At 50.8% G+C, this 285,702-nt stretch overlaps 2 protein-coding genes and 2 long non-coding RNA genes across 10 annotated transcripts in view; 3 read left to right on the top strand and 1 right to left on the bottom strand.

Annotated features, from left to right (window-relative positions):
• The window catches only part of DACT2 (dishevelled binding antagonist of beta catenin 2), a 10,296-nt gene extending 4,724 nt beyond the window's left edge, over positions 1-5,572 (bottom strand). The window contains exon 1 of one of the 2 annotated variants that reach the window (XM_004278897.3): positions 5,238-5,572. In XM_004278897.3, coding sequence (XP_004278945.2) covers positions 5,238-5,474 — 237 coding nt within the window. In that variant the 5' untranslated portion in view covers positions 5,475-5,572. The remainder of the gene's footprint in view (positions 1-5,237) is intronic. The other variant, XM_049695275.1, reaches the window with a different exon arrangement.
• Positions 5,573-85,210: 79,638 nt separating this feature from the next.
• On the top strand, positions 85,211-240,651 carry SMOC2 (SPARC related modular calcium binding 2). 5 transcript variants are annotated; one of them, XM_004278851.3, is made up of 13 exons: positions 85,211-85,538; positions 130,573-130,744; positions 141,051-141,157; positions 142,129-142,228; positions 156,706-156,753; positions 159,694-159,744; positions 160,985-161,059; positions 189,827-190,013; positions 196,736-196,818; positions 228,145-228,244; positions 230,069-230,343; positions 236,658-236,695; positions 239,114-240,651. In XM_004278851.3, the coding sequence occupies exons 1-13, from the start codon at positions 85,455-85,457 to the stop codon at positions 239,129-239,131; spliced, it is 1,338 nt and encodes a 445-aa protein (XP_004278899.1). In that variant the 5' UTR covers positions 85,211-85,454; the 3' UTR covers positions 239,132-240,651. The 5 variants fall into 5 exon arrangements, with proteins under 5 accessions (XP_004278899.1, XP_004278898.1, XP_049551172.1 ...); XM_004278850.3 differs by having other exon boundaries at positions 159,661-159,744; XM_049695215.1 differs by lacking the exon at positions 236,658-236,695 and having other exon boundaries at positions 159,661-159,744.
• LOC117196255 (uncharacterized) lies at positions 105,505-111,151 on the top strand. The gene is made up of 2 exons (XR_004476346.2): positions 105,505-107,174; positions 110,661-111,151. It is a non-coding gene; the product is annotated as an uncharacterized LOC117196255 (long non-coding RNA).
• Positions 240,652-265,426: 24,775 nt separating the features above from the next.
• On the top strand, positions 265,427-270,841 carry LOC125960663 (uncharacterized). Of its 2 annotated transcripts, XR_007470553.1 has the most exons (4): positions 265,429-266,259; positions 267,915-268,108; positions 269,755-269,863; positions 270,251-270,841. It is a non-coding gene; the product is annotated as an uncharacterized LOC125960663 (long non-coding RNA). The 2 variants fall into 2 exon arrangements; XR_007470552.1 differs by having other exon boundaries at positions 265,427-266,259; positions 267,915-269,863.
• The last annotated feature ends 14,861 nt before the right edge of the window (positions 270,842-285,702 follow it).

The raw sequence follows: 285,702 nt of genomic DNA, 5'->3' as shown, positions 1-285,702 counted from the left end.
GTGCAGACTTTTCTTTGCCAGCAATTTTCCATTAGACATTTCTTTATAAGAATACGGAGTAATACAGCTTATGAGAGTGGAATGAGGACCAAAAGCAGCCAAGGACACCCCCTCTGGCAGGAGCCACCGATAATATTTTCAATGTCTTTTTCTACGTAAGAGTCTACTTTCCCAGGCTCGCGCCTCGTGGACCTTGCGTTTGGTGCCTGTATCACCACGTTCCTTCACCGCAGCCCGTCCATGGCACCTGGGGGGGCTGAGCTTTCGGCTCTTCGGGGGACAGGAAAGTCCCCAGGAGAGAAAAAGGCCCTGCCTCTGCAGCGTCTTAGCTCCCATACCACAGGTGGCATTTTGACCGGTTACGGTTCTGTAGGGCTTTCAGCGAAGAGGGAGGGACGCTGCAGGAGGAGAGAGCCCAGCGCCTGGGATCAGCGCAGCCTGAACACCTGCCCCAGGAGGCAGGGTCTTTCTGGTCTTAGGGTCCACATCTCAACTCTGTCCTCCGAGGCTCTAGCTTCTCCAGGCCTCAGCTTCCCTGGCTGTAAAACGGGTTACTGTGAGTGTCAACCACACATATCCGTGTGTGTATATCATGTAATATACATACAGCACACGCATGTGGTTAACGCTCACAATATACATTCACACACACACACACACACACACGTGAATCATATGTCTGTAAAACAACACTGTTTCATAAATGCTGACTTCCTGCCTTCAGTGATAAAACTTCACCTTGTTTTCAAGGTCCACTACCTAAATTTCTTGTTTTGATTAGCAATTAAGTTTAAGGCAAATAATTAATGAATGCGATTATGCCGGTCACCCTGTTTGAGAAAATGATCAATTGTGTTTCAAATTCTTATATAGGAAATGAGGCATTACTTCAGTAGCTTCAATAATCTGAGAAGTCAGTCCAAGGGGGAAGCAGGTGGCGGTAACTTGATTCTTACGGGAGAACTACGTTGGCGCAGACTGTTCCCATACCACCAGGGGTAGGGGCCGAGGGCCCAGCACCTGGTGAGTGGCAGACCACCACACCCAAATCCACTTTCCTCTGGACCCAGTGCAAGGGTCTCAGAACAACCTCCAAGTCTTGTAGCAAGAGAGTCTCCCAGCCTCAGGTAATAGTATCTGTAAACATAACACTGCAAAAAACCAGAATTTAATCAAACCGTACACACCCAGGACCACCCAGAGTAGCCTCAACATCCTGGCACGTTTTCACAAAGGGAAACGCTCCCCAGGTCGGCACTACCTGACAGCCGGAGCGGCGGGGGCAGCAAAGGTGAGCTCCCGGCCCATCACTACCCAAGTAAAAAACACTCAGACAAACGGCGGGAATTTTTACTGCAAATGACTTTTCTTCTAATGTCGTAAAATGAGACCACGGTACTGGCGGAGAGTTCAGTTCCTCTGTTTGACCACGCTTCGACGTTTATAAACATGGATTTTGACCCCTTCTCTTCCAAATCACGATGTCCTCTTTCTTCTGAAGGGGGACCTCTCTGGATTCCATAGTTGGCTTCTCTCCTCCCTCTCCAATCCCCCTCCCCCCCGGAAAACTGACCCTGGCGTGTTTGTGCTGGAATAATTGCTTTGTGATTAATGTTTGCCCAGCCCGGCCTGCAGCTGGTGGCTTCTGACTAGTGTTGAGGGGCACAGCCACGCAGACCCCCGGGTGCGTCCCCAGGACCCCGCTGCATGGCGACAGGGCTTTGTCACCCAGGATTGGCACTGTCCTCCGTAACCCTTCCCCCGTCCCTCGCTGGGGGTTTTTATGTCTCCGCTTTTCACTAACTCCTCGGTCTCTAACTCTGTGCTAAGTCAAAGGTTCCTCACGGCACCAGGACTGAGCATACCCCACTGCGGAGCCAGGCACACAGCATCGACTTCCATGTATTTCTGCAGGGAAAATGTGTTACAGCAATGTCACACGGGTTCCCTCCAGAGCAGCGAGCCAGTCTGTGTGGCCACCAGCCCTCCCTACTCACCGCAGGCCTCCAGGCTCAGGGGCAGGGCAGCACATCCTGTCTGAATCCCCTGAACCTGGGCGAGGGGCAGGGGGTCCGGTGTAAGGGAAAGCACAGCCCGGTTCCCAGGAGCTGGGAGCCCCGGGGCATCCGTGCAGACCCCAGGGCTCCCTGCCACACCCGTTAACTCAGACTCTAGGGCACTCCTGGGAATCTGCATTTTGACAAGCTTCCCTGGGACCAATTTTTTATGACCACAAAAGTTTGAGAACTTCTACCCAGGGAATGCCATTCAAAACAAGTATCTGGCTTAGCCCTTTCTTCGAGATGCGGACTTTACACGCCATGAAAGACTGATGCGATTTCCACCTGCTTTGCCCTTTTGCTCCCCATCTACAATTCGGCTTTCCAGCCTTCTCAACCTTTACGGCAGATTGAGAGGACAAAAATGAAAAACGTCCCAAAGTTCAGGATACAGAGATGGCATCTAAAACACCTCTGTTCTCTCCTTGAAAGCTGAGAACACGCACAGGAAGCATTTTCCGCATGAGTTCCACGGCACTGCAAGTGCCCTGTGGGTGGGTAAATGTTACTTCCTAGCTTGAAAAGAGGTCCTTCAAAGGGCCAGGGTCACAGATTAGCCTGGGGCATAACAAGCACTAGTGCCGCAGAAGGAAGCCTTGCCCAGCCCCGTGGATGCCTCCCCCTCCTCTGTGACCCTGAGCAAGTTCGTTCCCCTGAGAGGTCACGGAGCAAGCATGGTCGGTCCAAGGAAAACACCAGACGTCGTGATTACAGCTGCAGAGTCAGACCCTCATTTCCTGCAGTGCTTAATGCCGGCACCTGCCAGGGAGGAGGAGATGCTGCCACTCAGGGTCAGGGCAAGCCGTGACCAGCAAAACAACCACCAGCAGATTCTCCAGCACCAGTTTCCCTGCAGGTCCCCAGAGCCTTTCCTCACATCCCACCTGGGGTGACCGCTGGCGCCTCCTGGTGGGAGATGGAGCTTCCAGGCTCCTCTGGGGTATCCAAATCTTTCCAAGTCAGTGTTGCTGGGAACGTAACGCTTATAAAAATGGGAATGGCAGCCTCTTCTTGGGGAATGACAATCTCCCAGGAAGGCACAGACAGGTGAGCACAGGACCGGCCAAACAGTAAGGGCTGCTTTGGTCAGAGGTCATGGGGGTTACATTAGCTTAGAAATACAGAACGTGGAGATAGTAAATACTGAAATCATCTTCCGCTTTGTTACAGCAGTAAAACTCGCTCATTTATTTATTCAACAAATACTAAGTACCTACTGCGCGCTTCCTGTTGTGACTGTAGACGCAGCAATTAAAAAGGTGTAGCTCGTTCGTTCTGGTAAGTGTTAATGTGATGTCTTCTCCTAATTGCAGTTTAAATCCCCCCCCAAAATGCTCAAGCTCATTCTCACTTGGGAATGTCTGTGGGACAAAACTTTTATCTGGGTCAGATAAAAGTTCTTCCTGTCTCCACACCTGAATGGTGACCCATGCCCCGGTTAACCCCAGGGTGGAGGTAGGAGGGGCCCCGATTAGCCGGGAGTTACTGAAGTGTGGACCTGGGGCTGGAGATGAAGGCCTTTTGATTGTACCCTGCATCATAGAACTAGGATCACTCCTACTTTTTTCTCTGTAAGAAAAATGTGAACGTGTTAATCGCCGGGCTGGTGTCACACACATTCAATTATTCTTCTCTTTTGATCACATAATCTGTGCCAAGAACAAAGTTTCAAGACAAAGGGTGCGTGTTCCTTCTGGTCCCCACATTAAAAAATAAATAAATAAAACAAAAAACCCCTGTTTGATCTTCTCTCCCAAAAGGCTCCCCGTAATTAGAGGCTGAGGACTCACAAGTCTGATCTGTACATTACTTAAGCCAAGTTAATCATCAACTGCGTTCTAGCTCCCCCGACAGAACAACTCACAGCAGCATCGCAAAGCTCCTTCCTGCCACACGCACGTCATGCATCTTTGCAGGCTCTGTGTGCCCCTCCGAGCTCCAGTTGAAGGTAGGACGCACGCACACACACACCCACACCCACACAGGTAAGCTAAACCTGCAGCTGTGACTGGATAAGATGGGGGGTGAGAAGCCTATGGAAGTTCCACTCGGTAACTAGCTCCTTCCTTTGCATAGCAGCCACGGAATCACAGGAGGAGAGGCTGCGCAGTTAGGGCCCCCCCTTGCCATGTGGGAAGATCGCGGGAGTCCTGGGACACATCTTAAGACGCTGAGCTTCCTGATTCTCTAATCCAGAAGCAGCTAACAAATCATTGACACGACTGCGCTAAGCTGGTAGCAAAGCAGCAGCTTCATCCAGGCTACTTTGTAAAGACAGCAGCCTTTCAACAGGGCAGATTTAATTTCTCATTTAAAAGACATTCCCCTTGGAGTACTACAGTCAGCTCTACCAAATAGACATCTTTCTATGCAGCCTTCTAATTTTTCCTTTAAAAAACACTGCAACCCTGCAAAACTCTTGAGTTTTTTCCAATACATGAGATGAAACCATACATTGGATAAATAACTGAGGCAATCACCTGAGGAGTGTCTTCAGTGGTACAAAAGGGACCCGCGTTTGGAGGAGCCCAGCGGGGAGAAGGCCGGTGGGAAAGCAGGCCCAGGAGGCCCAGCGGGGTTCCACCGCCTCTGCGTACAGAGGACACACCTCTTTTCATAGGTCAGGTTACATTTTAAAGTCGGAGAGGCCCTCATCGGATACACGCTCTCCCCAACATCTCATTACAGTGACACGAGCCCAGAGCTCAACCTGAGCACATCACTGGGGACAATTCGGGGGACACTTGGCACGCTGGCACTGCTGTCCCCAGACCCACGCAGCAGGCAGAGGCTGGCACCGGGCGCAGGACACCAGAATCCCAAGTAGCCCCCAGCAGGGGAAACCGATTTAATGCGTTCTTATCAGCAAAACTCCAACCAACAGGAGTACATACTAAAGTCGGTCTGCGCCGGGAAGTAGGCAGAGCCGGGCGCAGCCCCGATGCGCGGCTCGGCGCGGGCGGCCCGGCCGGGCTGCTTTCAGGGCCCGGATGCCTAGCCTCGCGCCTCGGGCCTCCGCGTCCCTCTCATTCGGGACCGAGCTGCGTCCTTCGAAATCGCCGAGGGTGCCCCCCGATCGGTCGGGCGGCCCGTCCGCCTGTTGCCTGCCGGGTGGACCGGGTCCCCGCGGCCCCGCGCGCCCGGAGCGGCCCCGCGACCCCCGCACGCGCTCCTTACCAGCTGCTCCTGCAGCGCCGCCAGCGCCGCCTCCAGCCGCAGCTCGTGTGCGCGGGGCCCGCGGGGGGCGGCGGGCCCGGGCGGGGTCTGCACGGCCAGGGCGCCCCACACGCGCGCCTGTTGCCTGGCGCGGAGCCCCTGCAGCTCGTGCAGCCCCGCGAGGGCCGCGCGCAGCCTGGCGCCCACCCTGCGGCGGTCCCAGCCCGCGGGCCCCGGCGGGCCGCCCGGCGCCCACATCCCGCGTTCGACCTGCGCGGCTGCCCGGAGCCTCCCCGGCCTCCGAGCGGCGCCGGGCGGTGCGCGCGGCCTCCGCGCCGCCTCTCCCCGCCCCCGGCCCGCGGGTCGCCGAGGCGGGGTGGGACCTATCGGTGGCAGAGGAGGCGGTGTCTGCACACGCCCCGGGGTCACAGCGGCCGCTCCCGGGCCCGCCCCGTCGGCGGAGCCCCACGCCCTTGGGGACCCGGGCCGCGCGCTCCAGGACGCCCGGAAGGCGCGCGGTGACCCTTGGAGGGGATCCGAGGGAAGGAGGAGCCGGGTGGGCGCGGGTGAAGGGGCGAAAGTGGACCAAACACGGAGAAAGGTCTTGTTCAGGTTAGAAGCAATGTTTTTAAGGTAAATTATTGGATAGCTCCCCATTGTAAGGACTGTGTTACCATTATGAACTCACTAGCACTTTGAAAAAACTCCACTTTTCCTGGAAACCTCAGCTTGTCTTTTTTTTTTTTTTAATAATAGTAGCTTTACTGAGATATAATTCACATACCATTTGCTTCCCCTATTTAACACGTACAATCCAATGGTCCCTTAGTATTGCATATTCACCAAGTTGTGCAAATATCACCGCAATGCATTTTATAACATTTTTACCACCCCCCAAAGAAGCTCTGTGCCCCTTAGCGGTCACCCTCCATTTCCCCGCTGCACCCAGCGCTAAGCTGCCTGTTTGGGAGGTTTTATAGAATCACACGATAGGTGGCCTTTCAGGACCGGCTTCGTTTACTGAGTGTATTTTCAAGGTTCATCCACGTTGTAGCAGGTATCAGTACTTCACTCCTTTTTATTGCTAAATAATGTTCCGTTGTATGGCAGGACCCGTTTTTATTTATCCATTTATTCCTTAACGGGTTGTTTCCACTTTCTGACCATTATGAATAGTGCTACTGCTATGGCTGTTCATGTACAAGTTTTTGGGTAGAAGTATGTTTTCATTTCTCTTGGGTGTTTACCTAAGGGTGGAATTGCTGGCTCATAGGTAACTTCTGTGTTTAATCTTTTGAGGAACAGCCAGACTGCTTCCCCAAGTGGCTGCACCATTTTACGTTCCCACCAGCACCGCATGAACCCTCCAAATGCTCCACGCCGTCACCAGCATTCGTCTTCTTGGTCTCAGCCGTTCCGGTATGTGGGAAGGGGTATCCCATTGTGATTTGATTTCCGTTTCCCTGATGGCAAGTGACGCTGGTATCTTTCCGTGCACTTATTGGCTATTTGTGTGTCTTCTTTAGAGAAATGTCTGTTCAGATCGTTTGCCTGTTTTTATGATTGAGCTGTAAATATTCTTTATGTATTCTAGATACAATTCCATTATCAGGTATATGATTTGCGAATATTTTGTTCACTCTGTGGGGTATCCTTTCACTTTCTTGATAGTGTACCTTGCAGCAAAACGTTTTTAATTTTGATTAAGTCCAATTTATCTAGTTTTCTTTTGTTGCCTGTACTTTTGGTGTCATATCTAAGAAACCATTGCCCAATCCAAGGTCAAAGATTACTTCTGTGTTTTTTTCTAAGATTTTAAAAATAGTTTAGTGCTTACGTTTAAGTCTTTGATCTGTTTTTAGTTAATTTTTGTACATGATGTGAGGTAGGGGTCCAACTTCATTTTTAAACGTGTGGGTATTCAGTTTTCCCAGAACCATTGGTTGCAAAGACAGTTCTTTCCCCATTAAATTGTCTTGGGACATTTGCTGAAAATCAGTTGATTCAGAAAAATCAATTTCTGGATTCTCAATTCTATTTCATTGGTGTATATGTCTATCCTTATGCCAATTCCATATCGTTTTGGTTACTGTAGCTTTGTGGTAAGTTTTAAAGTCAGGAAATGCGAGTCATCCAACTCTGTTCTTTTTCAAGACTGTTTTGGCAATTCAGGCTCCCTTGCATTTCCACATGAATTTTAAGATCAGCTTGTCAATTTCTGCTAAGAAGCCAGCTGGCATTTTGATGGAGATTGCAGAGGAATCTGTCAACTGATTGGAGAAGTACTGCTACCTTAAGGTTGAGATGTCTGAACTATAAACGTGGGATGTTTTCCATTTGTTTAGGCCTTCTTCAATTAACAGTGTTCTGTAGTTTTCAGTGTACAAGTCTTGCACTTCTTTTGTTAAATTTATTTCTAAACATTTTATTCTTTTTCAAATTATTGTAAATGGAAATGTTTTTCAATTTCATTTTCAGAATGTTCATTGCTAGTGTATAGAAATAAGTAACTGATTTTTGTATATTGATCTAAGCAAACTTGTTGAATTTTTTATTAGTTCTAATGGATTTTTAGTGGATTCCTTTGCATTTTTAAAAATTTTCAAGATCACGTCATCTGGAAATAGATATGTTCACTTCTTACTTTTGTATTTGGATGCATCTAAATTCTTTTTCTTGCCTTATTGCTCTGCCTAGAACTTCCAGTACATGTTGAATAGAAGTGGTGAGAACAGGCATCCTTGGCTTTTTCCTGTTCTTGGGGTGGAGGGAGGAGCATTCAGCCTTTAACTATTGAGTATGATGTTAGCTGCAGGTTTTTCTTCAGATGCCTTTTATCAGAATGAGGACGTTCCTTTTGATTCCTACTTTCTTGAGTGTTTGTATCATTGAGTTTTTCGGGTTATTTTATGTTTCTTTTGTGTTTTCCTTGGTTGTCTGTACTTGTCTTATCTAATATTGAGAAAAAGCATGAGACGGAGACTTAAGCGGCCTCAGTTCCAACCTCTTTTGCCTTCAGTTTTCTCAACTGTATAATGAGTGGATTGAAGATTGCTGGTGCTGCTTTTTTTAAGTAAAAAAAGTTATGATTCCTCCTTATGTTTTGTTCCAAAGAGAGCTTTAGAGAGAGGGAGAGACTGGATATGATCCCTTTATTGGTTATCTCTCTTCCCCTCATCTGTGACTCTCTTAATGGTGTCTTTTGGAGAGCAGAGGTTCTTCATTTTTATGGAGTCTTATTTGTCACTGATCTTGTTTGTGCCATTTTAAAGAAATTTTCGCTTCAGGAAATTCAGGCTCTTGAAGATATTATTTAAAGCTGCTTCTAGAAACTTTATTATTTTACCTTTCTTATTTAGATCTACAATCCACGTAGAATGGCTTTTTGTTTATTGTATGAGACAGGGAGATCACAATTTACTTTTTCTCAAACACGTCCCAGTGCAATATTTATTGCCCCAAATATCTTAGTGTGTATTTCCTACACAAAGGTATTATTTTAACCAAATTCGATCATTAAATCAGGAAACTGATTTGATTCATAATTACCGTCTAATTTTCAGGTCCAGTGCAGGTTTTACCAATGATTCCATTTAACATCCTTTGGATCAGAACAACCCCCTCCAGACTTAGCTGTCCTGTCCTGCTGGTCTCTGTCAGCCTGGAGCAGGGGCCCAATCTATCCTTGGCCTATGACTCAGCACTTTTGAAGACTGCATTTTCAGGATGCTCCTTGATTTCCTCTTGCTGAAGTTTCCTCCTGGGTCAGGTTATGCTTCTGAGGCAGGAATATGAAGAGTGACACTGTACTCTTGTACATCTCACCAAGGGGCACACAGCTTCAACTTGACCATTCCTGACACTGCCCACACTGCCCACCTCATCTGTATCAATAGCTGTGTCTTTCACCTGTCCGTCCATCCAGTCATCTGTCCGTGTAAGATCTATCCAGCATCTATCTTTTCTCCGTTCCTTCCTTCCTTCCTTCCTTCATCCATCCGTCTATCGACCAGTCCATTTATCTATCTATCTGTAGCTGATCAGTTGTTCAGGATAGGAAGGGAGGGGAAGTGGGGGAAGAAAAGAAAGAAGCAAGAGCCCAAAGAGTGCTGTTGGGTTTTATCCTCCATGTGCGGCAGCAGGAGGAGGGTTCCGGAGTCCTTGGTGCTGGCCTAGGGCAGTGGGTGGGCAGAAATGCTGGACCGCCTCTGCTGAACTGTGGGCAGTTGTGCTCCTGTCTCTGAAGGTGGGCACACCTGGGGTTGGCATGAAGGGCTCTATGTGGCCAGTTGCCCCTACACTCTGACCTCTAATGTTCTGAGATTTAGGGGTGCGTTGAGGGGGACTGAGGGCTCTCCACTCCCCAAAATGTGCTGGGAGCCTTGCTGAGGGGGAAGCTCCTGCGTCCTTAGTGCTCTTGGGAGCGGCTACCACATTCCCGTCCCCTCCATCCCCGGGGCGGGAAGGATGCTGGGTGTAGACTGCAGCTCCTGCCCTGGGCTTCCGTGAGGCTCGCGTGTCAGCTGTCACCTACACTCCCCTGGGGTGACAGTGTATTCAGGTCGCAGGGGCGGGCCTTTCCTTTGTGAGTATTGGAGGGTCTGAAAGTATGTGACTTATTCAATGATTATACATCCACGTAGCTGAAAAGATTATTATTTAACTATAACTAAATAGCAATGAAAGAAATGTTTCTAAGATGCCAAGAAAAAACAAACTGAATTAAATGTTGTAACTGTAAGTGTATGAAAAGTGCCCCTGCATACCAGCAGGGCTTATGGAGCATAAGACAATTAAGACAGTCATTGGCAAAGATGGCAGTGTGGGAAGACGCTGAGTTAGTGTTTTCCCACAACTAGGGCACCTGCCAGCCGCTGGTGGGGGAGCCTGATGCCCAAGGAGACGGGAGGAACCCCCAAGTGAACTGGTAGGACATGGGGGGATTGAGGGGGAGGAGAAGTGGAGGCCAGACAGGATTGGAGCCCCTGAGGCCAGGGAGATCAGAGAAGCAGGCGGGAGGGACCCTCCGGGAGGAGTGGAGGGTGATCGCCTGGCCCACTTGGGCACGGGGAGCCTACTGAGCTCCCAGGCTGATACGCTGCCCTGCAAAGCCCCCTCCAGGCTGTGTGGGTCCTTGGGGGCACAGGAGGGAGGCTGGGGAGATCAGGAGAGGCGGGCGGGAAGGGCCCTCCAGACCAGAGGAGCAGGAGAGGAGAGGAGGGCGTTTGCCCCGCCCACTCGAGCCCAGGAAGCCTGCTGGGCTCCCAGGTGAGGTCTCTGCCCTCTGAGAACAGGGGTGGGGGCCACGCCTGGGCCCCTTCTGCTCCTTGAGCCTAAGCCCCACCCCCCACAGCCCCCAGGGCCTTTTCCAGCCCTGTGGGTCCTGAGCATAAGCCCCACCCATCCCCCAAACCTCGCCCTTGCTTAGGCCCCGTCCTCCACAGCCAAGGCATTTACTCTCCACCTTTTTCTTTTCTTTCTTCTTCTTCTTTTTTTTTTTTTCTTTTCCCTTCTTCTCTTTTTTATTCTTGTGGTACTGATGTACCTTCTGGTTGTTGACTCATCTATATTTTTATATTCCTTCTGACATATCTGTTAGTTTCCTAGTCTAATTTTATTTTTTACTTTGTTATTGTTCTATTTTTTCTTTTCTTTTTTTTGGCCACCGCATGTGGCTTGCGGGATCTTGGTTCACAAGCCGAAGGTCAGGTGAAGCTTCTGCGGTGGGAGCTCTGAGTCCAAACCCCTGGACTAACAGAGAACCTCAGACCCCAGGGAATACTCATCAGAGTGAGGTCTCACCGAGTTCCTCATCTCAGCACCAAGACCCAGCTCTACCCAACAGCCTACAAACTCCAGTGTTGGAAGCCTCAGGCCCAAAAACCAGTAAGACAAGAACACAATCCCACTCATAAAAAAAATTTTAAAAGTGAGACAGCAAAAATATATGTCACAGATGAAGGGGCAAGGTAAAAACCTACAAGACCAAATAAATGAAGAGGAAGTAGGCAGTCTACCTGAAAAAGAATTCAGAGTAATGATAGTAAAGATGATCCAGAATCCCGGAGATAGAATGGAAGGACGGATTGAGAAAATACAAGAAATGCTTAACAAAGATCTAGAAGAACTAAAGAACAAACAAACAGATGAACAACAAAATAACTGAAAGGAAAAATACACTAGAAGGAATCAATAACAGAATAACTGAGGCAGAAGAACGAATAAGTGAGCTGGAAGCCAAAATAGTGGAAAGAACTGCCAAGGAGCAGAATAAAGAGAAAAGAATGAAAAGAATTGAGGACAGTCTCAGAGACCTCTGGGACGACACTAAATGCACCAGCATTCGAATTAGAGGGGTCCCAGAAGAAGAAAAAAACAAAGAGTTTGAGAAAATATTTGAAGAGATTATAGTCGAAAAGTTCCCTAACATGGGAAAGGAAATAGTCACACAAGTCCAGGAAGCACAGAGAGTCCCATACAGGATAAACCCTAGGAAAAACACACCAAGACGCATATTAATCAAACTAACACAAATTAAATTCAAAGAAAAAATATTAAAAGCAGCAAGGGAAAAACAAAAACTAACATACAAAGGAATCCCCATAAGGTTATCAGCTGATTTTTCAGCAGAAACTCTGCAGGCCAGAAGGGAGTGGCAGGGTATACTTAAAAGTTATGAAAGAGAAAGACCTAGGACCAAGATTACTCTACCTGGCAAGGATCTCATTCAGATTCGATGGAGAAATCAAAAGCTTTTCAAACAAGCAAAATCTAAGAGAATTCAGCACCACCAAACCAGCTTTACAACAAATGCTAAAGGGACTTCTCTAAGTGGGAAACACAAGAGAAGAAAAAGACCCATAAAAGCAAACCCAAAACAATTAAGAAAATGGTAATAGGAACATACATATCAATAATAACCTTGCATGTAAATGGATTAAATGCCCCATCCAAAAGATACAGACTGGCTGAATGGATGCAGGACATGGAAGCAACCTAAGTGTCCATTGACAGATGAATGGATAAAGAAGATGTGGCACATATATACTACGGAATATTACTCACCATAAAAGGAAATGAAATTGAGTTGTTTATAGTGAGGTGGATGGACCTATAGTCTGTCATACAGAGTGAAGTAAGTCAGAAAGAGAAAAACAAATACCGTATGCTAACACATATATATGGAATAAAAAAAAAAAGGGTTCTGATGAACCTAGTGACAGGGCAGGAATAAAGATGTAGATGTAGAGAATGGAATTGAGGACACGGGGTGGGAGGGGGAAGCTGGGGCGAAGTGAGAGGGGCATGGATATATATACACTACCAAATGTAAAATAGATAGCTTGTGGGAAGCAGCCGCATAGCACAGGGAGATCAGCTCGGTGCTCTGTGAACACCTAGAGGGGTGGGATAGGGAGGGTGGGAGGGAGACGCAAGAGGGAAGAGATATGGGAACATATGTATATGTATAACTGATTCACTTTGTTGTACAACAGAAGCTAACGCAGTATGGTGAAGCAGTTATACTCCAATAAAGATCTATTAAAAAAAAAAAGACAGCCATTGGCAAGTTTGCTGCGGTGGTGGGTGGCTTTCTCCACTGTGCTAATTTACTCTCTTGTTGATCAGTTTATTTGTACAATAAGCCAATATTCACATACACATGCACACAGCACATCCTCATGCACACAGCCCTGCATACTATTAGAAAACTTTTTTTCCCAATCAGATTGGCAGAGATCAGAAAGAACGGTGATCCCTTGTAGCAGGAGATGGTGGGACAACGGGCCCTCACAAGCCCTCCTCCCTCTGACCCCTGCTGGGCACCCCCTTCCTCGCCAACGCCCCGTCCACTCCACCTCAGTCTCCTGTGGCCTCTCAGCTCCCCAGGACCTTTGCATGTTCTGTGCCCTCTACCCGGAAGGCTCAGCCTCGGTGTCTGCATGGCCTCCCCTCCCCTCCCCTCCTCTCCTCTTTTTTCAGATCAGTTTCCAGTCAGGCCGGCCCTGACCTTGCTGCACCCCTGGGGCCCTCTGTCCACTTTTAGTTTTCTCAGCACATCATCCTCTCACATTCTTTATAGTTTGCTTGTCTCTTATGATCATTGTTCTTTGTTTGTTTCCCCCACTAGACTGTAAGCCTGGTGAGGATAGAGATCTTTGCTTTTAAACTGGTGTATTTGATTTTATTTTATTATTTTTATTTATTTTTACATCTTTATTGGAGTATAATTGCTTTACAATGGTGTGTTAGTTTCTGCTTTATAACAAAGTGAATCAGTTATACATATACATATGATCCCATATCTCTTCCCTCTTGCGTCTCCCTCCCTCCCACCCTCCCTAGCCTACCCCTCTAGGTGGTCACAAAGCACTGAGCTGATCTCCCTGTGCTATGGGGCTGCTTCCCACTAGCTATCTACCTTACGTTTGGTAGTGTATACATGTCCATGCCTCTCTCTGGCTTTGTCACAGCTCACCCTTCCCCCTCCTCATATCCTCAAGTCCATTCTCTACATCTGTGTCTTTATTCCTGTCCTGCCCCTAGGTTCTTCAGAACCATTTTTTTTTTTTTTTAGATTCCATATATATGTGTTAGCATATGGTATTTGCCTTTCTCCTTCTGACTTACTTCACTCTGTATGACAGACTCTAGGTCCATCCACCTCATTACAAATAGCTCAATTTCGTTTCTTTTTATGGCTGAGTAAACTGGTGTATTTTAGATGCCAGCCTGGCTCCAAGTAGATGCCTAATAACATTTGCTGGATAAACACTTGGTAACTTGTTCATCATTGAGCTGAAAGAAAACTTTAAAAATGATGTCTGGGACTTCCCTGGTGGTCCAGTGATTAGGACTCAGTGCTTTCACTACAGGGGCCCGGGTTTGATTCCTGGTCAGGGAACTAGGATCCTGCAAGCCTTGCGGCATGGCCAGAAAAAAATAAAGAAGAAAAAAAAATTATATCATGTTTTTCTTAGATCATCCCCCATATGGTATAACATTTTTTTACATTATTGAGTTTTGTTACAAAAGTAATATACAAGGTTCAAGAGATATGTAAAAAAAATTTAATATCATCTCTCCATCCCCCTTGGATTAAACCTTCTTTATGTATTCTAAGGTACAGCCTTTCACAACCCTATCATCTATCTATCCATCTACATATGTATGTATGTGTCTATCGATCATCTATGTATGTATGTATGATGTATGTATCTATCCATGCATATATGCATGTATGTGTCTATCTATCCATCCGTCTATCATTATCTATTTATCCAACTATCTATCATTCTATCCATCCATCTATGTATGTATGTATGTATCCATCTATGTATGTATGTGTATCTATCGTCCATGTATGCATGTATGATGTATGTATCTATCCATGCATGTATGTGCCTATCTATCTATCCATCTCCGTATCATTCATAACGTCACTCTTCTCTTACCCCACACGTCACCCTACAGTGTCACCATCTCATAACTCTTTGAATCGACAGCTAACGTTCCATTCTATGGATTCTATGGATCTACCTTAATCATTCTTCTATTGATGAGCATGATGCTGTTTCCTTATTTTTTTCCTACAACAGCAGTGCTACAAAAAGCACCCTTCTACATATGGCCTCAGTATTGTTGTTTGTTTCTGAGGCCATCTTCTCAAAAGCAGGACTTCTGATGTCAGAGAGGGTCTGTGTTTTTATCTTAATGTCACGAGGTTGTCTCTCACAAAGGTTGTAACAGACTCCCCAGATCATGGCTGACGCCAAACATCATCATTTAAAAATATTTTTTCTTGTTTAAGTGGTAAAAGATGGGATCTCGTATTTATTCAACGTCCAACGCTGTGGATCTCGTGAGTGAGAGCATCTTCTCACGTGTCCATCCGCAGAGTCTCATTTCTCCTGGGAGCTACTCCCTCGTTTCCCTGCTGCTGGTCTTCATCTCATCATAGGCAGGAGCTTTCCCCGTGTTCTGGGAATTGCCCCCTCAGGGTCAGGAGAAGATGCCAGCAGTGTTGTGTAACTGACGCTGGACTCCAGCAATTCCAAACACCTGCTCAGAAAAGGGAATGCCTTCCATCTTGGAGGCGATGACAGATCATCAGGGGAAACTGGTAGAACATATTCAGGATGGAGCCGGCATGTGGTCCTGGGAAGAGCGGGGACCAGTGAGCTCTGCTGGTCACACAGACTTGCAGCTGGTGATGTAGGTGGTCTGATGAGACCCACGTTTGTCCTGATGGAATTTTGTCACATAATCATGCTTCATTTGGTTTTGAAAAACTAAAAGGATTATTGCCGAAGTCTGAATTCACATTTGTACAAGTTTTCGGTGTTTTTGGATGTTCATGATGTACCTCGAGAATTGTCTCTGTTTTGACTTTTCTTTGTAAAATGTGGGTTTAATATTTAGCAGTAATACTTGCCATTCTCGTGTCTGGATGGAGTGGCAAGAAAGTAGCCCGTGCACGTGAAGCTCCCCTGAGCTTCCCTGAGAAGGGCCTCCCCGGGGTGTGGATGTGGAGAGGGTGCCTCTGTGCAGACACGCATGGCTTGAGAACCCTTGGAGTCAGCACCCAACAGACAGCGGGGCTGAAATTCCGTGTAGCTTTTGTCCGAAGCCACCGTGAACCTCATACGATGGTATCACTCATTCAGACTTGGGCGTTTTGAGTTGATGTGGCGTGACTCGATCTGCACAGTCATAATGAATTTCTAAGCATGAAAGCCACACGCCTAGGAGCCAAATAAATGCACTATGTCTGTCACTGGTCCGGCCTTATTTACTTGAAAAACGAAGTCACGTCTTAATTACCCCTCTTTCCCTTTTCTTTAAATTCATCATTTAAGAGTATTATCTCAGGGCTTCCCTGGTGGCGCAGTGGTTGAGAGTCTGCCTGCCGATGCAGGGGACGCGGGTTTGTGCCCCGGTTCGAGAAGATCCCACATGCCGCGGAGCGGCTGGGCCCGTGAGCCATGGCCGCTGAACCTGCGCGTCCGGAGCCTGGGCTCCGCCACGGGAGAGGCCACAGCAGTGAGAGGCCCGCGTACCGCAAAAAAAAAAAAAAAAAAAAGAGTATTATCTCAGCAACTTTTCAATCTTCACTCCTTCCCTGATGACCGCCTGGGTGGGTGGGTTACTTGTTTTCTCAGAACTGTGAGATGACAGATAATTGGTGAAAAGGGCTCGACGTGCCTTTGATCTTGTGTTTGCACAGAGTGACGGGGGCATGGGTGGCAAAATAGGATGTATTTGTGCGTGTCTGTGCGTGTATTGCTCTGTTAAAAACACAGAAGGACGCTGTGTCCTATGGTCAATTAGCAATGCATAGTCATTTTTGTTCCAAGATTAAAATTGGAAATCCGTAGCCTTTTGTAAGGACAAAATTGAATTGGAGACGATGAAGCTACTTGTAACTTCACTTCTCTTGTGTTTTATTACTCCACCGTAAAGGAAACTCTAATGTCTGCATTGCTACATATAAATGGTAACTCAGAAGGTGACTTTATTTTCTAGGGCCATCCATCGTTTGGACAATGGTGGTTAGTGTCACCTTTTATGTACTTCTAATTGCGTTTCATGGTGCAGACAGATGTTGGTTGTCCAAAGTGTCTACATCCAGTCCTCTAAGCCTTACATGTAATTCTCCTACGGCTCTTACAAAGGGGGCACTAACGCATTATGCCACTTTTCAGACTCGGTGTGTCCATCCGTCCGAGGTGGGTCTTGAAAGGTCAACAGTATGTTTAATTATGCAGTGATCTGGGGCTAATGTCATGAGGCACCTCCCATATTCTCCCTACTTTTGGGTACTCACTATCAGAGATATTTTCTCTTCACATGTGGAAATAACTTTATTGTTTATGCTAATTATTAAAGACATATGTGATGATGGTTAAATCATTAGCAGGAGAAAACTGGTCATAAACCCATCCCATTGTGCACAGTTTTGAATATGTTATGTCTTTCCAGAGATTTCTGTGCAAATATAATTTTAATGCAAATCTAATCTCTTTCTTACTTAATACTTTTTTGGCCATTTTCAATATTAATACCTAATATCCTATTTTGTGACTATAAAATAGCATATTTTACTAACCCCCCTATTGATGGACATTACATAATCAACTATTTTCCCCATTCTAAATCATCCTGAATAAAAGGGTTTATTTCCTCCCCACCCTCTGAGAAAAAGTCTAGTCAATACGAGGTATTATTAAAACTTTTCCCCCATTTTATATGATTCTTAGATTAATATTGAGAGTGAATATTTTTTGGGTATATGTTAGGTATGTACAGGCCTTGTTTGGAACTTTCCTGTTCAAATCTTTTGTCAAAACTTTAATCAGGATACTTATTATGGGTATGTAAGAACTCTACATTAAAGCTGTGGGGAGAAGGTGTCAAACGTAACATAAAACAGAAGGAACCTGGGACCCCTTAATGTGAGGGTCGGAGTCATAACGTTTGAGGTCGTCGGCAATAAAAGATGGTTCAGAGTGAAAACCCTAGTGATAGAGAGGTGATTCACTATAGTAGGTGTATCTTCTTTAGGTGGGAATTTCCATATGTGGGAAAGAGGCTCATTGAAACTAATGAAGGTAACGTTGGGCTGAGGCCGGCGTGGTGTCTTCTGTGGACGTCCACTCCCGAGCACGAATCAGACACTCCCTCCACTCACACCCACAGAGTCCTGAAATGTTTCTGCAACTTTTATTTTACAGAAACCACAATATCACTCACAACCAGACTCTCCGTTACGACCGGAAATTAAGGGAACACTTTAATCTTCGAGAAATAGGAAACTTTGGGGCATGTTTATATAATTGTACACGTATAATTGTTAAACAGTTTTCTATTGGATTAAATGAAATGAATGTATCATTGTTGGATATACACAGTTTGCTGATTATTCTCATGTGTTTTAGATCATGTAATTACAGGCGGCAGAGCCCACCCTCTACCCAAGGGCAAAGTGAGTTGGGGCTGGTTATGATTTATATAAGTCACTCGCATCTCAATTCTAACCACCACCATCTCCAGGGCATCCGGTGGCCACCTGTGGTTCCCACTTGAAGGGAGGGAGCCGCCCAGGGCTGCTCACCTCCTGTACCTGCCCTGAGGTGAAATAGGGCTCGAGGGAAACCCTGCTGATTGAGGAAATCAGACCATGAGGGTTTAGAGAGCTGTCTGCAGTTACGCAACAAAATTAACGATAATTGCTGTGGAACCACTCAGACAGCCTTATCTCTCGGGGCCAAGCTGAGCACAAAACAGACTACCTTCTCTTGGGACGAAAACCCGAGTGCATTGCATACCTGTCTGTGGGTTCCCGGAAACAGCCTCGGTATCAGAAAGCACCCGACTGCTTTGGAAAGGTGAGACTGCTCTGTAGTTGCCCGGGAGAAAATCTGAATAGATTGAAAAGGGAGACTTCTGGGGGCACCTGTGGGTCTTCTTTTTGGAAATGCAGTTTTTTTTTAAGAAGAAGTTTTATTGGAAATCTTAGTTATTGTTGGAGAAATAGAAATCTTTTCCTTCCTTATTATACTGTGTACTTATAAGGTGATATTTTTATAATAAATATTTAAAATTTAAAAAATTGATATATTTTGTAATAACTCCATGATAATTTCAGAGTATAAATAGAGTATAAATAAATAGGCAGGTATAACATGTTTTCAGATGAGAAGAAAGCATGTCAGAATCACCGACAGTGTTTTTTCTTGGGGTGGGGGGAAGAAGAAAAGCACAAATTTAGAAGAAAGGTGTGGCTTTGGCAGGCAGCAGTGACCTAAAAACTTTCCACGTAAAACGTTAATCAGTCTCAGTGTTAGATTACACCAGAATCTGCCCCATATACAATAGAATTCCACCTAGGAAACAGTTGAATGGGAACAAAATCCAAACACATTTCCAGATCCCGTTACAGTGTCTAACAGGAGTTTTCTGTTGGGTTGAACCATGGGAAGTTGCTGGTTTTTCAGATTTTTCTCTTTAGCAGTTGACTGAACTGACTACCATCACTTCATTTACCAAAAAATAACAGAAGTAGCTTTTTTGTTCTCCCTCTCTGTTTCCAGCATACACATAATTACGTAATTATATATATATATTGGTGGTGGTGGTGAAACATACCCAATATAAAACTTGCCGTCTTAGCCGTTGTTAAGTGCACAGCCCCGGCATCATGTGCGTCCACGCTGTGCCACCACATGTCCAGCACTTTTCCATCTTCCCAAACGGAAGCTCTGTCCCCACGAAGCACTCACTCCCCCGACCCCAGCCCCGTGCAGCCACTATTCTACTGTAATATTTTGACTCCAGAGTCTTGGGCTGCTTTTGCTGTCTTTGTTGCCGTTTCCAGTCCTGAAAGAATAGCAGGGCTGAGGGGAGAGGTGTAGGTGCAGGAGGTGGACATTTGCTGGGCTGAGGGGAGAGGTGTAGGTGCAGGAGGTGGACATTTGCTAGAAGGCAGCGATGGAGGGGCTCTAGCAGCTATTGTATATGCACGTCTCACACGCCGTGTCCCACACGCCGTGTCCGCGGCCTGGTTGGACGGGGCACCCTGGAAGGCCGCCGACCCACCCACCTGCCGTGCATGCCTGGGGCTGAGTTGCCTGTCAGACCCAAGGCCCGCGGCTCCCGCGGCCGCACAGCAGAGCCCATGGCGGCTGGACAGCCTTGTGATCCATCAGGAAGGTCTCTGGGGTCACTCTCCTCTCTTGATGCGGTGACTAAAGTCTGGTTTGGCTCTTGGTGGAACGTTCTCTGCATGTGTGGGTTTGTCATTTTCCCGTCACATATTAATGAGACCCATTTGGGTGGTGACTCCCTGACGCCTAGGCCCGACGAGTCGGCACTCGTGTCTGTTCAGCTCAGCCCCTCACATTCCGCTCCAGAAGCGGGTCCTCTCTGTCGGGAGGTCTGAGGTCCTCAGAGATGAGTCCCCCACTGGCACCAGGCCAGCAGGGTGGTGAAGGGCAACCGTGACCACTGCCTCACTATATGGGCTGGTTTTGCTTCTCTGTGGGCTGTTCTCACTTCTCTTATTTTATTTCAAGTGGGGGAAACACGACCACTTTTTAAGGGGATGGTGAGCTTGAGTCACCTTGTTGCTGATGTCTTAGGAACTGAGCTCATGAAACCTGGCCTTTCTGACAAGAAATATGTCCTTTAGGTGACATTGGCTTGAATTAGACTCTCAGGTGCTAAGCAACTGAGCAGAATTTCCAGGAGAGATTTCCACCCTCCTGTGAGTGGCGGGTCAGCGAGGAGAGCACAGTATATAAAAGTTCTGACTTGTTGCTGATACAGGTGAGAAAACTCCGGGTGACTGTCTGATGGCAGGTACCTCACATGCAGGTGAATCTGGCCCTCTGTGCTTGGGAGGGGGCCCTGAAGCCCAGGTGTCCCTCAGTGCTATAGCTGTAGACTTCTCACTCCAGCAAAGGGCAGAGAAATGATCGCCACCACGGACTTGGATGAAACAGCAAACAGGGTCAGACTCAAGCTGGATCATACAGTGCGGTTGACTTCTCTCCAGCATTTTAGTTAAAAATAGCCTTCAGGGGCAAGCATCGTGGAGAAAACAGGACAATGAATGGAGAACAAGGAAGGTGCTGCCCCTGGAGATGGGAGAGCAGTTATAGGATAACACAACACAAGTACAATTGGCAACACACGTGGCCGCCTTTGTCCACGGTCAGAAGAGCATCACTGCTCCCCCCACCCCTCCAGGACTTTTCTGCCCTGACTGTGTGTCAGAGAATTACCTGGGAAACCTCCAGAAATTACAATCCTATGCTGGCCAGCCCCCTTCCTCAAGCAGTTTAATCAGACTGCTGACCCAGGAAGAGCCTATGAACTGGCCTTGTTTGAGACCGTCCTGGTGATGCCGGAGGGGTGCAGGGGTGGGAGAGCCCCTGTTAGAGCCTCAGCAGTGGGGGTCATGGTCACTGCCCTGGGTTATACGCTGGCTCGTGTGTCCCACCCCTGCCCCTCAGCTCCAACCTGCCCACTGACCGCCGTGGACCTTGGCCCCCGGAAGGGACCTGTGTCTACCCTCAGAAGGTGCTCACGTGACCTTTCTGTGCTTGTGGTGGTGCTGGAGGTCACTGACGGGATTCTGAGAATGCCATGCTGGGGTATGCGATTTAGTTCCTAGGCTGGCTTACTTAGTGGGTAATTAAACTGCCAACATATTTATTAGTTTTGGTCCTAAAATGTAGCGCAAGTACTCAGAGGCTTTCTAGCAAAGGATGTGTTATTTTATTCATCAAATACAATATTAAAATCTGGGCAGGTCCCCTTCAGAGGGTGTTTCCCATCATCATGGCTTACGGCTCTGCTTCATGATGAAGCTGTTGATGAGTGTCAGTCTTCCTTCTGAGTAACAGGACAGAGCTGAGGCTGGTGCACTGTGGCTTGTGACACTTCTGGTTCCTACCACCTCAACACCACACCTGCCAGGTATGGGGACGTTTAAATCCCTAGGCAACTGTATAAAACTGCACGAAGGGATAGTCCTTCAGGATGGTAATCTGCTTTCTCCATCACCAAGAATATGAGGAAATTGCTTTAAGGTCCAAAAAGCATCGAGTCAGCCGTATTTGTCCTGAACCAGCCAGAGACACTAGCTGGGTTAAGCCACATATACTGGCTTTAAACTTAACCTCTGCACTTGTGGGATGTTGGGTCCTCAGTGCCTCGTGAAGTGGTTGTAAATGACTTAATAGACGTGGAGTCCTTAAAACTAGGACTTTGCAAGCACTCAATAAATATTAGCAATATTAGAGCTGGGTCAGAATAGGAGAGGGTGGTCTTACTGTCCTTGAGAGGTTTAAAAGCTAGATGGTAAGAGAAATAACACCAACCAACTGTCATTGGGGTGTTTACTCTTTGCCAGTCACCAGACCAGCACTTTTATTGTTATCTCACAAATACAGATAAAAACACAGAAGAAAACATAAGAGAGATTGTGTAGTCAGGTGGAGGATACGGAACCTACACGTTCCGAACACAAGGTTATTAGGTTTGCAGAAGCCGAACAGGATTTGTCAGGCGGGATTGATTTGAGCTGAAGAACCTTCACAAGAGGAAGCTTTGGGTGACTGTGAGCCCACCTTGGAAAGACATGAGATGAGAAAGTGGCCGGTCTGGGAAGGAGCCCGAGAAGTGCTGGGTGTGACAAAAGAAGGTCATGAGACTAGCACCCGACGGGCTTCCTCAGTAGCTGTGGGGCGTCCCCTTCTTAGGGGTCTCTGGAAACAGACTTTACCCTTGTCCTCCAGGGAAGCTGTGGGCGTGAGGCGTGCATCTCCTGGAAAGACTGGGATTGAACAAAGGATTTTAAAAGTATCCTTTCTCCGGTTTAATTTCTGAAAATAGGGATAACGATGCCAGGGACAGTTGGTGCCGATGCGGAAAACCACGAGGAGGAAAGACGGGGGCAGTGCTGCTTCTGAGCAGGTGGGTCCCTCGCTCTGCGGCCCCTCCTCCACGCCAGGCCCCTCTGCTGGGTCTGGGACTTGAAGACCCTTGTGCGGGCCTCGCGGGGGAGGAGGCAGCCTCGACACAGAACCTCGGGGCCTGCAAGGAGAGCTCTGAGTGGGGACAGAGCTGGAGGGAGAGAGGAAATGGTCCTGATGCTTCTGTCTGGAAGAAATGGTTCTCTCTGGCAGGATGAAAAAGGGCAGCCTTCCAGGGAGGGACAGCCTCTGAGAGCAGGAGACAGAGGGAGGCGGGAGCTGGGTGTGGCTGACGTCTGTCTCTGGGCCCCAGGCCCGCAGAGCGGGGGTGGGGCTCAGGGGAGGTGCAGGGGCTGAGTATCTGGAACACCTCCTGCTGTGAGGCTAGCTGTCCCTTCCAGGATGCTTCGAGCTGAGTGAGGGAGCCCACCAAGCAGAGGACAAGCCCTGGGGATGTCCAGACAGCCTGGTGCCCACTACAACGACCAGAGGACACTGCAGATCAGACCCACCTGGGCTTCAGGGGACCCGGGAAACCGGACCTGCGTCCTCTCGGGCAGGGTGGACGAGGGACTCCTTACCCAGGAGTATAAACATGGGTGCAGGGGAGCCCTGGGGGTGGGGGGTGTCCATCCTGGGAGGGAGTCCGGAAGGGGTGGTGCTGCGTTCTGCCCGCCTGGACTCTGGGGTCTCCAGCCAGGGGTGGCGGGGGGAGCCGTCCTGGCCAGCGGGCTTCTGCCGGCCTCACCTCCCCCGCTCCTGCCTCCAGCCTCAGGCTCTCACAGGTTAGGGCTCTGCTGCCAGGGGCCCAGGGTCGCTCCCTGTGCGCTCAGCTCTCCTAGAGAACAGCCCGGTCCACAGCGGGTGGTCAGCAGTATTGCTGAGTTCGCGAAGGAAAGGGGGCAAATGAAACCCCGAGCCTGGGAAGGGAAGACCCTCGCCTCCGGCCACTTTTTCTAGGTTGGTGATTCCCAAATTCCGGTCGTGGAGGCCCTCCGAATTGGCCAGGAGACTTGTTCAAATTGCAGATTTCGCGGCGGAAGCCTGGTCCTCAGGACTGCGACGCCCCAGGAGCGGCTGTTTTAAGGCACGTCCGTTCCGGGCCGTCTTCGAGTTTACTCCACCTTTGTGACGTCTGTTTTCCCATCACCTAGGCCCGTTCTGGCCGTGCCAGGCGGCAGAGGGAAGGTCCCCAGCCCGCGTGCGGCGCGGGCGTGAAGGGCGACGGGGAGGAGGGGGGGGTGATGGGGCAGGCTGGGTCCTGTGGGACCGCGGGGAGGGCCGCACACGGGGGTGTGAGGACGCGGACCGAGGCAGATGCCGAACCACCCAAGTCCCTGGCGGCCCCCCAACCCAGGTCACAGCTCTCCTTCCCCGGGGGGGCGGGGGGAGGAACGTCCTCTGCAGTTTGGGTTTATCATCCCTCCAATTCTTAAAAAAACTTTCCCCATACATGTTGCTAGGTTCTGTCCATCTTTGAAATTCATACAAATGGGCTCGCCCTGTGCTCACGGAGTTCTCACGGCTCCCCCCACCCCGCCCCCCGGAAACGGACACACACGGTCTGTGCCGCTCAGAGCGGCTACGGGCAGTGAGTTAACGCAGGCGAAGCCCCCAGAACGTAAACAGAGGCCGTGATTGTTACCCTACTTACCCACGGCTGCCTTTGCTCCATGCCCTGTTCGGGGCTGCCGAGCCCGTGCACGGGGCAGTAGTTCATTCCTGTTTTCACTGTGGAGTGATTCATTTTATGATTAACCGGCATTTATTTATCCATTCCATGCTCGTCTGCAGTTTCCCCCATGACAAACTTTGAAACTTCTTGCATGTGTTTTCCAGGTGCCTCTGCGAGAGTTTTCCTCTGCTGCAAGGTCGGGAGAGGGGCCCTGTGCCCACGTCCGCGCTGCAAGTTACTCCCACGCGGTGGGACCACCCCTCTCCCTCGCCCGCACCTGGGGAGGGTTCTGCAGTCACGTGTCCCTCACCAGCAGTCGCTCTTTGCAGTTTTGCTGAGCCTGGTGTATTGTTTTACTGTGGCCTGAACTGTGTCGCCTGGTTGACAATGGGCGAAGCTGCCCTTCAGCAACACATTGGATCGTCACTTTCATCGTCTGCAAAACGCCTCCTGTATTTTGCCCACTTCCCTGAAGGGTTGTTTGTCTTTGTCTCATTGGTGTTCCAGGCCTTTCTGTTCTGGTGGCCAAGCCTGTGTCTGCATGTGGTTGTAAATAATTTCTGGTTGTAGCTGGTTTGTCCTTTGCTTTCCATCTCTGCACACTGTGTTTTGAGAAATACAGGTTCTTCGTTTAACGCGGCCGTCTATTCATCTCTTTGTGACTTGAGACTTAATCTGAAGTGGTTCCCTACGTACCTGCAGATGTAAATGCTAGCTCCTTTAGTCATTCTCCACATAGCTGACGTGCTGTTCAACATGACCTTCAGCCACATATTCCCTTTGCATGTTTTATTTGGTTCTTGTGGAGATACAACCTGTCAGTTCTGATGGTTGTACTTTCTTCCCTTATGTTCTCCATCTTTCGTTTCTTTAAAAAAATGCCTCAAACATCACGTTCTCCTTAAACTTGACGTCTGTCATCTTTGGGGGTCTGCTTCTGTCCTTGGATGTCACTTGGTGTGGTTTCCTCATGTGCTCAGCGACTATTGACCGTGAACTTAGGTTTCTTTGAACTTTGAAGGAAGGGCTGAGACGGGCGACCTGTCCTTTCAGGGAAGATGCGCTTCAGCTCCTGTCGGGTCCCAGGACCTTCGTCGACACTGTAGCCTGAGTTCCGGCCATTGGCTAGAATCCCGGCTCTGAGGGAGGCGCACCCCAGGGTCTCCTGGGGCAGATGGGGACTCCCCATTCACCCGCCGTGGGGCCCCCATTTTCGGGGGAAGGCTCCAGGGCAGGTGACGGCACCTGGCAGGGATTTATGAAAAAGTTACGGCAGAAGCATTCAAGTTGAGATAATTATTTTTTCCTTGACAACTGGAAAAATAAGACAAAACAAAACATGGTGTCATGGTTAGATTTTATTACACCATCTCATTCCATTGAAAGAATTTGGCCCCAGGACAGCGCCAAATCCCCCTCAGCTTCTGTCCAGGGCTGTAGATGGGAGGAAATCACCCCATTTAAACGTTAAATCACCCCATTTAAACGACCACTGAAGTGGTCGTTTAAAATCAGATGTACCTGACGACTGAACACGGGAAAGGGAACACGTGGAGACTAAGGGGCAGAGAGGCAAGATCGGGATATGTGAGACGGGGGAGGTGTGGCAAAGAAATGGCTTTCTGTGTTTTTCTGGACTATCTTCTGAACAGAAGAGAGCTGTGCTCAGGAATCTCAACTTTTTGGAGAAAGAGAATGAAATTGCTCCTTTAACACTACATAAAACTACATTCAAATAATGACACATTTAGACAAAAATCGAAAGCATGGTGAAAATAACTTTTCCTTCCTGAAAACAAAAGGTAGCACGTTGCCAATCTGATCCCACCGCCTCTGCACACTTCAGTGTGTATTTCCATCAGCCAGACATGGTCCTGTGGAGCCGTAAGTCCTACAACTATCAAGGTCAGGACAGTAGCAGTGCTCAGTCACTGTCACCTAATCCATAGACCCTACAGGAGTTTCACCAGTTGCCAACAATTCCCTTTCTGGCAAAAGAATGCAGGTCAGAATCAGCCTCGGGCTTCTCTGTCATCTTCCTTTCGTCTCCTCTTGATCTGGAGCAGCTCTTCAGCCTGTCCTTGCTCTGACTTTGGCATGTGTGAAGATATAACCTGTTACTTTGTGGGTGTTTCCTCAGTTCAGGTGGGGCTAAAGCTTCAGGTTACACGATGACGCTTGTCCCCATAGCAGCCTGCGGGCACACACAGGTTCCATGGTTCACCGCCGGTGATGTATTTTCATCGCCTGGTTGAGGTGGCATCCGACAGGCACCCCCGTAAGTTATCTCTTCCCTCCCTGTGACCAAGTAGTAAATCATGTCCTAATGAAGTAGTAGAAGAAAGAGCATTGGACTTTTATTTACTCTCATTGCTTTTTATATTAGTATATCTTTTCTCTTGTGCCGAAAATCTTAGTTTCTAACATTATTAACAGAATAGATTTTTTTTTTTTTTGCAGTACACGGGCCCCTCACTGTTGTGGCCTCTCCCGTTGCAGAGCACAGGCTCCGGATGTGCAGGCACAGTGGCCATGACCCACGGGCCCAGCCGCTCCTGGGGCACGAACCCGTGTCCCCTGCATCAGCAGGCGGACTCCCAACCACTGCACCACCAGGGAAGCCCAAACAGAATAGATTTTGTTTTACTTTACAATATACCTATATTTGTTTCAAAATTACAATATTAAGAATTTTCTAACAACTTGGCTACTGAATGAGTTTAAAATTGATTTCATTTTTTTACTATAGAATATATCCCACCAGAAACTTACAATCATCTGAATAAAGAAAATTAAATACTTCCCAACTCATTCTATAAATATTACCTTGATAAAAAAAAGCTAGACAAGGATATTATAAGAAAATTACAAAGCAATATCCCTCATGAACTTAGATGAAAAATTCCAAACAAAACACTTGCAAATCAAATCGAACAATATATATAAAGAGCAAGCCACTATGACCAAGTGGAGTTTATCGCAGAAATGCAAAGATTGTTAAACGGTCAAAAGTCAATCAATGTAAATCATCATATAGACAAACTAAACAAGAAAAGAGAAAGCAAATGATGACCTCAATAGATTCAGAATAAGCCTTTGAAAAAATTTAACATCCATTCCTAATTAAGAAAAACCTCTAGGCAAACTAGAAATAGAAAACTTTCTGAACCTGGTAAAGGGCATCTGTGAAGAAACTACATACTCAGGGTGAAAGTCTGGGTGCTCCTCGTATGATTAGGAATAAGACAAAAACGTCTGCCTCATCATTTCTATTCAGCATCATACCAGAAGGCTTAGCCAGAGCTGTAAGGCAAGAAAAATAAAATAAAATAAAAGGTTATTATCTATGTTATTTATTTATCAATAAATCCAGAAAAGAAGACGTGAAGTTATTTTTATTTGCAGGCAATAAAATGCAAAGGAAACAACAAAAATTCCAGTAGAATGAATAAGTGAGTTTAGCGAATTACAGGATACAAGATCAATATTCAAAATAAACTGTATTTCTATATATTAGCAAAAAAATACTGAGAAATTGAAATAAAAATGCAATTCCATTTACAATAGCATAAAACAAAAACTTGGGAATAAATATGACAAACCATGTGCAAAACATGTACAAGGAAAACTATAAAACATGGCTGAGAGAAACTAAAGATGATCTGAATGAATGAGGTAGACCTTGTTCATGGGTCAGAAGACTTAATATTGTTAAAATATCAATTCTTTCCAAATTGAGCTATCATTTTCATGCAATTCCAATAAAAATCTCTACAGGTATTTTTGGGGATAAATTGACTAAATGATCCTAAAATTCATCTGGAGATGGAATAGATCTTGAACAATAAACATCTTGGAAAGAGAAGAACCAAATTGGAAAACTAACACGACCTAATTTCAAGACTTATTATAAAGCTACAGTAATCAAGACAGTGTGTTATTGCCATAAAAGCAGACAAACAGGTGAATGGGACACAGTAAAGAGTCTAGAAATGGATCTGTGCATATATGAACATTTGCTTTTGGAAAAGTACTTAAAGGCAATTCAGCGAAAACTAATTTCAACCAATGTTTCTGGAAAAATTGTATATCCGTACGCCAAAAACAAAAACTTTGATCCATACCTATTTGTACTATATACAAATATTAATTAAAACTGCATCATAGACGTAAATGTAAAACCTAAAAATCTGAAATTCCTAGAGGAAAACACAGGATAAAATCTTTATGACCTTGTGTGCGTGAAGCTTTCTTAGATATGACACCAAAAGCATGATCTCAAACAAAGCAAGATAAAGCAACACACACACAAAACCAAGTTGATAAACTGGGTTCCTTGCACATTGAAAACTTCTGCTCTTTGAAAGATGCAGTTAAGGGAATGAAAAGACAAGCCACGAACTGGGAGAAAATCATTGAAAATCATATCTAATAATGGACTTGTATCTCGAGAGTATGTAAGGAACTCTCAAGAATCAATAAGGAAACAAACAACCCCAAAAAAATGGGCAACAAAACGTTAATAGACATTTCTCCAAAGAAGGCACATGGGTTCCCACTATAAACTGTGAAACAGCGAACGTTCACAGAACTCTCACTCGTATCCCCCTACATTAAGGTAAGCTTTTTATTCCTTAAAGTTTTGGTTTATTTTTCCATTGATTTCTTTTGAAAATATCGTGGAATATGTGTGTGTGAGTGCATGTAGACACACACACTTGCAGACACACGTGCACTCACATACGCCCCGCACGCTCTCACATCCCCTCCTCCTGTCCCAGGCAAGGCAGTGGTCTACCAGGGCTACCTTCCTGGAGCCTGGACATCTGGTCCTGGGGCTTCATCAGGCTCAGGGGTCGAGGAGCCAGCTGGTGATTTATAAGGTGCTGTTAAGTCAGGGCCTGCCCTGGGGCCCTGGGCCTGGCTGTCATGCGGCTGAGGACCAGGGAGATGGATGCCCTGCACCTGGAGGGCCTGCTCATGCAGCCCGGCATGGCCTCGGCCCCAGGGGGATGAAGGCCCTGCTGGGAACTGGGCTTGGACTCCACTGAGTCCGAGGTCCCAGCACTTATCTTGGTGGTTCCTGCCCAGAGACCCTGTGTGTCCTCCATGGATGTTCCAGGAGGGCTCTCGGTCCCTGATGGCTGGTCCTTCAGTGCTGTCTCCTTCACCTGGATCCAGCTGGACCTGCGTGCACCCCGAGGCTGTTTATATCTAACACGGGCTTGTAGCTCCTTGTTCAGGGCTCAGCTCCCGAGACCCAAGGCCTGGGAGTGGGTGTCTCATTTCTACTCCTGGTGCCTGGGAGGATGTGACGTGTGGGGGAATCGGTTCCCTTTTCTAAAGGAAAACATCTGTCCCAGCATTTTCTGGTGGGTTGCTGACACCAGCACACTCTTGTCCAGGAGCCCAAAGAGCACTGTGTCCACCCCACAGCGGCCCTTTGTGTCTCAGGATCATTTAAGAAAATTGCAGACATCGCCAGTTAGGAAAACAAGGCTACCAGTTCCCGTCCCTCACATAAAAACAGCAGTGGTAGAGTAGAGTCAGTGTGCTCTTACATAAACATGATAAGTATAAAATATGCACAAATAATTACTATATAATAAATAATAATTATATATATAGGGTGGGGAGGGGGGTAGAGAGAGAGAGAGTTCCATGGGTTTTCATATGTTTTCAAAAAGTACTTTATTTTTGAAGATCCAGGGTTTAGAAGCATTTCTCGAAATGTGCATAGTGTTAAAAGACATTCTTTCAGGACAATCAACAGCTACCCCTGCTCCCCAGGGTGAAAAAAAATAAAAAAATAAAGCTTTTTCTCATTCTCAAAGTTGATGGTTCAAATTTTAGCCAACATTGGAAATGGGATCCAGGTGTCGGTGATGACAAGCCTGACACTTTCTGGAACATGCTCTCTATTTATGTAATAAAAATATGTTTTGTTTGTCGAACATAATTCTGGCGAGTGAAATCGGGCTTTGTTTAAGGTAGTTGGTAGTTGGTGGTGTGGAATAGTCTGGCTTCCATGAAAAGTGCCTGGTTGTGAGCAGACAGGCCAGCGCTGGGCCCAGACGGAGAAGAGGAGGGTTAGCAGCTGGGGGGCCGGCCCTCAGCCCCTTGGAGCTGGAGTCTGTGCAGCCGGGGTCCGGCCCTCAGCCCCTTGGAGCTGGAGTCTGTGCAGCTTGGATGGAGGGAAAGCCCAGGGCCTGGCAGAGCTGATCACTGAGATCAGCGTCCAGGGCACACAGGGCCAAGAAGAGGGTCTCTCCAGAATCCCCACTGCCTGGTCGTCTTCACAGCGTGACTGGTGGGTCAGAGGGACCCAGGAGACACACTCAAGTCCTGCCCGAGGGAGGAGGGGCGATCCCATCACTGCGTGAAGGGAGATGTCTGCTGCAGGGTTGTTTATAATCACAACAATTAAAAAGCACACAATAACTTCCAAGAGCGGGACCATTAAATCGACTAAAGTAACACGCAGGAAAAATAACGGACCCCTTGAAATATTGTCACACCTGGGGAATGACTCCCAGAGGTGGTCCCGAGAGGTGGTCCTGGGAGGGGAGTCCTGGGTGCTGGTAGTGGGAGGTGGTGATGGTAGTAGGGATACTGGGGGGTGGGATCCTTAGATGGGGTCCTGGGGGTGACCCTGGGCATCCTCCCTCCCAAGCCTCCAGGGGCAGAAGGAGGCTCTCAGGGGCCCGGGAAGTAGAGCCAGGTGAGCCAGGAGTGAGTTTACTGACAGGTAAGGAGCTTACACTGGGGCGGTTTTGCACGTATGCAGTGGGGGGAGACGGGGCTTTCTGGTGTCACATCATAACCCTTCATTTGTGCAGCACACCAGCCGACGTGTGACGCGGCCTCGATGTTTTTGGCCCACGGCGGTCAAAGCCAGGACCACTTCAATCTGCTCCCGCATGGCGGGCTCCCCGCGGGACGTCCCCCCAGGCCACAGTCCCCCAGGCCTTCGAAAGCAGGGGTCTTCCAGGGGCTTGGGCATCAGATCCAAATGCACCCACTTGAAATGTGAGGCAGGTCTCGGGGCGGACCGGAGGAGCGGACGGCTCGCGGGCTGGAACGGGGCTGGAGCAGAGCACGCAGGAGGTGCTGGCGCAGGACGCCTGCAGGCTGGAAGCGTCCACGGCCCGCCCCACCGGCCCCTGCACACTGTGGGCGCGTCCTCCCTAAATCGGATGGACGCTGCTGCTCTGTGCTGAGATGTCGGGGGGTGGGGTGGGTGCTGACTCAGGCCAGGCCTGGTGGTGAGGACCACGGGGAGGGTCCGGGAAGGTGCTGTCAGTCCCGGCTAAGCCCGAGCCCGCCCTGCGGAAGACTCTCCTCTTTCCCAGAGGACCTTTCTGGTGGCCTGCTTCAATCACGCGCCGGTGAGTGAGCACTCACTCCTTCCTCGGGGAGCCCGGAGCCCCTGAAATGTTCCCGATGCCGGTACCTCAGCCTGAGATGGTGACAACGTGTTGAATAACAGCAAAGAGCAGTTGTGTCCTGGGAGAGGTCTTGCCATGGGAACTGCTGTCATTTCCTCTGCTTTGGGCCAGAGACAGGGAGACAAGTGTAGGCTCAGTAGAGAGAATGGGGAAGAGGAAGTTCTTTTCCAGGGGCCCGGGGCTCCAGGCCTGCACTGCGGGCCTGGGCGGGAAAATCAAGGTCAGCGGGTGGCCCCTCGAGGCCAGAGCAGAGCCAGCTCATGGTCAGATGTCAGCTTCTCCTTGTGGGTTGTGTTTCTTTTGTCCTCAAGGCTACGTGACCTTTGTTTACCCCTGTAACTGGGGTTGGCTGTGCCCTGAGGTACAAATAAAGAATCCCAGTCATGCCTTTGGCAAAGAACCGCTTGGACCCCCAATGAAGGGTGGCCCCAGGATGGAGGCGTGTCTACAAGATGGAGAAGGTAGGGCAGGCGGAGAAGTCGGGATACAGTCTGGAATGGGAACTTGACGTGTCGCAGTTTCCCAGGGGTTCTCAGATGTGAGGACGCGCGGAGACAATGGGGCTGGTGGAAGAGTGTGGACACGGGACAGGCAGCGGGCGGGTTGGGACGGAGACCCAAGGGGCCATGGCAGCTCCAAGACTCCACACACACGGACAGACTGACGCAGGAACGAGGTTTGGGTGCCTGTGAGCACCGGCTCCCTAGCGGGGGAGAGAATTCACGCCATCCCCTTCCTGCCCAGACATCTGCGTGGACAGCAGGTGGCCTCCCCCTGGGGCCTCCGCTGCAAACATCCAGGGAGCAGCCTGGCCCCTGCCCCAGGGCCCTGACCCGCCAGGTAAACCTTTGGCTGAAGAGTCTGGGCCAACGCACCTGTGCAAAACTCCTTTGAAGAAATGCTGGTTTGCTCTGTTTCACTTTGGCCAGGACTCCTGCGAAAAGAAAGTATCAGACTTCTGTATTTGACAAACGTGATCATCTTCTAAAGCCCCCGAACAGAAATGACAGTTTTGGGAAGAAATACTGTGAGGAGAATGTTATTTCGCCTCTGAGTTAGGAGTTTTGTCATCCTCGTGGCCGCTAATCTCCTCTCCTTCTACCAAAGAACGCTGACCCATCACAGGCAACTGGGGGCAGAATGTACCGAGCCCAGACCCCACGCCCGCCCCAGTTCTTGGGGAGGTAAGACGGGTAAGGAGATGACACTGTGGGGAGGAGGCCTGGGGCGGGGACCAGGGCTTTGTAGCTGACGTTTCCACATGTCACTCGCGGCCACTGTGAACCGCTCCTGCGATAAGGTCCGTCTGCTTTGAGAACAGACCTGGCAGTTCCTAGGGGGTTCCCCGATGGGCCTGGGAGGGACTGAGGGCTGGTGGCTGGTGGCCACATCTAGGTGTCCTTCCCCCTCCTCTCTCCAGCGCTCACTCACTTACTCATAAAATACTTCCTAGGACATAGGGATTGGCTCCATAATTTACCACTGTTTCCTCCAAGAGCTTACGTGTAGCCGTGAAGGAGAATGATAGGTTTGCCTGCAGTCGGTAGTTTGGTGAATGAAGCTGGACACACACACGCACGCACACACACGTACATATACTATCATCTTGTTTTGGTAGAAGAATGTATGATAAAAAGTTTGGAAGCTTATCCCAGAGTCACTGTTACTGGGTGGTGGTCATACTGTCCTCAAGTAGTGGGATTTGGTGTCATTTTCACCTTTTTCTTTATATTTTCTGTACCGAATATATTTGTTGCAAAACACATATATGTATATCTTGTGTATGGAGACAAAACAAGTACAGCTGTTTTAACGTGTAGAATATATTGGAGCACTGCTCCCTAGACGTTATTTTAAGAAAGACACATTTCTCAAGATTCACGGAGAAGGAAAAGCGGCCGCGGAGATGAGGCAGGCGCCGCCGATCCTGCATCCCCTCCCACCTGTCTCAGCAGCGGCGTCTCAGAGCAGCAGGTACAGAAGCCGCCGTGAGTCCGGTGCTCTCACGCCATAGAGAAAAGAGGGTCTGAGAGGCTCTTGGACACTGATTGCTGGGAGAAACAGTCCCTGTGTGGTGGCCAAACTCATCCTCAGCCCTGGCTGCGCTGGAGGCCCCTGCGAACTTCACAAATGCTAGTGCAGGGGCCCGGCCGAGGTGCTCATCTGTTTGGCTAGAGTGTGGCTTGGTCATCAGGACCTCAGGAAGTGCCCCAAATTGTTATAAATATGCCACCAGGTTGGGACCACTGTTCTCTATGCCGTCCTCTACCCTGGCTTCTTGTGTGTAACCGGGTGGGTCAGGGGAGACCGGGATCCCGGCTCGGGCCGGCGCTGCCCCTTTCTTCCCTCACAGTCTCCAGCTCGGCCAGCTCTGCGATGGAACTGGACACTCTTTCTCCTGCGTCTCGGATCCAGGAGCCGGGAGCCGTCAAGGACGGCGCGTGCACACTCGGCCCTGGGAATCCGAACAGCTCTTTAACTTCCTAGACCCCTTCACCAGGCTTGCGATTAACCCCACACACTGGGCATCACAGCTCTGTTCCTAGCTGGAGCCTCCAGGTGAACACCTGGTCTCACTAAAATTGTCAGATCTCGCCCTTACGCAAAGACGTATTATTATTTTCATTATTCGTCTGGTAAATTATTTGCAGACTTGCTGGCTCACTGTGGATCTTCCAGTATTTTGCAACCCCGCTTCACATATTTCTGCAAGGTTCTGGCAACTGCCATGCAAAATGAGAAAGGAGTGTTGAGTTGGAATCACAAGTGTTTTTCAAGAGAGCTCTGAGACCTGGATGGAGAGAGCAGGGCGCAGTTATCTGCGGGTGGCTGTGACTGACCCTGTTCTCATCCTCTCCAGGGCGGAAAGAATTTGTCATCCTTGTGTCCTTTCTGTCTCCTCTTTGCATTTAAAGGAGAATTGGAAGGACAGGAATCACTCAAGGATTTTTATTCTCAGCGCACAAATTGTCTCTTCGTTGAGGAAGGGAATAGCTTTCCCGGAGGCAGGAACGCACATGGCTGTCTGGGCGGGGCCGCCCACCGCCCGGGGCTTCCCACACCTGGCCTCGTGTGAAAATCAGAAGGAAGAGGGTGACCTCCGCCTGGCTTTCCCGGTCCCAGGGCTGCAGACTCTGTGTTGGAGGAAATCGAGGGCTGCATTTCTTCTATTCAGATGAGCTGTGAGTGTGGCCTCGGGAGAACCAGAGGCCCTTCCCAGGTCTGGGCATCCCTGGTGCTGGAGGGAGCAGACGGGCTGTGGGGGCATCCACCAGAGATGCACACTCTCTTTGCTGAGGGTGCGGTCCTCCCCCTGTTATCTATCCACTAGGATTCCAGGGGTAAAACCAAAACTTGGGGAAAAGGTGACAAAGGCAACAGGAAACAGGAATGAAGCCACGTGACAAAGTGAAATTCTGCCATCAGGACCACGTTAGGCATTGCTTTGAACCCCCATGGAGAGAGATGGGTGTGAGACCAACACCATCGTCTGTGGCCTGCCTGCTGGCATTGCCACCGTCCTAAGCCTGGGTCTGCATCTCCATGATTCATGCCCACCCCACCTGCCTCTCTTGTCTCCCATGAGACCCCCAAGCCCACCACCATCATTTCCTGCTGCCCCTCTGCTTTCCCTACACAGCTGTGGAGGTGCGGGAATGAGGGAGGGTCCTTCCTAGGCGGCTAGAGCAGGCTCCCTGAGGAGTCTTCCAGTTCACACAGTGATGCCCATGGCTGGCTCTGCCCTGCATCTCCGACGGCACCGTCTCTGCTGCCCTGGGCTCAGCACCGCGCCCCCTCCGCCTGGTCGCTCACCTGTATTCCTCGGCCACATCCTCCGGGCTTGCAGGTCTCTTCTCCTCAGGGGAGGTGCCTTCACCTGCCAGCCCCCGGGGTGACGGCCCACCCGCCCAGCACCATCCCCTGCGGTTACTGCTTCTGTATCTGTGTGCCGTCCATCCATGGCCCCCCTGCTCCCCACACTGTGCAAGGGAAGAGACCTCCACTGTCCCCTCCTCCCTGCCACCTGCACCTGGAACAGCTGGCCCACGAGAGGAACTCGGTGCCTCCCTGAGTGAATGAGAGCACGCTCACCCGCTGTCCAGTCCTGTGCTTCCAAGGCTTCCTCAGGTATTTAAATTAAGAATAGTATTTAGAGCAGCTCCTTGTTTGCATTTTTACGGCCTGGGAGGACCGTTCATCTTCCTATAGCTCTTCACTCTCTCACCTCTCCTACTGAGGCTGGAAGGAGTCTGGAAGATGCAGCAGCGCTTGCCCTTCACAGACCCTGAAGCCAGTGCAGGTGGCTCTCCGTCCCGGAGAGAAGCCCCAGTTCCTGACCCTCCAGCGTGGTCTGTGCACACAACACGGAAGACTGCATCGTCCACGAGCCCATCATCTATGCAGACCTCGTCTAAAGATGTGTTTACCTTGTGTTGTGGCTGATTTTGCTTTCCTACAATATAAAATTTAAACCAGCATTTACTTTATACGGTATATATAACGGAACCATTAACATAATGTCATATCTGATTCTGCAATTTGTGTATTTATATGGGAAACCTATTTTCAGTGTAATGAGAAGATGAACGTAAGTATAAGCAGTACCTTTCCATAAACCATCTGTTTACTACGTGGCATTAAGTTGGTAATAAGGAACGCCGTTCCTTTTGCATTACTTCAGTAGAGTGGAGGCAAAGGTTTTGTGCCGCAGGGCTCGTGAGCTGAGCTGGAATATGAGGATTTGTGGTCGCCTCGTCAGCAACGCATCAGGGAAGGCGCTGGGATGGAGGATCTGGAAATCCCGGTCAGACGTGGGGGGCTGGAGGCTGAAGGGCCGGACCTCTGTGCAGTGTCACCTCCTGCCACCAGGGGGCGGACTCAGCTCGCGCTGGACGTGGTCCTGGACGCGGAGGACTGCTCGGGAGGGGAGGGGCTTGGGGTGCAGAAAGGCCGTCGTAGGGCCGTTTGGAGCCCGCCCTGCCGGCTCCTTTCCAGCAGCCCAGCCCAGCTAAAGCCAGGACCCCTCAGGCAGCAGGAGCCCGGGAGGATCCGGACACAGGGACCCCCGGCGCGGCAGGTGCCCGAGGATGCACAGGGGCTGGACCCTTCCGAGCCGCCCTGGCCAGCAGTGGGGCTGGGGGCGGGGGGCCGGGGGTCTTGTCACCCCTTCGCTTTCACAGGCTGTGGTCCTGGGATGTGAAGACTTCCTGATTTGGGAAAAACCCCTGCAAATGAACTGTTATTCGGCAAAGCTGCCTTGGAATGGAGACTTTGGTCAGAAAGCACAGGCTGCCTGACCCCTTTCTGTCATTTGCCCAGAGAAGAGGCAGAAGTGACACCGGGACCCGCGAGATGCCTGTCGGGTAAGTCGGAGGGAAGGGATCCCGCGGACATGCCGGGGCAGGTGTGAGCCTCAGCCCAGTCCCGGGGGTGGGAGGCCGGTGTCCCCCATGTCCCCACATCCCCTCACCCTCGGCCGGCCACCTGCATCGCTGTCGTTTCTTCAAAAGCCACACAAATAAATGGGGCAGCGAATGTTTGCAAAGTGCCCACCCGCGCACCCCTGATTACCAAGTGCCTGCCGTCAGCCCTCGGGTCGGGTCTGAGGCCGCGGGGAACCCGCTGAAATTACTGATCAACGGAAGTCCCCAGAGAGCATCATGAGGGCAGCCTGAGGCTGACCTAGACCAGCGTCTCTGCTTTAGGAAAAGCCGAGGGCCTCCTATTGCCAAGACGACTGATAACTTGAGTTATGTGAGCACGTTCACTGTTCACAAGGCTCGACGAGAATATCACTTCCCTTAAAAAGGATGAATATAAGCGTTTTGCGTTCAGTCCGCCCTTTCATCTGGTCCCCAAAGTCCCCTTTAATTCATCTGAAGTGGTTCAAAGGGGTCACAGCAGAAGCCGCTTCTCCAACACCCAGAGGTGCTGCAGGCTTTCCTGGGAGGAGCTAGGAGAATGTGCATCTGGGCCCCGGAACCGTCACAGGGATCCCGAGATGGGCACATGGTCAGTTTTTCCTGGCTTGCCGGCCCCTCCCCTGGGCTCAGCCATGGCCGTGAGGGTCACAGCAGCCTGCCAAGGAGCAGGGAACAGACCCCATTGCATCCACTGTACAGAGCGCACAGAAGTGACGTGATTTACCTGGAGCCCCTCCCCCTGCCTGCCGTGGCCGGGTGCCGCGTGGACGTAACCCAGCCCGATGCTGCTGGTCACACTCGGCGAGCCTCCGCAGAAGCTGGAGGTGAAACAGGCTAGTTGCTGCCTCACAAATACCAAGAAGCCAGACTTCCAAACCCATTTAGGTTGTCGCTTCTTGCCGGCAGAGAAAGGTGGCATCCCTTTGCTCCTAAATTCACGGGGCCGGTGCCAGGTGGGGCACGTGGTAGCTGGAGAGGAAAAGAAAAGCCAGTGACCCTGATCCAGTCTTTACTTAAACTTTTGGTATTTGGTCACTATGGATTTTTGCATTAGTTTAATTTTTTAAATACTGTTTTAAATGTCACTTATCTTGAGGATTGATTTTCTCATTCCTCACCTTAGTCCCAGCCCTGGGGGGTGGGGCTGGTTTGGCTTCAAAAACATTTCTTTCTTTGAAAGGATGACCTGCCATCTTCCCCCAGCGTCCACGATTGAAGACGATGAAACTCACAAAAAGATAGAAAACCAGACTTTTCCAGCTTTCCTATGAAAGGGTGGGGCTCTTCCTTGTGTGGACGGGTCACAATTCCCCTGCGACTTCTGGGACCTCGACAGCTTTTCTCCTGCCCTGGGCTGTGCCGGCAGCTCAAGGCCACTGCTGAGACCTGCTGTCACTGTGAGGTGGCGCTACCTCAGGGCCTGAGGCTGCAGAGCTGCTGGCCACACCCACTCCCTGCGGCTCGGAGCCCCCTCTGTCTCTGTCACTTAAAGACACCTACACACGTCACTCCCGCCCGGCGAGCCTGCGTCTCCCACTTCATCGTTCCTGCGCCGTCGTGGCTGTGGATTCATCCATTTTCACCCAAAGCCAACCTCAAACTTCTGATTTTGATGCGGAATTCCCTACAGAGGGTGCATGGGCTTCCTAGGGCCGAATCTCCAAATAAGGTACCGTTCACAGGCACCAGGGTTGGGCTTGGGCACATCTTTCTGGGGACACAGTTCACACCATTATGAGAGGTCAGGCTGCAGTGTCCCTCCCACGCGGGGGCTGCAGCTCGGACTCGGTTTGGGGTCCAGAACCGGGAGGGAGGCACCGCAGGAAGAGCTGCCACCAGAGGGCACTGCTGCCCAGGGTTTGTCCCAGACCCGGGTTCCCTCCCCGCGTCAGGCAGGAAATGCAGGGAAACAGATCCGATCCGGGGTGGAGACGCGGGGGAGCCATTGGCCTGTCGGGCTGGAGGGTGGGTCTGCTCCCCCTGCACCCTGTGAGGAGCACAGCGGGTCTGGCCTTGGCCTCAGCGCTGGTCTCCGTGTCCTGTCTGGGTCGGGGCGGATGCCGGTCATCGACTAGGGGGCAAGGAGGCAGCCTGGGTGCAGGAGGTCACAGGAGGGCCTGGGGCAGAGCAGAGGGAGGGAGCTGGGGAAGATGTCGGGGCCAAGGCGCCAGCCTAGCTCAGTGCCCCAAGGGTGCGTGCACACACGTGCACACAAGCGCACACATACATGTACGCATGCATGTGGGCATTGGGGGTAGACTTCAGCCCTTGGCCCTCTACAGTGTGGACCATCTCGGCGCTTGTCACCCTACAGTGTAGACCGTCCCGGCCCTTGTCACCCTGCAGTGTGGACCTTCCCAGCCCTTGGCGCTCTTCAGGGTGGACCGTCCCAGGCTTTGGTGCAGTACGGTGTGGACTGTACCCCAGGGTACAGCCCGTCAGAGAGGTAGGGTGGGAGACAGCCGGAGCCTGGGGTCTGCCCTGGGGGCGTGACCTGTGGTCTGCAGCCTTGTCTCGGCGGGTGGTTGCAGATCTCTCTCCCAGCCCGGACCTGCTGGCAGGCTCACGTCTCTCTCAGGACTGACACATGCCACCTGACCAGGGAACAAAGCCGCATTCACCCCACGTTCACTTTTATGACCAGTGTGTGGCTTCCTTGAGGATCCAGCCACTTTGATGTGAATGTTTGTTCCTGCGGATCAGACACTGTTGACCTGAGCAACGGTCCGTCCCCTGTGGGTTGAGCTTCCTTGACTCCCCACCCCAGCAGCAATTCCAACAGTCTTTTATTGCTCCACAGGTGCCTTCAGCCAGATAAACGGGGCGCAGAGCAGTTATTGATAAGGACGTTTAACGCCTAACAAGGCCGGGGAGCTTCCGCAGGGACTGGGCAGGGGCACGGCTGGACGGGACCTGGGACCCGGACCGGAGAGCATGAAAAGGGTGATTGTGAGGGCAGGAAGCCGGCTCACCTGCGCCTCAGTTCGAGACACCTGTGGTGACTTGTCCTGTGAGGGGAACTCATTTCTCAGCCGGTGCGATGCTTATTTACCTGGAGAGACCAGCATCTGCACTCGCCCCTTTTCATCAGGAGCCGACAGCACCCAAAGACGACTCTTTTCCTTTTAATTTGGGAATGTGGATGAAGGGAAGCACCTTAGCTGTGGTTCAGCTCAGACGGCGGTGCTGGGGCTGAGACGGGGCCAGAACCACGACGTGGGCTGCGGGCCGAGTGAGGTGGGCAGGTCCCCGGGGGAGTGGCCAGGGTGCAGGTGCCCCTCCTTGTCACCTCTGTGCGGCAGTCGCGGAGCAGAAGCGGCCACTTCTGGGCGCCTTCATGCGGCTCCTCCGGGCGGCTCTTTCTTTTCTCTGTGGCTCAAAATCTGCCGGGGTCCTCAAACCTCGGACAGCCCCTGAGCTTCTCCTACGTGTGAGGATGCAGAACTAGTTGGCAGATCAAGGCTTTCTCCTTATTTTTATTACATACTCTCCAAGTAAAGGTAACAGGTTCAAAGAACGGGCACGGCGGCAGTGAGGCCCTTCAGCCCATTTCTGACAGTCAACGCACAGACCATTTCGCAGCGGAGATGCCTCAAGGCCTGCTTCCTCACACGCTCATTCAAGTTGAGGGTGGGACGTGCGGGGCTTCTCCAGGTGCTGGTCCGAGGTGCTCCCGGTGGTGGAGAAGGAGCTGGGCCACCGATGCCCACGAGTCAGGGAACCGGCCCCTGGCTGCAGGGGGTGCCAGGGCTGGACCAGCCGTGGGAGACACTGGTGTCCCCAGCAGTCCTGCGGGGCGCCAGCTGTGGGAAAGGCGGGGAGGTGACGCAGAGAGTCATCCTGAGGACCCGCACCCTCCCCTGGTCCAGCTCCAGACACACACTCCCTGTTCCCCGGAGGCTGCTGGGCCTGAACTGATGGAGAACCGGCCCAGAAGGGATGGAATAACTGGCTTGAATGTGCGCCCAAAGCGGAAACAGATCCAGACGTCGACCGCGAGGAGGGAGGACACGTGCTCCAGATAAGGGGGGTCAGGAAGGGAGTGGACGTGGGTCACAGCGGCCCGGCTCCCCGAGCCCCCTTCCTGGGTGACACGTGACCGGGACGCGGCCACGCAGAGCCCGAGGACAGAGCCGCCCGGGGGTCCAGCCCTGCCCTGCCTGCCCCCGGTGGTGGGGTGGGCTTCCCCTCCCTTCTTCTATCCAGAGGGGACAACTCGGGGACGGACACCGGTCAGACACACCGTGTGATGCTGGCGCTGTCGCTGAGGCAGCAGGAGGGTCTCCTCTGTCCATCACCGCTGGTCACTTCCCTCTTCCTCAGGGGACCTAGGGCACACCTCTCCTTGTCTGGGCATGAAAACCGAAACCCAGCACATCCCTCCTGGGTCCCCTTTGGCAGTGGCTGAAATGCCAGGACGCTACAGCTTGGGGTTCCAGGCGGAGGTCTCGGGCTGCGCTCTCCGAGCCCTCGGGGTGCTCAGGGTTGGTCCTTGGGCGAGGGCCACCCCACCTCCAGCCTCACCCCGACCAGATCGCCGCCGGTTGAAGGGAAAGCCTGGTTGCTCATCACAGGTCTCAGGCCTGAAGGAAGCCCCATGCTGACCCTGGGCCACCAAGCAGACGACCCGCAGTCCCGGGGGAGGGGCAGGGGCGCAGACCCACCTGCACGCAGCCCAGGTGCCTGATCAGAGCCCCGTCCCTGTGCAGGTGACAGTGTTGGGACGCAGGTCAGACCGGGTGGATGTGAATCTCGGTGCTGCGCTGCTGTAGCTTCGGGCATTCGGGCGATCCTCTGACCTCTGGAGGGATCAGTTTTCTCATCTGCAAAATGAGCGTAATCGTGCGTGCTTCCCAGGAGTGTTCCCGTTCAGGAGAGAGGGGTTCCCTGAACGCCTTGCAGGGGCCGAGGGCGGGAGGGGTTGCCCCCGCTGGCGGTGGGCCTCCCGAGCTCCCCCTCCCCAGGAAGCCTGGACCAGAGCAGCCCTTCCCAGAGGGGTGTCCGCTGGACCACCGCCAGGCTCACCTGCTTTCCTTTCTCGGGGCACCTGAGCCCCTTCTCCCCAGGCTGGTGTGGACGGGAAACCTGGGCCGCGAGATCCACAGCCCTGTTTTTTCTGTAACAGCACAGTCAACGGGCAACCGTCGGAGGAAAATTCGAGACAGAAAATGTTAGAAGCGTGTTCTGGAAGGACAGCCGTGGACACTAGTCCTCGCCCAGGTGAGACACCGCCTAGGGAGGAGCCTGAATGTGTGGAGAGTTGTAGAAGCTAAGGGGAATTCTCAGGCTCCTCGTGGTGGCGTTCTGGTTTGAAAATGGCCTGTGGATGCCCAGTGATAATTCAGTCGTTAGTCTGGTCTCATATCTTAAAAGCCAAGCTAACCACCTTTAATTTCAAGTTTCCTTTTAGAATTGTAAATGAGGAGTTGTCTCGGGGTGACCTGACATAGACCAGATCCAGGTGTGGTCACCCTCCCCACCTGGCCTCTTTCCTCAGCCTTGACACTTGACACGTGACTGCATCCCTTGGCCACGTGGCATTGCCCCTGACAAAGAGATTCAACATGAACATTCCCGCCTGCATTTCAGAGCCGCGTAGAAGGAAAGGTCTGACGCCAGCCCCAGACTCCAGGTCCATCTGTTTCTAGAAGTGGCCGATGCAACTGAACAATTAAAAAGAGCAGTTTTCCCTTCCTTTAAAATCTTCCTCTCCATATGTCTGTTTGTAAACATCTTATCAAGGTAATAGTGTCCATACATTGGTAATTTACGATATCGAAGCTAATACATCTTCTCCCAGGGCCTCATAAAATCCGACGTTTATAATCTCCCTGTAGTTGCGATTCAAAATGAAAGGCGGCACCGCCGAGCGGCCGGCACATGTGCAGATGGTTAAATGCATTTTTTAAATAAAGGCATTTCTCAGGGGTTTTTTTTGTTGTTGTTTTTGGTTTTGCGTTTTCATACCACAGGATGCCAAGTAATCTGTTGATTTAGTAAAGTATGTATTTAATCCTCAAAGAAAACTCTAGAAGGGTTAGCGTAAAAAGCAGTTAGGGCATAGGACTCAGTTCAGAACCGAAGCCCTCAGGGCTCCCATCCCCTTAGAAGGGGCCGTGTGTGCAGAGGACATGGTGCCCTTTCCAAAAAATCTGGGGTCACCGCACTGCACCGACGCAGGTGGCCTTTCTCTGAAGGTTCCCTTGAACTGGGCGGGCAGAAAACCCGTGTTCCAGAAGGGACGGAGGCAGAGAAGCCAAGGTCGCTCTAGACGTGTAATCACGCTGACATTTCTGGTGAGCATTTCTGTTCCTTCCACCAAACTTCAGCTGCAAAGTTAAGAGGAAGAAATCAGTGCGTTCTCAAATGCAGTGTTTGCATCTCCTCCTGACGGTGCCTTTCACGCGCTGGATGCTGAGAGTGAGGGGTTCCTCCTTTCCTTTGACACCCAGGTCACCTCGGCCAGCACCCACTACCCTTTGCTTAGCAGAACCTCAACGTCTATATGGTGTTCACCCCTGCGCCCCGCCGGGCCACACACCGAGGAAGTGTCAGCTGGGTAGAAAGGGTCCCTTCGGCTCACCTGGCCTTTCAGGTGGGTCATCGCCCACAGGCAGGCTGTGGACTCGCTTGTGGATTGAGATGTGTGAGAATTCTCTTCCTTGCTGTCCAGTTTGACGAACAGACCTTTCAGATTTTCTCTTGTCCTTGAATTAAACATGTACACGTCTCACGCACCAGCGTTGCCAAATCCTGCCGGGACTTGGTGAGCTGAGCCTCTCTTGCGAGGTCGTCCTGTCCCTTCTCTGACCCCAGCTGCTGCACGGTCTGGGGGACGTCCGCGGCCCCGGACGCCCCTATCTTCTTGTGGCCGAAGCAGAGGGCATCCTTGCTGGCCTCTCGCAGACCCGAGAGGCCCGTCGTGATCAGCTTCTTTCAGGCAAGTCTGCTTCCAGACACCTTCCTTGACCACTGCACACATCAGCATCGGAATCAGAACCAACCCCGAGAGGAGGGACTTAGTTCTGTAGCAGACACTGTAGTCACCTCCTCAGCACCTGTCCTCTCCCCCAACACCGTGTCTCCTTCCCAGCAGAGTGCAGGATTTGCTCAGACACCCCCGACCCCCTCCCCAGATGAAACAGTATGTCTCAGAGGAAGCTGGTCTCTCCCCGGCTTTGGGGTCAGCCCAGCTTGTCCCAGTCAGGGTTTCTCCAGCTCAGGAACGTGGATGTGTGGGCCAGGGGGCCCCCTGTCTGGGGGCATGTCCTGTAGGCTGTTACGTGCCCAGCAGCCCCCCTGGAGCCTCTACCCTTTGGATGCTGGGAGCACCCTCCTCAGTCTCCAGACGCTGCCAGTGTCTTCTGGGGACCGAAGTGACCCCCACTGAGAGCCCTGGTCCAAGCCAATGGTGACAGCCCCCATCTCCTCTCCTGAGACCATCTCTGAAGGTGTTCTTGACCCATTCCGGACAATGAGATGTGAGGAAAGTTTTCTGGAGACTTCCTGGGAAAGGTGTTTTGCTCTTAAAAAAGGCACACAAGGAAATGTTCCCTCTTTCTGCTGAATTCTGTCTGATTCGGGGTGAGGCTATGTCCCGTGGGAGCCGTTTGCTGCTATCCCGTTAGGACACGTGAACGGGGCAAAGCCAAGCAAATGGAGGGGAGCAGAGTCCGAGCTCACCTGGGCCCCTCCTACCTCGGACGTCTTATTAGGTAAGGTGTATTCGTTTATAACTGCCACTGTGACAAACCGGCACAAACGTGGTGGCTTACAAGCAGATGAATTCATCCTCTTACAGCTCAGGAGGTCGCAAGCCCGAAGCCTGTCTCACTCGGCTGGAGTGGGCGTTGGGCAGGGCTGGCCCCTCGGGAAGCTCCAGGGTTGTCCCAGCCTCTTCCCGCTTCCAGAGGTGCCTGCAGCCCTTGGCTTGTGGCGCCTCCTCTGTCCGCCAGGAGCGTCACTTCAACCTCCGCCTCGTCCTCCCCTCACCACACGGCCTTCTCCTCTTCTGTGGCCACATCTCCCTCCGCCTTTTTCTTACAACGACCCTTGAGATGACATTTGCCACCTGCATGATCCAGGGCAATCACCCTGTCTCAAGATCCTAGACGCCATCACATCTGCAGAAGTCCCTCTTGCTGTCTAAGGTGACACTCAGAGTTTCCAGGGATGAAGTTTCCAGGGATTAAGTCACCTTTGGGGGGGCCGCTGTTCCGCTCACCACACAGGGTGAGCTCTTTAACGTTCAAGTTCGGGGGTGGGGCGGGTACAGCTGAGCATGTCCTGCTACAAACCTTCCGTGCTGACTTCCTCGTGGCACCACGATTCCAGGGGTGCCTGGCCTTTGCTGCTGCCAGTGCCTGGGGTCAAGCCTGAGGACCCTTGTTTGGAAAGTTACCTACTTCCAGGCTTAGACTGTGGGCACTTAGCACAGCAGGCAGCCACACCCTTTCCAAGGAGATTCGGGTCTCACATAAAGGAGGCGTGAGTCCCTTGCTGGGGTCCCATCTCACCAGACGCCCTCCCTCCTGTAAACAGTAGGCATGACATGACGTCATCAATAACGATGCCAGCCAGGGGCCCACGCTGTTTTCTCTGGCATCTTCGCGGGTGTGCTGACCGCTGCCAGTGGTCCCTTGACTGGCCGGCGTGTGAGTAGATGACGCCTGTGATGGACAGGGATAGCTCTTTACGTTTTTCTTCTAATTTGGAGTGGACCAAAACTCACGTCAGGTGCGGGGTTGGGCTGAGGCTCCACGGAGAAATAGATAAAATAGAAATGGCCCAGGTCCCTCTGCAGCTCTGGACTCAGCTGCAGGTGTTTGCTGTGAGACGCTGCTACATCCCAGCACGGTGTCGGGTGACATCTCCAAGGGCTGCTGTAAACTTTAAAGTGCTGTGGGCCTGGGGCAGGACCCTCTGAGCTCTCCATGGGAGAGGAGCTGCCTCGTTATGTTCGATTACGCTGTTCTCTCCTCCCAGCACGGTGTCCAGTTCTGTCTGTCCTCCAAGGAGCCTCTGCTCCTCCCCTTAGAGGCTGTCAAGAGCTTCCTTCCCACGAGATCAGAGGTCGACCAGCACTCTGGGTCCTCGGGGTGGGTCCCTGGGGTGGGTCCCCACGCAGCACCTGGACGCCACACCTCTGCCTGTGCCTGGACGCCTGACCACACCTTAGGCTCCGAGTGAGCAACGGCTCGGCCGCACCGTCCTGGCCCTGGCTGGGCCACGGGCTGGCCTCTCGTTCCCACCTGCCCTGTGCTGTCACTGTCTCCCTCCATGGGCTCTGTGGGTGCAGAGTCTCTTTCGCCTGTAGCCCTGGGGCCAGGGCCTCGCTCCCAGGAGGGGGGCAGTGACGGCAGAGTGAACAGATCAGTGAATGGAGGAGATACGGTTCACCACCTTCTCCTCCGTGCTGTGTTTTTCCGACCTCCTTTTTCAGCAGATAGCCCCCTTCTCTAAGCTTGCAAACCACTTATGACTAAGCAGAAAGTACCTCACGTCACCAATTTCCTTATACATCTCTGCTGCCCCGTCCGCTCCTGAAGGAAGAAGCACATCTCGGTTTGCTCAGCATCCCAGACCCGGAGCAGCCTTGGGTCACAGCAAACAGTTGGTAGACGTTTCTGGGCCAGAAGGGAGAGGATGAGTACAAAAAGCAGTGGGGTTCTGACCAGAGGTCAAGTAAGTTCATCTGATGCTTGGGCTGCACTCTCCGTGTGTGTGTGTGTGTGTGTGTGTGCGCGCACGCGCGCGTGCAGGTATATGCATGTGTGTGTGTGTACACGTAGGCACACTGCTCCCTCCTGGAGCAAAATTCATATTAACATGGTAAATATGACAGCAGGAGAAATCTGGTGTCATGACAGATACAAATGGCATGACTTGGTCCCAGAGCCCCCAGGACCTCAGCCGGGGGGACACAGGGTGGAAGGCTCATCACCCCTGCTGCGGCCTCACAAATGGTGCATTTTTCAGCAAACCCTGCCCCAACCCTGCCGACCTGTGAGGATGGACACAGTCCGCGGTGGGAGGACAGTGTGGTAGAGGATGGGGGGTCCCGGCACCTGGCCCTGGAGCCTGGTCTCCAGCGAGAGCGCCCACCGGTGTCTCATATCTGCCTCTAAGGACAAGAGGTAAGCGGGCGGGTGGCGTTCGGACACGGAAATATTGGCACTGACGGTACACGTAAGAGGCTTTGCACGGGCATGACAGAATATTCAAAATATCAGCCCTGTGCCCAAAGAAAAGAAAATGTGGCGCCATTTTTGACAAAATGCACGAGTTCCAATCGGTCCGGAAATAAAGGCAATTGAAGCTTCTCCCGAGGGGCCGCTGGATGTCACCCACTGGGATTTGACCACCAGCTCACGCAGTAAAATGCCAGGTCACAGGAGGGGGCGGAGCCACAGCGCTCTCAGCGGGGGTGGGGGGAGGGGGGCGGGGCAAGACCCCTGGGGGGGCCCCCTGCGCGAGAGCTCCGGGCCCAAATCAGGGCCACCGGGGCGTCCCTGCTGGGGAGTCTCCGCAGACGGGCCCCCTGGGGGCCCTGCCCCTCCTGTGGTTTCCTTTCCCTGAACTTCGCCTGGATGAGGGGCAGCCAAGAAGGCAGTGCGGGGGGAAGGGCCCGGGGAGAACCGGCGAGTAAAAGGGCTCTGATGGCACCCGCCTGGCGCGCGAGACCCCACGGCCCGCGGCCTTGCCCGGCCTCAGACGGGCGGCCATGCTGTCCCCCTCGCAATGCAAACCCCGCTTCAGAGGCTCGGGTTCCCTCCGAGAGCCCCGACGGTTCGGGGCAGTTAGGAGGCGCTCCGCCAATGGGAGCGTTTTTTAATAAAAGTGTGTCTCTCTTCTTCTTCATCAGCAGACTTCACCGATGGGCTCGCAATACAGAGACGGGGCAGACAGTGGGTCTGGGGGTGTCGGCGCGCAGGCGTCCCCAGTGAGCTTTCTGTCCATCAAGGGTGGAAGAGACCTGCTCTTCCAAGTCTGAAACCACCAGCAGATCACGGGCTCCAAGCTACAACAGCAACGGAGACTCAGTCCCGTGTTCACTGTGCACGTGTTGTGGACGGTCCCGCGTGGTCACTATGGACCCGGGAAGGACGGCCCCCTGAGTACAAGGACGCCCGGTTTGGGGACAGCGTCTGTGTTGCTTGCAGGGCCCGGGGCCAGCGCAGGGCTCTCCCAGAGACCCACCACCCGCCAGCAGCCAGCGCGGACCAGCAGTGACCGAATCAGAGGTGCGCGGCTTACATTTCCCTTAAAATAAATGTATGCTAAAAATTAGAGGAAAATGTGGTTGGACAAATACATTTGGGGTTTTAATCAAGCCGAAGTTATGTGAAAAACAGGCTGAAATACTCAAGTAACAGAGGCCCAGGAGCCCTGGACGGTCTGCATCAGCACGGACGCCCGAGGTGAGCTGAGGCACGAGGGCTCACGCACGTCTGCACTCCCCCACTTCGTGGCGGCCTCTTCGCTGACCCCAAAGCTGGGGCACGCCTGACATTCATGAGTGACAAGGCAGAGGTCTGTTTGAAGCAACTGAGAAGTTTATACATCTAAATCTGAAATAAACATGTCCATTGATAAAAGTGGTGTTTTTTTCCCCAACTTTCCCTCTTCAGAGAGGCCGAAAATAACCCTTTCGTGACATGAGGGTGGTCACAGGTGTCCCTAGAGAGTGCTAAGGAGGAAGACAGAGCTGAGTGGCTGGCAGAGGCTTATTTCAAGGGGTAAGTCCGGCACCTCGAGTCCAGGCGTAGGCCTGTGTCTGAGAAAAGCAGACGGAACTGCTATAAAATGACCGTGGAAAGGTAGTTTGCATCCCTGCAACACCCTGCAGGGAAACAGGGCACGTCCCCTGATTCATGTTCGGAGCGATAAGAACCTCTGGGAGGAAAACTCATTTAACAACCCCCTGGCCCCAGCCAGCAGGAGACGGTTCTGCCAGTTCAGCCTCAGACCCAGGAAGCAGGGAGGCTGCCGCCCAGACGCACAGAGACCTTTGGCCGAGGTGGCGAGGAGGACGTGCCAGGCCAGGTGCGCCAGGCCAGGTGTGCAGCCCTCATGCCAGTTCTCCCGCCTGGCTGGAAACTGACGGGGACAAACAGCTCCAGGCCCCGAAACCGGGAGCCGTCACCCATTCACGGTCAGAGGAGCTGTAATCCTCGTGGGAACGGCCAGAGAGCTGTGTGTCTGCACGCGTGTGTGAGCGTGCGGGCCAGGGCACACGTGTCCCTGGGGGTGGCCTAGCGGCTCACAGCTGCCCTCTCAGAAACCGGCAGAATTCTTGACGTCAAGCTGAGAGATCCCAGACTTGGCGGGAGCCGTGCGGTTCTGACAGCGTTCGGCCGGCTTTGCCGGCAGAATCCTCACCTCAATCAGACGCTCTCAGAGGCTGGTCGGGCAGGCTTTCAGGGACCCTCTGCCTCCGGCTGGCGGCGTTTCCAGAAAGCTGTCTGCTGGGCGTACCCCTGGGCTGATTCCGGCTCTGAGGGGAGCCCTGTGCTCCACAGGCTTCTGGTCTCTTCTATCAAGGGGCGGGGTGAGGCCGGGAGAAAAGACGGGTGTGACTGAAAACCAGGTGAGCTTTCTGCAGACCTTCCTTCTGCTTCGTGGGTTCCCAGAATCTAACAGTAGTTCCGTGGATGCGAACACATAATTCAGCGCAGGCCGGAGGAATACGGGGCGCGCAGAGACGGGCCCTCACTCCTCACCCGTGGGGACGGCCCTGTTGTGCTCATCTACGGGGGCTTCCGTGCCTCGCTTCGCGGCCTTTCTGGAGCAGGGCAGCCCGAAGCGGTTTTTGCCCGGCTTTAACTTGTGAAGCCTATGTTTAGAAAACAGCACGAGTGCAGGCATAGTTTGGTCTGAGCCACACCAGGCCTGGTTGCTTCTGCTCTTCTCCCTGCCCACCCGTCCCATCCCCGCAACCAGCACGTTTGGGGGAGGGGGGAGGGGGAAGAGGGAGGGGGAAGAGGGAGGGGGAAGAGGGAGGGGGAAGAGGGAGGGTCCCGCCCACGGCACCTGGAATTTAAGTGTCATTTTAAATGTTCCCGTTCCGAGTTCGGATTCAGAGCTTATGTCAGGGTGACATGGTACAGAGGTTGGCTGTGTTCCCGAGCGTTTCGTCTTTCGTGGACAAATGCTCCGGAAGGGGGTGCCGCTGTGATGGACATCGGGGTATGCCACCCTGTCCCCAGGGCCGGTGGGACAGGAAGTTGTCGAGCAGACTTCAGCCGCTTCCCTTTCTGCTCTCCGTGGCTCGCAGGGCCCTTGGCAGCGAGAGGAGCTGGTGGACACGGCAGGCAGGGGACCCCGGAGGCGCGGTGGTACATTTCCCAACACCGGCCGAGCCCGCGCTTTCCCTTGAGGCGCGCTGGCGTCACGGCCGCCCCGCAGGGTTCTCAGAGCTTGTGGTCTGCACAGCCCCTGAGGGGCTCACCAGCCGGGAGGTCCCCGAGGAGAGCGTGTGGGTGAGCCCGGACTCCAGACGGCGCAGCCCCGCTTTCTCTGTTCCGTTGTTTCCACTTCTAGGCTGGATTCCTTTGGAGAAAACCATCTGATTCTGAGGCTGAAGATGTGCAGGAAACCCCACTTTAGATTTCAGATGACGCTGTGTACTTGCTGTGCTAAAGTAAACGCTGTCTGCTGCATGTCAGCTGCACACACGCCAAGTGACTGCTCGTCCTCTGACAGCTGTGGGCCTCGAGGGGGTGTCCAGCCCGAGGTTGCAGGGCTGTCAGAGAATTGATGTGGCCTCGGGGCACTTTGCCCAAGAAGTGAGTTTTGAGTTGAAAAAACCCCAAACTTGAAAGCCATACTAACCTAAAATATTACCGTAGACCCTGACAGAGAAACACAAACATGGGTACCTTCAACTGTACCCTCCTCTTTAAAAGTGCCCGTCACAGGTGGGCTTTGCTGGCAACACAAATCGAAAACAGTTTTGGTCTCTGCCCTTGAAAAAACATTGAATAATATTCTGTTCTTTAAAATGTTCTCATCTCCTATAATAGCATGCCCTGTATGCATCTGAAAAGTAAGCTGTCGCCGCAGTTATCGTACAGTAACATTCTTTCTGAGGGCTTCCCGCCCTCTGCTGTGCATTTTGTGATGGGTGTGGGTGACACGCTGGCCTCCGGTCCCCCAGCAGCAGAGTCTGGGCCGCCCGTCGGGCCGAGGCTGCTCGTTGGGGCCGGCAGTGCTGGGAATTGGCCCCTGGCCCGTGAGTGGCCGGTCTGCAAACCCTGGCCCGCTCAGCCCTGCTGGGGCAGCTCTTGGGGCATCTTCTGCCCTGGCTCCCGTGGGCTGGGGTTTGAGGCCCCCTTACTGCCCCACACCCCCATTTGGCTCTCCCTGAACCCCTGGTTCGAGGAAGACACGCAGGCATGAAAGCCGGGGGCACAGAGCCCCTCACTGTTGGCACAAACGCACAGCAGGCAGCAGAGTGGGCACAGACAGCACAGCCCCGGCCCAGGCCTGCCGGACGGCCGGTCCTGGCAGCACCGCGCCCACTCTCTGAGGCTGAGGACTGCACGTCCCACTTCAGAGTGTAATCGGAGTGACTCTGGGGTCCCGGGTGTGTGGGGCTGGGCTGTGCGGGGGCCGCGCTCACCGCCGGGCTCTCGCTCCTTCTGCACGGGCACCTCAGCCGGCCGCCCCGCCAGACACACTGCCAGATGCACTGCTGGACACACCGCCGGACGCCATCCACAGCGTGAGATCCCAGGATGAGAAGAGGCTTGGGGGTGTCTGCGTGCCTCCCTGGCCCGCGGGGAGCTGAGGCCCCGGGGGGGGTTGTGGAGAACTGATCCAGGCGCAGGGTCCTCTCCTGACCTGAGAGCCTGTTCCCCACCCGGTAGTCGGGGCCACAGACCGCCAGTCAGGGGGACCCTGGGGTACTCACTGGGCAGCTATCGGCCTCTGACCTCACTGGTCACTTCGGCAGGATCTTCCGGAGCTGGAGGTCTGAGCTGACCCTCTGGTGGGGGTTGAAGCCAGCTGATAGAGTGCTCTGCCCACCCCGCCCCAGTCCGCCAGCCTCCCCCCTCTCTGGGGCTGGGATTAAAGACTCTGCCGTCAGGCCCTCCCTGTCACCGGCCTTGTGTCTGGTTACAAACCTAGCATGTTCGCTTAGGGAAACGAGGGCGTGGGGAGTACAGCAGGAAGGAGGAAACTCCTGTAATCCGGACACGGAAATTTCTGAACATTTCAGCGCATTTCCTACACCACGTGCACACCTGCACGTGCACACGGCAGGCCCACACATGCGAGCACACTTGTGTTCTGTGGCCAAATGGGCTGAATTCAAGCCTCAGGGGAAAGTGCACTTTCTCTACTCCGTTCTGCAGTTTGAAGATGGGGTGATCATAACGGTAATGACGCCAGGACGCTGTTGAAAATGTGGGAGAGAAAAGCAACGTGAAGCGAGCCCCCGGGCTGCCTGCTTTCATGGTGAATATGCTGCAGTCACACCTGCGGGACAGCATGGGACCGCCTGCCCCAGCGCTGTGTTTGAAGGTCGCCCGGACGGCTGCCCTGAAGTGTATCTCTTCCTAATCTTCTGTGTGAGTAGAGCTTGGGGGCTTCCCTGAAAGCCCCCCTCTGGGACAGCGTGGGTGTCTACGGCCACTCCCGAGGGCGCGTGGGCAGGGACACCCGAGGTTGTCATCCATCCGGCCCAGTGGCCTCAGCAAGAAGTGGACTTCAGGCCGGGCTTCAGGATGTGGCCTTGCTCCGACAACAGGGCCTCCGGCTGCGGGGATGTGCACTGACCCGGTCCTCCTCTGTCCAGGGGGAGGACGGCCTGCATCACATCCTCACTCTCTCGGCCCCGTCCACCCGCTCCCGTCTCCTTCCCACCAGAACCACAACTCTGTGCACGGGCCACCAGCTTGTGACACCTGGCTGTGCTGGTGATGAGATCGAGGCTGGGCTTGGTGCCCCCGTGCAGGAGGCGGGAGGGTCTCCGTCCAACAGCCAAGCTGCGGGAGAGGTGCCTGGGGACCCCAGCCGGCTGTGCTGGTCGGGGCGCTCGGGGGGCTCTGAGTCAGCAGGCCGGGCCCCTCGGGCTTAAGGTCCGGGCGGCACACACTTGGATGGAACCCGAGTTCTCCACATGCCATCTCCTCCTGCCCAGCCACCAGCAAAGCGTCCCTATCCCTGGAAGAAAAGCAGGAATGGTTACCCAGTGAGGACTCAGCTAACCCCCTGGGCTGCACAGGGGGGTAGACACTAGGCCCTCCCCTGCCAACCTGACCCCCCAAATGCACTTGCCCCTCCTTTCAGCTGCTCATCTTCACCGCCCCCGTGGGCCGCAGTCCCACAAGGAGAGGACGGCATGGCCAGGTCCTGCAGAGACTTTGGGCGAGGGCTTGGGGTGCAGCCGTGGGCCCTGGAACAGAGCAGCTGTGTGAGTCTGTGTTTCCCGAGGTCCTTGTCGGGAGCACAACTGACGAAGCAGCTGCCCAGGTCTGCTTCAGAATCTGAGTTTGGAGGGTTCCTCCTTGTCAACGTGCATGTGTGGGGCGGTGTGACATGTGAGCGTGTGTGCATGTGCACGGGGCGCTGTGCGCCTGTCACCTCTGAGCTGGGACCTCTCCACAAAGGACCATCCAGGTGACTCAGAAAGGCACACGTCAGGCCGGTCTCCGCCCTGCATCCCACGGGCTCTGCTGGGAAATTGGAACAGGGAACACACGCGCCACATCTGTAATCCCCCGTAATCACTGCAGACTTGGTTTGGGGCCAAACTTGGACATTTTTGATGTTTTGTGTTTGTGCATTCTAGGCAGATCATGAGGTTCTGCTTTGAAGAGAAAAGGATTAAAAGGCCATTAAGGGGCCTCTTTAACATTAAATAACTTCAATATTTCAAGGAGGTAAATGCAAATAAATTGGAATCAGACGTGAGGCTCCCATCAGATCTACCTTAAACATTCAAGGGCTGAGCACGCGGTCAAAAACGTGCCGAGGTCCCAAGCCCCCCAGGTGAGCCCTGCGTCTACATCCTATGTCCTCTGTCGTCAGGAGGAGATACGTGTTCCTACAGTTCCATACAGGTTTTCGACGTGACTCTGGGGACAGCGAAGCCATACTACGTCTCTGCCAGAACAGCCCTCCTGGTGGCACCAGCAGCAGCCACATGAAGGACGGACCTTCTTCCAACTGAAGCCCATCGAAGGGATGAGATGCTCTCCCTTCCTCATGGAAACCGAATTTTCAGTTTTGTTGCAAACTGAACATTTTTTCTTTGAGTGAACCTACTTTGCAGTATTATTGTTCAGTCATTAAAAAAAATATGTGAAAAATCTTAGGTGGGGGGGTTCCCTGGTGGCGCAGTGGTTAAGAATCTGCCTGCCAGTGCAGGGGACACGGGTTCGAGCCCTGGTCCGGGAAGATCCCACGTGCCGCGGAGCAACTGAGCCCATGTGCCACAACTACTGAGCCTGCGCTCTAGAGCCCATGAGCCACAACTAGTGAGCCCTCGTGCCACAACTACTGAAGCCTGTGTGCCTAGAGCCCGTGCTCTGTAACAAGAGAAATCACTGCAATGAGAAGCCCCTGCACTGCAACAAAGAGTAGCCCCTGCTCGCCGCAACTAGAGAAAGCCCGCGTGCAGCAACGAAGACCCAATGCAGTCAAAACTAAATAAATAAAAGAGATAAATTTTTAAAAATTATTAAAAAAATTCTTAGGTGGGAAGGAGGGCGTCTCTGACGATAAGTAGCTCATGTTCCATATGGTGCATCCGGTCTTCGTGGCCACAGTCAGGGCTCCTCACTGTGGCCCACTCAGAACACCTGGGTCTTTGTCAGACTCTGGGGTCTCAGCTGCCTGCCCACTCCCCACCTGCTGTCAGAGCCTCGGGGGCTGGGGTCCAGAAATGGCATTTTTAACACGTCTCCTAGGCGATGGACCCAGTAACATTTAAGAACCGCTGCCCTAATGGGTGTTTTTTTAGGGTTAACTCTTCCTGAGGAAGGAAGGAAGTTTGAGGTCCAAAATATCTTTGAGTGCTTGAAAATTATCACAAATTCTTTCATTCAAAAAATATTTAGTCCTGTGCCAGACGCTGGTGGGTGAATTCTAAGATGACCTGGGGGGTCCCCCTCTTGGATAAGCCCCTCCACTTGGGTGAGGGCAGGACCTGCAGACGTGACACGTGACAGACAGGACTCCCGTGGTTAGGTCCTCAATCAGGAGACTCAGTCCACAGGGCAATCTCGCGGGGGTCTGACCTGATCTGACAGCCCCTCAAGGGAGGATCTGGAGGTCAGAGTGGAGAATGCTGGGAAGACCCACCCAACTGCCCTGGAAGGAAGCCCAGGTCCCTGTGTGAACCCCCAATGGGGTCCCATGACAGGGAGCGTGCAACCCCAGGACGTGAAACCAGCCAGAAAAAGACCCAGGTTCTGCCAGCACCTGAGGGGTGCGGACCAGAACCTCCATCCTCTGAGGAGACCTGAGCCCAGCGACCCCTTGACCTCATCCTGGTGACACCTGGTTGGAGGACCTGACGTCACCAGCCTCCTGATCACAGAAACCGCGAGATGCTGCTGGTGCTCATTACGCGGGGCAGATAACTCGAGCTCAGGCTCCAGGTGAGGAGACAGAAGCCTGCGTCCTCACGGGGCTTGCAATCTAGCAGGAAGACACAGCAGAAAAGATGCCATGGTGATCTTAAAAAGGTTGTGAAGAAAATAAACTCAGGTAAAAATACAGGGAGTAGCCGGGGTGCAGGTGACCACGTGAGATTCGGAGATGAGAAAGTGTCTGGAATGGTGACACCCGCTGGGGACACAAGGGTGAGGGCAGTGTGCCTGGCGGGGCCGTGACAGGGGCATGGGGGTGTGGGTGGGAGTGCAGGCTGGCCCCTGGCCCGGGCTGTAGGAGGCCGCCGTGCAGGCTGCAACCTCTCTGGTTCACTTGGCCCCGGGGCCTTAAGCATCTAAGAGTGGTGACTTACAAATTGCCCACGTTTGTCATGTTTAATGCTCAGAAGGGACTGGTGTTTGTGAGGAAAAGTACAGGCTGTTGCCGTGAAGGTTTCTCCCTGTCTCGTCCTTACCTGTTTCCTCATCCGTCAGACGAGGCGTCTCAGCGGTTCCAAGGCGCCTTGCTCTCCCCAGATGCTGTGGTTTGAGTGCCGCCTGCAAACCAGGAACACAGCCGCCCAGAGGGAGGGGCCCAGGGTGACCCCAATCGTTCCCAGGGCAGGTGCCGGCCTCACCTTCCTCTTTGCCTCTGCTTGCCCGGCGAGGACGTGTGTCCATTGGAGCCCTGCCTGAAGGACAGCGTGGACCCGCAGGGGCCCTGAGGCCATCCTGTCCTCCTGTCTTGGCTCCGGGAACCTGGAGAAAGTGACGTGGGCTGGGTCGAGCCATGGGCCCCAGGGCCCCTGCAGCTGCCCAAGGGTCCCCCAGCTCTGCTGCCTGGGCAAGGCCAAGGCCCTGGAGCTCCATTTCCCGGGTCCTTGTGTGTCCTCATGAGAAGCAGGGAGTATGGGGCCCGGACAGAGCACCTGTCCCTCGGGCTGGCAGGTGGAGGGGCCCGGGGCTGGCTGGGCATGTGGACATGCGGCCCTCGGACGGGACGTAGCATTGGGGGACCCATTTCCTCCACTGACAGAAAGGAAAGTGAAGGGCCGGCCTCGTGCTGTCCTGGCCAGAAGCAGTTGGAAGTTTTAAACTCTGGGTTTAACCTGCACGTGCCAGGCCGGCTCCATCACCCCCTTCCCTGCCCCGACTCCAGAGACCCAGTCCCTCCAAATGTGGCCAGATCTGGGGAGAGGGCTGTTTCAGATGTAACTAGATAGCACAGGTCCTGCTGGGGTGGGGAGGCCTGACCCAAGGTGGCCAGAGTCCTGATGAGGTGAAGAGGTTCGCTTGTGGCGGTAGGGCAGAGGTGCGGGCCTGGCGGCCCCAGACCCGGGGAGAGGCAGACCCCACCCCCGGGTCTTGGGACGGGGTCCCACTGCTGCACCTGCTCTCGGACTGGGAAGGAGAGGGCACCCCGCTGCAGGGGAGCCGGGCAGCCTGACACCCCCTCCGTCAGCTCCACGTTGCGTTGCTGTCCACACCCTTCGGCACGTGGTCCCTGGTTTGCCCTCATGACGATTCTAGATCTCTTTCTTCTTCTTCACCTGCCAACATCTTACATCCTCAGAGCCTCATCCGCTCAGTTGTGAATCTGATCCAAGCTCTGCAGGAGGTATTTCTTCTTTGGCTCCCACCACGACGTGGCCTCTCACTTTCAGGCTGGAGTCTAGTTTAGTCGTTACGAGGGTCCTCACCCTTCGCTCCAAGTCCTACCGTCCCGCAAACACACGGGCCTTCCGGGCACTGGTGGGTGTGCTGGTGCCGCCCCGGCTCCAGCTCCGAGGGCCTAGCTGGGCTGCTCATTCGAGTGCCTGGCGGGGCCTCCAGAGCCAGAGAGCAGCCATCGGGAAGTCTGGGATGGGCCTGGAGGGCGAGTCCCCAGGACCAGGGCCGTCACCTCTCAGAGGGACTCACCCCGAGCCCTGCGGGGGCGGCAGGCTCTGGACTTGCACCGCTGTCGTCTAAGCCCCCTGAGACCTCAGGCAAGTCTCCTCCCCTGTGAGTTTGCCCGGCTGCCCGTCGAAGTACCTCAAATGACGAACAAAGGAAACAACAGAAACGTCCCCTCCCGCGGATCTGGAGGCTTCGAGTCCGAGATGCAGGTGTGGGTGGGCCCAGGAGGGTGCCCCGGGCCGTGCTGGGTCCTACTGGGTTGGCGGCCACACCCTCCAGCGTCCACGGGGCGCACTCCCTGTGTCTGCATAAGAACCCTGGTTGTGTAGGATTAGGGCCCTACCGGCCTTGTTCTGACGTGATGTCTCAGAAGGCCCTGGGCCCAGGTAAGCTCACAGTGCCAGGAGCAGGCTGGGGCCAGAACCCCCGTGCTTCCTATCTGGGGGGACACAGTTCATCCCGCAACGCCCTCCAGTCGTCAGTTTCTTCCTCTGAAAAGATAAATAAACTAACGCACAAGACAGTTCCAAGCATTTCTTGAGATAGTGGATATACACTCTTTACTTCTGTTCTGAACCCAGGAATATAAGCGATTCTCTCAGAGAAGCACTCAGGTCTGGAAGCTGGTCATTGGCACAGAGACTCTGAGGCCACATGGCTGGGTTTCTACCGCGAACATCCAAAGCTTTAGGCCACACGCCTGATGGAGCCGAGAGCAGAAGGAACTGGAAGGAACTCTTTTAATCTGAGGTCCGATAACTGGACTTGCAATTTCCTCCTCAGGGGCTTAAGAAATTCTTGACAACATGGTTATTCCCAGACAGTACAGCCGTGGAAATAAAAATGCAATCAGGGGCTAGGACTTGAATATAAAGATAAACAGATCAGCGGGAACACATGTGTCATCACGCTGAAATGAATCTATTGAAAAACGAGAGGCCTGCGAGGAGACGAGGAATGTAAAGAGACCTTGTTTTATAAATGACACATGAAAGGTCCTTCAAATAGAGCTTGCGGACCGCCTGCGTGGGAAAATTTCCCCGTGGTCTTTCCGGTCCTGTTGAGATCAGGCCCCGGATATTTCCTGTTAAATAAAAACCCTGGGATGTGGAACAGATTCAGTTGAGCAAACAGAAGACATTGCTGAAGCTGATAACTGGTTCCTGGGGGGCTGTGTCTCCAAGTGGATGGAATTTTGGATGGAGGAGAGCAGGCCCAGCCAGGACGCGTTGCTGCCAGGGGAGCATAGACTGCGCGACGGACCGTGACCTGCTTCTCCAGTCTCCCCAGTCGCCTCCCAGCAAAGCCGGGTGCCTTCTGAGTGTGTCTGATGGCAGTAACCTGGGCAACCAGATACGCAGAGGACGCAGAGGGGCAAACGTGTTGTCACTACGCCCGTGGGTGAAGGCAGCAGCCTTGCAGCTCGCAAACAGATGTGTCCTCGTTAGGCCGGTGCAGATGCATCATCGTACGGGCACGCGCTCCCCGAGTTTCATCCAAGAGCAGAAGTGGACGTGTTAATCCATCTTCATGTTCACATCTTACGTCTCTTGTGGTCAATAAAATGCGTTTTCCAGGTGACTGACTGGGGTCAGAAGAGTCAGCTGGGGAACAGAGGGAATCCATCGTCCTTCTGCAATGCGTTCAAGATGTTACAGGAAATGAGTACATGCTGATTTGCCTACTCAAAACAACTGGTACTCCACTTTATGCTTTAACCCAGGAACCGACTCCCAGACTTTCTGTGGAGTGCCGTGTTATGTATCCCCAGAGAGAGAAAGCAGGACCCCCTACCCCCCGCCTTGGAATCCCTTTCTCTATGTGAAGCCAAGGCGGGTGTGCCTTTCCAGTTCGCTCACGGTGGGCCACCTTTTGGTCCACGTTTTAGTCACAACTCACCCAGCACACTCTTAGAGTCCTTCCGAGCTCCCTGAGCTGTGGCGTGGAATGTACTCTCTGCTCAGTGGGCCCTTATCCATGAATTCGGCCGAATCTAACTTTGTGTTTTTTCCACCATTATCCACATGTTCCCTGGATTTCTATCTGTATAATTAGAAAAATCAGGGAGGGAGGGAGGAGGGAAGGAGGAAGAGAAAGAGAGAGAGGGGCCAGTGAGTGACAGGAGCCGTGGTGACTGGTGGACAGGGTGCAGACCACTCAGGCTCCTGAGGCCACACCAAAGATGTGGACCTTTATTCTGACAGCACTGGAGCCACTGAAGGGTTTGACCAGGGGACTGACATTAGGAGACTTGTGTCTTGCTGTGTGGACAGACCGGGGTCATGGGTACAGAGCATGGGCACAGGTAGAAGCAGCTGGCTAAGATGCAGTCTCGACAATCCTGTGACTCAGGGCAATGTGGCAGTGAAGGTGTGAGTACTGGTTAAAGCCTGGATCAAGTTTCAAGGCCGAGCTAAGAGAGCATCCTAACTGATGGGGTGTGGGATATAAGACAAAGCAAGGAATCATGAGTAACTCTGAGATTCTTGACTTAAACAATGGGAAGGATGGAGCCGTCCGCAGATGATGGAGCTGTCCACGGATGATGGAGCTGTCCACAGATGATGGAGCTGTCCACGGATGATGGTGCTGTCCACGGATGATGGAGCTGTCCCAGATGATGGTGCTGTCCACGGATGATGGAGCTGTCCACGGATGATGGAGCTCTCCCCGATGATGGAGCTGTCCACGGATGATGGAGCTGTCCCAGATGATGGTGCTGTCCCAGATGATGGTGCTGTCCACGGATGATGGAACTGTCTGCGGATGATGGAGCTGTCCACGGATGATGGAGCTGTCCCAGATGATGGAGCTGTCCACAGATGATGGAGCTGTCCCAGACGATGGAGCTGTCCACAGATGATGGTGCTGTCCACAGATGATGGAGCTCTCCACAGATGATGGAGCTGTCCACGGATGATGGAGCTGTCCACGGATGATGGAGCTGTCCATGGATGAGGTGGGTTAAACCATGGGAGGAGCAGCATGGGGGGTGAGGGGGATCGCAGGTTGGGTCTGCGGTGCCGATAGACACGCAGGGAGAAATATCCCTGGGCAACTGGGTGTGTCAAGAAAGAGGGAGGGACGCTTGCTTCCTGTCTGGTGCCTTTCGCACGTGATGAAATTTTTTTATTCTGTGTTCATTATTACTTGCATAATTTTAAAAACTTAGAGTTGCAAGAAAACAGGGCTATGTAATCCACTGTTTGTTTGCTTGGTTGTACGATGAATTCCTGGCACCCAGAGAACTTCATTGCGACACCTACTGTGTGTGAATGCCTTAGCTCTCCTTGATTTCAGAGGAAACTGAAAAGGTAAACTAGTGACTATAGACCGAGAGTGGCTAGTGAGGTTGATTGGGGCTGGGAGTCGGCCTCAGAGTCAGAGAACCTCTGCGGGGCTTGGGATGAGGGGCCCTGGGGAGCACCTAGGCCTCGGGGAGGAGACCCCAGGATGATGGGGCAGAAGGACCTCGTGGTGCTCCCTGGATCCTTCGGAGGGGAGAGGCCCTCACTCTGCTCCCTGGAGGTGAGGCCGTGTGGGGATGTAAATTTGCTCACAGTGAATCAGCCTGGATGTCCAAGACTAAGGTCCGCAGGGGTGGTTCCTGGTGGGGACCCTCCTTCCGGCTTGCAAAGGCCGCCTGCTGGCTGTGTCCTCACGTGGCCTCTCCTCTGTGTGCAGAGAGGTCCTGGGGGAGGGCTCAGGGTCTCCCTTCTTCTCACGGGGACACCAGTCCTACTGGACCGGGGCCCCACACTCATGACCTCACTTAACCTACTTACCTCCTGAAGACCCAGCTCCAAATACAGCCACGATGGGGGTGGGGCTTCAATGCGAGAATTTTGGGGGCCCAGTTCAGCCCATAACAAAGGTGCTAGGCGTGAGCAGGACCCCTGCTGTGGTGCAGTGTCCGGAGCCCAAGGGCCTGGGTTTGACTGTGTGAACCAGGCAAAGTTTCCTCCATAAAAGGCTAGCTCTGTCTTTCACATCATGATTCTGTTTTGAGGATGAAATAAATTTCAATGCAGACAGAATGCTCAAAACCACTGCTAATGCCCACAGGCCGCCGATACCAGCAGCAATAACCCAGCAGTACCGAGTGTGCAGTGGGCTGTGTGTGTCCGTCCTCTGCCCCCTCGCCCCACCTCCATCCTCCTCGGGTCACAGCCGCTCCTGGTCACAGACACGACACAGCCAGGCCTCTGCTGAGCTGCAGGGGAGGGCAGTGCACACGGGAAGCATCGTTCAGACCAGGAAGCCTGGGGATGGGGACGGATGCTGGAGAGCTGAGGTGGGCAGAGCGGCCTTCCTCGCACTGGGAAGCTGGGGGAAGGGGACCCGGGTTCCCTCACAGGCATCCCTCCGGCTGGCGGGCCTGGCTGGGTCGGGGTTTGAGCTGGGCCTTCTCTCCCCAAGTGGGGGTCTCTGGAGATCATCAGCCCTTAAACCTGGGGAAAACAGGATCCACCTGGCTTTTCTTTCTAGTTATATTATAAACATATGCCTGCCGTTCCTAATCTCTTCAGAAAACTGCTTCCGCTTCCCACGGAGAGGGCTGGGGGCGTGATCTTCGTGTGAAGAAGCAGGAGGAGGTGGTACTCAGGGTCCCGGGGACCCCAGGGGAGAGCAGTGCCCGGCCAGCCCCACCCGGGCTGGGCAGTGTGATTTCGCGGGGGTTCAGGTCTCTCTATTGTAGGCACTGCTCCTGATTTTACCTGAAGGTTCTCTTTTACGTCCAGAAAATATTAAACACTAACCGATTCACTGAGAAAACTGAACCATAATTACGGAATGAATCATATGCAATTTAATAAAGACTTAACTCAAATATTTATGAGAAAAGCTAAAAATAGGCTCTAGCTGCCGTGTGGTTCTGATATTCAGCCAGGAGCGCGAACGGAGAAACCTCCCCGCAACTCTCGCTTCTGTGTCTCCTGGGGGACGAACCAGGGATCCCCAGGGTGCCGACCTGTCCCCCTCACAAGTCTGGGAAGATGCTCACACGATTCTCCAGCCCTCAGCAGCGGCCGTGTGAAGTTCAGACCGCGAGGTGCCTGCCGTGCCACACACTGCCTTTCTCTGTCTCGGTCCTTCTGTCTCTGCATTAAATAGCGAGCAGTTCCTCCTTATGAAACGTCTGTTTCAGAATGATTCCTTCTATGTGCGCAGTGAGACGAGATTTTATGGTTTTCCTGGATTCTGACAGAAAGATAAATGATACTTGAAACAGCTTGGATTCTGGAAAATGCAGGGAACTACACTAGGAGCATCTTCAGGGCTAATCCCAAGCCAGGTGCTGGACAATGGGCCAAAATGTGACTCCTGGGTCACTGCTCACAAAGGCCACCCGCCCTCGAAAGGCGACAGGCGCCTCTGCTCGGCTCCAAAGCAGAATTCCACAGATGGGCGGCTCCCGCGACAGACAATATTCCCCCCACATCCTGGAGGCGGGATGTCCGAGACGTCCAAGACTAAGGTCCGCAGGGGTGGTTTCTGGTGGGGCCCTCCTTCCGGCCTGCAGAGGCTGCCTGCCGGCTGTGTCCTCACGTGGCCTTTCCTCTGTGTGCAGAGAGAGAGATCCTCGGTGGGGGGGGGGCTCAGGGTCTCCCTTCTTCTCACGGGGACACCAGTCCTATTGGACCGGGGCCCCACCCTCATGACCTCACTTAACCTACTTACCTCCTGAAGACCCAGCTCCAAATACAGCCACGATGGGGGCGGGACTGCAATGTGTGAATTCTGGGGGCCCAGTTCAGTCCATAACAAAGGGCTAGGCGTGAGCAGGAACCCTGCTGTGGTGCGTCTCCTTGGACTTCCCTCCCTCCACCTGGGCCAAGGACTCCGTCCTTTACTGGGGTTCCCTCCTTGGGCTGTGCAGCCGGCCACCCCCAGCCCCGCCCCGCCCTGCCAGCCGATCTCTGTGTGCGGAAGGCGAAGGAAGGCCCACAGAGGCGTCCTGAGTGCCGCTGCGTGGTCAGATGGGCTGCCCTCTGTCCCCACACGTGGGCGGCTGTGCTAACGAGGCTGCCTTAGGGGACGGCCTGTCCCTCCTGACTTTACACACGAGAGCCTTTCAGTGTCCAGTTCAGCTCTTCCTTCTGGCATTTTCTTCCTCGGAAACACGAAGAGGCTCTGATATTTGAGGAACGCCACCAGTATTTTGGGGAGAGGAAGAACGGATCTGTAGCCCTTTGGTAGATATAAATAAAGCCCGTGTCCGCAAATAAACCAGGCCAGTCACCGGGAGAGCCCAGACCTGCTCCAGAAGCAAATGAAATCTAAATAATTTGTCTCCACCACTTAGAAATTATGTTGGAGGGCAAGGAAGACTATTTTCTAAAATGCTCTCTCATGACTCAAAACTAAAACACAATTGTTGTTCAGTCTCAGGCACTCACACAAAATCGCCTCTTCGGAGGGAAAAAAAACAAGACTAAACGGTGTCAGCCAGCAAGTTTTCAGAAAGTCATGTGTCACGTGTATGGGGCCATAATGAGAGTCTGTGCGTAAACCTGAGTGCGCCACAGTATCCTGTCTCGTGTGCGACGTCACACGTGCGCAGAGCGTAGAGATTCTGTGAAACTACTGCTCGCTCAGGGCTTGTGTGTATCTTGGCCCGCGGCGCCTTCTGCTCCTGGCTTTGCCAGGTCCTGCCTGTTGCCTGAAGACCCAGCTCCAAGTTCAGCTCCTTCAGGACGCTTCGCAGGTTCATCACCCTCACGCGGACCCGTTCATACCCACACACCCTCAGCAACAGGCTGGCTTTTTACCGTCTCATCTTGCAGCTGCTGACATATTGTCTTGTAAATGTTTTCTCACATGTCCACAGGCGTTCTGAGCTTTAATCAGACTCAGACTCATCTCTGGGGTCCTTGTGTCTTTCCCACAGAGCTGATGACGCGCTCTGAAGACAAGGGCTCCCGATGCCTAAACCAGCTGCGGGCGGCGTCCAGATGTGCCGCCAGCTCCCCGGGGCAACTCCTGCGAGGTGAGAACAAGTAACAGTGGCGGCAACAACGTCCCAAGACAGAAAACGGGGCTTTTCCAGGAGATCCCCCAGCGAGCCCAGTGGGCAGCGCGATGGGACCGCGGTGGCTTCTGCAGGCGGGGCCGGGTTGGTAGGTGCTGAGCGGTGCCCAGAGAAGGGCGCTGTGGGTGTGACCCCCAGGCGAAGGTCAGGAGGTCCTGGGGCCTTGACGGGGGGCCGTAAAAGCCTAATAGTGAACTGTAGTCAGAAGCCAAGGCGGGGCCATGCCTCCTGCCCTGACACATGCCTCGTCCTTCCACTGTGGGCTCTGGTGAGCCCGGGCCAGACCCAGCCGACCTCTGGAGGGCAGGGAAACATAAACTCAGCAGGGAGGAGGAAGCTGAGGGGCTGCTCCCTGCCCGGGACTTTGGGGGATCACGTGTCATCTTCACAAGCGTGCTTCAGGAGGGTGCAGCCTCCTTACTTTATACGGGGGGAGACTGGTGTCCCCTGCAGCGTCCAATCTGGAGGGCGTTTTGCGTGGCTTCAAACTGCTGCCCGAAGCTGCCTGCGAGGGGTCAGGCCTGCCCTTCACGATGATGGCCCTGGCCCCCACTCTGCCCTAATTCTCTGTGCTCACCTCAGGGACCCAGGGTGGACTGAGGGAGGCGTTTGGCCGATGGAAGCAGCTCTGGGATGGCATCGTTCGGATGCACACGGTGGGCCTCCAAGTCAGATGCCTCGGCCTGCCTCTCCTCCCCGTGCTGAGAGCCGGACCCAGATACCCTCGCTCACATCTGGCCCCATTCCCGGCCCCCTAGCTGTTCCTGGCAGCCCACCAGATGGCTCAGCAGCACCCCCTCAGAGACCTCAGTTTGGGGTTACACGGCAAGGCCCTAGCGAAGAAGAAACACATCTTTATAATAAAAGCACAAATGGTTTTCTGGCACATGACCTCTTCCTTAGATATTTATCAGGTATGTTAAAAGTTGGCTTGAAGCAACATGTGATTTACCAGGAGGCTTCCTTACAGCCGGAGGAAAGGAAGAACTCACAGGACGGGTCTGAGATGACTTTGCCCACAGCCCACGTCGCCGGCGAGCGAGCGGCCGAGCTCACTCTCACACGTGCCCACGTCCGGTTTCACGTATCCTCCCGTGACGTCTGTTCAGCTTCGGAAGATGCCGGGGTCTGGTCCCTGCAATCTGCATGGACTGCGGGCCCCGAGCCTGTCTCCAGTGTCAGGAAGTACGCTTGGCTGGAAGGATGGAGGGCAGGGCTTTCTCCACGTGGAGAAGCTGAGCTGGCCAGGAGGACGTCAAGTGTCCTTAAGAGAAAGAAATCAACAGAAAGAAAAATTAAGTGCCCATGTGAGTCACACATGCTAACAGGTAGTTGCACCATTTGGGTAGATTTCTCCGTTTCCTCTCATCTTCCCCTGCCCCACCCCAGTGTATCTTTAGAGGAAGAGATGTTAGGCCTCTGCTGAGGATTAATTCAACACTGACTTTGGAAAGGTTCTATGAAAACGCGGAGACTGGGTGTTGCCAAAGACACTCAGCGAATTTTCCCTGGGACCGTGTTAGAATTTCAGGCAGCAGGAGGCACCGTGGCTGGTGCAGAAACGGTAGCCTGAGAGTGTTCTGTTCCCCTGGTGCACACGTGGAGCAGGCTGCAGTGTGGACAGCAGGTCTGGAGGGCCGAGGGCCAGTGCCCCGTGGCTCCACCCCCGAGCTCAGCTCTGTGGACTCAGGGAGCCCCGGTGTACAAGGAGCTCTCATGAATCCTGTCTTTCTCCTCCTAAATTCCCCTCCATCTCGCAAAGCAAACTTTCTTTAAGATATGTCAAAAGCTGTACACGTTCCAGGTGGGCCAAAGAAGCGGCAGAATTGGCATAAAACGAGCCACAAATTTTCATTTGTTGATGAAAGGCAAGATTATGCACCTGGCCCTTGCCGTGCAGCTGAGCCAGCGAAGAGCTGGTTTTCTCCGGCCTTTTCTAAATACATTTGCTGTGCTGGGCTCGAACAGAAACGCTATTCACATCTGGCTGAGCAGACCTCATTTCCACCTTCTCTGGATGTGCTCTGAGCCTGGGCTGCAGGCGATCCGGTCCCAGGGAGCCCTTGCTGACTCCAACCGGATTGCTAATATTTTAGAGAGAATAAACATCTTCTAAAGTCTTTTGTCGCCTACAGCCAAGACGTGCCCGGGAGCCTTCCGAGAGGATGTGAGAGGAAGGAAAGGCATCCACATGGAGGAGAGACCGGAGGAAGAGCCGGACAGCTGCAGGAAGCATCAGGCTCAGGTCCCGAGGAAGGTGACGTTCATTGCCGGGGGCTCCCCCTGAGCTCAGCTGGAGCCCCACTTGGATGCTGCCCAGGGATGTTTGGTGTAGCCTGGGGACCAGGTGAAAGTGCCCCGCCTCTGCATTCAAGGACCGGCTCAAAAGATTCCTGAAATTTAACCCTGGACTCTGCAAGCTGGCGGGCTCCTTGGCATCCAAGTCATGAATGTGTTCCGTTTAGAGGCAGAGGAGATGCAGCAGGAGCTCAGGGGCGACCTTGCAGGCACCTGGCATTTGTATTCCAGTGTATCTGCAAGACTGATGCTCTAAAGAGAAAAAAGTGGGAAAAAACTGGTCAGACTGACACAAATACTGTGGTACGGCAGAGAGAATGAATTTTGCCTGCATTTTCTCCCCTTTACAACAAACTCCCAATGTCTGGGGAAAACACTGGGGCTGTGATGCAATGTGACAGTCACAGGACAAGGAAGAGTCAGACGCCTCCTTGGTTCTAAGAACCGGGCTGTCTTAGTCATTTTAGGCTGATAAAACAAAAATAACCATAGACAGGGGGCTTAAACAACAGACATTTATTTCTTGCAGTTCCAGAGGCTGGAAGCCCAAGATGAAGATGCCAGCAGATTCCATGTCTGGTGCAGCCTCCCTGCCTCCTGGGTCCCGGACAGCTGTTCTCTTGCAGTGTCCTCGCATGAAGGAAGGGGTGAGGAGGCTCTTATAAGGGCACTAATCTCATTCATGGGGGCCCCACCCTCCTGACCTCATCACCCCCCAGAGGCCCCACCTCCTGACACCGTCACATTGGGGGTTGGGGTTCAACGTGTGAAGTCTGGAGGGACTCAGACATTCAGTCCATAACAAGGCTGATGTGATATTCACGGTGGCACATTTCTCATGAGGCCTTTGGGGAAATGAATCCTTGGAGTAACATGGTGTGCTTGGCTTCATAATTTAAGATGAACAGTGACGACCTGGAGTGAAGTCCCTCCCAACCCCACAGCCTCCAGCCCACATCGGGGCTCAGAGGGACCCTCCCCTCCTGTGGCAGGAGGGACACAAAAGCCCATGAGACCCCAAGGCAATAGGATTCCAAACAGAAAAAGACAGGGAAGGGCCAGCATCCTTAAAGTCTTAAAAGTGCAGGGCCTGGGAGGAGAGAGGGGGCAAGTAGGCAAGTCAGAGGGCCCAGTGAGGGGGTGTGAGGCTGCAGACTCTGGGACCCGCCCCTCCAAGCGACACAGGCGATTCAGCGCGTGAGGGCCCGGCCCCCAGGCGACCTGCACTTCCTCGTGTCCCCAGCGAGGCTTCATGAGGCCTCGGGAACACATTTGCAAGGACTGCAGGGCTCCGGGGTGAGCAGAGAGTGGAGGCCGTCAGCACAGGGCGTGGACTCTCCACGGTGACCTTGCGGTCACGGGCATCTGTTCACCTGCACCGTGGGTTCCCCGAGCATCCTGTTCCCAGAGGGGCCCAGAGGCTCTGCATTACTGGACTTCAGCCACATTGGGTCAGATCTGTTCGTGCACACCTGGCCCACGCGTCTCCCTCTGCCTGGAACGTCCTTCCTCACTTTAACCACCAGGAAACTCCTGCTCGTCCTGATGTATTCGCTCGCTGTCACCTCAGGCCACGTTCACCCCACACCCACAGGGGCGTGGATGCCCTCTTGTAAGCACACACACAAACGTACAGGGCGTCGACTCCCGTGCACCCGCCGGACACCATCCATCCTGGACATCTTCTGCCCTGGAATTCCCTAAAACTCGGAGGCTGAGGTTGTGTGTCTTTGCTAATGATCCCCTTCTACTTTACTAATCCATCTTACAAACACTTTCTGAGTGTCTGCAGCATGTGTTTCCAAGAGCTGGGACCATCAGGGCCCGCACAGGCAGAACCCCCTCCCAGCCCAGAGCTGGCCTCCCTGTGCGTCCCTGTGCGTCCACTGCATTCAAGGCCCCCCCGGCGTGGGCGGGGCTTCTCAGGGGGCGTTCTGCACCGCAGTCCTCATGGGGATGCTTGTTCCAGACGAAGATGCCTTGCTCAGCCCAGATCAACTGAACTGGAGCCAACTCTGTGGATGGTTCCCAGGGCCCTGGAACGCGGGCCAGCCGTCCAGATGGACCGGACACAGGCTGAAAGCTGGGAGCCGCTCCTCTATGGGCTCAGAGAAGGGAAGGATACTAAGGAAGATGCATTTTCACAAAATACCTTCTCCCAGAGGTGGGACAGCATCACAGGGGTAACTGAGGACCGGAGGAGCAGACCGCTGTGTGTGGGGCTGTGGCAGGTGCCCAGGGGCGGGCAAGCCAAGAAAGCAACCGGCTTGAGTCCCAGAGTCTCCAGCCACATGAGCCCCTCGAGAGGAGCGACCACGGCTTGCTCCCCCAAATCTGATACACAATTAGCTTACTTTTCGGTTTTGAATGGGTAATATACATGCATAGTACAAATATTAAAGAGGCCCAGTGGAAATGACACCTTTATTCTTTAAGCCAATGATTTCTGGGGTTTCTGGTTACTAAGCAACCCCCCCCACCCTAACTAAGACTTCCCTTAACTAAAGCTCCCTTTCCTCTGAGAGCATCCCCAAGATACAGGGTGAACCAAGCCGTTTCCAGGACGACGTGTACCGGATGCTACCGTCTTGTGAAAACTACGGCGAGTATCTGGGGGGAAACTGACCCACGGGGCGATGGGGCAGAGGGAGAACAATGTGATCTGTCGCTGGGGACTGACACTCATGCAAAACACTGGGACTTTGGATTTTGTACCATGCAGTCTACAAAACACCAGAGCTGAAACGAGAAAATAATGAAATGTGAAAAAGGACAGAGGCACCATGGTAAACAGTGAGAATCAGCTTCCGCCATTCCTTTAAATCCCTAGGGATGCAGTACTGTGCATGGTGCCTGCAGGCCTCTCTCCATGCGGTGCACCCCAGGGTGGGCCTCCAACCTGGGCCTCAGCTGATGGAGAGGGAACCGACTCAGAGGAAGGAGCACCAGGCGGGGGACACAGTCTGTGCGGTGGGACAGACGGAGGAGCTGGCGGACAGGACAGTTCAAGTTCCCTACAGCGGCTGGACATAGGGTGTGGCGTGGGGCACCCGCCGGTGACCTTAAAGTGAAAAAAGGCAGGGGAAATACAGGGGGGAGTGAGCTTGATTCGTGGGGCCTGGAGAGGGTCCGGGAGGAGACGGCTGGCGCTGAGCTGACTCTGTGTCTTTAGAGCATCAGGCGTCAGCAGTCAAAAGTTTCTGGAGGCAGGAATCTCAGATTCGATCCTGTGCCCTGCAGAGCCAGGGAGGGAGACTGGGGGCAGGTGAACTGTCACATCTCCCCTTCACCTCAATCGGTTTTCCAGCGTGTCCACTGTCTGCCCCTCCCAGCGGCGGTGACTGGCCACCCTCATCCCCCCCCGTGCGCACTGCCTGCACCCTGTCACTGTCTTTATCTTTTATCCCTCTTGATGGTGTACTGTTATCTCGGCTGGTTTTAACTGGCGTTTCCCTGCTGGCGGATGGCACAGGACATCTTTCCATGTGCTTATTTGCACGGGTCTATCGTATCCTCTTTGGTGAAACATCAGCTCATGTCTTTTGCTTATCTCTTCACTGGATTTTTTAAACGGTTCTTTTGACAGTGCTTTGCATATTCTGGTTACAAGTCTTTTCCTTTGTTGGATATGTGATTTGTAAATATTTTGGGGGGGTCGAGTTAACTCTTTTGCTCCATGATGAATTACCACCAGTGCGACATCCTATTCATTATACATTTCAACAAACATTCACAGACTAAACAAAATTTCAGTTGATAAATGGACACGAGTGATTGAAAGTCTGTACGAATCGCACACGTACGGCATGTGGCTGGCTGAAATCGTCTATCACATAGCGTGTAGATGTGAAAAGCCCCGTGCTTGTTGTTGAGCAGCGTGTAGATGTGAAAAGCCCCGTGCTGGTTGTTGAACAGCGTGTAGATGTGAAAAGCCCTGTGCTGATTGTTGAACAGCTCTCATTGGCTCCCCAGATTTTGGAGTAAACATGGCGCTTTCGGACAAGACACAGAGATTGCACTGGGACCAGAAACCCAAGCCCTGAAGGGAAATGTGAATGGAAGGGCAGTGGTAAATTATGAGCATATACATAGCGTTCAAATTGTGATGAACTTGTACACAACCAAGATCCAGAGATAGACACCCTCCCAGCCCCCAGCGAGCCCTGCCCCGGGAGAGGACAGCATTGCCAAGTCTCTGGCCAGCACTGCCCTGTGCTTCTCTAAATACGACCTTATGCCACGCAGCTTAGTTTCATGGCCTTCACTTTTTTTTTTTTTCTTTTTTTTTACGGTACGCGGGCCTCTCACTGCTGTGGCCTCTCCCATTGCGGAGCACAGGCTCCGGACGCGCAGGCTCAGCGGCCATGGCTCACGGGCCCAGCCGCTCCACGGTATGTGGCATCTTCCCGGACCGGGGCACGAACCCGCGTCCCCTGCATCGGCAGGCGGACTCTCAACCACTGCGCCACCAGGGAAGCCCGATCTTCACTTTTATACACTTAAAACAATGTATGTTAGTACTTACATTGACTGTTCTTTGCTACTACAGCCAAACCTACTTTCGAGTTATAAAATAATGCAGAGTGGGTGCTACCATCAATAATGAGCTAGTCGAAACTTCAATTCTCCTTTTCACCTGGTCAAGGCTTTCATTGCCTGTACCTCTGACGGGACCCATAGGGCTCCTCCCTTGATGAAATCCTTTTATTCCCTGTCCTCCTTGTCGACCCTCTTAAGAAGCAGGAAACATCAGAACGAGGAAAAAGCAGAGGATGCAGACAGTTCACGGAGCGAGCTGTCCACTCCGACTTCTAGGGACGGGATCGTCTTATCGGCTCCAGCGTTCCTTTGGAGGCGGGATCTCCCTTGGGGCAAGGGCCTCGTGCAGTGCCCAAAACATAGTGGTCCTTTTATTGTGTTTGTTTACGATGCTGTTACTAAAACTCTGTTCTGTCAGAGAGCCCTTCCTAAAGAACCACTTTCACCATGTGCCAGTCTACAATTTTACTGTTGTCACTTCCACCTCAAGAACGTATAGTGACTGGGATGGTGAACTTTACAGATCCACTTGGCTGGGCCATGGAGCCCAGGGCTTGGGAAAACAGCAACCTAGATGTTGTTGGATGTCGTTGTGAAGCTATTTCTAGATGAGATTAACATTTAAATCAGTCGACTTTGAATAAAGCAGAGGACCTGCCATAACGTGGGTGGGCCATGTCCAAGCAGTTGAAGACACTAAGAGAAAAGACTGAGGTCCCCAAGGAGGAAGGAATTCTCCTCCAGACTCAGCTGCAGCATCTGCTCTTCCTAGGTCTCTGCCTGCTGGTCTGCCCTGCAGAGTTCAGATGTGCCAACGCCCACGATCATGTCAGCCAATTCCTCCAAATCAATCGATCTCTCTCTCTCTCTCCCCATATATATATATATATATAAATATATGAGCGTATGTATATGTTCTGTTTCTCTGGAGAATCCCAATTAACACAGGCAGACCTCAGAGATAGGACAGGTTCAGTTCCAGACCACGGCGTTAAAGCCAATATCACGATAAAGCAGGTCACAAGAACTTTTTGGTTTCCCAGGTCATATAGAAGTTATGTTTACACTATACTGTAGTCTACTACGTGTACAATAGCATTATGTATAAAAAACAATTTTTATACCTCAATATAAAAATACTTTATTGCTAAAAAATGCCAACCGTCAACGTGAGCCTTCAGAGAGTCGGCATCTCTGTGCTGCGGGAGGGTCTGGCCTCGATGTTGAGGCTGCTGCCTGGTCAGGGTCACGGTTGCCGAAGGCTGGGGCAGCCGCGGCAATTTCGTAAAGTAGGACAAGAGTGGAGTTTGCTGCACAGGTTGACCCTCCCTTTCTAGAACACTTAGGGGGCACTGTAGGGCTGTTAGTGGGTCTAATTTCAATATAGTCATGTCTCAGGGAACAGGGAGGCCCGGGGAGAGGGAGAGATGGGGGAACGGCTGGTCCGTGGAGCGGTCAGAACACACACAACGTTATCGATTATGTTCACCATCTTATATGGGCGCCGTGCATGGCGCCCCGAAGCGATTACAACAGGAACATCAAGTATCACTGACCATGGATCACTATAACAAATATGACAATGAAAGTGTTTGAAATAGTGCGAGAATTACCAAAATGTGACACAGAGATACAAAGTTAGCAAATGTGTTTGGAAAAATGGCCCCGATAGACTTGCTTGAGGCAGGGTTGCCGCAAACCTCCAATTCGTAAAAATGCAGTATCTGCAAAGCGCCATAAGTAAGCACGATAAAACGAGGTCTGCCCGCACAGTGACTCTCTACTGCCTGCTGCAAAAATACAGGATTGTCTTCCTGAGATGTAAGGCTCACCACAGTTGGGTCTGACCTTGGACAAGGAACTTGATTTACCGCTAGCCTTGCATGAATTCTTCTATCTGGTCATGGAACCACGATCAGCTCATACTTTCATGAACCGTTTTCCTGCTGATGGGAATACCTCTCTTTACTTATCTAAAAACTAAAAATAGAGCTACCATATGATCCAGCAATCCCACTCCTGGACATATATCCCGAAAAGACAAAATCTGTAATTCAAAAAGATACATGCACCCCAGTGTTCACAGCAGCACTATTCACAATAGCCAAGACGCGGAAGCAGCCTAAGTGTCCATGGACAGCTGAATGGATAAAGAAGATGTGGTACATATATGCAATGGAATATTGCTCAGCCATAAAAAAGAATGAAATAATGCCATTTGCAGCAACATGGATGGACCTAGAGATTACCACTAAGTGAAGTAAGTCAGACAAATATCCCATGCTATCACTTATATGCGGAATCTAAAAAAAATGATACTAATGGCTTATTTACAAAACAGAATTAGACTCACAGACACAGAAAACAAACTTATAGTTACCCAAGGGGAAAGTGGGGGGGGGGATAAATTGGGGTCTGGGATTAACAGACACACACACACTACATATAAAATAGATACACATCAAGGACCTACTGTACAGCACAGGGAACTATATTCACTATCTTGTAATAACCTATAATGGAAAAGAATCTGAAAAAGAATATGTGTGTGTGTGTGTGTGTGTGTGTGTGTATATCTATATATCTATATATCTATATATATATATAAAACTGAAACACTTTGCTGTACACCTGAAACTAACACAACATTGTAAATCAACTATACTTCAATAAAAAATAAAGTAAAAAAAAAATCCTCTGCACCCTTTAAAGCTAGTTCAAGTTCCATGCCCTCTGTGACTGTATCTAACTTAATCCACAATGGTACCTACCTTCCATTCCTCCCTTTTTTTAAAAAAATAATAAATTTATTTATTTTATTTATTTATTTTTGGCTGTGCTGGGTCTTCGTTGCTGCACACGGGCTTTGTCTAATTGTGGTGAGCCGGGGCTACTCTTTGTTGCGGGCGCAGGCTTCTCACTGCGGTGGCTTCTCTTGTTGCAGAGCACGGGCTCTAGGCATGCGGGCTTCAGTAGTTGTGGCTCATGGGCTCTAGAGCGCAGGCTCAGTAGTTGTGGCGCACGGGCTCAGTAGTTGTGGCTCACAGGCTTAGTTGCTCCGCTGCATGCGGGATCTTCCCGGACCAGGGCTCAAACCCGTGTCTCCTTCATTGACAGGTGGATTCTTAACCACTGCGCCACCAGGGAAGCCCCAGTCCTCCCTTTATAATCCAATAATCACTCCCAGAGAAACCTCGTGTGTGCCTGGTGGGGACACGAAGACACAGTGTCTGTCATAGCCTCCCAGCATAGAAGAAAGCTTGTGCTATAATGAGGTGGGATGGAGTGGCAGGGGGCAGGGGACAAAAAGATGAGCTGCTGGGGGGCAGGAGGGGTGTGAGGGGCTGGCCTTCGGCCCAGGCCTGGAGAAGCAGGGGACTAGCTGGGAACCAGAACAGCAGATGTGTTAGTCAGAGACATTCTGGGGAAATCCAGCTGGGTGTCAAGTTCGATGAGTGCCTAGACAACTTGGAAACACGCAAAGGACCTGATCTTCCATCTGGTCAGCCAAAGACCCTTCTCCCAGGGACACGGACGCCTGAGGAGCTCAGCCCAGGCTGACAGTGAGACCAGGCAGGCCCACAAGAAGAACTGTCCCTTTGAGCAGGGATGCAGACAAGAAATGAGGGCCAGAAACTGAACCCTGGAGGGACATGTAAATTCTAGACGGATGCCCAACTGCAGATGCGATTGTATTTGTGACTGTACATCACTTGCACAGGCAGCTCTGAGCTGAAGGAACGTCATGCGCTCCGGATGCCTGTGTGCTGAGCCCACGAGCGGGGGCCAGGTGCAGTGTGGGCACGGCTGTCCCTGTCACAGCCACCACCCAGCAGAGCAGTCACTGGTCCTGTGCAAGATTTAACAACCTGGGGAGCAGCCGTGCCCTGTCAGCCATCACGAGCTGGGACCCCTATTCTCCTTTCCTTTCCTCTCCCTGCGAGAGACCAACTGACCAGTCATTGTATCCTCACAGTGTCTCAGTCAGCCTCTGTTTCTAACCAGGCGTTTTTTATCCTGCCCCCGATTCTGTGGAAAGTTATTTAAAATCCTTTCCCCCCCGACACTTGTGCCCAGCAAGGTTGCCCTCTCATTTCCTTGTCTGAATCCTGTGCAGTGGGAGTCCTTGCAAGGGGTCCCATGGGGTGGGGACAGCCCTGGTTAGGGACAGAGGCAATGACGCTCTGGGACTACCCAGCATGCTGGACATGTGACATTCTCAGAGCAACCTGGTGGAGACACAAGTGTGTGTGTGTGTGTGTGTGTGTGCACGCGCATGCATGCATGCTTGTGCACTTTTGTGTGTCTATATGTGTGTCTGTGTGTGTCCACGCAGCCATGTGTGCACGTTTATGCACTTTTGTGTGTCTATGTGTGTGTGTGTGAGTGTGCATACAGGCATGTGTGCATGTTTGTGTGTCTATATGTGTGTGCGTGTGTGTATGCGTGTGCGTGTGTAACTCTCTTATCTCTCATTACCCTTGCATGGCTGGGCAGCCCGAGACCAGCCTGACTGGTGCTTCCCTGTATAAAGTCTCCTTTTCCTTATGGCTGTCTGAGGGACTGTGTCCTTGTTTGTCTGCTCTGCTGGCTCCTGGGGATAGGCCTGAATTTTCAGACTATTTTCCTTCATTTTTCGAGCCCTTGGAGGTCCTTTCAATCTCAGAACGTGTTTGGGGGTCCCCAGGAGAGTGTGCAGAGCGCCTGTCCTGTTAGCAGTTTGGAGGGGTCCCTTTTGTCCACTCTGTTTCCTGGGAAGGATGTTCAGCACCAAGGGCTGGGGGAGCAGGTGGGCGAGCCACTCTCTCTGCAGCTGGGCATTTGTTTCCATTTCCTTATTTAAATTTAAAATGTATTTAAAATTAAATTTTATTTAAATGACAGAATCACTGCTTTCCTCAGCAACCCCATCCCAAGATCCTGGTTTTTAAGGAAACTTTGAAGATCCCAGCATCCCCCGCTTCTCCTTCCTGCCCACCCACTGCCCACAGTGTGGCCCCAAGGGCACCCCTCCACCCCACACTCCCCTCAACAGGTCGGGGTGCGGCACAGCTGGAGGGAAACCAGGAAGGGGTTACCTCTGCTGCTACTTTTACAAAAGTATCTTTGGTGGCGACAGTCTTCTTGTCCCTCTGACTGTGAAGGACCTAGTTTTGTGTCCGTAAATATACTAGCAAGCAAGTCAGACTTGGGTACATCAATTCACGCCCTTTGGGCAGCAGGATGCCTGCCGTGAGTGCACCGGAGGGATGTTGGGCAAGGAGTGCAGCAGTTACAGGAGGAGGCGCTGGGCTCAGCCTGCCCCTGGGGTGCCCTGTAGAGGCTGTGGTGCCCTGTAGAGGCTGGGGCTCACTCCTGAGGGCTGAGGAGGCCGGATGAGGGGGCCTCCATCCCGTTCACTTCTCCAACTTGGTCTGGGGGCTGGGGAAGCGGGAGCATCCTTTCAGCTCCTGGCCTCAGAGTGCCTGCCTTTCTGCAAATCTTGGTGGGCTGAGGTTCCCGGGAAGCCTCCTTCCTGGAGGAGCCCCGCAGAATGTGCTCCCTGGTTGCTGTGGTGAAGGCGGGGGGGGGGGGGGCTCTCTATTGCGACTACCCCAGATTCCCACCCAGTGGGGGACAGAGGAAGGAGGTTTGCCTCCCTAGCCAGCTCACCTCCTGGCCCCGGGATGGAGGGGACAGCGTTTGCTCTCAGGACCAGTTAGGAAGTCCAGGTGGGTCCTGCCCTCAGCTCCCCCACTGCCATCCCCCGACCCACCTCCTGGGGGCCAGGCGAGGCCTCTGTGCCCGGGCCGTGGGGCAGGAGCAGAGGTGGCCAGCCTTCGCCATGTGACCCTGCCTGCCGTCCCCTGCTGTGGACAGTGTCAGGCACACAGCTGTCCCCAAGCCCTGGTCCCGTGCCTTGAGGAGGAATAGGTTCGCTCTTCTGCGGGAGAGGATGGGCTTCTTGGGCCTGTGAGATTTCAGCTAGGCCCAGAGCTTTCTCTGCAGACTCCAGCCTCCCGAAGCTCCCCTGGCCTTGCCCTCTGCCATCAGTCAGGTCATTTTCACATGGGCATTTGCCTTCCCACTTTTGCAATCTTCCCCCACGTCGCCTCCTTTTCTGCTCTCTTTTCCCTTGTAAGTTTGTGGCTTCAGAAACTCTACTGCCCTCTCTTTGGAGGGATTTCTGTAGGGAGGAAGGACGTCCCGACCACGGGCGCTGAGTGAACTGGGGCAGCAGATTGGGATGCTCTTTTGTTGGTTTCTTTTTTTTCTCTTTGCTCTAACGGGTATGTGTTTCTCTTATTTTGACCAAAATTGATAAACCTACATATAAAACAAACCCATCATTAGCTATCGCCATTGTTCCAACAGCAGAGGGCAGACACCCGATTTTATACATCTGGGCATCTCTGATGGGGATGGATCCTAAACCATTTGTAAGACTGTGTTGTGTCATGACTTAACTGGAAACATTTTTTCCCTTCATAGTGGTAGAAAAAATAACAGCATGCTTCCTATTGACTGTGTTTTCTATGTTCCAATATTTTATAGGTGGAAAATAAATTAGGAATGTAAAAAAATACTGAAGAGTTATAAAATAACCTGACAACTTCTTAAAATGACAAAACAATTCTACAAATAAATAAAGGACTAGAAACAGCCCCTGATGATCCCCATCATCAACACTAAATAATAAACAAAAAAATAAAATTTGAGGACATTCTGTTTTGGCTAATCTTTTCAGGCATACTTTCATGCTGACCAGCATTCCAAATGATGTTCTTCAAAAGCTCCAGCACTTACACACTCTCCCTTAATTAAACATTAAGTGGATGGTTAAGAGATTGTAATATTAGTTGCATTGTCTGATTAAAGCAGATTCCTTTAGTATCCTTGAACCTCCTTCTAGATAACAGATTCAATCTGAATAGTCAAGATTCTCTCCTAGTAAATCAAGATGTGTTTCCATGGAAATAGTTTCCATGGAGATATATATATATATATATATATATATATATATATATATAATCTTATCTCTCTCTCTCTCTCTCTCTCTCTCTATATATATATATATATATATATAGAGAGAGAGAGAGAGAGAGAGAGAGAGAGGGAGGTCTCCTGTGAAACTAAATGATGCATATCTTCTTATGTTGCACATCTTCTTATGTTGAACATCTCATAACCAAGAACCCATGTCAAGCAGCTTACCATCTGTTTTCTTCTAGGAGTTTTAAGGGTTTCAGGTTTTATCTTCAAGTCTTTAATCCATTTGGAGTTAATTTTTGTGGAAAGTGTAAGATAGGGGGCCAGAGTCATTCTTTTTCATGTGGCTGTCCAGCTTTCCCAACACCATTTGTTGAAGAGACCGTCTTTTCCCCATTGTATATTTTTAGATCCTTTGTCATAAATTAATTGACCATATATGCATAGGTTTATTTCTGGGCTCTTTATTCTGTTCCATTAATCTACGTGTCTGTTTGTATGCAATACCATACTGTTTTAATTACTATAGGTTTGTAATATAATTTGGGATCAAGAAGTATGATGCCTCCAGCTTCATTCTTCTTTCTCAATATTGCTTTGGCTGTTTGGGGTCTTTTATGGGTCTGTGCAGATTTTAGAATTGTTCTATTTCTGTGAAAAATACCATTGGAATTTTGATAGGGATTGCATTGAATCTGTACATTGCTTTGGATAGTATGGACTTTTTAATAATATGAATTCTTCCAGTTAATAAACACAAAATATCTTTCCACTTATTTGTGCTTTCTTCAATTTCTTTCATTAATGTCTTGTTTTCAACATATAGATCTTTCACCTCCTTGGTTAAGTCTGTGTCTAGGTATTTTATTCTTTTTGATACAATTGTAATGAGAATGTTTTCTTAATTCTCTTTCTGATAGTTAGTTTGATATTAGTGTAAACAAAGGCAACAGGTTTTTGCATATTGATTTTGTATTCTGCAACATTACTGAATCATTGATTAGTTCTAATAGCTTTTGATGGAATCTTTAGGGTTTTCTATATATAATATTATGTCATCCGCAAATAGTGGCAACTTACTTCTTCCTTTCCAATATGGATGATTTTTATTTCTTTTTCTTGCCTAATTGCTGTGGCTAAGACTTCCAGTACTGTGTTGAATAAAAGTGGTGAGAGTAGACATCTTTGTCTTTTTCCTGATCTTAGACGAAAAGCTTTTGGCTTTTCACCACTGAGTATGATGTTAGCTGTGGGCTTGTCATATATGACCTTTATTATGTTGAGGTATGTTCCCTCTATACCTACTTTGTTGAGAGTTTTTACCATAAATGGGTGTTGAATTTTGTCAAAGCATTTTCTGCATCTATTGAGATGATCATATAATTTTTATCTTTCATTTTGTTAAAATGGTGTATCATGTTGATTGATTTAGGGATGTTGAACCATCCTTGCATCCCTGGAATAAATCCCACTTGATCATGATGCATGACCCTTTTAATGTATGGTTGAATTAGGTTTGCTAACATTTTGTTTTGGATTTTTGCATCTATGTTCATCAGGGATATTCGCCTGTAATTTCCTTTCCTGGTGGCATCCTTGTCTGGTTTCATATCAGGATGATGCTTGCCTGGTAAAATGAGTTTGGAAGTGTTCCCTCCTATTCTAATTTTTGGAAGAGTTTGATGAGGATTGGTATTAATTCTTCTCTGAACATTTGGTAGAATTCACCAGTGAAGCCAGCTGGTCCTGGACTTTTGTTTGCTGGGAAGTTTTTATTTACTGGTTAAATGCCCTTGCTAGTAAGATTTTCTATTTCTTCATGATTCAGCTTTTGTAGGTTGTATGTTTCTAGGAATTTATCCATTTCTTCTAGGTTGTCCAATTTGGCATATAATTGGTCATAGTAATCTCTTATGACACATTGTATTTCTATGATATCAGCTGTAACTTCTCTTTTATTTCTGATTTTATTATTTGAGTGCTCTGTCTTTCCTCTTGGTGGGACTAGCTAAAGGTTTGCCAATTTAGTTTATCTTTTCAGAGAACCAGCTCTTAATTTCGTCGACCGTTTCTATTGTCTCTTTAGACTCTATTTCATTGATTTCTACTCTTTGTTATTTCCTTCCTTCTACTGACTTTGGGTGGCTGCATTTTAATATTCAGCTTAGAGCGGGGAGAGGAGGGTTTTAATGGAATACCATCCTGGCATGTGCACTAGGCTAAGGAAGGGTGAGGGGTTTCCGAAGGTAATTGAAATGTTTCTTAATTGGAGTATCTTCTTACACTGCTTTCTGTTGGTATAGCTCACATCTGTGTGGTCCACAGGCCATGGAGTGTTCCTGGCAAGTCATATTTCTGTTGCCATTTAAAACCTTTTTCCTTCCCCCTAAAGGCAGGTCTCACAAAAAGAAAAGATGCCTCCATTGTGGTTAATAAGGAGGGAGACTCCAAAGGTAGTTTGGGTCATCTGAGTTAGGAGTTCGGCTGCTATGCATTTGACTAGCTCTGCATCTCTCCACTGTCACACGCCTGCCATCATTAGTCTTGGTAGTGATGGGCTCTTTCAATTATTATTACTTTAGCTCTGTAGCTGTTATATTCTATACATTTCATATACTAATACATGTGATTTCATGAATGAAAAGGCAAAAACCGCTTCTGGACGTTCTGGATACAAACAGATTTCAAGGAGCCTGTGCTGGCTCTCGGTAGCTGTGCCGTGTTTGACCTGATGGAAGGTTGGTTCCTTAGACTGGGTTTGTCTCTGGCCGCAGAAATACATCCTTTCGGAATGATGCAGTCGTGTCCTGTCAACTTTAGAGGGAACATGCTCGCCGTAAAAGTAGCAATTTTGTATTTGGTTTTGCGAAACAGAACTTTCTTTGAAAACGTTAAACCTGACCTTGGAAAACACTGCAGTGGGACTGAAGCATCACCAGTGAATCAAAAACAACTGCAAAGTGCTTTTTTGTTACCTGTTTGGTGGTGGATCTGAAGCAACATGCCAAGCAGTGCCAGGCGGTGATGGCGTCTCTGTGGCTCGAAGGTGTGGACGGTGTGGAGGAAGGATCCGGCACTGCGGGGTCAAAGCTGGGCTAGGGTCCTTCTCCTACCACTTACTACTCCTGTAAACCTGGGCTGGCCCTGTAATCGCCTTGGCCTTATTTTTATCATCCGTAATATATGGGCTTTGCTGACTTTCCATCGAGTTAATTAGATGACTTGTATCAAACACCCAGCACATTCCAATCTATTAAAAATTTCCATAAAGTGCCTGAAAACTGTTGTCACAATACATATCGTAAGGCATCGTGAGACGGCAGAAGAAATTTGTCCACATGATTTTATTGAGAACAGAGACAGATTCAAGTTATCTGTTACTTAAATGTCTACAAATAGGGACAAGAGGCTTGGGTCAGGCTAAGGGTCCACCCAGTCTGTGCCTTAACAGAACCTATCCCCCTGACTTAGTCTCACGGTCACGGTGAAGGCCAGCTCCCCGAGCACTGTCGAATTGTGTCAGACCACAGTCAGCTCTGTCTGTCTGTGACCCCCTCTTTAGCCCTCGGGTTTCTGGAGCTGGGGGCTTGGGCTAAAAGCCCAGGACTGATGTGAGGGTCATGGGCTGAAGAGAACAAACTTAAGGGAAGACACAGCTCATCCAGGTGAAGAGGCAAAGAAGAGGCCAGAGACTCCAGAAACCACCGGAAATGGCCAATTCTCTTGTACAGAGGTAAACTCTGGGGGTAATTCTGAGAGTTGACAGGACACACAAGGACACAGAGGGGACAATTATCCAGAATTCACCCAGGGGAAAGAGAGTGAACCTCAAAGACTCTTCTTGCCAGAGTTAAGCAGAAACTGGGAGAACATATTAATAAGTGATTGACGGTGATTGGTGGGTGGGGTGACATCCGGGGCACACACACTGGCCAGGGCTTGCTCATGCCCACTCAGCTGACCCTCAGGATGAGTGACTCCCAGGTAAGTTCTGTGAGACACCGAATCAGCAGGGACATTTGGTTAAAGATCTCATGCTTTGCCTATTGAGGTGGGAGAATGAGCTGAGAAAAATTTTCTGGCCAAACACGAATTAGCCAGAAATAATAATTAAATTATATCATGCCTACAGCAAGAAAAAGAATCCTTTTGCAATTTTAGCATAGTAAAATAAATAAAAAAGTAAGCCAGTACGCCTTATACAGCATTTTGCTAATGGCCTAAGAGGGAAAGTCAGTTCAGAAATGCGAGGACGGCTGCAGTAGTGGGTCATTAGTTTCTCTTTATCATAAGGTTCATCAGTGACAAAAATTTAAATTCTGAATCCATCACCCACGATTTAGAATGGGCCCTTATCTTCACATTTCCAAGAGAAGGGAACTTCTTCAACAGGCTTGTCTGTCCTGTAGGGACTGTTTGGAAAACACTGAGCTGATTATTTCCTGTCTTAATTTTGAACTAAGTGAATGTATTCTTTCTAACACTGCACCCATCTGGTATCCATGCCAGTAATAACTTTCCTGGAGACGTAAGAATGACAGACAGACATAGCTATTTCCCAGTGTTTTTAATAAATGTATTATTTTTCTCCATAAAAATGGAAACTGCTTGTCTCCCAACTCTACTTCCAGCTTCTCTCAGAAGCTAACACTTGGCATCCAGGCCCCTGTGAGCACCTCCGGCCTGAACCGACAGTCTTTGGATCTTTGGACGATACATTTCATTTATCTTTCTGGACTTCCTGAGGTTTTGTTGTGAATACGTGAGACATGTGTTGAGCTTCTTGAATCAAAACCTAGAGAGCCATGGGGGTTTCTTCTGCCCCCTCCCCTGCTTCTCCCTACCTCAAAGGAGGTGCAGTAGAAAAGCCAGAATGGCAAGTTTTGGCATCTGGGGTCTGGTCCTGCCTTTGTTGCTCATGTGCTCTGGCTAAGACATCTGCCCTCCTTTGCTTTGTTCTTCATCTTGAAGTTGTGAGGGTGAATGAATGAACGTGCTTTCAATCTTCTGACTTCTATAGAAAAGTGCACAATAGCAAATAAGTATTTCAGCTATTGGCTTGTAGTTCTCTCAATAAAGCAGAAAGGAAAAACAAAATTTTTAGCGGCGAATGCTTTGAAAGGTTTCACGTGCAAATTTCCCTCTTTGGATGATCTTAGAATTAGCGGTATGCAGTATTTCCTTTGTATTTTTACCTCGATTTTTGGTGAACGTTTCCTACCAGTATTCCTCAGTTACTTCGCCATCTACAGCTGCTCTGCTCACCTGTTTCTCAGACCCAAGAGCAGTCCCAGTTTTATTATAATTTCCTTCTCAAGCCAGGAGGAATGTGTTTAAGTACTTAATAGATCTTCTGGAATTTGAAGGAGAATTCACAGAGCCGCCCTCTTTCAAGAGGAGATACTTTCCTTCCCCATCTTTCCATGGCTCTATGTGTGTCGCTTTCCTCCTGAAAATACCAAGATCTCTACCTCCCTCCCCTGTGTGGGACCCAGTGGTTGGAACAGCCCTGCCTTTGTCTCAACAGCCAGGCCCCAAATCTGCGGATACAGCCCTGCCCACCCCCCAACTCATTGCCAAAGCTTCGGATTAAACATGGGGTTAAAAAATCCGATTTGGATTTTCTGTTTTGTTCTTTTTCTCAGTGCCCCTGACAAGTCAATCGAAGCATTGTTCTTGCAAATCTTCACTCCTCTGGTTTTCTGTGGGAGCTAGAATTAGGGCTCTTTCCTGTAAAGCCGTAAGCCAAGGAGAAACTATTTCAGCAATGTTGTCTGCAATGGATACTGTCCAGAGCGCAGAATTCTCTTGGTTTCCCACCAGTCTCCACCGACGAGTCTGCAACCTCTACACCCCCCGTGCTTGCTTCAGAAACACCTGAAACGCTTTCAAAGCAGGCACGTTCCCGCCAGCCACACTTGCCCCAGGTCACTGCTACGTGCAAGTCAGACCCGAGATCTTTAGGTCCCTAAAAGCCCCCGAGTGGATTCACCTGCAGAAAAATGCTGTAGGTGCGCCACGCTCCTTGAACCTTTTGGGTGGTGTTGCGTGTTGTGCTGACAGCTGCCCTTACTGGAGAGCCAGCTAATCACTCAGCAAATTTGAGAGGCGACAACCTGGGCTGGACGAGGTAGCATGAGAGCCCAGAGTTCCAGGAGACCGAGGATGGCTGGGGACTGACCTAGGCTTCGAGTTAACTCTGTGGGATGCACCGGTCACTAGAGCCGTTCTTGCGCGGACCGGGTCAGGGCCCTGGGATGGGAGGAGGGAGATGCGTATCTTGTGGTCGTGCCGGGGGCCCTCCCAGGGTGCGCGCGCGTTGGCGTGGGCACGCGTGTGCGTGTCCGCGTGTGTGCATTTGTGTGCGTGTGTACACGCGTGTGCGTGTGTGTGCGCGCGTCTGCGCGCGTGCAGGGAAGGAGGCAGGCGCACGCAGCACCCGCGGGATACAGCACAGCCCTGGGGGCCCCCTCTCCATCTCCTGCTGCCGCAGACCCGCGCCGGGGCGGCCCCTCGGCAGAGCGGGCGTCCAACCTCAGCGAGCGGGGCGCGGCGGCGGGCGCGGGGGGTGGGGCTGGGGGGCGGGGGGGAGGGAGGAGGGCGGGCAGGCGGGCGGGCGGGAGGAGGATCCGGGAAGCTCGGCAGTTATTTGACAGGAGCCAGGGAAGCCGCAGAGGACGCGGAGGACCGCCGGGTGCCGGGAGGGCAGCTGGTTGAGTCCGGGCCTCCCGGAGCGCTGGGGAAGAGGACCCCGAGCAGCCCCTCCGCCGGCTCCCCGGCCGCCGTGCCAGCGCGCAGGGCGCGGCCGCTGCTCCGAGCGCCGCCCTCGCCCTCCGGGGCCGAGAGCCCCGCCGGCCCCGCGCCCGGTCACCATGCTGCTCCCCCGGCTCTGCTGGCTGCCGCTGCTCGCGGGGCTGCTCCCGCAGGCGCCCGCGCAGAAGTTCTCGGCGCTCACGGTGAGTCCCAGCCCGCGGGGACCTGGCGGTGGCGCCGTGCCGCCTCCTGCCGGGATCCGGCGGGGTCCCCGCGGTCCCCTCAGGCCGAAGCGCCCAGGCACGGGGAGCAGGTGACCCTCGGGGAGGTGGCGCCTCCTTCCGCCCGCGCGGCCGAAACAGGTGGGGCCTGGGCGGTTCGGCGGCGTGTGCGCGCGCGGGGCTGCTGGGGTCCCCCCGGCACGGGTGACGGGCCGGGGGTGCGATCGGGGATCCCGCGCCGCCCCAGCCACGGGGGGTGGGCAGGGCCTTGCGCGGAAACCAGGTCTCGGGACGAGGGCGCCGCCCGGCGGATTGTCCGAGGGCGGCCCCAGCGGGGCCTCGGCACCCACCCGGCCCGGTGTGTCCCGGGCTCGGCTCTCGGCGCGCGGCCGCGCGGACCGCGTGGCGCTTGCCTGCCGAGGGGGCCCTGCTCGTGGGCCCCGCAAGTTTCGCCTGACCCTCCCGGAGACCCTCCCTACGTGAACTTGGAGGAAGCAGATGACACGACAAGTGAACATTGTCTTCCTTCCTGCTTAGAGCAGGCAGAAATTGGGGGCCCCCGGGGGCTCCGCGTCCTGCGCTCCCCGGCCCCGGGGCCCCGCGCCGGGTGTACCGAGCGCCAGGGTCACCGCGCCGACCGCGGCGGCTTTTGCTTTCTTAGCTGCGACTTCTCGGCGGGGCCCGGCCGCCCGGCGCGCAGTGCCAAGCGCGGAGCTCCGCGTAGGGGCCGAGCCAAGCCGCCGGCCGCCGGCTGGTCCCTGGTGTCCCAGCCCCCGGCTCGGGCAGACCTCGTGGGCTTGCAGTGTTTGCAAACCCATAATTAATGCAATCTGCAGAAACGAAAACATTCCACTTAAATGTGTTTTTGAACAAGTGCTTGAGAAAACACGAAGGGAGAGAGAACACCTCTGGTGGGGAGATGCTTTTAAGTGGTCGGGGACTCGTCCTGAAGGCGTTTATTGTATCGAAAATACCGACGGGTGAGATGGGCTGCAGTCGGGTTCTGCTTTTCAGCAACGCTCAAGCAACCCCCGAGTCTCTTTTTCATTTTTTTTTTTTCTTTCCTTTCGAGCAGTACCAGGAGGGAGTTAGTGAGTTCACGGTTCATACCTAAAATTCTTCTGGGGTCCCTGCCTTGTGTCTCACAAATGACTTGTAGATTAGAAACTGCTAACTGGAGCTTGAAGGAGGTTTTCACACGCTCAGCTTTCCCTGTAGAGCCTTTATCTCCGCAGAGGGGCGGTGGAGCAAGCCTTGCTCGATGTATCCGTGTGTCTATCCATCTATACACACACAGGCGCTTAGACGCCCTCCCCCGCCATAGCGCATGCAAGGCCGCAGAGAAACAGACCAAGTCTCAAAATGAGACCCCACGTTTCTTCCAGAGATGAAGCAGCAGGTTGTCCATGGTGGCCACAGATTTCCTGAAAGTGCCCAGGGTACACGTCATCTGGGTGCTCCCCTGGGGGAACCTCCTGGGTTGGAAAAGCAGAATAGGGCGTTAGTTATTGGAATAACTGAAATCTCTACAGGTTTTCTTCTCTTTTCTGCCCTCCACTCTTCTTAGTTAAGCATTTACTTTAAGCCCCTCGTACTTTGCCTTCCCAAGGCTGCTCTCAGGAGTTCCCGGGTGGCAGTGATGCCAGCTACAGGTGGGATTCTTGTGCAGAAATGGTACATATGTGGCCCCCTTTGACTGTACTTCCTGAGGAAACCTTTTGCCTTACAACTGCTTTTGCAGATAAAGCGCTGTGCTGCCTTCGCGCCCAGGAGAAAAGCTTAAAGCCACGACATATTTTGGCAAACTCCCCCCGCCCCCCGCTATCTAAGACATTAAGAAGTTTTGCTGATGGGCCGTGAGGGAATGTCGGAGGTGCTGGATTTTCTGTGGTGCTCATCTCTTTTCAGATCGTTTCCCAGTATTGGGGGATCTCTTGTTTCCAGAGCAATGGCTTTCTCTCTGCAAGATTTACATCTGATCTTTAATAAATCAGAGAGACAGTGCCCGTCCCTGGGAGACTGGGAGTGACCACTAGAAGTCGTCTGGATGTGTGACCCGAGGCGAGTTACTTAGCTTTCTTCATTTTCAGTGTTCCTATCTGTAAAGTGGGGATGAAGCAATACCCTGTGTTCAGCGCGTTGCCGGGATTAAAGGTAAGGCGTTTGTGCACGTACCCGGCATGTGTCTGCTCTGTAATTCACCTTATTCCTGACAGCAGCCATGCCGCTGGGCCCGATGCCATGGTTTTCACAGGTGTCTGTGTCACTCAGGTGTGGGGACACTGGCCTCACGGGGGTTCTGTCTGTCAGGGGCGTGTGTGTAGAGCACAGGGCTTTGCTCTGGGTGAGTACGAGCTTTACTGAGGTGGATGGTGTCCGCGTGGACGGGCAAGTGAGGAAACTCGCCCGTCTGCCCCCTTCTGTACCACCCTTTCTTCTCACGTAGAGGCAGGAAGAGGCGCTGCCTCTGGGGGTTAGAAGCTTGTTGCTGGCTCCCCTGCATGACGCCTTTGTTTTCCTCTCCCTATAGTGAAAGGTCTTAGTTTGGGGGACAGTGTTGCCGGATGTGTCAGTGGGTTTGATCACCTCCGCTACTTGCTGTTTAAGACTAAGAGAATCTGCTTTGCTTGATAATTGTCTTTTTTTCCCACCAAAGTTATTCTTCAGAAATGGCACCTTTGTGTGTTTTCCTAGGACTTTCTGAGGGTTTGCCTAATCGCCTGGTCATCCGTGAGCCCCGTGTTGTTTCCAATCAGCAGACGGTGCTGTGAAGTGTATCGACCCTTCCCGAATCTTGGTCCCCCTCTGTTTCTTCCTTCTTCTTCTAAGGCCGGATCATGTCCATTTTTTCACGAGAATGGTTGACTTTTTAAAAAATTTCTGCTCATGGCCGAGACTAGGGAATACCTGCCAGTGTAAGTGGTCTGGTTACACATCATTCTACTCCTCAAAGATGATCGCATCATAGGGGCGGTTATACGGACTTAGACAGCCAGTAACCCCGGCCCTGGGTGTTTCCTTCCGGGCTGTGAGGCACAATGTGCCCCGTGACCCCTTCCCCGGAGTGTTTGCGGGGGGCAAGTGGATTGATTTTAGAGCTGCCTGAGGGGAACTCTGCCCACACTGAGGACGCAGAGGCCGACGGCCCCCCTTCTCATGTGGCTTCTGGCCACCCGTGACGATGCTTCCCCGGTTCCTGTCCACCACTGAGCTTTCTTTGCTCCCAGGGCACGTTGTGTGTGTTTTCTCGTTGATCTCCCAGCAGCCTAACCAGCAGGGCTCTGCCGTGTCCATATTCCAGAGGCCCTGTTGGAGCCCCGGACACTGCCCTGATCCAGATGCTTAGAAATTCAACCCGAGGTTGTTTCTCTTCCCTAGGCAGGGTGGAGGGCTTCCCTGCACTGTTTGCTGCTGGGTCTCCTGTGAGAACGGTCCAGCTCGACCCTGCCCCTTCCCTCCCAGCCTGGCTGGCCTCCAGCACACGGCGAGGGCAAAGGACTTGTCGGTCGGGGAGACGTGTACCGACAGAGTTGAAGTGGCTGTTTTCCACCCCTGTGTGTATCTGTTTGCTTTGAAAGAGAAGGAAGGAGTTGGGAAGGCAGGATTTGCTCCCATATACATGTGACAGTGTGTCATTATTGGCACGAGAGGGTCTAATGTTGATGCTGCTGGGATGTTGGCGTGGCCCCGCCAGCTCCAGGGCGACTGTGGACCATCCTGCCTGACGCTGTTCTCACTCGCTGCCCAGGCTCTCAGGGAACGATTATGGTTTCTTTCTTCTCCCACTGCAAATGCGCTGAGTACATTTGCTGCTCTGGGAAGGCTGCGTTTCATTCATCAGCAGAAGACAGACCACGGAGGTGGTTAAGGAAAAGGAAACTAAACATCATCAAAATTTTCCAACCTAGAAGCCCATTTACATGGCGACTACAAACCCAAACATCTGGAGGAGTAACTTTAATTTTGATTTGAAATCAAGACCATAAATAAAAGTATAAGCAACTTCAGGCTATAACAAGACTGTGCAGTAAACGGGCATTGATCTAACCAACACAGGTCGCAATGGTTCAGAACAGAGCAGATTTCTAAGTAATTCTATATCAAAATAAGCCTTCCTGAGAGTCTAGGAATTTAGAATGAGGCTGTTATTAAGACTGGCAGTGGAACACTGGCGTAGAGGGCAAGGGTAACGTTTCATATGTTTGAATTAAAAGGTACACTATTCCGCACATACGAGTCATAGACGCAGAGTGATGAACTTCCAGGTAGATTTTGGAATTGGAGAAGAAAAATTAAGAGATAATTTTCTGAGTTCATTTATAGGAAACTAGAACTGTCACCTTTATGTTTCCCCAGTTGATGGTGTTGGTCATGGCACAAGATCCCCCTATTAATATCTGTCTCTCTCTAGAGCTTAAGTAACACTTAGTATATTGAGTATTTAACTGAAGCCCCAGAGAGGAAAGGTTTCAGAAAATGAAATCTTAGTTTCATACGGGCTAAGAAGAAATTATTCTAAAGGGATAATCATAGGCAGTCTTGTGTGGTTCTGTAGTGCCAGGCCGAAGACCAAAGAGCAAGGATTTGTAATAAGACGCAAATAAATAGAGGCCAGTGAAATGGTCCCTCACATTTATATTGTCGTGATTGAGAAACAAGACATTATAACCGGAAACTTGTGCTAGCTGTCCAGATTTCATCAGAATTTTCAACAGGGAGGCCCTCTCGGGATGTCTAGTAACACTGTAATTATATTCAGGTTTTTATTACGTATGGCATGATGTGGGATATTAACCAATTAAACTGGCAGTTAAGGGAAGGTGCAATGTCAGTACAGTAAGTGAACTTTTTCTTCCTTCAACACATATCTTCCCCTTTTTACTTTCTTCTTTTCCCTGGTCATCTTTTTTCTTTATCTTTTAGGCCTCTGCCCAAATTACAATGAACTCCCTTTGCTTCTCCTGTGACCATTAATGTTACTGTTTCTTTTTTAGCGCTAGCTGAGATCCGTAAGAGGTTTTCTAGTTTCTTCCCCTCATACTCTTGCCCCTAAGAGCATCCGTAGGCCCCTCTACTGTGCTCCGGCCTGGTGCTGTGGGCAGGCCACTGCAGTCACTTTATCCCCAGCATCGTGTTACCGGCCCTGTCCATCAGCAAGCCCACGCCGACGGCAGAGTTTTAAAATGTTTTTGTCGGGGGGTTAAGCCAACTCTTAGCATTTGAGGTTGCTGGCAAAGAGTCTTCCAATAATAGTGAAGTCCCAGAAAGCATGACGAGTTTAGATGCACACGGTCGTCTGTGGTGTTTGCTCCCTGGTCCAGAACACTTCAGGATGCACGGCAGAATCTATTAGGTCCATTTCATTTGGGATGTTCTCACGTCTGTTGGGTTTTAGTCACTGCTGAAAGAACAAGTTCGTCACTTTGTTAGCCCCCAAATGCTCTAGCCTATAGGTGGTTCTTGCCCAAGGTGGGTTGTTTTGTGTATTTATCTTTGACTCTGTTCCGTATAATCAAGGCTCCAGGAGCAAATGGGTCCAGCCTACCTACGAGATGACAGCATGGCAGACACGAGATTTCCTTCCTGGGATTAAGAAAATCTGTCTCATTTCCCATGGCTTTGCCTGTCCTGGTCAGGTCTATCCCATACCAGCCCCCAGCGGACTGAAAAAGACAGACGCTTCCCTAGCCCAGGCCACGGTGGCTTGTGAGGTGGGGCCTCGGGGCCTCGGAAGAAGGTGGCACTGGCTCTTGTCTGATCCAGACGTGAGTGCTGACTGCTGGGCAGTGGACCCCTTACTCCTGCCAGGGAGCCACATTTCTCCATTTCAATGAAAAGTGCATAAGAAATGTTTTTTTATTACTCTGAGGAATGATGAAAAAGTACATTGCCCAGTGGGAAGACTGTTGATTTTAATTTCTTAGGGCACCTTGTCCGTTGAGGACGGTGAGATGTGTGGTTGCCATGGTTACCTCTGGCGTGGCTGACCCGTGTTAGGTGTTGTCGCTCTGACGTGTAACTCACGACTGAACCCTAGTGTTGAGGTTTTGACGTGTAATTGCTCTTTTCTCCCTTTCTTTGCTCATATCTAAGTGCTTCTGGGGCCCAACTTCATCTTCAGAAGAACATAGCGTAGACTTGCCTTTTCCTCCTCGTATCTGGTTAACCGTTTCTGGTTACTCACATAACTAACTCAGGCACAGGTTCATCTCTCTTCACATGAACTCCATCCACATAATTGCACTTTCCTTGCGCTACGATAGTTTTTCTTATAACGTTGAGAAAAAGAGACAAATGCAAAGACACATCACAGAGCCGCTCTGGGTCACTTCCTCAGTTTCGGACGTCACTGTGGGGTCGTTCCCTACATTACACATCAGATTCACATAAAGAGATGTCATAAGATACAGTCACGCCATTGATAAGAAACACTCTTAAGTATGGAGCAGAGAGTACAAAATAAAAATAAAATAATTCCGTTTATGCTTATCATTTTAAAAAACAGTTCAAGAGGTCTGAATGAAGGTACCTAGCAGACTTTATCGCATTGTCTGTTTTCAGTTGTCTATCAATTCATTCCACAGAGGACTTGGGTCTGTGTCATCAAGACTTAAAAAAAATAAGTACATTTAAAATTAATTTAAAAACTTGACCTTTGAAAGACAGAAATGACTGTCCTGCAGTTCTGTGGTGGCTGCAGGCTTAAGACGGCCGAGTGAGTGGCATTTGGGAATTTCATGGCCAGCCTTGGGGTCAGGGTTCTGGGCAGCATGGTGCCCGGAGCCCTTCCTGTGACATGACATCAGCTTTATACAGCAGGAGATACATGTGAAGGTTTCCCTCACTCCTTCTCAGAGATCAGCCACTTAAGTGTTTGCTGCCCCTGTTTTAAGGGACTGTCACCTTCTTCACAGGGAGGTGGTCGAGTCGGGGGCAGACAGACGGAGCTCAGTTCCTGTCATGTCCACTGCTGGTCAGGGCTCTGCTCTCAGGGCCAGGCCCGTCGGTGCCAGAGGGGCAGGAGCTGTCGGCCAGGCCACTGTGGCTGTTGCGTTGCACGTGCTTGTGTCAGAGGAGGAGGAGAGGAAGGTCCGTTTCTCCCGTGGCACCAAACTGACCGTGACATCAGGGCCCTCACCAAGGAAAGTCTAGGCCAGGAAGACCTTTGTCCTTGGGAAACAGATACGTGGAAAGTTTTAAACATTAAAAAGAGAGGTAAGGAGAAATTCTGCACTAATGCCGTTGACTGTGGAATAAAACCTGTCATCAGGAGGGTTCTCCTTGGACCTGGGTACCCTGGAGGACCTTGCTTTTAATACAGGCTGAGAATCACATAATCTTTAAAATTGTCATCTACTGATGAATCAACAGTTCACATCATCTGCTTTCCTTGGGCCACGTATTTAGGTATTTAAGGAAGATCACTAGGTCTTTGAAGCCCAGATGCCCTCCGTGCCTCTTCTGTATCTTCCTGTCCCGACCCTTTCCTCCCAGGCCCGGTTCCGTCTTCCCGTGTTGGAGGGACTCGGAAAGTGAGGTGCGTTACGGACATCCATGCCCACCTGCTCCCACTTCCCACCCTCCCTTCTAAGGCATCCCCGCAGGTTCCCCCTCTGCTTTCTGAACCAAGCTCTGCTCTGAGCTCTGGTTGGTCCACACCCTTTGATGAGCCCTCGGGACCAGACACGAGATCTCAACAGAGGAGCATAACCTTGCTTGATGACACTGGGGTGTGGTTGGCCCACTTGCCCAAGTCACTTTCTGAATCTGAGGTTCCGTTAAGCCAGTTCCCCCCACCCCACCCCCGCAGCACTGTTTCTTTGAATGTTTTGAACCCGTAAGTGGTGTATACGTTATTCCTGTTAAAACTAGATTTGCGTCCTGACCCCGTTACCAGGTTGGAACTAGCCCCTCAGGCTCTCGTAAATCTGCTAAGCACTCCTCCACCTTCCTGTAAATGGGTTGGCCTGGGGACATTGAGGGATGGGCTGGGACTCACTCCCAGGAGATGAGACCCAGGGCCTTTTGTCTCTGCTGCAAAGATTCCCTGCACCAGGAAATATCCCCAGGGGATTTGGGTACGTGCTCCGGAAAGAATCGGTGACTTAAAAATCATCAAACACTAACTTGGACTCCCAAGTACGTGTCCTGTGACTCTTACTCAGGCCCGGTATGGACACTTTGTGAAGGAAGGTGTTGGACCCGCTGCGAGTACTCAGGCAGCGCTGGTCTCCACCCGTGCTGCACCGCGCAGGGCTGCCGTCTCCTGGGCACACCGACTTGCTCTCCCAGCACCGGCGTGAGAACATCCCGCACGCGGACCGAAACTTCAGTGTAACGCAGTAAACGGTCTTTACAGCCTGCACTTTTCTCTTGTAAAGTAGAGAGAGCCGGTTTCCGGTGCTGGTAACAGCCCTGCCAAGCCGCCCTGTTCCTTTCGTGGGTGCGTGTGTTTTAAATTTTTGCAAACACCTCAGGGCAAGGAAAGTGAGTAACAGCTCTGACCTGAACGTACACGTCGACTAAGCTTGTAGCTTTGCAGGATCCACACATGATGGGCTCGTGCTCATCAGGTCTTCATTCTTCAGAGGTTTATCTTTTGGAGGGAGTTGCCAAAGCGAGATCTTTCTTTTCACTCGGAGATATAATCCAGGTGGAGTCACGAATCCCTTTCTCTGCGCCCATGGCATCTCTCCGCCGTTTACACCCGGCTTGAGACGCAGGTGCGGCTCCAGGGGAAGCGCCTCTTCGTACTGTTCCGTCGCCGGCCACACGAGGGCGCCCGAGAGCAGCCTGCTCCGCCGGGGCGGGCGGGCAGGGGTCCGCGGGTGGGCTCGGGCTCCACCCCCCGCAAAGCTTCTGCCACTTGGCGACTTGGGTCGTCACCTAGCCTGGGTTCAGGCGCCACGTTCAACTTTCCAGTTTTAGAGGTTTGACTCATGATGCAGGGACACTAAATTAGGGAATTAACAACCAAGGGACGTTTTTATTTGAGGTTTCCAGCAACTTTCTTTGGAAGTCTGGGATATGCAGGTTAAGTTCAGGGCGATTACTCAAATACCAGGTAAGAGTGCTGTGTACCCGAGGCAGGATTTTGGCTTTAATAAATGAAGCCAGGAGATGCCCCAGTGGGCTGTCTGCTGGGCCCGGCCGCCGGCAGATGCAGTTTCCTTTCTGCTGCAAGATCTGGTCACTTAGTGAATGGATTTTATTTAAAGCAGTGGCTTCCCTTACTTGCAGGCTAAATTAATATTGTATTTCAGCGTTCTTTGGGGGTGGACGTTCTTAGACGTGTCCATTTTATGATGGATTTTAACCCGAAAGAACATTAACTGCAGAAAATCAACAGTCTGTGCTCAGGCTTTCAAAGCCTGTCTTCCAGCCGAGCCTTTTCCCAATAAAATCTGCAAACTCGCTTTGTGGGGGGAAGGCTCAGGGGAGGTGCGCCCCGGCCCCGCTTCCCTCAGACACTTTCTTACCGATCTCTGGCCAGAAACCAGTTACATTTCTTTGCATCCAAAGATCTGAAGGTGGTTTAAAAAGTCCTAATTGGCCCCATTCAAATTCTCACCAACGTTCCCTCCCCTTGCCTCCTTTCGGCCGCCGTTTTCTTCCCTTGTTCGTTTTTTACATGACAGAGGAAGGCCAGCCTCACTGCCGGCAGCCGTGGATGCAGGTCGTACCGCAGACGTTGGGCGGAGGGGCCATGCCTGTGTTCTGAGGTCCCTTCGCAGCTGTGACCTCTTCAGAACCTGGCTTATTTCCAGGCTCAGCCCGGCCTCGCCGTGGTCCCCGTGTCTATGAGGGGGACTCGGGGAGCCGGCAGGTGATGCTGGGTCCCAGAGGCTTCCTGAGACTCCGGGGGGCCTGGACGCCCGGCATCGCCCCTCTGCCCCCAGATGGCAGCGCAGTGGCGTGGACACGCCCCGGACGTTCTGTCCTGTCCCTGAGTGTGGAATCCTCGGTGTGGGCGCACGTGCAGTGTCCCCCGAGTGCTGAGGTCAGGAAGTGGGCTGTGGGCTTAGGCCTGGGGAGGGGCCCCCTCAGGCCTTTCTTCCTGGGGACTGTTGCCACGTCAGCCCTGGTGCTCTTCTTATCCAACCCCCTAATTTAACACAAAAGGGTACAAGAATTTCATTGGCCAAGACATGGTAGAGAGTTAGTTAACCTCTGTGTCCCTCCTTCTCTGTCTCTGTCTCTCTCCAGCCCTCGGGCTTTCTGAAGTCTTGCACCGTGTGCACGTGGTCACTTCCAGCCGGCCTCGCCCTTCGTCTGCGCTGTGACCCTGCCAAGCTGCCTCCTGCCCACACCAGGGAGCTCGGCTCTCCGGTCAGGGCAGCGGGGACAGACAGGCCCGAGGACTGGGGCTCAGTGAAGTGGAGGGTCTGAGAAAATATGTAAATTAACCCAGAACTTGACTCAAAACCAAATTCTAACTTTTTTAAAAAAATTACAAATGTTGTTTTTTTTCACTTTTTCTCCTTTAATACTACTTTCTGGGTTTTCCAGTTTCACTGAGCGCTCAGAACAGCCCTCTGTACCTTTGCGGCAGTGAGATCCAAGCTCGTAGGACATAGCATCCCTCGCTGTCTCGGAATTCCCAAGGTAGAGCAGGGGACGGGGGTTGGAGGTCCGCCAGGGGGCACCCAGCTGTGCCTGAGGACGGGTGCAGGTAACTGACGCATCCTTCAGCCCAGCGCTCCATCAGTTTGCTTTTGGGATTCCCTTAACGCACATCCTGGGGAGTGGAGGGGCTTTGATGGAGAAAAGGTAAGCAAGAGCACCGTGAAACGTGTAAGTAAAATCATCGAATGGCACTCGGGCTGTGTCTGGACGTGCTCGGAGGAGTGATGGACCTGACCTCTCAGCTGGGTGCCCGTCGCTGGCAAACAGGTCACTGTCCAGCGTCATGCGGCCTTTTGTCCAGCAGACACAGCAATGGACAAGGGTTGGGGCCAGTGTCCAGATGTCACTGTCAGAAATGTGGCCCAGAAGGCGGCTCTCAGCTGAGCCCTGAGGGTCTGGGAGGCAGCCAGGGGGGTGGGAGGGGGCTGGGAGCATCCTGTGCAGAGGACCACCCAGCAGACGGGTGGGGGCCTTATTTGGGGCCCTGGAAGGATGCAGGGGGTGAGCAGAGCATGAAGGGCCCTGAGGAGGGCTGGGCAGCCAAGAGGAGGCTTCCCAGGTGTCAGAGCAGAGGTGCAGGCAGGCTCCTGGAGCAGCCCTGATGCTGGGCGGGGGCCAGGCTGGTGGTGCAGGTATGATGCTGGGCGAGGAGGCCCTCGGCCTCTCCAGCTGTTCCGCTGACTCGTCTTCACTGCAAGGCCATGTTCTCTCCTCCACCCACACCCTGGACGGGAACGGGGCAGCTGGCTTGGGGCTGGAATATGAGTTTTCCTTAAAATGTGAAAGAAGTACACGGCGAACTTTGTGACAGGCGGCAGTCTCCCCCTGAGAAGGAGTGGCAGTGCCGGGAGCCTGTCAGCCCTGGAAGGTCCGACGGGCGTGCCACCCAGAGGAGGGACCCAGGGCAGTGGCCATGCTTCCTCCCGGTGACGTCCTCCTTGTGCTGACCTCCGTCGGGTTGGCCTCGTTTGAACTGGCAGCAAAGCCGTGCAGCCTGGTGCCAGATCAAGGTGAGATGGGAGAGAGAAGCCCCATCACCTTTTCAGGACAGTGCCTTGGAGTCTCGGGCGACAGGTGCAGTTGGTCAGAGGAAGGGTGAGGCTTCTTCTCCTGGGAGAAGAGCAGAGATTAGGTCCCCTGAGAGTGGTGGGAACGGCTGGGCCCTGGGGAGGAGCTGGCGAGAAGCAGAGGGGGCTTTAACAGCCCACGTGGGGACCAGGCAGGGAGCTCATCACGAGGTCAGGTTAACGAGCGCTGTCTTCACAGTTGTGCCCGCGAGATGTGCGCTCAGGGAAATAAAAGTGAAACTGAGGCAACAGGACTTGTAAGAAGACCTGGCCAGGGGCACGATTACGCACGTGAACGTAACGTGGCTACTTTTCCACGTCATGCTGGAATTGTTTCATCTGGGCAAACGGTACGAAATTCGGAAGAGTGGGGCCCCTCCTGGACGGCCTCGGTCTCCTGAGGTTTCCCGTCACTCAGCCCCACTTGCGAGCTGTGGTAACCTGGGCTCTCCCGTGGGCTGTCGAGTGGGGTCGATGCTTAAGTACTTTGAACCAAAGCACGCAAGGCTTCGGGTTAACTGCATCCCAGGAACCAAAACCTCAGAGCAAACGCAGCCACCGCGTGGCCGCCGCCTCCACGGCCTGTCTTTCAGTCCTGGGTGAGCCTGGAGGCCTGGGGACCGTGACAGGCGGTGACAGTGGCCCTCCTGTGGGACTCGCTAAATGACAGTGGTTCATTCCCTGTGTTTGCCTCTGAATTATGAAGTGACCCGGAGACACCGTTTGTAGAGATGCAGGATGCTGGATTCCAGTCTCACGTATGTGGTTGAAATCATCCTCTCACAGCATTGCGGTGGCCGAGGACACGTCTCCCAGCCGCCTCGGAGAGCCCTGCGGGACGGGGGGTGGGATGGCAGTCTGGCCTCTGCTCCCGGAGCCCGAATTCCCTCAGGGTCTTGCCGGGACTCCGTCTGGACAGTAGGCCCGGCGGAGGGAAGGCGCTGGCTTTTCCAGAAGCTTTTGTTTTCCAGAAGCTCTCTCCTTCTCTTCCCTTTAGTCTAAGAGGAGCATCCCCGATCTGTTTCGTCTCTCATTGTAGCTGTTCCTGGCTCCCTTGCCTCGGGTTTGCTGTCCTTCTCTGATAGACACTGTAGGTCCTGTCATGAGACACACTCGGATGTGGGATTTAGGACAACTCGGGCCTCTAGGACTTGTTTGGAAAAGACTGGAGGGACCTTGTGATGATGAGATCCTGCAGGTGTGTCCCAAAGACAAGGACATCGCGGCTCTGGTGCAGGAGGACGCCTCGCTGCGGCCCCGTCTCTGGTCCTCAGAGGTGACTAGTGGTCACGGCAGGAGGACTTGGCCGGCCTCCCCAGGGGGCGGTGGTCTCACGGTGCCCACCCATCCTGGGGGTCTGGGGCTCAGGGCCACCACTCCGGCTGTGATTCCTGGATTTGCGGATTCTGGAGCGTTGGGTGAGCCACAGGCTCGGCCTCCAGTGCTGCAGGAGGCGGACTGTCCTTTTCTGTCACCACATGGGTGACCCAGGCTGCCCTGGTCACCTTGTCCCCCCTGGGGCTCTGGCAGAGAGTCCGGCTCCGGGGAGGGAAGCAAGGCCCCGGGCGGGACCAGCACCCCCAGGAGCCCTCCCCCCGCCTGGCTCTTCCCGGCGTGGAGGCGCCGCGTGCCGTCCCTTCTGCTGCAGCCTCGCCTGACGCCTGCAGCGAGCCTGTGCTTTGCGGGCCTTTGCTCTCTTCTGCCCCTTGCTCTCCACAAACACCAGCTCTTTCCCCAGGAGGCCTTCCTGACCCTGTGGTCGGTCAGGCCAACTCCACATGCAGGAGCAGAAAGCTAGGGGTCTTCAGTTGTATATTGTGTATACAGTGTTGTATATTGTATGCATTCCCCAATACACAATATACAACTGTGTATACAATGTTGTATACACAATATACAACTGTGTGTACAATGTTGCGTATTGTATGCATTCCCCAATATACAACTGCTGTGTATTCTTATTACCCTTCTCCTCTTATACCTAAGAGCTCGTTTGTTGGGTGCAGCTCGGGGGTCAGCACGATGCAGCGGTTTAACTTAGGGAGCTTGTGAAGGGCTCCCGCTGCTGTGGTTGGTAGCGTGGAGGTCAGGGTGGAGGTGACGTTTCCTGCGTCCAAGACCTCGTTCGCAGTGACACCCCCTGCCCCGTGCTGACTCCCGCCCCTCCGCCCCCCATGCAGTGGGCGCTCAGTTCTTCCCATTTTGCAGATGAGGAACTTGGGACACGGGTGATTAAGCCAACCTGCCTGGGCCGGGTTGGCTCCTGGCGCGAGGGCTCATGTGAGAAGTGCTCTCAGCTCAGGTTCTGTTGAGTGAGGCACTCGGGCCAGAGGCTTGAGCCTGGCCGGCCACGGCCAGAGTGTCTGTGGCTGATTCCACTGGGTCCTCGGACGAGGACTCTGGGTCATGGGTGGGAAGCTTGCTGCGGCGTCTGCAGGGAACATTCCCCAAAGGGATCCTTGGAAGATAAGTTCTTGGAATTAGTCACATGTCGGACGACCCCAGGGAGGGCCGTGGGCGCCGTGGACCTGTGGCTGGGCCCTGGGTCGGGGTGTTTGCTGCCTGGGTGTTTGCCTAGGGGGTGTCCTGGCGGGAGCAGCCCCGAGTCTCCCGGGCTGTTCCTCCCTGTCCTTTCGTTTCCTGGTGTCTGAGTCACACGTAGCTTTCAAATAGCAGGTGTTTGGCTTTTATTGTCCTGATTGATCCATGTTTCTCTCACTGAGATTTTAAACTCTTCAGAGACCCTTTGAAGATACCTTTTAATTAATTGTAAATAAGATAAAATTCACTCTGGTTTACTGATAGCACAGAAGATTTTCTCAGGTGCACTTAACGTGCCTCATACTTACAAGGCTACACCCATGCGATGCGTGCTTGAGACGCGTACAGTGAAACACCCTTGGGCTCCTCAAATGGAATAACCCCTAAACTCCAGTCCCCCAAGCAGTTTCTTAGGAAGAAATGACGGGATCTCCTTCTCAGGAGACTGGGGAATTAGAGGGAGCTTCTGGGGATCTGTTCATCAGCCCCTTCCTTTTATAAGGAGAGCCCTGAGGCCCCTGGTGGCTGGGGGCAGCCAGGTGTGCAGCCCAGGTGTCTGGACTCCGCGTCCCCCGATTTCTGACACCCGCCTCTGCTGGCTGAATGTTTAAAGTGAAATTTAATGCCAGATTTTAACAAAAATGATTTCAGCATCTAAATCTTCCTCGTGTCTTACATTCATTATTATAAAGAACTGATTTTGGTGGAAACGTGGTAATAGACAGAGACACTACTGCTTAAAATTAACAGATGCAAAATTTTGTGAATGTCATTGTGGCTCTTCTTTGGATGAAACGTTGGGTACGTGACAAAGTAGTGACCTGTGCCCTGGAGGACGTAAGGAGGGGCTGGAGGAGCCCCTCGGACCCTGGTTCCGACTCTACGAGCCCTGCACGTGTCCCCAGGATGCCTTACGCGGTGTGTGGTTGAAAGGATAAGGAAAACCTAATTGCATCCCCGATGGTGTTGAGCCCACTGTGAATTTCAAAGAATTTCTTGTAAGATCTTAGGCGCTTTTTAGAGAAGACCTAAGAGCAAGGTATGCAGGGTAACTTGCGGGTGTGTCTTCCCTTCACTGGAGGCAAAGGAAGGGTTGATCTGGTGGCTTTTCATTTGGCTGTTGTGCTCCACGTCTAATGCTTCCTTTCGATATTTAGTAAGAGCCTGATGTTGAGTTTCAGTGCAATTGAAAGCATTTTGGATGTTAACTAAAATCTTTGCTGTAGTAGCACCTTTCATGCAGTAGAATCTGCACCTTTAATTCCACAGAATCCATCTTTACATGGAGACCTACAGTTCTCATCGTTAAATTGGGTAAATTAGCAAATGATAGACACGTCCAATGGGAAGCTTGGCAAGAGGTGTTGGAAACACGCCCCCTCCCATGACGTTGGCTCTCCGCATGTGTATAGGGTGCTCAGGCCGTCCTGCTGTTTTCTAGGTGCTGGTACTTGAAGCTGTGATGTTCCAGGTCCAGGACGTGATAGGCATTGAGATGACACATTGGTTTCTCAGAAAGGTGGTCCCGTTGGCCACCACCCACCCCTGCTTTCTCTCGCCTGGGCACGGCTTCCCTTACAGACGATCCCATGGCAGGTTTTGTCCAGCTGACCAAGAGGCCTGAGCTGTGCCCTGCCCACACCCACTCATCCTCTGATTCCCCCCTTCACTGTAGGCCTGAGTGACACGGGTCCCCAGAGCCCATCAGGGTAGCCTGCTTCTTGGGTGACCTAGGGATCCAGTGCCCTGAAGTGTAATGAAGTTCGTGCCGATCGACCTACGATAGGTTGTCCTCGGGGAAGCTTGGCTTTGCCGTGAGTCAGGAACGCACTGGTGTCTGCGGATTGAACGGTCCTTCCTCTGCGAGACGTGCTCCCTCTGTCCCAGGCCTTGCCCAGGTGGCCTTGGTTCGAAGGTTTGGGCCTCCTCAAGCTAGGGCTGGGCCCTGTCCTCCCTCCCAGCGGGTCCCGCGTGGCCCAGGCCTCGCCTGCCCCGTCCAGTCATGGTGCTGGACACACACGAGGCTCCCACTGGGGCTCTGATGACCGACTCCACTGCCCACCAGGGACGGTAGGGGAGAGGAGTGCACGGTGGGCTCAGAGGACATGGGGGGAAAGGCTCACTGAAGAGGCACCCGTGTGGGACAGACCTGAGCTCAGGTGCTCCCCGGCTGTCTTGTGCACTCAGGCTGTGGTGTCCTGACACTGCGAGGCACTGAGAACAGGAAGTACCCTTGGAGAAGGGCCAGGTGGGTGATGGGGAAGTAGGAGAAACCGATCTTCCTGCAGTAGCCAGATTCAGATGACCTCGTTGTAGGTTACCTGGAATAGTACAAAGCCTCTGGTACAAAGGTCCCCATGTTCATCTGAGGGTGCTCTTTGAGTCCCATTCCTGCGGAAAACAGACGTGGGACCCCAGGGACATGTGCTTCTGAGTCCTTGTGTCCTCAGGGGGTCACCACCGCCCTCCCCGTCTACCCAGGCCTCAGGTTCTCTGCCCTTAACATACTCCACTGACCCAAACCAGAAAACAGAAAATATCAAAATGCAGGAGGAAATGGCCTGCATAATATTAAATAATGCGCCCCTTTTCTCCCCCTATATTTACCGTAAGGATAATCTCATTTTAGCACGTGGACACGTTCGTCGTGAAGACATCAAGCTGAGGTGCTTTTGCAGTTCTCGGCAGAGTGAAACAGGGTCGGTGGTTGAGGTGGCGTCTGTTGACCGTTCTGCGTTCTAGCAGGCGGGAAGAGTGTTCCCTAGTGGTCTAAAGGGAAAAGCCGTGATCTCCAGGGGTTGAGAGGTTCCTAAAGGCCGGGAGTTTGATTTTTCCATTTGATGCAGGTAGAGGATTGAAGGCATCTGATATCAGAACATGAAGGGGCAGGAGGACTTGGGGAAGGAATGTACCCCCAGAAGGAGGTAAATTTGATGCAATGAAGTGAGGCGTCTGGACAGGCTCGAAGATTAATGTCCTGCTGGGTAATACCCTGCACTCTGGGAAAGCACCGAGCTGAAAACTTTTGTCTTTCCTAACACTTCTCAGACGACCTCAGGACACGGCAGAGGGCCAGGCGGCGCTCCAGGGCGTGTGCTCAGATGGCATCACCCGACGGGGTGGCACGAGGGTGGGGACGGAGACTTCCCCTGGTGGGGCCGGTGAAACAGAGCTGGGATTGGGCTCTGCTGTGCGGCAGTTTATCCCTGGTGTTTAAAATCTGCTTCACGTTGATAACAGCTCTGGGAGCTGGCCCTGCAGTTAATTCCTTCCTAGACAATTAACTGTCATATGTCCAAAATCCACCCACAGGGCCGCTGTCCAGGGCCGTCTGGGTGTGTTATTGTCATTGTGGAGCAATAGACAGGTTCTCCAAGAAGGAAACCAACACTTGGGGGTGATCAGCACGTGACTGGCTCAGACATAATCAGTTCTGTGAATATTCCGTTCCCACTGTTTTCTAGCCTACCTGTTCCATGTAAGGTTCAGAAACCCAAGTGTCAGATACCACTGGCATGATGTACCCACCAGCCACAAGTAGACGGCCCTGCAGATATCCTGTATCCAATGTGTAACAGACTGTTACACATTGATTATTGAACTTGTAAGTAGTCCTATGTTGCAGGTTTCCAGATTTCCCTCCAGACCGTACTAGTTAACTTTACTCTACCATCATAGAAAAGATATCTCTGGGATAACTTTGTGTTAAAGAAAATCGTTTGGGAAAAGAATAAAGAGCATGAAAGTACCAGAGAGCGAAATTGCAGATAAGCTCCCCAGAAGCCTGAAGTCCCTTCAAGCTAATCCCAAGGTGGATTAGCTGCCGTCGTGCGGTCAGGTCACCCGGACCCCAAGGGTGCTATGGTCTGCGTAGACGGGACCAGTGCTCTGAGGAGGGCGAGGGCTCCCCAGCCCACAGGAAAGCCCGGCCCGAAGGGTGGGCTGCTTATGTCTGGAAGATGCCCTCCCCATCACTGCATTTATCAGCGCTAGCTGCCCGCCCCTATCACTAGCTTGCCAGTGTCTTGCCGCTTCATTTATTCTGCAAAAAAGTAAGCTATTTGCCAAAGCTTCAACACCCTCATTCTTTTCTATTTTTAATAAAAATGATTTTCCCCATGGGTTTATATACTTTCTACTCAGGAAAAAGCGGGCATAAACCCGGCAGCTCTCACTTTGCGGAGCCTTTGTTAAAAAATTCTTTCGGTTCCAGACCGAAGGCCAGCTTGCTCTTAACTTCCGGACACTTCTGAGTCCCCCCGCAGAAGTGCTGGGCTCCCCGTGGAGAGATGTGCTCCAGTTGTCAAGGTGCAGACGCTGCTGGGCCGTCAGCTGAAAGAGGGTTTGTGGTCAGTGCCGCCTGGGGCAGAGGGTCACTCGGCTGCCGGTGGACCGGTGACCTCATGGCTCTGTGAGCTTTAAAAACCGCACTCGTTTCTCACCTCGACATTCTTTGTTCACAGAACATGTTTTGTGAAGCCTGATATGAAATGAGATGAAGTTGGGGTCCTTGGGAAAGTGGGGTGCCCCCCGAAGCCAGCCGCCTGGGCTGAATTCGGGGCCTGTGGTGTTGGTGGGGAGGGGCTGAAAGGACCTCTGGGCAGCGTTGGAGGGAAGGGTGAACGTGACCGTGGCTGGGCCACCACCTGCTGGATCTGTGAACCAGGAGGCCACTTTTCTCATTCAGAGTCAGGGAACCAAGGTCTGGAGGAGAAAGCACGTTTTTCGGGTCCTGTGCACACGCCCTGCGTGTGCTTCCGGCCGTTGTCCTAAGGATGGACTCTTCACCCCTGGATGCGGGCGCACATGCCCTGTTCACCCCTGTGTGGGTGAGGCTCCTACAATCCCCTGCGGCCGCAGCCTTCCGTCCTGAGCCAAAGGTTCAAACCGAATAGGACTTATGTCTCGTCTGCGCGCGTCTCATGGCAGGTGAACTAGGCTTAGCTCACCTTGTTGTGAACAGTTGTGTTTTGCTGTCAGATGCCCCCCTCCTGAGTTTATTCAGACCTTTCCTGTGGACCAAGGCTGCTTTTCCTTTTGATCTGCTAAGCATGGTATTATTCTTATTTAGACTTTGCTTAAATTCAGTGTGACGCCTGTTATGTGAAAGGGTTTACTGGGTACGTGATGAAACTACAGCAGAAGGTTGTAAGCTAGTCTATGTTTCTGACGAAGCACCACTAATTATGTTTTTTTGGTCGTTTAATGGATGCATTTCATTGGTAATTATTCCTGAAAACCACTCCAGGAAGCTGGAAGGTTTGCAGCCTTTGACATTCCCTGGCTTAACTAAGACACTCCCTGAATCAGTATCAACAACACAGAAGAAAATGAGGAGCTGGAAACAAAGTGCTTGGAATACTGACCCGTGCTTGTCTCCAGGCAGATAGATGAGAAGCTCTGGGCTTTCACGTCCCAGGGGCCGAGAGCAGATACGGAACGTGTGAGGTCAGGGCCCTGAGGGTCCTGCCGTGATTCTGGGAGCCGAGGTCCTGCAGGGAGGGACGCCACTAAAATCACTGAGCGTTGGTGCTGATGATGAAGTTTTCTAACCGCAAAGCTCATGTCTGCATCACAGGCTACATGTGTCCCAAGTGCTGTATTAATATTTTAACAAGTCAAGCAGTTTTATTGATGATTCTGCTCTCCCGTGTCTCAGAAGGAAACCGTCGTCAATAGAGAGCTGTAACAGTCAAGTCTTAGAAGTTAGTGTTTTGTGCTGATTGCATAATGCGGGTCTGGCTGCCCTTCCCTGGTGGCTCTGCTCATCCCCGGGCTCGGGCTTCCGCTGCTCCAGGACCAGAGCAGGGACAGGGCAGCCCCCAGGCCTCCCAGGGGCCACGCTTCCTCTCCCTAACTGTGGGCTGGCTCTTCTGCGGCCGACTGCTAGAAGGATCTTATCCCGGGGTAACAGCTGTGTCTTCCAGGGTTTGTCTCTGCTTATGCCCTGCCTTATTCTCTCAGAAATCCCAGAGCAGTGCATTCCCCAGTGAGGCACATTTGGCAAGACTGACAGCAGGCAGGTTTTGCGAGGGGTAATTGAGCGTGTTTTGTAAACAGGTCCTGGGTCACTAGTTTATATAAACATGAAGATTTGGTTGGTTGAGCGTAGAAGAGCAGTAGGATTCTAAGGGTCAGGATTTGAATACAGAAGCAATTTTCTAGACCTTTCTTTTTGTAAACGGTGTCCTGAAATCAATAAACTAGCAATTCAGAGCATACGCAAGTTCAGACCGGTACCAAAAGCCAAATCGCATGCCTTTGTGGTAAAAATAAGCAGGGCATTTGGTCCCTACTGGCTTCGCTGGTCACTGCAGATGACATTTCAAAGACAAAGACCGTTTACCACATTTGAATGTTGCCAAGATTCCCAATTTGCAGTCTCATTAGAAATGCTTTCTCATCTCTTCAAGAAAATTGAATGGAAATTTCCAGTTCATTCAATGAAATTGTGCTTATGTCTCTTCTCCTTGTCTTTGGGATGGAGGACTAAATTAGAAACAATAATTTTCTCTGAGCTTGATCTGTTCATAGGAAATACATACGGAATTTTAAATATATTCATTTTCTCAAAATTGGCCTTTCTAAGTGACCGTGTGTGTGATTTACTGCAGAATCTCTCATAGTGCGAGTCAAGGCTGACCACCCACTGTGCCAGACAGAACTGTGGATTTGCACCCACTCTCGGTCCCCTGAGTGAAGGTCTGCAGGGTAGAGACATGCTCTGTTTGAAGCAGAATCTCCAATGATCCTTAAGGCCACCAAAGTTTGAGAATCACCGACTTACATTAGTTCTGTGGAAAGTCTTCTAGATGTATGGCATCTTTTCTTTTTCAAGAAAAATGATCTGCCAGTTAACCTGTTTTGCCATATCTGTATAGTTTATTGTTTAAAAAAATTCCAATTTTTAAACTTGGCCACCTGTGGCATGACTTTATTTTACGTTGAACAGGGATGGCCAAACTTGGAAAGATATTTCTATTCCAGTGTTCGATAAAGTGTCTCTCTGACCTTTTATTTCTTAATGAAGCCATAGTTGTTGCCTCTGAGGCCACAGATGCCAAGACCCTGAAAATTAGCGAGGAGTCTGAATTTTCTCTTCCGTGGCCGTTTGAGGCACTTCCAGGATAATTTTTACCAAAATATCAAAAAAGAAAAATACCAAATGTGAGATGCTGAGAGTTCATCATATATACGTTCTGTTCTATCTACTTTATTTTATAATAATACTGTGATTTCCACTTTACAAATCATCCTTAAAAACCTTGAAGATATGTGATGCATGTTGTAGGGTGGACCACAGACTCCCACCTTGGATCCTGGGTGTGGGCTCTTCAGGGTAACCCTGCCTCCTGTTTGTGGGCAAGGAAGTTTCCACATCAAGGTGATTTTGCCTTCGGGCATCTTGATTTGCTACTAACAGTATAAGCCTTTTGCCAAACAGATACCATCATAGATCTCATCGCTCATGAGACAGCAGACATACAGGCATCCTGCCCTCCAAGGCTTGAATGAGGCCAGGCTGCGGAAGGAGGTCACTGTCCCAGGAACAAAGCCATTTTTCCACATTCCATTTTTCACAGCTACCGTAGGGTCAGCGGACAAGTCCTCACCGCTTATTCAAAAGGCCAGGACCGGAGTGTGTGTTGCGTGTTGGGAAGCGGTTCCCTCGCCTCCGCTCTGCCCCAGACGGTCTCCTCTGTCCTGTGAGCATCACGGGCAGGCAGTGACTCATGCACCCAGACAGGCTTCAACTCCCCCCCGGCTCTCGCCCAAGACGGCAGGACTCTCTGTCTTCTGGCGGAAACGTGCTTTGGCGTGTGGGGTTGTCAGTCCAATCTCGACACCTCAGCGTGACTACAGTCCAGGTGCTGCCAGGTTCTGGGGGGCGGGGCGGGGGCCAAGGATGGCGGCCTGCTGAGCAGGTGCCGGGGTGGGGGGGTGCGGTGTCCGAGATGTGAAGTCCTGCGCTCTCACCTGGACAGTGAGATCGCGGGTTCAGAGGTCGGGGCCCACAGTCACAGCGATGTGATTCCTTGCTGACCGGCTGGGCTCCTGTCCTGCATCACGGCCCTTCTTGATATTTGGGTCCCTTTAGTGAGTCTGGGGGCTCAGCACCGACCCTTCCCGCCTCCTCTCCCAGGTGGAGAGGACGGCCTAGGCCTCTCGCGCTTCTCTCGAAGGAGAATGCTACGTAGACCCCGAGTCTCCCTGAAGCGGCCCCCAGGCACCGGCTGGCTGGATTGCGCAACCTTTGGAAGTTCGCGGAGCTGTGCGGTAGGGACCACGCGGCGGGCCCAGGACCCTGGCGCTCAGGGGACAGCAGGGCAGCTGGGAAGTGGGTGTGGCGTGTCCAGCCCTGCCCCCTGGGAACTGGGCGGTGGGGGCCGTGCCCGGCTGATGGTCCTTCACCAGTTCATGCTGTAGGTGGGGAGTGTCCTGTAACGGGGGTGAGTGCACCCCAGGGAGTGTGTGTGCCTGTGTCTGAGCACCACACACACTTACAGCCCAGGCCTCGTCAGGATCGGGGTGCCGCGTGTGCCCCCCGCACCGTGTCCACACCCCTGCATTGGCTGAGGTCTCCTTCCCACGCATGGGCGCTTAGCGGCATGGGGAGGGGCAGCAGGTGGCTGGGAGGAGGGCGGCCCGGCTGGGCCCACTGTGCCGCCCTTCCTGAGCGTTGGCTCTGTGCGTCTGTGCCCAGGGGAGGGTGATGCTAACGGTCCCCTGGGCCCTGGTCCTGAGTTAGGGGGGCTTTGGGGCACCTTGGATGAGCACACAGCTTCCTTGTCACCAAACATCCTGCTGGCCGCCGTGGCCACCACCCGCTCCTGGATTGTGTCCCAGCGCTGGCCTTTTCTGTCCTCCCCTCCCGTGCTGAGCTCTCTCTGTCTGTCTGCCTGGTGCTGGGCGGGGCCCTCTGGCCTCCCCACGCCCTCTCTCCTGGTAAAGCCGCACCACACGTGCCGTTTAATACCACCTGCACTCCAGGTGTTTCCAAGTGTCTCTGTCCAGCCAAATTCCAGACGTAGTCCCACTGTCTCCCTGGTCTCTGCGTGGCTGAGGCCGCCGTGCACAGTCACACAGGCTGCGCACTGCACCGCTCTGCGGGCGTCATGCGTATGTGTGACAAAGCATGTGACCAGCCTAGGGTCACGGCCCAGAAAGCATTAGTTATCGGCGCCGTTGTTGGATTTAGAAAACGTGGAGCAAGTGACCGGGTATCAACTACGCAGCTCAGCTCCGGGGGCATCTTAACTCTCAGCACTTAGCCATGGATGCGTCTGAAGAGGCTCAGGCTGTGGAGTGTGGCTTCTTAAGTTGCTGGGATGTATTAAAGTGTTACTTTTAAATGATAGAAAACTAGCTTCTAGCCATAGGACTAAGGATTCAGATACATCTTTAAAGAAAAGAGAATGTAGGATAGATGTAACTGTAATTTCAGATTCGCTTACTTTATGTTGAGTCGACACTCATGGTACAGAATTTCATCCGATAGTTTCCCGTGTAAGAAACCCCAGAGAGACTGGAATCGGAAAGGTCACATCCTGGCTCTGTCGCTGGGTGACTTTGGCCTGTTAGCCTCTTCAGCTCTTGGTCACCACCGTGAATGCGATGCTGCTCTGGGCAGGTTCTGGGGAAGCTCCAGGGATGGCCCCCGGGAAAGCCTTTTCACCCCTCCAGACGTGGATGAAAGTCACTCGTTTACTTGTTTATTCCTGAGACGCCTGTGAAACGACTGCCACGTGCCCGGCGTACGCAGAATTGCCGATGGATAGGCTCTGCCCATCCGGCTCCAGCCTGTGACTCTCAGGGGAGTGCCCGCTGTCCCACCCGCCAGTCGGATGTGCAAACCAGTGGCCAGTCCTGTAAGAGATCCAGGGAAGCCCCTTGGGGAGAGGAGACGAGGAGCCTGCTGGGAAGGGGATGGGCAGGAGGCTGAGGTTACGTGGGGGGCGGGGAGAGCCCCAGGAGGCTCCCAGACCCGCCGCACACAGCCACCCGGGCTGGGAGGCTCGGCGCGGGAAGGACAGTGGCCGGGCCGGGAGGAGGTGAAGATACACCTCAGAGGTGCTGCAGTTCAGGTCCAGGCCACCACAATAAGGCGAATATCACGATAAAGTGAGGCACATATAGAAGTGATGTTTACCCTACGCTGTAGCCTATTAAGTGTGAAGTAGTAGTACGTCTAAAAAGGCAACATGTGCACTTTCAGGAAAATACTTTATTGCTAAAAAAATACGAACCATCGTCTGAGCCTTCAGGGAGTTGCAGTAGCAGCATCAACGATCACTGATCACAGAAACACAACAAATATAATACTAACGACAAAGTTTGAAATATTTCGAGAATTACCAAACTGACGCAGAGACACAAAGTGAGAAAATGTTGTTGGAAGAATGGCGCTGATAGCCTTTCCTGATGCAGGGTTTCCTCAAACCCTCAATTTATCAAAATTGCAGCATCCACATGGCACAGTAAACCACAGTCTGCCTGTACCGACCAGAGGGGTGAGGCGCAGGCAGGAGAGGGGGGGGTGGGCTTGGAGAGGGTGGGGGTGAAGGGGTCGGGGCGTTGGTCCCTCCAGGCACGTAGAGGTCATCCATGGTGGGGCTGGGGCCCTTGACCAGGTGGACAGGTGGGAGGAGGGGAGGTTTGGGACAGGGTGACCTTGAGGTGTCAGGATGTGATGACTGTTGTCTGCTGAGTGACCGTGCACATTGACCCTTCACAGGTTTGGTGTCCTTAAACCTCCTACCAGTGCCCTGGAGAAGGGATTGTTGTTTCAGTTTTAGGGATGCAAGACACACAGGTGGAAAGTCCAGGAATTTAAGTATTTCTGATCCAAACTGTTTTATTTTGTTTTTAGCTGTCCTAAACTGTGCAGAGGGCAGCTGGAAGTACATGAGAGTCTTGACTACATTTCAGAATTGGGGGAGTCAACGCAGACACGGTGGTGATAGTCATGGTGGAAATTTGTTTTCGACCCCCGGTTTTCGTTATATGTGATCAGTCACTCATTAGACGAGAAAGTGACATCTAAGCTTGTCCGAGGGGCATAGAACACGTTTTCTGTGTCTTGTTAGGTGTTTGGGGTATTTACTTTCTGCTATTGTTTTTCATAATTCATTCTTTTTTCTTTCTTTACTATTGACGTGTCTATTTGGGTGATGGGCATATAGTTATACATTTTCAGTAGGTTTTAAGTGTTTTATAAGTTAAAAATAAAATACATAAAATGTAATTTTTTAAAAAGTAGCTCAGGTCCACTATAGAAATTTGAAAATAAAAGAGCACATGAGGAAAGTACCAGTTTCCTGTAATACTGTTGCCTAGAAATTAAACAGTGATACAAATTTGCAGTACTGACATTTTGCAATCTTTCCTCTAGGCTGTGTGTGTGTGTGTGTGTGTGTGTGTGTGCTGGATATGGTATATATGTATATGTGTGTGTGTATGTAAACGTGGGATCGTGTTCTACATTTTCATTTTAAATAATTTTGTTTAAAAATATGTTCTACCTCTTCTATATGATTTTTAATGGATTAACACATTTCTGTTGTATGGATTTAGAGTAAGTTGTTTATCCAAACCTCTATCGTTGAATATTTCATTTCCTTCCGATTTATTTTGCTATTAAAATAGTATTGCAGTGAGCAGTGCTGTGCATGCATAGTTCTGTGCTCTTCTGGTGTTTTGCATCACATATACTTTGGATGTGGGATTCCTGGGCTTCAGGATTGTAAAGGTCTCTAATACAGAGCGTAGAACTAGCCAGGGTTTCTGTGAGATGGAACGTTTGGCACCGATGGGACGGACCGAAGCAAAGCACTCCTGAAAGTTCGGAATCAGCAGCTTGATTTCCCTCGTTTTTGATCTAAGAATCTGTGTTCATTATAGACTTCTGTTTGCAATAACACTGACGACTCCAGACCTTTAACCAGAGTTGCATTAAATTAGATGCGTGTCGAGTCTCAGTTAAGGTCGGTTCACTTTAAAGGCTCCGGGCTCGGCAGTTTCATTTTCCTGTGATTCTGCACTTTTCAAATCCTCGTGTGGCCTAGGAGCAGATGAGCCCAGATCCTGGAAGGACCGTCTTTCCTGTGGATGCTTCAGCTCCAAGGCGGAACGGAATCGCTCGGCTCGATGGCCAAACCTCAAGCACATGGTGACCGCCTCTGAGATCACCGACCACAGCCCACCCTGCCCTTCCCCCGCCAAGCCTCCAAGTCACTGCTCATCACCTTTTCAATTTGCGGAGCCTGGAAATGCATACTTTGGGCTTGTCACATGATCCTTATTATTAGACGTGTGCTTAGCTGGACTTCCAGTCATCTGTTTCTGTCCCCTGGAAAGTTTGACCAGTTGGTATTTTTCTAACTTCCTTTTTCTGCTGCGAGAACGGACAAGCACGCTTGGAAGCTTTGGGCTTTCTTCTGGGATACCTCGAGGCCCGAAAGGAAAAAGATGATGGGACAAGAAATGATGAAGCGTGGTTTTGCATATTGTCTGTGAGTCCTGGCTGTTTGAGGTTGGGTGGCAGCTGGTGGAAGTGTGTGTGTGTGTGTGTGTGTGTGTGTGTGTGTGTGTGTGTGAAGGTGTTGGGAGGGAACTCGGGGAAAGTACTTTCCTGTGTTGTTCTAAAGAGTTATCTCCAAATATACTTGCCTTTTTGGGATCTACTCCCAATGAAACCCAGAACACACAGCAGAGCTACCTGACAGTCTCCAGCATTGCATGTTCTGCAACGCGCCCCACCCCAGGTGGACCTTCTCAGGACGCAGTGACCACGTGTTACTGCTCCAGCTTCTCCCATTTTCTCCCCCAGAATAACTGAGCACGTGGGAACGCGTGAGTCTTTGCTGAGTGGATCTCAGGCCTGCCATGCCTCTGATGGCCTGTAAGACCTGTGAAGCAAAGTGGGGCCCTCGACAGCTGCCGCATGCCCACCCGTTGACGGATATTGGGGGTGACGTCCAAGAGTCACCCGCCACAGTTCCTGGCCTCCGGGGTTCAGGCCAGTTGGGAGCACAGGGACAAGGGTAGAGGCCCGAGCACCAGTTGTACCGATGTGCTGGAGAGATGGGTTGTGTGGGATAAAGGATATTGTAGCTGGGGACGTGACCGTGGCTAGGGTAGCCTGAGTCTGAGTGAGTCCCCAGAGAAGTGCAGGATCTTCCCTTGCAGAAGCGGCCAGCATGGCATCATGACGTGGGTGGGAAAGTGGTTTTAAAATGAGTGTTTCTGAAGGAGGGTCGAGGGCCATGTGCTGAATGGGGTCTCCTAGTCCGGTGCTGCGACTGGCAAGGCAGACGGGGAAGGGGGTTCACCTGAGGCAGAGAGCTTTTCCTCGACACCCTGCCCCACTGGAGTTTCAGGTGCTGCCATGTTGAGCGTGTCTCTGTCCATCTGAGCCCAGAGACGGGTGTCAGGAGCATCTGAGGAAGTGCAGCGTCTGGTTTTGAGCAGCCCTGGTTTATAAATGGTGTTGCCATTAATTTGCAGTTTAAGATACAATACTTGACTTATATTTGCAAGTCCTGGCAATACTATTATGTATAGCTGATCATTTATGAACATATTAAAATGTATTTATAGACTGCATTTTAAGACACCTCTCTTCCATAGGGTGAAGAGTCAATACATTGAAAGTGCTCGTGGTTTCCGTGTATTAGCAATGAAGTTCGAAAGGCAATGTGGCTCTTCATCAAATTCAAGAGTACTCCACATAGTAAATGATTTTCTAATATTCTGAGCGATCCGAAGCCCACACGACTGAGCCCCAGGACACGTGGACAGTTGGGGCAAGAGTGAGGAAGCTCCTTCCTGATGATTCTGGGCGGCTCCTGCCTCGGATGCTATCATAACTGACCTTCGTACTTCTTCCTTTCTCTATGTGCCTGTAGTTCTTTCTTTTCTTTTAAATTGAAGTACAGTTGATTTACAATGTTGTGTTAGTTTTAGGTGTACAGCAAAGTGATTCAGATATATATATATATATACACATACACATATATCTATTATTATTATTTATTTTTCTTGCGGTACACGGGCCTCTCCCTCCTGTGGCCTCTCCCGTTGCGGAGCACAGCCTCCGGACCCGCAGGCTCAGTGGCCACGGCTCACGGGTCCAGCCGCTCCGCGGCATGTGGGATCTTCCCAGACCGGGGCACGAACCCGCGTCCCCCGCATCGGCAGGTGGACTCTCAACCACTGCGCCACCAGGGAAGCCCCGTATATCTATTCGTTTTTAGATTCTTTTCCCTTATAGGTTATTACAGAACACTGAGTAGAGTTCCCTGTGCTATACAGTAGGTCCTTGTTGATTATCTGTTTTACGTATGGTAGTGCGTATCTGCTAATCCCAACCTCCTAATTTATCCCCTCCCCTTGATCTTCTTACTTCTTCCTGTGGGTGCTATTGTTTTGGCAACTCTGGTCCAGCCATTTCTGGCTCACTCACTGTGGACTGGACTCATCCAATGAGTGAAAGGGTTTCATTCCCAAAGTCACTGAAACCAACCGAATTGCAGAACTCAAGCATCCGGTGTCTTGATCCTCAACCGCATGGGACAGGATTCATAGATTTTACGCCCCGTCACCTTCTGTTTGTGTTCTGCGTGATGGGAGGCCTGCAGTCCCCCAGTCTCTGTGCCGTGGAGCAAAAGAGAGGGGAAAAAACAGACAGCTTAAGGAAAAGAACTGCACTGTGTCTTTGCTCCTTATTCAAAGACTAGCAGTGAGCAGTGTCGCTGAGATCAAAGTTTGATCGGCATATTGTTAGGCTTAAAGGGCTGTTCTCTATCAAGTTCATCCCCGAGTTGCGCCCGTGGCTTCCTTCCCCAGAGCGGTATTGGCTGCGAGCACATCCAAACCCATCGTGATTCACCATGAATCAGGAACAGCGTTTTGGAGGCTGATGCATGAAAACCTATCTGATTCCCTGTTGAGTTCGTTCAGATTCTATTGTGGTTCTGCACTGTTTTACAAAAAAAACAGTCCTGGTTCCAACTCTCTGCCATCCAAATCCACAGCTTGTAACATTTCATTACAGAGTCAAGGTCCAGGGTGAGACCTCAGCCTACACAGAGCTGCCTTTCCTGGAAAAGAAGCATAAACAAAGGCATTGATTCCACCACCCCGCAGGGCGCGTCCGTGTGTGTAGGGCCTCGTCCAGGGCGGCTCTGTGCCCTGAGGTCCTGGCCAGCTTTGGATGTGGCTGTGACCGGGCCAGGGAGGTGCAGGTACTGGAGAGTGAGTGTTTGTCTTTTTAGTGTCTAGGTCGCTCATTCATTCATTCATTTTTGGTTTACCCTTTTTGTACCACGTAGGAGCAGATAGAAGGTGGGCAGCTGGGGCTGGGGGCTGAGAAGGTCAGAGGACGCTGCCGGCCAGAGCATGGGGCCCTTAGACAACTCCCTGCCGCCGCTGCCCCCGCCATGTGGGCACGTTCCCCCTGCAGGAGGCGTCATGCTTGTGCTGGGCTGTGAGGAGACTGTAGGTGGCATCCACGTTGTCCCTGAGCGGCAGTCTCTGTCCCGGATGCATCCTGTCCCCTCTCCTGGGCACGCCTGCCCTTCTCTCCACCTCAGCTGCTCACTGATTTCTGCCACGCGTAGCAGACTCGTTGCCATTTGTCTCTGCCTTTTCCTTTCCTGCCGATGGAGCAGTCTGAGATCAAGGTGTCTGCAGGGTTCGTTCCTTCGGTGGCCGTGAGGGAGAATCTGACCCAGGTCTCCCTCCGGCTCTGGTGGCTTATTGGCATCTTTGATCTTCTCAGGCCTGTAGAGGTATCACCCCGTCTCTGCCTCCGTCTTTATATGGCATCTCCCCGTGCTCATGTCTGTGTCCAAGTTTCCCCATTTTATAAGGACACCAGTCATACTGGATTAAAGGCTCATTCATCTTCCTTCAGCGTGACTCAGTTTAACTTAACTAATTGCATCTGGAATGACCTTATTTCCAAATAAGGTCGCATCTTGAGGGGATGGGAATTAGCATCTCACATATAAATTTTCCGGGGAACACAATTCAACCTACAGTGTCAGTGGGTTTGAGGTCCACTCTCATTGAGTATAACCTCATCTTAAATTGATTCTATGTGCAAAACCCTTGTTTCCAAACAAGGTCATATTCACAGGTACTAGGGGTTCAGATTGAACATATTTTTGGGGGGGGGCACCTTTCAATCCACAATAATACCTACACAACGTACTTCCTTCCCTTAGCTTTCAAACTCTCAGCCTTGCTGAGGCGACAGTCTTAGCTTTCTGAATGTTCTTGTAGGGGGAGGAAATAAGGTTCTCAACCAAGTCATCCCAGCCCCTCCCAGTAAAACTCTGTTTTAGAGTAAAAAATATTGGGGGGTGGTGCCGGGAGCCAGGAGAGCTTCCTTTGAAGGCCATGGTAACGTGTATAGAGGTAACTGCTGTGGACCAGAAGGAGACGGGCTCCAGGGTGGAGGGTGACCCCTTTCCAGGGCTGATGCCCCGCAGAGAGCTCCCTTCATGCCACCTCCTCTACGGTTCATGGGGGGGGCGCTCTGGTGAACTTGATGGAACCCGAGAAATCACTCGATGCAAGCCCCCATTTTATAAACGCTGAAATCAGCTTTGAATTAGGGAAAACTGTCACCTGGGTCACCAGGCACTGGCCCGGGAGCTTTGAGACTGCAGGTCGGTAAGCACGGATGCCAGGCTGTACAGGGCTGGTCCTGCCTCACTTCACCCCACGTCCACGGTTCTCAGTGCCATGTGCTGTGGCCACGGCTTCCCTGTGACCATGGCAGCAGGGTCTGGGCTGAGGCTGTATTTGGGATTTGAACTCGCTGCTCAGACTGAGTAGGTGGGACATGGCGGGGAGCCTGCTGCCTCGGCTTGGGCATGTTCACGGGCCACTTAGAGTGGGGAACACGCCTCCCCTTACGAAGGGTGACCCTGGTGATTCTGGGCAGTTGACCTCTGACAACAGGACATATTTCTGGATCATCGTGTATAATTTACAGTGGGTCGGCCCAATCCATCGCATCTATTTCTCCTATCAGGCCATCCTTACCGTGTTTCTGCGTAATGCAGCGCTTTTCATCTGAGTCCAGTTGAAGCTGGATGAGTCTGAATTCCAAAGAGGCCAGAGACAGACAATACTGAACAGAAACTCGACTTTATTAAAATCACAAGTGAACTTGTGCACGTGAAGTTATGGATGCCCAGATAATGTAGAAAAGTTATTTCCAGAATGTTTGAAGGGTGGGACGAGAGGAAAGGGCGAGAACTGGGGAAGGATGCTCCTGAGACCCGGACAGTCTGAGAAGGTTCTGGAAGGTGGAGGCTCCTCTGGTTTAGAGTCTTGTGATGACATCGTCCACAGCGCCTGTCTTTCAAAACAAGGCAGTTAACCCTAAAACACTCACGGACGACTTCCACCAGAGTCAGGCCGAGCTCCAAGTGACTATCTAAAGATCAACATTATTATTACTAATAACAATAAAATGCTTAATGAAAACTTAAGCCAAAACATTCTGTACTTGCATTAAACTATCTGCACATAGGAGCTGCAGGAATGTTTTAATCTTATCAGATGGACATAGATGCAGAAGAGCTGTTTGCATTGACTTAATTGTGATTTTATTTTGTTAGGAAATTGAGACACTGCTTTTAACCATTTTAGGGCCACCCACTCATCCTCCCTCAGTTCTCTTTCTTTGATGAACCTAATTTCCTCACTTTAGAAGCGAGTCTTCTAATTTATTGAATACCTTTTAATTAATCAATCTCTTTGAATTTTAATTAGTTTTGAATTTGCTTCTGGAATTACCAGTGAATTTATTTAAACAAAATAATGTCTCCCCCATTTTTTTACTTGCATGTGAAAAATGACAGGTTGTATTTGAAGAGAACATTTCTTGCAGAGGCAAAAATAAGGAGCCTTCCCTATCTAACCCGAAAAACTCAACTGTACTTAAAATGAAAGCGTCAATCTGCCGTTCATGTGAGAATACTCTTGGCCTGGAGCCAATCCTCTTAAAGGTACACACACACACACACACACACACACGCACCCGCATGTGCGTGCATGCGTGATGTTTATTTTTAATTTCCAAGACTTTCATTTTCCATACTCTGCATCCCCTTTAGTTCACCTTATATTTTAGAGGCAAGAACTATCAGAGGCGTCAAGGGAGACCCTCATCCCCACGACCAGCAGCGGCGCCAGCGGTCAGGTTCTCCAGCGACTGGCCCATCAAATGTGGTTAATCCGAACCTGGCATGTTCCCCCTTCTGGGTTGTCAAGCCCGTGACACAGGCCACCGATGGGGATGAAATCACATGGCCGAAGTGCAAGCCTGGACATCAGTTACACGTTTCATTGTAACCGCAGTGTGGGATGATGTTACTAAACAGCAAAGTTGGTTTATCTAAATGAACTTCTCTCTTGGTTACGAGGTGACCATGGTGGCTGTGGCGTCAGTGACACTTCGAGGGATAACGTTGTCTCGTAGGACAAAACGTGGACAGTGCAAGAGGCACCCGTGTGTTCTGGCCTTCCCTCCTCCCTGCACGAAACAGTGTCCTAACGGCATCATCTTTCTCTGGTTCAGTGTCGCCACCGGCACAGTGAGGGGAGGTTTCTTGATTTGCTTGTTGAGGGCTTGTTAGTTTCCAATGAGATTATTTAGGAGAAAATTCTCTGTGTTTTGGCATGAAATCTTGCTGAGTCCTTCATAACTTTGCGTGAAGGTAGTTGTGAAGGAAGACTTCACAGATTTGAACAGAAACTAAACCAGTGGGAGATTTGGATGCGCTCAGAAGTGACCTCTTTGAAGGACAACGGGCTTGAACTTTCATCCTTATTGGTACAGATTTGTTAAAAATCCAATTCCCTTTACTTCATAATCTTTCCTTGTTCAAGAAGTGGTGTAGCTTTGCACAGTGATGGAGGGAAGTGTTTGGTGAGTGGTGTACAAACTTGAAAGTAAGTGACAGGTTTCCAGAACCAAAGGAAAAGTCCTGTTCAGAAAATGGCATTCAAAATACAAAGGCCAAGGTATCTGTCGCATGGACCCCGTTATGATAAGATTTGGTCCCGTATTAGTGTTACAATTTAAACTGATAATAGTTTGATATATTAATATCAAATTTCCAGGTATATTAAATCCTGGCTCATTAAAATTAGCTTTAGATGAGCAAGTTGGCAATGTGAATATAATTTATTTTCCAAAAAATATATAAATCCTAGTTTCCTTTTTCTGGTTAAACGGCAGCTAAGGAAATCTATTTCAACCGGCTCTTTCATCAGACGTGTCTTCTGGTTTTAAGCTGTCTTTGTGCTGCTGCTGTTTCCGCTGGTTCTTGCCCCTCTGTGTTTTCTGACGAGAACTCCTGAAGGAATTGGATCCTGTGCAGTAGCCCCTTTCTGGAATTTTGCATGTCAACAGCATGTGGACTCAGTAACTTCAGAGTATTAGGAGTGTGCAGTCATTCTCACGCCTTTGGAACAATCCTAAATTAAAGTTTTGTTTCCATTATAAACCTCATTGTTTTCTTGGTTTGAGTTTGTTCCAGTCATGTTGGTTGAAATCTTGGCGAGTTTGTTCAATAGTTATGCCAGATGTTATTAAGAGGAGCTTTTCCACTTAAGCGCTCTGAGTGAATTTACTCTGTGAAGCGGTCAAGTCCGGGCTCTGGAACCGGGCAGCTGGGCAGCAGGGAGTAAGGCGCCAGGGTAATCCTGCCTCTCGTTCTAATTAGGAGATTTTAGGGGTACAGAGTGCTAATTCACTTAGAAATACCTAAAAATAGTGGATAGGTCTCTTCATTTCTCCCCTCTACTCTTTTTCTGAATTGAACACCTAGAGAACATTTCTCTGGATTTTCCTTGAAGCACTTGCAAGGGTCAAAGAACCCATCTGAATCCTTTTGGTCAGTGAACACGTCCTCACTGTCAGAAAGGTGGGAAAACCTTATGAGTCCACCGGAGATTAGCAGTGCCTCTGACTTGTTCTGCTCAGAGCTCAACAGATTTTCCCGGGGAGGACATAAATGGACAAATGGAGCTTCCTGACACTGATGTTCGGTGATTCTTTCCCCCAAAGGCGGTGGAGCTCCAGGCTGGAGCAGCCCTTCCCGGGACAGAGCCAGCAGGGGTGGAGGAGAGGGGTCAGCCCCGCCAGAATGGGGGCACTGGTTCCGGGACCCCCAAATCAGCCAGCGTGTGTGTGTGTATGAGCCGGGCCTGCGTGTGTGACACAGGCTCCCGTCAGGCAGGGAGGGATTTCTGTTGCTCTGAATGGACCCCGAAAGCCAGGATGCTGCAGTGAAGGGAAGGACCAGCACTGCCCCCTGTTTTCCTGGCCCCCTCTTTCTGCAGGTTCCCCTCCCCGGATGGGAGCCCGTGGCTGCGACCTTGGCTGCAGTGGCCTCGGGGAAGCAGCCAGGCCCTTTTCTCTGTCTGGCATCTGCTGGTGGCCTTGCCCTTCCGGGCTGTCTTCACCTGACCCTAGGCGCATGGCTGGGGTCCCTCCCAGGGCTCTGAGTTCTCCTCTGAAAACCGCCCGTTTGTCATCCTGTCTCCTGGGAACGTTTAATTCTCTGGAAAGCATGGGATGCTTTGAGCACCTCGTGGAGAGCGGTGCAGACGTTTGTGATGGGCTAAGGTGGCCGTCGGGAACACCAGTTTGGAAAAGGCCGAGGGGCCTCCTGGGACAGAGGGTGGTCTCTTCCCCCTTGATCCCCTACCTCACCCCGGCATCCCCGCACCCATTATTCATGGCAGGGATCAGCCTCCCCGAGGACAGGGCCCCTCTCACGTCACCCTTCCCCTCCCCCTGCCCCCTCCGTCACCCCCTCCCCAGTTTGGGCTTTTGCTGGGCAATAATTTGACCCCCCAGGGGGAGGGGAGCTCAGGCCTGTGTGAGGGTCACACATCCCCACCCCCCGACTGCCGGCCCGCCCCTCCCCACCGCTCTTTACCACCATCTTCTTGTACCTCTCAGGTCCCTCAAAATCCTCTCTCTTCCCTCCACGTTTCTCCTCCTCCTGTCCTTAAAGTATTTATCTTTCGTCTCTAATTAAAGGTGTGAATTCCAGGATGACTTTTTCAAAAAAACGATTCTTTTCTCAGCATTTTGTATTTGCCTCATTAATACTGTAGCCTGGAATGCATATTGACTTGTCTTTCTGCAACTGGTCCTTTAAAAATTGGGGTTTAGGAAGTGAACTACCCTTCCTCATCGCTTCCAGAGCAGCGTCTACGAGCTGCTGGTGATGACAGGCACGTGCTCACACTGCCCGGCGCCGGGCTCCAGGGGGTGTTGAGAGCGTGCACGCAGCCAGTGCGGCCTGGCAGCTGCATTTTAAATTTCATTGCACTTGAATTAATTTCAGGGCGAGCAGCTGTGTGTGACTGGTGGTCTCCGCGTGGACGGTGCCCCACGTTCCAAGGTTCGGGTTGAACTGCACGTGGGGCAAGTTGTGAGCTACCTGACGCTGGACTTCAAGTCCTAACCAGCGAAATACCTTGTGTCTGGGTGACGCACACAGATGAGGGTGGAGAGCTGTCCCCCCCGCGTTAGCACCTGGGGGAGGGCGATGCAGACACCCGCCGAGGGCGTCGGGTGATGGACCCCAGGAGCGCCGGCAGCCCGTTCCTGCCAGTCTCCGAGACTGTGCTCGTGCACTTCAGTGACGATGACAGCTTTGAGCAGTGATGTACCAGCATCGGGAGATGCAGATGGTCCGTTTCAGAAACCTGGGAAGAGAATTCCCCTTGAAGGCCCCATGCCTTGGCTATCTCCTAACATAAACAGGGCCTCTTAAAAATGTGAAGAATCTGTTGTAACGTGTAAACCGAGGTGATGGGGGAATAGGCCATTTTCCACTTGTGCAGATGCTGACGTGAACCACCCGCAGGCCCGGAGAAGGCGGAAACCTGCAGAAGAGACGAGAGGGCAGAAGGGGGGCGTGCCCACGGCACCCCTCCCGCCCCTCTTCCATGCGCCTTTCCAAGGCTGCTTTTCAGAACTGGGTCCTGTGCGTGGGTGCAGGTTGAAGCCTTTGGAGTGGGCGCCCTGGGGCAGGAAGACGCAGCCCTGACCCCCGGGTCGTGTTCACAGCCGTGCATGACTGGAGTGAACAGCAGGGACCCGGGCCCGAAGCCCTGGACTTGGTTGTAGTTTGTCCTGGACGAGCTGGGTGACCTCCACGGCGAGCCTCCATTTCTTCTTTGGTCAAATGAGGCAGCGGGACTGGTGTCCTCTGGGACCCTCGGTGTCTTTATCGGTGCCCTGACGACACTCCATGCTAAAGGGGCATCCTCTGCCCTTGCCCCCAGGGCGTGTGGACCAAAGGCACCCGGCTCTTATCTCCACAGAGAAAGGGAGTCGGACTTCCTGCCATGGGTTTCTTTCTCCTTGGGGCTGTGGCTGTGTGGACGGGTGGAGGTGCACACGGGGGAGGGAGGGTCTTCTCTGTGCCTCCTCGTTCCCTGGGGACCCCTCTCTGCCTGGCCCAGCACGGAGCACGCGCGTCCCTCAGTGCTGGACGGTGAGGTAGTCCAGCCTCCGGATACAGAGGGCTCTCAGGGCTCATTCCCTTCTGCTCCGTCACTCAGCAGACCCTTGTTAGGAACCTGCTTTGTGCTTGGACCCGTGGGGAAACCCTGCAGGAACCAGACCAGTGACCGTCCTGATTCTCATGACCCCGGTCTGCAGCTAAACGTCCTTGCTTTTGACGCCGTGCTTGGGTATACGTTTCACCCCAGAAAGGGCAAGATCACGAACGCAGGAAGAAAGATGAGGTTGGGGTGTGGTTGAGGATGCAGACGATGTTTCGGATGCTGTGCAGGTCTCATCAGAGCTTGGATGTAGACTTGGAACTGAACTCTGCCTGGTCTCTGTTGGGAGATCAGAGGCCCCTGGCCTTATGCGATGTGTTCATTCTCACTTTTAAAGTGTAGAAATGGCGTGAGCGCGCTGGAGACTGGGTGGCGCGTCCCGGTTCCTCGCCCAGGGAGCAGTTTCTCTCTACCTGCTTGGCCAGCAGACGAGACCGTCTCACTGCGACATTTTCACCTGTTGTTTCCAGCGGGGTTTGTCCTTCTGGTTCCCACTTTACTCCTTTCGTTCTGTCCTCAGTGGAAACGGTTCCACCCTGTAGCTCATCGTCTCCTGAGGTTTGGCAGAGAAGCAAGCTATCTGGTGTCCCTGCTTTCGGATGAATTGCCCCTGCTTTGCAGGTCTCTTTAATATTCTCTAACATGTACTTTAGTGTAATTTGCTCTAAATGCTTTGAAATGAGAAGGAGCCTTAAAAAAGACACCCTGGCTGAATGCCTTTGGAAACGTCACTTCATCAAGGAGCGCGTTGATCTTCCAAGGGAAGGATAGCAGGGAGGGACTGGGGGCCGCGCGCGGTGCGTTTCACTGCTCCAGAGACGGGGAGGCTGTCAGGGGATTTATGAGCGACGTGTCGTGACAGAACACAAAGGATTGGCCACGTCCGGACACACGGAGGCGCCAGCTCTGCGTCTCTCTCCCTGTCATCCGGCCACGTGTCAGCGATGCCACCTGCAGGCCCCTCTCCAAGGGCTGGTGCGCAGAGCATGGTAGGGCCCCAGGCATCCCCACGCCCTGTCCGTGTGCACAGATGTACCAGGCACCGTATCTGGGGTGGAGACTAGCGACCCTGGGGCTGACCCCCAGCCGATGGTGACGTGGCCAACTGCAGTGTGTAGAGTGGAGGTTTTGGAAAATGGAGTCAGACACGAGCTTAATACTTATTTTCCTGGTTGATTTACGCTTTTGTTTTTAGACACAGACAGGGCGTCTGTATGATCTCTGTGTACTTCAGCCTGGGGGTGTTTGAAACAGACATGAGCGCGGCGCCCGCGCGGGGGTGGCGATGGGGGACGGGTCTTTCAGGTTGTAGGGCAGGTGTGTCCCTCCCAACACACTTAGAGTGAGAATGCCAGGGTTTCGATGTCTGTCCTAAAGTTTCAATGTCTATCGTGGCCTCTGCTGTTTACTAGTCCCGAATCCCTACACCTGTTAGTTCAAACATCTTCTTTTCCCTGCCACGTGCCCCGGTAACTCCATAGCGGTCCCACCTGGTCATGTTATGACAGCTCCTCAGACAATGAACATTTATTGAGCACCGACTGTAGACCAGATGCGGTGATGGGGCGCGAGCCCTCGTGGATGAGCACACGCCGTCTCTACCCTGAAGGAGTTGTGGTCCCAGGTGCTCTAACGCGATCGGTCGAGGGTCCACTGTAATGTTCTCCCATATCCCCAATGTGCGTTGTCTCACAGAGCTGTAGCCTGAGAAAGACATGGAGCTGTTAAACATCCATTTTCCCTATTCCTTGGTTCTTTTGGGGTCCTGGATGAGAACGGGCACTTAATTGTAGGTAAACTCATGAAGATAGTGCCTGCCCAAAGTCCTGGGAACCTTCCTTACACATCTTCAAGTCATCAAAAGGGTGGTGACACCTTCAGAACTGGCATGGCTTGTATGAGCAGAGGTTCAGCTCCACTGCAGTTTTTAAGGCATTTGTAGAATCCACTTTCTGCAGACGAATCACCTCCGAACCATAAAAGTAACGGTTGAACGTTGTCACGTAATTTTCAAGTGAGGATCAAAGATAATTCTTGCACTGAGGTAGCACTATCCACGTGATATTTTATTAAGGAGAATTTTAGAATAACGAAGTTCTGACTCTCCGATAAACTTAAGTCCGGAGCAATCAAAACCCAGGAGTTCCTTGAATTATCGCCAAGATGTACTAACAAGAAGAAAAAAGATCTGCTTTCATCATTGAAATTAACATTGATGTGGAGACAGGGAAGGAAAGTAAATAAAAAAGAAAGGTTTGGGGGAACGAGCCGAGGTTTGCAGAGCAGGAGGTACCGCCGAGCATCTGCCCCTGGTTGTGGGACCAGGAACCAAAGCCCGCCGTGCGAACGGTGACCGGGGGCCAGAGCACCAGAGAGAGGCTGGGTCTGGGACCCGAAGCGAGCAAGGACTCCCTGAAAACACTTATAAAAAGTCTCCTGTCCACTCAAACAAAATGCGGAGGCAGCCCAGAGATAAAGAAAACAGTCGCAACGGCCTGTGTGCCCCGGGGCGCCACTCCCTGTCAGGCTGTTGGCGCTGCATTTCTCTGGGTTTTCTCAGTCCTGGGAGGGCTGTCTTTGTGCCCTACACGCGGTGGACGACTCTCCTGTGTCCGGTCCTCCGTGGGGTCCCTGCAGCCTTTGCTGCGGCCCGTCTGCCGGGCCCCCTCTCCGGGCACGGGCACCCGCTTCCCATGGACCCTGCGTGTGGAGCCCACCTCCCTCGCTCTGTGCATCGTCCTGCAAAACCTGCTTCTTTGTCCTGACCACCTACCTGAGCTCCCTTTCTACTTCATGCTCCGAAGTTTCGTTTTGAAAATGACCATGAATGGGAGGGTCACTTAATGCTCCTACCGTGGACTCGAAACCTTTATGACCGTGTAAAGGTTTACCAGCGCGAATTCGCCCTGTGTTTGAATACCTGCTCGGGAGGGCTTATTTCAAGTGACATCTGCGTGCCTTCTCCAAGCATGCTGTCCTGCACTATTTCATTTCACTTTCCCAACAGGCAACAGTGTTACCACCTCCATTTCACAAATGAAGAAGCCAAGGATTATTGGGCTAAAAGCACGACCGTCCCAGGTCACACAGCCAGCTGCCCGTCTCCAAAGTCAAGGCCATTTCTTTGACCACTGAGCCCTGCGGTGCAGACCACCTGCCACACACGCTGGCATTTTCCAGCACAGACTGTTGGCCACTCTCTGTCTCTTTATTGGGTTTATAGCTTTAATCTAGTCATAAAACCTAAACAAATTCCTCCCAATAGTTTGCCCTTGGTTTTTAAATTCCTACAGATGTCCCATAAATACAACGAAAAGGCCCAAAGAGGCCCAAAGTGATGATGGGGACACACGTTATCACTACGTTGCTATCTCACTGCGTTATTCACTCAGGGTCTTAAACTTGCTACGACAGAGCCCCCTTTGCAGGCCCACAGTCTGTTGTCTTCACTTCACGTTGCTGGCTTGTTTTTCAAGTCGGGAAGGCAGGGGCGGGGACAGGCACCTAAGAGAGAGCCGATCCCACCGTCTCTGTTGGGGTCCGATCCTCCTGGTGCCACGCCTGCCTTGCAAAGGAGGCAGCTCCCTTGGGGGACAGACGCCCTTCCCACCCGCGCTTGTCTTCATCCTGTTCTCCACAGTGTAAACCCCGTTATTTTAGTTATTCTCACAGCTACCTCAAAGTCGGCAGAGAAAGTATTATTGCTCCCGTTTTACAGACAAACAGACCGAGTCGACACCACACTCTTGTAATTTTGACGTTTGCTAAACGTCCTGAGTAGCATCGAGCAGCGGCAGAATCCAGTTTTCATTGGTTTACACTTAGCACCATGAACGCTGCAATTGGCCGAGTTAATTACAGAGGACTGGAGAACCATACTAAGTGGGTTGCTTTCTGTAAGACTCCGTCCGCTGGCGTCATCTGTGTGTAACAAGGGGAACACAGGGTTGGGAGTGTTCTGGCGGCAGGAAGGGGACCAGCTACCCGGACCCCTGGCACCCCTGAGCCTCCCCGGTCCTCAGGGTGCCTCCCAGCTCGTTGGTCTGTAGGCCAGTCACTAGACTGACCCCACAGCAGACCTGCATGACGTCACTGTTCCTGATTTGCTTCTGGTGATCTGTGCCCTGGGATTCAGGCCACATCCCGTCTCATTCCTGGGCTTTTCCAGTCTTCTCAGATGGTCTCTTTGAGGAGCGTTTTCACAGCCCACACCAGATTCAGCAGGCTCTCCCACAGGGCTCTCGGACACTCTGTTCTGCCTCGTGTGACCCGGTGATCGTGCGTCGTCCTGCACCGCACGGTAGTTATTCGTTGGCCCAGATGCTGTCGTGATGCTTTGTGGTGCTGTGTTTGCTGCCCTCCGGAACTTAAGCTCTGTGAGGACAGGACCGCCTTTGAACCCTACCCCACGCCCCTCCTGGAGTCCAGGAAAAAGCCTGGCAGAGCGCTGTCCCTCAGCACTTACTGAACAAGTTCAGTTCAAGCTGGACCTGACTTTTGATCTACCTTAGAGATACAACGTCCTTAAAGAGTGTGAAAAAGAGGCAGACAATTAAAATGCTGCAGGAGAGCGTTTGTAAAACACGCACGATTGGCATTTGTTGGTTCCAGCAAACGAATGAATGAGTGAACGAATTGATGAGTGAGGGAATGAATGAGCGAATGAATGAGGGAGGGAATGAATGAATGGGTGAATGAGTGAATGAATGGGTGAATGAGTGAACGAGTGAGTGAGCGAGTGAATGAATGAGTGAATGAATGAATGAGTGAGTGGCTGTCTCCCTGGGGGAGAACTCGGGGCAGCAGCTGTGTTTCACTCAAACGTCTCAGCTTCAGGCTCGAGGCTCTAGAACACCATCTCCACGTTTGTGTCATAGGTTCGGGTTCTCTGTTCCACTAAAAAGTAGGGAACTCTTTCCTGAAATCAGTGAAAGCTTAGCCTCTAAAGTGGAGAAGTTGCCCTTTAGCAGGTGTGTTTATAACCGTGTCCCCGGTGTCCCCACCTTCCCCCCGTGGTACAAGATCACTTACTCTCTCAAACCCCCAGACTCACCCATGCCCCAGACGCCCTCGCGGGTCTAACCCATCTCACCCCCCAGCGTATGAGCCTCGTCCTCGCGTCACGCTAACACACTTACTTGGAAGCTACATTCATTTCCCGGTGGCTCATTATTTAGAAGGTTCTCGCTTTGGGGAATCTTACAGCTGCCGGATGATGTAATTCAGAAGTGTTTTTCCTAATGTTAACCCATACCATGTGTTATCCCATATTCTAATCAGATATCAGTATCACAGTGAAGAAATTCATCCGTATTAAGAGTGTTTTAACCCATTTCTTACATGTTTTCATTTTGTTCCTGCTTAAACCCATGCATTTATTAAGCAGAAGACGGATCACATCTTTAATCCGTTTGCACTTGACCTACTGTTTCCACTGCAGGAGTCGCACGACCTCCAGGCAGGCACTGCACATGCACCGCCTTAGCTTCCTTCTGCCCCTCCCCCGCAAGGCACCTGTGCAGACAGCCCTGCTTCATGAAAGCAAAGGAGACGGGGCCCTGGGACGCTGAGGTCGTTGTTTTAATAGTGTTGTTCAAGGTGTAATTGATTTCCTTCTAAACTTGACAAAGTGCCTTTTATCTGAACTAGTTTGAAGACCCTCAACCCAGTTCTTTAGTGAACACTGAATTCTTTAGAATAGGACTATTTTATTTTCCCTCCAGGGCTTTGTTAAGCAAAGAATCCAGCTCCCTTAAAAGCTCATTTTCCTCTGTACACTGTCTCCCCTTAATTGCTGTTATAAACGGGGAGGGGCAGAAACATGCAGAAAGAGTGAATCCCCTCATTTCTGAGAAGGAGCAGTTCCATTGCTTGTTCTACATCATTAAATTACTGAGAGTTATGGTCAAGTTGCAAGCGCCTGAATGCTCAGCTTTTTAAAAAACTAAAAAATAGAGGCTGCGTCTCTGCATTTAGAGGAAACGATAATTACACCGTCTTTCCCTAAGTCATCCGCATTTCCTCGCTTGGGGTTTCAGGAAATACAAACAGACCACCTCTTAAACACAAAAATTAGCAGGATTTAGGTTATTTCAGGTTGTCATCCAAAGTGGAAGGGAGCTGCTTCTGGGCGGGCTCCTGTGTGCACTGGGCCTGCGAAGGTCCCGAGATGTTGCACGGTCAAGTTTGCTCCCCTGGTGGCCTCTGTCTCTGTCTCTCTATCTTTCTTTTTCTTGCACAAAACCGCTCTGTTCTAGGCCAGCTGCGAGTCATAAGAACAAGTCTACGAAAACTCAAATGCTTGTGAGGAGAGGAACGAGGTGAGGCAGTGACTTTGTAAGAGGAGCAGTGTTCCGCGCGGATGGAGTTCCTCAGGTGCGGTGCTCTGGGCGCTTCTGTCTCCTGGGAGCTGCCGCTGCCTGGGGTGTATCATCGTGGCCGGAGAGTTGATTCTCATGAATCAGTTTCGGGGAAAGAGAAACAAGGGGTTGAAACCCCTCAGTGACAGAATTCAATCAAATGTGCTTATGGCCTTGCTTTACCCATTTTTAGTAAAAGAACACTTTTGTTGTTGTTGCGAAATCTTGGGAAGGTAATGATCTGTTTCCACTTGCCTCTTGGTTAAAATAAGCACAGATCATTTTAGCAAGTGAACTTCTTAGGAAAAACGAGAGCCTGCAGAATGTCTCTCCTGTGTCCCGGGGCCCCACTGAACAAAGAACCGTCCCCCTCCAGGCGTCCATGACCCGCCTCCTGGCTGGAGCCTTTCTCCAGAAATCCGGGAAATGGCCAGGGACCTCAGCTCCCAACCAAACACGCCGAGGGACTGTCCCTCACACCCTCCCTGCCACGGTGCACTTGCAGCCCTTCCTCCCCAGGACCCCAGGTGGGGCTGTGAGGGCCCCGCCTGGACCCCGGGAGCGATGTGGCTCCCTGGACAACTGCCCCCCCATGGGGCCTTCCTCCCCCTGTGGCTTCATCTCAGCTTCGGTAGGTCTTTCCACATCGCCAGCTAGGACACTCAGAGACGCAAGGGGAGAGTGTGGGTATCTCTTTAAGGAGCGAAGCACCCTGAGTTTGAGAATGTCCTTTCTGTCTCTTCCTGATGAGGGAACAAGTTGATGAGGTCCCTGCAATTTTGCTAAAGTCCATTCCCTCTCTTCCTCCAGCTCAGACTGGGACAGGGGAGGGGCTGCTGTGAGTAGAGCTCTGCCCCTGTAAATATCGCCAGGGCAAACATGCCAAATAAACCTGTTCAGATACACACAGAGCCCAGGGCTCTACACACTGCTGTGGAGTATTGAGTAGTAGCCACAGCTCGGGGTTTCTCTCTTTCCTTTAATAAATCACTGTGAAGGGCAGGTGACATTCCAGTGACCAAAGGCTCGCGATGGCTCCACTTCCCAGAGCTTGAAGCTTTATTGGATTCATCCTCGTGTTTGTTGCTTCGTCTGGGTTGAGGAGGCCTACACAGGACAGAGGGTGGGACGCACGGGGGGTTGGGAAGCCTGGGGGGTGGGCAGGGCGCACCATCAGCGGTCCAAGGAGGACAGGTGTGGGAGCAGGTGGCCGGATCTAAGCCCCACTGGGAGATGCTGCAAGCTCTGAAGCCCTGTGTCCGGGCCGTCAGAGGATGGGGACCCCAGAGCGGTCAACGGGGACTGCACGGAGGGGACCCTGGGGCAGGGGCTCTGTGCTCACACCACCCCAGCAGCCCTGGGTCCTGGGATGGAGGTGAGATTGTGTGGAACTGTCCAATAGGGAGAGACTGCCCCCCAGTTTCAGGCCGGCAGGGCACTTCTGATGCCCACGACTTCCAAGGTGATCGCAAAACCTGGTGAATGCAGGAGTCAACCAGGCACTGAATTCACGAACTCAAAGAAAAACATTGCCATTCAGATTATTAAAGGTACGCAGAACGTGTGCACCCCCGTGCAGCCCTGGACGGCGTCCCAGGCCAGTGGTGGGGCCTTCAGGGGTCCAGCCACCAGATGCCGGGCAGAGAAGTTACCCGTTATCCAGATGTGTGAAACAGATGGAGGTCGGAGTTTTCAGAGCTTCCCACCATGTGTCTGGGACATCCCCTGGCACTAAGTGGCCTTAGATAGCCTTATGCTTTCCATCGAACACTCTTTGAGATGTCTGGCTTCTTTTTTCTTTGCTCCTCCAAGTTTTTGAGAGTCGATCAAGACAAGGACAAGGACTGCAGCTTGGACTGCGGGGGTCCCACCCAGAAACCCCTCTGCGCCTCGGACGGGAGGACCTTCCTGTCTCGCTGTGAATTTCAGCGCGCCAAGTGCAAAGACCCCCGGCTAGAGATTGCTTACCGTGGAAACTGCAAAGGTAAGTTGCTTTCGATCATTTGTTCAAGAATCAGTCACTGAAGTATACACCCATGTGCTTTATTTTCATTTGGCTAAGGTTTTCTACGTAAAATGTCAAGGGTTTATGTTGAGAGCACGTAGCGAGAAGAGTCATTTCTGAATCATTTTTTTTCTTGTTGAATGCTCTCTTTTCTTAGAATGTTTTATGACATCATGACACAAATTTATCCAAGGGTTTCACAGAATGTTTCCAAAGTCTCTTAAAATTATTCTCACCAGTTTTTTTTAATTGGTTCTTCCAACTCCTTCTCATTTCACCTTTCAGCCTGTGGGGAGTGTGTAATAGCACCTGTGCCGTTTTCAGTGATTTTTTTTGGGGGGGTGCTGATTTCACACTTGTAATTTTCAATTTTCCTGATCTAAGAAGCAGATTTGGAGTTAACAAGCAGCTTAGAGCAAAACATTGAAATGCTTCCCACGTTAATGAAGGGCTTGACTCAGCAAAACACGCTGATGTTTCAAGCACAAATAGAGTCAATTTCCGAAAGAGATTTAACCTTCTTTTTCTTATTATCTAGGAAAAAAAGCCACACAGGCTAAAACACCCTTGAGACAGTGTTCTGCGGTGTTTAGCTGTTAGCGCCAACAATCTGCCCAAAGAAAGAAGAGCTACTGTCTCAACTCCGTGCTTGGCCAGGTTTTGAGTAATTTGCTCTTCCTTTCATAATGCGACACATCCTAAGTGAACAGGTTGGGGCCACTGCTCTACGTGACAAAGACAGAGTTTTGCCGGTCCTTGGACGTGGGCGCCACTCCCGCTGACACCCCGCAGGACACTCTGCCCACAGGCGTCGGGGCAGCCCAGCGCTCACCTCCCACGCGCGTCTGATTTGTGTGCCCTAAACACGTCCCTCGGAGAAAAGTTTGGATGTAACTTTATGCCTTGATCGTTGTTACACACCTCGGGTGTCTGTGCCGAGAAATGAGAAGTGACCTAAGAATGAATTCAAGTATCAGGTGATCCACCTTTTAGAGAACCTTCTAGAAACAATGGCCTGTGCTGACTTAGCTTGTGAGAACAGGTGCTGTGGAGGTGGCAGTAAAGTTTGAGTTTTACGATCCTCTTTGGTGCCCTGTTCCTTTAGAGAACCCCCCGCAAATGCCCTTTAGGAGGATAATTCCCGTCAAACACTCTGTCGGAGGACGATGAGGAAGCCGCTATATGAAGCCTCTGTGTTGGCCATAGTCTCCGTGGGCGTCTGTGGTGGGTTCATTAGACAGAGGCCAGAGGCCGTCCATCTGTCTGGGTGGACATTGACACCAGAGGCCTCTGTGTCCCACAGTTGAGGTCGCTGTCCCGAGCCTCCCACTTCGAGCTCCGCAGAGTCCATGGTGGGTTGCTTTTGCACAGGGACGGTCAATTGGAATTAAGCGCAGATGGCCTTTTGGGGATGTCACTGTTAGCTTATTTGTGTTTGGATCCAGCCTCATTTTTTTCTGGATAATTCCCTTGATTGGGATTCTCACACCTCACTGAAGAAGTTTCAGACCATAAATTTGTGACACGAAAAGTGTGATAAGGGATGGGACTTCCCTGGCGTTCCAGTGGTTGGGACTTCGCCCTCCAATGCAGGGGGTGCAGGTTCCATCCCTGGTTGGGGAGCTGGGGTCCCACGTGCCTCATGGCCAAAAAACCAGGGCATAGGCCAGAAACAATATTGTAACAAATTCAATAAAAGACTTTAAAAATGGTCCACGTCAAAAAAAAAAATCTTTAAAAAATGTGATAAGGAAGAAGTAGGTAAAAACAAAACTTATTTCCTAAAAACAAGTTTAGTTTAAATCAAAAGGATTAAAATAAAAAGAATGCGAAGGTACCTGTAAACGTCGAGGTCAAGGTTATCTGGTGCTTCGGTTGCCAAGGGTAGCAAATATTAAAGTTACTTTAAAGAGACATTGTTAGTTGTACAGCATAGTTTGAGATAACTGGGCATCAGGTACCTCTGACACTGTAGATTTGGGGGAGTTGGAGCTCTGAAGCGTCTGCTTTCAGTCCTCTCCTGGGGGTGATCTGAGTCTGGTCCACGCTGGGGCTGCCCGGAGAAGGGCTTCCCGGTCTGCAGACCGTCTTTTCCCACAGACGCAGCCTTTCCCTGGAGCCGAGCTCTGAACGGGAGCGGACCCTCCTCAGACAGGAGCGGCTCTTTCATTCCGACTGATTTACTTTGCCAGTCGTTTCCCCACCCTGTCCCCCTGTGTCCAGCATTTAACACCCCCCAGCCTGCCCCGGGACCACATGGCAGGAATGGTTCACGGTGAATGGGAGGGGACCCTGGTGCTGATGGACCAGAGACAGGTGTCCTGGCTCCCCGGGCAGGTGCTGCTGTTACATCCCTCTGTCCCCAAGGGTACAACCACTGCCAATTCCGCACCACACCCAGGTCGAGAGCTTTCTGCTGTGAAGGTGAGAGCGGGCGAAGGAGATTGAGATGGCACTCCCACTGCACGGAATACGAATATTCATCCGCATTTGCTCTGAATTATTCCCGGTTTTGAAATTGGCTGGTGTATCGTAGTATCAACTTGGCAAGTGTGAAGCTGTATATATATATATATATATTTTTTTTTTTTTTGCGGTACACGGGCCTCACCCGTTGCGGAGCACAGGCTCTGGACGCGCAGGCTCGGCGGCCATGGCTCACGGGCCCAGCTGCTCTGCGGCATGTGGGATCTTCCCGGACCGGGGCACGAACCCGTGTCCCCTGCATCGGCAGGCGGACTGTCAACCACTGCACCACCAGGGAAACCCTGCTCTTAACTATTGACCTTGAACAGAAGTACACTGGTTTACACTGATGGATTTTTCTCATATTTTCTTAGAAATTTGTGGAGTTTGTGTTTTTAGAACTCAGCAAACACATTAATATTTTTCTTTTGATCTGAGACCATTGGGCCTTTCTTTTCAAGAAAAATCTCTGACACTGAATAAAAAAGCCAAAAAAAAAAAAATAAAAAAGGGAGAAGACGGAAAAGAAGAAGAAGAAGAAGAAAAGTCTAGATGCCGGTGGTTCTTGGAACTATTTTGAGATTTCTGGAAACAGAATTATAAAGGATATCTGACAGAAACAACTTCCTGGAGACTTCCGAGACCTGGCTTTTTAGTGACCAGTGAATAAGAAAAGAAACATGGTTACAAAGTGCTTCCTGATACCCGTCGTCCCTTTTCTCATCCACAGCCCGAGTCTCATGGTCACCGTCCTGCTCGTCATTGCAGAGCGACCCCCTGGCAGCGTTGGGGTCTCTGTGGGTCACAGCGTGGCCGGCATACGAGTGCACAGGGGTCCACAATGTCGAGGAGACAGACCCCTGCCCCTCGACGGGGGTTATTATTAATATCGCGGTTATGGCGAGTTTCCAGAGCCCTTGTTCTCTCCTGCGAATACCCTGGGCTTTCACTCTGGACACATAGTGACCACTGGCCTAGAAGCCTCAGCGTGCCTTCCGGGCCTCCCTCCCTGCTGGGCTGCTGTGACCAGGCGTTACCTTAGCGCTCTCTGGGCAGGCCTGGCCCTCAGGACCGCGTGACCGTCCTCTTCCCTGTGTGTGACCCAGGCCACTTGCAGGGGGCATCCTGCTGACCTGGGCTTGGTGTGCACTCCGCTGAGTCCTGCATGGAGAGAGCTCAGGCTCCCAGCACTGCGTTTCTGGAAATTCCGAGGAAGGCGTAAACCACACACGTGGTCAGCAGGGCTGTCGCCCCTGGAAGTACCGAGGTTTTCAAGCAGAATTTCTGCGAGGCCGGAGGGCGCTTGTCACCTCCAGTCGGTGCAGTACCGCCCTCTCTGAAGTGCTCTGTGTACTTTAATTTTATTAAAACACGCGATGTAAAACCTGACGGCGGTGGGGCCCGCAGCCCAGCCGCAGTACCTCTGATGCTACTGGTGTGGCCAGGCAGGCAGCTGGCCGCGGATCTCCACGTGGGGCAGAGATGGGGTCGGGAGGGCGAGGTCTTGGCCTCTGCACCTCGCAAGCTCCCAGGGGTCGGGGGACCATGGAACCAGCGGTAAGGGGCCAGGCCAGGAGGGCTCCACCTGCCTCTGAAACAGGGCGGTCGGGTCAGATGAACACGAGGAATTCCTTCCCTCCGAAGAGTCTTCTGATCGTAAACGTGTGCTCCTCGCAAAGCCTTTACTCCTACTTGGAGAGCCAGGAAGTGGGCTGGAAGCTTCGTCACTGGCCGTCTTCCTCAGACTTCGGATGACACTGCCTTTGAAGGAGGCAGAGCACCTGGATGCCCCCACGTAGCGCCACCTGGAGGCTTTGTTAACCCACAGCGCGCCGAGGGCCAGGGTGCAGCTTGGTTGCTGGAAATCAGTTAACCTGCCATCCTTTTCTTCAATGAAACAGGTGTTTCCATGAGAGGAGTCTATGCAGGGTGTGTGGCACGTGTGCATAGGTACACGTGCATGTGTGTGTGTGGGCACGCACCTGCGTGTATGGGTGTGTATGTGTGTCTCGTGCGTGTACCTATGTACACGTGCGCGCGCGCCCGTGTCTTCTGCCCGGTCCTCTCGGGGGTCTGTGTCCCTGCTTCCTGCTGTCTCATCAGCCTCCTTTCGCCCACAGGCCGGCTCGGAAGTGCCCTTTGCATGTGTGGTTCCAGGACGTTTTAACCTTGCCGGCGCTTGTCCCTTGCGGAAACCCTACCCCAGTCTTGTTGACCTTAACTCCTTCATGCTGTTCTAACAGGTCTGATGTTAGAAGCGCCCTCGTTATAGACCGAAGCAGACACAGTGAGAGGCAGCGCCAGTGCTCTCACGTTCAAGCCAGGGTCAGGAACACAACAGAACTTTTTGAAATGTTCGTGAAAAAAATCTTTTCTCTGTTCTCTTTAGCAACCCTGTATCCTTCAAGGTTAGTTCATCAGAGGAGCTGGGGCAAGCGCAGCGCGGCCTCAGTCAGTCTGCCCTGTGAAGGTTTGTAGCCAGACTTCACACAAAAGGACCCTGGGATCGCTTGCATGGGGACCTGGGGTGATGCGTTGATGACACTGTGGCGATCAGTCATCATAGAGCTGCTTCTGATCAGTTGTTCCCCGGATAAATGTTGTAAGAAACGTTGGAATACTTTTATATATTCTTGCAGTCAGCTGTACTTTATCTTACTCTTTTTCCTTTAGGACTTGGCCACCCCGATTATGTACCCGGGCTTTTCCTGTTCTAATTTGTTTCTGTCTTGATGCGTTTACAATGATAATACTTACGATGAAAACTCAGTTTCTTTCTCCTCGGCTCTAAGATGCTCCCTCTGGTCAAGGGACGGTTTGGACCCTTGCCGTGGCTCTGCCTGAGCTGGGCGGCTGCAGGTGGGTGGACGGGGAGCCTTCCTTGGAGTCCTACGGGTCCTTTATCAGAGCACAGCCTTCTGTATCATTTATGCCAAAGAACATTGCAGCACAGAATTCCTCATTTTCCTTGGAGGCTGCCCTTCAAAATTACGGGTGGGTACAGTATTCCAACTTTTGAAACACAGGGTCTGCCTTCATTCGATGCCAATAAAACTAAAGGCCTGTCGCCCTCGGGCTATCGTTTCTGCAGCCATTACTAAGGGGGAGCTGGCTTCCTCGTCAGCTTCGTTTGTTCTGACCCCAGCCTTGTCTGAGCAGCCCCCGTGCTGGCCACGGGGACCCAGCAGTGAGAACTGTGTCCCCAGAGAGTTGACACCACCGTGCTCAAAACCATCACCATGTAGTCGCCCTGCTAGGTCCAGGGTCAGTAGGTCTGTTGACCCGAAAAATACCCAGTGTAGCCTTTTATTGTACATTTCATAATGCGACTCTGAAATAATTCCATATCCGCAAGGGTTTCTGCCTCAGTAAGGAGCTTGCTGAGTGGCTCTGTCTCTGGGGTGAGGACTCACACAGGAAGAGTTAAAGGACACGCGATCCACTTTCTTCTGGGTAATGTTTCCATGTCATCCTGTGTGTGATGGACAGAGGACCCCACAAGAAGAGCTCCCGGGCTCAGGGGCGGTCAGGGTCAGGACCGCCTGTAAACATCAGTGCTCCATGACCTTGTTCTGGCTGGGCCTCCTCGGGGCCTTTTAACTCTTCTTCTCCAAAATTCTTCTGCATAAAATGTGCAGCAAATCTGTCTCTTCCAATAATTGCTTAAACCTGTTGTGCGTGATGTTAGCAAAGTAGGAAATGATTTGCTTCCTGTTTAAATGAAAACCATCATTAGAAACAACCACTATAAAACATGGCCGTTTATTTCTAGTTTAGAGCAAGCAGTGCATCTCGATAGTTTCCGTGACTAACGTATCTTGACGCATAGACACGTTTTGTGATCCCCTTGGAAAAGGAATCTCTTTCACTTTGCAGTTGAGAGAAAACAATTAACAACTAGGTAAATAAATTGCTTACAAAACTCATTATTACTAACAAAAAACTCATCCCCAAATTTTTATTCAAAACCTGTTGCTAGCAATGCCTTGCTAAACACAGGGAAGAAATTATTTGTAAAGTCTCTGCTCTTTCAGATAACAAAAACTTTCTAAAAACTATGATCAAATTTGCATCAAAGCAAAAGTTTTTCTTTGGTCTAGTAAAATGATTGAAATCCTTGATTAGAAGGAGCTTAATGCTTTGATTTAATTAAAATATTATAATTTTCAGTTAAGCTGGATTTTCCTATGAGGTAAAAATTGATCATACTTTAAAAATTACTATGAACCAAAAAGTTACGTGATACCACTTCATACCCACTAGGATGGCTATCACAATTAAAAATGAAAAACACAGAAAATAATTATTGGTGGGAATGTGGATACATTGGAACGCTTGTCCATTTTGGGGCAGGAATGTAAAATGGTTCATACACTGTGAGAAACAGTTTGGTGTTTTCTCTATAAACTGGACACAGAATTATCATAGGACCGAGAAATTCCCCTCCGGGTATATATATCCATAAGACTTGAAAACAGAGGTTCAAACAGAAGTTTGTACGTGAGTGCCCGGAACAGCGTTACTCATAATCACCAAAAGGTGGAAAGAGCCCAACTGTCCATCAGTACTAGAGCAGATACACATGCTGCGGTGTGTCCGTACGATGGACATTCCTCAGCCCTAAGGAGGAAAGAAATGCTGGCACAGGTAACGCCGTGGATGGACATTGAAAACACACTGTCACACGCTTTGATTCCATTTATATGAAATGTCCAAAACAGGCAAATGCACAGGGACGGAGAGCAGAGTGCTGTCGCCGGGGAGGGAGGGCGATGGGCTTCCCTGTGGAGATGAGAATGTCCTGGAGCCAGGTAGGAGTGGTGGTTACACAACATTTCGGATGCACTAAACACCACTGAACTGTACACTTTTATGTTTTGTGTAGTGGCCCCACAGTAAGGGCAAATTATCGTGCCCACGTTTTGAGGCTTTAATTCTCAAACAGTTAAAAATAAAGCGTCCAGAGTAAAATCTCAACAAGGCCCCTGAACAGTTAAGCACCTGCTTAATTTTTTTTTTTTTTTTTTTTTTTTTTGCGGTACGCGGGCCTCTCACTGCTGTGGCCTCTCCCGTTGCGGAGCACAGGCTCCGGACGCGCAGGCTCAGCGGCCATGGCTCACGGGCCCAGCCGCTCCGCGACATGTGAGATCTTCCCGGACCGGGGCACGAACCCGTGTCTCCTGCATCGGCAGGCGGACTCTCAACCACTGCGCCACCAGGGAAGCCCCCTGCTTAATTTTTAATCTCACCACAGGAAGCGTAAAGAGAGAAAATATAGTTGGGGAAGAAATGTATCACCTGTAAATTCAGCTCCAAGACTGTTGAACCTTTCTGTTCCACTTAAAAGTGATGGACAAATTGGAAAAACTGAGAATAATATAGTTCTGAGGCTCTGCTTCATATTTTGATTTCTACAAAGAAGGGCATTGAATTTAGCCTCCAGAGTGTATCTGTGAACCACATATGGTTTACAGCGATGTTAAGGGCACAGGGGAGCGTTCCAGCCGCTCAGGATGAGCTGTCCCGGACCTCGGCCGGGGGACACAGCACAAGGGCGTGTTAACGACAGTGTGCTGTACATGCAGAAACTTTCTGACAGGGTCAGCCTCATGTTAAGTGCCCTAACCAGAATAAAATAAAAAACAAAGTAGAAAGAACACTCGGGAGATGTTACTAATTGGGGGCGAACTCCCTAGCGTGTTTCTGTATTTCCGTAGGATGGATGTGGTGGACGCTCTTGGGCCTCTTCTCAGGAGCGAAGGCCCTGCCCCTGACTCACGCTTTCCGGGATCAGGGAGTAACAGGCAGTTGGTGTGAGGCACAGAGCGCTCCTGCCTAGTCGGCGGCTACAGACTTGCTCTCAGGGATGCTTGACACGGGCCCTGCAGTTCCTGCTGCAAAGTCTTCCTGGTTTCCTGTGGCTGAGTCCTCAGCCACGTGCCAGACGTAAACCCGGAACTGAACGTGCCGTCCGTGTGAGAGGTTTGAGAGCTCTCCCGCCAGTGGCAAATGCGGAGTCTTTTCCAGAAGACTGGAGCCCGGAACAGGGCCCGTAGGTGGTTTGGGAAATGTCTGCGTTTTTGGCATGTTCCACAATAGTTCAAATGCTAGAAGTAATTTGTAACCCCGTCTGTACCCTCGTGGAGACCTCGCAAGCTGAGAACTCATGTCACTTTTCCTTTTAGACACAGTCAAACCACAGGTTATGCTAAAAAAATGAGGACAGAAGTCCAGCAGAGCAGTGATTTCTCCTCAGCTAAAACACAGGCTACATTAAAACCACATGTTGCCGAGTGCTGGCAAAAATGCAGATCAAGACGTGAGGCCTGAGCCTGCCTGGACGTGTTCCGCCGGACGCGCAGGCCCATCTTGCGGGAGGCGGCGGCCACGGGGCTTCCACAGGGTCCAAGATAAGGGTTTCCGGCAGCAGAGTCAGTATTTAGACATGGACACTGCAGGACAGGCAGCCCCGAGCCCTGGAGCTCGCGCCCAGATGGCATTTCATTGTAGCTAAGACATTTTACTACCAAGCAATCAGAAAGTCACCATCTAAAAATGCTGGGCAGTGGACACGTTTGAAGCAGCATCTCAGTGTCCAGAGGGCCTTCCAAATCCAGACAACTTGTAATTTAGATCTGGAAACACTTAAGAAAACTGGGGCAAGCCATTCTTTGCAACTTCTAAAATTCCAAGGGGCTACATCAGATGACGGGTCTAAAGAACTAAGGCGTGTGCCTGGGGTGCCGCCCGAGGGCGTGAGGCTAGCGGTGGCAGCCCTGGGGACGCGCTTCCCCACGGTGGACGCAGATTCTGCAGAACATGTTTTATTGGCCTTTGGTCGTGAGAAGAGGGGCCCCTATCGGGGGCTGGCCCACCTGTGTAACTCCTCCCGGGTCCTGAGACAAGCAGCAGGAGTGAACAGGCTCTGGTACCGCTTCAGATGGAGCAGGCTGGCGGCTCCCAGGCCCTGCCTTCCCACCATCGCAGGTCTCCACGGTGGGTCTTGGTGTCTGTTTCCTCATTCCTGCCATCCAGAGCTGGGTTAGATGGGCTTGACTGGTTCAGTCTTTCCCTTCTCTACTAGTTGATGGTGTCCCAGGGGATCTCTTCCTAAGGAACAGTAGGAACATCGTGCTTTGTATCAAATCATCATGTTGTATTTTCACGTGAATGGGTGGAAATTTGTGCTCAGCGCGAAGACTGATAAAGGTATTTGACCTTTAATCTGATTTACTGTTGGACTTGCCTCTTGAGGTGAGAAGCGCAGGAGCCTGGTATCACTCTGACATCCTAAGAAACTCAGATGCAGAGGAAAGAGGCTGCCGGGTGGACAAGGGTGGACCACAGATGGGACGGGTCCCTGGGCTGCAGCCGAGGGCAGGAAGGCACGTGCCCCCAGGGTGCCCGCCTGCCCCCCTCCCTCCAGGGCGGTGCCTTTGTGCTGAGTTTCACCGTGGCTCCTGGACCCGGTACCCACTTGGCGCATGGCCTGGCCCCTGTGCTCCGAAGGACCTCCTAGGATCTGAGAGTCTGTCTGTGACTGGCGGGGCTACTGCCCATCTTGCATTATCTGGGAAGCAGAGTCCACATTTCTCCACAGGCAAGCGGAGTGGCCTTTCAGAGCCGCGGCTTCTGGGAGAAGAGCATCCCTTCCCGCCGAGGCCCGGCCTCCCCACGGGGATCCTGCTTGCTGGCCGGGCGCCCGCCGGGCAGCCAGCCTCCGCGCCGGGCCCCTCTGGCCCCAGCCCCTCGCGCGGGCGGTGCCTCTGCAGTGCACCCCGCGGCCTGACTGCCGCCCTCGCCCTGTGCCTCCCCGCAGACGTGTCCAGGTGCGTGGCCGAGAGGAAGTACACCCAGGAACAAGCCCGGAAGGAGCTGCAGCAGGTGTTCGTCCCCGAGTGCAGCGACGACGGCACCTACAGCCAGGTGTGCAACCCGGGGCGGGGCGGCGGGCCTCTCACGGGGCAGGGGTCTTCCTTCCTATCTCACAGTGGTTCCTCCCGAGGGGGTCGCTGTCACAAACAGGGCGAGTCCTTCCCCGGCGCACGTGCTCTTGTCACGGCCGTGCCGTCCCCCCTCACTGCTGGGAGACGGACCGCACGGCTTCCTCTAGGCTGGCTCACGGCTGAGCCTCCAACTCCGATTCGCTGTTAGTTGCGGAGGAGAACACGCCAAGGTCACATCTGGTTTCTGGGGTCACCTCGTTAGTCAGTGGTGGCGTCTGATCACCCAGTGCTCTATCTGGAGTGTGTCAATATTGTTATTGCCAATACTATGATTTCTTATTAAGGGAAACAAATTCCTGAAATACTACGCTAACTGACAAAGCTTTTGGTAGGAAAAAAAAAACCAGACACAAGACAGGATCTGCTGTGAGCCATCCAATAATGATGTGAGCTCTGTGTATTTTCACAACAATCATTTGACCTTTGAAAGACTCAGGAAGGAGAGAGAGAGACAGAGAGAAGCTGGAGCCGTGGGTGGTGTCCACGCTGGCTGGCGGCGGTGGGGGGAGCTGGGGCAGTGAAGGGACATCCCGCCGGCAGCCGGACCGCAGTCTCCTGTCTGTCCTGACTCCTGGGTGACTGGGTTTCCCTCTTGTTAAGATGTGGGCTCGGGCCCCATCGCAAAGATGAAGGAGTAGATACTGAACGGTTACGGGCTGGCGCCCACCGGCGTTCACTATACAACACCTCTGGTCCCTTTTGTCCCTAAGATCCCAGGTTCCAGAGCATTCCAGGTTGTTTGCCGGGTGTTCAAACGCAAGGACTCAGGAAGCACCAGGCCTCCTGGACCTGCGTTGGAACTGAGGCTGGGCTGCAGGTGGTGGAGGGGGCCTCACGGAGGGCGGGCGCCGCTCGCACTGACTGCCCCATCCCATGCCGTCCCTCCTGCAGGTCCAGTGCCACAGCTACACGGGGTACTGCTGGTGCGTCACACCCAACGGGAGACCCATCAGCGGCACCGCCGTGGCCCACAAGACGCCCAGGTGTCCCGGTAGGTCCAACTGAATTTACGAGGTGAAACTGCTGCTGACATTATTGCCTGCTTTCTGATCATCTTACAAATGTTTGCTCATAACTGAAAAGAAATTCAGTTTAGGTGGAATTATGAGGAATGTTGGGAATGGATTTGAGTCACTGGACAAAGCCCAAAGTATTATGAAAACTTTTTTTTTTTTTTTTTGCGGTACGTGGGCCTCTCACTGTTGTGGCCTCTCCCGTTGTGGAGCACAGGCTCCGGACGCGCAGGCTTAGCGACCATGGCTCACGGGCCCAGCCGCTCCACGGCATGTGGGATCCTCCCGGACTGGGGCACGAACTCGTGTCCCCTGCATCGGCAGGCGGACTCCCAGCCACTGAGCCACCAGGGAAGCCCGAAAACTTTGTTTCTAAGAGAGCTTAGGAATGGAGGATCTGGGTCTGAACCACAGTAGGTTATGGCAATTCGGGGCTCTTAATGGTTAGAAATAACCACAGGGACCGTGGTCATCAGTGGAAAAGACCAAATGCTTTCATTGGCCGAGAAAAGCAAACATTTCTGCGTTTGTATGTATATATTTGCAAAGAAAAAGTGGCTCATTCGTCACAGATCCCTTTCCAGATGGTTTATTTGTGTTATTTTATTACTCATAAGAGGGCCTCATGTACTGAAGGTAATAATAGTGGCAGGAGAAGAATCTATAAAATGGTCTGTTTTCCATTAATATTTTACCAAAAATGTTATAAAAGATTCAGATCATTTTTATTTGAAAATGGTCTGCAGCTTGAGTTTTGATTAATTGGTGAGGGAGACCTATCAGACCATTTATGAAGAAATTTCATGATCTTTGTGTCACAATCACTAGATTAAGCTTACTAGGGAAAAACATACTGTTATGTAACAATACAAAACATCTTCCTGAATTTTCATGCAAAATATTGAAACGTGTATTGACAGTTTACTTTTAGACCGCTTTTCTGTTTCAAGAACAGGCATCTTATAATTAGAAATTCTGTTCGTGATTCAGACATTTATACCAGGAGCCAAGGCACAGGTCAGAACTCAACTGCCTCAGAATGATGATGTACGTACGTAATTAGCAGTAACACAAAACCTAATTTTAAGTGACTGGTCATCACTTAAAAGCCAGGGGGTGTGCATAATGTGGAATTAAAATATACTTATTTTTAAAACTGTTTTGTCATCCAAGATCTAAAAATTGCTGTAAATATATTTTTGGTGAGCTTACATTTGCACCTAATAATTCTTTTACAAACTCATGGAGTAAATGAAAGAGAAAACAATTAGCATAATGACTTGGCCTCTGTGTGTGTCCCTCACTCTGAAGGTTACTTGCAAATGCTTATTTCAACCAAGTAACAGCATTTTGAGTCAATCTGAGCCTTATTTTACGAAGGAGACAGCAGAGGAGATACCTATTTCCATGATTTTAGTGACACCTTTTGAGAAATTAAGTAGTGTCTGAAAGAACTTTCTTAGAAAACCATGAGCAAAGTTGGCTGGATTTCTTATAACTTCCCTGTAACACTTCATTTCTAGAATCGAACCACTGCACTGTTCACTCACATTATTTTTTCCAACCAGGTAGCAGCAATATTTTGCTGTATAGAAATGCTCCATTTTTTTCACTGCCCATGTGGATTTTTTTGTTTCAAGTGATGGGTTATGGAAAGAAGAGTATTCTTCCCCTTTGCTTAGAATCTGGTGTTTATTGCATGGAAAATGCCAGCGGGGGTGGGGAGGGCGTGTCTCTGAGGACACTTGTGGTGTGGGCAGGGCAGGCTCCCTCCCAGACCGAGACCGGGCTCCCTGTAGGAGTGCCTCCCTTTTCACCCCTGTGGCTTGCTTTTGCAGCTTGGCCAGAGTTATGGGAAAATTCTGTGAATCCCCAGCTGTATTCATGCTTTTATTCTGCAGAGATATGGGTGGGGGAGAGCAGGTGCCTGTGCTCGGAACACGTGTGGAAACTGTGGCTTGCAGGGCGTTGTTGAGAGAATCTTGGTATTTAAAGGGAGAGTGTTGGGAGAACTGAGTGCACGGCACACACAGTGTTTATGATAGACTTTTGTAACACAATGTAACGTAACTTCTTCCCAGATATTGACACACCCTCCCCAATCTCGTGCAAGAGTGTGGCAATGAGCATCACCTTGGAGAGATTGTGGTTGATAACGTGCACGTCAGCTGGTCAGTTTCCATCTGCAAACCCCCAGGGGCATCCTCCTCCCTTCCCTGGGACCCTGGCTGACACCTGCTGGGGCTGATAGCTTTGTCTATGGGAGTGATTTCCATCTAGCTTATTACAAATGATTAACATCAGCAGTCAGCAGTGGTCTTTGGCTCCTGGGTCGCACGGAGCTGACCATACAAGCACATTCTATAGAAATTTGAAAATCAGAAAAAGATATTAAAACTTAGCAATAAACAGTAACAGTCACTTAGAATGCATGTGTGTGTTTATTATGAACTGGTGCAGACACACATTAAAACTTAGCAATAAACAATACCGGTCACTTAGAATGCATGTGTGTGTTTATTATGAACTGGTGCAGACACACGTTGCAACAGCCCCTGGGGAGCGCGGGGGACGTCCGCTCACAGCTGATTTCAGTGGAACAGAGGGGGCCCCAGCATCCACGTCCCCCCGCCCACTCCTCCCAGAAAGACCTTCAAAGGGAAGGATTCTTTTATTTCACAGTCACGTGTTTTTAAGCCATTAACGCAAAGCACCACACTCCTGTGGATCAGTGAGAAGAATGGGATAATGAGGCCATCTAGCAGAAAAAGACGAAAGTCTTGAACAGGCAGCATTTTATAAGTGAGGAAATCCTAGGGACCAGGGCACATAGGAAGAGGCGCTTGTGCTCATCGGTAGCAGGGACATGCAAACCAGCCTCCCAGGGAGACTCCCTGACACCCAGGGGAGGGGCAGCAGCGGTGAACCCCGGGGGGCCCCCGACGTGCCATCTGCTTGCCCCTGCAGACGGGCCCGCTTTGGAGCGGGAGGCGTGTGAGAGAGTGTGCATGGCATGCTGGTGGTGATGACCAGATCCTGGAAGTCAACGAGCGTCCACCGGTGTCTGAGGGAGAGATCACGTGCTCGCCTGGCCCACGGGCAGGACAGGAACGGCGAGAACACAGAGGAGCTGCTGCAGCGAAACGCGGCTCCAGCGAGTGTGTCTGCGTGAGGGGGCGGAGCCCGGAACACCGCAGCCCGTTTAAAATTCAAAAACCAGGCAAAACTCAGCTTCAGCTTCAGACTCTCAGGGCGGCGGTGAGGTGTGGAAGGGGGAGAACTTTGTGACGGGAGAGAGGGCGGGGCCTGGGGGCTCCTCCCCCTGCCGGGGCACTGTTTCCCTGGACCTAGTGTGATAAGTCACTGGGCTGTGCGTTTGTGTTGGTGCACGTCGTGTGTGAGTGTGGTGTTTCACAGGTTCAGAACGTTAAAGTTGCAAAGCCCATGGAAGGGGTAACACACTGATTTAAATTCTCCCCGAGGTTATAAGTTATCTGACATCCTTTCCCGAGGATTTTGACAGAGGGAAGGTGTTGGATGTCTAGGAAGCGGCAGAAGGGGAGGTGGGGTCAGGACGGCCGCTTCCCTGCAGGGGAGGGATGGCAGGAAAGAGACTGTAGGAGGGTTTGGGGAAGACCGGTGTCAGGGTCAGCATCTGCCAGGGGATGTGTGGGACGAGCGGGGAGAGCAGGCTGGGAGCCCATGTCAGGGCCGATGGTGGCCGGGCTCACGCTCACGGGGCTGTCGTGTGTCAGCGTCACGCCCCCGAGGTGGACGTGGTCTCACCTTCTATTTACAGGTGAGAGCCTGACCCGAGGCCCCTGTGCATGTAAGTGACGGGGCTGGGATTTAAATCTATGCTTTTGTCTCCATTGCCCACATTTTCTGCCAGATACCATAATGTGACTTCATGGGCCTTGAATTCCTTATTTATAAGAAATAATGAATTGGAATATGTGTAGCTCCCAGCTCTGAGCTCCATGACCACGGGGCCGTGTTGTCCAGGCGCCAGCGAGGTGCCTGAATGACAAGGAGCGCCACTCCCCACCCTCTGCAGTGACTCCTCGGTGACCCTGGAGCCCACCACCTGCTTTACTCAGCTTCCACCAAGTCAGTGCACTTCCTGGACCACTTGCTCGGGGGCTGACAGGTAATCGCACAGATTTTCACAACGAGGGGAGGATCTGCCTTGTCTGTCCTTCCGGCCACAGACTCGGACTCGTGACTCTCAGTGGAGCTCAAGCCTTAGGGGGCAGGGAGCTTCGGTCAGAAATCAGCCCCTTTGGCCCCTGTTGGCCCCTGCTTCCTGGTGACGGGATCATTCCCACATGGCGAGGACCCTGAGAATGGGATCAAAGCCGTCCCTTTAGTGAGCGGCAGCGGCCAGGCCCCATGACGCTCATCCTCGTGGCTGCTTCACCTTCCCTCCCTAGAAACCCACCCGTCATTTCTCGTTAACGAGCATCTCCACCAGCAGCGCTTACCGAACCTTTGCCGGGCCAGGCGCCCACAGCCGGACACACCCGTCGAGGACCTGGGAGTTCCCTGCGGAAGCCGCGGGCCCCCAGAGAGGGGCGACTCACCATCCAGAGAACGCAGGGAGGCATCTGGAGGAGACAGTTCCCAAAGAAGAGGGCAGAACTCAAGGGGCCCTGGGTCTGCTCTTCCCCTTAGGAAGTCTGGTGCGGGGGTGAGCAGGGGCTGGAAGGCCTTTCCCTCTTCTGGGGAAGCAGCAATGTGTTGCCCTGAGACATTATTCAGGACCAAACAGCTGCTCTTTGAGCTAAATCCACTCCCAGCCCTGCCCTGCCTGAGAGCAGGCGTTCCTGGAGATTATACCCCCAGCCCTGCTGGTCTAGACCCCGGGTCTGCTGCGGGGAGGGGGCTCTTCACTTGCACCAGGGATGCCCAGGAGGGTCTTCCCTCCGTCTGTCTTGCTGCTGAGGGGCCGGATCCGCAGGTCTCCATCCGGGCACAGCTGATGTATATTTATTCTGCAGGGATTTTCTCTTGTTCTTCTTTCTAAAGATTTGAAAACTGACATTGCTGGGGGCGGGAGGAGAGCTTAAAAACAAAGGACTTTTTTCCGAGGGAGGATTTCTGTCGCTGGCCCATTCTCGATGAATTGGAAAGAGCTTCGGGGTTTTAATCTCATCTCCCTCTGTTACCGTGTACCCTAGCCAAGAGTTCATTCCTGGCGTGAGTACAAAGCAGTCGAAGACATTGTAAGCCGAGCCTCCATGCAGGAACTCTTAATATTACGATATCCAAAGAATCTTCATATGTAACTCAGCTTGAGGTATGCGTTTGAAGTAAGCTGCAGACCTCGGGTTATAGAAGAGACGAGCGACACCCACAACTGCGGCTTGAGATTCTGCCCGCACCGCCACGCACCCCTCTTTAAACCAAGGCCAGTTGTAAGGACAACATTTCCGGGGAAGGAGTGGAAATCTTGTTCAACCGGCCATGGCCACATCAAGTGTTTGAGAAGTTCCTTCTCAAAGCGTAGAATACAATCTACTCTTTGATTTTAATGATGGAAAGCTTTGCAGGAATGAGCAAATCAGTGGTCGTTTCTGGGAGTTTACTCAGCTCATGCATTCTGATGACAGCTTCTTGGACCAACTTCTAAATTGGGGTTTTGGAAGACCTGGTTATAAATGACAGAGAAGCTTGGATTAGACTGAATCACTTTTCTATATGTTATTTACATTAATTGAGCTATGAGCTTTGCATTTTCCTACCATGCCTAAAGTTTTGGCCTCTACCTGAAATGGTGGAACTCCGTGTTTGCATGAATATCCTTATGATTTCTGAAAATTTTCACTTTATAAAGAGAAGCTGTTTTTTTCACCAGTGAATTTCCCTGGTAATAAGTTAAGGGTCCTCCAGAACTGAGGAACTTGAAAGAAACATCCAGAACGACTGAATTCCCAAATATTGAAGTCAACAACACAGCTGTGCCTCTGAAGTACCTCTTTATGAGAATTATTCAAATGCACGTTCAGAGTCTTTTGCTTGATGGGAAAGGTTACAGGTCAGAGGGAACATTTTTTTCCCGTCAAAATGGTTTTTTCTTCAGGCTTAACAATTCTCTCCCTGAAAACGGTATTTGTTAAAATAAAACATTTGAGTACCTATTGGTGAGGAAATGTGAAAACAAACAACTGTAACAAGACGTAGAAAACGCACTGAACGGAGCCCGCGTTTCAGATGGAGGTGAGCCCCGGGGGAGGGGTCAGCTTTGCTGCCAGCCTTCAGTGCAAACTTCTCTAGCGAAGTGATTTTTCAGAGAAAAATATACATTATATTACTGTCTAACACCTACTGTTATGATGATTTTTGAAGTATTGAGGAAATTCATTTTACATCCATGATGAGAAAAAATAGTCATTTGATACAGCCAACACGGGATATGTAAAATTTCTGATAAAAGTTCCACACTGTGGAAATTTCAGAAGGTGTTTAATTGACACTGAAAGATTTTTAAAAATTAAGTCAAATATTCAAGGAAGAGACCACGAGGTGCGGTTACTGTGCTAAACAAGACTTAGAAGCCTGTTTGAGAATCAGCGTTAAGGACCCCTGATGACCCCGTCTGACCAGCAGCAGCCAGGAGCCAGGTTCTCCCTCGGCCCTTGCCTGGCTGTGGTGCGGGGGCATGTCTGTGCCCAGAGCCACAGCTGTCTGTCTGTCTGTCTTTTCCCTTTCAGTTTGGACTTCTTTTGAATTATTTATTTACCTGATGGGCAACATTTTGGTGTTGTTAGTTTTCCTTTCTGGAAAAGAGTACTTTCTGGTGTATAATGGTTGATTTACATTATCATCTGCTCTGTTATTGTACTCCATGATACATTTAATTTGGTGGCTGCTTTATAGCCGCATCTTTCATGACTTTAAAAGGGTCCTCTTCCACACTTAAGCCATAAATAGCTTTTTTCTCATATTTTCTAATATTTAACAAAACTTCATAGAATAAATTAAAAGATCTTTTAGAAGTAAATGGTCCCAGAACATGTAACTCTATATAAATAACAATGGCTAATCTCTTCCAGAGGTATCCCACATCTCCGCATTTAAAAACAAGTATATGTATTTTCCTTATTTTTTTTAAACAAACAGAACAATTTTTTACGGCACCTTTTGTTTTGTTTTTTTTTTGCGGTACGCGGGCCTCTCGCTGCTGTGGCCTCTCCCGTTGCGGGGCACAGGCTCTGGACGCACAGGCTCAGCGGCCATGGCTCACGGGCCCAGCCGCTCTGTGGCATGTGGGATCTTTCCAGACTGGGGCACGAACCCGTGTCCCCTGCATTGGCAGGCAGACTCTCAACCACTGCGCCACCAGGGAAGCCCTAGGGCACCTTTTTAAATGTACAACTGCCATGGTCAAACGTTGGGAAGATTCATGAAACTATTGACTGTGAACGACCCTGTTGCAAGAATGATAGTGATGTTTGTTTTCTCTGGCCATTGAAATATGTGAACATGCAGACATTAAAGTAAAAAATATAAAACAAAGACATTAAAGTGGACACTGATGGAAAGTAGATCCAGAAATAATCTCTCAATTTTTTAAAGCAAAATTGGTGATTTACTTATTTCTTCTCTTACCATCTTGAGAAGGGGTTTCTCAGATGTGGGACAGTCAGGGTGCTCAGCTCAGAGTGAATGAAGTCTGAACATCCCTTTTGTCTGATGCCCGTCTAGCCAGGAATCCCAGCTATTCAAAGGCAGAACCACTAGGTAAGAAAAAAGACGCAGGGAGAGTAAACCCAAGGTGACACCCCCTGTCCTTCGGACGGCGCGGGCCTTCTTCCAGCCCATCAATTGTGCAGAGGCTCAGTGCGGGCAGACGAGCCGGTTTTGTTTGGTTTCTGGGCCCACAGAAATATAAAAGTAGGAAAACAGGAGACATCGTGGTGGGTCTGAGGGGGCCGCTGGGGCTTGACAGACAAGACATAGACAAGTTCATAATAACGAAAAGAATACAGTAATAATACTCACGGCAGAGAGCACAGGCCAAGCCCTTTTCCTTAGAGCTCTGGTGCCCAAACTTTGGTCCACAAAGGGCTTGACAACACAGATTCCTACTTCCCACCCCGGAATTTCTGATTCCATGGGTCTGGAGGGAGGCCTGAGGTCTCGCTTTTCTGACAAGTTTCCCAGTGAGGACGCTGCTGCTCCTGGGCAGAGGGGCGGCCAAGAACCCCTGCCTGCAGTGGCCCGTCTCCAGTGTCAGTGCCTGGCCATCCCTGGACGAGGGACACAGGGCCTGGCTCCATCTCTCCTCCAAGTGGCCTGACCAGCCGGCTGGGGTCCTAGCTCGGTCACACCACCCGGACGTCACCTGAGCTGAGTAGGAGCGTCTGGTCCGAGCCCCTTGGGCATCTGGTGGAGGAAGATGCGCTTCGGCGGGTGTGCCTGGATGCTGAGAAGGTGGGTGTGGCCGCAGGGGTCCTCCAGGGGCCGCGGGCAGAGCTTCCCCCGGGGCACCCAGGTCTCGGAAGGATGCCCGAGGCCTCCCCGGCACAGGGCTGGGTGGGCAGTCTGGAGGGGGCCTGGCCTGAGAGCCCCAGCGTCGGCTCCGGAGAGGCACGCACCTTTGCTCCTGGGCCGGCCGGCTGTGCCCCAGAGGATGCCCGTGCAGCTCAGGGGGACCACTGCCCGCCCCCTGGGCCGTTCGCTCCACTGGAGGCAGAGGGACCAGGGGCCCCGGCGCCCAATGCAGATGATCCTGTCTTTGCTGCCCTGTAGGTCAGGCTGCCTCACCCCTTGCCCGGCTGGGCCCACCTTCCTGGAGCCCATCCCCCAGCCTCTGGCCTCGCAGGGCGGCCCAGGGAGGGCCCTGGTCATGGCCTGGTCACTGGAGTGTGTCCTCAAGGGTTTTGACTGCAGGGGGAAGCCCCTCTCTTGTGTCGGAAGCCCTGGGTAAAAAGCTCTGGCTTTGTGGGAGGTTTCTGCCGAGGGGGAGGCTGGCGAGGATGGGAGTGAACGATGAAGGTGGCTGAGAAGTGGGCTGAGGCGCCCAAGGTCACGGGCGGTGCCTCACTTTACTCGGCCAGCGGGGTCCAGCTGGGGAGGGGCCGGGGCTGCCCTGGTGCCGTTCTGAAGGCCAATGGAATGGCCCACGTGGTGCTCAGACTTCCCAGGTTTTCAACTGCTTTGACCCAAACGTTAACTGAGTTGCATCCGCATCAACTTTGGGAAGTAAACTGTGGGACGTAACGCCATACTGATTGATTAAAAGTCACCCCAACGGCTCCCACTGTACACGCTGGTTCAACTGTAGGGCCGCCCCCGGCACCGACAGAAGGGCCCTGGGCCTGGGCTGTTTTTAGGAACTCTGGCTCCAACGTGGACTCGGCGCCTGGCCCTCGCATCCCCAGCACGTGTTCCAGGCAGGGCCCGTTTCTGCCTCTGCTCTGTAGTCCCTGGGCCTGTCCACAGCCAGGAGTGCGTGAGCACGTCTGAAGTCAAGCAATGCCGTCAGGAATGGCCAGGGTCGCCTTAACCTTCAGATTACGCCCAGGCCTTCCACACGTGGGCCCCACGCACTGGTCTCTGCAGAGGCCGAGGTGAGAGGAGAGCCCGCCTGTGTCCTTGCAGACAGAGGATGTGTGTAGAAGGACACAGACATGGTGTTTACAGAGAGACACCTGGAGCCCGCACGCTGGCTGTGCTCTAAGACCTGCTGTGCTCCTCTCACTGCCAGCCTGTGCTCTTGGCTCCCCTCTGCTGTCCTTTCTGCCTCATGGGTGTCCTCCTGCCAGCCTCCTTGGGGAGGCCACCTTGACTGCTCAGACCAAGCTAGTTCCCCTGCGGGCTAAAAGCACAGGCATGGACCCTGGGTCTGCCACTTACTGGCCAAGTGACCTTGGGCTGTTACACCTCTCTCTGGGTCTCAGTCTCCTTATCTGTCTAATGGGTATAATAGTGGCACCTACTTCAGGGTTGCTGCCATCATTAGATGACTTAATGTATGTGCTGTGCGTAGAATGATGACCAGCACACAGAAGGAACTGTATAGACTCTGTACACAGTTGTAATATGAATTATTTGAATAATTTCTGTTTAATGCCTACCACTCCAAAGTAGATGGAACTTTTTCTTGCTGTATCCTGTGAACATGTTGAATGAATGAATGAATGAGAGCAAGTGGCCACAGAGGGGCCGATGTCACGCAGGTATCCTGCCAGTGGCTGCACATTTTAACCATTTGCTCTTGAGTGGAGACAGCATTGCTCTTTGTTGCAAGCGGCTGTTACCCTCTTGACCTATAAAATATACATACGTGAAGAGACAGGCTACAGGAGGAATAAACGACACGCAAATACCTGAGTGTCCTGAAATATTTTAAGTGAAAATCCATTGTGGCCTCTTATGTGTTGCTCTCTCCTCTGGCTTCTTCCAGCCTGTGAGGGAGGTCCCCACACTGCCATTTTCCGGATGAGGGAACTGGGCTTTGGGCAGGTGAGGGCACCTGCCCAGGGCACAGTGCTGGTAGGTAGTGATGTTCGTTCTGTCACCCACGTTCTGCCCTCTTCGCACAACACACAGTCGCCATGCTTATCCACGTCATCCACACATGGTCCTGACCAGAAAGTACGAGGCAGAGCAGCCAGACAGCTCCTGAGAAAAGCCAGAAGTCCTTACCCTGGAGGAAGAGCCTAGAAGGATGGTGAGACCTGGTTAGTCCTTACCCTGGAGGAAGAGCCTAGAAGGATGGTGAGACCTGGTTAGTCCTTACCCTGGAGGAAGAGCCTAGAAGGATGGTGAGACCTGGTTAGTCCTTACCCTGGAGGAAGAGCCTAGAAGGATGGTGAGACCTGGTTTAGGTGCGGAGCTCTGTGGGACCTCTGCTTTCAGAGCCCAGGGTCAACAGTCTAGTGACCTAGCTCAAAGGAGCAGGGAGAGAAATGCTCGTCCAGAAGATATGGTGGACTGTAGCCTCTCTGCTTCTACTCCCTTCCTTCCTCCTTCCTTCCTTTCTTTCTTTCATTCCTTCTTTCCTTCTTTCCTCCTTTCTTCCTTTCTTTCCCTCTTTCTTTCTTTCTTCCTTTCCTTCTTTCTTTCTTTCTTTCCTTCCTTCTTTCTTTCTTTTTCTCTCTTTCTTTCTTCCTTTCTTTCTCCCTTTTGTTCTTTCTTTCCCTCTCTCTTTCTTTCTCTCTCTTTCTTTCTTTCCCTCTCTCTTTGTTTCCTTCCTTTCTTTCTCCCTTTTGTTCTTTCTTTCCCTCTCTCTTTCTTTCTCTTTCTTTCTTTCTTTCCCTCTCTTTCTTTGTTTCCTTCCTTTCTTTCTCCCTTTTGTTCTTTCTTTCCCTCTCTCTTTCTTTCTCTTTCTTTCTTTCCCTCTCTTTCTTTGTTTCCTTCCTTCCTTCCTTTCTTTCCCTCTTTCTTTCTTTTTCTTTCTCTTTCTCTCTTTCTCCCTCCCTCCCTCCCTCCCTCCTTTCTTTCTTTCTTTCTTTCCTTCCTTTCTTTTTCTTTCTGTCTTTCTCTCTTTCTTTCTTTCTTTCGTTCTTTCCCTCTCTTTCTTTCTCCCTTCCTTCCTTCCTTCCTCCCTCCCTTCTCTCTCCCCCTCTGGCTGAAGCAAAGCCACGTGACATTGCGAATCTGCTCCTGGACATGAGATTCCAGAAAGGAATGGATCACTGCAGCTTGTTTAGCTGTGCTGTGAAGGACCATCAGTGTACTTGCTAAGCAGGTGCCTGCCTGCAGTGAGCTGACCTCCTCTGGCTGCACACATTGCAGCCCCTCTGCCCCTTAGTCATTTCTAAAGTACATCGAGTGCTTGTGAAAAGGGCCCCTCTTAGACCACCTACCCTTTCAGCAAACGCTGCACCCTGCTTGGCGCTGTTTTGGCAGCAAGCCGGCGTTGCTGAGTGTAGCTGGATTTGAACCAAGGACTCAGGACTACAGGGCTCATTATTCTTCCCCTTGACTGTAGACAGTCTCCTCACATTGTCTTTCTGTGGTTTCCTCCACCAGAAATGCATACCTTAATTGCTAAAAAAGCCACTCTTTTAGAGTAGCATTTAAATGGGATGAGATCTCACAAATGGAAGGAATTCAAATGTGTCCTTTGAAATAGGAATCTGAGGGGCAGAGTGTGCCTGTCTGAAGCTTCAGCCAACCAGCGCATGGTCTGCAGAGCTGTTTACTGCCATCCACACTCCTATTTCTAGGCTCCCTTTCTGCACTTACATCCTGGAATCTCACCTGCTCCAACTCTTGGGAGTTCTTCAGCGAATTCTTAGCTCCAGAAGGACGTACTGAAAGAACAAGAGTGGCGTCGTGGTTCTGGGTTCCTGGATTCTACTTTGCCCAGTGGCACTGCTGTGTGGAAAGTGATGCTTACCTGTCTCCCGAGCCCTTGAGGACAGGGTGCTGGGGGAAGCTGGGGCAGGAAGGCATGGAGGGGCTTCTGGTCCAGAGGCAGTTGGATGAGGAAGTACACACGCTGTTGGGATTGCCCCCCACCCCACCCCGCCAGTTCTGTGCAGCAAAATATTTGGAGCAGGTTATCCAGGGACGTTTGGTTCTATGTTAAAATTATTTCTCCATCTTAGGAACAAGATGGAATTAATTTCGTGCAGATTTATTAAGTGAACACTGATTGGATGGGGTGTGGTTGATGAGCAAGCCACGACATTGGTTGGTTCAGAGGCAGAAAGGGAGCCAAGGGAGTACGTAGATACTTTCTAAATGTTGTCTTCAGACCTCAGCTGCTAATCAAAGCGTGAACCAGCAGCTTGGAGACTTCAGGCCCTAGGTTACAAAATATTATCTTGATTCAATTGAGAAGCTCTCTTGGGGTGGGGGCTTCTAATTATTATTTGGGATGTTTGCATTTAGCTCAGAAGACTAAAACCTACATAGTCGTATTCAGAAATATTACTGAAATATTGTCATTTCCCAGTCAAAATAGAAAACATTTTTTGACTCACTGCAGAAACACATGATAAAAATAAACCGATGACTAAGAAACTTAAGCCCTTTAAGAAATCTGGATTTGTAGAGAGATGCTACAAAGGGAGAAATGAGCAAAGTAGGATCCTGAAAGCTTTGTCAGAAGGCCACACAACGAGCTCCCTTTATATCCCTGGGAATTCTCACCAGAAGTAAAACCCAGTGTTTTGACGCTGGAAAGCATGTAACATTTCACTGCATGGTACCGGCCACAGCTGGGAAATAACCAATAGCTGATTTGGGGAGCACCTCAAATATTGTGCAAATAGATGCACCAGGAAAATCTGGTCCTTTTTATCTATTGACCGAACTGCATGTCCAGATGCCTATGATTCAGGTATTTCAGACAACAGCTGGCGGGGCGGACAGGCGGTGTCTTCTGCAGAACCGCGCTCGGGCCACCTAGTGTTTACTGTTGTATCTTGCTCCTTCCTGTAACCCCTGGGCTGCGTGTAGGGGAACCCACGCCCTCAGCATCATTTCTGGCAACGTTTGGAGAGTATGCACAGCATCCCTGACTTACACTGTCTGCCCCGTCCTTCAGGATTGAGTCTACAACGATCTGCTCGTACATTTCCTGCTCTAGAACCGTGATATTTCCAAGACAAGATAAACATTCTCACACTGTCCTAAAGTTTATATCTTTAGTATAAATACAAGTCTGTATTTCAATGTGATATTCGAAATTGAAAAAACAAGCAATGAATTTCAAGTTTTATTTCATGAGATGTTTTAGCTGCGGAGTCTTGCTAGCATATGACTAGGGGAATTCTAAATGAATCCTGGATGGAATATTCTGAACTGGATGGGCAGATAAACTCCAAATTAATGCTGAACAGAATTTGCTGATTCCTTTGAGTAGGTGTGATAACGGTGAGGAAAATGTTGCTGCCATGACGGTTTCAGTCTATGGGGAAGGCAGAGCAGTGCCTACTATTTGTAATATAAACCTTTCAGTGTAATATAATTGTTAAAATTTTATTATAGATGAGTTAACCTTAGCGTATTTGCTGTACTCCCCTTACAAAAAGATGGTTCCTCAGTTTTCCATAAGTCAGAATTCAGCTGAAACCAGGATTTTTATTTATCTTTAGTTGAATAACTTTTTATTACTTTTTAAAAAGTTTAAAAAATTTTAAAAGTTTAAAAAAAATCTAATTCACTCAAGTATCCCCACATAGTGATGTACGTTTAAAAGGTTAGTATCATATTTTTCATGCGAAGAAACCGCTCTGTTTTGTACCCTAGAGGCTCTTACGAACGTCACAGGCCAGGCGGCCAGAGCAATGGGGGCTAATCTTACATTTCCTAGTTTTGGGCTTGTGATTTCAGATGACACGGTCACCCCAGGGCACTAGGTAGCTTGTGTAATTTAACTAGAAAGCGACAAAACCCTGTGAATTAATCAAAATGGAATAAAATGTTTGTGTAACAATTAGTGATGACCATTTGAGAGCCAAGAATAATTTTATCCCTTATTTTCCTCTTTTAGGTTCCGTAAATGAAAAGTTACCCCAACGGGAAGGCACAGGAAAAACAGGTAACTATCTTAAAATGAACTTCCTTGATATATTACTGCAGCGAATCCAATCTATGCCTTAAAATACTTCTCAAGTTAAAATGTCAATGTATATCAGTGATGGGAATGAGAGCGGAAGCTCTTTGTTAATTATTTATTCATTCAGCAAACGTTTATTCGACCCTTAGGGTTGTTGGGACCAGGCAGGTGCCGGGCACGTGACCTGCTGGGTAACCCACTCGTGTCCGCGTCAGGGCTTCTTAGACGTGGCTTGTGTTGGGACCGCCTGTGGACGGTGTTAGGCTCATCCCGGGTCCATATCTGTGCAGGGGACTCCAGGGCTGGCACGAGCCTCTAGCATAGCAGTTGTCGGAGGTCACTAATGGAGCTCTCCTCATGAGAAAGAGGCGGCTGTTTCCATCTATGACAGTCACTCCTTCTGGGACCAGTACCCACAGGAACCTGACGGAGCAGGGAGCATTTCCTTTGGAAATCATCCCACAGCTCCTGGAGCGTCTCCGCTGGCCGCTGCAAGCCCACCGTGACCCCTTTGCCCTTTCCTCAGGTGTCACCCGTTGGTCCCAATGACACATTTTCTGTCTTTATATCAACCCGTGAAGTCAGCATTTATTTTTAAGATGAAATAAAAATAATGTACCAACATCTTAAGTACTTTTTCCCCTGAGGTAGGTTATAGTATATGAACTAGTAATTGAGAAGCGTGATATGGAGTCAAAAGACCCCAGTTTTATTCAGCCCAGGTCTTTCAAGTGTGCATTGAAGTCACGGTGGCCACTGTCCTTGCCCTGGAAAGACTGTAGAGTCTTTGTATCATTAAGATAAATCCATGAGGTCCACACAGATTGGCACACGAGTAAATGTCAGCTGTGTAGACAGCACGCAGGGCGGGCGCAGACGAGGGCGGAATTGGAGCGGTTTCACAGAGGAGGAGGTGAGTGGAGCATGGTGGGTGTGAAAGCTGGGACAGGTGTGACCTGGGCAGAGACCCTCCCAGGTGGGGAGAAGAGCCCAGTTTGTAGGCGAGAGAGGGACCGGCAGGTGGGGTCAGGACCCTGGCTCAGGCGAGGGTTTCCGTTTGGGAAGGCGGAGATGAAGATGGGGTGAGCATTCTGGTACGTTTTAGAGGAGAGGAAGTATACATGTTCGTGGTGAGAAACAGGAGTCAAAGGCTGAAAGGGAGACGGAGGGAAACACTCTTTCAGGCGCCGCACCCAATCCTGTTCATGGTGATACAGGTCGAATCCACGGGAAAAAGTTTTAAAACATCCCCAGGGAATTGGCACATGGGCTCAGAAGTGGATTTAAGGGAAGAACACATTCCTTCTACTGGAGCCCCTTGATCTCCAGACGTGCCTGTCAGAGGAAATACCTGAGAATAAGTAACGAAGCTGGGTGACTGGGAAAAAGAGACATTTAACAAACTCCCCGGAGGGAAAGTGAAGGGCACCCAGCTGCCCGTGGTTTGGCTTCGTTTTCTGAGGCTGAGCCCAGTAGGTGCCAGTGGGCTAGTTGCACCGGGACAGACTCTCCGGGGGCCAGAGCCTGGTGGTGGGTTAGGAGAACCACGCTGCCCAGGGGCCTGTGGCCAAGGCAGGAACGTAGGGGCCCCTGGTGCTGGCGTTAGGGGCGGGGGAGGGACAGGATTGGGGGCCGGCACCTTCATTGTCCCTCAGGGACGCCCCCCGCCCGCCGTCACCTCTCGCCCTGGTTAGCTCGGCTGAGAACTCAGACTGGCCTGGACGCAGGGGTCAGACGGGGGCTGCTGGCGCCAGCGCGGTGGCCTACTTGGGCCTCAGCAGAAACGTGCAACGTTAACCGTGCACTTTCTGCTTGTCATTCCAAAGGGTGTTTAACTATGCTAAGACTTTTCTCAGTGTGTTCTGTTAAGACTTTCAGATATGTTTTAAATATCTTCCCCATTTCGTTCTTGGAAGAAGATGATAGAATATTCAGTAGCGAAATACTTCCGGTTTATTGCTACTACCACTATTAGACTTGCCTATTTCAGATAAATGATGCTACGTTTTGTCAGTATTTCGACAGATAACAAGCTTTTTTTCTGGAGATGGTTAAATGTTCAAGAATTTTAAAAATATTCTTTTTTGTTTTCCCCTGAAAAGAACTTCATTTTTATTCTTCAGAGAGCTGGAATAGTAATGGGTCACAGTTAACTACATAAGCCATGTGGCTGCCCCTTCCCTCTACCACTGCTTGCTGTATTTTGATCCCGAAATTGTTAAAAAAAAAAAAAAAAATCACATGAATAAAAACACTAGGCTGGTTCTCGAGAGCCCCCCGCAGTGTGCCTTGTAACAGCGTCCCTGGCTGGGGCCCCCTTGCCTGGGGGGCTCCTAGAGGCTTGCTTACCAGGGAGCCCAACGAGTGTTTTTCAACTAATTCAATAAAGACTGTGTCCTTGGAATAATGTTTTCAGTGAAATGGCGTGGAGCTTTCTACTCCACACTCGTCCCTCTGTCCTCTGACGCTCTCACCGGGTTCCCCACCAGCCTCTCACGTGTCGACACAGGAGGCCTGAGGGGTCGAGAGACCCACGGGGCACAGTCCAGGGCCTGGGTCTCCATCCCCGCCTTCCACTCTGGAAAGCAGGGGCACAGCAGGGAGGCCAGCCCCCCAGCTCCCCAGCCCCCCCATTCCTGCGGACCCTCCCTCGTCCATCCGCTTGGCACCGGTGCCTTACGTCACACCTACCCCTTCCCCGTGAGGTCTGTTTGGAGCTTTGAGGCTTCACGTCACACCTACCCCTTCCCTGTGGGGTCTGTCTGGAGCTTTGAGCCTCTGTAGGGTTTGCTGAGTGCTGGGGTGTGGTTTGGTGGATCGTGGGGGTGTATGCAAGCCTTAGGGTCCATCCTGTATGCACACTTACTTCACTTACTCTCATAATTGTAGTCTCCTTGCAAATCTTTTCCGTTCTGAATTCAGATGATGCCTCAGCTCCAGCGTTGGAGACTCAGCCTCAAGGAGATGAGGAAGGTGAGTGTCGGTGGGGGGTTGTGTTGGGGGTGGGGCGTGGGCCTAGGGGTGCAGCCACGTCCTCTTGCGAGGACTGCGCTCAGGACGGGCTGGGTTGGCCTTTTCCACCTTTATGAGGCCCCGCCGTCCCTCCTGAGGGCCCCTGCGTGTTGCCGTGGTGCTTTCACACAGCACACGCAGAGGTCTCTCTTTAAGTACAAGTCTCTGAGTTGAGATTTTATCTGGATAACATGAAATATATATTTCCAGAGGGTGCGCTAGCATATGCCATTTCCCCCGCTCACTCTTCATGTCATGTGATCACCACCCTTACAAAGACCAGTTTTGTGAAGTCACATGTATAGAGATGTTTCAGAGGCTTACTGAATGTTGTGGTTACGAGAAGGATGGATTGCCTACTCTTAGCCTTTTAATACATTGTTGTAGGTATTTGCCACTGTATGACCAATTCTCGGGTCGAAAGGGGGGTCAGGTTTGAAGATCAAGTGTAAGGAGTGCACATAATAAATAAATCAAAGATCAGAGGGTAGGATGACATCGTGCTTTGAAACTAATAATAACAAGGATAATCATGATAACTAACTTTTGCTTGGTACTAAATGCCATGGACTCTGTTACTTGAGCCCACTGAGCCCTCAGGACGTCGTATCACAGATGAGAGCGTGTCCGACGTCACAAAGCCGATAGGGGACAAAGGCACGTGTGACCAGCCGGTCGGCCTCAGTGTGGCTCTCGGGCACGTGGTGTACTGATCGCACCGTAAATATTCAGTTACATTTGTTAATATTACTGCCAAAGATCTGTTCCCAGAATGCTGTAGGCAAAAGTTACGCTTTACGTACTGCACTTTGTATTCAATCTTTCAACTGAGTGACGACCCTGTGTGTTACATGAATATCCATCTTTACCACACAAGGATATGTTTCTATACTTTGGGACTTTTTGCCAAAACCTGTTCTTTCCAGTGGAGCCTGTCTGGACTCATATCACTTTTATTTATACTTTTGGACGAAGAAAGAAAGAAAAAGGCATATGCTAAAGTTTTTAAAAATGTATGTTGTCATTCCCTTTTGTTTCCTGCACATAATCATTTTATTATTTTTAAAAAATCTCTACAATGTGTGTTTACTGATTGTATTGATTTTGGGGGCTTTTCGACTGCCTGCTGAAATCTTTAATTGAGAGACTTTGTGTTTTCATGATGAATTAAAATAATCGTCATTTTATCTTGGTTCATTAGATATTGCATCACGATACCCCACGCTTTGGACTGAACAAGTTAAAAGTCGACAGAACAAAACCAATAAGAATTCAGGTAAAAAGGAGCCCAGTGTGACTTAGTTAATGGACCTGGAAAGTGGTCTTGTTTTCTGGAAGTTACGTGCAGAGCACATCTTTTTCCCTGGCTACCAATGAGTCGCGCAAATAATGCCATGGCTTGCCCACCAAAATGCAGTTCAAATCTGAGTGTTTTATTAAATATGGTAAGTTATAGAACATATTATAGAATAGTTAACATTTTTTGCTCAGAAATTATCATTATGGATACGTTTTCCTATTGCATAGAGACATTAACCTGTACGTTTCTCTTATGAACTTTAGAAACCAAGTTAGTTTTGTTCAGTCTTGTCACCGTATTTCCAAAACTTGCCTAATTTGGTTTGCTTCTGTACCATATAGACTAGTACATTGGAAACTGGTTCAAACATTGAATGTTTCAGATTTATTGGGGGACCTTGAAATTCAGGGGATTTCACTGATGCCCAGGGGAACATCAGTGTGGCAGTACTCAAAGTTAATTTGAGAAACAAATATAAAATTATTGTAAAAATGTCATTGGAAATGTACATTGTTTTAAAAAGCAGTTCTAATTGTCAGTAGGAAGCTATTCAGGGTTTGACAGAGTTAGTTCCGTATAAGCTCACAGAACAAGTACGTCTGTATTTCACCCATTACTTTCTGTTACCAGATTTTCAGGCCTTACATGACCTGTCAATTATAATTAACTAATAAAAACAGTGCAGACTTGCAGTACTTAGTGGGACTGAAAATAGTGCTTCAGGAAATTCCAGTTTACGTAAGTTACCTACACTGTAATTTGATTTAAATCAGCCTACATGTGTAGAACACAAAAAGGTGACATTGAGTTGACTTGTAGACATGGGGCAGGAAATTATGAGGTTATATCTCTATTTAATGCCAGTTGTTCAGATACATGCTCTTTCTGACGGTCCAAAGAAAGTCAGCCCTAGTGAGTATTTTAAGATGTTAAATATAGTATTTACTTTATTAAGTTTAGTGATAAAATGGCAAACAATCATAGATTTTACGGAATGACCACCATTGTCACTGAGATTTCAATGTCAGAAGAGTTTCCTTTGTACTTAATTTTTATTTTTAAAAGATACTTTTAGTAATAATCTTTTTTGGTAGAAGTAGACACATTTATTTAACAAAACATAAATAAGTTGTGACTTTTTGTTATTCTGTGTTTTTAAAAATTTACCTTGTTTGTTGGTACTCTTTCATGTTCCTTTATAGAAGAAGCCAAACTGAGAATGCATTGCCTTTTTTCTCTGGTGTTTCTTCATATCAGTTAAAAGTACTATTCCCCGCACCCCCCCAAGTTTGCACTAAAATAACATAATATTACTTACGTGACCAAACTTGGGGAGTATGATTGCCATGCGTGGTGAGGGAGGCCGTGTGGGTATATGGGCAAATGTACTTTGGAGCATAAAGTGATAGTTGTTTTCAGAAGGGACCTCCTTGTAAAGGAAACAAAATAATCCGAGTCTATGAAAATTTACACGTGATAGGCACTCAGTACATGTTTAATTTATTCCACGTGTTCCACGGCCACTTTGATGGTATCATTGCATTCTTATCTAAAGCAAACTAAAGGAAACAAAAAATAAATACATAAATAACTAAAAGTTTGATCTAATGTACATACCATGACAGTTTCACTGCTAGACTTTTAGTAATTGAAGTTCAATATAAATGGAATATTCTTCTGTTGGTTCATTATGCAGGAAAAGCATCATTTTCATTATATGATTCAATATACATTGAGTGAGTGACCAGAACCTAAAACTGCATTTTACTTAAGAATGCGTGACTCGGTTTTTTTCTATTAATATATAATTGACAGTGTCTATTTCTTCATGTTCTTGAGTCATCTTATTATATTCAACTTTATCATTCCATTCATGGAAGTTATAGAAATTGATTACGAGATTTTACCAGATAAGAGATTTTGTGACAGTTTAATTATATCAAATTAATTTATATCTCTGTTTATTAAACTGATTCTCTTGCCCTGCGGTACATTAAGTACCTCCTCTGCCTGATTTCCTTCAAACCAATCTAGAATACTAAAGAATGCACTTTCTTTGTTAGTTGGAGCAACAGTGATAATAGTAAGAGCGGCTAACGTTTCTCGTGCTTACGATGTGCTGGTACCTCACATGCCTCGTTGCCCCTCTGTCCTGCTCCGCCGACACAGCAAGCCAGTGGGGCTGCTGCACTTCCCATCCCCGAATCTCAGAGGAGGAGAAGGCAGTTACAGCCAAGCCCAGACGGCATGGGCAGGGTCTCTGAGGATGGGAACTGCAATGCCACCTGACCACCGACCCCGGCCGTGATCCTCACCACTGTCCTTCAGAGAGGGGACACCTCCTCTGCTTCACTGAGACATGGGGGCGCCTGGCATCGCTGTCCGTGCTCACCTGGTGACGCAGCCGGGCCCCTGTTAAAATGCACCTGTGCTGCCTACAGCCATTGTCAGCCGTTAAACCTTCAGTTCGAATCCTTCATCACACTGAGGGGACGGGGCAGAGAAAGCTGGAGGAGTGGGGACACAAGGGCGTTTCCCACGGTGGCTGCGGACGAGCGATGCGGATGGACCCTCTTGTGTCTTCCAGCCTGACCCCGCCGCTCGTCCCCTTTCTCATTTCCCCGAAGACCCTTCTTCCTGGCCCTCGTCCTCAGACCTCAGACTGTTTCCCGAGCAAACCGCGCACTGTCTTACCTACATTCTTATTTCCTATCCCTGCTCCTGGGAAGGCACACTTTGCTTTTCAAATATTCTCAACTCTCGGTCACTGCTGGGTCTGCTGGGGGCCCAGCTCCTGGCGCCTCGTCTCGGCCCTCTGCGCGCACCCACCTGCACGCGCCCCCCGACGCCCTCCCTCTGCGCGCACGCTCAGCGTCACTCCTCCCGTCTGCTCTGGGCTCGTTTTGCACGTTTAGCTCTGCCCTCGTGACGGGACCCAGCACACAGAGCCCGAGCGTGCAGTCCACGCCCGCAGGTCCCCAGGGCAGGGCGGGGGGCTTCTCCCTCAGCCCTTCAGGGAGCGGAGGGGCCGCGTTCCAGGGAGCTATCCCTTCTAGACTCGGGACGGAGGCTCCCGTGCAGTCCGTTTCCCCGGCTCGCTAGCTCTTCATGAGCTGGGTCAATAACCCATCCAGCAGGTCCCGACTGCGTGTCCACCGGCCGAGCCACGGCCCCCAGTCTCTCGGTCAAGCACAGATGTTCCCGTGAAGGCATTTTGTAGAAGAGAGCGCCGTTTAGATGGGTGACTTTGAGTAAAGGGGGTTCCCCTCCACCCTTCGGCTTGCTCACCCAGCAGGAGGGGCCCCCATGAAGGCCCGTGGGGCGTGGCATGGGCAGGCGGACTCTGTTTATCTTTTCCATCAGGAGAGCACAGAGGGCTCTCTGTTGTCTCATTGTTTATTTCACATAAACAATTTATCCGCTGAGTGGGCCCCTGTTCTCCAGTGCAGACACTGCAGTGCACCAGGCGTGCAGGGCTCTGCGGGGACCCAGGGCTTTGCTGGGGTCCACGGGCGGGCAGCGTGCAAGATGGGTCCTGCATCGGCGTCTCTGCCCTGCCCTGGGGAAAGAGATGCGTTCTGGCTTTGCCCCACACCTCCAACGGTTGCCCCCGGAAACGTGAGCTCTAAGGTCCCGGAGTGGGTTGTCCTTTGACGTGTGCTGTGTGACAGTGCCCCTTGGAAACACCCTTGTTGGCCTCAGCCGTGATGCATGGAACCCCCTCGTCCATTTGCTTTAGGAATCTGCAGTTTGGGAAGGCTGAGGGTCTTCCCCGCCCTACTCCGGCCACTGTCACCATCTGGGGTCACGGTGCCTCCGCAAGGCCCAGCCTGGCCAGCTAGGAGGTGGGCACTGGCGGGGGGCACTAGCGCCCGCTCCCAGCGGCTTCAGAGCGGGTGGTGCTTCCTGAAGACCAAGAGCGCGAATCTGGGGCCTCATCGGGCGTTTGGTTTCATTACTTATTCAGATCCCAAGCTGGCAGGGGAGCATGTCTGCTTTCTCTCTCTGTCTGTGGTCGAGCCAAGGAGATGGGCCCTCGGAGGCCTCCAGAGGTGGGCCCTGAGTTCCAGGGCGCTGCGGATGGCTGCAGACCCAGGGCACACGCAAGCCGCTCAGGCGGCTCTGATAAACCAGCCCCTGGCTTTAGTGGTCTTCCGGTTTGCGGTCTTTTTAAGGTTTGCACGTGAACTGGAGAAAACCTAGAGGCCCCGCTTTTGCCATCTCTGAAACCCTCCTCCCACTGGGAAGAAAAATATGTTTTCCTCCCTAAGCCATTAAAAATAGCTCTGTTTTATATCCAAGAGATGTTCTGTATCTCAGGATGTTCCACAGTTTTATGGGACCCCCTCCGTGGAAACATTTTTCTGTTTTATTCGGGATTGATAGTTTTGTTTTATTGCAGTATTAAACTTACTGCCAAAAGATGATTGTCTTTTGATTCTGCTCTAAATCATGGTAAATTGCACTCCCTGGGGGAACAGAACACCCGTTCTATTTTCTTTCTTCCTTTTAAAGCCTTAAAGTATTAGTTCCTCATTTCCCTTTCTATTCCATTCTTCAAACATGACATTACGAAACATCAAGGTGCCAACTACATTCTTATAAAGTGTTGGTCCTTTGAAGAGATTAAAATAAATCAAATAGCTCCTTTCAAACGGGTACTGTAAACGTGTGCTGTTTACCGATATTAATGAAGCTACCTAAAAATGTACAAGACAATTTATCCAAGTTTCCTAACTATAAAAGGGAGTTTTAATTCCAATCGTATTTAATTCTTAGATTTCAGTATTCAAACTCTGGTTAGATAATCAGATGCAGCATTTCAGCATAAGTACAGGAAAAAGTAATGCAAGTAAGCAAATTGTATCTGAGCTGCTTGAAAACACACACCAGCCTCTGTACACACAGACACCTGTACCCTCACCGTGTGAAAACAAAAAGGGCGTTCGACTTCTTTATTCTCTGGATAAATGAGATTCAGCCCATCGTTGAGTTACTGACGTTAAACAGTGCCCTTTGTGGAGCCACAGCCTACAAGTCGTGGAAAGCTTACTTTGCATCAGGCAGAGTCCTCTGTGATTTAATGCGTAATATAGCCCACTTCTCCCTGTCCTGTGGGTGAGAACACCTTTCAGAATCTCCAGGTGGCTGGCAGGGGTCTAGCCCAGATCTGTGACTGCACGTCAGACTCGCGTCCCTTTCAAAGCCAACCACCTTGCTGTGATGTGACTTTGGTCCAAGTTTCCCGAGGTGCCTCTGTTGTTGACGGTGGGTTAGGAGCCCGCCTCGCCCCGGAAGCACCTGGATGGGAGGAGCCCGCCTCGCCCCGGAAGCACCTGGATGGGTTCTGGCGGTTCTCGCCTGGCCAGGCTGTCCTCTGGGGAGGGCGGTGGCTCCAGACGGGACGTGATGGGAGGTGACCCTGGGCAGAACTGCTCCCAGGCAGGCGGAAGGGGCGCCGCACACGAAGCCCCTCTTCACGTGGGATGGAGCACAGGGGACCGGGGCGGGGGCCAGATGGACCGCTCACGGCGCGGGACAGAGTGAGCTGAGCTGCTGTGGGCCCAGCCGTCCCTTTCCCCGAGCCCCTGGGTCTAGTGCAGGCTTCCTTCTGACGAGAGTTATGGCTGCTACAGCTCGGAGCCCCTGGGGCCTCGGGAAGGGCAGGGGCTGAGCTGGGCTCCCACACGGCACGGCGGCCCCGATCAGCCTCTCTGAGCACCAGTTCAGCACCTCATCTCCACGGCAACGGTGAGCTGACCTCACGGGAATCGGGGCGTGTCCCAGGGAGCCCTGGCGTCCAGCGGGGCCATCAGTGGCCAGGGTGTAAATAGGACTGGGGTTAATATCCACTTGTTTACATGCGAGCTCAGGCCTGGACTTTGCAGATAACAAGAGGACGTTTCTTGAGAATCTCTGTCACTCGCGCGTGTGTGTGTTCACTACAGAGGTTACTGGATACCTGCTTTGGAGAATTCAGGTTCTGGAAAGTGTATGATGGGACTGGCAGTGCTGAGGAAAGGTTTCTCTGTGGCGGTGAGGCTCGTAGGCTGTGTCCTGTACTGGGCTGCTTTGCTGCGTGAACCAGACGCGACGTCTCTTCTTTGCTCTTCACACGTGTGAACAGAACGTTAATAGACCAGGTATCGCCGTGGTCCTCTTTCTGTGGTCTTCCCATCAGTTGGATCAGAGACTAAATCGGGACTGATGCGGCTCATAAACAGTGGAGGGTCTTTTTGGAAACGACTCACATGGTGAAACCCAGACTAGAATTCCCGCCTCGCCCGCGAGGGCAGTGGAAGGCTATTCCGCCGATGGCCGCCTCTTCTCAATGGGCCCTGTCTTGTCATCCTCGCCGTTTACACTGCTGACTGATGCCCGGCTCTTGCCCAAGCATGATGCATGGCCGGTGACAAGGCCCTGCGTGACCTGGCTGTGCGGCCGGCGAGTTTGGAAAACGTTCATCAGTTGTTAAGGATTTTGATTCAGTCCCGGGAATGGTGTGGTGTGTGCAAGTGTCTGTACGATCGAGCATGTATGAAGTACTTATTTTCTATCAGAAAATTACCTTTGTTTTTTAACAGATGCAACCTTTCCCCTTACCTTCATTCGTCTTCATAGTTATCATCTTTCTCCTCTTTGCTTGCATCCTGAGTTTCTCTCTCAGATAAGCCCTGGTCTGGAAGCGTTCCTCTGGTTTTGCCTGAAAATCCCATTAGTGGCTAAAGCCAGCATACGTCAGGCTATTGTGTTTCAGATGAAAAAGCAGACCAAGGATCTGCCTGTTAAAAAAGATCTCGTTTAAGTTATATAGTTAATAAAACATCTGCATCAAAACACAGAATATCTAAGTAATATTACGGTTCTGTGTACTAAGACGTAGACCTGAAGATATTAGTAGTTTCTCAAACTACTTAGATCTTTTGTACCAGCCTATCTTACCCCAGACATACAAAAAGTGCACAAATTTACCTAAGCAGCAAGTCCAGGTGATTCGCCTAATGTTCCGGTTTACTTTGTATGATCATCATGGGGGCATAGGTTTCTAAATGACACACCGGGGTTTATCAGGAAGGGTAGGTGTAAATGTTGAAAGAAATGCACCCGCAATTCCGTGTCTAGACAGGAAGCTCACAAGTTCACCCTTGCCCTGGGGACCATCCCGGGGGAGCCCCTCTCTGCGGCCGTGCGGGGACCCAGGGGCCTTCTCTCCTGGGCTCTGTGGCCTCATCCGTGGATCAGTTTCAGGAAGGGGAGAGCCACACGGAGGGCAGAGACCCCTCCTGCAGGTCCAGCCTGGCCTTGGACCCGCCGCCTCTGCTCCCTCCGTCCTGCTGCCGGAAGCCGGTCTCTTGTCCAAGGTCTCTGCGTGTCAGGCGCTGGTTGAGCCCTGGATACAGCCTCTAGGAAAACAGTAAATATGATATAGCTTCACTGCGTGATTAGGTCCTGTGATCGTGTCTCACTGGTTAGTTTATGTTTCCTTTTGCGTCATTCGTATGGTTGCACACACACACACACACACACACCCCTGTGAGTGTGTATTCATGTTATGTATACATACGTTTACGTTCTGCTGCAGATGGGTGTGTGCTTGGGTCCCGTCTCCCCAGCCCTGTGCTCACGCCCCGGGAAGCTCAGTGCTGCTTTGTACTTGCTGGTTCCCTGTGCTTCCCACAGCACGGTGCTGCCTGTTAAAACTTGCGCCACCAGACCTAGAATCCTGATTAAAATGCACATTCCTTATCTCACCCTCGATCAGAACACTGGAGCCTCTGGGGTGGGGCTTCTGCAGCTGCCTTTTAAGCAGCTTCTCTGGTGATTTTCATTTATGAAACATTTGGGTCCCACTGCAAACACGTGTTAACCATTATCAGCAGGGTTTTGGCCATCTTTAAGTGTTTTCTTGTAATTACATATGTATGTAAAACAAAGCACTGTTTCTGGAAGGCATCGGAGGACTAGGCCAAGGCCACACAGATATCAGTTGTCCTCATGCTGTGTGCCCCTTCCTTTCACACCTCCATTCTGTCCTGCCTCTGAGGTGTGTCACGTCGTCCGCTTCCCTCCAGGCCCGCAGCGCCAGGCCCACTGAGGCATCTGGGCTTTGCTTGGCTTGGGTCACCGCTTGGGTTCTGAGGGTCTCCAGGCCTCCCCATCTGTGTTTCTGCTTCGGTCTTTCTCCCCACTGCAGCTTTCTCGACATTGAGCTTTTAAAGCAAGAGCCACGTCTCTGTTCAGAGCTCTGCAGCGGCCTCCTGGGTCACCTCACCATAAGGCCGGGTGCCTTCTAGGGCCTCTGGTGGCCTCCAGGTGGCCGCCCATTCTGCAACCTCTTAAGCCACCTCTGCCCATCCACACTCCATGCTGTGTGTTTTCTTTAAGCAGCTTTACTGAGATGGGATTCACATACCGTACAATTGACCAGTTTGAAGTGTGCAAGTCAGAAGTTTTGATAAAGTTACAGAGTTGTGCGATATCACCACAACCTAGTTTTAGAACATTTCATCTCTCCAGAAACCCCAAACCCCATATTCATTAGCAATCGGTCCCCACTGACAACCCCCAGCCCTTGGTGACCACAAATCTGCTTCAGGCTCTGTAGATGGACTTGTTCTGTCATTTCAGGTGTGTAGAATCTTACCATATGGCGTCTTGGTGACTGGTTTCTTTCACTTACCATTATGCTCATGTGGGTCATCCACGTGGCAGCGTGCGTCTCAGGACCTCGTCCCTTTTTACGCCTCAATAACTTTCCCTCGTATGTATGGACCACATTTTATTTATCTGTTCATCAGCTGATGGACATCTGGGTCGTTTCCACTTGTCAGCTATTACGAATAGTGCTGCTATGAACATTCCCACACAAATTTTTGTGCGGACATACGTTTTCTCTTGGGTTCATTACTGCTCCAGCAGTTGAATTGCTGGGTCACATCGTAACTCGACATTTAACATGTTTAGGGGCTGACAGACTGTTTCCAAAGTGGATGTACCATTTTGCGTCCTCATCAGCAACGCACAAGGATGCCGATTTCTCCACATCCTCTCCAGCACTTGTCATTTTCCATTTTTTGGATCACAGTCATTCTGGGAAGTGTGGAGTCGAGTCTCCTTGTGGTTTTGCCTTGCATTTCCCTGATGACTAAGGATGTTTAACACCTTTTCAGGCGCTTACTTGTAAATCTTCTTTGGAGACATGTCTGTTCAAATCCTGTGCACATTTTATTGTTTGGTTATCTGCCTTTAGTTCTGGAGTTGTTAGACTTTATGTATGCTAGAAACAGATCCCTTATCCAATATGTGATTTGCAAGTATTTTGTTCCATCCTGTGTGTTACCTTTTCACTTTTTTGATAATGCCCTTTGAATCACAAGGGGTTTTAATTTTGATGAAATCCAATTTATCTATTTCTCTTTTGTTGCTCATGCTTTTGTTGCCTAACCAAGGTCTCCCTCTGTCGCCCAGAGTTGAGACCCCCTTTTGGGTAAGACAGGGAGCTGCCGCCGCCGCCCACAGAGCCTCACAGAGGCCTTCGTGCCCCCAAAGCCAGCGGTCTTCCTGCTTTGCAAAAACATGCCCTTATACCGTCCTCTTCCATAGACTAGCCTGAACTTTGAGGGTGGAATTTGGTGTTAATCCTGCTGGAAAATTTCCTCCCTCTAACTTGAATTTTCTTCTTTCAGCTGGTGAAGTTGGCTAACAGTTACATCAACAGCAGGTCTGAGTGGGGAAGGGATAGGAGAAAATGTTATAAAAGAAAAAAGTATAAAACTTGCATGGGATATACTTATACTAAAACTAGTCTTCGTTTATCTGAAAGTCTCATTTCACCCGGTATCCTGTATTTTGTCTGGCAACCCTGCCTGCCAATGAACACACTTCCCTGTTTTCAACCTCTGTTGGGCTAATCTTCAGCAGAGAAAGGTTCCTTGGGCTTGCTTCAAAAAATCGAGTTTTCGTACAATGTATTCGTCTGCTAGGGCTGTCTTAACAAAACACCACAGACTGGGGCGGGGAGCTGTTTATTTCTGGTCCTGGAGGCTGGGAGTCCGAGCAGAGGTGCCAGCAGGATGGGTCCTGGTGAGAAGGCTCTTCCTGGCCTGCAGACAGCTGCATCTTCTCTGTGTCCTCACATGGCCTCTGCTATGGGCTCTCGCAGTCCTGGTGTCTGTGCTTCCTCTTGTAAGGACTTGGGTCCCATGACCTTTATGACCACATTTAACCTTAATCACCTTCTTAAGAGCCCTGTCTGCAAATACAGGCATATTGAGGGTTAGTTAGGGCTTTACCCTGTGGGTTTTGGAGGAAAACAGTTCAGTCCGTAACATACAGAACAGAGTGATTTTACTGTGCTTGGATTTGGGTGTTTGCACTGAAAGCACAACCTATCAGGAAAACGGCTCAGCATGGAGGTAAAGGGGCTGTTGGTGTGCCCCCTTTATGTACATCTCCAGCCCCCTTCTGCATCCTTCTTTTCTGCAGTCACCCTGGGCTCCAGGGATCTTTCTCTTGAAAAGTCCCCTTACAACAGGAATGATTTTGTGTTTGGTTAAAGAAGTGTAATACTCATGAACGCTATCTGGGTAATTTCTCATCAACCTTTGATAAAAGTTTCCATGTTTCACTAGATTGAAATTTATTCCAGTGTATCAAATGTTGGCTGAAGACAAAATTGAGAATTTCCTCCAAACTCAGTATGGCTTCAATGGCCACAAATATCTTATATCAAGTGGACATTCTTCTGTTTGAACATTTTTATTGAGGCCGAGTTGATTTACAATGTTGTGTTTAATTTCTGCTATACAGCAAAGTGATTAGACATATATAGATACATATTATACACATATATATTATATGATTATACACATTATACATATATATATATATTCTTTGCCCTTATGGTTTATCCCAGGAGACTGAATATAGTTCCCTGTGCTGTACAGTAGGACCTTGCTGTTTACCCATCCTATATGTAATAGTTTGCATCTGCTAATCCCAAACTCCCAATCCATCCCTCCCCCACCTGTCCCCCCCCCCAACTTGGCAACCACAAGTTTGTTCTCTATGTCTGTGAGTCTGTTTCATAGATAAGTTCATTTGTGTTGTGTTTTAGAGTCCACATATAAGTGATATCATATGGTATTTATATTTCTCTGTCTGACTTACTTCAGTATCATCATCTCTAGGTCCATCCATGTTGCTGCAAATGGCATGATTGCACTCTTTTTATGGCTGAGTAATATTCCATTGTATATATGTACCACATCTTCTTTATCCATTCATCTGTTGATAGACATTTAGGCTGTTTCCATGTCTTGGCTATTGTGAATAGCACTGCTATGACTTTTTTTTTTTCCGTGGGATCTTAATTCCCTGATGTGGGATCAAACCCATGCCCCCTGTGATGGAAGCGCAGAGTCTTAACCACTGGACCACCGGGAAGTCCCCAAATAGTGCTGCTATGAACATAGAGGTGCATTCATCTTTTTGAATTATGGTTTTCTCTAGATATATGCCTAGGAGTGGGATTGCTGGGTCATATGGCAATTCTATTTTTAGTTTTCTAAGGAACCTGCATACTGTTCTCCACAGTGACTGCACCAATTTACATTGCTACCAACAGTGTAGGAGGGGCTCCCTTTTCTCCACAGCCTCTCCGGCATTTGTTATTTGCAGATTTTTTAACGATGGCCATTCTGACTAGTGTGAGGTGATGTCTCATTGTAGTTTTGATTTGCATAAAAGGGTATTCTTCATTGTGATGCTTTTTTACTATTTTTTTGAAAACCAGCCGAGTACAGCTTTACATTAACTAAGAAAAAGTGTCCTGTATTTTATGAGGCCACCTCAGTGTCTGCCACTCCTGCCGGCAGGGATGTTTGTTTCCAATATTCTCTGTGCCCTCTGAGGCCACCCCGAGTATTCACACAGCTGTAGAGGTTTTTAAGAAATACATGATCTTCATGCCGTAATGGATATTATAAGTGCAACGTGTGAGGCTTTATAGACTCTTGTAATGGACGATCTGTGAGGCTTTATAGCCTCTTGTAATGGATGATCTGCCTTACTTTGTACACCTGTGGACTTCATAGAGCAGATTTTGCAGATCACAGTGTGTGGCACATTCGGTTGTGCTGGAGGACGCACACCTATTAGATGAGTAGCTGGGAAGATGTGTAGAGAAGCCTGGACAGCACACCGGCCGAGGGGGGTGGTCCAGCGTCTTTATCTACAGCTGCTCCCTTGACTAGGAATGCCAAGAAGCACTCCCTCTAACCCCCTGTTTCTATTGCTCATGACTTTTGGAACTTAACTTGAGAAACACATTGTCCAACATTAGCCTCAGCTGAAAGGCATGCTTTCTTTCGTTGGACACTTGGAAATACTTTGTTTTTCTGTTTTGGTGTGATTCTGGATCGAGAGAAAGATGGGTACTTCCTTCATTTTAGAAGTCAGTTTTTAAAACTAAAAGAGAGGAAAAGAAAGAAAACTTCCTCTAAAATTCTTCTTGGGAGGAGAGTTTTCATTAACTGAAGAGTTTTTAAAAAACATTGTAAGTGTTTTCCAATCATTATGTGTTCTCATGATCACTGGACTGTTTTATCTAAAGCCATTGCTTTAACTTTTGAAATAACAACATGTTATGACCAAACTGCCTAGGAAGAAGAGGACTTACGGGTTGAAGCAGATGTTAATAAATTATTGAGGATATTTCTCCTTGTTTCATGTCTTGCCTCTGTTTAAAAATTACTGCCTGCTATTTCCTTGTTGTGCCTTTTTATAATTTGTAAGGCCACAGTGGACGTCTAATAGATGATTAAGTCAGTACTGAATGCCTGTGAATTTCCTATGTGACTTGTAACATTTTAGATGTGACATAAGGTGGAGATTAGAGTTTTGAGCCAATAAGATGGTAGTGAGGACCCAGAATGACTGGGGGTCTTGATTGTGTCGGGGACCAGTCCTGTGGGCATAAGTGAGAAGCCGCTCAAAGACTGTGGGGGAGTCAGCTTCTGTTGCTAGAATTTCACACTCACATCTTTTCAGATGTGGAACAGTATTTTAATTATTTTATGTTTAACATACTTTATTTTTACAGTGCTTTCAGGTTTACAGAAAGCACCGAGTTCCCGCGAACATAGGGAACTCACTTGGGTAAATACCAAGGAGTGTGATTGCTGGATCATATGGTGAGGGCATGTTGAGGTTTGTAACAAACTTGCCACACTGTTTTCCAGGGTGGCCATGCTGTCTGCACCCCCGTCAGCAACGTGTGAGAGTTCCTGTTGCTCTACATCCTCACCAGCATTTGGTGTTGTCCGTTTTTGGGTGGTTTTTTTTGGATTTTATCCACGCTAATGGGTGTGTAGTGGTAGCTCATTATTGCTTTTATTTGAAGTCCCCTAGTGACATATTATACTGAGTATCTTTTCACGTACTTACTTGACATCTGTGAGTCTCCTTTGGTGAAGGTCTTCTATTTTTCCCTTGCATTGTTTTCTTATTTTGGAATTTTAACTGCTCTTTGTGTATTTTTGTAAGTCTTTTGCAGACATGTGTTTTGCAGATATCCTCTTCCTGTCAGGGGCTTATCTTTTCATTCTATTAACAGTGTCTTTTGCAGAATATAAGTTTTCTATTTTGGTAAAGTCCAACTTATCAATTATTTTTTCATGGATCATTGCCTTCGGTGTTGTATCTAGAAAGTCATCACTAAACCCAAGTTCACCTAGATTTTCTCCTGTACTACCTTCTAGAAGTTTTATAGTTTGCATTCGCCATTTAGGCCTATAATCCATTATGAGTTAATTTTTGTGAAGGGTGTGAGGTCTGTGTCTAGATTCGTTTTTTGGCACTTGGACGTCCTCTTGCTCCAGCACCATTTGTTGAGAAGATTATCCTTATACCACTGAAATGTCTTTGCTCCTTTGTCAAAGATCAGTTAATTATATTTGTGTGGGTCTATTTATGGCTCTGAAACAGTGTTAAGACTTAAAAATGTTCAGTAATTGGCTGTGGATGGGGCGATGACTGGGAATAGAATTAATAGAGACCAGAAATAAGGTCTAAAAGCAAAGAAATGAGAGTTTAGATGTTGTACAGGAAGATACGGAAAAGACGCAGGTTCTCGGCCAAGTCTTTCTGGGAACACCCAGGGGAGCCTTGACAGCTGTCAGAGCTGGTCTCACTCGGGGGCTGCTTCCCCGTCTCCGTGACCCAGGTCTTTGCCGTGGACCTTCACCCTCAGTCTCAGCCAGAAGGAAGCATCTCTCCCTGTGCTCGAGGCCGCCCGTGGGCCCTATTGCTGCCCCTTTGAACAGCGGTGCTGAAAGACGTTCTGGGAGACGAGAGCTTGAAATAACATCTGTTTCCGACAAGACACTCGGAGCGTTCACGAGCCTGGGAGAAAGGCTCCCTGGGACTTGGGAGATATTTGAAAAGAAAACTTGGGTATTGGGAAGAATTCAAGATAACATAATTTTAATTACTAAGAAGTGTATTTTAAATGCTCTTCTGTGGATGGAAAGTGTAAGACAGGTATTATTGGTGGGAACATCTCTAATCCTTCGTTGCATTTATTTCTGCTTTATTTATTTTTGGCAGCATATTTTATGAAACTTTTTCTTCCTTTCACTTTTCATCCCTTCCTCTTGTCCAAGTGCCTGGGAAAGACAGCCGAGCCAGCCTCTAGCCGGTGTCCCCACGGCCCTCTCCTCCAGGGACACGGTTTCTGCCGGTGTCCCCACGGCCCTCTCCTCCAGGGACACGGCTTCTGTGGCTGAACACCCCACTTTGTGGGCGGGCTTTGTGCCTGGCCCTCAGAACAGCAGAAGGAGGGCAGGAAGCGGGTGGAGGATGCTGGGGGTTGCCTGGTGCTGGGAGTGTCTGTGCTGGCGTCGGTGGGGGGATGAAGGTTGGTTACATGGGGTGTCCAGGCCCCAGTGACACAGAAGGTGTGGCAGGGAGGGAAGACGAGCCGGTCCGTGGGGCCTTGCGGTGTGAAGACGAGGTGCCCTGAGCCTGGACCCTGTGTCACAGGCCGGAGGTCACCATGAACCTGGGAGCCCGGGGCCTCGCAGGATGGAGGAGGTCCAGGAAAGGGTGGCTTGGAGCGGGGCCTGCGTGGGGTGGGGTGGGGGCAGGGGAGCACACCTTTCCCTGGGGAGTCAGCTGGCATCTGGAGCACCTGTTTTCTGCTTCAATCTTGCGGGCAGCCATCTGGGCTGAGGTCAGGCGTCCGGCGTGTGTGCCATGTGACAGAGCGGCTTTTCTCTTCACTGCCGACCTGGGTCTGGCCTTGCTGACCTCTGTGGAGGTCACACTCTGTCCCCCACTTGGTCCCGACAGCCGGAGGGCTCTTCTCTTGCAGGTACTGCAGGCTCTCAGCCTGTGGGATGGCAGGAGGCCCTCTGCGTACACTGGGCCCAAACGTGGCCTTAGTAGGTAACGTGGTACCAGGCGCGCTGTTGGCTGGGGCTTGGCTGGTGACCTGCTCTGTTTGAACACTTCTGCCAAAACGTGTCTTCAGATTTCCTCCCTTGAAAAAGGAAGGGCTTCTGGGGAATGTTTGGCCATCAGGGCCACCAGCGGGATGAGGCGAAGCTCCGGGCAGCGTGGTGTCCGGAACCGTCCGGAACCGTCCGGAACCCAGGGCCCGTCGTCACGGGGACCGCTCTCCACTCAGCTACTGCTTCTCACGGCTGCACATTTAAATACGGTTATCGTGGGACTTAACACCCAGATTATGAAATGGGCACGACACACTTCAGTAAGACCTGCCCTCCTTAGAGTTCCGTCCAGCATCCTATTCGCGTCCTGCTGGGAGACGTACACTTCGTCCTTCACTGCACGGCGGTGGGCACAGAGCCTCCTGACCAGGGCGTGGGGATCCCGCCAGCAGCCGGGACGAGGCGCTCAGAGACAGAGGGAAGCTTCCCTTTGCTCTTTGTGTCTTGGCGGAAGATGGAAAGTCCCGCACAGGTGTGGGCGTCTTCTTGAAGGAGGCGCGGTACGCCAAGGGTCTGGCTTGACTGAGGAAAGAAAACGCAAACAGAACCGTTTGAGCCAGCTGCAAACATCTGAAACTAAACTCCCCCAAACAGTGTGAAACCATCACGGCAGCTGCAGGAAACTGCCCCGGGCCTGGGACCAGCCCCCCTGCCTGGTTCTCCTTCGAGGACGCTCAGCTCTGCCAGTTCAGCGGCTCCTCAGATGCCCCCTCCGGGTGTCCCCACCCCTGGGGGTGGACGGCCTTTCTTCTTTGCGTCACTCATCTGTGAGGTCAGATCCTCCCTGAGCATGAGATTTCCCGGATTTCAAGGCTCTCACAGCTGCCCAGCGCTAAGTCGGGCTGTCCACATCTGTTGGCCACACAGCCGAGGCAGCCGGTCCTCCAGGCCCTAGACCGGGCTCCTCCCCGGCCGGCCTGCTTGGGGTCGGGGTGTTGTCTTCCTGACGTTTCTTTCCTCAGCTGTCCGACGGGCAGAGCCGTGTGCAGACGGAGGAGACGTGGAGACTGGGCTTACGTGGGTCTGTTGCCGTCAGGAGGGCCTACCACGTGCTCCCTTAGAAAATGAAGGTATAGCGCAAGGTTCTTAGTCTCAAATAAGTCAAGTTTATGGTCTACGTCGGCAGCTCGCAAACCCTCTGGTCTAAGACTCCCTTTATGCTCCTAGAACTTGCTGAGGCCCCCAAAGGGCTTTTTAAACATGGTTTATATTCATCAGTATTTATGCTTAGTATCAAAACTGGGAACTTTTTAATACACGCTCCCTTAGGTGTCATCATGAGTCCCTTGTGAGCCTGAGAAGACAAAGGGCACCTCAGTATTTACAGAAATAGTTCTGACCTCGTGGGCCTCCTGGGAAGGGGTCCTGGGGCCGTGCTCTGAGGACCACCCGTCCGAGTGCCGACGAGACAGGCGCCTCAGAGCAAAGAGGGAAGCCCCAGGTCTAGAGCCATCCAGGACGGCTGAGAAATAAAGGGACAAACGAGGCGCCGTGGAGATTCGACAACAGCGTGAACCCCTTGCTGGTGGACCGATGGGCAAGTGTCACTGCAGAGGGGGGGACAGAAGTTTTGTGGTCAGGCCTCTCCAGCCCGAGACCCATCTTGGATGCAGATAGCACGAGGACTTACATCCCTAATCGGAACACTTTGCTGCCCAGCCCCAGACGTCGACCTCCAGGTGATGCAGATTCTTCTCCAAAAGCAAGTGTGGAAGTTCACTCTGTGTGGGGCATGAAGCATCCTTTCTGAAGGTTTCCTTAGAAGAAAGACCCCCCCCCAAGAAGGTGAACTCACGCCGCTCTGTCCTTGGAGACACTCGTGGGTTTCAAATGGCTGTTTGCCCATTGAAATCTGCCCACATTTCATCAAAGAAAAGTCTTAAGGCCGAGGTTCGGTCGGGGCACTTATCGTGCGCGAGGTCTCTGTGCTCCCAGTTCCAGGGTTTGCCGGAACTTGGACTCATGACCTTCTCTCTTTCCCTCCCACCCCGATCATGGCTGATGGTTCTGGTTTCCTTTGGGATGGGTATTTCGGGTCCAGTGATTAGATGGAGAGGACCTGGAGAATATCAGAATTCCTCGCTGTGGGCAGTCCCGGGGGAAACACTTACCCGCGGGACCGGCCTCGCTAAGATCCCCAGTGGCTGATGGAGGTGAGGGCGTCGCTGTCCGGCAGCCATCCCAGCAGTGGTGCCTGGAGCCCTGTTCCTTTCCAGGAGCGTCTTGCTTCCCCTCAGACCTGGGTCAGGTACGGGCGCCTTCAGGTGGGGCGTTGACCGAAGGCTGGACAAAGGTGAGGCTGTGACGGCACGGTGCCTCCCGTGATGGGTTGGTTCCTGCGTGTCCTGGGAGCTGAGCCAGGGCTGGGATGTTGCCCCCGGGAGACCCGCCGTGGTCACGGCTGACCCACTGCATCAGGCTTTTCTCTGTTTGGGGCTCCGGAGCATCGACTCAGGGTTGGAGACCTGGCTTGTGTCCTGCTTCTACCATAACTGTTGTGAGGCCTTAGGAAAGTCACTTAATTTTCCACCCTGACTCGCAAGAGTTGGCCTGTCATTTCTTCCCGGTTATGAGGGTTAAAGATCTTCCAGTACAGGGCCTCCCATCCTGAAGTAAGATGCTTGTTTGCAGGGTCACCTCCTCTGAGCAGGCATCTCTGCTGCGCTAGTCGTCTGGGCCCTTACTTATCAATCCCGCCCCCCCGGGGAGAAAGGGATGCCACGCTCGGAGGGCGGGCACTGTGTGCCAGGACTGTGTGCACCTTGCTGAATCCAGCACTCCCAGGGGCGATGCAGATGAGCCCCGTTCTCCTCACCCTGTAGATGGAGAGACCCCCAGAACACTCGGTGAGTGAGTACTGGAGCCTGGGTTGGCATCCTTCCCGGGCCACGGTGTGTCCAGGACACCACGGTGGGCAGTGCACCAGAGGCAGTGTCGCTTGGGTCAGAATGTTGCTTTGTGTTTTCTCTTTCTCATCTCGGTTTTGTAAAGCCCTCTTTTGTTTGTCCGCTTGCAAAGAGAACGAGTTTGGAGAAATGTGGCTGCCTCTGGATACTAGCCTGAGTGGACACAGTGCTTTTTAAAATAGGTTGCAATCAGCTGCGTTAGCTTAAACCACTGGTCTTAACGTGAGACCTTCTGGACAATGGGAAATATTCTGATTTCTTTTGTAAGGCATCCAAATATAAAATCATCCTGCTTTTCTTACCTTCCTTTTGTCATGTCTCCTGACTCTACAGAACTTAAAGGGGAAAACAGGTAACATTTCTAGGGCACATTTTCGGTGCAATGACGTGTTGACCCCTCGCCGACTGCCCACAGCTCTGTGAGTGAGAAAAGGACGTGGCAGCTGTCTGTTGTCCTGGAGAGAGAGGGGTGCTGTGCTAGGACTGACCCAGGTCTCGGGGTCCTTGAGCAGCGGCAGGAGAGGCTCCCGCGGTGGAGGCCTTGGTGAGACTCGCTGAGGCCAATGCGGTGAGGGTGGGGCCAAGTCAGGGGTCCAGGGAGCACCCTGGAGAATTAGGGTCCATGCGGAGGAAAGAGCGGAATGAAAGGGACCCGGATTCAGGTTTTCAAGAGTGATGTCGGTGAGACTGTCACTGATAAAACAATCTAGAAGATGCAGAGAGAGGTTAGGATGGAAGCGGGTGTGGTTTGGGCCATTCTCTGTCAGGGGCTCTGAGGTCCTTCTGGGGTGGGTGGTCCTCGCTGGGGCTCACGGCGCTGGGTCGCTTCTCTCCCCTGTCTGGGACTCGGGTTCAGGCTGGAAACGGTTACTTAGGTCTGTTGCTACAGGAATAAACATGGGAAGAAAGCAATTAGAATGGACACCCGGGGTCACTCTTTTCTTTCCAAAGAAACTGTATCTGTGAATTACATCCAGATCTTTATTTTTTTGGAAATATACGTTTGACTGTGGGCTTCCCGTGTTACCTGTTTATACCATTTTGGGGATGTTTCTAGACAGGATGGGTATGTGGCTTCCAAGGGCAGGGGGGCAGGGGTGCCGTGTGTGGGATGTGGTGTGTTTGCCTTGGTGTGAGTGTGAATTCTCACCCAGCTTCGCCTGACTCTGCCATCCTGAGTGAGATACAAAACTTTTCAGAGCCCGTGTTTCCTCACTGGTAAAATACACATGGTAATACGTATACCTCGGTCTGTTATTACCAGGATTAAAGGAGAATATGCATATAGCTGGGTTCCCTGCCCACCATGCCTGTAAATGTTATGGCAACAATCCTGGATTTAAAAGCTAATCTTAAAACTCTTCCTTTGGAATTAAATTATACAGTTGATCGTAAACATGTGTCACTTATGCGCAAAGCCTTAGCGCCATGAATCCCAGTTTGATATTTTACTGAAAGTGGACATGTGAGTAATTATATTCCATCAAAACTGTAAGTTTCAAGGTCTCCCCCCACCCACTCTGCCATTTCTAGAAAATCAAATTCTAAAGGGACAACTCTCTTTTTTTCCCCTTCTTTGATCATCTGTGTTGTGCAATTAAAAAGAAAACCACAGACAATTCCATGACTGATGAAGACAACATATGTAAAAATTAAGTAATCGATTCTAAGAGAGCGAGCCTGGCCTCAGACCAGGACTTCGAGGCCAGGATGGCTCAGTTTAAACCCTGTCTCTGACACTCTGTCTTTACCTTCTCTGATTCAATCACGGAACTTGCAAAATGATAACAATAATCCCACCTCACAGAATTAGAGCAAAGTGATTCAGTTATACATATTTTTTTTATACATTCTTTTCCATTATGGTGCGATCAAGCAAATTAATACCTGAAAAGCAGGTAGTCATAAGAACCCACTAAATGTTATCGAGTATCACTCTCCGATCTCTGCTGTGTGTAAAACTCCTATGCTTTCTTTTTCTTTTCAAAGAGTTTTTTGATGTGGACCATTTTTAAAGTCTTTATTGAATTCATTACAACACTGCCCCCGTTCCGTGCTTTGGCCTTTTGGCTGTACGGCATGCGGGATCCCAGCTCCCTGACCAAGGATTGAACCTGCACCCCCTGCATTGGAAGGTGAAGTCTCAACCACTGGACCACCGGGAAAGTCCCTCATATGCGTTTTATAAGTGAATCCTACTGGACAGGTTGTTTATTATTTTATATTTTTATATGTGAAGTCCTTTGTAAACCTCAGAATACTTCACAGACTTCCATTCTATGTAGCAGTTAAGCTTTTAGTATCCACCGGCTAAGCAATGTATAATCACACACAGCAGTTAGGTATCTGTATTAAAAAAAATAATGTCCACTTTATGAGCCCCAACAGCAGTCATATACATTTTAAGACAAGTAGAGCGAAGGTGCGAGTCTTCCTGTTGATTCAGTGTCCTGACGAGGTTAGTATGCATGTCCGTGTGAGGGCCTCTGGAGGTGACGGCATCCTTGGTCCACAGGGGGATGGTGGTCCCACCTGTAATTTGGTACCTCGTCATTGCTTTGTGCCGAGTTACCTGTGCATTTCAATCTGCGTTTACTAACGTTCCAGGATTTGTTATTTTCTGTCATGTGTGTCTGGTAGCCTCGGATTAAGCCCTCGTTATCCCTTGTAGGGACTAAAGACAGCCTTGAACTGGTCTTTTGTCGGCAAGCTTTGCCAGCAGGGTTTTAAAGCACAAATATGATCCTGGCACTCCTCCTTACAGGGCTTTCCGCTGCTTGTGGAAATTGCTTTACCTGCTCCAGAGCCCCCACTCTGGCTCCTGCTGCCCGGCAGCCCACCGCTTGCCGTGGACCCTCCCTCTGAAACCCTGCTTCCTTGTGGGAAGGCCAGCCCCGCATCCACCGTATTTGCTGAGCACATGTGAATGTGCCATTGACCTTATGCATGTGAAAGGCAGGGGCCGCGTACTGATAAGGGCAAGTGGCAAAATGCCAGGAGAAGCAAGATATTTGGTGGTTTAACTAGGTGTAGTTTTTGAGAGAATTCTGAAAATACTATAAGGAAATGCAAAGAAAATAGAAGATGCTGATTTTTGCCCTCTGAAGCTGACACCAGAATGCCTATTGTACCTGACAGCTACTGCTTCATAACAAATAGCCCCAGGATGTTAGCTGTGATCAGCGACAAGTGTTCATTTCTCATGCATCTGCTAATCATGGCTGGGCTCTGCTGGGAGGCTCCAGGCTGCATGTGGGTCTGGGTCTGTCCCATACATCTCTCCTCTGAGTGAGTGAGGAGTGAGGAGGATGTGAGTGAGGAGACTGGATGATGCCCTGCTCCTGGCAACACCTAAGGGCAGGAGAGTGGCCCACACGCATACAGGTGTCCAGCCCCAGCCTGCAGACACCCCACGAGCAATGTAGTTCCCACGTCTGAGCCCAATGTCACAGGACAGGGGAGACACCCTGCCAGTGTCTGGGGGAGCCGCAAAACCCCTTGTGATGGGGAGAGAAGACGGATTGGGCCAACGTGTCATCACTTATTCCTGGAAATCAGTACATAATCATCCCGAGTGAGAGAAGCTGAGGGGGTGGGGATTGAGGGCCCAGCAGAGCGCCGTCCGGATGGCCGTGAGTGTTGGATGGAGAAACGATGCGTTTCCGAGCCGTCCAGCTGGTGGCTGCCGTGGCAACTGGACTTGGCCAAGGCCTTCGAAGATAAACAAACTAGTCCACGCAGGTCCTGGCAGTGCAGCAGGGTGGCCAGAGCAACAGGATCCTGGCCAGCAGAGGACACTGAGGCAGAACACAGGGACTGCACCCAGAAAGCTGGGAAGAGAGCAGGGGGACAGATGGACTCACCTGGTCATTTCTGCAGCAGATTCCGCTGGATGTGAAAACTGCCCGTAGCTTAGATGTTCCTGCAGAGCAGACTCATGCCCACTGGACATGGGACCTGAGCAGGTTCTGCACGTTCTCATAGCAAAAACTGTCCTCACCCAATTAAGTCAGTACTTAGAGGCCCGAGAGCCTTCTTATTATTACTATTATTATCATCGTTGGAGTCCAGTCGATTTACAATGTTGTGTTAGTTTCCAGCGCACTACAGAGTGAATCAGTTATACATATACATCTATCCCTTCCAGTTCAGATTCTTTTCCCATATAGGTGATTACAGAACATCGAGTAGAGTTCTCTGTGCTCTACAGTAGGTCCTCATTGGTTATCTGTCTTATATGTAGTGGTGTGTATATGTCAATCCCAATGTCCTCATTTACCAAGAGCCTTCTTATGAACAAGGCTGGCCATACTGGTGTAACGTCAAGCTTGCTGTGTTTGTTTAGTGGGTAATGGAACACCACATCCTGTTGGACAAAAAGAAAGGAAAGACTAAGCATTTATTAAGTACTGTTCCTGGGAGCCAGCGATGGACTCGCACGTGTATTTGGTTCATCACTGAATCCGAGATACTGTCCATCTTCAGATATATCAAAAAGGAAAATAAATACATTGCCCATTAAACTGTGGTCACTATTTTCTCATATCTTAGGATCCCTATTTTATTTTTATTAAGAGAACTTTTTACGCGTCATTTAGGTGTCGATTGTCTATCAGGAACGTGTGCACAGTGAGGTGGGCTGCAGCGTGTGTGTCCCCCAGGACAGGAAGTCTTCACCACCGCCGATGCTCTCAGGCTCTCCCGGGCCAGGGTGCTCGGAGGCCACCTCCGCTTAGGTTTCCATCACTCGACGATCCTTTTACCTGGGCTAGAGTTTTGTATAACTGGAATGATGGCATCATATAAGTCCTGGTTTCTGCCTTTTTCACTCATTATAACAGTTTGTAGATTCACTCTTGTTGGTCTTATTTGTTTCCCATTTATTCTCTAGTTTATATGCACAATCGTACATTGTATGCGTATACCGCGATCTGGGCGTTTTCCAGTAAATGGCTCTTTTAGTTGTTTCCGTTTGGGGGCTGTGATGAGCAAAGCTGCTGTGTGCATTCTGCACCCATCGCTCTGTGGATGTGTGTTCTAATTACTCTTGGGTAAACACCTGGTGTAGACGTCACACTTGTGTGAGGAACGCAGGAGGGTCCGCACTGCACCACATCGTCGCCAGCCTCGGGGGCCTCTGGTGTGGGTCCTCAGGGCCCCTTCCGCAGGCCCACGGAGGCACCTCCTGTGGGTTTGCTTTGCATTTCCCTGGGGACTGGGGACGCCCGGCGGTTTTCTCACTGCTTATTGTGGAGTCACATACCTTTCATTTTGAACTGTCTGTTCAAATCTTTGCCCAATTTAAATTAGATTATTTGTCCTTTTTATTGATTCGTAGGGGTTATTGACATAACCTGAATCTTTGTCAGGTGTGTGTGTTACGAACATTTTCTCCCCGTCTGGGGCTCGCCTTTTCACTTTCTCAATAGTGTCTTTCGGTGAGTGTAAGTTCTAAAATGTATTAATAGCATCCAGGTTACCAGATTTTTCATTTTGTGGGTAGGGTTTTCTGTGTCTGCCGTAAACCCCCAGTATTCATGGGAAGCCCTTCAGAAGGAGAGCTGACCACAAAACTGACAGCTGCCATGGGCATCCTTCTGAGATGCGGCCAAGTCTGCAGACCATGTTTTTAGAATGGACACGATTTGTGATTGCTGCCTATAAAAATGCTTCAGGCTTTATTCAACCCAATTAGTCAACCCAATCATCAATTCTAAATCATCTCTCAACGTTTCCTTTGCCCGCAACGTATTCCTCAAGTGGGGACTGTCTTTGGGTGGTTTTTCTTGGACAAATTCAGTGGCTTCTTTCGACACAGCTCACCTTCCTTTGGACGCCCTCACATTAAAATTCCTTCTGTTCATTTTTTCTCTTTCAATTCTTCTTCTTTCACACATTAACTCCCCAACATTCAGTATAAGAGAAAATTATGTAGTTAAAGCCCTTCTGAATAGGAAAGAAGTCATGGTCGGTCGTACCACCCTGCACGTGCCTGATCTCGTCTGAATAGGAAAGAAAACGTAAATATTTTCATCTGACCTATGAAAGTGGGCGGTGTAATTTGAATTTTGTGAGCATTAGTTATTTTATTTTCATGCTGAATTATTTCCAGAATCCCAAACTTCATATTTATCCATTGGAGGACATCCTTTTGGAATGGTTTCAAACCTAACTTTTCATGAGATAGTTACTGTAAAACTCCAGCTTTGGTACCCTTTGCGACGCTGACCCACCAGCCAGCTGCAGGCGTCTCCACTGGCACACACACTTTCACCTGGTCCTCAGCCAGTCCTGACCAGAACTTCACAAGCGCCTTCCAACCGTCCCTCCTTCCCTCTGGCCTATTTCCACCATCGTTGTTTGGCCCTCTCCATTTTTACTTTCTCTCAAGAGTCCCTTTTTCTGTGCTCTTTCCCACCATGTGATGAGATCTCACTGACATTTTTCTAAAACGTGGTTGGGACTTGTCTTTTTGGAGTCCCGTTCCCGTGTGTCTCAGTGATGGGGTGAGTTTCCAGTGCGATGAAATGCGACTTGTTGGCCGTTCATCTCCTTTTCCAGGCGCGATTAACATCCTGCACAGAGCAGGGGCGTCTTTGCTGGAGATAATCCCGCTCCAGGAGCTTTTCCCCTCAGCCATCTCGTTTTGGCCCCAGCGGGATGGGGCAGAGCTCAGCTGTCTCAGGAGGGTGACTGTTAGACAGATGGGACAGCCCCTTAGCCTCTGTTCCCTTGGACCATCATGAATTTGTTTAAAGAAGATCCACTTCCTTCCATATGGCCCTAAAATGTAAAATGTAATTGCATTTCTCCCGTAAGAGAAACTGAATTCCCCACACGGAGCCAGGTTTACCAAATAAAATTGCATAAGTGAACGGCTCTAACTTCAGCCAGGATGTTTATATAAACAAACACGGAATCTCTTCTGACTTGGCAACGATGTCTGCCATATTTTACAACATTCTCAGCAAATTTTAAGAGGTGGTTGACTTAATCAATACTACCTTGCTTATGGTGAGCCTTCAAATATGATGTACAATCCTCAAAAGGGCCATTTCAGGAATTTTCCAGAACTATTTCTATAGATCAGTATGTTCTTGGATAGAGCATGGAAAGCATTTTGTGCCCAGATAATCACACCATAAATTCTGTTCACTAGTAAAGCTTCTGAAAAAGGGCCAAGTGCACAGGAAAGTAAGCAATGTGTCTCCAGGAGAGCTTCCTGGAGCAGGTCCCGCCATCAGCTGAGCCGCCTGCATGTGGAACTCCAGTGAGGGACGGACCAGCTACTTTGAGGGTTTCAAAAGACAGGAACCAGTTGCCTCTGAAGCCGTGTAGCCCAGCCTCCGTCCTCCTTAGGTTGCCCCCATGATCTAAAGTAACGAATCGGTCACTTCAGAAAGAAACGTGAGTCATTGTCATTTTGATTCCAAGCCAGTTTCCTAGTCACAGTTGGAGCGAAATCCTCGTTAAATTAACCCTGTAACACAGGGGGTCGGTTTGATTTATGTATCTGCCTATTTGCTGAGCAAAATCTAGAGTGCTCAGAAAAGTACAGAACTTAAAGGAAACGATCAGTATGAAATTTGTAAAAACTTGGGTGGTGCTTTTATAAGAAATGCAGTGCCATCCACTTTTTGTGTGTATTAGAGATGAACCGTGTATTAGAAAGCCCGTACCCGGGTACCCTGTTGGCGCCCAGAGCAGTGCCTGGTGCAGTGTTTGTTGAGTGCACCAGTCAGTACAGTGTGACTACTGGTGGAAACCAAGTGCCCGATCCGGAGGTTGGGCTGATTTAGAATCATGACTTTGCTATTTAAAATTCTTAACTTGCAGACGGCCCCGACCCCCCCAAAAAAGATCCACTTCTGGAAATGAAAGCCACAGGGAATTTAATGGAATTGCACGGATGCCTCGGAGAGCAGAGGGCAGCTCAGACAGCTCAGGGTCCCGGAGTGGGCTCGGGACCTGGTCCACATGCTCACAGACCACATTCCTTCCTAAAGGGGGCGGAAGCTGAGGGTGCAGGGCTGTCTCTGTAGCAGGGACCAGGGTCCTCACTGTTAGGAGCAGAACCGCATGGCGTGGCTCAAGGGCCATTTCTTCCTTCTTCTCTCGTGTTCATTAAACAATGTAGAATGACTGTGAGATTTGAACCAACCTGGGCTTCGAGATTATCCTATAAGACGTCAGTCTGGACACACAGCATTACAGCTTCCACCCTCCTCGTCCATTTTCAGGAGGCTGAGGTCAGCCAAGGAGGAAGCACTGTGAGTGTCTTCTGAGTCGGAGTGAGGGGAGAATCCCAGGCGCCCCGTCCCTTTGTGTTCTTCCAGGACGTGTGCAGGGATGCTATGCTCACACGATAGCAGCATCTGATAATACAGTCAGTAGATGAACTCATCACAGCATTAAATGTACATGTGACTATCCTCAGATTGCAAATGGAATTACTAGGGAAAGAAAATCTAGGTGGTTTTGTAACTGTTAATGCCAGGACTGTGAGTTATCTCAAAACAGATTTATTGAGTGCCTGTGATATGCCAGGCATTATTTTTTCTTTTTTAAATTTATTTGTTTTTAACCTCTTTATTGGGGTGCCAGCCATTTAAAAAAAATTATTTTCAGGCATTTTTTCAGTGCTGGAAAAATAATGAAAATGAGAGCTAACCCTTATGAAACACGGTTTCTGTGACACACTGCATGGGGAGCCTCCTTCAGTCTGGTCACCTGCGTTGTCACCTGCGTCAGGTGCCTAACTCCTAAGTACCATACCCCCATCGCCAGCCACAGCGGCACTGACACAGAAGCACACCCCTTCCCAGCTTTCGGGGGTTCCCCACCTGTGCGGTGTCACATCTACAGTTATAACCTCCCTGTAAACTGTAGTTAGTTCGTTTCAAAGCAGGCTAAAACGTAATTTGTGGAAAATTACTTTCTAAGCAGGAAATTGCTCTAAAGATTTTATTTAAAATATATTCGTCCAATATGTTGTCTGTTTTCTTTTCCCTTTTACGGGGAAATATGAAAACAAAAGAATCTTTAGATCCCAAAAGACAGCTCAGGTGAGGGAGAGCCTGTTCTGAGACAGCCCTGTCCGAGGGTGAGAGGTCTTGCGGTGGGCTGTTTGTTCGCGCTGGCTCTGATTCGGTGCAGAGGCCAAGCCAGAGAAACCCCACTCCAAGGGCGGAAACTGGAAACAAGCGCCCACATTTGGAATTCTTTTTTTTTTTTTTGCTGTACGCGGGCCTCCCACTGTTGTGGCCTCTCCTGTTGCGGAGCACAGGCTCCGGACGTGCAGGCTCAGCGGCCATGGCTCACGGGCCCAGCCGCTCCGTGGCATGTGGGATCTTCGCGGACCGGGGCACAAACCTGCGTCCCCTGCATCGGCAGGCGGACTCCCAACCACTGCGCCACCAGGGAAGCCCCTGGAATTCTTTAACACGGGTGAGGAGGAGGTTTAGTTCGCTGCTGTGAATTTTTAATGCCATGTATTTGGGCTGGAAGGATGCAGAACAGGAACATTTGGAATATTCTGTGCCCAATGTTTTCTGGATTATATTTTGAAGCTCTTGTGAATCTCTAGTGAGGGATAAAGTGGTCTTCACCTTCATTTGACTCAAATTCATTACCATCTGAGGATCGCTGAGTAGCGTGGACTCGTTTATATGGTTCTAAGGCATTCTCGGTCTCTTTGGGGCAGAAGGTGGATCTAAGTAAGCTCATGTCCAAATGCAAAAAAGAAACTGAATTTATTAACATAAAAAGACATAAGGCTTTATACATGGAAATACCCGGCCCTGGAAGTTTTTTAAGTGATCGCTTAGTTTTCGTGTGGATGAGTTTCAGCGCTAAGCCCTGGACACAGCTTTAAAAAAAAAAGCCCCTCGTCTTCTTCTTGACTAATTTCCAGAAACGCAGGCTGTTTCGGAAATACTGCAGCTGGGATTTCCAGACTCAGCCTCAGTCAGCCCTCGGGGCGAGTGGGGGGCTGCTCTTCCAGGACCCTCCTGGGGGGTGTGGGTAGTGGTGTCAGCACATCGCGGCTGCAGCGGGAGGGGCCGCCAGGACTCGCTGGGACTGGACCACGTGCCTGCTGGCCCGGGCCCCTGACGGGGACCCAGAGCAGAGGACCGTGGCTGTCCCTGGGGCCTGGGTCCCACCTGTGGCCTCCGGGCATCCACGGGGCGTCAGATCCACCTGTGGACGCTGACCGCCCGCCCTGACCCTCCTCGCCGGCCCCTCCGTTTCCTGTTCAGTCTCATCCCCTGTAGGCTCCCCGGGTGACCCGCCGCGACCTCACGCGTGTCTCTTTCTCGCTGCAGTGTCCTCGTGTGACCAGGAGCAGCAGTCAGCCCTGGAGGAGGCCAGACAGCCCAAGAACGACAACGTGGTCATCCCCGAGTGCGCCCACGGCGGCCTCTACAAGCCGGTGCAGTGCCACCCCTCCACGGGCTACTGCTGGTGCGTCCTGGTGGACACCGGCCGCCCCATCCCGGGCACATCCACCAGGTAAGTCTCCGTGGGGCCGGGAGACCCCGGAATGCAGAGCCCCCATGGTTCCCACCCGCTGCAGATGCAATGCCCGTGCCCCGGACCTCACCCCACTTCTCAGTGCGGAGTTAACGCCGGTGCCGGCAGGAGCCCATCTCCCTGACGTCACCAGGAGCTGGCGATGCCAGCGATGGCACGAGGGTGTTGAAGACAGACTTTTTAGGCAATTTTGCTCCTATCTGTATTCACGCAGGCTGGAAGTTTGAAAAATGGCTCTGGTATCCAGGCTGGGGTGGGCACCTAGAATGTATCATCTATCACCTCAGCTTCTTTTGTCCCCGGTGTTGGCAAAGGGAACCTCGCATTTCACAGGAACCGATTGCCCAGGACAACTCTCTGTAGTCCAGAGATACCTGTCTCCCGAAATTGCCACTGAAAAAGAAAGAGAGTACTGAGGTCAGGGGCAACAGTAGTTACTCAGGGTCTGAAATACAAACCAACCCATTCATTCATGTTTTGTGCGAGTCCGAGCAAAGAAAGTCTTTTTTTTTTTTTTTTTTTTTTTTTTTTTTGCGTACATGGGCCTCTCACTGCTGTGGCCTCTCCCGTTGCGGAGCACAGGCTCCGGACGCACAGGCTCAGCGGCCATGGCTCACGGGCCCAGCCGCTCCGCGGCATGTGGGAACCTCCCGGACCGGGGCACGAACCCGTGTCCCCTGCATCGGCAGGCGGACTCTCAACCACTGCGCCACCAGGGAAGCCCAAAGCAAGTCATTTTATAATAGCACTGGGAGAAGACCTGATATTTGTTCCTGGAAATAGTGTGAACAAGTGAAAGGATGTTTTTGCGACTCTTGGTCATATGAATTGACCTTTGGTTTTTCAGAGATTGGTATAAAAGTAGTTTACAGGTAAAGGACACTATTACCTCTCACGTGTGATCCAGTTTAAGCCCTGGTTCCCTCTGCAGCACTGAGGCATGAGCACCTTGATGCCTCCTAAGATACTTTCCCCAATTTCTCAAGGGTGACCATGGTGCGTGTAGAAGGGGAAATGCACCCATGTAGCTTCTGGGAGCTGGAAGGACAGGTAACCAGCTGACTTTTCCTCATGAGAAAGTCCAGCCACACCCCATCTGGCTCATTTGGGAGACCAGGCTCCTTGGGGATGGGAACCCCAGGCCCCGGCCGCCCTGGACCTCGACGGGGTGTCCAGGCCAGAGACTGAGGTTCCCTCTGTGGGTGGTCGTAGGAGATTGTTTCAAACATAAAGAGAACATAAATCTTCCCAGGGTTTTGTGTGAGAAATTGCTTTGCTCATTCCTGAATGCATCTGTATGTAGGGAGTGATCTTTTCTAAGAAACCTTTCTTGGGAAATGACATTTCCATTACTTCAAACTCAGGCTTGTGGACCCCAGGCCCAGCTGCAGGGGCGCTCAGAACGATCTCATAGCTCCGGCCAGCAAAAGTCCTCACGCTGTCAGAGCCAGGCTCCGCAGACTGGCTCAGATGCTGAGATCCGCTTTATCACGTTGTCCCTGTAGAACCTATAAACATTTTTATCTTACAGTCAGACGAGAAACACAAGAAGCCCTCCTCCCTCCTGTCCGTCCTGATTTCATTCTGTCCAGACTTTTTTGGAACAGAGTACCAAGTTCTCATTTTCCCTATTTTTTGTATAGGAGGGAGGGACTCCGTCTTCTTTGAGTTTCAAGAAACAGACTTAAATTAGACCCAGGGGAGGAGACCCTCAGACTCGAGCTGTACTTTTCTCTCATTCGTTCATTCCTCTGTTCATCCTCTCCGATGCTGACTGTCATGACCCCGACACCATCAGAACTGAGGCTAGTAGCGAGGGGGGTGTCAGAACCCTCACGTTTTCCTCAGGGCTCCGTCCATCGAGGCTGAGCTGTCCTTACGGCCCACCAGTCTTAAACGTGGCCGCACCCAGTGCTCTCGGGGACAGAGACTCCGATTATTTCCGCGGTTAATGGACGTGCTTTTCATGAGCCGTTATTGTTCTCCCTGCTCTGCATCTTCAGCACACAAGCATGCTCTGGCCTGATTCCTGTCCTGGCTTCTAGAAGCACCACACGGCCGTGACGACATAATATGGCTTTTCTGACAGCAAGAAAGGCCTTCCCCATAGACCCTCGGTGGGCCTCCCCTCGCTCTAACTGGCCAGAATGTCACCCTCCGACCAGGCTACCTCCCGTCAGGGAGGGCCCTGGGCCCCGTCATTCAGCACCCAGGCATGGACGGGGCCACCCCCTGGGCCCCCGAGGCCACACGGAGCAGGTTCTACGTGTGGCAGAGTTTACACAGAAGGGATACGATCTCTTAAAGCTCCGAGAAACACTCCCCTCCCTGCCACCCAGAGGTTCCCTTTTTATTCACTAAACGTTTGAAATCCCTCAATGTTGCAGGTGCCGCTCTAGGGGCTGGGGGATTCCGGGAACAAAGCGGACAGAGCCCTGTGCCTCCATGGAGCTTATGTTCCGTGGGGGGAGAGGGACACAGAGCAAACCGCAGAAGCAGAAAAGCTGAACGTGAGGTCATACGCCGGCTTGTGACAGCTGCACTGGAGGACGACACACAGGAAATAGGGAACGGAGGGGCAGCTTCAGCTGGATGGCCGGGGGCTCCCAAAATGCTGAGGTCGGATGCAGGTCCAGAAGGATCTGGGGAGCAAGCCGATGATGTCTGCAGGGGGCAGTCCAGACGGAGGGGGGAATGTGGCCCCCGACAGCGTAGGTCCCAGAGCTAGAATCTAGTTACGTTTTGGTCAAAAGGGAGGATGTATCGATTAGGAAACTCTTCACTTCTGTTAGTGGTAAACCTGACAAATAGGCATAAACAGGGAGGGACTATGTAATCTAAGGAAGGGGTGCAGAGATGGAAGGAGTTCCTTTCAATGGATGCTGTGACTTGGTGATGTCACTGAGGACATAGGGTCTCCCAAGTCTTTCCTCTGACATCCTCATGTGTTGCCTTTGCCCTTGGACAGACTCCCCTCATGGTCACAAGATGGCTTCAGGGATCCAGGCATCTCATTCAGGCACCACATGCTCAGAGGACACACAGCCCATCTCTGTCTTTCTTAGGAACCAAACAACCTTTCTAAAAGTCCCCTAGCTGACTTAAGTCATGGATTATTGGCCATAATTGGATCATATGACTACAGCTAAACCCATCACTGGCAAGAAAAATGGAATTGGTTTAAACAGATTTCTACGTGGATACTGGGAAATCAGCCAAAATCGTCAAGTTTAAGGCATATCTTATGAGATGCGGGCCGGCGTCACCAGCCCTCACTTACCCCCGCTTCTGCTGTGATTGAGTAGCAACGTCACAGAAAGTCTTCTGCTTTTTGTTTACATACTTTCTGGTGCATAAATGCTATTTTCTTGCGATTTTTCTGAAATAAGCCGTTCCAGGGAGATGCTTTATAGTTTTGATTTATATTTGGGTAGACAGTTCAAGTCCCCCCCCACAATCCTTCTCTATATTTTCTGATGGGGAAGCATAATTTAAAAATCCAAGAACAGTGAGATGACATAAATATAAAATGCATCCTCATTAGAAGCTAATCCTCCTTTCCTGTGTCATCAGGAAAGGTAATTACAAAGCACACGTTTCGATACAGGCTTGTGCCAAAGACAACGCACAGAGGCAGCAGCTACGGGGCAGAATTTCTAGGTGGGCTGGTCGTCAGGTAGAAACATGAGCTGGACCGCGTGCTGATGCATCTGCTGGTCTCCCTGCCTTTTTGAGTCAAAACTGACATCTTAGCCAAGGTATTCAGAGCCCCTGCAGGCCGGAGCCCAGGCCACGCGTGGTGGGACAGGACCTGGGAGGAGGGGGGCAGGTTCCAGCCTGGTCGCTAATTCATAGAGGGGAGAGCTGGCGTGAGCTATCGGGTTAAGCGTGGATCAGGCTGACCGCCAGCTACTTCATTAGCGCCCAGAACGGAGGGATTTCTCTTTCACTTTCTTGTTGGCCAATGAGGGTTTGTCCACCTGCCACCAGGCTGCAGGCTGCTCTGACCTGGCACGAGGATCCCGTTCCCAGCCTGTGGAGCCCACGCGGCTTGCTGGCCGTGTGAGCATGAAATCGAATTTCTCCCTGGCAGAGAGCCTGGTATCTGATGGGCAACCAGACGATTAAGAGATGTGCTTTTTTATCTTATACAAATAAGTTAAAATAAACACTATTGGAAAGGATGCTGACAGATGTCAGCACAATTTAAATGGCTTTATCTTCAAAGGCACTGATTCTGTTTCTCGAGATTGTCATTTCCGCAAGTCACAGTATTCCTTACAAGGAGCAGAATGTTGCCATTTAAACGTACATTTTTGTATCAACGTCAGTGCTGGGATTCTTGAGACATCTACAGCCCAGATATGGAGCAAAACCGGGATGATCACGCAGTAAGGTTAATTTCCAGGCGGCTTCGCAGATTCAGGATGGCGTTGGCAGTTTTGTGGTGTCTTATCACCACGTGGGGGTACCGGCGTTGACTCCACGCCTTTGACAGGCTGTACACAGAGCTCATACTAACGGTCCAACTTCTTACCGTGACAGAACAGCCGGTGGCTGACGTTCTCACAGATCAAGCATCCCAGGGGTGGCTGGGCCGTCCGGCCTCCCCGGGAGCCCCATCCCTAGTTGTACCTGCTTGCTTAGGAGCTGGGACTTCGCTTGTTCTTTCACAGCTCACATTTCCCGGGCTGCTGGCTGTGAAGGTGTCAGCTGTAGCGTGGGTACCATTTCCAACCTCCCCAGCCCCATGGACGCTGATCTAGAGTCTGAAACGAGGAGTTTTCAGTCCTGAGCATGTGCTCCGTTTCCCCAGATTTAACAAGCGTGAGTAGCAACGAGCTCTTAGCCGTCTCTCCGTTACCTGGCTTCTCTCCCGAATGTTCCCCTAGGGAATTTCTGGCTCCTTACCTACCTGTCTCAGTCCCAGGTGGGAGAGGAGACACCAGGTGGGTAAGAGGTCCCTTCACCCCCGTTCATTCCTGTGACCGTGGTTCCAATGCCATCTGCACTGAACCCCACTGCATTTCAAAAGGATATGAGTTAATGGCTTTTGGCGAAAATGTGATAGCTTAACTGTTAGCCGGAGTGTGTCAGGGACTCTTTAATTTCAAAAACAACATTTCAAAAAGGCATATTAAGTTTGTGTGAGTGGGGTGTTACGTTTTCTGGTATCAAAGAGGCTATTCAGGATGTGAGTGGCTGGAGGAGCTCGTGGTGCCCTGGCAGTGTTTCAACCGCGCTGGACCCGACCCTCCAAGACCGGCCCCGACTCCCCGGGCGCCAGGGAGGGATGCTGAGAAAGGATCCCTTCAGCGAGAAATTTCATTCTTTTATTTTCTCGCGTGGGAAAGCACGAAATAATGAAAAATAAGAATCAGAAACGATCCCTATGAAGTAAACATGATCTCGTATCTCTTTCTGAGAGAGTGAAAAGGAAACGGGCAGCGAGAGAGGGTGAGGCCTCAAGGGGACGTCGTTCATACCCTGGGAATCAGCAGCCCCCGGGCCTGACCGTCCCTCCTGCGCCCGCCCCCGACCGGCTCTTGACTGTCGTTCCCATTTTCCAAGAATCCTTCCTGACCCCTGAGACTGCATTAAGAGCCCTAAGGGCAGGTTCTCACAGCTGCCAGGCCTGCTACTGAATTGCCGACGTCCCCATAAGACTGGGCGCTTCCCCCCAGGGGATGTGCATCTCCCTGTGTCTCCCACCAGAGGGGCAGGTGCTGGGCGTCTCTCCACGTATCCCGCCCAAGAGGCTTTATAAAGAGCCTTGAAGGAGGCTCCGCTGGGCAAGCTGTCCACCTGGGCCTGGATCTGGAGCCCAGCCGGCAGATCCATCCAGAATTGCTGTCAATACTGGTATCCCCGAAGTGAAGTAGCCGCAGGCGCCCGGCCCCGCCTGCTCAGATACCAAGGGCCACCCCGTTCCTGTTGACTCCGCGGGCCCAGAACATACTCTTTATTTTATTTTATTTTATTTTATTTTTTTGCGGTACACGGGCCTCTCACTGTTGTGGCCTCTCCCGTTGCGGAGCGCAGGCTCCGGACGCACAGGCTCAGCGGCCATGGCTCACGGGCCCAGCCGCTCCACGGCACGTGGGATCTTCCCGGACCAGGGCACGAACGCGTGTCCCCTGCATCGGCAGGCAGACTCTCAACCACTGCGCCACCAGGGAAGCCCCTCAGAACATACTCTTTATTCTTTGAACCCTGAGACAACCTTTTGTAGCTTCGGGAGTTAGATTTTGAATTCGTTGGTCTTTGAGTAATGTAGCAGTCAAGAATTCTGAGGTCCTCTCTGAGACTTTGCACTCTTTCCCGGGGGCTGTGACCCTGCCCTCACGTACTGCTTGTGCTTGCATTTCCCCTCCTCAGCCCCTCCCCCCACGCTGAACCGTATCAAGATCCCGTCCTAGGCAGGGGCGTTCGGCAGCCACTCTACAGGTTGTGTTTCAGAAACTGGATGGAGGGACAGAGCCCTGTGCGTCCTGCTGCTTCCTACTGACTGTGAAGAACGTACTAAATTGCCACAAAGGTCACCAAAGGTCCCACATCCCGAGCACCGTAACGTGAGGGAGAGATGCCCCGTGTGTCCCGGGGACCGAGGAAGCCTGCGGTGTGGACACTCGGGTGTGGAAGGCAGCGCCCATCACGATGTCTCTAACTGGCTCTTCTCTCTTCCCTTCCCCTCCTCCTAGGTACGAGCAGCCGAAATGTGACAACACGGCCAGGGCTCATCCGACCAAAACAAGGGATTTGTACAGAGGCCGCCAGCTGCAGGGTGAGTGGAACGGCGGGTTCGGTCGGATGCGCCAGCGGCCGCTTCGAGTCTTCTTGCAGATTCAGGATGAGGAAGGATCTCAAGCGAATTTAGTTGCGAAGAATGATTTCAAAGTAACAGAGGCAGTGAGTTTAACCTTACGATTATTGAAAATACATTCCCAGAAATGTTTCATGGCTGTTCTCTTTCATCAGAAAGCCCGTAAGTGTTTGTGATACACCAAAAATGATGATTCCAACAGTTAAACCTCAAGCCCCGCCTGGACCCAGCGTCTTCCAGGAATTTATGTGAGGTTGAACTTGGTCGTGTGGCGTGAGCCCCGCGCCGGCCGACCCCCGCCGGGTTGCAGTTATCTGATGAGATCGCAGGGTAGGGACATGACTCCCGCATCGTGGCGGTTTCAGCGGCATCGGTGGGATGTGGCAAAGCTTGCGGTTATCTGATGAGATCGCAGGGTAGGGACGTGACTCCCGCATCGTGGCGGTTTCAGCGGCCTTGGTGGGATGCGGCAAAGCTTGCGGTTATCTGATGAGATCGCAGGGTAGGGACGTGACTCCTTCATCGTGGCGGTTTCAGCGGCATTGGCGGGAGGCGGCAAAGCTTGCGGTTATCTGATGAGATCGCAGGGTAGGGACGTGACTTCCGCATCGTGGCAGTCTCAGCGGCATTGGTGGGACGCGGCAGAGCTGGTGGCTATTTGGCTGCATTTCCATCCTCTTTCTTTCTTTTAAATGCCTCCAGATTGTGTCCACGTAGCCACAGCCTCAGAGACCATGAAAACCATTCTCTAACGTCTTTCTTCTAGCGCGAGTGGTGGATCTTGGTCTTACACAGAGTCTGGATAATTTCCTGTTTAGAAAAATTCTGTGGTCCTTGCATGATTTGTACTGTCAATGATAAAGAGGGTTTTACAGTCCGAAAGGTGAAGATGTTTCTCTGCTGTGAGCAGAGGTAGAGAAGACTAGAGGGTCACCCGTCCACCTCCGTATCCCCCCAGCCATACCTGGAACGAAGGCACTGGACACAGAGGAAGCGGAGAAGGCAGGACCTGGTCTGGGGGCGGGGGGAGCAGAGCACAGCCATGCTGCCAAAACCACTCTGCCGCCCCATGCTTGTTCTGAGACATTTGTCGTGGGTCTTCCGCTGTTTCCCCTCTCCGCACCTTCCTTTCGATGCAGGTGGAGGAATCTCTGACGTTGTTGTGATCATCGCACGATGTCTCTCTGTGTGCGTGGTCAGTGGGGTTTATGTCCATGAATCAGGCTGCTTTCTGGATCCTGGAGCTCCCCGAGTGGTGTCCTCCAGTCAGAAGGGCGCTCTCTCCCTCCCTTGTCTGGTACAATCTCTTGCCTCTGCAGTCAGGTTTTAACACCGGTGGACAATAGTTTTCTTAACAGGGAAGAATGAATTTAGCATATGCTTGGTCCATGGCAAGACCCCAGTGAATGTTTGCTCCTTTTAGCTAGTCTTAGCCGTGCCGCAGGAACTTCAGGCTCTGTTCTTTGTCTCTGAGGTTCCAAGACTCTCGATTTTTTTTTAAAGATGTTTTTGATGTGGACCATTTTAAAGTCTTTACTGAATTTGTTCCACTATTGCTTCTGTTTTCTGTTTTGGGTTTTTGGCCACGAGGCAGGTGGGATCTTAGCTCCCCGACCAGGGGTCGAACCTGCACCCCCTGCATTGGAAGGCGAAGTCAACCACTGTTCCCTCAATTTTTTTTTTTTGATAATCCAAAACTGCATTACTTCTAAATGGAGCTGCATGTGGTTTTTGCACATATAACATGAATGTCATCAATGAATGTGCGGTCAGGCTCTGCTCGTCACTAGTTAGAGATGCTACGACAGACAGAACACAGCCCATCCCATCTCCTCTTGGTGGGTGTGCTTGGCTAGGAAGGAATGTGTGTTCATGGTGGAATCCAGTACGTGGAACCCTGGGCTGGGACTCAGGATTTGAAGGCTGCAGTGGTCACTCATCTTCTGGGAAGCGCTGACCCTGGATATTGAGAAGTACCATGTGACATCACTCCTGGCTCGTCTGGGAGTCAGATGGGCCATTTAGAGAAAGAGCATCTGGCACTTCAGGGAAAACCGTGTGAAGAGGTGCACCGCAGAGCTACAGAAACCGCACCCCGTCGGAGAGGAGGTCGGTCAGGCTGAGCACAAAGGTGCCCTTTCCTTCCCCCACCTTCAGAGAAGCCCAAGTCCCCAGGCACGATAACCATCTTCCACAAGCTCGGTAAAGGTCAGCTTGTTTTGCAATTGTAGATGTTTGGGAGTGTACCGTTCATGACCACTTAATCATTTTGCTTTTTTGGAGATAATTATCCTTATTAAGGAAAAACAAGTAGGTCTTAAAATAACTCCTGGATCGAGGCTGTTCTTATGGAGAGGAGAAAACAATTTCCAGAATAACACAGCACCGTGGTGGGTAGGCAGACACTTGTTAAGTCACGTGCCAATGCGTTTTCTTCTAAAAAGGGATGGTTTTCATTTTAAGCAGTTTTTCTAAGTTTCGGCCAATAAGGGTCCTTTATTTTTCAAGCCAGGCTGATACTATCCTCACACACAATTCACCTTTTCGGGGCTTTGTTGATTGCCAGATGTTTATGTACATGCTGTGTACGAGAGTGCACAGATTCCCCGGCTCACACTAACTGAGGGAAAATGAGCATTTAATCTTCGGAGGCATTAAAAAGCATTTAATCTTTTACTCCACGGACAGATCAAGCCCCAGCCTGAGGGGTCGCTTCCTGAGAAATGGGTCATGATTTTGGCTCTCGAAGATTCTTCGTTTCTTCTGTAACTTTCCTCACACGACTCATACCAAGGCGTCAGACCACACTTTCTCCCTCTGCAAACCTGCCCTGCCTCATTTTGCACTGGCATCTCTTAATCTCAGCGGCTTTGGAACCAACCTATGTGCCCTGCTCCCAGGCCTGCCCGTCTCTTCCTTCATCCCCTTCCGCCTTCTCTTGTCTCAGCTGCAGGGCTCCTCACAGCTACGGGGAGTCTCCGTCGCCAGGACCTTGCCCATCACCCCCTTCTGCACCTTCCCCGGTCCTCCGTGCACCCTGCAGGACCCGGCTTCTTGGGGAGGCTACCCCTGACTGACGCCAACCGTGTGTGCTCCCACTGCAGCCAGGGAACCTGATGCTGCTTTGCAGGTGTTGAGTTACAGGCTCCACCCTGTGTGCCACGTGGTTCTCCTGAGAGATGGGCTGACCCCTGGGACGCGCACCAGCCAGCACAGCAAGGGGCACACAGGAGGCCCTGGACACCTGGAAAAGAGTTTGCGAATTAAGGGCACTAGGCAGGGTTTCTTTTCCTATCCTGAGCCTTTCTGACTCTTCTGTATTGAGTGATAACTGGTAGACTTAGATTTACCTAGTGGTTTTCCTGACTTAAAGGGCACAGAGCATGAGTCTTCAACGAGTGGGATTTCTGTGTGGGAAGAGGATGACCTGATAGACAGAGTTCATTGTTCTGATTTGACGTCAGGGTGCTCTCTGACCAGGAGAAGGAGGGAGAGCCCACCCTGTTCTCGCTCCTTGGTGGAGAGCCTTGCACACCCACGTGTGGCAGCTAAAGGCCACGGGAGGCCACACATGTGACCGTTGCAGAGATGAGATGCAGGCAGAGGCCACAGCGGATGGAGATGTGCCTGCACTTGGCGCCCAGAGAGCAGCCCATCCGCAGACCTGGGTCCCCCATCCCCGTAGAGGAACTGGTTCTGGAGGGAGCTGGTGGGAAAGATTGATGAGGGAGAGATTCTTACAAGTAAAGTCAAAATAAGTAAGCTTTATGGCTTAGAGTTTATGACCTCCTCTAACCGGTACCGGTCAGATGATCTGTGTCTTTACACTTAAATACATTTTTTTGTCCGATTGTCATTCTGGGGTGCGATTCTAGCAGGATCAACAGGCTTTCAGTCTCCTCTGGGCTTTTGCTTCATTTAGTCTCTTCCGATGGAGCAGTCACTGGTTTTGTTAGTCCTCAGTTACAGTGCAACACAATCAAATACTTGTAGGCATTTGATAAGGAAGAACCCAAAGAGAGGAGGGCAGGTAGAAAGAGTTCTGAGAGCAGGTGAGTCCACAGGGAGAAACCTCATTCCCTACTCCTAGCCCTTCTTTCCTCCATCAATTTTGGGGGAAGCTCTGATGTCCTCCTGGGGCTTCAGAGTGTTAGTGGTATAGCCCCAGGACCAACAAGAGGGTGGTGAAAAGTGTCTGAGGTTTTCTGGTACCAGAAAATGGCCTCCTTACTTTACTCCTTCATCCCCCAAACCAGAGCCATCAACTGTCCCCTGCCCCACAAATCTCCTCTATGCTGGCACCCAGATCTGCCACGTGTGTTTATTTTGATTAAACAGCCCCGCCCATAGCATCTCCGGCAGCTCTGTGGACCTCACAGCAATCAACAGCGGTCAAAGCCCCCTCCCTAACCTAAAAGCCCCTCTGAGGGAGAGTTAAGCCACCACACAGAGCCTTTTGAAGTCAACAGCCATGAAAATCTCTTTTCTCAGGGCCTTAGTGATTGCAGGCACACTAGGGTCTTTGATTCCATTAGAAGCCCTCAAAGCGCCACCCGGATTTTCCAAGCAATATTTTAGCACAACTCTAAATGTTTTCAGAATTAATTATGATTTCCTGAGGCAGCATAAAATGATCCTTACGTTGCCCGAAGATACTTTCCCAGAGGTAATTAGACCCTGAACCTGGCATCTGTGCCGAGGACTGCATGGCACTCAGGGACCGGTGTTTACTCTCCTCCAAAGTGGCCTGGGCCTTTGAGGATCTTTCAAAGATAATAGGAGATGTCAGTATTTCACCCGTTAGAAGTGTCAGCGTCTGTGGTTCCGTGTCACATCAGGTGCTGGCTTCACAGACAGTAATGCTTTGAGCTGGGCTGGGAGCACGCTCTCTGGGGACCCCCCATGTGCTCTGCACCCGCAGCGAGCTCCTCACACCCCCAGCTGGGAGAGGCTTCCTGGTACCTGTCTCCCAGCACGAAGCCTCGCGGAGGTGAGGACAGGTGTGCTGTGTGTCGGAGAGGGTTTTAAACAGCGTTTTGCTCTGAAGAGCTGTCTGATGACTTATAGCTAAACATCATTGCTGGTTCACTCGGTGTCCAAGTGTGGGTTGGATTCCGGCGTGGAAGGGACTGTTCTACAGTGCTTGGGACAGGGACTGAGCTCTGTTATTTTATTTTTCGACTGGTGAGCTTGGTGATTAAGTATGAAATTTAAACTATAAATCTGTACCTGAATAAGATGACTAATCCTCTAGAAGAAAACTGCATTTTGTAGAAAGCACGACAAAGAAAGGGACCGTTAAATCCAGTTTCCCCGAGGACAGGATGTTACAAGTAGAAACTCAGTTAAAAGCACATGTGTAATTTCCATCCTAGAGACCCATAAGACAGGAATCCAGGAACAAGGGAAGCCAGGGGAGTCCAGGGTTTGGGAACATGCAGTATCCTGCAGGGGTGTCCTGAGACGTGGGCTCTGTCTCAGATATCACAGAGAATCACTCACAAGGACCTGGGAAAAGCCTGATCAGACACGAGGGAACATGTGTGAAACAAATCCTTTATTTGGTACTTAGCTGTTTCTTTAAAAAAAAAAAGTCGATAAGGTGCTAGCATGTGCAGAGGCATCCAGAAGACGAGAACTAAAATGTAACCGTTGTACTTGGCAGAAGCCTTAGGTTTTTATTAGAATATTTAGTTCAGTTGATATTTTTCTCCATTTTTAAGAGAATAGGAGAAATTGGAGAAGGCTTGGAGGAGATCATGGGAATTACTCATTCGCAAGAAAGTAAGAACAAATAAAGGCAAGTTGAGGAAACAAAGGCTATTTTTTTTTCTTAACATGAAGAGGAAAGAAAAATAAAGGTCAACTGAAAATGTTAAGTGACTTACGAAAAGGCGTGGGGCGCTTCTTCCATTTATTAAGGCTGAGCTGAATGGAGAAAAGTGAGTGTTGAGGTTATTTCCTGAGTTTTCTGAATGAGCCCAAGAGGAGCATCCTTACCCTTTAGGATGTACCTGCACGGGGAGCTGAGAAGTCTAAACTCATGGAAGTCTTCGGTATTAGGTAGAAATGTGCTTTAAAGGGGGCAGGAGAAGGGAGAGACCATCTGTTTCCTTCATACTCTCTCAAGTGAAATCTACAAGTCGAATTCACTAAAAACAATTTAGCACTTGTCCTGTGCCCACAGCTGGTGGGCAGCCTGCTCTTTTCAGCTTCGTATTCTCTCTCTTTGTTGCCGGCGGCACTGACTCCCTCCAGCCAAGTTCCCAGACAGGCGCTGAGCGGATTTCTGATCCCTCATCCACACCCGCAGCAGAAGCCTCTTAGGAGGCGCGGGCCGGCCAGGCGTCCATCCTGACGGTAACGGCTGTCACTGCCAGATGAAGTTGAAGCTTGGATGAGGCCGTCGCGCTTCACCCTCACCCCTTGCCTCTTCTCCCCGCCGTGGAACCCACATCTCAGCCCAGCCACTCGTCTGCTCCAGAAAAGGGATGCGTGCGTCCAGAGGCCCAGTTCTCTCTCAGTGACTGGCCCTTCATAACCGTCGGCCTTGTTGGAAAGTTCTTTGCATTTTCTGCATCTTTGTTCCCTTCACTGTAAATGCGCTGTCTTCCCAGTCTTTTCTCAGCACACGTAACCATTCCTGATTTGGCCTTGATCTTGGATAGGCTGTGGGCTCCGAGGTTACAGCCCGCGATCTGCAGACCCCCCAGGCCTGGTGGGCACACGGGCCCGAAAGAAAGTGTTCCCTGGTCCCTCCTCATCACCGAACGAAGCGGTTCAGACCCCGTCTGTTGCCCTCGTGCTGTCTGTACTCCAGCCCTTTGCTGAATCGTTCTCATCGGTCCCATTATCCTCCTGGTTATGCCGTGTTTTAAATCCAGAACTGGTCTGAACCCTGCAACCGCACTTACCTTCTCTGTTGTGTCTTCCTGTTGTTAACTTAGGATTCCTTCTTTATAAACTCAAGCCTATGGAGCAGCTGGCCCAAGGCCAGATGCTTTGGGGGACGCAGAGCTCCTCAAAACCCAGTGCCAATCCCCTCCGGAGGAGAAGATCGCAGTTTTATGATCCCAGGACTGGTGCTCTTAAACAAGACAGCAACACTGTAACAGTTAGAAAAATCAGGGAGATGGAGACTGGTGCACAAGGAAAGTTTCCCCTTCTATCTGAAAACGTCATGTTACCATTCTTAAACCTCTTTTCCAGATTTTGTGCCAACGTCAGGACTACTTGCCCGCCCCCTAGATAGCACTTTTTGGGTTAGGACTCTCTTGGCCGTCTGCGGTCACCCCAACGCTGCACAGTCCTGGGGAGTGAGAGTTAAAAATCACTCCTGCAGAAATTCTGAAGGGAATGGAGACAGGCAAAATCCCATTATCTGGGTTGGATATTGGCCAGAGCACTGGGGTTATTACTCTTAGAATAGACGCAGGACTAATGAAAATGGCCCAGTGATGGTAGAAATTGAGTTCTATTCTTCTTGATAACTTAATTCCCTGCGAATTTAATTGGACCAGCCAAGACCACAGGGCTCGAATACATAAGCCGTGTGTTGGGCTGTTGGACACTCCCCAGTGACCAATGATGGTGGAAACTCCTCAAAACCTGGTTTATAATGAATACCAGCAGTCCATGGAAACTTCTAGAATGTTTTCACTGACAGGATGATTTAATTTTTTTCTTCGCTCTCTTCTGACTTGTCAAATCGAGAACAATTTTTCAGAAAGGTCAAGGGTTTCTCCCTCTGAGGGAAAAAGATAAATTGACTGCGCTTTGGCTGTTAATTAACTTTTAGAAATTCCTGAGACAAACTGTTCAAGAGTGATTTCCAGCAGAAGAGTTTGGGGTTATGAGCTCTCATCCCACTTACCCGTCTTTTCTCTGTGCTTTTGCTTATTGAGTTAGTTAACTTATTTAAGATGTATATTGTCCTTATTTACAGAGAACCTGAGGCACCTCCCTCTGTTCAGAGTCAGACATCCCAGAATCTGACAATTGATGCAGAACGGTATTGTCATCAGAGATTCCTTAAATTCAGGAAGTGTCAGATTTCTGATTTTTAAAAAATCTCCTGAGAAACATGCATTGTCTGTCATGAAACAGCGCTTTGGGGAGCACCTCTTGACAGGCTCTAGAAAGTGTGGTTGAAGTCAAGGTTTTGTTGAATACTTTGCCCTGTTAAATGATCCCCACTTGTTATCTTACAGAAGGATAAATTTACTTATTCAAATGCAGCAGAATAGGAATTTTATCTTTGTAATTTCTCTAATGGAAAAAAAGTTTTGAAGAAAAGAAAGGAGCAAAATAGATACCAGAAATACAAAGGGATAGCTGTGCATGCCCCCATTCCCAGTAACCCTCCCTTTTTCCTAGTTGTGCCATGTCATTTGTTGACCTCACTCTTTATTGTTGAGTGAACCAAATCTTTTTGCCCATCCTGTTTCCCCAGAATGCACCCGTGGACTAGAGTCCACTTCTGCATGATGTCTGATTGACCACTTAACACCTAACTCAGTAGAGGTGAGGAGGTTGCCCCGTGTCCTGGAGTGGCTGCTATGCTTGTCTTCCCACCACTAATCCAAAGCCCCTTCCACCGTGTGACGCTGTTTCTCATGTCAACAACTCTGCAGAGAGTCTTCTCCGCTAAGGAGAAGCTGAGATACAAAACACCTTAGGGCAGAAGTGGGTTGCTTTTATACCCTAGTCGAGGAAGTGGTGAGGATGTGACATGGGAAGCGCCCATGACGTGCTCCCTTCACCTCTGACCAAGCAGAGTTGTGTGCCTGAGCTTCCTGGCAGTCACCTCAGCAAACGCTGGAGAGCCATCTTTTTTGGAAGCCCCTCTCTAGGGAGAAGGTTTAAATTCATAGTGCATCTATCTGACAGTCACTTTGCTCTATTTTCACATAAATGAATATGGATGAAATGATCTCTTTGATTATCTTCTAGCTCTACCCTCCAGAGCATTTCTATAGAAATTCTTTAAATATCTGAAACCAAAGAGGCCAGTAGAGACTCATGCTGCAAACCGAGGTCACCGTACAATAAGCGAAGACAGGCTGGAGGCTTGGTGAGATTGAGACCACACCCATTAAGGAGTGTGGACTATATCCTGCAGCAATGTTGCCTGAGAGGTGGAGAATTCATTTTTTATTTTAAAAAGCCACTGACAGGTTTGTGGTTGACGGGTCAGAAGTGCCCAGGACAAACCAGCAGTAGCACCGAGAACCACAGCAGCATTCGCACTGGCAAGGATTTATTGAGAACTTACAAGGTATTGGTCTTGAACCTTTACACACAGTATTACAGTTAATCTTCACTGCAGCTCTGAGGAAGGGTTATTTTCTCTGGGCTCTATAGATGAGCATGTTGATATTAAATAGACCAGGTCTATATCATTTAGGTATCACCACAGTGATACCTAAATTACATAGGTGACACCTATTTAAGCTAGAGAAATCATGTTGAAGCCAATCAGAGTTACACACACACACACACACACACACACACACACACACACACATATTTACATGAATCTTATTGGACCCAAATTCTCTATAGTATGGCTCTCGTTATAAGGTGGACTGTATTGAACGCCTCTGTGATTTAGTGTTAAAGGAACCAGAAGAAACTTGTTATAAAGTTGTTGTGCTTCCTCGTGGAACAGAGACACACACATATGCACACAGACACACCCACCCACCACACCCTTTGTGTCCAGTCTGAATGAGGCTTAATTTACCAAAATTAGTAGAAATGAGTGGAATCTCTCTCCACCCCTCCTCGTTCCTTAGATCTGTGAAGCTGGGCTCTTGCTTTTCTTCCAGAGGTCCCTGCACAGGGTTTGCTCCTGGAGGCCCCCGGATGCCTGCACCCCTGGCCATGGGAGATGCAAAGGGGTCTGACCTGGTTCCCCCTTGGTCTGGCTCAGGTGTCTGGGACGGCGCTTAGGATGAGGACACGTAGGGAGGGATGATACTAGAAGGGGATTCTCCAGGAGGCCTCACCAGACCGACAGAGACAGGAACTAGAATGTGAGGGGCTGGAGCTGAGGGTGGGCTGGGGAACAGACCTCACTCTGCACCCTGAAGGGAGGGTCTGCATGAGGCGGCAGCCAGTGTGGGATTTTGGACTACAAGTCGGTCCTGCTCTCACGCCGGTGTTCTTAGGCGTTGTTTCTTCCATCTCGGCCTCGGGCTCTGGGGGTTCTATTTTTCACGCGCTTTCCTCCTATCAAGAATAAGTAGGATAGGTTCAAGTCTAGGAAGCAGTTACCTTGTTCTAAGTTGGCCATTAGCTTTTGTGCACCCTCTCCTGGAAAGTGTGATTTTCATCCTGGACGCTGCGAGGGTGCCTTCGCAGCAAAGGCGTGCGGGCAAGGGGCGGGTCATCTAGGACTCCTGGGCCTGGCAGATGGACGTGGCCTTGCGTGTCTGCCTGCCCCGTGCGGAGTGCCCACTGCAGTACCGCCGTCAGGAAAGCAGCTCGCGGCCCAGAGAAGACAAACGGAGGTCTTTGGACTTTCTCACCACTGAAGGAGGGAGTGAGTCTGTGTTTACAGCCTGTCACACACCTTCCCAGACGCCACAGTGAAGACACCGATCTGGCTTTCATAGTCCGCGTGAGCCAGGTAACTGCTGAGATAAGAGCTGCCTGACAAAGAAAACGAAAAATCATCAGTCTGCGGCTTTGGTGATTGCAGAAGCCTGTCAGCCCGACCAGGGTCAGGTTCTGAGTATATGACATGGAGAGATCCTGGTGCATTAAAGAAGCGGGGTCCTTCCACTGGGTAGAAAGGAATCTGGATCCCATAAGCAGTTATTCTCCTTAAGCGTAGGTGATACGAGCCTACCGCCAGCTCGGTCTAGGCCGCCCCACACAGCACGATGCTCTGCTCAGGGGCCTGGACCGGACTCGCCATTTCTGCCTCAGGTGTGGAGGCAAGGCCACTGCAGCTCGGGGTGCTGGAGACGGAGCCCTCTGAATCCTTCTTTTGGCCCCTGAGGTGTTTCCTCTTTGGAAAGGATTGGCCACGTGTGCAAGATTTCCGCAGACAAAGCTCAGATGACTTGAGATGGCCAGGAAAAGTCTAGGAGGGAGCTGCCCTTTTATGTGTGTTCTAGCAAAGTCAATGTTGGCACAGTTAACGGGGGAGCTTAGCCATGATATCCCCACAAGCATGCCTGCGGCCACTTGGGTCTCACCTCTGTTGGCTGCAACGTTCTACCACAGTCTTGCATCTCTTGGCCATAGAAGACAATGTCCCTGCTCTCTAAATATTGCCTCCAGAGACGGGCTCTGGGCCAATCCTCCTACAGCTAAACGTGATCATTTACTGGTGTATAGTTAGCAAACCTACAGAGAAACTTACCTCCATCCGGTACCTAAGCATGTGTTTTCCAACCTGCTTACCTTGGAGGGTCCACGGGGAGGCCACGTCGCTTGGAATCGGGGATCTTTCCTAGCCTTGGAGGCGACGGCTGAAGAAGGCGTTTGGCTACACCCGCTTAAAGTCTGTTAGGCTGAAAATACGGTTGTGGAAACTCAGGACCTTCTTGCCCAGTTCTCTGTGTGGTTGAGTGGAGCCCAACTGCTTCTTGAGGAGAGCCCCGTCCCGCCATCTCTGTAAAAAGGGGACATCCTTCTATCCGGTGCCTTATTATTAGGCGTCTTATTTCATGTGATTCTCAAGGCCAACAGCTCCTCATGTCACCAGCTTCAGAGAAAGAGATACACTCCAGGCCCCCAGTGTCTGGGAGGAGCTCAATTTTTATCAAAATCTGAGAAAAGCATAGACGATTTGCATGAAAGAATTGCCCCCCATTCTTGGTCTTCTAGCGCCTTCTCTTTGGGTTAGCTGGAGGTGAGAGTATACAGACCACCGGCCTCTCCTCTACTGAGTGATTCCGTCCACTTCAGGGCTGTGCCGCAGGCCTACACTGGACGTATCTTATAAAATTAGCCCCCTGCAGACTGTTGTTTGCCAAGATACAGGTGCGTGTACTGTCGGCCCACCTGCACGGCTGTGGTTAGGGCCACGAGGACGGGTTCTCTCTTGTTTCAGGGTCAAGAAGTGGCCCTTATCTCTGTCCAGTTCAGTCCATTCGGTGCTTTTCTGTTGATGGGCTTCCTCTCCCCACAAACACGAGGGCCGTCTACACCAAGGGCGCGTTGAGTTTAACCTCACTGTCACGCTCCACTGTCTTTACCCTTGTTTTGTCTCAGTGTCGATATCCTTCCCATTTATTAAATTTAACTTTATTCTGAAGCAGGCACGTACTTTGCCGTCCTCCTGGAGTTAAGTAAATACTCGCGTCTGCACGGCACCTAGAAAGCACGACTGCTCTCTGCTGAATCTGCACGTTTACCAGTGAAGACGTGCAGAGTGTAGGCTGAGGCCACAGTGAAGTCACAAGGAAGACAGGCTTCACCAAGGGTGGTTGGTTGTGTCACAATTTGTGGACAGGACACTGAGAAGGAAAAACGTGTTTCTTCCTGACAAGGCGACTGGCACATACAGAAGCCAGTGACGCTGATGGTTGCTCTACGTGACCAAATCCCAAGAGGCAGGAGATTTAAATTTCTTGGTCCTGTCCAGGTTCAAAGACCCTCCAGCTCCTAAGAGCCTGTGTTCTAGTGGGGTGGGGGGCGCGGCAGGCTCCGTCGTACCCCCAGCGGAGACGGGGTGTGATTAGCCCAACGCCAGAGGGGGCGTGTTCCAGGGCCTGTTCCGGCCTCGGCACCGTCGTGCTGAGGACACAGAAGTTCTTAGAAAGAGAACAACACGATCCTGTGACCCCCTGGAGGACAGTTAGCTGTTCTGTGGCCGTCTCCCCAGTAAAAACATTGGTTTGTAGAAAATATTTCTGCCTTCACAGAACCTGAAAAACTATAAATAGACATTGAAACGTTGAGTCAAAGCATTCCATTCCAGAGTGACACTGGATGTCTGTTTCTCCATGTCAGTGACAGTCTGTGACAAGCTGTTTAAACAGTCTCGGGAGCGGGCTGGGCCTGCAGAACATCTGTAGGAGATAATAAACCCAGATGCAATGTTCAGAAAGAAATCGAGTGTGTAGTTTAGAGAAGTGGGTCTGCGTCTGGACACGTGAGACCAGTGGTGTTCCCAGCATGGCGAGCCACGTTCCTCCTGGCATCTGAGTTTCCTCACCCCTGGGTGTTCACTTGGTGGGGTTTCCAGAGGGTTTGCGGACAGATCACTGAGCTACGAGCAGAGCTCCGAACGGGGTCAGGCCGACTGGGGTCACCTGCAGGTCACAGATGCCTCTGGAATCTGCGATAGGGCTCGTGGGCACTGCTTCCCCATCGTGGCTGGTCCATCCGGGGCTGCACCACTGGGCAGCCTGCTCCTCGGGGGAGGGCAGCCTCCTGACCCCCTGTGGCCGATCAGGGTAGGTGGGAGGGAAGCAGGTCCGTCGCTGAGGTGAAGGTCAGTGAGGGCCCAGGACAAGCCGCGTGCGGGGATGTCTGTCCCAGCCTGGGCCAGGGGACGGGGAAGGGCGTTGGACCATCTCTGTACCCCCTTTTTCCACGGTAAACGTCTTCTCACAGCCCAGCTCGCTGCCGTGAGAGGAGTGTCCTCCGTTCCTAGAGCAGCGTGCGGCTCGCCGGGCGTCCCTCGCGCTTCGTGTACTCAGTGTCTGATCTCGCTCCTACTCTGGGAACAGGCACAGTGGGCAGCCTCTCACCCAGGCTTAGCGTAAGCCCTCGCCTCCTGCTTTCTGCTATCCCCCTGGCCGCCCACACGGGCTTTCTCTTGGTTCTTCCCCTGTAAAACCCAGCAGGAACCGGACACCTGGAGACGGCCCTGGATCACTTTCTTCCCAGCATCCCTTGCTGTCAGTGCCTCTGCACTCGGGTGGCTATATGATTGCTGGACGTCGTGTCCTCAGAGGGTTTGGGCTGATCTGGGAGGCGTGGACTACCTGAGCCCTGCTTTCTGAGGATATAATTAAATTGGCGTTTTGTCCAGCCTGGCTTATGGTACACAAATCATTCGGCCAGACTTTCCACAAGAAGGCATGCCTTTACCTATACACCCGCTTTTAGGGTTAACAGCACTGCTCTGTGTTACAACCCTGGGCACCTGAGCGTCATCAAGGTCAATCGATTGTTCAGACCTTTTGTTAAACAGATGCACTGCTGAGTGGGCAGCTGGACATGTGAACGGATGGGTAGGTGGAGCCGTGGAAGACAAAGTAGGTCCAGAAGCTTTCTTTCGTGTGTGCCGTGTCACGTGCTTGAATGTCCGTCGTCGTTCCCGTAGTTTGATGTCAGTAATTTTTAAAGCCCTGCTGAAGAGCAGGTGTTCCCAGTGCTTATGCGGCTGACTTGCTGGTCCTTTCAAAGCTTTTACTCATTTGCTTGAAACGGGCAAGTGACCCGGCAGAGGTCGACTTTTGGGAAACAATAATTACGCTGTGAGAAGGTAGGACTCCTGTGCTTGTTCTGCAGTGAAACCTCACTGCTCAGGGCCCCCTGGGTCAGGAAGCCGGGTAAACCTCTCGCCAGCTGCACTGTCTTATTCCTCTCCAGCTCAGGGCTCTCTTCCCTTCAATAGCCGTCCTAGTCAAAGATTTGTAGGGTAGAAAGATGAGATATACACAGCTTGGTCTGATTCCCTAAACTTGACAAAAACCTGTGCTAACAAAACTGACCTCTGTAGCCTTGGAGATGACCCGTGGAAAGCATCTGGCACTGAGCTCGGTTCCGGGAAGTATGAGGTTGCTGGTGGTGTCGGGATGTCGGAGGAGAAGAGGGTCCATGCCCGCTGGGCTAGGCAGTGGGTGGTCCTGGAGAAAGTGGGCTTTGAGCTAATTTATTAAGAATGAGAAAGATACAAGAGGGCAGAGAATGGATGACGTTTCAGGTGTAAGAAACACTTGGGCATAAAGCAGAGGTAAGAGCTATGCGATTAATAAACCTAAGAGCACGTTGGGAAGAGCTTAGATTCCAGGAGGAGGGGGATGCTGTTTCTTCGGTTTTGTTTTCACATCGAATCATATCGTTATATTTTTCTAGAGAGGATAGGATTTCCAGTTCCAGTCATCGATCAAAGATCCAAGTGAAAAGCAAATATGTCGTCTTTTCTTCAAGGATCCTGCCCTTTACCTGAAACCCTACACTGGAGCCATGGCTTCCTGGGTCAGGCACATACTTGTCTATGGTCTGGGCGATGCTGACAGAACAGGAGAAGGAGAGAGCTGCTCTCTGTTTAACCAGTTAGCAAAATGGAATCTGGGTTGCAAATGTAGTTGTAGGAGATCGATGCCCATCGTAACGGTCCCGAACGACCACCGTTCCTCTCATCTAGCATTTCCAGACTTGATGCTTTGTAAGCATGAGATGGAATAATTCCAGAATCTTAAAGACATCTTCATTTGAATCTTTCAAATGACAGGAGGCTATTTAACACCTAGTTGATTAATGTTAACTGGGTTGGTTGGTTAATAGTTAATGATTTAACTCAGGAACAAAAGAAGTAACATCCCATATTAATATTCCATACCAATAGCCCGTGTGTCCTTAATTATTGGGCTGCCAGAAAGTTCTTTCTGGTTTTTCCATAATATGTTACCTTTGAATTTCCAAAATCTATTTCTAGCCTTACACAGTACTAGGACAGATTTTTCACAATATACTTATGCCAGATGTCAATAACTTTTCTATTTCATGACAACTTATTTGTGAGACATTGTTTTTAAAGGTACAAAACCAAAACCACGCATGGAAACGATCACTCATTCCTTACCCTTTCCCTTTGTTTCTTGCTGGATCCGAAGGTTCTTCCATGCTGCGTAGCGGATCAGATTGTCCAGGCACTTGTCTCTTGCTGGATGTTAAAAACCAGTGATTATCTGTTGTGTAAAACACTGTACATCCTGAACTTGCACAATCGAAGTGCGGGATTCCAACTTCCTTGGTTATATTTCATCTTGATAGTGGCTCAACGTCCAGCCGCCATGATCGTCTTGAATCATGATTTTTCAACTTCTGCTCTGCAGCCTATTATAGTCTATCCTCATTTATGTGCTCGTTCCAAGCTCGATATGAGAGCATTAAAGTCTTCTCCACCCACGACATTGCATAGATTTTTTGAAAATGAGAAAACCAAAGGCAGGACCTTGCGGCCCTTCCTCAAGAAGCTGCCTAGAGATCACTGCTATTCCATTGACTTAACACCTTGTTCCTGAAGCCTTTGAACCAGAGGCAAGTCCACTGACCTCTGTCTCCGAGGAGACGTAACAGGTGTTCAAAGGTGAAGCCTGGGAGGTTCCGTCCATTTGGATGCACGTCCCCTTGGAACAGTCTGCTCCAAACCGCAAGGAGTTCATTCCCTCTCTCTCACGTTCAAAGTGTTGGTGAGAAACCAGACCAATCCAATTCCCTCTTCTCTCTTAAGAATGTGAACTAAATACCTTCGTCCTTCCTCTCTGGATAGTTTCCTTTGTGTTTCTTCTGCCCAGAATAAGCAGGGGTGTGGATGGTCTGGAAAATGAACTTTGGGAAATTTGGTATATTCAGATAATCACTTGGACATTGAGAAATGCATATGTAAGAAACCTTTGGATATTTGAAACCTTCAGAAACCATATCAGACTTGCTTCCTCCCCAGAGGTTTGAAATACATTTTCCCTATTTCTTCATTTCTGGGACAAACACCCCCATCTCAGAAATGATGGGAAGGTGAGCCCAGGACGGTGTCCTCGGTTAAGTGATGGGTGCAGGCGTGCCGTGACGTAGACCAGGGGTAAGAGGACATAGACACGCTGCCCTCGTCTGTGTGGATTTGGGGAGCCTGGTGCGGCCACTGCCCAGCAGCGTGTCCTGTAATCGCTCCCTTCTGAGTCTCTGTCTGCTCATCAGAGAAAAGGGGGTGATGCACACCTGCCCCCCAGGGCTCCTGCAGGTGGAGCTGAGCCCAGGTCGTAGGTTTGCTCAGCACCGGCTCAGTGCCTGTAATACTGCACGTTGACTGAAATGAGCTGCTGGCCACCTTCACGGGGACTTTCCTCTCAGGGACCCTGTAGGCTGACAGGTGGGCAGGAGACCCCAGGACCCCGCCACTTACTGCCCAGGCTGTAATGGACATCTCCAATACTTAGCTGTCACCAAAAAAATCCTGGTTTTATTTTTTTTAATTAAAGAAAGAAATTCGGGGGTCCCATTGGATTATAACGTTACATAAGTTTCACGTGTTCAACATTATATTTCTACTTCTGTCTACACGACCTCGTGCTCCCACCAAAAGTGAGTTTCCAACTGTCACCACGCAGTTGATCCCTTTACCTGTTTCTCCCCTCCTTCCTCCCTTCCCCTCTGGTAACCTGTTCTCTGTATCTGGGTGTTGGTTTTTGTTTTGTTTTGTTTGTTCATTTATTTTGTTCGGTTTTTGTTTGTTTTTGGATTCCACATATGAGTGAAATTATATGCTATTTGACTTTCTCTTTCTGACTTATCTCACTAAGCATAATACCTTCTTATTCCATCCATGTTGCTGCAAATGGCAAGATTTCATTCTTTTTTATGGCTGCATAATATTCGTGTGTGTGTGCGCGCGTGTGTGTGTGTGTGTGTGTGTGTGTGTACACTACATCTTCTTTATCCATTCCTGTATCGATGGACATTTAGGTTGTTTCCATGTCTTGGCTCTTGTAAATTGTGCTGCTGTGAACATTGGGGTGCAGGTATCTTTTCGAATTAGAGTTTTCATTTTCTTTGGCTAAGTACCCAGAAGTAGGATTACTGGGTCGTATGGTAATTCTATTCTTAATTTTTTGAGGAACCTCCATACTGTTTCCATAGCGGCTGCACCAATCTACAAGGAATCATCGTTTTGCAAGTATTCAGAATATATGGTTCTCAGAGAGGCCTGTAGCTGAAATGGGAGGTGAGCATTTGCAGCTGGTTCTCACGGGTTAGGCTCCTAGACTGAAAACTGGTCGACCTCTGAGCACCCCATCGTTTGGGGAGTTTCCTTGCGGCAGTTGTGCCATTTACACCTTACACAGTGTCAGGGATGGGGGCCGTCTTGGCCTTAGTGTGTGGCCCCTGCTTGAATTCAGGCACAGCAGAGACATCAACGCTGTCGGCTTCCCTCCCGGTTCCCTCCTCTCGTTAGAAGACGTGTGTGTGGCCCTTGGTCAGTTTGTGAGCGTTATTCCAACATGACTTCATGTGATGTTTGACTCAGGGGTCCATTGCCGTCCGCTTTTCAGATGCTCACGCGAGAGTGACTTAGAGGCATGGCCCGCTCCAAGGGCTGGGAAGTGAAGGTCCTGAGTGGAGGAGGGCAGAGCAGTTGCCCTGGAGCCAGAAGGCGGCCCCCAGAGAGCTGCCGTCGTCGGAGGGGGGTTCCCCTCAATGCCCCGGGGAGAAGCCCCGCGAAGGCCTTCAGGCCAGCCTTCAGAGCTGTTTCCCTGGGGTGCAGGCGGTACTCAGACTCCATGAAGAATGTTACCCTGCTCTTCCGATGGCATCCAGGCCCTGCATGGTGAAGAAGGTCACTCAGAAGACATGTCGCCAAGCTGGGCAGAGCCAGCGGGCGTGGTGCCGAGGCAAGGCCTGTGGGGATTTGGAGTTCTGGGCTGGGTGGGGTTCCAGGGCAAAGAGCCCCTCAGCTCACCGCATCCCCTGGACCGCCCTCTCAGTGGTGCTTTGGTCCTCGTGTGGCCATCCAGCCCTCCCGGTCAGCATTTCATTTTGTAAGCCTCCATTTTATCAGTGTTTTGTGTTAAAACTCTCTCTCTCTCTATTTTTGGAGGTAGTTGTGGTGTGAGTCCATCTGTTTTAAGGCAGCTTTGAAAGCACAAATCTTCTACATATAATGTTCACTGGTTTAACAGACAGTTTTTGGTGAGATAGGCCCAGGGTTTTTGCTTCAAGTCTTTCCAGGAGGTACGGGAGAATAAATACAAACATTTGCTCACTAATTAATGCGTATCCTAATTTGAACGCAGTGTTACGTAGAAGGGACATCTGGCAGTGAACCCTGGGCGTGGACTCTGCCTGGACACACAGATCCGGGGACGATGTCTGTGCCAGGGCGCCTGCCTCTCACCGGAAACCTCAGCTGAATTTGTCCATGTAACACGTGGTCCCATGGTTCCGGTGCAGCCACACCAAACCCCAGAGGGTGGGTCGTCAGCTCTGCAGTCGCGGGTGAGTTTCAGGGCCCAGCGTGGGTTCCTGCTCCCAGCCACACCCCTGCCCCCGCTGCCCGGAAGGAGCGTGCGGCTCCACCAGATTCCACCTGACCGAGACCCTGGACCCTTCGGGACCTTCCATGTGGTCACTTACGGGACAACAGACTTTAGTCCCAAGAGAAATGATGCTGCCTTTGAATGGCGTTATTATGCATTTTATGACAGAAAGTATAAGCACAGACCTCTTTTGACTTTGTGTTCACTCCCAGAAGCCAGCTCTATCACGCCTTGTCAACCCCAGAAAGCCCCATATTGTTGGACTATAGCTTTAAAAAGTGCCTGTCACTGAGTTAGACCTGAATTAAATACGTTTTCTCAGTGTTTCTTGTGGCAGGGGTACTCAAGTGCTCTATTTTACAGTAACAGTCCTTCTTTGTTTTTGTTGGGAGCTTGGAGGAAGGGTGGGGATTCCAGCTTGGAGGGTCCTGGGCAGACATGGTGGGAGGAGAGCCCTGGAGGGAGGCTTCGGTGTTGGGGGGGTAGGTGGGCACAGAGGACCCTGTGTGCAAAGGAATGAAGCAGAGGGCGGCTGTGGAGCTGCAGGGCTGGTGATGAAAGTGGAGAATTTCCATCAGGAGGGCACGTTGGAAGCAATGTGGTCCCAAGCCGCACGCTACCCATCTCCTCACTGACACGATGCCAGGAAGATGATGCATGATTGGGCGAGAGAATGAGTCTGGGGAAAAGTGTAGGGTCTGTAACAGTTTAGGTCACAACATCAGAACGACTTTGAAGTCTGCAGTGTTGTTTTGTTATCATTCTATCTGTGACTCAAACAAAGAAAAGAATTAGAAATTTAGGCAAAGATTAAGTGATATGAGGAAGAAACAGACTTTTTTTTGAAAAAGAGAGAACGACTCCTGTGTGCTCTTGTTTGTACACATTTACTGGGAGTTGGACCCGGCAGACCTTGGGGTTGGCTCCATCGCCCTAGAAATGTTTCAGAAGTTGACACTTTCAGGATAGAGTATTCCTTGTTTAGATTCAGCCGTAGTTTCTCATCTCATTCATCAAATTGTCAACTGAATTCACCATTTTTGGCTCTGCGTAGCTGGTCTAGACGTAGAGAAAAAAAACAACAACAACTTGTTGCTTCCAAAATGTGGCCAGACCTTCTGCTTCTGCAAGACCCCACCTTCGGTGATCTGCCCCAATTCTGCCAAAGTGTGTAACTGCTTCCATTCCACAGGGAAGAAAAAGAAAAATCCTTGAGACAGCCGTTTCTTACTGTATTTATCTGTGAAGGTTTACAGTAACCTTTGCATTGAAAATTGACTAAAATTGGGACTTGTTCCTAAGATGCAGACATTCTAGCAAATTCCTGGGATGGGTCCACTCTCTGATCCGGCTGAGCAGAGAGTCTGCAGGGCCATTAACCGGCACAGAGGCTGACGAGGCCATTTCCTCAGAGGTGGTGTCATTTCTACCTCTTGTCCCTCACGTCTGTTTAAAATTCCCCCCAAATCATGAGATTACAGAGCTTGCAGAGATGGCCCAGGTCCCTGTTCTATTTGATGCCCGGGGCGGGGTCCCTGGAAACGTGAGCGGGGGCGGCCGCAGCCCACGTGGAAAGCCCTCGGCTCACGGGGACCATTTCCCTCCCCGGCAGCAGCACAAGAATCCCCCTCTGTCATCACCTTGGCTTTGTTTCTGTGTCTGGGGCTCTGAGGAGGTGATTGCGGCATGCACTGGGGTGATTAAAACCCCAGATGGCCCCAGAGATTGGTTGGTGGTCACTGGCCGTCAACGGCGCTGTCCCTCGCCTCCTGTTTTCTCTAGTTCATCAGGGACCGTCAACGTAGTTTCGTTGCTGCTGTTGGTATGTGGTTCCCAACGGGGATCGCCTCCCCGTGTCCATGGTAGGGTTTGCTGGGGATGGGGCAGCTGACCGGCCAGCTCAACGGGGCGGGGGTTGTGGGGGGAGGAAGAGAGCGAAGACAGGGCAGGCACGGGGCCTCCACTGACGCCGGGGGCGCCGGCGGCCGAGCCCAGGGCTCCGTCTCGGGGCTGCGGTGACTCACGTGCTGGCTGGCAGTTAGGGAAGCAGCAGAGGTCACCCATCCCATTGTGGGATGGCCACGAAAACACTTGCTCACTCTTAATATTTTAAAGTTTAGTAAAGTGCAACCTCACTTGAAATCCAGTCAAGGTCGCAGGTGCTATAAAGTATAATTTGCAAGCACATCATAGAGCAGAAACTTATTTTTTTATGACAGAGGTGAATGACTTTTTACAGGTGTGTGGTTTGAGTCATCTATCTGGTTGTTAAGCCCGTGTTCCTTCCTGGATTCCTTGTAAAGGATATGAAAGAGCCTGTGTTGTAGAGCAAACTATCAAAAGTAAAAGTAAATGAACTAGGAGTTTGGAAAGAAAGGTTTCTCCACGGAAGTGGAAAGCAGAGAGAAAGCAACCAGCCTGTGTCTGAACACCTGGCCTGAGTCCGGTCCTTGCAGCCTGTGTGCTGGGGGGACACGTCCGGTCCCGTCGCTGGGCCCAAACCACCTGCTTGTTCTTTCCTCGCGGCCGGGCCAGGCAGATGCTGGGCTGCAGGGTGAGGGGCACTGCGCCCACCAGGGTTCCCACGCTGAGCTCCTGGAATAAAGGAGAGCTGCCCGCACCGCCCGGACCCGCTCACCTGTACCTGGCCAGGCCTCTGTCTGGTTATGTAGCCCGAGATTCCATCCGATGTTCCTCATCCATCCGTCGGACATCAGGTTAGATCCCGCTGGTCGGGGCACAGGTGTGGCCACTCGCTCGGCTGCAGGTGCTGTGGGCAGTGCAAGCGTGCATGCCCACCGGCCGCGTGGCTGTCCTCCCTGGGGCTGGAGCAGGAACCGTGCTGCTGTTTCTGTTCTCCCGGGCCTAGAACGCGTGGTAATTAGCAGCTGTCCTTACAGGGACAGCCCGGCTCAGCTCCCACAGGAAGGTGGTCCATTGTCTCGGGAAATATTTCAGAAATCCTCTCAGAAACACACGCCCACACTGCTGGGTGCATTGGTGGACGGCAGGGCAGAGAATAAACAAACGTGCGTGTCCAAAAACGGGAAGCGATGCTTCCATACACAGCACAGCATCACAGCTCTCTCCCGAGTTTCACATGCACACACGCAGTTCTTGGGCACAGTGACCTCGGTTTTCCGAGGGATGCTGGGACGCTGAGCACAGGCAGAGCTCCTCCCGTGGTCCTTGGCGCCACGTGGACCCGGCCGTGTCTCCACAGGAACCTCATCTCTGCATAAGGATGCGCTCTCCCCTTCGTGGCTCCGTCCTCTGTTTTGCGGAGTTGTGTTGAGGGAGGTGCCTGCACAACCTCAGGTCACAACTACTAGTGAGGATGGCTTCCCGAAGGGCCGGGGTGTGCCAGCCTTCCGAGAGAAGACAGTCCACGCTTATCCCTTCTCCGTGGTCTTAAAGATGCACCACCTAAGCATTTCACTCTCGGTTTGGTAACATTCAAAATGTTGTGCTCTGGAGAAAATCCGAGCAAAGGTAGTTGTTTTGTTGCTCTGAGTGCCAGTGAGAGGGAGGGAAGCCACCTGACTCAGGAAAGCCTTGAAGGGATGGTCAGAAGTAACCCTAATACTGCCGACAGTATCTGCTGGTCAAAACACCTCATTACGACGTGGACCCGTGTCCTCAAATGCTTCCTGTTCCTCGGCCGACAGGAGACCTCCAGAAAGTCTGTGCTTCCCACAAAACTGACATCTGTCTTACTTTATCACCATAAACCCTCCTCTCTTGTCACCAGTATTTTACTTTATAAGCTCCTTAAGGGTACAAGCGGTGCTTTCCACCCAGCATGTGGTTAATAAGTAGCTATCAAACGAATGCTTGAAGGACATAATATTGTCCTTGAGAAATGTAGGGAGACTCAGGAGACATAAACACTGTCTCTGAGACAAATATTCACAGTTAACTTATCAGCTATTCCGAATTCCTAGTGCACATGCTGGACTCAGATGACCCACCCAAGAGAGAAATAAAATCAAAGGCAAAGAGTGTCTCGAACATCACAGCTGAGGGAACCTCAGGGCATTTAGTGAATGAGAAGGCGGATTCTCTGAGCCCCGGCTCTCTCTGACTGCATCTCCACGAGAATCATTTCTGGGGTCCCTTTAGGCATCGACTTTAACCCAACTCCGATATTACTAAATGTTAAGTAATCAAAGCACAACCTCAAGCTACAAACCTCTTTGTTTAGAATAATGAAAAGCTGTGTTGAAAATACGAAAAAATAAATACATTATATAAAATATGTAAATATAGAAAAGATTTTAAAAATTAGAGTTAATACATAAGAGTAGTGATTTTGATTTTATCTTAAGAGTGGAAAGTTTAGTGCTTTTTCTTTAGGGTTTTTTTTTTTTTTTTTTTTTTCGCGGTACGCGGGCCTCTCACTGCTGTGGCCTCTCCTGTTGCGGAGCACAGGCTCCGGACGCGCAGGCTCAGCGGCCATGGCTCACGGGCCCAGCCGCTCCACGGCATGTGGGATCTTCCTGGTCTGGGGCACGAACCCGTGTCCCCTGCATCGGCAGGTGGACTCTCAACCACTGCGCCACCAGGGAAGCCCTAGGGCGTTTTTTGAGGATGAATTTTCCTCACTGTCTCCCATGTAGATGTTTTAAAGGATGAATAGGCGTCCTGACTATGTGCTTTCCGGCCATGCAGGGGTCACCTGGTTCTAACACCGTCATCTTGACCATGACACTCAAACAGTTCCAAGTTGCAGGGAGGATTTATGAAGATACACTTTATGTGCCTTTTATTAGCTACAGATATTTTATGGATCTTACAATAAGTGTGACCAAAGAAACTTTTCTAATTATCTCTTTAACTTTTTTAAACGTTTAAAATGCATATAAAGTTAAAAATTAAGAAAAAGGCACTTATTAAATTAAGGGAGGGACGTAAAATGTTTCACAGAGAAAGAGTAACAGGACACGTCATCTTTCACTCGTGCCCGTAGGAAGCTTGGCGTGAGCAACTTTATAAGAACGGATCTGGGGACTGAATCCAAGTGCACCCTCTGCTGAGAATGTCCTCTGTCCTTGTCGTGTTCGGGAGGCTGTGTGACCTGGCCGTAGCCCCAGCCGTGGAGCGCTGCCCCCTCCAACCCCTGATTTCCCCTGAACCCGCTTCTCAGGTCTCTGGGCTCCACTCTGACCTTGGTCTCAGCAATCTTGTCCCTGGACCACAGGCCACAGCCTCAACCTGGGCTCCCGGGGACCCCACTGTCCATCGAAAACCCACAGAGTGGGCTCCGTGCCACTCATTAATCACATGGTGCGGCCCGTCCGTATCTTCCAAGGGCTGCGATTTCCCTCCAGATCAAGTCCCAGCTCCTTTCTGTGGCTCCGGGACCCCGCGGTGCCTGCACCCCACTTCTCACTCCCGCCGTCCTTTCCCGTCTTGTCCCACGCGCCCGGGCTTCCTCACAGCCCCTCAGCACGCCTTGCCCCCAGCCCCGGGGCCTTTAGGCGAGCTTCTCCTTCTGCCTATTCAGAAGGGCTTGCTCCACGCTTCAGGGCCCGGGTCCTCAGCAGGGAGATGTTAATTTGTCTGATGTCACCGTCCACCCGCAGGAGAGGGCAGGGCCCTGGACTGTTTGTGCCCCTCTGCCCCAACACAGCGACTACGGCCTGGCAGCCTCTGAACTCCTGATCAGTGAGGACGACGCAGGGCCCTCCCCCCCGGGGTTCCGGTTCTCCAGCTCAGCCAGAACCTCGGTCTTCCTCTGACCGCCTCCTTCCCTCCCTTCCCCCCGCCCCTCCTCCTTCCTTGGCAGAACCTCGCCGTGATCCCCAGTTTGGCAGGTTGTCCTGAGGCGGAAGCATGGGGGCTGGAAGATGCAAGTCGGTGGAATAGCGCAGACCCCAGGTGCGGGGACCCCCCTCCGTGGACCCCGGGGGCCCCAGGTGGGATGCGTGGACCCCATGGCCCGAGATGGGCGTGTTGCACGTGTTTAAGGGAAGTCAGTGCTTGGGAAACAACCCACGAGCTCAGTGTTTAATTGAGGAGAATGTGGACTCGGAAGGAGACCAGCGTTTCGGCCGAGGGAAGACGCGGGGCTGCCGTGCTTGTGGGCTGTCGGCAGGGTCAAGCAGGCTTCTGCAGTTGAGCGCTGGCAGAGCCCGCCGCGGAGCAGAGCGGGGGTCACACGTGCTACTGGGCCAGAGAGTCCCTCTGCACCTTTGTCTCTGGGTCTCAGAGGCCCTTGACTTTGTGGCAGATTCTGTGGAGCTTTTCTTTCTCTTCACCGGATTGTTGTGCTGTAAACGGTGACGATGAGCGTCTCAGCAGTTTTATTTCCCGTTTCTCGAGATGATCAACCCCGTGGATGGTTTTATTTGATGCCTCACTTTCCCCTCCTCAGCTGCACGAGGAGCGTCTTCCACCAGGGAACAGACCCCCTGTGTCTGCACGCGCAGACCCAGGCAATATTCAGGGTCCAGGAGGTGCGTGGGTCGCACCTGGAGCACTTTGCAGGCCTCTGGTTACACACGGGGAAAGAGCACAGCACGGTTCATCCTGTGTTTACACTTACTTTCAGGTAGAGGTAATTGAGAAAGAAATTACACACCACCCAGCTGCTTTTATGGAGTTCAAAATATTGCACATTAAATAAAGGGATTTAAAATCTGGTGCCTAAAGTTCACGCAGAGTTAGCAACCTTGAGACTGTGTTAGTCTTCAGGCAAGAGTGGCTCTAAGCCATTGCAGAGACAGTTATCAGTGCTTTTCTTCATGTTTCTAGAGGAGCGGGTGTAACTTTATTCCCGTTTCTCACAACCCTTGAAGGCAGCGAATGGTGGGTCTCAATTCTGACCCACACCCTACAGGTAAAATGCATTCATATTACTCTGGGGGAAATTGCACAAAACTGGACTTCCCTGAAAATTGCTATGATACATTCTTAAAACTTTGGGAGAAAGACAAGCCTTATGTGTGTTTTAAATCCTGGCTTTATTACCATAAAACTTTGATCTTCAGGGATTTGGTGTTGCAAGGAGAATTTTCTACCTGCCCAAGTTCTTCTCTCTGGTTCTTTTCACTGAAGACACTATACAGGCCTTTGGGAATGTCCAGTTCCTCCATTAAAGTTCTGACCAAGTCCAGAAAAATCCAACACTTCCAGGCTTCTGCTCAGCCCTGTTGTCACAGCCATGGGCCAAGGGAGAAGGGGTGCCTGCATCTCACCTCCTGCATCTCACCTCCTGTATCCCTACCTCCCCCATCCATGTGTCTCCCTACTGCCTCCTCACAGGGAATCCTAAGATGCCATGCCAGAGTTCTTTGACAGACGTGACACATACCTGATAAAAATTTAGAGAAATTTGTTCCCCATTGGTTGACTTCCAAATTTGAGGAGCTAAACCTATAAACAGAAAAGTAGGTAATTATAATGGAGTTAATAAGTGTGCAGGTATAATACAGACACACACACACACAGCTCCTCAGACAGATATGAAAAAAATCAGAGAAGGGTGTGATTTTTGTTTCCATTTCATTTTATTTCTCACCTACATTAGTTTTCTAGACATTTGAAATAATAAACCAGCCAGATGGAGATTTTAAGCTGCCCACTGTTAGACGCTTGAAAGCCAGATTAATTAGTGTCACTGTCCTGTGACACTTTTCATCCCATCCAGTCACCTGGTCATCTAGTGGGATCCCCCCCTCCCGGTTTCCCTGCCCAGCAGCCCACAGACCTCACCTGCTGGGTGATGCTCAGACTACAGTTAGGGACCGATGCTGGCTAACATGGGTGCAAAACTACGGATTGCCACCGTTTCATGCCTTCTCTTGGTACTTGCAGGAGGACATTGCCACCCTCCGACTTCCCTTCCTCTGGTGTCGGGTTTCCTTTAGGGGGTGATCCTGAGTGCTCACTAGTTACCATATGGAGTGGGGTTTCATGATGTGGTCCAGGTAGCAGTCCTGAAAATGTTTCAATCTGTACTTTAAAGAAAAAGGGAAAAGACGAAACTGTATAAGTAAATTTGCTGAAATCAGTCATTTCTATACCAAAAACTTTTGCTTTTTTAAAATAAGGATGTTTTGTAGACAGTGTAGAACACATTCATTTTAAGAGATATCAAGTAAAGTAAGTTTTTAAGGCATCACATATGACCCAGTTTCCCTGGGGCCGAGTGGCGCCTGGCATCTCGGGAGCCAGCAGCCAGTCGGCTCATTGCTAACAGGCAGCCGGGGTTGAGGACGGGGACAGGCGGGTGGGGGGCTGCCCTGGGACGGGGCCGCCAGCTTACTGGGGGACAGACCAGGATCAGAACCCAAGTGTTTGCACAGAAATGCAACAGGATGCCGAGTATTTTCCTTGGACTCCACAGATAACTGAAATCAGCTGAGCATCTTCAACACAAGCTGGCTGTTTTATTTTGCCTCAGATTTGTAAACAAATGGTTGCAGTCATTCTGCTTCTAGCTTTGAAAAGGACAGTCTGGTTTCCTCTCTCTACAAATGTTTCTTTAACTGGCTGTCAGTTCTCCATGGAAGTTCCTGGCACGGGGCCGTCCCTGCCCTGCGTCTCCCCTGACCCAAGCCTTCTGAGCTCTACTCCACTCCCGCAGGGAACAAGCTTGTGGGTGGACACAAATAAACAGTGACTAGGTGTCCTGTCACGGAGCCTGCAGGCTGTGGTTTCAAGGACACAAGATTTATGGGCGCTTCTGGCCGCATGGAGGCCGTGCAGGCGGAAGGGGAGGTGAGCTGCTGGGACGAGGTCGGAGGTCCCTGGGCGCTTGACGTCCCCGGGGACAGCTCGATGAGCTGAGCCCAGGACACGGGAGGCTGCGTGGCCACAAGCATGGTCTGCGGGCAGGACCCAGATCTCCGCGGTCGTCACCGTGGCCCGAGGGAGTGACTGTGGAGGAGCTGAGAGCGCTGCTCTGTGCTTTGCAGAGAGCCCGGCGGTTTGGGGGGCGCGTCCCTTTCACCGCCAGCCCCGTTGTTCCTTTTCGAGGCCTGGTCCATTTCACGGTGGTGAAATTTGGATTTCATGGTACTTATGTCATTTCTCATATAATGAAAATTCACTTCTTAATAATGTGCTAATTTTTCATTCTGATTTCTTCTCATTTTTGCAAACACTGTACTGGGATGAGCGTGCCTGGGGCTCTTGTGTCCCCCTGAGGAAGCACCCTCTCAGGATATTTGAGTAAAGGCACGCGAGCTGAAGTACAGCTAGCGAGCGAAGGCCGAGGCCCTTTCACCTCTCTGTCCTCAGTCCGGTCGGCCGTCGACCCCGCCCGACCCTGGACGCGCAGGGACTCTCTTCCCGGAGTGCGCGTCGCTGTGGGTGCCGCCCCATCCCTGTGTATCCACGCACTTACTTGGAACTGGCGCTGCTGTTGCTATTTCAGGAGTGGTTGTCCTGAAAATCAGGAACCACACTTCTCGCAGTGCGAGGTCACCCTCCATCTCCGTCTCCCTGTCAAGCCAGGGGAGGACCTCGGCCCCGAGAACCGGGATCTGACGGGCCTGGGAAGATTGCTCACCCCCGGACCCCAGACCTCCGCCTGGGTCCCAACAAGTGTTCGCTCCGAGCGGGCTTTCCCATCAGCAAGTCGACTTCGTGTGTGCACAGAGCACGGGGCAGAAATCACCTGGAGCTGGTCTCAGGATGCAGCAGCTCTGCCTCGCTGAACCTAAACCGTTTTTCTCTTTCCTTTACTTAAGTGAAGTTCAGTGTCTTTGCAAATAAATATGAAAAGTATCCTTTGTTGGACTGAAGTAGCTCTCAACTGCGAAATATGATCCTTAGCAGAAAGATCTGTGCGCTTCGCCGTCTGTAGCTTATACCACGTTAGAAACATGCTATAGCAGGATTGATTTGATATTGGTTTAGAAGTCGATTAAATTTAACTGCTTGTTGTGTTAAAGCCTTCTGAAGCCTTTAGGTGCTGTTAGTCTTGTGTTTCCTGATGCATATACATCACTTTCTAATTAAAAATCTTGTGTTGCTTTACCTCCTTTGGGGGGAAATGATAAAATTAACAGCAACAAAATAACCGGGGTGCATCCCCACTGAAGTCATACTCACTGCACAGAGCACAAGCATAACGCTTTCTTACAGCTGTTCACAGCCCTGAGCAGTTTCTCATCAGCTCAGCCTTTTCCCAGACACCTGCGTGTCTCCTACCTGCACCACAGCCCTCCCGGGGTATCTTGACGCCAGCCGGGGTGTGGGACTTCACGGGGGCAGCTGGGACCGGGGCGGGTTATGCCCACCCCCTGACACACCCCTGCCTGCCTGCCTGCCTGCTGTTCTCTGTTCCTCTTGGTGGTCAGGCGAGCTGCTCTCAGAAGCATTCATTACTGTGACAAAGGGCAAAGGGCGCTGCCCTGTCTCAGAGCTGGCGCTGACAGGGCTGCAGGAAGTCCCCCAGGTCCCCAACGGCCCCAGACACGCCTGCAGCCTCAAGTCTGCCATTGCCTCCCCACGGAATAGTTAATGAGATAATTATTTTTCTCTTGAAAAGTAACATTCTTGCAGTGGTCCTGGGGGTTTCCCTGTAGATTATAATCTACCTTTCCAGTTGCGTTCAAAGGGCAAAGGGGAATAACACAGCTCTATTTTCGCCCTTCCCTGACCCTTAGGGATTCGCATCTGTTTTCTGATATGTGTATTTAACGAAGTGGAAACTGGTGTAAATGGATTCCTGCTCTAGGCAATTAACATGTGCTTGAATAATAATAACAAAAACTTGTGTCAAAAGGAAATTTATGAAACCCAGAGTTCTCTAACTGTATAAACACGTTGGTCTTTGAACGACTTGGCCGTCGTAACACAGCGCCACCATCCGATCCGCGTGGAATGTTCCTCCTGCTTCCCAGACTCCAGGAAGACATGTCAAGCTGCATCTCTTTATCCCAAAATGGCGAGGAGGGTGGAGGGGAGTTTAGGGATAGTTAACTTGTAGGTAAAGTATATTGTAGAATGTTGAGCTTCCAGTAAACTCAATTACAGAATTACTCGAAGGCCCTCCACTGCCTTCGAACTCAGGCTCCCTTGACAGGACTCTGGGGCCGTGTCTTCTCCAGCCACGTGAGCTTGGGGTGTTTCGCAGCACCCAGGGCCTCCTACGTAATGTGGGGCAGTGATGCTACCTACTGGGATTGCAGCTTCGGGACCAATGAGATGAAAATGCCTGGGAATCTCTTAGTCTCACATAGTAATAATTCAATAAATCTTAGAGATTGTAATTCACAGAAACTGTTTAAAATCAACATATATGGATTGCAGCATGCTTATAAGTGTTCAGATGAGCTCATTGGTACAGGGCGCCCGACACACTGATTTAATTTTTATTTTATATCGGAGTATAGTTGATTTACAGTGTTGTGTTAGTTTCAGGTGTACAGCAAAGTGATTCAGTTATACATATACATATATCTATTATTTCTCAGATTCGTTTCTCATATAGGTTATTACAGAATATTGAGTAGAGTGCCCTGTGCTCTACAGTAGATCCTTGTTGATTATCTATTTTATATTTAGTAGTGTGTATGTGTTAATCCCAAACTCTTAATTTATTCCCCCCGCCCCCCTTTCCCCTTTGGTAATCCTAAGTCTGTTCTCTATGTCTATGAGTCTGTCTCTGTTTCATAGATGAGTTCATTTGTGTCATATTTTAGATTCCACATGTATGTGCTATCACTTATGATACTTGTCTTTCTCTGTCTGACTTCACTTAGTATGGTGATCTCTGGGTCCATCCATGTTGCTGCAGATGGCATGATTTCCTTCTTCTTTATGGCTGAGTAGATTCACTGTATATATGTACCACATCTTCTTTATCCATTCATCTGTCAGTGGACATCTAGGTTGCTCCCATGTCCCGGCTATTGTAAACAGTGCTGCAGTGAACACTGGGTGCATGTCTCTTTCTGAATTAGGTGTTTCTCAGGGTATGTGCTCAGGAGCAACACACTGATTTCTGAATCCTACATAAGCCTTTCTTCCCATTACAGAGAAAAATCTACTGTACTCTTGGAGTTCTGGGAAATATGAAAAGATGTCCGTACTTGATTTTTTTCAGGCTGTCCTGGTGCCAAAAAGAACGAGTTTCTGACGAGCGTGCTGGACGCGCTGTCCACAGACATGGTCCATGCCGTCTCCGACCCCTCCTCCCCGGGCAGGTGCGTGCGCTCAACTGCAGAGCAGGAGGCTGGGAAGAAGCCCGGCGTTCAGGGAACTCTCAGAAGCTGGAGGGCAGAGCCCAGACACTGGCATCTGAGGCCTGATCCGCTTAGCGGACACGGCAGGGCCTGCAGGAAAGAAGTCCCCTCCCCAAACCTGAGGTCACTTCCTTTGTCTGGAGAACATTTGTTTAGCAGGTTCTCTTGTAATGCGATCAACCCAGGGAGGATGTTGCCATCAGGGACAAGGCCCAGACTTTGGGATTTTCCCAGGTTCCTTCAGGCAGGGGCGGGGGCGGGGGTGGGGGGAGGGGAGGGGATGGGAGGACCCTGGTCCAGAGGGCTTCCTGCTTTGGAATCACATTTTAGAGCTATTGACTGGATTTTAAATACTTTGAATTAAAATGTTCAAATTAAAATTCTCAAAATAGGATTTCTTTACAGTAAAATATATATGACATAAAATTTACCATCACAACCATTTTCAAGGCTGCAACTCAGTGGCATTAATTACATTAACAAAATGTTCAAAATCTGACTTCTGAAACTCTGGAAACTTGCTCTGTGTGCCTGGTGGAAATTCTGCAGTTCTGGGGCTGAGGCTTTGAGCTTTGCTTCCGGAGAGACTGTTAATTCCCCGAAGCCGTTCGTCTCTGTGGGTGACATCCCTAGGAGGGAGTTTGCAGTGTTTAATGGATATAGTGTTTCAAGTGCTGGATCTCCCCTGTTAATTAGTAATAATTAATCTCTCTATTTTAAAGCACATTTTCTGACTGGGAATCTCACTGTCTTTATTTCCTTAGAGCACTGGCCTTCTTCCCTGCCTGCCCCAAACCTTGATTATGTCACCTATTCTAGATGATCTAAAGCTTCCTGGTCTTCTTCAGCTCAAAGCCTGCCTCTCTCTGTCTCTGTTTAAGAGTAAGACTGCAGAAGAAAAACAGGCAGTGCTAATGAATCCAGTAGTAAATTAAATGATGAAGCAAAAAAAAAAAATAATAATCACCCAATTTTCAAATTGACCTCTTATATTCTTGGAAAGATAGATCTTCTCTGTAAAACTAAAACTGAAAGCAGTAAATGAATTTCCATCCTAGAAGGTCCTCTGAAAATTTGGGAAATAACTAATAGCATCAGAAAGCCCTAATACCTGGGAACTTTTGGTGTCTGACTCACTCTTTACGCCCATGGAAACGCAGAGACCAACAGCGAGACAAGGAAGGAAGGACCAGGGACTAGGTGAGCACCTGCTGCACCTTCCACGTGGTGAGAAGGCCCAGTGTAACATCTGGGATGGCTCCAAGATCAGCCTCAAAGCCAGGCCTTCTAGAAGAGTTTTTTACTTATATCTTAAAGCATCAACCTTTTGTTTTTTTTAATCCAGGGAAAGATGTCTGGTTACCAGTTTAAGATATATGTTGTTTTGCACCTTTTAGTTTATCCGTGGCATAAACAACCTGCCCGTGAGTCACAATTAAAGGAGCAGAGATCCTTTGGGTCCCAGGTTGAGCAGGTGTGCGATGTGTGAGCTGATGGGCCATCCCCACGGGGCTTTGTCCGCGTGACTTGCCAACACCCAGCGCGTGATTGGCCTGCACAAGTTCACTGTGCCATTTGCCATTTTGAAACCAACTTGAAAATTTTTTGCCAAATTTCTATTTCTAAGTTATTTTTAAAAATCATTATATCAAATGGCAAAGCCACGCAGCCTTAGGCCCTCCTTCCAGGAAAGTCAGAACACGGGGGCCCTCACTGGAGGGAACAGGGCCGGGTGGGGAGGCAGCCAGGCTGCCGGGGGCCCCTGACCACCCGTGTGTCTTCCAGGCTCTCGGAACCTGACCCCAGCCACACGCTGGAGGAGAGAGTGGTCCACTGGTATTTCAAACTGCTGGATAAAAACTCCAGTGGGGACATCGGCAAAAAGGAAATCAAACCCTTCAAGAGATTCCTTCGGAAGAAGTCCAAACCCAAAAAATGCGTGAAGAAGTTTGTTGAATACTGTGATGTGAATAACGACAAGTCCATTTCCCTGCAAGAGTTGATGGGCTGCCTGGGCGTGACCAGAGAAGAAGGTGAAACTAACACGAGGAAACGGCACAGTAAGAGCCTTTCTCATTATTTTGCTCCCACACGTGTCCACTCTCGACGGCGTCTGTTGAGTCTTAAGATGTAGAGACTGTCCTTGCAGTCTGAGGGTGGAGGGAAGTCTGATGTGTCACATGACTGTAGGTCACCGTCCGTGGAAGCACTCACAGACCGTCGTAAGCGGTCAAGGGGAAGCCGGGTGGGAAAGGTGGGAGCTGAGTGGTGTCTGGAGACAAGTCTCACTGTTCCGTCCGGGGGGTGCGGGGTAGGGGGTGCCCTTCTCCAGGGGCGCCTTCTGATGCTGAACAGCAAACTGGGCACCCTTGGGAGTAACTCGGGAGCTCCACGCATGAGCCCGACCAAACATTCAGCCCGGTTTATTAGCAGTTCAGTAATTCCTGTTTCCAAACCAGTTATTTCGATGGTTGAAACACTGTTTCAGCTGCGTTACCAGATGTGTGTATCTCTTCCTTGAACCCAAACGCTGTCAGCAGCCCAGGGGCCATGTGCGGACTTGATGGTTTGCAGAGACCTCTGCCATCTGCTAATTTATGATTCTGTTATTCTGTTACCAAACTTGCAGCATATTTGAAACATGAAGCAAGTTTGAGAGTAGGTTCCGGAGCATCGGTAGATGGTGGTCTTTACACGTCCTCGTAGTTGCAGCTCAGCTGGGACGCGGAAGTCCTGGCCGCTGACCTCGACTGTGGGCTTCGGGAAAGGACTGCATCTGTCTTATCAGTTTCTGTGTCCCGAGCACCCGTCATAACAGTCATTCCGCATGATTCAGCCGAACTTGGTTCCAGGCTAGATCCCTGTAATTGTGAAAGGACTCTTGCTCATTTTCCTGTGAGAAGTTACTCCTGGAAGAGTTGAGTTTTATTTTGAAGACCTCTGTATGGGGTCTCGGAAGCTAAGTGCACTTCATGTTGCCCCGAACATGTCCAGACTGCAAACAGTGGTAAAAATACGCGGCCGCCCACTTTGCTGACCTTGTGGGGTGAGGATGACATTTCCTGGCAGGATGTGGGTCCCTGCTGCCCTCTGATGGGGGTCAGACTCAGAAGGCTCTCGTCGTGGAAACATTGTGTGCAGCATTCGCCACGCTGCTGTGTGTCTGCAGGCGGGGTGTGGGGGGCCGAGCTGGCGGGTCAGGGGGTGACCGGCCCCCATCACCATCCTGCCTCACGGTCCCCGTGGCTCCTTCTTTTCTCCCAGCCAGGCCGGGGATGGGGGTGAGGCTGCCCTCATTCTCACTTGCAGATGAGAAACCCAAGAGCGCCGTGTGGCTTCCAAGCCCTACAGCCCCCAAGGCGTGCGGCGGGTCCACCCTGAACAGCGGCCCAAGCGCACGGGTCCGCCCGCAGGAAAGCGGCACCTGCTGGGCTGCAGCTTCTGTCGGGGTTTCCTCAACCCCGCGCAGCCCTGCCCTGCAGCCCCCGGGGGGGCCTTGGACGTTTCCAGTCCAGGCAGTCGCCCCCACCCTTACTCTCCTTTGTTGGGGCTTAGGGTCGCTGTCTGCCGCTGTCTGACACTGCCTGTGATTCTTGGACCTGGACAGACGTTCTCACTCACCCTATGCTTTTTTTTTCGATTTTGGTCCCCCATAGGGTCCCAAGAGACAAGTGACCTATTGCAGTTTTAGGCAGAATTCCTGGCAGCCCGGCGTCTCGGAGGCCCAGGGGATCACCATGGGAACCAGCGGGGAGCCGGTGGCCGGCTAGCTGGAGGCCGGGGGACTGTAGCTCCCCCGGGCCTGGGGCTCTGATGATTGCTGGGGAGGGGGATGAACGCTGACCCAGTGACTCGTTTCAGCCGTTGCCAGGTTGGCTTGGGGCCGCGGTGGCCCTTCCTCCGTTCCAGAACCCAGCCTTGAACTTGTGAAGGAGTCCAGTTTTGTGGTTTCAATGAGCAAATTAAGTGCAGGCTCAACCGTGTGTAGAATCTGCTCTTTTTATCTTTAATCATCACCCCTTTCTGAAGCGCCCAGGCCAGTCCATTGTTTGCAAGGATCCCCTCTTGGTGAGCACCCAGACCCCTGAGCCTCGTCCGCGTGCCTAAGGGACGTCCCTCGCCAGGGGCACGGTCCTTTCTGCGTGTTTACTAAATACGAAGGAAGTCAGCAAATGGAGGTGCTTGGCAGGGAGAGTGGGTGGGGGTGGGGTGGGGGGTGGCAGGGAGAGCGGGCGGGGGTGGGGTGGGGGGGGTGGAGGCCCAGTGCATGGCGGCTTTGCCAGGAGCATAATTGGCCTCAGAGCAGCGGCGAGCGTGAGGCATTTTGAGACGGAACGGGATCCCTCCAGTAGTTTCAAGATGAATTCTGAGCAGTGGGGAAATTACTCTCCTGGATACCACCGCCTGACCCAGCCCTTTGTCCTACAGAGAAGGCCGCGCTCTCCACCCGCCCCCACTCTTCGTGGCTCAGTCCACAGTGTGGATGGGTCATTTCCAGAAGCGTTAACCATGAGTGAGTGTGTTGTTTAAACACCAGCACTTGGTGTGAATTGGTACCACGTAGCCTGTGTTGAGCCCACGGGTTCCGGGGCGTCAGGAACCACTGCGCTCGTGGGTGAGTCCTGAGCTTCTGCAGAAGGTACAGATTGTGCTGAGAAGGGTGTGCAAATCCCAGCCCTCGGTCAGGTACAGGACTTCTGACTTTGTGGCTAATGAAGTGCTTAGCTCTCTTAGTCATTTATTCGCTCAACACAAACGCCGAGGATCTGCCATGAATGACGGGGCGGAGGTGGGAGCTGAGTCTCAGAAGCTCCGCAGTTTGTAGGGAAGATAGAAAAGCCCTAGAACGGCCCGCGCGTAAGGTGTGGGTGTGAGTAGGCTGCTGCCCGGGCCCTGAAGAGGCAGCTCCCAGCTCGAGGACTCGGGAAAGCGTCACTGGGCCAAAAGGATGGACGGGACGGCCCAGCCCCTGTGCCAAGCACTGGAACACTGGTGCCTCCCCTGGAGCATCTCCGAGGCAAAGCCTCAACACCGCCCAGTCAGAGCCCGAGGCATGAGGGGTAACTGCGTGACACCCGAGGACAGCCTCGTCGGAGAGCCCAGGGACCGTGAGAAGGGGCTCCTGGTCAGGCGTCTGCCAGCCAAGGGTGCCCTCGCGGGAGAAACGGGATCGGAAGCTGGTCTTCCTGGAAACTCTGAAGGTCGGTCGGTCTTGCTCTGCTCTGGGGACACCATGGCAGCTCTCACCCCACACGCTGAGGCCTCAGGAAGCTGATGTGAATCCAGCACCTTCAGGGTCACGATCCTGGACACCTACCCTGTTGTAAACAAAACTGTCTCAAAACCCCAGCTCCCTGTCAGCACAAGCGTTGGACCTCTGAGTTGGCTCCAGGGCCTTAGCCGATCACACGCCCTGTTGTTTTTTAATCTGGTTAGATAATGGAAAACTTGAGGTGTGGCCAGTCCAACAGATCAGGAGCCAGTGCTGTGGAGAAGATGGTGCCCACAGAGGAAGTGCACTCCCCCGGCCCCAGCTGCTCTCGGGCTGCAGGATGCTGCCCTCTGCCCCTGGGTGGGGGGCGGAGCGGGGGCGCCTCCACACCTCTCCTCGGGGCCGGGGCTGCGTTCTCACAGAGGACAGAATGCACAAGGGGAACAGAGAACAGGTTCGCGGGCAGAGTGGATGCGCAGAAGGGGTGCAGGCCACGTCATCTTGCCGAGAGGGGTCCAGGGTCTCCACACAGCCCTACAAGGGGACACGGAGAGGGTGGGTGTGTAACCCTGCTATCAGGGGAGCGAATAACAGAGCGTAACACCTTGGTGTCATCATCATTTAGTAGAAATGTTTACATGACTGCAGAATCTTGGGTTATCAGTCATCTTCTTTACGTGCCTCTGACTAAACCGACGTGTCTGGATTTTGTTGTCTCGCTAGTAACCGGGAAGATAGCGCGGGTAACCCCCTCTCTTCCCCCGGAGAAGCTGCATTTGGTAAAAGTGGCAATTTGGTCAAAAATGAGCATTGGGGATTTAGACACATTATTAGCTGATCTTGCAACCCTTTTTTTTTTATCTTGCAGAATTTCTCTAAGAGTTTTTCAACTTTATTATCATTTATTTTTTACTACCCTGTGTAATTTGAAATAGTGAAAAGTCAGAAAAACCTAAGTATTCAGGAAGGGGTTAGTTGGGACAGTCTAAATATCCAATTGGCTGCCAGTTTCTTTTGTTTTCTTTATTTTTGCTCACTAGTTAACAATACATTTTTTATTCTAAAAAATATGAGAAATTAAGTAAAGAACATAAATAACACATGACCTTTTATTCTGAGACAAAATCAGACCAGATCTATAGCTTTCCAGAAAATATTTCTATGCACATAGACATACGTGTTCATGTACTATGATTTTCACTACAAAATGGTGTCATAATGTACATACTTCATTAATCACACTTGTTTTAAGCAAGTACACAAGATTTTGCATTTAAAGTTTTGCAACTAAGACATGTTATTGGGAGCTTGATCTCAATTTTCACCATTACAAAAAATGCAAAAATGGAAAAAACCCTGAAAACTATTGAGAACTGATAGAGCCTAGAAAAAAAAAATTTCTGAAGAATTCAGAAAAAAAGTTCACAAAAGATGATACCATGCCCTCATGATTCTCCAAAATGACCATTGTGCAGAAAATCAGCAATTAGGAAATATTCACTTTTGACCAAATTATGTTTTTCAGCCAGACTGCCATGCCAGCTACATTCTCTCAGACATATTGCCTTACAGCCAAATTGCCGTTTGCCGTGCCACCTGGAAACAATCACTATCATTCGATACCGAGGAAGCCACCCTTCCTGCCATGCACACACACCCATCGCTGAGCTCTGTGGTAGGAGCTGGGAAATACATACTCATTTTCTCACCGAGAAGTATTTTTATTGATGTGGCATGGCTTCGTATTTATTTTGATGATGTACATTCTGTTTCATTCAAATTAACTAACAGTTTATTATTTTTCTGCCCTTCACGTATTTTAAATGGAACTTTTCCCTACTCCTTCTTGAGTGGAATATTCCATCCAGTGTCATTAATGAAATTTATACTCTTTTCATCTACGTAGCAAAGTTCTAAACACCAAAAAACGTTAACTTTTCTTGCTGTAACCTAACTTTAATGTGTAGCTACCTCCAGTGACCAGTAGTCTGATGTTTGCCATAAAAGAAACCAAGAAAAATCTGGGAATTGCTGCTAGTGCAATTGGTTTAGATTAGATTCAAAGTATCAGTTTAAAATTCTTTAAATTTGAACCCATGGCGCGAAAGCCTACTTTCTCTGTAAAGTAGTCATTTCAGGCAAAGCAAAGCGGAGAGTGACAACAGAAATTATCCCGATCCCTGGATCATTCAAACTACAATGGAAAGAGATAGTCCATTTAGCTACCATTTATTTAATATTTTTGCAATTTACTTAATATGTTTGTGTTTCAAATTTTCGTGCTCTATTTCTGTTTGCTTGAATATAGCAAGAGAAGAAGTTTGAACACAGAATAATTTTGCGCTTTATTTTTTTAATTGAACGGATAGACGTCAACAGTTAAGGCATTTGGGATGAGGGATGCTGCCCTCCGTCTACTGATTCATTCAAAAGATATTTACAGGTGCTCCCTGCTCTAAACATTGGCAAAACCACAGTAAATAAAACAGACAAGAGTTCACGTCTTTCTAGAGCGTACATTTTAGTGTGGATGCAAGAAATGAGATAAATAAGAAAAATCCACTGTGTGATGGGTGATGCTAGCTCAGGTGGTGTGGGGGGAGGGGAGGGGCAGGGCTGAATTTCAGGTGGAGATTTGGGGCGGGAAAAGTGCCTCCACAGGTGATGTCCCAGGTCCCAGTCTTTAAGGAGGCACAGACGGAACCAAGGAGGATTTGGGAACAGTTATTTTGATCCAAACAAGTTAAATGATTCTCGTGATTTAACCATAAAACCAAAAGATTTCAAAGACCCGGTGCTGGTTCCTAGACTTCCAGCTGCCTGGGTCCTCTCTCCCTGGGAGAGTTTGAAAACTCGGGGAAGGAGGTCTCCACGGCTAGTGGACACGCCTTTGGAGTTTTCGGTAAAATGGAACCGTCTTCTAAAGTTGGGCCAGAGCATTTGTATTGCTGGGAACTGTTTACATCGTGACTTTTATGATCCACTATTTATAATCTATGCTCAGCGTATGTGCAGATGCATGTTTTCTCATGTAAACAAGTCTGCCAGTGGACGACGCTTTCCTACAGTGATATGGGTTTCTTCCTGAAACATTCTATTTAACCTTTTACTAAATAAAGAATATTTGGTTTTTAATCTTTCTTTTTTTTTTTTCCCTGTTAGCCCCTAGAGGTAATGCTGAAAGCACTTCTAATAGGCAGGTGAGTATGTCTACATTGTAGCCTTAATCATTTACTGTTTTAATTATAGGCAATAAAAGTTGAGGTTCTGTCAATTTGTAAAGTGAGGTTCCTTCCAAGAAAAGAAGCAACTTATCATGTCTACACCCCTGTGAGGCCCCAAATAGCCATGCAAGATTCTGTCAGAAATTACCAACTTGCTGAAACATCAGCATCAACATTTTGCCCTAATTATTATTTTCTTGCTACTTGAAATTTCAATTATTTTATTATTTTTAGAAAAATTTCTGAGTCCCCTTATTTTTGGAAATATTTACTTTTAAATAGCTCTGCAGGATGTGGATTTGTAATGTATTCCTTACGCTTGGTTAAGGAGATTGCAGGAACGGGGAGTCTTCTTTTTGCATCTAGGGGTCCGAGTGAGACAAGTGGCAGCTCCAGAAGGGCTTTTTCACTTCCTGCCGTGTGTGCTCATAAACATACTTCTATGCTTCTGAATCTGTATTTCTGCCTGAGCAATTAAAGGAGATAATTGTGGTGTCTCTCCGCAGTATCCCAGGCCACAAGCTCTCCAAAGTCTAGCATATTTTCCAGAAGATGAACACGAGCGATTCATTTCTCCCTCTCTCAAAGCCAGGGCTACATCCTCCTTTCTTTTTTTTCTTTTTTTTTTTTTTTTTGCGGTACGCGGGCCTCTCACTGCTGTGGCCTCTCCCGTTGTGGGGCACAGGCTCCAGACGCACAGGCTCAGCGGCCATGGCTCACGGGCCCAGCCGCTCCGCGGCATGTGGGATCTTCCTGGACCGGGGCACGAACCTGTGTCCCCTGCATCGGCAGGCGAACTCCCAACCACTGCACCACCAGGGAAGCCCCTACATCCTCCTTTCTTAAGAGCACTGTCAATTTGTTATGTATTTTGTCTTCACCTGCTTGATTCCAGGTCTCTGGTCCCTAAGGCAGGCCCCTGTATTTGTGGTGGGCTTGAAGTGGAGACCTTCCACGCGCACCTTGGATGCAATTTAAAACCATTTCATTAGCAAAGATGTGTGATACGGTCGGTCTTCTTTGTTTAGCAAGTGTTTATGGTTTCAGCTTTTAAAATCCCACTGCAAATCACTTGTGCTCTAGAACAGGGCTGGTCTGAAAGCAATGACCTGGGCTGAGCTCCGAAGACTTCCAAACGGTTGTTTTCCTAAGATAACGCCAATGATGGCCACATGGGTGCTGCCTCAGCCTGAAATAAACTCTGTTCCAAACACGAGACTCACTCAGCTTTTTCCCAGAAAAGGAATCCAGAGCGGTTTCCCCAGCTCTTTTGATGGTGTTTATCACTGCAATCTGTGATCCTGGGATGATGTCCTGCAGTGGCCGGCACATGATAAAGTGATTGAAGACCATACAGATTTCTTTGAAGAAACAGAGTCCCAACCACCAAAATCTTTCACTATATGAATAACCAAACCCAAGAACTATGAAATGAAGGGCAGCAAGTAGGATGCATGAAGCTTATATTTAATCGAAAAGTGAGCTGTCTTTCTTGGTATCTTCTCCAGGTTCCATCACAGCTCAGCAGTGATCAGAGCAGTGCTACCAGCCACTGCTGACGTAGCTTAAAGCGTTAGTGCCACCCCTCCTCCAGCAAACCTGACCAGCTTTAGTTGCTGGTAAAATACATTGATGGCTTATCTTGATCCTCAGCTAATTAAAACAAAACTTCTTATTCACTTAATGCAGGAGATATAGTCCCTCTTCTCGTCCCCTGTTCATATATTTATCTGGGGAATAAAAGCCAACACAGAAGCCTCCTGAACGTTCAAGTGTAATTATTTTAAATAGACCAACTTGTACTGGTCGGAATGGGTCTACGTGGAGAAATAAACCTGGAAGATTGTACTTTGCTTCTCTTTTTCACTCTATATTATTTTTAATTGGCACAGTGCAGAATTCCAGTAATTTAGTAAACAAAACTTTTCAAGTTGTATTTCTTAGAGAGGTCAAATAGTGAATGGAAAGGATGAAAAGAAAACTGTTAAAAAAACACATGCCTTTATCAAATTTGAAGCATAAATTAGTATTAAAAGTATTTTTATATGATCAATCCATGGTGATTGGAGATTCTGCACAATGTTTAATATATTGAACACACTTACAATCCTTGAAATAAATGCATTCTCAACTGATATATTTTTCCTGATATTTCTGAGCATTGAGTGGGAGGAAAGTGCTAGAAGTTGAGAAGTGTCCACAATGTTTTTATTATTTTTTAAAATTCTTACACCCCAAATAAAGCACTCTTCCTTTCACATCTATTTAAAAATATTGCTTTTTTTCCCTTGTTGTTACCAGCTGGGTTTATTTTATTCCTAAAAGGCAAGTCTTCGTCTTCAGAGATGAGTGACGCAAATGTCTAAATATATCTCTTTTCTGTCTTTTTTTCAGCCAAGGAAGCAAGGATAAACGACTGACACATCCATGGCGGGTCCTAGACACGTGGCCGACTCCCTCACCAAAAAGCAATTAAAAAACCCAAAACAAACACATAGTATATTGCACTTTGTACTTTAACTGTAAATTCACTTTGTAGAAATGAGATATTTAAACAGATGGCTTTAATCTGTGAAAACGGAAAGGCTGGCTTCGGAAAAGTAATCACATACAATGTATGTGTCCTTCTTTGACCTTCAAAATCTGTAGTTGGTGGAGATGTATTTTGAGTGGATTTAAGCTTAATTTCTTCCTTCCACGCATGTTAACCTGGCAGCAGCCTTGGCCTAAGGTGCTCTGGCTCCAGGCCTGTATCTCCTCACCAGGGCCGTTACTAACAGCCTCGCCAGGGTGGCGTCGTTGGAAATCGACTGCCCTGGCAGCGTCGCTGAGTCCATGTTGGAAGCTTCATGGCGCCGTGGAAGTTTGTAACCAACGGCTGTCTTCGTCATGCAGTTAATGAGTGCACGGGTCTTCTTGTTTCTTGGGATCTCGTGTTAGCTTGTTGGTTTTCCTTCCAGAGTTCTCGCTCACGCAATGAGTTACCCAACCACTGAAGCCCTCTTTACAGGTAGTGCCCTGGTAGAAAAGAACGTTTTTCAAACCCTTTTGGATGTGCCTGCTTTTTCCATTGCAAGCTTCTGTTTGAGTTCTGCCTTGGGCTCAGAGCATTCATGCAGCAAATGCTAGAGAATTCTTTCTGCCTTTCTGAGGCAGCGTGAAGGGGTCCAGCGTTCAGAAAAGTAAATTTCGTCATGACCTGACCAAGCCGGCTAAACACGCTTGTCAGCCTGCTTTTTCTCTTACACCTGGCCCCTACCCACCCGACCGTGGCCCACCCAGGGGCCCCCCGGAAGGTAAAACTGTCCCCTGAACAAATTATGAAGAGTCCCCTTAAAGAAGGCGCAGCCAGGCGAAGCAGTGCCTGGGTCTTGACCTCGGCAGCCGGAGACAAAGGCCTGTGGGTCCCCCACCTTCCCTTCTTTCCTGGAGGCCTCAAGGGTTTGCCGATGGGAAATTCATCCAAATGGGACTCGAGAGGGGCACGTGAGGAGCTGAATGCCCCCCTGTGAGCAGCAGAGCGGGCCCTCGGGGCAGCCGGCTCCCCGTCTCAGAGCTGGACCCCGGCTTCTGCAAAGGTGCCCGTGGGCTCCATGAAGCATTTAGGGGACAGGCCCGGAGCTGGGGTGACACGCTGTGACGCTGTCTCGGCTCTAGCTTTTGGTTTGGGAAAAAAGTCTTCACGGCCCCAGACCCCCCAACACATGTCAAACGATCTTGAATTTGCATGAAGACGTTTCAAGAGGCGTCTCATTTAAACCGTGCGAAAGTCAAAACGGAAACTTTGGAAACACAAACCCAGCTCCAGTGTGTATCACCATTGTTTAAGAAACAGTTAGGATCCTAAATTTATTGGATGATCTTTTATATTTCTGAACTTTGAATTTAATCCTTTTTCTTAGATTCAAATAAAATATGCTATCAAAACCGTACTTGGCCTCTGGCTTCATTCTGAGGGTGTTTACCATTGGGAAGCAAGGCAGGGGCCCTGGGCTGGAGTGAAAGGAACCCTGGTTCTGCCCCTCTGGCCATGGGACTTGGGACAAGTTACTTAGCCTTTGGGGGCTTCAGTCTTCTGCTCTATCAACAGGGACGACAGTGGCATGCACCCCTGGGTGAAGGTTACGTGTATCCATGTATGTAAAGGGTGAGGGCCTGGCACAGAGGGTGCAAGTGTTTGCCCTCGTGATGGGAAGCAGCCGTCTACTCACTAGGTACCAAAGGCTGGGAGGACTTCCCGTCCTGCCGGAAGCTGTGTGGACCAAGGAAGAGACAGAACAGGTTCTCCTTGTCGTTAAAGCTGATGCGGTTCACAAGTCACACCGCCAGAGACCCCGTCAGGCCACGTCGCTTGGTCCCCAGCCCCAGTCTCCAGACCCAGCGTCCGCCCTTGGTTAGACTCTCATTATATCTCCCCTGGACCATTGCAGCAGCTGCTGCTTCTCTCAGTTTTGTTGAGATGTAATTGACATACGCCACTGTGTCAGGGTAAGGTGCACGGCATGACGCTTTGACTTCCATATACTGTGAAATGGTTGTCACAGTAAGTTTAGATAACACCCAGCACTTCACATAGATACAAAAAAAAAGTTTTTTTTCCTGGTGATGAGAACTTTTAGGGTCTACTTCCTTAGTAGTTTTCAAATACACCAAACAGCAGCATTAACTATGGTCGGTCATGGTGTGGTCACAGCAGCAGCTTCTTAGCTGGCCTTGTTTCCTCCAGGACTCTCTATTCCTTCCTGGTAAATCTCCCTGTGCCCCACACTATTTTTTTCTCTACTCAGAAAAGTGTGATCTTTGTAAAACCTTAGCATTTCAATTGTGCAGTCAAGATGTTGCTGGAAAGGAATTAAGAGGGAGCGCTCCCGACGGGGCGGAGGTTGGACTGCTTCTGGAGCAGACGGGAGAGGGCACGGAGCCCGTGGAGGCAGCGGCCGGCGCGCCGGGGCCGGAGCAGGTGGCTCTTACGGCGAAGTGTTAAGATTTCAAAGCCGAAACAGAAATTGTTTCCCTTACGTTCCTGGTGTAGCTGTTTTCAGGGATAGTTGCCTCCCCACAAACCTCCCCTTGCCTCCTTCTCATGTTTAAAAATGCTCTCCTGCATCCTTGTCAGAAATCTCCAAGTGGGACATTATTTAGAAGTGCACTGACCAACTCGTAAATCATGCCCGTGAACGTCACATCCAGAATTTTTTTAAGTTGTCGAGATGAAAGGTGTCAATTTTTGTAATCAACGTTTGAAATGACCGACATAATCATAAACTGCCAAGTGGACACCGAATCATGTAAACAACAGAGCTACTGCAGAGAGAGTAAGAATGTAGACAGCGCTCAGCTCAGCGGTCTGTGGTGATGGTGATGGTGGTAGTTGAAATGGCGGTAATCATGACGATGACAATGATGACGATGCTGATGGTGGTGGTAGTGGTGATGGGGATGATGATGGTGATGATGATGATGGTCGTGATGGTGGTGATGGTGATGGTTGTGGTGATGATGATGGTGATAATGATGGTGACGGTGGTGATGATGGTGATGATGGTGATGATGGTGATAATGATGGTGATGGTGGTGATGGTGGTGATGGTGGTGGTGGTGGTGATGATGGTGATGATGGTGATGATAATGATGATGATGGTGATGGTGGTGGTGATGGTGGTGATGATTTTCTCCCTAATACCATATACTACTACATGGGCCAAAATTTGTAAAGGTTTTTGACTAATTAGATATTTAGACACTTTTGATATTTCTTCATTCTAAAAAGCTTCATTCTTCATTTGCTATACAGCGATGAACAAGCCGCCCCAAAGCTCCATGGCCTAAAACCACCCTTGTTTGTTCTTGTCACCCTGTGTGTGTTGGCTGGGTTGTCTGGGCTTGGCTGGACGTGTCCCCATGCCTCACACCTGGCCCTGGACGAGTGGGCCTTTGGGGCGTATCTCTGTCGTCGTGGCCAAAGCACAGGGTGAGGCGCCCCACTGCATGAGCGCATTTCAAGCTTCAGCTCGTAACCTGTCTGCTCACGTCTGTGGACCATCACGGGGCTCCGAGCAGGTCGTGGGCAGGGAGGCACACACCGCCCACCCGGAGGCCCGGGTAACTCGTGGACGTAGACGCTGTTGAGTGTTGGAGATTGTGCCCAGCGGCAGTCAAGCACATCCTGAACCTGGGGCAGCAAAGCTCCACGCGTGGTGGTGCAGATGGAAGGAAGGGGTGCACATCGGCACGCCGCCTCAGACGGAGAGGAAGCAGGGGTCGTGCGGGGAAGCGGAGGGAACTGGGCCGCCCACCCATAGAAAGAGGTTTCCAGCCCTCCCTCTCAGGACTGTGCAACCAGCATAGGTCATGCATGCAGCCCGCTGTATAGACAGGCACTCCACAGTGGCATTGTGGAGTCACACGTGTGTCAGAACAGCTCTGTATCACGTGGTTCTGAATCTTTCTCTTCAAAGAGTCAAAGGGCGGGAAAGCTTGAATCCCAAACCCTGAAGCCTGCAGCTCAGGATGAAGCCTGCAGGCCTTTCCGTAAAGGAGGAGACGCTACACATGGTAGGGATGGAAGTTTATTCAGACTCCTCTATCGTGGGGAATTGACTTCAGTTATGAGAAATAGAAAATAGGAAGCCACGTCACGGTGGCAAAAGAGCCATTTTGCTCACTCAGGAAGCAGACAGACAGGAATCAGTCAGCTCAGGGTGGAGGCAGCCAGCATCCCGGGCCTTGGCCTCCCAGGCCCCTTGGGTTTGTTCTGCCGTCTTTAGAGCGAGGCCTTGTCCCGGGCACTGGCTGGAGGGGCAAGTGTCTTCATCAGGGACCGGACGTGGTGGAGGGCCTCGGGCCAAGACGAGGCCAGCGGCACGTGGCACATGTTATGTTTTGTCCTGAGCCGCATTTAGCAGGTGTCTGCTGAATTTCCTTGGCCACCGACATCTCTTCTTTGCACCTCCAGCTTCAGAGCTTTAACTGTGCACTTGCTGCCCAGGACGGGGTGAGACAGAGGGCTGGCCGCCCAAGAAGCAGGAGGGGGCATTGCCATGAGACACGCCCACCCTCTGACACTTAACAGTGCATTCAGGACACGTGGCGTTTACTCCGTCTTCCACATTTTATGTGAAATAAATGTCTTCTTTCTGCCTAGTTTCCCTGGGCATCTGAACGCTTGCTCTTTTCTGATAGAGCTGGCCAGTTAACTCAATCCATGTGTGTTTCATAGCGGAAAGGTTTCATACACCTTGTTATTAATATTTTACCTTTAGAACAAACATTTGGTTTCTTTCGGTTAAAGCTGAAATTATGCTCAGTCAATAGATGGCTTCTTTGTTAATAAAAGATGGATTTTTATACTCCTGACCAGCCTGCCTGCATGGTGCGTTTCCAGTCTTCTATGGCTGCTGTAGTTCAGAGGAGAGGTGCCTTTTTATCGCTTCCTAAGATCTTGTAAGTGTGCCCGGGGGAACCACTTTGAATGTTTCAGTTTAAATTTACATATTCATGATGCTCTGAGTATTAGAACAGAGAAGCTAAGTTTTATTACTCAGACTATGTCAAACTCTTTGCTTTTTCATCCAAGAAAATGGTCTTTCTAATTTGGTAAGCAATTTTATTAACTGAGCCCTGTTATAATAAAATAAACATATTTCTAGAAGTAAGATAAAGTAAATAACTTAAATGTGTTTTGAAATAAGTTTAGGATGTTGGTTTGGTTGGTGGTCCTAAGAGGTTTCTGCAGACAACTTCTAGACTTTCTGACACTGACTCTATACTCTCTGAACCTTAAATTCAAGTCCTCCCCTGGCTTGGGAGAGAGGAATAAAATAAACGCAGAACCTATCAATTCTGATGTTCAAACCTGTAACAAAAGGCTGCTCTTTCTGGTGGTTGTGCAGCACTTACCATTTCCCAGTTTGCAACAAACCAGAAACACTGCACCCTGGTCATAGAATCCTCCCTAAATGTGCACTTGTATGTTGTCAGGTCCCTGAAGCAGAGCCTCTGACTCAGACATTTCTATTCCCCACAGCATGTAATCACATGAAAGGCTCAATAACTACTTTTTGGATGGATGAAAATGGTCCCATTATGCCATGAACATTTAAAATAATAAACAGATTTTATAGTAAGATTCTGTCTTCCATTTTATCCCTTCTGTCTAGCTTTAGGTACTGTTACTTTTTACTTTTCCTAATATATTTGCCTGGAAGATACGAGTATCCAAAGAAATCTTGAGAAATGAGTTATATCCTGTCATTCGTTACTTCTATCAAGACAGAGAAAGGAAAGAGAAAGGAAAATAGTAGCAGAAGGTAGTTGGCAACTGTGGTGGTGAAGCTTTTCGGAGATCGGCGGACCCCCAGCACAGCGAGAAGTGCTTGTTGCTGTAACTCCAGCTTCCGTAACTCAGACCAGCCATCTCTGTCACAGGTTCCACAGGTTGTGGCATAAAGGCTGATCTCGGAGGCGGTTCTCCACGTTGGTCAGTCAGTTTGACTACTTTGTCACCCAAATGTGAACAATTTCACTCTTTCCCCCATACCTGAAACATTCATTCCAAAGCGTGCTGTTTTTGTACCGGGGGAGCTGAGTTGTAATTCACTGTAGCTCCCTCAGGGCTGTCGAGAATTCCTTTACCTGCAAATTTTGAGATGAATACATCCGTCTGTTATTTCTCCTTTTAAGTTTGAAAATCCATGTGCCAACTGAAGAATATAGTTCTAGATACCATAGATCATGTTTGTAACAACATCAGTTATGTCATTAAATCAGGTCACGATGCCCACTGTTTTGAAAACCTCAGATTCAGCAAAGAATTGTCTGTAGGTCGCAGTTCACATCAAATCAAGACCTGCTTCGTGGTTAAATGAATGTCTTCTCAGTAAGTTTGTTCCCGTTACCTTCACTTACCTTCTCTTAGTTAACAGCAATTGTTTTCTTTTGATTTTTCTGTTTTTCATATTCTTCCTGAGGCACAAAAACGCTATTTAATACATTGGCAGTGGGCTCGCTATTTTTCATGTTATTTAGTATTTCTGCCTGAAAAAAATGTACAACAACTTATCTTTTTGTTAAATGCTAAACATACAAATTTTCCAGTTTCCACTTTGGAGAGTGAGGCTTGGAGGCTGTATTCCATCTTGTTGATGAAACACACGTTGACTATTAAAAAGAAAATCGTTCACGTAAATAAAACTTGGAAAGGAGACCTTTCACCAATCCCAGCTGGTTACCTCTAGGGTGCTGAAACGCCCCGTAGATGGCTATCCTAGGGCAGTGGGCCCAAAGGGCCCTTATTTGATTATAAATTGGATGCGTTTTAAATCAATTAAAATGTGTTCGGTTTGGACACTTTCTCTTCTGAGACAGATCCACACATGCTGAGAGCGAGGTGGACCCCAGTCATACGGCCTCCGGATTCCAGGGCTGCTCCCAGGGCTCCTGTGAGCGCCCCAGGACTGGGTGTGCCCTGGCCTCTGCCTTTCTCTCATCGGTCATAACATTTTCTTCTTTGAAGCATTTCTAGTATCGCGAGATGGCACGGAAGGCTCTGTTCGTGTGTGTCAAGGGCTACTGAGTGAATACTGCCCTTTTCTAAAAGAAGGCCGTGGAAGTCTGACCCCTTCCTGCAGGCGGACCGCTGGCCTGGGAGGGGGCTGTTTAACCTGCATTTGCTCTAGTAGTTTGTGATCTTGGGCAGAATTTCTAGCCTCTCTGAATTTCCGTGTCCTCCCTGGAGAAGGAGAACATTAATGTCTGTCCCACGGTGTTACAGACGACCCTCTCCCATGGAAGGCCAGTGTTGTCCTCCACGACATGTCCACAGCCTTCCACTCAACCCCCTTAGCAAGGAAGCCCTGAGGATTCTACCATCTGGTCCCCCCTCCGCACCCCCCAGCAGACGCCAGCCTCTTCCTGGTCACCCCGTGCCTTCCTTGACCGTTTTAGCCTCGGGCCCACCGTCTCCCCTGCAGCCAGTTCCCTCCACGCCTGGGTTCTCGTTGGGTATTTTCTGCCATGAACGTTTCTGCTCGTCCTCCTCCATAGACCTGCTGTGCCTACCGACGGCTTGCTTCCACATCCCTAAATCCACGTGCCCACTCCCACAGCTTCTGCTCCTTCCAAATCGAGGGAACCCTTCCAATCCCGTGAGCAGATCCTGCCCAGCCTGTCCGGACTCATTCGGTGTGTCCCCACTTGGACCTTAGCTTTCCTCTCTGCTCAGGGCGGAGTCTCTGGCTTGTCCTTAGAACTGCCCCTTTGCAAATGTCCTCAACCTTTGCAGCATCCTCTGTGAACCAGCCAGGCAGAGCCCCAGTGCTGAGCAAACCCAGATGTGCTGTGCCTGCGCCCTGATGCCCAGGCGGCGAGGCATGGCCGGGGAAGACTCAGAAAATCACTCCGCCTGGCATCATCCTCTGATGACACTGGACTGTTCCGACTCAACTCTGCGTCGCATCTCCTCCAGGATGATTTTACACCTTTTCCTGGGTCCACCTTCCCCGCTCCTTCCCCGCCCCCAGCGCTTCCTGTGCGCCTCGGGCAGGGCACTTCCTCCCTTCAAGGCTGTGGGTGGGAGACTTCCTCTCCTCCATCGCTCAGATCTCCGGGCTGACGTCCTTCTCCCCGCTCTGTGGGGTGGGCTGGCCCCCTCCTCCCCCGGTGGGCGGCGCCCTCGCCTGCTCGGGGGACCGTCCCTCCCTCCACACCTGTCACCTGGCTTCCTCCTCTCATGGTGGGCCCTCTTCTCATTCTGCTCTCAGGTCTCCCGGCTGAAAAAAGCCTCTCTTGATCCTCTCCTGGGCAAGTCCTTGTGAACAGACCTCTCGACTCAGAGGCGGGGCTGCTCTCAGTCACGCTCCGGCAGGACAGGGGGACGGGCTGAGGAGGGCGGTGTGTCCGGCGGGTCTCTCTGGCCTGAGGCCCCAGCTGGTGGCCGGGGTGCTTTCTGCCCTCCCAGCCCCCATGGGTGTCCCTTTCTCTCTCCCTGGGCCTCCATGGCAGAATCAGAATGGAACCCAGGAAACACCATTTTCTCAGTGTCGGCTGTGTTTGTGTGGCCCGGGACTGGCCTGCCTTTTTCTGTGAGCTTCATTTCCTCCAGCCCCGGGCACAGTCCAGACATCCTCAGGCCAGGCCTGAGAAACAAGCCCTCACACACTCTGCCAGCAGGTCCCGCGGCTTCGATCCCAAACCCAAACACTGCATGCAGAGACTCCCATCCTGGGTGAAGCCACTCCGGTCCAGCTGTCACACCGACTCTGGGCAGGGGACTTCCCTGTGGCCACTTCTCCTGCCATTCACATCGTCCCCCCGGAGTCACCTCGGTCCTTCAGAGGCATCAGGTGTTGTGAACGGCCATCTCCTCCAGGAGCAGACATTTTTAACCCCTTGATCCAGTGACCCTCCCATTTCCAGCATCGTGGGCCCTGGAGCTGCACCCTCCTCTGGATGGGGCGTATGTGTGCCAACTCATTTGTTTATTCCTTTTGTCCTCTTCCGACGCCCGTCCAGAAGTCCAGGAGGGCAGAGCTTCTCCCCGTCTCGCTCATGAGTTTCCAGCTCCAGACGCAGAGGCTGGCGTGTGGTGGGCACTGGGTGAATGTTTTGGGGTGTCTGGGACCTGTTCACTTGCTTGGCTGGTTGAGTGGGTGAGCATAGTGCCTGTGCAGCCCAAACATTACCGTGAAAAATCGTCCTTATCACACAACACTATTTCCTTGTCCACTTGGTTCTCTCATCCTGAGATGAGCATCTCTGTCCTTACAAAGAAAATCCATACCTGCCCCCGTCGCCCCACAACTTAGGCACAGGGGTCTCGATTTCTGCAGCTGTCTGGGGCAGTCTGATCACCTACACCCCGGTTTTAGCCCTTGACTGTTCCTCTTCTCCTCTCTGGCCTGTTCTTTTTCATGCATCCCTGTATTATCATAGATGATATGGGAAAATACAAAACAAATAGAAAATACATATCTGGTTCTGTGCTGTCACTACTCACAACACTTCTGACGCCAAGCATATGGTGTTTTACCGACACTAACAAAGGCTTCAGTGCTCTGGACCCACCTGGGTGTCCTACAGTTCAGTTCAGGTCTGACACTACCTGCAGTTAGCTGAGACCTCCCGATACTCTCACACTGGGGGTTAGGGCTTCAACATAGGAAATTGGGGGGGTGGGGTGGGCACGAACATTCAATCCATGACAGATTCTCTAAATGGACTGTTTGTATGTCAACTCACCAAGCAGTGAGAGACGTAAGTAAACTTGCGGGGGGCAGGTGAAACCCTTGGGTGAAATGTTGCAGAAGAAGCAGATATAAACTGAAGCAGGCAGGTGAGCGGGGTTTGCACATAGTGACAATGACGGATGAGAGGGCCAGTGGGGAATCCTGGAGGGGGAGCAGACAGGAGAAGGATGGACGGCAAACTACGCGAGGTCGAGTGTGACCAGAACCAGCGCCTGCATTGAACCCCGCCCACTGCCTGTCACACAGTCTTAAGGATTCAAGACCCTCCTCAACGAACCTACCTTGACTCTTGTAAATGGACAAACCATCTACATTGAAGGCCAGCTCCCAGCCCCCATGATGTACACGTGCAGGATAGGTAAAGTTCAATATGAAAAGCTAAAGGAGACACCAACGTATGTTTGCAAAAAGTCAACAGCAGGTTCCAGCAGGATGAGGGGATCTGAACCACAGCAGAGGTGAATTTCTCTTTGTAAGTTTTATATACTAAGGGTTTAAGCAAAACCTAATTCCATAATATATTTTTAAATTCCATTTCCTATAACAATAGATCTTTTGAATGTTTGGCTGATAGAGTAATTTTATTTATTTGTTTTGTAAACCTATTGATGATGATGGAAATAGCCAAGTGTTTATTTTAACTTTTTTGGGTGGTTCCCAGAAGTCTTTGGTCTGTCGTAGTTAAAAAAAATAATTATTTCTTAAAAGCAGAAGTTCCTGCATAACTCATTTTTGTCAAAGACATCCCATTAGAGGTCCTTTCTACTGGAGCCTTGTTGGAATTGAACGGCCGTATTACCAACACCCTACCGTGCTTGAGACGCCCGATACCTGAGAGTCTTGGGAACTGCAAGAGCAAGATGTTACCTGTGTTGATAATTTTTCCCTAATCTTCTTTCCTCTGCCCATTCGAATCCCTGCCTTCCTTCAGAGTCAACACCAAAGCTCAGACACTGAAGCCTGAGAGGCTCCGTCCTTTTCTGGAATCACACTGTTCTGAGTCTGAGCTTCAGTTTCTGCATCTGGAAACTGAGCCAAGATCAGGGGGGTTCTGGGTGATTCAGTGGGATGTGATATATATACAGCATTTAGTGAAACAACGGGCACCGACTAACTACTCCATTAAAAACGGCTACTGTGAATTACACCTGCAGCTGGCTCACCATTTTTCACTCTCAGATTATACATTGTCCAAATGCTCACAATAAACTTGCAGTGCAAAGCCTTTGAGGCCTCAGGGGACCAATGAACTCAGGGACTGTGGCGTCCACAAACTCACACAGGGAGGGCTTACCCGGAGCTGGGGGTACTGCGGATGTGCCCTGCTAATCAGGACTCAGCTGCCCCAGGCCACTACCTCCATGTGGTCACCTGAACTGCAGGGCCATTCCCAGGAGACCCAGTTTCTCAGCTGCCCCAAAGGTCCACGGGGGGTTCATGGCTGCTGGACCTGCGCCAGACGGGGTTCGACCAACTCGGGAAAAGGTGGAGCAGCGTCGGCCCCCCCGGCAGTGCAAACGGCCTGTGGTCCTGGGAAAATCTTAGTTTCCCAAATAGAAAATAAACCAAGGAAGGAAGAAGGAAGGAGCGGGCTCAGACTGCAGAGGAAGAGAGGAGGGGACGGCCCAGAAGAAACGAGAGATGCAAGAAGCCTTCGGACGCCACGGAATCGAGCAGTAGGGGAAACCGAGGCAGAAACAGGTGAGAGATGCCGGCCGAGCATCTGCTCTCCTGCAGGGTCTCACCTCTGGGTGCCTGAGTCTCTCTTGTCTCCCCTGGTTTCCCGGCTTCCCACAGATGCAGAGGCCGTGTTCTCCTTGGAAATCTCCTAGGACCCTGCTTGTTCAAGCGGACCCCAGCGTGGCGTCTTTTTCTGGAGACCCCGGCCTGGGCCCTCCTGGGAGGGGACGCACTGTCTCCTTTCTTTCCTTGGCCTGGGCCTGTCTCGGTTTTTCTGTCTCACTCATCCTGAGGCCCCGAGGCCCTGCCCGCGTCTGCTGTAGACAAGGCCACACCTCAGCCAGCACTGCGTGCAGGACAACAGTCCCGTGAGTCCTGGCCCGAGCTGAGTACGAGGGCGGGAGGTGGCCTGCCCACCATGCCATCCCCCTCGTGCCCAGGTGCCTGTCCTGTCACTGCAACAGGACAGTTCAGGACGACAGAGGTCTGTGTTTGCATCAGAAAACCGTTCTGCAGGAAAGGACTCACTGCTCAGCCACGACCTCCACGGCCTTCTTGCTCAGTTTCCTTCACACACGTCTGAACCCCAACTGTTGCCCCTGCAGTTCCTAGTCTCTCATTCGTCTTTCAACCATTGTGAATGATTCATATTTCCTAGCAAAACACAAAAGCGTTTCCTAATGAAACTCCGGTTCCCTCCCTCTGTGTATTATTTCATTTCAGCTGAGGAACATGGGTCTTTCTTGTTTCATCACTGTGCCGGGCTAGGAAGCCACATCGGAGGTCAGCTGGCAGAATTCTGGGCACAGAATCAAAGACAGGCACGACTTTTCCCAGCTGAGTGTGGCCCGGTTTCCAAGGAGACGATCAGAGAGGCACGTATCTCTGGTCAATCCAGGAGCCATGTGTCCCTGGGGACGTGCGTGTCCGGGTCCCCTCTATGCCTGGGTCCTGTGCCCGGGGGCACGGCCCTCTGGGTCCCTGCGCCTCCGAGGCCACGCGAGGCCAGAAGCCCTCAGCCGTCCCAGGACCCGCAAGGCCCTCAGGATCTGCGAGGCCCCCAGCATCCCGCGTGGATGGTGCCCCCCATCCTGAGCTGACTCGAGCGAAGCCGTCTGTCTCTGGTTACGCGGGGCGACCCATCAAGGGTATCAGCTCATCGCAGATTCGTAACGGTCTTCCCTCCTCTCCGCTCTGGAGATAATAATCGATCTCGGGCTCTGACTTTCTCGTGGTCCCGGGAGGCTTCCCCAGATACAATTCATGTAATTCCATTGTGACTCAGAAATACCCCAACGAAAACAGCCCGTCGAATGCAAGCCTGAAGGCCAGGGTGAGTCATCCCAAGGCACACTCACTCTTGTGGGTTATTTCAAACGCTAAGAGCATTCTGGGATCACAAGAGAAAATGGTTACAAGACAATGAGTTCCATATTTCACTGCCCTGGAATCCTTTAAAACATGCAAATGTGAAATGAGGGCTCATTGACAGCTGTGACTGTTTTAAACGGAACTTTGCCTTGGGTTAGCATCAATCGTATCTGTAAAACACGCAGCATACGGCTCAAATTATCACATGAGCGTTAATGTATATTTTTCTTAGGTCTATTTTCATGTTCAAATGCTCTCATGCCCTGCTATAGATCCAGAGGTGAAATAATAATAATGGCCTCTCTGTTGCCTTGACATTTTATTGAAACATTTACGTGGAAGGCATGACAAGTCTTGCAAAAAGCTTGGAGCCAGACACGTTAGCTAGGCTGACGGCAAACAAAGCTAAAAGGTTTCACTTTTTAACTGGTTTCTCGTACAGACTCCACACGCTTGGGATACGGAATTCCCATCAGATGGCAAGAGTCGAGGTGGCGATCCGTTTCTTTTAAAGAGATGAAAGGAATTGGTGATGGAAAGGGCCTATTAGGTAATTTTGCCCTTTCGTCTGTTGTTGTGCTGTTTACCCATAAAGACTATCTGGACCTGTCATGTACCTGAGCCAGGCTTAGGATGTATGAGGTTAAATGCTGTGTACGGTTACGTAGAGCTAAATTACGTATTCAATCAGAAAACTGTGCTCAGAAATGAAGTGATGGAATAACTTTCGAAGGTCTTCATGAGTGTAGGAAGGTTGGCACTCCTCTATATTTCTACACTTTTGTGTCATGTTCTTCCACATTTCAAAGCAGGGAGTTGCCGTGGACACCGGGCTCGCGGGGGTCAGTGAAGCAGCTGCTGTTGATCGTGTCCCGTGTCCCCCTGGCCCACAGCTGAGCTCGTCCAAGCAGGGCTGGGACCCTTCAAGCTCCCGGCTTCCCACCAGTGAGGGGCCTCCTGCTTCTCTGCCACAGGCCGGCCTCACGGTCCACGATAATGCCCGGCCCCTCGAGGCAGACCAAGGCTGCGGTGGGGTAACCCCGGAGCCGGGAAGGGCAGAGGTGGCTGGATCAACGCCCACCTTCCACAACTCAAAGCGGAGTGATTTTGAGGAACATTTTACAAGATCCCTCAGAGGGTCCTTGGAACTAAACGCTGCCTCCTCAAGTTGATTACCTGCCCCACGTCCTTGCCCCTTGGTCTGCTTCGAGGACACAGATGAAGGCTGCGGGATCTGCACTTTGTCCTCTCGTTCAGTCAACAAATGTACCTCAAGTCTCTGCTGTGTACAGGTCACGATCGACGCCAGCGAGCGGGCCTGTGGCTGGGCAGGCCGGAGCCATCTTCCCCTCGGTGGAGATTTTAACTGATTTCTTACTCATTGTATCAGTCACCGCTCTCCAGAGAAACAGACCTATTGTGTGTGTGTGTGTGTGAGTAGCTGGAGACTCGGGGAAGAACTGAGCATCTGAAGGCCGTCTGCTGGCAGAATTCCTTCCGCTTTAGGGAACGTCCGTCTTTTCTCTTAGTGTCTTCAACTGCTTGGATGCGGCCCACCCACCTTATAGGGTCGTCTGCTTTATCAAAGTCAACTGGCTTAATGTTAGTCTCATCTAAAAATACCTTCACATCGACATCTCGGCTCCTGTTTGACCCAAAATTGGGTAACATGGCCTGGCCAACCTGACACATGAAATTCACCTCACACCCTTTTACCCATTGACCAGGCACTGAGCCCTCACCACACTGAGCTCCATCAGGAAACAGAGGGACTGGCTTTGCCAAAAGGCACGTGATCTTTCTGTCAGCTCATTTGGCTTCTCCCAGCTAAAGGCACCCACTGCACTGATGTCACCAGTAATGACAATGGGACCACGGAGCTGAGAGCCAGGGAAAACAGTGGCTTTGTGTCCATCCAGCCAGGGTGCATGTCCTGCCCGAGCTGCACGCTCGTAATCTGCGATCCCTCATGGAAGCCCAGGCGTCCCGCGTCCAAAGAGGAAGATGGTTTTCAGGCATTTCACACTTGCACCACTGTTCTGGACTCTTCCACCAGGAGACGGCTGTAAGGGAACTCTGGCAGGATGTGGTTCACACTTCCTGCATCTCGAGGGTGAATTTGTGATTGACTGGCTATGCCCTCAGTGGGTCTGGGCACCTGGACCTGGTCCCCGTGTTCAAACTCGCAGCCCACACACCCCTCAGACCCCCGGGTCACTGAAGAAATCCAAGGTGGGCCATTTGGGGCCCAGGTGGCACCTGCGGCTTCCTCTGCCTTGAAGCGGGGAGCTGGCGGCTCCCGGCCAACACGAGCGACACTCGCAGCTCAGGGACAACTCTGGGCTCATCGACCCATCATCTCCCTGCCGTCTCTGGGCTCCGACGGCCCATCTTCACAGGGAGGGGTGGTCTCCGGATGGCGTGGGAGCACAACAGGAAGGAGATGCAGCCTCCAGGGAAACAAGTCCAAACTCTCTCTCTTTCGCCCTTTTCTTCTCCAAACCCCCTTTAAGGCCACTGTAGAGGGAAATGACTTTTAACCCAAAGGTACTTCCAGCGTTTTGCACAGTCACACACAACCCCTCTGTGGGTGAGGCACCAGCATGTGAGGAACACTGCTTGAGGGATTTATTTCCAGCTGAACGTAGAAACTTAAGGAAAAAAAGAAAACACGTAGTGACCCTAAAGTGCGCCCTCATTCACGATTGCTTCTGGGACTCACGTGTGAGCCTCACAGCTGGAAGCTTCTCGACTCCGGCTGCCGTGGTTTTGGTGACTGTTTAGCTGTGGGCGCCACACGTCTTCCACAAGGTGACCTCGCCCCAGGGCTGGCCCACCCGCTGCATTAATGCCGGTCAGGCTCCTAACCCTGTGTGCGCGGTCCCAAGCCTTCCTCCACAGTGAGACCTTCACTCAAATCGCTCAGGATGTTCCCAGTTTTGACGCTGCTGCGTCTTCAGATCTTCTTTAAAAGCACTGAAGGCTGCCCAGCGTTTATGGCTGGGGAGGGGTTTGGGGGGAACTGAAGTAAACACGTATGAACTCGGTCCAGCAGGCAGTGGGTCCTCTACTCCGTGAAGAGAAGTGCTGGTTGTTCCTTCCCCCAGGTCCAGGTGTGAAGCTGGCTGGCCATGCTTGTTCATTCAGAGAATTTTAATTATGCCTTGGAAATTCAGTCGTATCTGAAACATCAAAGAGTAGTGCTGCGTCACATTCTGTATTACTCCTCTGAGAATTGGCTGGGCTGTGACACTATCTTTTTTTTTTTTTTTTTTTTTTTTGCGGTACGCGGGCCTCTCACTGCTGTGGCCTCTCCCGTTGCGGAGCACAGGCTCCGGACACGCAGGCTCAGCGGCCATGGCTCACGGGCTCAGCCGCTCCACGGCACGCGGGATCTTCCCAGACCGGGGCATGAACCCGCGTCCCCTGCATCAGCAGGTGGACTCTCAACCACTGCACCACCAGGGAAGCCTCTGTGACACCATCTTGATTGAAACTTCTGGTTGACCTCCCTGATCTGGTCTCTCGTGATCACCTTACAGGTCCCAAGGTTGTGTCTTAAGGAAGCACAGAGCACGTCCTGTGTGGCGTTGGCGCTCGTGACTCTGCTGGGGGAGGGGCGTCCAGCTGCCCTTGTCCTTGGGGTCCAGGAAAGTGTGTGCTGTGCAGGAAGGGGAGTAGCAGTTGGCTCAGCGACAGTGGTGCTCGGGGCCCCACACACAGGGCCTTTGTCTACAGCTGCACTAGTACTTCAGCTTCTAAGCGTCCCAGTCAGATTCTGGTGGGGAAGACTCAACGCTGCCTCTGACCAGTACATCTTCAAAAATCAATGAGCTTAAATGGATCAATGGACGAGTGGACGCTCCACCTACAGACGTGGTACCACGTGCCCTCATGGCAGCTCTGACGCAAAGCACCCGTTGGAGCCGCAGAGATGACCTCTACCCCCATCCAGACCAACGGGATTATGTGGGTGGGCAGGTGGGCGGGGGCAGGGCCGTGGGAGTGGTGCACACGGATGACAAAAACAACACATCCCTTGGCACTGGCGGAGCCCTTGAGTCTATGACTTCCTTTTGCAAATACTCATCAAATTCAATCCTGAAACAGACCAGGTAAGTATTATTATTTGCATATTTCAAACGAGGAGAGGCAGGGCTTGTAAGTTTGATTTGTTTGCCCAAGGTCACAGAGTTACACATTGTGGGATCTAGGACTCAAACCCAAGTTGTCTTTCCTGACACCCTCTGCCTCTGGGTGTCCAGGGTGACACAGACACAGCAGCCTGGGAGGCTGGGTCTCCATCCGCCGTCTCCACCTTTGTAGACGGAGCTCCTCAGCAGCCCACCTGGAAGGACGTATCATTAAGGACAGTTTGCCGTGGAGACACAGTACTAGCAAGACCCCCTGCGGGGATCGGAGAGATAAACTGGCCAGATTCTTTATTTGAAGTAAAAGATTCTTTTTTGTGAAAGAGATAAAGAGGAAGAGAAAAAGCTCCTCTCTCCATGCGGGTCACCTTTATCTACATTATTTATTACATTAATTTTCTGCTTCTAAACCCAGGTATCCCTGAGGAATTCTAGTTTAAGGGCAACTGAAGAGAAAAAGCCTTTGAAGTACTTCCAGCCCCTGAGCTTGCTTTCCTTCTTCACATTTGGGAAGAAACTAGTAACATGCCCTCTCCTGTAAGGGGAGGAAACACCCTCAGTCTTCATAATTCTTCGCAAGTCTTTGTCGACCCTGACCTCTCACTTCCAGAAAAACAGCATCTCTCCTCCAAACCCAACACGAAGACATTTGGAAGGGCCGTCACCCTGCAGAGATCCAGTCCAAACACCAGTCCAGGCCGCTCCCGGGCCCAGCACCGCCTGGACCCCACCGGCCACCAACCCAGGGCCCAGAGAGGCCGGGTGGAGGGGTGCCAGTTTCACAGTCGTGTCTCCTCAAATGCTGTCCCAAAGTCTCAGCACAAAGCTGCCATCCCTTCTGCTCCCACAAATCTCCTTGGTCCTTACCTACTGCCACAGGGAAAATGGAATTCAATGATTTAATCCCCAGCCATTTGTCGAGAATAACACTTGCTCATGTATAAAAGTCATTTCAAACCTTATGAGTTCAGATTTGAAATATGTAGGGTTTCGAGCTAATTGTTTTTACAAACATAAGATCTTGACTTTGGGAAAACAGTTAAAAGTTCAAAAACTCTTGAACATCAGATAAGTATTACAAAGCAACGTTTAGATAAGTTTCAGTGAGACTAAAGGAATTAGAAACATATGAGTCATAATTTCCTTTAAACCCCACTTTCATTTAAAGATTAAGGGGCAGAGAGATACTGATTAACCAAATGTGTTCAAGTACTTAGTAAATCCAGAATATTTAAAACATAACGAAGACATTTAGGGAGGAAAATAGTTACTGCCTTTACTCAACGCCGTTTAGGCCATGCAAATAGAGCAGTGTTTAGAGAGTTCTTACAAGTTATTCATGACTCAGTGTTACTTAACTCGGGCCAAAATGAACCATGAAAATCTGATTTGTGCTACCTTTACACGACTTTTCAGATTTCCAGTTAGAAAAGTTATATTCAGAGTCTCAGAGTTAGTGATTAAAGGTGCTGATAGCTAAAGAATGAAAAATAACGTGGCAGGCTCTTTTATCATTCCCTGACAAATTAGTGTGGCTAATTTAGATTTAATAAATATTTATGGGGTACTTTTCCTTCTGTCAAAGGCTCATTTTTTTCCTCAGTTAAGGCAGTCCAATATAAAACTGTTTCACAGCTTACAAAATACATCTATTATATGAGGAAAAAATGGATACATTAGAATATCAGTGCAAACAGAATATACTTTTAAAAGAAATAAAATTAAAGCTTCAGACGAAGTTGTTGAACCAAACACACACAGAGTGGACCATCCTGGTGGGAAAACAGCTATAAACGTGGTCTTTCTAGCAACCAAGGCAAAGAGGGAGACGTGGTACTTTGTCAGTAGTGTCTGGAGAAAGGAACCCTCCATCCCGGCACGGGCCAGAAGGAGGAGAAAGGAGGCAAGTGTAAAATGTAAAGTAAGATTTCTCTAATTGCACCAGTAACCCCAACAAATATAAATGGAGCTGTCTTACCTCTACGACGCAGAGAAGCGTTTTGAAAAATTGAATTACGTCTTTATAAAATTTGAATGGAAAATGCAGCTTTAGGTGGTTCATGAGGGACATGGGACATTAATAAGATAAAGAAACACAAAATAATTTGAAACTAAGAGGAAGGAAAACTATAACGAGACTGTGATACAGCAATAATAATGTTAAGTAGAATATAAGCAAAATCAAGAAGCAGACAAAGAGGGTGCGATGGGTTGAACTGTGTCCTCCCCAAAATGAGATGCTGAAATCCTAACCCCAATACCTCAGAAAGTGGAAATATTTTCTTTTTATTATTTTCAAATATTGTATAATTTGGACATAAGTGTTTAACAGAGGTAATCAGGTTAAAATTAAGTGTGACGGGTGTCCTTATGACATGGGGATACGTGGACCTTTAGGTGGGTATAAAATTCTAGGCTGGACGCATCCTTCTGGCGCAAACATGGCTCCCCAGCCTCCTGCCAACATTTACTTCTTCAAGTGAGGGACAGACACTCAGACACTAATGTGTCCCCTCGTCTGGGGACCTCGTGTGTGTTCTAGGCTACGCCCTTCCTACCAGGCCTCTTTGAAGATCTTAAACATACATAGTTTTAAATCCTTTTCAGATTGGTTACAAAAAATTTTGTTTATAAACTTCCTAGTGAATAGTTAGTTTTTTTTCAGGTTGACCTTCATGGTGTTATTGGGGGTCTGCATTTTGAGATTCTGTCGCGTCTCACCTCTCCGGAGTCCCTCCCTCCCTCCCTCCCTCCCCTCCTTTGTCCACAGGCTTGTATCATGGTCGGAGGACCGTCATCCCTGCGGGATGTTGCCGTGTCAGCCTCCTTGGGTCTGTGCTGCCTTCTGGTTGCTGAGCCGTGTCTGCTGTCTCTGGAGACCCTTTGCTTCCCTCCCCAGGTGCTGCTTCTCTCAGCCGTCAGGTGGAGCCTCCTTCCTGAGCCCCTGTTTCAGATCATCGCCTTGCTGGACCCCTGAGTCCCTGTAGCTCCCGGTCCCCCAGCCCACGGGGGGCGGAGAACTCGGCCAGTCCCTGGGGGGATATGGATGTCGGTCGTGAGTGAGACCGTGTTCAGTATATTTTTCTGTGTCATCTAGAGTTCCTGAGTATTGGAAACACGTCTAGGTAGGTTCTCTGAAAGTCACATCTACAAAAATAGCAGCCCCGTAACCTGCTGTCTCCTGGGCACAGAGCGTGATGCCTTCCTCTCCCAGGATGGAACCGATCACTTCACCAGAGGGAAAATGCAGGGGAGTCTTTGTGCTTTTTAATAGAAAATTTTCTGGAGCACAAAAGTGGACTTGAGGGGAAGAAAGGGGATTTTTTTTTTTTTTTACATTTTTAGAAGAATGAACATCTTTGCACTCAGAAGGGGATAATGGTATATGTATATAATATATGTAATGTACATATAATGTGTGTGTATGTGTACATATATACACACACACACATATCTATAAAGTAATTTTACAGTAACATTAACCCCTTTTGTCCTCTGGTTTTAGAAATGTTCTTCCATTAACTCTTCCATAAAGTGAGGGAAATATGGAATAACTGTCAACCATCAGCACCAAAAAATAATAACTATTAATATTACATGTTTTCATTAATTAAAATAATACTGAAACCTACTGGAGGTGCAGGCAGGAGCGTGAGGTTGGCTTCACAATGAGGAAGCATTTCCTATCTGTCTTTCATGCATTGCCACCTGTCTCAGTAAAGATATTTCCTTTCTCATTGTTTCAAGAAAGCTTAGTTCAGAAGAATGAGCGATTCAATAGACGCGTTCACCATTAACGCTACTAACTCACTTAGTCTTTCGCTCCAAAGATCTTTGTATGCATTTTTTTTCTTTGTTTTGCTTAAGACTTCTGTGCTCTATGTAAATTCATAGAATTATAGTGTGGGCTGTAAAACACTTCCAAACTAATGAGGAAAGGGGGAAGAGCCACCGATGGGTATGTTACACCAAGTAGCGTTAGTTCAACTACTCAGAAGACTTCATACACTGTTGTCTGCACACTGACCTCTCAGACTATGGGTAGGAGGCCTAACTGTCCAATCCTTTCTTTCGGGCATCAGTCTGGGTCAATGTGGCTAAAAGGGCCCTAAGCCAGCAGACTGGATTTGCGCATCTTGTAGGAATTCACTGTCCACAGGACCTTCTTAGGGGCCCCCATCTAAATAACTTTTCTTCCTGACGACATTCCCTAAAATATACCCTGCTTCTTCAGAGGAAATCTGTGTCTCCCAAAGGAGTCAGCTCGCCTTGTTGATCCAGGTAGATACTTGCCAGATACATGATAGCGGCAGAATGAAGAGACCTAAAATGATTTAGTTGGTAAGTTCAGCGTTACAATTTTCAGATAAAAACGTTCACGTTTATTTTTAACGTCACCATCCACGTGGAAACCTGAGACCTGTCACTTGCCATTCGTGTGATTTTGAGCAAGTGATTTATCCTCTTTAAGCCAACATCTTGCAGTAAAGTGGGCATTTTCGCAAATCACAACGCCGCAGTCAGAATTATTGTACTGAAAAAAGGTGAGGAATACGGATGCTCCTAGAGCAACGTCTATTCATAGTAGTCAGCTGGGAACCAGAGTGTCTTTTCCTCTAGTTCACACAGAGCACTTCCTAGCCTCAATTTTCCAAAGACACTCTCCAACCCCCGCCCAGCATCACTTATCCGTGTGTTACTGATGGCACCGGACTCTTCTCTAGAGAACATGACCCAGTGATGACCCTGCGGGTGGCATCACACGGAGGCTGCAGTGTAACAGATAGAATCCCTTCCATCAGAAAACGGTTCCTGTAGCCACACAGGGAGCCAGCAGCGGCTCAGACTCCAAATTCCAGGATCAATGCAGGATCAAGGGTACAACACTTCCAGAGTAAGGACCTTCTGCGGAGAGGTTATCACATCCTCAAACCTGTTTCCAGCGATATCTGGCAGCCTCACTGGTCATGCTTCTCCATCCAGGGAATCGGAGCCCTGACCTGAAGGAGACGTGGGGTCAGAATACCCAGGAGGGGACCCAGACCTTGCGCTGGTGACTGGGGCTACCCTGGAAGGTCCCCCGCGCTTCTCCGGAGGCAGCCAGAGCAAACTGCCCAGAGTCTCTGCGCCTCCCCCAGAGGAAGATGACACAGTTAAGCCACACAGTTGCCCAGCAGACGGACTGATGCGAAGCAAACAAAATGGTAAAGAAAGCTATGTTTCTTTTCTATTCAAAGGGAGTATTCACAAAGGCAGTTACTTTATAAAAATAGCAAAGGGCACTAAATATTCAATAGGTGGCCAGTTCACGATAAGTTTTGGTCCCCTCTTTTCTTTTAATTCGGGAAAAGAACTCCCACACCCTCGGTAGGTGTGATTTGCCACGGCTGTGCGTTTGCACACAGGAGGTGAATACAGGCTCAGTGTTTCTCTTGGGTTAGAAGTATGGGGACTCGCAGCTCAATCAGCCCTTGACAATTTCCCAAGAATGTGAAAGCACTTGACGTACACTCAGCATCTGTGTATGAGGCTCTGGGGGCTCTGCTGCAGGTGGCCTCCCTGGACATGCAGCAGGCGCTGAGCTCGAATAAATGCATCTTTTTGTTCTGCTCTTGGCTTTCGGAGACCCTGGGGACCTTGCCCTCACTGTGCTCCTTGGTTTTCAAGGAGAGGGTTTTATTAGGAGCTACGGCAGAATATTTTGCTCGTTCCTTTCATTGCGATTTAAAAAATGTTTAGTATTTTTAAAATTCATATAAAATGAGAAATTAAAATGCCATTTATTTTCAGTTTTTAATGGGAACTATAAATCCTCCATTGTGCTATAAAACAATGAATTGTACCCACCTCGGTGTTGCTGTCTGCTCTGCAGGTCTGGGTGAGAGCACTTCGGTTCTCTTTGTGGTCCAGATAGAGATCTGTCTCCCCCAGAAGACAAATTCCTTGAAGGCAGGGCCTGTGTCTTTTTCAAATGTGTATTCCCAGTAATCAGTCATGTTACTAATAAATAGATACATAACTGATGAAGTGGTCCAGCTCAGGCCACCACCGACAGAGGGTCCAGATCGGTTTTAACAGAATTTTAAGGGCTTCAGATCAATCCAGCTAGTCTTCAAGACACACTTAAAAGCGGAGAAATCAAATATACAGGCTCAGAATCCATGAAAACCATGATACGGTCCTGCTGTAGAGCGAGAGACGATGTCACGTCCAGGCCTTGGTCCGGGAGTGATCAGAGTCAGGGTCGATGCCCGGCAGCAGTGGAGACGGGTCGCGGGCATCTCGCTCTGAGCCGAGCAGTCCTCCTGGTGAGAGGGGTCCCTCCCTGACAGACGTGGGCCAGGAAAGTGCGTCCAGTGTAGCTCAAATCTGCACTCACACTGGGTACGTTTTACATCTACAACTTAGTTATGATTTTATTTCAACTTCCGTGCGGCTGAGTGAAAATGCCTGCCTCATGTTTTGGTTCCAAAACCCTCATTGTGCGTGTGTGTGTGTGTGTGTGTGTGTGTGTATTCCCTCTACACGTGTATCTAGAAGGAGGGTGGGAATACTTTTGTTTTCCCAGGGTGCCTTTGTGGGCACACTGTGAGTTTTTCCATTCCTGCTATGGGCACCATCCTTCAGAGGATGCTGGACCCAGAGGAACACGACAGAAAAGTGTGTTTTGAGCTAAAGGCAGAGGGAAGGCAGACAGGGCCGGTGAGACAAGGAGGTGGGATAATGAAGCCAGGAGAGGGGAGGGGGAAGGCAGGTTCCTCCGGGCACCTTGTCCACCGCGACTGTCGAGGTCCCGGGACGGCAGGGATAGTGTGGCCGGCAAAGCAGCAAAGAGTCCACGCAGCGTCTCAGAGGAGGAGGCCAGCGGCTCAAGGGGAAGCAGCTTCTCCCTCGGCCGACAAGCGCAGGGGACGGGTGGCTGGCTGGCTGGTCGCCTGCTTCGCGAGCAGCGATGACCCGTCCTCCCCATGCTTCACGCGGTCCCCTGTCCTCAGGTTGGGGACAGGTGGGGCCTCCTCCCTGCGGATTCTAATGAACCTTGTTGAGTTTAGTCATGAGATGGTCTGGAAATAGACCATTTGTGGTGACCCAAATGGGAAGGAAATCCAAAAAAGAGGGGATATATGAATCCATATAGCTGATCTACTTCACTGTGCCGTGGAAACTGACACAACATTGTAGAGCAACTATACCCTAATAAAATAATAATAACAGTAATAAAAGGCAAAGGGAATCAGTCACTCATTGATCTGATTTCAAGCATGGCTCTTAATAGAACCAGGAATCCAAAACTTTCAAGCCATCTCTTAAGGTTTCGCACATCCTTTCTCGATCTTTATGTTAGCACGTTTTCTTAGATTTTCTACGCTCTACGAATTGATAGGTTCTAAACTCCTAAATCAAAACATGTTTCATTTCATTTTGGAACTTAAAAACTACTTTTTTTCCTTCGTTTTCTCCCTGGCAAACAAAAGTTCCTTCCTTTCCTTCAAATTCCAAAGATGTGAGTTTGCGAGCTGAGCAGACACATTTACACGAGCTTTCAGTCCTTGTTGTAAATTTGTTTCTTTAACGTTGAGCATAGTTATTTCCTGATCTTGGTATGAGTTTCCTTAGATTGTTCACAGCTGACTAACATGACCTGCTGATGAGAGATCAAAACACAGATCATCTTTCTGAAAACAATATGCTTTGCTTATGGGTAAAATACTTTGTTTATGGATTCTCAACTTCTTTTTTTTTTAAGATACAATTCCATTTAAGAAGTTTCAAAAGGTAAAAGAGATTGCTGAAAAAATATTTTTAGGACTTAATAAACCTCGACAACATAACTAGTTTACCTTTTCAATGAATCCTGTTACCTGATGCGATTACCCAGCTTATAGCCACTCACCAAGGGCGGCTCTCATCGGATGAGTAAATGAGACAAACTCCACGAACTTCTGCGACACACAAACGCAGAGGTTGGTGCCTCACTTCACGGAGGGACCTGCGTTTTGAATGTGACCTGAAAGTCTCTGCTCTGGACACTGAAGCACGAGTTCTCTGCTGCTGTTTAGCCAACGAACACGCTGCCTCGGTCCGAGAGGCCGGCTCCCTGCAGCCCGTCAGCCCCGCCGCGTCCAGCGGAATCCACCACTTTTCGCCATCTGTTTCCAGACGTGGTAAAACTGTAATATTTCTTAGCAGACTGAGCATTGCTACTTGGATCCCACAACATTCTTTGCACGCGGGGAAGAGCTGGCAGCTCCTGAGCCTGGGGGCAGCAGAGACCTCGTGAAAATCTAGGCTGAGTGACTTGTTCCAGCGTCAAAGCTTCTGAGGCTGAGGTTTGCTTCTTTATTCGCTTTTAGAGAATGAGAGTCTGGGGAGTGAAGGTGGAGGGCCTGCCTTGGAAAATCAAGGGATCTGTCGATTGAGAATCGTTGCAGGTCTTCACCAGAATTGGTCAAGTTACTCACTAGAAATTCTCATCTATTTTTATATTGTTGTAGGTGCCAAGTGAACAAGCTTAGTATTTCAACCTGTAAAAATATTTGAAAATGTTCAAGTTTTGAAGCATTGAGAGACAGTAGTGAATATTTAAGACTCTGCAACATACTAGAAGACCCCCTGACCTCTCTAAGTCTGACGGTGTGTACGTGCACACCTGTGATGTGGGAAAGCGCATGTGGCATTGATCACCTATGTGGGTGCAATGCCAACGCCACATGGCTTTGCAGTCTCTGATTTTTGCAAGTACTTTTCTTCTTCTTGAATATATTTTGTGTTGATTAAACTATTCATCATCCCCCCCCACAAATAAACATTACTCAGCCTGTACCACTGACAACCAGCTGAGAGAATTCTACCTAAATTTTTTTTAGAGAAAGAAATTAAAACTCACCCAATTATTTGAGAACCTACGGGCTTTCGATGAAGAGTCTGGTGGAAAACTAGTTCTCACACTGGTCAGTTACTTCCCCTTTTTGGGTTTTTATTCTCTGCTCTCACATACAAAACCGGCTTGCTGTGCATCTGAAGTCACCAAAGGAGGCCTGAGCTTGTCACCCCTTCCTAAGGCCTTCTTTGTCTGCTTGGCCTGGGAGTGACCTTCACCTGTGGTCATGCTTCGTGTTGGATGCTGGCGTCTACCTTTGCGCCTCTGTAATGGGGCTGCACAGATGGCAGAGCTGTGCTCTCATTTACGAGGTAGGAGCAACTTCCATACGGCACTTAATCTCTCATCCTTTTGGCTCTGATCTGAAGTGACTGTGGATTGAATCTCTCATCCCTTTGGCTCTGATCTGAAGAGACTGTGGATTGAGTGACCGGATGAGACCCTCGGCCCTTCCAGGCCTCCTACAGGTTCCCCGGTGTGGTTGGTATTTGCTGCAAACGGCACTTCAGTGCGAGTGTTATTTTTCTCACTGAAGAGGCGGGTTCGGGTACGGGATGAGATTTATGTAGGGTTTTCTTCCTGAGAATAGAAATCAGAAGGAACAGATGCTGGCTCTGGGGCTCAGTGCAGAGGGAGCCTGCGGCCTTCACAGAGTCCAGACACGGAGGTGATGGTGCGTGGGTACTCCTGGGATGTAGGCGAGGGACCGAGAAGCAGGCTACAGTACTACCCAGTCCACCCTGGGGGAAAGGTAAAAAAAGAAGCAAAAATAATTCAACTAAAGTTAACAGAAAAAGAGCAAAAAGAGTAAGAAAGAGAAAAATTGTAATGCAGGGAGGAGAGAAGCAGATGGGAAGTGAAGCGATTATTTTTAGGATGGCTCCAGTATGGGAAGCCAAGGCATCGTGGGAATAAGCATGAGATAACCCAATTTATGCAGCTATTTTTAAAAAGTCAGCATCATCTTTAAAAATGGTCAAAGCACTGGGTGGGCTTTAATCAGCACTGAAGGCTGTGCAAAGTCCCACAGTGTAAGCCGCCCACGGCCCCTAGAAATACAACCACGACTCGGTGACACTGGACCACGGGAATGACCGCCCAGGCTCGTGGGGCAGCTGGTGGGACGTGCTCACCACCGGGCTGTCGGGCTGTGGGATGAAGGAGGGCGTCCCCTGACAGGACGAGCAGAGCGTGGGCTCTCAGCTCCGGCAGGTGAGCAGGCACCACAGGTCGTGTCCCCATCCGGACAGGAGGAGGACAGATGGGTGAGCAGGTGTATTTCAAACCTCTGCTGTGTTGCATCTGCTAACACGGCCTTGGCTGTAGAGGCAGCTGTGGAGCCCGGCGCCAGCCACGGTGGACGTCTTCGCTCCCGAGGGGGGTACCCGCAAGGTGTGTGGCGAAGCAGCAACACCCCAGGGGTGACTCAGCCCACCTACCGGGACCCACCCTGCTGAGCGCGTGTGCTGGGGCTGGACCCACCAACAGGCTCACTCCCCGCGCCTCCGTCCACAGTGAACATGGACGTTTGGCTTGAGGGTAGAGTAATTTGGGATACCTTTTTATTTCTAAAGTACTTGGGTGATAAAGCACGAGGCAGTAGCCTTCAGTCTGCAAACCGGTAGCTCAACACCCCCTCTGAGCCTCGAAGGTGCCGGAGCCCAGGGTGGGCACGGGGACCTTCCGCGACGGTGCGCAACGGCAGTGACCTGGGGCCAGGTGACTGGCCAGGCGGCCATGACCTGGAGGCCGTGACCTGGGCCAGGAGCAGTGGGGGGCCGGTCGGCACCCTCACGCCCGTACACCACACAAAAGCTTTCAGCATCTACTGAAGTCTGTAAATAGTCCCACCGTGGTCGGCACCAAGCCACCAACACGGCTTCAGCTGAGTCACACATTTCTGAACTTCTCCTGGTTGGCTGGTCTGAGCTGGTTGGGGACCGGGCACTCCGGGTCTTCCTCACTCTCACTGATTTTTAGAGCCATCACTCGGCACGTTTGCAGGCAAGGGCATCCCTGCCTGGTTTCTCCCCCGCCCAGCTGTCCGTGCAGGTGTGGGCTGGGGTCAGTAGCATGTGGGCGTGTGCGTGCCTGGGCCCCCTCTCGGGCCGGACGCTCTGCCTTGTGAGGGGCCACCTGGCACCCTCTGACCAGGCCCTCTGGAGACCCCGCGGTCCGTGGTGTCAGGAGCTGGGCCCCGGGTGCTGGGGAGGCGGCAGGAAGGGCGCACGTCCAGAGAGCGGCGTTAGGGAGCCTCTGTGCTGGGCCACAGCTCTTCTTAGGTCTCAGCGCAAGAGCCCACAAAGCTGCCCTGTGGCCCCACATACATGATCCCCGTGAGCCCAGCAGTGATATTTAGAAGGAAGGAAACCGGAGTCAAGTATTCCCTCAGTCAGGCATTCTTTTGCCGAAGGCCCTTCAGGGACCTCTTCCAGACCCCCTGATGGGCTCCTCTGTTAAGGCACCTGCCCCTCCCCCATCCCCCCACCCCCACGCAGCACTCGGCACGCAGAGCACTTTGCCTAGTGGTCTCCGAGACCCACGACAAACATGTACTATTTTCTGTTTAGAGGGAGGGGTAGCCTGGGGACCACATGGCCACTGGAGGGAAAGCCAGGTGGACGTCAAGCTGGGTGGTGACCCTGGGGGGCAGAGATGAGGTTGGCCAAGAAAGAGGAAACACTTTGTTCTTGTGTGTTCTGGAGGAAAAGTATAGCCAGCGCCAGTTCTCAATAATCTGGACTCCAGACCCTACTCAGTCCATTGTCCCCTGGGATTTCTTGGTCCAAATTAACACGTTTTGTCCAAAGTGCCTACCTGCACCCCAGCATTATGACCTCCTGTCTCCCCACTCAACTCCATTTCAGAACCTCTGCCAATAGCCATCACCCGGGGCAAGAACAGAGAAGAAAGCAAGGATGACAGATTCTCTCCTGCTGCAGGAATCCCTGAGGGCAGCTAAGGACGGCAACCGGAGCCCCAGCAAGGGGAAGGGCCTCGAGGCCTCTGAAGAGGGGGCAGAAATGAATATGATTGTCTGTGTTCTGCCGATGAGAAAACTGTAAGAATCTATAAGAAATGTAAATTTATATCATTCCCCAAGGCAGGTAAATGGTCCCAATAACCAAATGCAAGGGACCGGACCTCAAAGCCACTTCTCCTTTGCACTCCTTTGCCCCTGGAGGACCTTCCCCTCATTGCAAACTGGACATTTTAAGCATAATCGGGCTGCTCCAGCATGATGCCGCTAAGAAAAGGACTGATTTATTCTGACCGTGGTTAGTTTTGAAAAGGTACAGATTAACAAGCAAACAAAAAATAGCATCACCAGATGGTCGCGGGGATTCTCACGGCCCATTGAAGACAGTCACCAGAGCAGGCAGCTAGTTCTGTGCCAAGAACCCTTAGAAGGACCAGCTTGGGGTTGACGCTTGGCTTTTATCGCCCCCCAGGGGCCCTGGGACGGTTTCTCAGCATTTCTAGACCTGGACTTCCGGATCCATAAAGTGTGAACATCACAGAGCTGTTGGGAGGATGACAGGACAGGAGGGCGTCGAGCCTATAGCGCAGGGGCTGGGGAATGAGCCGGGGTTTGTATTTTGGGCGATTGTTCTGGGGACGCTTCCCTGCTTGAGGAACGGTCAGTGTTCTGGGGCTCGTGGGTACTTGGGATTTCATAAAACGCTCTCTATGCCTCTGATTATTGTGTGGAGGATATTCACTCATCTAATCTGTCCTAGAGCCTCGGCAAAGACTGACCCTAGCAGTAAACAATGAGTTGAGTTGAGTTAAGAGCTAAAGCGCAGTCTTGTTGTTTTGTAAATTCTCAGTTGCTTTGGATGCAAAGGTCAAGGTCAGTCTTGAGATCTCAGCCAAGGTGACCCAGCAGGATGCTCCTGGAGACGTGGAGGGGTGTGTCCTACGGGGAGAAATCTATCAAACTCTTGGTCTAATTCCTCCCAAAATATGCTCTCAGACCCGTTGAATGGCCTGTACCCTCCTTCCATCCTGACCAGTGTGTTGAGAACGAAGACACCCAGGACGATAGTTCAGGAATGTTCCCTGTCGGCATGTTCTGGGCACTTCCGTGAGGCAAAGAGTGTTCCTTCGTGAGCACCAGCAGGTCCAAGGATCCACGTTCTTCAGATCATGGCACAGAGCTGGCTTGTCACAAATGTTCAGGGTCTGGAATCATCTCTCCAGGCCAGGATGGGGGCCCCAGTCCTGTGCACACCCCACCTCAGTCCCCTGGATGTCAGGGCCCCCAATTACCCTTGATGGGAACAGCTCGGGCAGCTTTTCCTTCAAGAGGGCCCTTTTCCTGCCAAGTCTGTCCTTGCATCCTGGGACCTTCAAGCCCAAATCTGGAATAACTCTTTGCAGACACAGTGAAAGTGAATATGTCTAGAGTGATTTACGCGTCTGTTTGAACTTACATTCCTATGTTTCGCTGCTTGCTGTGGGCAAGAATTTTCTGATGGCTTATGATGAACAGAGTTTATATTAGAAGCTGCTGTTTACTTTCTGAGACATGAAGTGGTAATTTCATTAAGGGCTTTCATTAGATCTTGGTAACTTGCAAATTTTCTCCAGTTTCATTTGCATACAGAACGTTATAAATATAAAGGGAATTCTGGATTTGTCATTTAAAGAAAGATCCAAAATTGCAGAATTGAGATGGATAACATTGTTTTTATATATGTACAGATTGTCGCAAAGGTGTTCGTTAAAGTTTCCATGGGAAGAGTCCGTGCTCCTTAGTCGTGATATAAGTGGTTTCAATGATCTCACAAGCTTATCCATTATCTTCAAGCAGGTGAGTGGGGGAGATGCGAGATTACCGTGGAATGCGAGAGTCCCTCAGAAGGTCATGGACTTGCAAGATTGTGTTTAGAGCCTTCTCATTTGTCTTTACTCAGATGAAATAAAACCTCCTCCACCTTGAATTCCTGGAAGTAGGATGCAGATTTTAACCCTTTCTTACCCTCCAAGGCAACCATTTTAGAAACAAAAATATATTTGTCCTCTGGGGTAGAAGTGAGATTTCCCCGCTGGCCTGTGTGTCTGAGCACACGTGCCTACAGGAAGCTGCTGCTTCAGAATCTTTCTGGACAGGATCCCATCTTGATCCCAAGAAGATGACTTAACTAGAAGTAAGGCAGACAGGGGCAAGAAGACATTTAAACACCATCCTTTGTTGCAGGAAATTTGTTTCTAAGCTCACCCTCAAGTCATTGCAAAATATGATGGGAGGAGATCAAAAGGAACCGAGGCACAGAACCATGAGACTGGTTTCAAAGGCCCTGCCTGTTTCCAGGACAAGGTTCCTTTCATGAGGAAGCTTGCTGGATAATAAAGTATATGTACAGCTTCTCTGTCAGGAATGAATTTGGGGGAGGGTACTTTTCAGTAGTAAAATGACTACAGTGGCACCATAATTTTAACAAAATTAAGGAAATAATTAAACACATTTTATGCTATGAGCTTTTCTGGAAATTTCCTTTTTGTTTGTCACATTGTGACTCAGTAACTCAATGCTGGAAGGGTCTCGGGGCACTGTGAGGAAAAAGTGGGAATTGGAGACTATTTGCTGTTAGGTATGGAGTACAAGGATACAATAGTGATTCAGCCAAAAAAAACTCACTAGCAAATTTATACCTCCAGTGAAGCTGAGTTCATTTCACATAACAGAGCCTGCTTCATAAGCTTATGTAAAGATTAAATTGTTAATAAATACAACTAAAAATTAAGAATGTAATATTAAAATTTTAATAAAGACTGAATCGTTCGTAAAACTCAGAAGAATATCTGACACAGTTTAAGTGTATCAATCAATGTTAGTTATTATGGTTGTAGTTTAAAATATCGATTTATAAAAATTGGAGTATATGTAGAAAATATTTGCAAATGATATGACAAATAAGGGGTTAATATCCAAAATGGATAAACAGCACATACAACTCAACATCAAAAAAATAAAAAATAAAAAATGGACAGAAGACCTGAATAGACATCTTTCCAAAGAAGCCATACAAATGGCCAAGAGGCACGTGAAAAGATTCTCCACGTGACTAGGCATCAGGGAAATGCAGATCAAAATCACACCGAGATGTCACCTCACACCTGTGAGAATGACTATTATCAAAAAGACAATAAATAACAAATGTCAGCCTGGATGTGGAGAAAAGGGAACACTCGTGCACTGTTGGTGGGAATGTGAATTGGTGCAGCCACTGTGGAGAACAGTACGGAGGTCTCTCAAAAAACTAAAAATGGAACTACCATATGATCCAAGAATTCCACTCTTGGATACATACCTGAAAGAAACAAAAACACTAATTCAAAAAGATACATGCGTCCCAATGTTCATAGCAGCACTATTCACAATAGCCAAGATATGGAAGCAATCTAAGTGTCCATCAACAGATGAAAGGATAAAGATGTGGTGTGTATATATATATATATATATATATATATATATAATGGAATATTGCTCAGCCATAAGAAAGGGTGAAATAGCGCCATTTGCAACAACATGGATGCACATGGAGGGCATCATGCTAAGTGAAATAACTCAGAGAGAGAGACAAGTACTGTGTGGTCTCACATGTGGAACCTAAAATACAACAAATAGTGAATCTAACAAAAAAGAAACAGTCTCTTGCATATAGAGAGCAAACTAATGGTCACCAGTGGGGAGAGGCAAGGGAGCAGGGTCAATAGAAGGGCTGGGGATTAAGAGGTACAAACTATTATGTGTAAAATAAGCTACAAAGATATATTGTACAACACAGGGAATACAGCCAATATTTTATGGTAACTACAAATGGAGCATAACCTTGAAAAATTGTGAATCACTATATTGTACACCTGTAACTTATATAATATTGTAGGTCAACTATACTTCAACATAAAAAAGTAAAATCTGAATTGGAAAAAAATTAAAGTACACATTCAATATTTTTTCAATTTTTATTGACAATGTCTAGAATATTAACATAATCTAGTTATAAATTTAGCAAGAACGCTTCCTTAACTATACCCATCATTTAAAAATTCATCATAATATCAGTTCATTAAATCATCCCCTACTTTCACTTGCTACGACCTTTTTTTTAATCTACCACATGTCTCTCTGGAATTATGTTTATGATTTGATATTTCTGTTATGGGAAAGAAGCCATGCTGGTCAATCGAGGGCCATGAGAGGAGCTCTAAAATGATAAACACAGGTCAGGGAGGCTGACTGTTACATTACTTTCAGACCAGAACCTCCGCAGCACTTTGGCAATTATGAAATGAAATTACTGTGTGTTTTGTTCTCTGCATTTTCTTTTTTGACACTTATTAGGATGGGTTTGACGTCATTATTTTGAAAGTCTAGGCTTATCATTTCGTGTCATAAATAAATACAACTGCTATTTCAAGAAAACACAGCACAATCAGTTCAAAATCAGAAAGCAAATCGTGGCTCCACGGAGAAAAGCTGAAATGTTGTGACGATGTAAAGCGTGGAGAAAAAGGTTGGCACTGACAAGAGCAATGAGTCACTGTAATGACTCGGCTCCAGGCTGAAATCTTAGGGGGAACATGTAGGTGGCAGAATAAGGGAAGGAGGTGCTGTGGTTTCAGTGTCTGTGCCCCTCCCCACAACCTGTGTGCTGAAGTCCTAACCCCAAGGTGACGGTTAATGCGGGAGGTGATGAGGTCAAGAGGGTAAAGCCCCCCGAGAATGAGATCAGTGTCCTTTCAAGGGGACCCCACACAGCCCCTGGCCCCTTCCAGCACCCGAGGACATGGCGGGAAGATGTGGGTCTGTGAACCAGGAGGTGGGCTCCCACTTCCTCACCAGACCCTGAATCTCCCGTCCAGCCTGCAGGACTGTGAGAAACCAGTGTCTGCTGCAGACAAGCCCCCCAGTGTGTGGTATCCTGCTCTGGCGGTGAACGGACTGAGACAGGAGGTGAACGTGGAGGGGCTGGTGGGCCCGCGGCGAATGCTATTGGGACCAGGTGTTTTCCTGGAAAACAGAGGTTGAGGAAGGGGTCGCGCAGCACTGCGGAGAGATGCAGAAGTGGGCGGCGTCGGGGCTGCTCTGCTGAGCACTGGGTCTGTGTGCGCGCGCATGTGTGCGTGTGTGTGCGTGCGTGTGTGCGTGTGCGTGTGCATGCATGTGTGTGTGTGATACCCGACAGCTTTCCCATCACTGAATGCAGATCCCAGGGCTTCCGAAAGGACAGTAGAAGGTCCTCACCCCGTGTGATGCTGTGTGCTCAGGACACGGCCACCATGGCTCCGCAAGGAACTGTCAGGATGGCTGAACACCGCCCGGGTGCTCCGGCAGGGCTGAGAAGATGCGATGGAAACCGACACTGATGACCTGAGGGGACGAGGCCTCCAGGTGGGGATGGGAGCCCTGCGCTCTGGCTAGCACTCAGGCCTCCACCGTCTGTCAGAGGGCAGGTTGACTCACTGGGAGGATAAGCCATCGCCCCACCTTCACCCTCCGACCTCTGCCCACCATCATCTGGCCCGACCTCCAGGAGGGCTTTCCCCCTGTGGTGCCTTCTGGGGTCCCTCTGAGTCCCGGTTTCCCTGTCCCCCCTAAGTGAGTCGCCCACAACCTGCCTTCTTCTCCAGCCGGGGCTCAGCTGGCCATAGACTTTGCATTTGGGCTGACAGTTGTGTCCTGATTGTTCGTGTGTTGAAGGCCCAGGTCCCAGCACAGGCGGAGGGTTTACGGTGCCCCCCAAGCCCCCCAAATCTGAGAGACAAACAGCCGACCACCCGTATGCAAAGGAGGACACACCGCATGACTCCCCTGTCCAGCCACGTTCAGATCAGTTGTCTCACTCCCCTCGCCCTTCCCTCCCCCGGCCTCTCCCTCCTGCCGCCTTCCTGGATGTGAGAAGGATGTGCTTCCTGGACCCCCAGATCACAGATGGGAAGCCAGGACGGCCAGCGGGGGTGGGGGTGGGGGGGCTTTGGGGAGCCCTGGGAAAGGTCCAGGCATTAAGGAGCTTGGTTTTGAGCTCAGGGAGAGAGAGCAAAGCTGACAGACGATGATTCTCATGGAGAAGTTTGAATCTTGCAAGAAAGTGAGGTTTCGGGAAATCTTCCTGGGGCTTCGGCGGGGACTGAGGTGGGAGGGGAGCTGGGGGAGGGGCGCGAGGGGTATCGAGGCCAGAGCCCCAGCACACAGGTGGGAGCCCCTCCTCCCATAGCCAGACCGCGTCCCTGCCTGGACCGTCCACGCCCTGTTCAATCAGGCGATACGTGTCTGCATTCACCCTTCTTGCTCTGGGACAGGAGTCCTTTCAGGGTTACTGCTTCAATAACAGCCCCCGAGCTGGGTGTCTGAGGTTTTGCGCACAGAAATCCGTCTGGCTGAAATGTTTGGAGACCAGATTTTGATCCAAGTTCCATTTCCTCACAAGAATGGGTAAACTAAGCTTTAATAATCAAAGGTGACCTTTCCAAGGAAGCTGCGGCGTTTGGAAAGTGTCCACCGAGTATCTGAGAACAATGTCGAGGCATCTTCTCCGCTGTAGCTGGTGGGGCTGGCGTCCCTCACCCCCCGGGGATCTGGGCGAGTCTCGGAGGGGCCGTGTCGGGTGGGAGACTCTGGCTGGGCCTGGGAATGCTGCCTGCTGGGTTTTCCTGCTTCTCGGAATATTTATGAAACCATGATTTTCGTTAATCTCACAGCACGGCCTGCCACCCTGATGGGCCACAGGGCAGCCTGGGGATGGGCCCCTCTCTAGAGAGGGCAGTGCCAGCAGCAGCCGTGTCACCCTGGGGTCCCGGGCCGCACTCAGATGACCCACCGGCTGGTGGGGTCTCCAAACCCTTCATTTGGTCCCCGGGTTAGTTTTTGTCTTAATTTGCATGGTTTTGACTGAAGTCATCTGGCAGTATTGAAGCCCAGAGCAAAACCAGCGATTTCATCTGACATTATTGCGTGTAGGTTCATGAGGTTTTGTGGTTTCTTCATCAAGCATGTAGTTAAATGTTACAAAATGAAACCATAAAAACCTTGTCTAGGAAAAATTCATGTCTCTCCAGAGGCGCCAAATGTGCTTTAAAACTAAACGGTTGGGGAGGCTGGAAAAGGTTAGTCTCCAATTTAGTAAACTTGCTTAGATGAGACATTAAATCTAGCAATTAAATTGTTTTTAATAATTTAAAATTTTGAAATAAAAATAAACTTGGAGAAGAGGCTGGTACAGAAAAACAGTGTCCTTCTGAATATTTCAGACCCTCCAAAGGTCAGATGTTGAATTACAGCTTTGACCAAGATCTGTGGGATCGTTTGACATTAAAAAAATAAATCACCCCTTTCCTCAAAGACGGTGAGGCTCGGACACCGGTGTCTGCACCTCATGCCCGTCTTGTGCCTCTACCACGGGCCGTCCCTCCGTCTGCAACACGGATTCTTTCATTTTTAAACATTTTACTTTTACAGTGAAAACTTTAGACTCGTTATTGATAATAAAAGTATCGAGTGCCTTTAAGTTCTAGGAACTTCTCTCTCCCTGCCCCTCTTCTGTAAGTTAATATGCAGTGGGAAGAAATGCTTCTGCTCCACAGGAAACCAAAATGAGAGCATCAGCATTCTGCTGAGTTGCTGAGTTGACTAATTCCTCGCCTGCACTTGCCATGCCTGCCCTGTGTTGGGGGGGGCGGGCGGGGGGGCGGGTAGAGCTCGTCTCCCCTCCCCTCGGGACCTTAAATGCTAGTAATAAAGGACAATCAACCAAGGCACACAAAATACATCAGTGCTGGTAAGAACCACGGGGAGCGGTCAGGGAAGTGGGGGGCAGGGTGCTATTTTATACAAGCCCAGGGCGGCATCCCCGCCCCAGGCGGCGACATCCAACTTCCTGCAGCTCCTGGGGGAGACATGCGCCAGGCACAGGGACCGCTCATGCAAAGGCCCTGGGGCAGGGCAAGCCTGGCTCCCTTGGGAAGCAGCGAGCAGCCCCGCGTGGCTGACAAGCAGTGAGGGAGGGGACGGAGCCCCAGGGTGGTGCCTCGGGGGGACCTCGAGGTCTCTGTCAGCGAGGGGTGGTGAGCAGTGCTTAAGCAGAGGGACGGGTTTGCAGGCAGTGCCTTGTCTGCAGGAGGACTGGCCGAGGCAGAAGCAGGGGTGAGAAAGGAGGCGCTGACCCAGAAAGGGACCCGGGCCTCGGGCCCTCTAGTGAAGATGAAACTCTGGAAGGTTCTGGCTTTAGCAACTGGACAGTGGTGGTTTTCTGGGAGGAGGAAATGGTCCCCCCCCAGGACATCGGTCAGAGGTCCACACCCTTCCCACCTGCTCGGTCCCCTAGATGCCTCAGGCCTGCGGTCCCCGTCCGCCTCTCCGTGAGGGAGCACCACGTGGGGACGCAGTGTGCTGGGGGAGAGTGGTGGGCGAGGTCCAGTGCTTTCATCTTCTCGCAGAAATGAGATCTTGAAGACACCAGATTTTGGATAAATATGTTCTGAAATTTCAGTATAGATAAATATCTCCATTCCAAATGCCCTTCCAGTGTTTGCAAACAGCAAGGCTTCGTGGAGCTGTGTGATGTTAGAAGTATCCTGAGGAATCTGAACTACGAAGGGACGGAGAGTTTAATGCGCATTATCTCCTGGCAGCTTCTTCCCCACGTGGGCAGCTGCGCTCCTGGCAGCCTCAGCGGGGCTGGGGGCAGGAGGCGGGGCAGCACACCTGGGGCCAGTGAGTCGCAGAGACAAGGTGACCTGGTCGTGGTCGAGGCGGAGTGGGATTCCGATCTGGCCTAGTGGATGCCTGGACTCCTGCTGTACGCATCTGTCTTTCCAGGTAAGAGTTGGAGAGAAAACGCCATGTTCCTGCGGGACACGCACGCAGACAGACACGGTTGTGACCTCGGGAGGAAACCCACCCCAGAGCCAGCTGTCACAGACGGCCTCAGGGCCCTCGGGGGACTTGACATCCAGAAGGCTTTCCAGTCAGCTCCTGGTAGGGAGGACAGACCTCCTTCCTCATTTATGTTCAGTTGTTGCCAAGCTCAGCTCATAGCATCCACCGGGCGCATTCAGGGAGGCGAGGAACACAGACCCCTGCTCGTTGTAGAAGCTGTCATGTCAGTAGAGGGAGGTTCACATACAGGTGGGGACGGTACAACGTCCCCAGGGAGGGGAGAGATTCATGTGAAAGAGACCGCAGGGCCAAGGAACCCTTAGTGAATAGCTTGCCCTCTGAAGCAGGAAGAGGAAAGCTCTCAGCTCACCGACCAAGCTGCTGGAAGAAAGCGGTCTCCCATCCCAGGAGCAGCAAAGAGCCCGAGTCCACAGAGTCGTGGTTTCCTACCGGTTTCTAGTCTCCCTCTGAAATTTGCACTTCTTATTCTCATTTCATTGCAAAATATACCTTTTTATTTCAAAGGCTATCAAAGCTTTACATTTTCTCTCTGCGCAGTTTCTCTAGAGGGAAATGTTTATTCCTACCCTCTAGGTTTACTCCAGATGACTAAAGCCTCAGCCTGTCCTCACCTGGTCACCCATGAGGTCACCTGCCAGGTATGTCCACTCTGCCGCTGAGCCCTCTCACCGTGTCTCGTAGGTCAGAGCCGTGCCCATGGCTGACCCTTCATAGCCACTTAGCCAACTAAAAACTGGCATAAATATTTGTGGTTGGCAAAATGATAAATTCTTGCCGTTGAATATCTAAGAAACAAACTACAAAATTATCAAATCCCCAAATAAAAAAACAACCTTAAAAACCAGCAGTCCCAGTGTTTTTCAAACATCCTAGCCATGCTATCCCTTCTCCAAACTCAATTTAGTGAGAAAGCCCGGAGTGAAGACACGTATCACCCTTGGGCTGCACTAGCGGAAGAGGGGAGTGGGTCTGGATGCCCCCCAACCTGAACACCCCAGCTCCGCCGTGGTCCCAGGGAGGCCCCAGGATTTGGAAAAGCAAGGTTTGCAACTACCGCTCAGTTTAACGTTCAAGCCGGCGCTAGACCATCTCTATAACTGCAGCCTTGCCAAGTGACTGTGTGTCTACACAAAATCGCCACCACAAGGAGGGGTTTGCTTCCTTGGATACGTCCCTGTGCTCACAAAACACAGTTGGGCGGGAAGGAAAGAGGAGGCTTCCACCTCCAACTGTGGGCAACGTTCTGCAAGATGGCCGGACGTGGAGCGGTTCAGCTCTAGGTTACAGAGTGGGACAGTCCAGGACTTAGTAGCCACAGAACCTCAGCACGTTACTTAAGCTTCAGTGTTTGTACAGATCTTTGCAGGGCTTAGTTAATAAGTGGTGGCCCTTGCTGGGCAGCCAGTCGACGTGCGCTACGATGATGGTGCTGGTGGTGCTGGCGATGAGGATGAGGAGGCCGCAAACGCGGGACCGCTCGGAGGGGCCCCGGGACGGCGTCCCCGACGCCAGCTGCCGGAGACCTGCAGAGAGCTGTGCCCACGAGCAGAGCCTGGAGAAGCCAAGCGCGAGCTGGCTGTGGTTTCAGACTCTGTAACTCCCTTGTATGAGATCACGATTTTAAATCAAATGTTGAAAATGAAGGCACATAAATTCTATTTTTAAAACTGAGGACCCTAGTTTTCACTTTGAGGCTTTGATTTTTTAGCCCTATTGGTGTAGAGGTGATTGGGAATGCTTCTAAATAATGACGGGCCAAGCCAAAAAGTAAAAAAATGTGAACGGAGAATACATTTTGGTAGAAAAAGACCAAAGACAGGTTTCTCTTGAAGAAAAAGCCCCTGGCCCCTGGCCCTAGACACACAACTCTCAGTCCTCAAATCTCAGAAAACCACCTTTCTCTTACTGAAGCCTAAGAACAAGTCCGAAATTCGAAATAACTGAGATTTATTGGTTCACATTTAAAAAATAGTTCAATTGTCTATTTGTATCTATAATCCTTTTCTATAGCGGTAAGTGACCAGCATGAAAGGGATCGGTTTGAATTTTTCTTCTTTATGGAGTGATGCGGTGAGGGTTTCGCCATCGTGTAGGTGTCGATCCACTGACAAAAGCTTCCCGTTTCACCCCCTCCAGCTGCCCCAGACTCAGCCGGCTCTGGTCTCAGCGTCCTGGGTCTACGAGGCCCGCAGGTGCTGCAAGGAGTGACCTGGTGCTCTACTGACAGGTGTGTTATGACCATCGGACCCTTTGGACAGACTGAACAATGTCTCTAAGAAACCCCCAAACTGTTCACTGTTCACTTTTACAGGAGAAGACATCTCATACCTGCAGAGGTAAAGGGGTGACGAGCTCATAAAAGCAGGAATAGCAAAATTTTCCTGTTACAAAGGGTTTTAATAGGAGGGAAAGGTTCAGAGGTGAGAGCCCTTCAAAGGGAAAATGACCAAACCCCACAGACGTCAAGGCTGGAGAAGTAAATGGGGTCCCTTGAGGACTGACGATCCCCCCGGGTGCTCCGAGACGACGTCAGGCTCTGAGCTCACGGGGAAGTTCTGGCTTCGCGTGAAACGGGTGTGTTATCCTGGAGTCGGACAGGGTCACAGGGAGAGGAGAGCCAGTGTGGACAGAGGGAGCGTGCACGCCCTTGGCCTGTCCACACCTGCTTCTCACGCACCTCACACGACCCCAGGCTGCTCATCTGGACCTCTGCGCAGGGTCCACACTCCCACATTGCTCTGCCTTCTCTGTGTGCACGGGATAAACTCTCACACATCGTAACACCCGCAGGCTGGGCTGCAATGCTGGCCTTGGGATGTGGGTTCCTGAAATCCACGGAGAAGGGGAGAGGGACCCTTGCCCGGCATTGTCACATCTTCTGTAGGAGGCATCGTTGTCACTCACATCCCCAAGGCTCACATCGCTCAAGCAACGTTTGAAACGTAACAGATAAGTGTTTCAAGATGGCCCCAGAGTCCTTTTTTCCACTGATTTTTCTCAAGTTGCGTGGGTTTGGAGCCCAGCAGTCCCTGGGCAGTCACAGAACATGCGTGTCATGAAAAGCCCTCAAAAGCCAAAATTGTTCTGACTGGTTCCCCATTGTTTTGTGGCTGTCAGAAAATAACCTGTATTTATTTTGCAATAATGTTCCTGCCTTTTTGTTCTATGGAAATGTAATTTCTATGTACTGTAGAAAATTAAGAAAACACAGGAGAGTATACAGAAGAAATTTAGATGACTTATATTTCCGCCACCCAGAGAGAACTCCTGTTAGCATCTTGATGTTTTTCTTTCAGGCTTTACGTGCATATATTTACACACTGGAGATAATTCTGTATATACACTTTGAGACTCTGTTTTTCACTATTACATTGTGAGCAATGTAGTCCAATGTGTGGCTACCCCATAATAATGCGGCCCATTCCTCTGCTGAACTTGTAAGCTCCTAATTTTTTAATACTACAAGGAATGCTGTGGCAAAGTCCTGTGTGCCCCTGCCTGACTCGATGGTTATTTTCTTGAAATCCTGAAAGTGTTATGGGGTCAAAGGTCACAAATATGAGGTTCTTGCACAAGAGTTTGGACTCATGGCAACGTCTCACACAAATTGCTGCTAAAGTGAACATTTCAGCTACTTTGCACAATTCTGTAGTTTATTAGAGGTAAAACGTTATAGAAAAAAAGCTGCTTTCTTCTGTGCTATTTTTCCTTGTTTTTAATTTAAGTTCAGGTGTCTCTGGGAGAGCCGTGGGCAGGACTCGGGAGGCTTGCTAGGATTGTGGCTGGAACGCAGGACCATCGGGGCATCTTCTGGGCATCCCCCAGAAAGGTGTGCTGAGGTGGGAACCTCGGAGCCCGGGAACCCAGCCTTGTTCGGAAATGGGGCCTTTGCAGAGAGAATCAAGTGCAGGCGATGTTGTTAGAGCGTCCCTAACCCAAATGACTGGTGTCCTTGTAAACCAGGGAGATGTGGACGCAGGCCCAGGGAGAAGCCACGTGAAGACAGAGGCAGAGACTGGGGTCAGGTGTCCCCTGCGGGCACCGGGGCTGCTGGTGCACCCAAAGCGGAGGAGGTGAGGGCGGAAACTACAGGGTCGGACACCTCAGCCTCGGGCCCCCGGTTCGTGGTCCTTGCTTACCACCCCAAACCCTAGTGCAGCAAAGCCCTGCCACTTCCTGGATCCCAGTCCCTGGAAGGAGGGGCATTTATCCTCTCTGACACTTAGCATGGCCTGCTCCCCCCGGGACCTGCCTGGGACTGTGGAGGCTCTGAGGCAGCAGGTGAGCTGCGAGGCCTGGTCCTTCTCTGGGCATGAACGTCACTCAGAAGCTTCAGGGGAAAATGCATTCAGTTATGTTTCCAAAACAGTCCTCAGACCCCTTCGACACAGACAGGAGAGGCTCGACGCTGGCCCTCCAGGGTTACACGGGGGGAGAGAGGGCACCAGAGCATCCCCAGGGTGTGTCCCCCCCAGAGCGTGTCCAGCAGGAGCGCACACACCTAGGCTCACGGGAGGGAAGCGTCCCCGGCACGTGCAGGACGCTGTGGAGACCTCCGGGCTGTCGGCTGAGAAAGGAGTGACCCAGCGAGATGGAAATGTCTTCCTGTAGTTACCAAGGGCAGCTATCTCGGCTAGAATCACACGGTTCTTTATTCCGATAAAATCCGGTTCTGCTCAGTGACAAGCATGGCGAAGACAGAGAAGGAAGGATTCTCGGCTCCCGGTGAAACAGACATCTGACCCACAGACCCAGCGTCCGTCCATCCTGCCGTGGATCCTGCAGGGGCGGGCCGGACTGGGAGGGCAGGTGTGTTTGTCTCCCTGCCATTATGTTCCGAGTCCTCCTGTCCCGCCTCAGGAACCGGGAGACTGGCCTGTCTGCGCCCCAATCAGAGGTCGAGGCCTGCGGTGACTTTACTCTTTCTGCTGAGAAGGGCGATGGGGCGCCCGCCTGTCCCCGTCGCTGAGCCGCTCACGCTGACAGGTCCACCTGCCGGGGCCACCGGCTCCACGGTCCACAGTCCTCAGCCACTGCCGCCCTGCTGGGGTCCTTCTGCGATCTGGGGTGGACCCCGACCCGGAGGCCCGTGCCCTGCAGCTGGACTGACACGGGATTCCAGGTGTGGACAGGTCAGCTGTCTCAGGGCCACGGGCTCACCGGGCTCACGGCTGCATGGCTGCCCCTCTGAGAGCAGGAGTTCAGCAGGTGAACCTTGTGCGGGGGGGAGAAGGACGGAAGGAAAGGTCCAGAGCAGGTGCCCTCGGGCTGCAATGCCAGTTCCCTGCAGCAGGGGTAAGGCCCCCTCCCCCTCCCCTCCCCTCCCCCTCCCCTCCCCTCCCCCTCCCTCCCCTCCCCCTCCCCTCCCCCTCCTCTCCCCTCCCCCTCCCTCCCCTCCCCCTCCCCTCCCCCTCCCTCCCCTCCCCCTCCCTCCCCTCCCCTCCCCTCCCCTCCCCGTCCCCTCGCCTCCCCCTCCCCCTCCCTTTCCCCTCCCACCTTGAACAGCCTCGCCGGAGGCTCCCGCGTCCAGTTCCGGCCCAGAACTCAACCCGAGGACCCTCCTGCTGCTGTTCCGGCCGCCAGTTAGACCACCAGGCCCACACTCGGTTTGCGGCACGAGTCCTCCAGGTTGGGTGGGAGGTCCCGGAAGAAGTGGCTTACCGGGTACTTCTTTTCCTCTTCAACTTTTTCTCAAGGAGGGGGAAGCACCTCTCCACCTGCAATTATTGTTATTGCTGCTGTTGCCGCTGTTATCGCTGGCAGCCCCCCGGCGGGTGTTTGCGGGGCCCTTGGGGGGTCCTCCCAGCCCCCCACCCCGCGGCCCTGAGACAGACGGGCGCGCGCGTGCATTCCGGCCCAGCCCCGGGTCCGTCGCGGCCTCACACGTCTGTGGGCGTCTGCAGTCGTGCAGGGTGTCGTCGGGCACCCCGGCAGCACGAGCACAGGCAACTTCAGGCCCCGCAGGAGCCGCCGTGCGCCCCCAGACGAGGCTGGGCCCCCGCGGAGGGTCTCCGCCCCTCGCGGACGGCTCCCTCCGCTGCAGAGGCCCGGACGTCAAAGGGCCCCATTCGCTCGTCCATCCACCCTTCCTTGGCTGGAGCACCGAAATCTCTCCCCCGGAGCAGCCTAGAAGGCAGCTGCCTGCTTTAGAGAACAAAACGCAGACACCGAGGCTGGATGCACTGGGGTCGGAGCTGGCTCTGTGCACACGGGCAAACACACTCAGCCCGTAGCTTCCAGAAGCAGTAGGTCCTGCAGCAACACTGACACCACAGTGCTCGTTACTCAAGCTGCGTCAGCCGCGGACGCCATCTGAACACCCTGAGCGCAGAGGCCTCACCTGGGCCGTGGAACAGCGCCTGCTCCGTGGGCTGTGTGTCCCATCCCGCCAGAGCCCTCACCCCCGGAACCTCAGAACGTGGGTGTGTTTGGAGACGGGGCTGCCCCCCAACTGGCTCTGCACCAGCTGAGCTCTCCGAGGGCGGCACAGGGCGCCCCGGGCCCTCCCCGTGCCGGCCTGGCTGTCGGGCGCCGAGACCCGAGGGCGGGGGACAGGTCCTGGCTGTGGCCCGATCTGCCCTCTCGGCCTTACCCCTCCGGGGTGTCTGCAGCTGCTGGCTCATCTCCCATGGGCACACACCAGCCTTGCCCGCCACCAGCACACCTTTGAAAACCCTCCTTTCACGAATACCCATCCCAGACCCTGCTGGGTATGCAATCGATTTCCAAGGGTCCACGACCGAGAGACAAGCTGAAAACAAAACACCCGCCGGTCCCAAGCCCCCTGTTGGGCAGGCAAAGGGCACTGACAGCAGAGATGGCGCACGGACTCACGCTCTTGTGGGAGGACGCTCGGCACAGCGAGCTCTGGGGCCACAGGGAGTGGGAACCAAAGGACCACGTGCCTCGTCCACGGGATGCTTGTTTTGGCCCAAAGTATTCCAACCAGGGAGCCCATCGAGAGCACAAAGCAGCCCCCCGCAGGGCAGGTGCACGTCTGGGACTGGAACACTGAACGCCCAGGCTCGAGTGTGCTGTCCGTGCATCTGCCCATCCTCCTGCCGCTTACTGTAATCACCAACGTAGGTCCAAAAAAGAATGAGTCTAAAAAGCTGGGTTGTTCCCTTTTCTATTACAAATTCAGCTTCTTAAACAAAACAGTGCAGATTCCGAATGTCTTTGCCTAAACCCGTCTTTGAGAGGTTAAACAACATCGCTGTGGCGTTGACAACCGGGGAACGCCTCCCGTGAACCGCGGGGCCAGAAGTCAGCTGTCCACAAGCCTTCGAGCCCTCAGCCAGATGGGACTGTGAAGAGGAGGCATTGCCTGAAGGACGCAAAGCGACCAGATGCTCTCCCTGCCACCCCGCTTCCCACTGCTCACCGACGTTGCATTCAGATGAACTCTGTGATTCCGGTTCTGAAACCACTTTTCCTCCTTTTTGCTGTTGTACTGTTGTCACCATTATCTTCCTACCGGAAAAGTAGGTCGTTGCCTCTATGCTGCCAATCAGGGGTTTGGAGAAGTCACTTCCTCCGTCAGAGCGACAGAGAATTGTCAGGAGCCATGCGTTGCCCGCCTCCTGCAGACTGGAGTTACTTTCCAGGACCGTGCGGGCAGCCTTCCCTCTGGAGGGCACGAGGTCGGCCCCTCTGAGAACACGCAAGGGCGCAGCACCTACCTGACACCATCACCTGCGACTAAATTAATCAGATGTCCCGTTTCAGAGGCGGCCAGTTGAAATGCCGATAAATTGTAGTGTCAGAGCCCAGATGCCAGGGGAACCTTCCTCCACCTGGGCGTGTCTAAAACTGGCACCAGCGACCTGATAAAGTTCTCGGGGGACACTTGACAGTGACCGCTGCTCCTGTGGCCTGGGGTCTGCCGTCACCGGGCACCCCGGGGGTTAGGGCTGGAACCCCACACTGTGCTGGCCCGGGGCAGACCTCCCCTTGCATCCCGGCACCTTGAGCGGGGATGCTGAAGTGCCACCTGAAGTCCCACGTGGAGGGGACTGGCCCCTTTGCCTGCCGGGGGACCCCATACAGGTGCGCTTCCTGCAGGAAGCTCGTGCGCACCCTAGGTGACGGGCCTGCTGCAAAGGCATGACAGGATGGTGGCCACAGCGGCCTCCCTGCCCGCGCAGTCCGGCCCTGGGCAGGGGTCCCAGGCCCCCTCCCAGACACGGCCAGGCTCATCGGAGTGGGTCCCGGGGGCACCCAGTGCAGGACAGCATTCCTGTTGCCTGATTAAAGGAATTTTCTTTTGTGAATTAAACCACACTACAGAAACCCCAAATTGTGCTGGTACCAGCCACACATGCAGTCGTTCTCAGAATGCTGGGGGCCACGAGGCCGGGCTCGGACCACCCGGGATTTTAGCAGCTTCTGTGCCTCCATGGGGACCGCCGCTTCCTGTAGGGGATTCAGAGAATCATGGGAACAGCTACAAGAAAAGCTCCTTTCCCTGCTGTTTTCCATAATTGCCCTTTCTCAACCCGACGTGATTTAAATGGGAAAAAGCAAACACATCCATTGTGGTCAGCCCGTTTCTCTCCTCTCCCTTAATATTTCTTCTTTCATTTACAGTCCGTGAAGGCCGGCTGTAGCTGTGAGTGAGCGTTGAGGTCCAGTGCACCTGGGTCCTGGGAGAGGCTGGGTGGGCAGGGGGGGCCCTGGGGGACCCGTTCCCGGAGGCAACGGCTCTGAACTGAGAAGTGGGGGCACCACACGGATGCTTCGTGGGGAGC

Source organism: Orcinus orca, chromosome 12, assembly GCF_937001465.1.
Source record: "Orcinus orca chromosome 12, mOrcOrc1.1, whole genome shotgun sequence".
In the NCBI taxonomy this organism is placed as follows: Eukaryota; Metazoa; Chordata; class Mammalia; order Artiodactyla; family Delphinidae; genus Orcinus; species Orcinus orca.
Note: the sequence above shows the minus strand (reverse complement) of the source record. Positions and strands in the feature narration are given on the sequence as shown.

Coding starts and splice junctions, on each gene's coding strand:
- SMOC2 (XM_004278850.3), top strand. CDS start 85,455: ATGCTGCTCCCCCGGCTCTGCTGGCTGCCGCTGCTCGCGGGGCTGCTC. Junction 141,158..142,128: donor ACGACGGCACCTACAGCCAG/GTGTGCAACCCG, acceptor TCCCTCCTGCAG/GTCCAGTGCCACAGCTACAC. Junction 142,229..156,705: donor CAAGACGCCCAGGTGTCCCG/GTAGGTCCAACT, acceptor TTCCTCTTTTAG/GTTCCGTAAATGAAAAGTTA.